Source organism: Rousettus aegyptiacus, unplaced genomic scaffold, assembly GCF_014176215.1.
Source record: "Rousettus aegyptiacus isolate mRouAeg1 unplaced genomic scaffold, mRouAeg1.p scaffold_m13_p_13, whole genome shotgun sequence".
NCBI classification, from domain to species: domain Eukaryota; kingdom Metazoa; phylum Chordata; class Mammalia; order Chiroptera; family Pteropodidae; genus Rousettus; species Rousettus aegyptiacus.
The window spans coordinates 76,114,267-76,370,866 of NW_023416288.1; the positions used below are offsets into that span (position 1 = coordinate 76,114,267).

At 37.0% G+C, this 256,600-nt stretch overlaps 1 protein-coding gene, 1 long non-coding RNA gene, 1 other non-coding gene and 1 gene segment (V, D, J or C); 1 reads left to right on the forward strand and 3 right to left on the reverse strand.

Moving 5' to 3' along the window:
- Nucleotides 1-1,674: 1,674 nt before the first annotated feature.
- On the reverse strand, nucleotides 1,675-4,465 carry LOC118610785. The segment is given in 3 exon segments: nucleotides 1,675-2,841; nucleotides 3,128-3,355; nucleotides 3,471-4,465. Coding segments are annotated over 3 exon segments (357 nt in total).
- Nucleotides 4,466-19,274: 14,809 nt separating this feature from the next.
- AMPH (amphiphysin) lies at nucleotides 19,275-204,704 on the reverse strand. Of its 4 annotated transcripts, none has more exons than XM_036231028.1 (22): nucleotides 204,556-204,704; nucleotides 128,445-128,525; nucleotides 106,617-106,671; nucleotides 99,016-99,110; nucleotides 95,968-96,063; nucleotides 87,877-87,984; nucleotides 86,282-86,367; nucleotides 77,775-77,850; nucleotides 76,976-77,058; nucleotides 74,636-74,774; nucleotides 73,391-73,519; nucleotides 59,438-59,554; nucleotides 56,007-56,030; nucleotides 53,986-54,009; nucleotides 53,191-53,712; nucleotides 51,148-51,180; nucleotides 48,670-48,726; nucleotides 44,578-44,688; nucleotides 28,454-28,663; nucleotides 26,421-26,663; nucleotides 24,486-24,587; nucleotides 19,275-19,873 (listed from the first exon to the last, which is right to left on the reverse strand). In XM_036231028.1, exons 1-22 carry the CDS (start codon nucleotides 204,622-204,624, stop codon nucleotides 19,766-19,768), a joined length of 2,568 nt encoding a protein of 855 aa, XP_036086921.1. In that variant the 5' UTR covers nucleotides 204,625-204,704; the 3' UTR covers nucleotides 19,275-19,765. The 4 variants fall into 4 exon arrangements, with proteins under 4 accessions (XP_036086921.1, XP_036086920.1, XP_036086922.1 ...); XM_036231027.1 differs by having other exon boundaries at nucleotides 44,578-44,703; nucleotides 204,556-204,703; XM_036231029.1 differs by lacking the exon at nucleotides 53,191-53,712 and having other exon boundaries at nucleotides 204,556-204,700.
- On the reverse strand, nucleotides 43,088-43,206 carry LOC118610962. Its single transcript, XR_004954149.1, has one exon. It is a non-coding gene; the product is annotated as a 5S ribosomal RNA (ribosomal RNA).
- A 25,529-nt stretch (nucleotides 204,705-230,233) lies between the features above and the next one.
- On the forward strand, nucleotides 230,234-237,485 carry LOC107501704. 2 transcript variants are annotated; one of them, XR_001594851.2, is made up of 3 exons: nucleotides 230,234-230,358; nucleotides 232,767-232,906; nucleotides 235,533-237,485. It is a non-coding gene; the product is annotated as an uncharacterized LOC107501704 (long non-coding RNA). The 2 variants fall into 2 exon arrangements; XR_001594850.2 differs by lacking the exon at nucleotides 230,234-230,358 and adding an exon at nucleotides 231,927-232,046.
- Nucleotides 237,486-256,600: the final 19,115 nt, after the last annotated feature.

A 256,600-nucleotide genomic window follows, 5' to 3' on the forward strand; every position in this document is an offset into this window, starting at 1 on the left:
TATGTTTAAAAAAATAATAAAGAAGAACTCTCTGGCAGGGCACAGTCAAAGAGTAGCCAGGGCAATTATCTCAGCACTCATGTGGAGTTTGGAGGGTTCTGATCATTCTGCCACTGCTACGAATAAAACCACTCTGATGGAAACAGACTCAACCAGACCGGGATGCATGGGTGGGTGAGAGCAGATTCAGACTCAGGCAGATGGATGTGTAAAGATCTAAGTCCTGAATTTTTGACCTTCTAATTGAACTTCTGGAACTCTGGCATGCTTTATCTGACCGGGAACAACACTCTTTTGGCCATCATAGAATCTGAGAGCTAATCTAATTTGACTTCTTGGTTTTAGTCATATGGAATAAATTGGATGTACACATGATGATGATTATTAGTGAAATGGACAAGCCTAGAAAACCAAAATGAGGAAAGCTATTGATATATTTTGATGAGAGGAATGTGGATTAAATTCTTTTTCTAGTATCTCCAATTTACATCTTTATAACACTATGTGAGGAATAAATGCTTTTCCTTAAAAAAATCATTTATCGTTTATTAGAATCAGTAACCCCATTTTAAAAACCAAGTCATATGGAGCATATTATACGTTCGCACTTCGCTAAGGACTCACAGAAGCTTAGAAACTTAAAGATAAAAGGGGAACCCTTTATTCCAGAAGCCTCATTGTTTCTCATTTTAAAGATGAGAAAACTGCTCCCAAAACGCAGGTGACTCATTGAATATTCAAGGACCACGAACAGCTGAGGCAGATTAGAACACCCGCTCCTTCCTTTCTAGCGTGTGCACCTTACATGAGTGAATATGTCAACTACATCCAGAGCACCCATTATATGTCAGGTAAAGGGCTAGGCCCTTTAACAAACATTAACTTCATTTTTATAACCCTTGAAAATAACAAAATTCTTTGAGGCACACACCAGTATTCTCAGTCAACAGATAATGGAAGTCAGGTTTCTTGGCCATCCCTCACATAGGACTCCTTTAAAAGATGAGAAAGCCCAAGATTTGGGGTACTTCCTATTTTAACACTTTGCCACATTTCTTTCAGATTTTTTACATTTTAAGAAAAAATGTGAAGATGTAGTTGTTCTCGAAGCTCCCAACCCTGTTCTTTCCTTTTTATCCCCATCATGTATAATAACAACAAAAAGTATGATTCCTAGTGTCAAATGATAAAGCTAAAATAATTTAGTAATGAATGAGAAGTCCTTTATTCAAAGGAAGACAATCCATGAACTGGGGGAGTACAGTGCCTCCCAAGCAGTAGAGTACGGTTCCTGAAAAATTTGGAGCAAGGGTGAGTTTTATAGAGTGTTAGAAGAGGCAGCATGTTGGCTAAGGTAGCATATCTGATCTTATCTAGAAAGATCAAGGAACAAGGAAGTGAATACAGAGTCCAGTGCTGACTTGACATTTGGGGCATGGCTGACTGAATAGCAGAGCACTTATAGGAACACAAAAGTTTGGTTTGCTGACTTGGCACCCTGGGCAGGAGTGGCTATTTCTTCGCCCTAGGAATTTATTTTGACAATAGGAATGGTTCTACACACACACACACACACACACACACACACACACACACACACACACACACTGTTTTAGGGGACATTATATAAATTTACTAAGAAACATCAAATAAAATCTAAATAAATAAGAAGGTGCACCATACATATGGAGGGAAAGATTTGAAATGGTAAAGTTATTAAGGGTGAAATACTTAAAGCTTTCTATTTGAGATTGAGATTAGGATAAGAAACTAGTTATCTTCACTTTTATTAAATCTTGTACTGGATGTCATAACTTATGCATTAAGGATGGAAAAATAAATAAAAGTCAGAAGAATTATAAAGAAAGAAACAAAACTGCATTTATTTATAGATTATATGATTGTATACCCAGAATTTAGAAAAGAATCAATGAACTAAATTAGAATTGATAAAGAGAATTGGGCAAGATTGCAGGGTATAGTACACACATACCCTCACAGAACTGATTGCATTTTTCTATACTAGTAACAACTGAGATTTTAAAACATTAAATTTAAAATTATTACAAATCTATTTCCCTTGATAGTCATGGCTGGTCCCCCAAACAACATGATGAGCCCCCGCCGTTTTCTCTGGGTAATGATTGGATAAGTGATTCAGTACAAGAGTACAACTGGCCTTCCCATCTTTTCAGTTTCTTCTTCATCTGGGTTAATTTTATGTCCTTAAACACAGCCTAATTTGGGAGCCACAACCTTTTCCAATATGACATTTCAATTTAAATATATACTATTAACTGATTGTTAATGCAAAGTGTCCTTTAATTTTAATTATTGAGAAAAAGTAATCTTATAAGGCTCAATCAAGTTTAAGACTTGGTTGTGTCAATGTTAAGGAGTAGAGATGGAAAGGAGTTTGGTTTTATTTGTTTAAGAGAACAGTTCTGGCTATGGGCTGAACTGCAAAAGACAGTATAGGTGTAGAATACAGTGACTGGCATATTTACCACAATCACTTTTTTTCCCTATATTTTTACTATATGAACAGCACCCTAGTTGGTTATGGTGAAGGAAATTGTCTGAAAGAGAAATCAAATAATGCTTGAGGTTTTTATGATGTCCAAAGTTTTCATTCTTTCATTCTTCTCATACTCCTGAGTAATGAATGAGCTCCATTCCCAGCCATTTTCTCTGGATAATGATTGGATAAGTGATTCAGTACAACAATATAACTAGCCTTCCCATTTTGTTCTCCTCAATGTCTGCCTAGCAGACCAACTCTAGGTGACCTTGTCTGTCCTAGGAAGCAGGTTAAGTGGACTCCATCAGCACCTAGGAGAGCTGAAAAAAGATATGTTATCTGCCAGATCACTTGCCTAAGGCCTGGAAATGGAAGTTTAGTCATTAGGACCAGGCTGGGCATTGAGCTCAGAATTTCTCTTTGTTCCGAGTACAGTGGAGTTGAGCAGGAAGTGGGGTGGGGGCTGGCCTACTCTTGACAAGAAAAATTTTCAGTATAGTCTAGGGAGGTCTGAATCACTGTGCTTCTCCCACGCAGCACAATAATACACACCAGAATCACTTTCTTCTAGATTTCGGAGTACAAATTTACAGCTCCTCCCCGTACCTTCATAAGCATGATACTTTCCTGAACTGATTCCTCCTTCTACAACAACCTTTGAACTGGAGAAATGGTAGTAGAGAAGGTGTTGTAGGGCCATCCCCTCTTGGTATCGGTACCAGTGGATGTAGTTGACGCTTTTTGGAAGACTATCACAAGTGAATACAGCAGTCAACCCAGTTGGCCTGGTTACTGACATCTTTCTCCCTTCCAAGTTGGAAGAGACCTGAGTGACTGCAATGGGAACAAGGACAAAAAAATAATGAGAAAGAGATAATAGTAATTCCTTAGTCTGGCCTCCTATTGCCAAAAGAAAAAAATCCCAGGAGCATCTATGTAATACACTTACCAGTAGCCAGAAAAGCTAGAAAGAGAACTGGAATCTGCAGCATGCTTTCTTCTCTTGGGCATTCGAAGAAAAGGGACCAGATGATAAGAGATTCAGAATACCCTCTCAAAACTCAAATCTTACAAAAAAAAAAAAAAAAAAAAGCAATCCATAGGACAAAAAGTAGTGCCTTAGAGCTGAGTTTTGGGACAGATGTTACAGGCCTGGAAGCAACTGAGGATCTCTTTTATGAGACAACCAACCTAATTACCCAGAGTGGTTGGATGCTGGGGGAGGCCAGGGGAGGAGCCATGCCTCTCTGTTTCAACCCATTTTTTAAATCCTGTCCAGTGGCAAGCAGAGAGCAGGCTCTCTCCAGAAGAAGAATAGCCAAGAGCCCAAAGAGCACGGAACTGCAAGCAGATGGAGTGCCAACATGGAGCACATGGAGGGGGAAGGAGAATCATGGACAAAGCTTGCCTGTTCCCTAGTGGAGTGAGCAGTCCTAAGTCAGGCTAACCTCCATGAAATTCAGTTTCCACATTAATGCTTCTGCCATGGTCTTGTCCATTGATGAAACATCTTTATTCTTGCCCTGAACAACCTCATTTTTACATCTGTAAGTAACCTTTGAGGCAACCAATGGAAAACCTGATAAGCACTGAAACTATTTTATTAAAAAAAAATTAGAATCAGTTATTCTGGTCTACATTTGACTCTCCTCAAAGGTAAATAGATGTACGTGTGTGTGTGTGTGTGTGTGTGTGTGTGTGTGTGTGCATGCACGCGCATACAGTGGATCAATGTGTTTGAGAATTTCTGTTCATTGCCAAGTAAAAATGATGCCTCATACAGGATTGCCAGATTTAGTTAAGGGAAAAAAGCTCAGGGTACTATGAAATTTTGGGGCCTTCCCAAACTAAATAATTATTTGTTGTTTATCTGAAATTCAGGGAAATGTAAATCAAAACCGCAATACGATATCACCTGCTGGAATGGAAATTATCAAAAAGACTAAAAATGTATACTTGAAACTAATTTAAATAAATAAAATTTTTTTTAAAAAAACTAAAAATGACAAATGTTGATGAGGATGTGGGGAAAAAGGAACCCTTTTGCTCTTTTGGCAGGAATGTAAATTTCCCCCATATAAAACAGTGTGGAAGTTTCTCAAAAACTTAAAAATAGAACTACTGTATGACCCAGCAATTCCACTTCTGGGTATATATCTGAAGAAAATGAAAACACTAACTTGAAAAGATATATGTACCCTCCCCCGCCCCCAGTTCATTGCAGCATTATTTACAAAAGCCAATATATGGAAGCAACCTAAATGCCCATTGATAGACAAATGGTCAACAAAGAACTGGTACATAAATACAATGGAATAGTACTCACCCATAAAAAAGAATAACATCTTGCTATTTGCGACAACGTGGATAGACCTTGAGGGCGTTATCTTAAGTGAAATAAGTCAGACAGAGAAAGACAAATACCATACGATCTCTCTTATACGCTTATATGTGGAATCTAAAAAACAATTTAAAAACCAAGTTCATAAATACAGAGAAAAGATTTGTGGGTAGGGAGGTGATGGGGAGTGGGAGAATCGTAGAACTGTTTTTTGTTTGTTTGTTTGTTTACATAGATTTAATTTTAAAAAATACATACATTCTAGAAATTTTTTAAAAAGATAGGCAAAATGAAAAAAGATAGAAAATAGACAAAAATAAAAGACATGAACTATTATTGCACACACAAAAAAGGAGCAATAAACATACTGAAAAGTATTTAAACACACTTTGACTAAACATTTCCACTATGAGACAAAAATAGAAATGTGCACCAGCATCACCAGTACACAAGGACAAGAGTGTTCATGGTAGCATTATGATAATTTCCCCCAGAGTGTAAAGATCCATCATTTAATACTTGAAAGAGAAAAATATATGATGTTTGCATGTAATACAAAACTGTATAACAATGTGAAATAGTAAACTACAACAATATAAGTAAGTCTTACAAACTGTTGGAAAAAAGTTAACAGAGTATACACAGAGTGATTCTGTTCATATAAAGAAAAAAAAATGAAATTCAAATTTACTTAGGCAGCCTGTATTTTATTTGGCAGCCTCACCCCAGGAAATGGACTAATATGTGCTATTTATTTGGATTTAGCAATGGATAGATGGGCGATCAAACAAGTACAGTAAAATCATGGTAGAATTTAAGTGGTGCATATACAGATTTTTTCCTACTATTTTTATAAATATATTTGGATATATGTTTAAATATTCATAATAGAATGTAGAAAAATGCTCCTCTGGGTCATTGTTTTGGCTTCTCTCAGGTGATTCATTTTCTGCTGTCATAACAGACAGCTGGGTAGTCAGGGAGAGAGGGGACTCCAGCTGATTTTCCTTTTGCCTTGGGAGCCACATTGCAGGGGACGTGATGCTCTGAAAGCAGGGAATTCGAGGTTGTTATGCAGGAAGCAAGCTCAAGTGCCTTGGAGTCTAGGAAAATCCTTGCTGGAACAGAGGTCTTGGGGTTTTAAATTAAGAAAGAAGAAAATTGCCATCACAATAGACTGGAAAGAAAATTTGTAAAACAAAAAAGTAATAAGAGAACCTACTCCACCAGAATATTAAAAGAACTGTAAAGCTACAGTAGTAAAAAGAATGCAATATTGGCACTAAAGTGTATTCTTAAAACAGAATGTACTCTAAGTGGGAAAGCACGGGGGGGGGGGGGAGAGGGGGGAAGAGGAAAAAAGGAGAGAGAAAGAGAAAAAGAAGAAAAATAAAGAAAAAAAATCTTAAATTGCATTTTATCCTCTGGGCCTAGTGTGGTTAGTGGTAATTATGTTTATATTTAATTTTTTATAAATTTATGTTGATACTGTTAGGAATCAAGATTTTACTATAAGTGACAAATGCAAATATAAATTTTTAAAAGTTTAGTAAAAATCCTATGATTTATGTTTTCAATTACTTTTTTCTAAAAATATGTTTTTTACCTATCAACTAAAAAAACTAGAAAGCTATAATAATCCAGAAAAAATGATCACTCCTAGCATCTCTATTGTGATATCAAATACTATTTTTCACTAAAAGTACTGGGGCTTAATTGAGAAATGGTTGAATCCAGGACTGGGCAAGAGATGTACAAGACGAACCTGTGACATTTGTCTTGCTTGAAAGCAAAGAAGCTATCAGAGAGAATGGAGATCATGTCAAAGGATACCTTGCAGTGGTTCTCACTGGCCATATAGAGGACAATTTGAGCACCAAAAGAATAATACCTAAACAAAATATTTAAAAACAATATAGAAAAACATAAGAGTTCATTGGTAATACTAAAAAAAGTGCAGGTTGCTAAAGTAGTATCTCATTATTCTAAAAACAGAAATAAGAAAAGAACCAAACATTCACCTTGCCATTTCCATACCACAGAGCTTAAGAAAGTCCTTCTTTATGGAATTATTATAACCAACAAATATAGGGGAAATCTTAAAATTAGAAAATGACCATAGTGTAACTTCTAATGATATACTGGATTTTTATAACTATCATTAACTGATTTGTAGCTCTATCACTTACATTAGCTCTTTGTCTCGCTCTACAGCTCTATTTCTCTATCTCCCCCATTGCTTTCTCCACCACTCTTTATATCCTTCTCTCTATACTACGTCCACAACTCTTTTCTCTATTTCCTATTACTATCCATCCCTCCATGTTTTTCTCTCTTTCTTTCCCTGTCCAACTCTGACTCCTTCTTCTCTATTTCTCTTTACCTCTCATCTTATTGCATCCTTATTTCTATTTCTGTCTTTCTATCTCTTATCTATCCCTCAATATTTTCTTCTATATTTCTTTCTCTTTGAATCTATCTGCCTATGTCTACTACCTTTATTTTTCTAATTCTCTATTTAAAGCTCTCATCTATTTTACAGTATATCTCCATCTCTCTCTTTATTTATAAAAATAAATAAACAAAAGCCATGAGGATTCTCTCCATGATCAAAGTCCTCTCTTTCCATTTATTCTCATAGTCATAATAATTCCTTTAAATTCTTTGTTATCCCAACATATTTGTCATTTCAAGATTGACATCCGTTAACTGGCTTTTCCATATCAAAGTGCTGAGATTTTCCTGGTTCTTCATATATTGTTATTTTGGATTGTATTCTGTACATTTTGTATATTATGTTATGAGGCTCCAGGCATTGTTTAAATATTAAAGAAAACGTGGAATTTGTTGCTGTTGTTATGTTGTGTTTTGTTCTGTTAGCAGGCAATCGACCCAGCAAAGGGTTGCAAGTTCCTATCTGCCTTTTGTGGGTAATTCTAGTTAGTGCAGTTTTCAAAGTCTTTGCAGTACTATTCAGAACTGTCCTGTGTGTGCAGCACCCAGGGGCCAGTCTAGCACCTGGGCAGTGGTCTGCATCTAGCTCAGTTAGCAACAGTTAGCAAAGTCTTTAGTGGCTGCTTAGGGTCATACATATGCATGTGCAACTAAGGGGTGAAACAAGTTGTTCAAACGCCGTCGTATAAATTTTTTTCTTAATTACTCTCTGCTTTGCAATCTCTATAACATTTCCCAATTCACATGGTCCTCCCTCCTGTTCTCTGGACAGATAAGTGGAGCTTTAATGTACTTGATCTGCTGTGTGTTTCCTGCAACTGTATCTGCTTTTGCAGTCAAGCAGAGAGAGGATAAAGAGAAAACAAAAGCCAGCAGGATTCTCTCCATGCTCAGAGTCCTCATATTCAGGGATTATAGTTGCATTTGACATGGAAAAAAATTCTGAAAAAATTTTTTAATTAAATTACAGTGGCAAGAGAATGAGAGAAAGACAGACTGCTAGTCCATCAATGGCTGCTGACCAATTAAAAGAAGATTTCTCACACCCCTGTGTTGCCTATTGGAATTAGATTAACTTCCAGGTGGTTATTTCTGAAGATTATTTTAGCTAGGCACACTTGAACTCCAGGAACCTCTGCTTGTTTGCATGCGGGTTATCGGGACTTCTGTCTCAGTTAACCTGCAGGAACTGACATTTCTTTATGAGGTACTCCACTGTCCAAGAATTGGCCTGCTTCACCTTCCCCTACCCTTTGTCTATAGCTCATGTAAATTCTTTCTGACTGCCTCGTTCTTCCCCCTTCCACATACTCGATGTATAAAAATGCTTGCAAAACTCTGCTGGGACAATGTACGTGTTGTTTTTTCTACCTAGCTGCGCTGCTGGTGGTTTAGTACCCATGCTTCAAGACTGGTCTTTTGGCTAGAATTTTTGGTTCAATAAAACCTTACTTACATAATGACTTTCAGCCATGTAATTAAAATTTTTTAGTTTAACATATTCAATAAGAGACATAGGGCCAAATGCTCACCGGAAAATTTTCAGAACTAGAACCCACTCCTTTCACTGTGAATTCATATATCCTCAGTCAAGAGGTACAGTTTTTTCCCCTACTTTTGAAAATAGGTGGAAGTCTGTAGTTTCAGTTCTGAGTCTACACCTCAAGAGGGCTAGCTCTTTTGGATTCCCACCACTATCCTGAGAACAAGTCCCAGCTAGTTGCCGGGGTCTGAAATACCACATGAAACAGAGCTGATTCATTTGAGCCCAGACTATCTTGACCAGCCAGCCCCTAGCCATCCCTCAGTCAACCAACATGTGTCCAAGCCCAAGCAAGATCAGCTGAGCCTGGCCTGGAATAGGCATAACAGCCAAACTGACCCATGGGCTTGTGAGAGTTATAAATGGTTGCTGTTTTAAGCCACTATGTTTTGGAGTGTGTTATACAGCATTACTGTGAAATAGTATAAATAGATAGGTAGGTAGATAGAAGGTAGATGGTAGATAGATCGATAGATAGATAGATAGATAGATAGATGATAGATAGATAATATATTAATAAAAAAGTTAGAAATACATGCATTGTAATATATTATATAAAATACAAAATATATACATATGCATATACATATGTAACAATATATAAATGTATAATATGTAATATGTAATATATAATATGTAATGTGCTTAATATATGGCACATGTAATGTATAATACATTATATATAATACAATAACATGTATATATGTATATCTAGTTGTCCTGGGGTCTGTGGGATATAGGCTTATTGCTCCGGTCAGCCCGCTATAATGAGAAACAGAGTCTAAGCTCATAAATGTAAATTACTTTGTTGGCTTTTCCTGATTGTACTTGTCACATATAAAGATATCAGAATTATTATGGTGATGATAGAAGAACTGTCGAAAACATTGCCGCCTTGGGGAGATGGTTATAGCATACAAACTATTGCTTATATTTATATTTTAGCTGTCTGTGAACTATTACCTAGCAATAATATGGGAAACAGTTTACTTATCATGAATTATCAGAATTTCCTATAATTACATGACCTTTAAGTAAGTGTCTGTCTCTCTATGTTGTTTTGTGACCACAGTGAAGCAGGTCAGTAATGATGGTAACAAGATTCATGAGGGCACAAACCTCTATATCAAGGGTACTTGGAGAAAGGCCTAGAATATGGTAGGCATTTAATATAGAATTGTGGGACAACTTATTACATGTGTGTTTTGGAAGATTCTTATAAGGATGTAAAACTGAATTATACAGTGTGTGTTCTTTTCACAGAAGATTCAAAAAAAGCTGTCAGTGAACAGAATTTTCATACAGTTAGTCTGGGTTGGGATATAGATGGGAACCAGTGACAATTATGCAAATCATTACTTGTCACACCGGACTAAAATGGGAGTTGACAGTGGAGAAAAGAGGAAGGCAGACTAGGTAGACAAAGGGGGCCCAGTTCATGTTCCCAAGCCTTGTGCCATTCTATTCCTCCAACTGATTCCTAGAAAGCAGCAGCTTCTCCTGCTAGTGCTCTGACAGGACTGGGCCAGGCACAATTTCCAGACATGTTGAATGTAGTCCAGAAATCTCAACCAAAGCCTTGCAGCTCATCTGCTTTTCCCGCAGGCTCTGCAGCTGCCAGGTGCATATGGTCTTTTGGGAACTGTCAGCTCAGACCCACTCCACGTGGCTGCCAGCTTTCCAGACTTCCTTTCCTCGTGAACAGTCTAGTCATGGGGCTCAGCCTGTTAGTCCAGCACTCCAGGCAGCCAACAATGTAATCTCATAAACAGTGCGCTGAGGGGAGATGGTCTTTCTTAAGGTGGAGCTGCCAGTGAAAGGGCACTTGGATAGTTTGATGTGAGACTTTGTAATTCTGTGAGGATATGTTGCTTTGGTAAAGATAGAATGACAAGCACTGCCAAGTCCAAGCACTGCCGCTTGGAGAATGTGCATCCTTGAGAAAATCACTGTAAATCGGAATTATAATAATGTTTACTCTGGATATATCATTGCTAGTGATTGTGCCAAGTTGTTTTTTTTTTTAAATAAATACTATCTAAGTCAGTCTTAAGTACCATAATTCTTATAACAATTTAATTATTCAATTAAAATAGTATATAATACTTCAAAGTAGTTATAATCAACCACAGTTGACAAATGAGATAACTGGAATCTTAAATTTCACCTGCTCAGGGTCACTTAAGAGGTAGGTAATGAAGCCTAGATTCAAACCCAGCTCTAAAAAATTCAAAAACCTATTCAATATATACACAGTTTCTTTTTAAACTATAAAATGTAAGGGACCATGAGGAAAATTTCAGAAAGACTATAGAAATTCAAGAATAACTTTCATGTGCCAGTAAGCAAAAAGCACAGGATATTCTTGGGGGAGCATTCACTTACTTAATAGTGGTGGACCTCAAAAAGTAACAGAAACTTCTTCACGTACTTTTGAGCTAATAGTTGATCACCTTCTAGAGAAGACTAATTTTTTTAAAGGTCATGACAGAAGTCATCAATCCATTAAATGACAAAAATATCCTTTATTGAGTGTCAAAGACTGTACATAGTTATCTCTTCCTTGCAAGTATAAACTAGGGATTACTTATCCCCATTTTTCAGGTGTAACAGAGGCTTAGGGAGGTTAAGTGACCTAATGAGGTAGCCTACCTAGTAAAGAGTACACCAAGAACTTGCACCAAGTCTGCCAGTCCCCAAAGCCTGTGCCCGAAATAACCCTTTGGTCTGTTTGTGATCCAGGGATTAATTTCTCTTTTCATTGGGCTCTTGTGTTTGAATGCAAAATGTTATGTTGTTATACTCTCTCTTCGTTTTCAATTCCATACTTCCTGCTTAAAAAGTATTTACTTAGTTACTTATGCTAACTTCTAGCACCCCCTCCTGGCCATTGAAGGTATGTTATACATGTCCTCTTTCTCTGTAATGGAGCCTCTTTGAGGTCTATTAACAACAAAGACTCAGCATAATAAATGAAAAGGCCCTCAAAAGCAAGGCAGGAAACCTGTTTTTCCAATTGTATTCTTAACGTATTTGGTAGTTGTAGGTAAGCGACTCCTCCTTACAAGGTCCCCACTTCCCTAGTCTCAAGTAATAAGATTGGGTAATATTTATGGTCTCTTCCAGTTCTAATAATTTGAGATTCTGAATTAAACTGGTACTTCAGATATTGAAATAAGTGTAGCAGAAAGAAAAAGGGAAGTTTATCATTTCTATTTTGATTCAACAATGATTTATGTTGCTTTCTTCCTCTTGATTTGATACTGCTCTAGGAATGTTCTATTTGGGTATGATCCTTGACAAAAACACATTCATTCCTAAGAGATTTGTGAGGGCATGTATAGCCCTTGGCTTTGTTACCTACCCTGAACACTACACAAGGGCCTTACTCCAGCAAACTTATTTCAGGCCAGTGTAAAGGCAATGCTCAAAATCCCACATAGGGGGTTGTGAACAGCTTCATTAAGAGAGTCCATGTACACACGCATGCGTGCACACACACGCATGTCCACACACAGGTACATGAACACAACTACAGTAGATCTCAAAGGCTGATTGTGTTGATTCTTACAGGTAATTGGTCCTGGTCCTGTCTATAAATTAAAGAGAAGGCCCTTAGTAAATCTAAATATACATACAACGTATAATTCTCTTGGGGATATTTGAAATTTGTCGGATGTCTGCACCGCCCCACTATGCTTCAACTTCATTTTTTTAGAATTTAAATTTTTTTTTGTTTTGTGGTTTTAAAAATCCTAATTATCAAAAACATGCTTAAAATGCCTGACTAAAGGATGGGGTAGTTTTTTATGGTTTAGAAAATCTCTTGGCTAAAAACTAAATTTTCACGTCTCCTTTCATTTTTATATCACTAAGCTCCCCGTTGTTTGTGTCAGTTCCTGAATCCAGGGCTCTTAAATATGGTAGTATCCTCATTTCAGGTTTGCTTCAATTGTCTTGGAGAAGAACACTGCCTTAAGGGTGAGGGCAACTCCAAGACCAGTGCACAATGGTCAGGGCCAGCTAGGTGTCAGCTGGCAGCCAGTGTGTCTGGCTTTTCCCTGAAGAAGGAAAATGTCTCATTGTCCACAAGCACTGAAGGAAATGAATAAATTCCCTTGTGTCACCTTGATCTTAATTGAGTAATTGAAATCACTCTCTAAGGGTTATGGGCTGTCATAAATTATATCTCAAAGTTTAAATTAGAACTTTCAACAGATTATCCTGAAATCAGTGCTCTGAGTCGCTCCATGGTATATATTTTTTTTATTTATTCTTGATTTTTTTTGGGGCTTATGGTTTTTAACCTGAGTTCTCATATTTCTGTCAGATCTCTCAGTGCATATCACACTGTCATCATGAATCTGTGCCAGTAATGTTATATAACTTTGTATACTTATTTTATTCTTTTCCCCCTTTATTTCCCATTTCAGTTCCTTCATGAATGCTCAATCTAATGTGTATGATGTATGTTCTTCGAGCCTAAGCATCTGTGGAAACTATAGGGTATTGTTTGTGATTAATGTATTTTTACATTTATACAAATGGCTTACCATCATATCTTTCCATGTCCATACATCTGTCTGTACACCTAATTCACTCCTCCTCTCTGCTGCTCATTACTCCACAGCTGTAGCCACTGTGTTGTGTTCATCCACTCCCCAATGACAGGCACTTTAACTGCTGCCCACATCTGGCTATCACCAACAATGTGTGACAGACACCTCGGAGGATCTCTTCATGCCCAGAGTATTTCTTGGGACTGTCATCCCAGGCTTGCTGGACACAGAGACTACACAGCCATATTTTCACTAAATCCTACACTGGACTGTGTTATTCAACATTTTAACTTTTAGCAACCAGATGGCTATCTAACAGTTTCTCATTGTTTTATTGGCACTGGTCTGATTATTGGAAGCTGAAGGTCTTTTTTTCTGGCTGGTATCCATTGAAGTGTCTCTGGAGACTTGCCTATTAATATCCTTTAGGTACTCAAACAGGAGGGTTAAAGCCTATGTGAGAGTCAGGTTACCCGGGCTCATGCCTGGCCCTGCCAATTACTGGCTGCGTGACCTCGGGTAACTTTCTTCATATCACTGCACCTTAGTTCCCTTATCAGCAAAAAGTAAAAATAGCAACTACCTCATAGGTTTCTGAAGATTAAATGAACTGATACATGCAGAATACTTAGGAGAGTGTCTGACAAATAATGAACAAGCAAAAAAAGTTACTTATTATATTTACTATTTACATTAGTAACTTACTAATATTATAAATATAAAAATTATAAACAATTAAATTATTAAATTTATATTAAGATTAATGATTATTATTATAGTTGAATGTGTTTATGTCTTCTAGACAGTCATCCTTTGCAAGTTTTGGCTGTTACAAATATCCTCAGCCAGTCTATCATCTAACTTTGTCTAAAGTAAAAACTTTTATAGTCAAACTTTTTTGAGTATGTACTTTGGAGTCTTGTTTAAGAAAAATTTCCCCTCTTTAATGTCACAAAAACATTCTGTAATTTCTTATATACTGAATTTCAGGTTTCAGTCCATGCTGATCCTGGGATTAGAATTTCTGGACTTCCCTGAACTAATTGATCACACGCCCTCTCGTTTATTTGCTCAGCGAACTTGTATATAAGGTCTCAGGACTGCATCCAGAATACGGAGAAGGTTTATGGAGAGCTTATTGGGTAGTCAGGGAAATGAAGGGCTAAATGTTATCAGTTTTACACTAAATGAATTAAGAGAGCAGAGGAATAGACTGATGGAGAAGGTTTTGTTGAGGTGAGACCTGAGCTTGAGGGAAGAAGGAGTTGCAGGGGCAAACAGAGGAGGGGAGGGCATTCTAGGAGAGGGAGGTTGTAACCTGGTAAGCAGAATGTAGAGGTGCAGTGCCAGAGCAGATTAAGACAGTGAGGAGACTTGTCTGAAGGAAGCAGAAGGAAACAGAAGACAAGTATTAGTAAAGACAAGGAGGATTTCGAAAGCCAAACAGAGGTATAGAGATTTGATATGACATACAGTAGATACTCATTATCGGTGTGTGTGTGTGAGACAGAGGGGTGCATGGGGCTGATGAAGAGAAGATGATGAGATTTTGACATCAGTGGATGTAAAATGGTTTGAGGAGTGCAGGCAAGCTGGGATGAAGGGAAGTAGGGAGATCAGGGAGGCAAGAAGAATCAAACGGTCTTCCTTGGCAGGGTGACATCCACTCCTAAGTCAGGTAGCTGGGATTAAAGTGCAGGGTCTCATGATATTGTGAAAGAAGAGACAAAAGCCGGTGTTTGTAGTCTGGAAAATGAAGCACAGAGCAGACTCCCAAATCTCAAGCCTAAGGTTCTGAAGATGGAGGATCCCTCTGTGGCATGCTGCGGTTAGGTGTTGAGAGAGGTTCCATGAGTGTAGTCTTAGTAAATGTAGTCCCAGTGCATAGTAACTGGTGCTTAGCAACAGCTTGGCAAATATTTAATGAATAAATCAGCATGTGGACTTGTTGCAATAATCATATATTCCAAAGGAATTATTTCTGGTCATCTAGTATACAAATTGAGGGATAGAGATTGATACTGTCCCGCTTCACACCCCACTCCAGCATCCACCGGAAGAAGCGAGAAAAATTAGTAAAGGTGACATTGAAAGAACAATCAGAGAGGTAGGAAAACAAGGAAAATTAATATCTTGGAATATTAGAATTTGGAGAAGTTTGGTGGCATCATCGAATGCCACGGAAAGCACTTAGTGGTCACTGGTTTTCTGAGAACATAGCACAAAGATGGAGTTTAATGGTATTTACTAACAGGGAGAGGGTTTAAGGGCATTAGCCACATTGGCAGTGTCCTATAAACAAGGAGCTCCTGCACTGTACAGGGTTTTCTTTGGCATTACAATACATGAGGAAGTGGTTATCTAGAGTTAACAGCAGACCCACCATGGTGGGAGTTGGGGAGGCTGAATAACCACACAGCTCTGACCCAGACTAAAGGAATAATACAGCCTGAGTGTTGGACCTGAGATCATAGGGGACTGGAATTAACTGGATTTTTGGAAACCAAAAAACATTTTAGATATCTTTTTTAAAAACTTCAAGGTACCTGGCCTTCCTCTCAATTTGCACAGATTTCAGAGTTGTTTTGATTAACTTTTAAACTAAAAACATCAACATGTGCTGCCATTAAGTAATTTTTAAAAAGGATGAATAATGAATCACAAGCTATCTGGATGGACTATTAAGCTTATGCCAGCATTATTTTTTTCAAGCATTTGTGAATAGTTTATCACACTCTTGCTGTGTACCTTGAGGGGTGCTGCCCGTGAACAGCCAGGGCTCACTCAGCCAGTGCTGCATGATGAAATAATTATGAAGTAGGTCTGAGACAGGCAGTAGTCAAGGATGACTAGAACCACTTGGCTCTCAATTCTCTAAATCTGCTAAGAGAATCTTGGTCATCATTTTCTCCATGCAGCTACCAAACGTCTGCTTCAACTGTTTCGAGTCCCAGGAAGAGTCTACATCATGCTGGGAAGGCAGGAGCTATACTACCACGTAGGGAAAACTGTATAATCGGCTCATCTCTAAGGGTTGGCACAGAATGTTTGTAAGATTTTTGTTGGGTTTCAAGTAAAAACCAGAAGGCAGCTTGGGCTCTTTTGAAAAGGAGTCTAGAAAAACAAATCAGTCCATTTCTAAGGCTTCGAGGTGTTTGGCCATGCGATTTGTGCAGCATAAAGCACTGAGCTTCAGTCATCTTTAAACTCATTGATTTATCATAACTTTGGAAGTTTCTCAAAGGCTTTTTCTTTAATGGGCCATTAGAATGGGTCAAGGGGTCATGCTGGAATTTTTCTAATAGCCTGATTATAGGCCTCTTCAAAGGGCTCCAAATTCTGAACGTGCACACTCTCCCTGGCCACCCAAGACAGGATGGCTGTGGTGTTCCAGTTCACTCGAAAGCTGTGCCAGCTTTGTCACAAAGAGCAGAACATGATGGAAGCAATGTGACCACATGGTGCATGGAACTCTTCCCAGGGCCCTATCTATGCTGAGATAGAGTTAAAAATTCAAACCACCAGAGGGCTTTGCTTTGCGATTTTATAACTCACTCAGGTTTAAATGCATGTCTACATGTGATATTGGTAGGAATGCCAGAAGGTTTATATTTAATAAAACCACAGGCTTTCTTTATCTGATTCTTTGGAGCTCCTTTAAACTATTTGAAGGTATGAGTGTCACTGGGTTTGTAAAGTATAAGAAGAGGCTCATAAAAGACTTCTTCGGTCAAGGCCCTTTGGAATAAAGCATAGCTATAAACTCAACAATGAATGACCAGGTGATGTCTTACCATGGTTTGGTGGCCTGAGAACTTGAATTAGACTAACTGACAAAGGAAGTGGAAGGAACTTCCAAACTAGTAACCACAGGAAGTCCTTGAAACTAATCACATGTCCCTTAGAAAATCCACTGAAATGGAAATGAATGTTTACTCCATATTTACAGACATTTCTGGAGAATACCACTATCTCATCTTTTACTCCCTCATCCCCTTAATTTTCACTGCTTTGGAAAATCCAGGATCTTGAAAATTCCTGAAACAAGTAATCTGACCACTTTTATTTGGTGTTAAATTTTTTTAAAGGTTATATACCAGGACAAAATAGCTAATTAAAAACATGTCATTTTGGAATAACTTGTTAAATTCATCTAGGAATGTTGTAGGTGTGGGCTAAACTTATCTAACAAGCTATGTCCTGGAAAACTGTACACGTTGAGAGCTGCTGTGGGGAGGAGTGTGAGACAAATTTCAGAGGAGCTGCTCCAGGAGACACGCCAATTATCTTTATAGAACATTAGGTGTATTTTATAGTAAGAACTACTTTGTCAGTCTTAGCTTTCAACCTCTCATACATATTTTCAATGTCAAGAATGGCTTTCTACTATAAATCTTACAATGCTGCACGTTATTTGCTGAATTATTAGTTATGCCACTGGGCAGTGCATGTTATTTTCTGGCACTAGACTAGCATTCATGATGATCCAACTTCCCTGACAATTAGCTCCTGGAAATACCTTGGGTCAATAATAGCTATTTCCTTATTAACGTTCAAATATCAAAAGCAGTAATCCACCAGAAGCTAAACCATGCATCAGAAATACATACCAAAATTTAAAAAATTAATAATGCGCATTCCACTGTGTGCACAGAATTATACTGGCAGAATAGAGTCTAAACCAAATGAAAGGTTTTTGTTTTAAGAATTCTCTTCCATAAACAATGATCCAGTGAACTGACTTTCCTATTTCATCTCATCTTTTTCTCTTTTTCTGTACCTACAAAAATAAACATGTCAGAAAGAAAGGTGACCAAAAAATGAGGCTGGTATGAGAAAAAATTGTTGATTATGAATGTTGTCAGATTTTCTATGATAGGCAGACTGGGAGCCATAGCCTCCCAGCTGTTCTTTGTGCTGTAGTGATTGCTGGGCAGTAGGGACTACTGAGTGACCAGTAATGATTGGAATGGAGGGGCTAGGGCAAGAGAGGGGACTGTGGAGCACAACCCAGAGGAACAAGCAGATTTCTGCACAAATAACAACTTCAACATCAACTGTTTCAAGTAGTGCATCCAACTGAGACAAGCTTTCCAAAACAAATGACTCATCAGAAGGAACTGGGGTGATGGCTGGAGCTGACCAAAGGTTTATTTGGAATGACACAGCACTGGAAACATCATTACAGATGATCTGTGGATACAGCATACATCACCTATCTTATTTTAGGACAATCCGTGAAGATGAGTTGCATAAATATAAGGAGGTGGAAATATAGAGGAACTGTTTTAAGTGTTCTTTTGGGATGAGTTTATATGCCCCGTCATTTAGTAAATCTCCAAAAGGCAGAAGTTAAGAAGTTAGCCTGCCTCCAGCCACAGCTGCCCAATATCTAGAGAAGCAGGCTACTTTCTCCAAAGGGGCAGCAGCTCTGACATGCTATTTGTCATCGCACCCTGAAAATGCACATTACAAACACAGATACTGTCAACTATTTTGGCAATGAGATGTCTGGTTTTGCTCTCAAGCAAAACTACAACTGTAATGCCAGACAGAGTAAGAGCAATGCATGTATCAATGACACTTGAGAGGCAAAGAGCTACAATGGAAAGGAAAGAAAGCAATTATGTATATGTCATTTTGTGCATACACATAGATCTAGGAGTGATGGAACTAGCTTGTGTAACTGTGTGTGTGTGTATGTATATGTGTGTGTATGTATGTGTATGTGTATATATATACATATATATGTATATATATGTGTGTGTATGTATGTATGTGTGTATATGTATGTGTGTATGTGTATATATATATATATATATATATATATATATATATATATATAAAGAAAGAGAGACATGTGTTGGAAAAGAACATTGAAAACTTTTGCAGCAGTTTAGTTTTAAACACAGTAAACTTGAAAGGGAAAGAGAGCGTGCACGTGCTCACACCTGTGCTGAGGAATAAGATAATCTTGTACTACTGGATAATTCATCATCTCTCCTGCAGGGTAGCCACTCAATACCACATACTTGGTGCAGAGAAATTAAGGTTCTGATCTGGAGAAAGCTACTTTAGAATTGACGGGTGGGAGTCAAGTACAAGAGTATCCACAGCTTGGACAAAGCACAAACAAACCTGTTCTCAATAACATGGGAGCCAGTAAGGATTTTTTCCTTTCGTTTTTTTTTTTCTTACACTTTTTTTGTACACATGCTCCATTGATATATCCTTCTAAGCACTGTCTGGCATCAGTCTGTAAGAGTGTAATAGCAAAGTGAACTCTTCAGGGTTTCATGAAGATTTAAAAACCCAGTAACCAGGCTCTTTCTACAATACTTTTGGCCCTAATCCAGGCGCCGGGTGAAGTTCTCTGGAAAGAGGCCTTTGTATGTGGCAAGGTCTCTGTACTGGAGCCAGTCTGATTCCTTCACTCCTACCAGCCAGCCTGCATCCTACAAGACAAAGACAAGGCTTTCAAGGTCTGCTGCTGGGATAAACTGCCAACAATATAATAATATGTTTAATTAAGTGGTGTGGTTCTGCATCAGGATGTTACATTACATACAAACTTCTGTGCTGAGATCAGTGGGAAGGCTAATTGAGGTTGATATTAATATTACAGATTTGTATAAAGTACAGGTAATTGATGCTAACCAGATTATGACAGGAATTCTTAAGAGAAAAGGATTAGAATTATAGTCAGTATGAAGAGAAGAACAGCATGTGAAAGCATGTCTTACATGGGAATGCTTCCTGTCCTATGGGTCATAGTGAAAAAAAGGCTTGAGGACCCTGGGTTACCATACAGTGCTAACAAGTCCATGGAAATTCTCATATTTCATCCTGAACCACTTGCTAATAAGAAAGAACTCTGTCCTTCAGTTCATACCATATAACCCTAATAAACCACTTATAAACCACTTATAAACTGTCAGGCTTATCAAACAATAACAGCTAGATATATATTTCTTGATATTACTGTTGTTTGTTGTTGCTATTATATCCAATTTTTCAACTTCATATAAAGTAGAAAGTGGTTTGTAGTCATAATATTCTTGTTGGAAATATTCACATATTCTTTATAAATTATTCCTCATAAACATCGATCTTGTAGAAGCATCATCATAGAAATGCAGACAGTTAGTCAAAGAAATGTTAAAGAATCCATCTGTGCGTGGTCATACAATATGGGAGATGATAAGTAAAATTGAGAAAGAGGCTGCCATCTGCCTTTGGCCTACGGAAGATAAGCTAAGTCTATGGAAAAAGCTGAGTTGAAGGAACAATAGGAAACATACAGATTGTATGAAGCAAAACTACTGGGAAATGACTATCTTTATTATGTTAACCAACACACGAAAGAGATACCACTTAAGATGAAGAATGGACAGATTTAATCTGAGCCAATTCCCAATATAGTTCAAGTACATCAGATAAAATGAGGTATCAAAAATTAAATGGAGAAGCTGAATACATTCCCTTTTGATATAATCTGAGTCTATAAATTGATGCTGCTGCATAGACAAGAAATATAAGGATTTAGACAGGCCAATTTTTGAACACCAAGAAAAGGATGACTCAAGAAAATAACTGATAATATCTTAGCTGATGAAGAAAAGTATCCTCTTTAAAATTATGATGTTATATATGTGAAGGACAAAGTTACACTTCGAGTAAAAGGGGATAACTAAATATTTGCTAAACCTGTAATAAGCACATACAGGATCAGGTTTTCCCTGCAAGTATCTATATTTTATATTTGACTTCATTTACAATGAGTAAAAAAAAAAATCTAATGACACCAAGTAGGGTCATGCATTTTAAAATTGTTTCAATAAAGAAAAAATGTAAATAACTGGCACATAATCAAGAAATATTCCAAAACATATATTCTGATATATAATTTAGATATTAGCCAATATCAATCTTTAACTGAGGCAAATATAGAAAGTTAAAAATTTAACTTCTTAAAATATGTGGTAGATTAAGTATTTCTAGTTTTTGTAAAATGTAAAAATAGCTTGTCTCAGACAAATGCATCTACACAGCACAACTCACTAGAATGACTGTATATTTATATATATCTAATATACATATGTATGGATATATACAACTATATATAAAAATAACTAATCATTACAAAATATGTTTTTATAGTGGGATTGTACATATATAACAACTATTTGAAGGCACTGAGAGTGACTAGAAGCAGGGAGAGTTTGGAGAATATTTAACTCTTGAAAGTAGTATACTGCTCTGAGTGAGGTCATTGTTCGTACAGCTTTCCTCCTGAGGATTCTTCCCCATCCGTGTGATATGGGGCATTCAGAGGATAGATTTGAGGGCTGCCAGAGAAGCTATATTTTTATGGGGAACATCTTGAAAAGGAGAGAGCTACAGAGAAGGTCCCCAAATATGCAGAGATGCTTCCCTGAAATCCTGAGCTGCCCCCAAGCTGTGACTGCATAAGGGGCACCCCAAAGAGCCTGAGGAAAGCAACAGCAGGAAGGCTGAAAAAGGGAGTAGAGATTCAGGAACTGCCAGTGGAGGGGAGACAGAGTTTAGAGTTCAAGTCCCACCAGGTTAGGGGACTTCATAAATCTTTCGGAATTTCTATTGAAAGCCCAGACAAGCTATGTCTTAAAGGTAGAGACAATGTGCCAGGACTATGAATTTATCTAAGAGTGAGGCAAAATTGAAATAGACCCACCCTAACAAAGTATAAAACAAATTTCTGTGAATTCAAGGTAATTATCCAGTAGTTTGAATACCAGCTAGAAGAAATAACCTTCAGAGATAGAAAACAAAATCTGACTCTATGATTACCCACTCTGTCCAGTATCAATTGAAAAAAAAATTTTAGGGATGAGAAAAAATAGAAAAATATGATTCAATGGTAAAAAGCTATCAATAGAAATGTGTCCTGAGATGGCCCAGCTTTGGGAATTAGCAGTAAGAAATTTAAAGCAGTTATAAATATGTTAATGTACTTTAATTAAAAGATGGTAATAATAAGAATAGATGGAAAATATCTGCAAAGAAGTGGAAACTATATAAAAGAACAACATAGAAATTACAGAACTGTGTAAATAATATCCTAACTGAAAAAGTCATAGGATAAGAGTAACAGAAAATTCAAAGTAGCAGAAGAGAGGGTCACTATATTTAAAGATAGATCAATAGAAATTATCTAACCTGAGTACCAGAGAGAAACATTTAACAAAAAAAGAACAGTCATAGACCATCAAGAAGTCCAAGTATATAATTGGAGATGGAAGAAAAAGGGGAAAGAGAGAAAATTTAATAAATAGCAGCCCCAAAGTCTTTAAAATTTAGTGAAAAATATCAGGATACAAGTCTAAGAAGCTCAATGACCCTTGAGTATAAAAATTATATATATAAAAAAAGACCTAAGTGCATTACAGTTGAAATGATGAAAGCCAAAAATACACAGTTCTTAAAATCAGTCAGGAAAAAATATATGATGTGTTTATATTAAAAATTAGGTGTCGTAGAAGAGTAGAGACTAGAAAACAACAGAACAATATTTTTATAGAGTTGAAAGAAAAATAGTCAACTCAGAATTCTTTCTCTAGAAAAAACATATTTAAAAATAAAAATGAATAAAATTTTCAGATGAACAAAAGCTAAGAGGAATTATCGCTGGCAGATCAGCACTACACGAATTGGTAAAGGCTTTTGCCTCTTAATTTCTTTAACAGGCAACTTATGGTTAATATGGTTAATGCAAAAATAAAAATAAAGTTTACATATTATGTTTTATACATTTAAAATATATCTTTCATATATTTTATAAATTTAGAATAGGGTTTTTGAGATAACCAGACACGTTTGCCAGATATTGGTAATTTTTGCTTTGTAATTTTTTTTCTTAAAGTATATTTCAAAGGTTTTAACAATTTTATTAATCTCCTCAAAGAACTATCAGTTGGCTTTATTAATTTTTTTCTACTGTGTGTATTTTTATTGCATCCATTTGTGGGTTCATTTTTATTATTTCCTTCCATCTATGTACTTTGTAAGTCATTTGATCTCTTTTTATCTTCTTAGGCTGAAAACTGAGAAATTAATGATCACTATGAAACACTTTTTAACTTACACTGTGTTTTCTTTGATCAATGAATTATTTAAAAGTGTATTTTTTAATTTTTTAAATATTTGGGGGCTTTTATAGATATTATTATTAATTTCTAATTTAATTTTATTGTGGTAGAGACCCTTTTGTTTGATCCAGCACCTGATCTATCTTGGTAAGAGAAAGAAGAAAACGTGGGACAGGTAAGCCTTAACCTTAAAAGTAGTGACTTTATTATTTGGGGGAAGGGCTCATAAATCTCTTTGAGAATGTTATATAAGTTATAGCTCTTCTCTCAAAAAAAACATGTTAATAGGCACATTTACATATTTTGCATACCATTTTAGGGGACGCGAATCTTATGAACAAGAGCAAAATGGAGTTCTCAGTTCCTTAACATAGACCACTGTGCTCGAGGTAATTTTTTCCCCCATAGATGATTTTTTTTCAAAGAATCTTTCAAAATTGAGATATAATTTAAATACTGTGCAATGCAAAGATTTAGTGCAGTGTTCAGTGAGTTTTGACACATGCATACACATGTGTTACTCATGCCCCTATCAAGATATAAAACATTTCCACCCCTAGATGTTCCCTCATGTTCTTTCCTTGTCAGTCTCCATACCTACAGAGGCAACTAATTTTGAAGGGGGGATTTTAGTGCACATGGGTAGTGTCTGCATTTCCTGAAGACTGGTGTTTAAGAGAAAACATACCTAGAGAGTAGATATATAATAAGAAATGGTCATCTATTTGTATAAAAAATAAACAATCTAATAGCATCCCGAAAGAGGTACCCTAAAAACCTGTAATTCTTGGTGTGCTGTGATTGTAATCCCTTAAACTCTTTTCAAAGCTGCCTTGTAGCATCTCAGAAAATGAAAATGTCTTCAGGAAGTCACTGTGTCCAACTGATCCTCAGGAAAAAGCAAATACAGCCTGCAGCACCTTCCAATCTCATTCTTTACCTGGTCGGCTTCTGAATCTGAGGGGATCACCAACACCACGTCACCCCTTTGTAAGGTAAGTTCATCAGAATTTGCTGCCTCAAAATCATGAAGTGCCTCCACCTGTGAAATATTGTAAAAGGACTGATAAGTTAGAAAGAAAAATATAGGTAAAATCGAAGTCTCCCAGTCAGATGATCCTCAGACAATCTTAAAAGCATCTTCGAGATGGATTAAAAAAAGATGAAGATATGTATCACACCCCAAAGGAGGAGAAGGCCTCTGAAGACAAAAGGAAATCTTATTCTGTTTACTTAAAACAAATGCTACAGAATGATTTTGAAGTCATTTGGTTATATACTTAGTAAAGCAATATCTTCTGCTAGAGCTGAAATGTTGTATGTTAATTAAATTTTAATTTGTTATATTTTTGTTAGAGATTTGCATTTTGTTATCACTTATGCTTTATTATTGTTTGTTTTCTAAACTTAACTAAGAATGCCTAGCAGAATGCTTCTCTAACCAAAACTTTTGTCAAATAATTAATGATTTTGAAAACCATCACTTGTGCATTACAATGGAATCACTAATTAAACCCTGTTTTTAATCTCTTTGTAAATAAACTTCCTTCTTTCCCTATCTTACCTTTTAATCATGCCGGTCTGTTTCTTTTTGAAAGATTTCTTTGAAATTTGATTATAAAATTCTTTAAAAAAATAGAAACAATAGTAAAATGAATCCGCATCACACAGTTTGAATAACTATCTACAGTCATACACAGGTTTATTTCTCTCATTTCTGTCTCCTCAACCTCAAGCATGAGATTAAACAATCAATCATCTTTTAAAATGCGTTTTTTTGCATGCAGAATCATAAATGTTGGTGCTGGAAATGATTATTTTAAACTGAAGCTGGGAGAGTGAGGTTTGGTGGTGTTCCTCAGTGTGCACTGCAGGCAGTGAGGAGAGCCAGCAATGGCCCAGCCAGCCTGGCCTTGAGTGGCACATGACATCCTCAATTTCTTGTACTCTAATTCCAACAAAACACAGTGGACACATGACCTCACTCACCACCTGATTTTTCTTCCACATAATTCACCCACCCCACCCCATCTGAAGGAGCAAAGTAGCAGTTGCTTCCTAGTAAGCAGAGAAGATGAAAAAGAGAATGACTATTACTATTCAATCCCATCTCCACATGCACAAAAAAATTAACACTTTTTAAAAGAACAAGTTCTGAATTTTGAAATGTAAAATCAAATTATGGAACTTAAAATTCCCAACCACATTCTATTACAGAGGATTAGCTGTCTTTAACACTTGATTTAAGCCTGTGTTTTTATTTACTGCTTGCTCGCCTGCTCGCTTTATTTATTTTCATTAGGACCCTTCGGTTTCTGAAGGCTCTGAGTAGCCACTTCATGGTCTCTCTGAGCAAAACATTCTGCCCATGAATTTAGGCCTCTTTTTAATTCCTTTTCTTACAAGTCCATTAACATATTTAGTCACTTTTAAAACATTTGTTAGCTCCTTGCTCTGTGTCATGCACCGTAACAAGGTGCCAGAGTTGAGTGGATGGTTTGAATTTCCTGCCTTCCAGAGGTGTATTATCTAGCCTGATGCAGATGAGGCTGGAGGCACCCACAGGGCTCTGTGGGGAGCTTGAGAGGGCACCCAGGTGGAAGCCGTTAACCCACTCTCTACCAAGGGGCATATTGTTTAATTATCTTTTGCTAAAATATGAAAAGACATCACTGTAGTTCTTCCTTGTCCAGTAGCACGGAAATCCTACCATGTTAATATGTGATGTTATGGAGGGGAAAGCAATACAGAGAAAGAAAATGTATTGCAAACAGCAAAATTAAAAATTGGAAAACCCAAGTTTTGATCAAAAGGCCTCAAAGCAAAGGAAGGACAAACAGCCACCAGATTTAGAAAATTAACAAAATCTTAAGACCTTGTAGAGAAATCCAGGAGGCACTTCCTGAAAGGCCTCGCCTGCAGACGAAGTGGAGGGCACTGGCTGGGAGTCCTCAGTGGCTTTCTGCTTGGTGGCCAGTTCTGGTGTCTCGCTGGTGGGGCCTGGAAGAGCTGTGTCTTCGGTCACCTTCTTGGACTCTGCACCTATGGTTATTTCGTGTTCTCCCTCCCCTTCATTGTTGGAGGCAGGCTCTATGACAACAGAAGGGATGACCTTCTCCTGGGGAAAGAAAAATGTGGTGGTGCTGTACATGTGTGGGAGACAAGATGCATCCTCCCTGTCGTATCCTCTTTGGCTCTCACGTTCCCCACCTCTCTCATTCATCTAAATACCTGCTGTTCCCCAAACCTAGCTCAGGCTTTCTAGCTCTTGGGCCTCCTGCCTTGCAGGGCCTTCGTCCTGATGTGGCCTCCTTTCTATCTCTCCTGAGACAAACACCCTTACTGGGATTAATTTCTAGATCTTTGAACATTCCTCCAGTTTGGTAAGAGTGAGGTTTCTATGTAAACTGGGAAGATGAATAGGAGACTGCAGGGAGGGACAGTGAGTCATGACAGGGTAGAGGGAGACAGAACTGAAAGGAAATGCTTTAGTAGTAGTCCAAGGGTGGTATCAGTTTTGCAGCGGTCCATTCTCGTCCCACTAAATGTTAACATACACTTGAAGCTGACATTTAACCTCCCGTGATTGCTTTTCCCCAGAGTCCCATGGGACTCCAAAACGATACAGAAACTATATTGTTGGTAATGATATGGAGGCCAGGTATTTGGAGATAATCTATGTGTCTTTTACTTGTTGATTATCATCAGAGCTATGCTACAGTCACAGTTTAATGGGTTAGAATTCCCACTCACCACTCCAAGTACTCTATTGATTGGGAATGCAGAAACGAAGGATCAATGCTTTCCTTTAATGTTTTAACAAAAATGAGCAAGGAAGGGAATTTCCCTTGCATAATGGAAGTCTGGAAATGTTTATGGACTCTAAAACAAGTTCTCTATTTCCTCAGATATCAGGGGACATAGCACTTCTATTCAAATAATACACTCTTTCAACAAGTTTAACAATATACACAGAAATACTCCTGGCATTGTGAAAAGAAAATGTCACAAAAAACAGAATATTTTTTCTCTAAATACCAATATAACCTGCTGTTTTTCTAGTGGGATGAGAGGAATGATTCGGGTTTAAACTTTGAGTAACTCTGGAGAGATCTGGGGAAATTTACTATGAATAAAAAAACTAGAAAAATGGAAAACATAACATTAAGCCCACTCTTCATTGTTACCTTCTGGAATACAGAGGAATGAAACACGGGATTAGAAGAGCTGTCCTTGCTTTTGCAACTAGGTTTGAGGCTCCCACAGTCATGGAATAGATAGATGTGTTATCTTTAAATGCTTCTCTGAAGATGTGAAGAGCTGGGGGAGAGTCCAGCTTTGTGTATGTGATTAATGACCCATTTTACTTTTGAAAGGAAAATGAGGATGGGCTTTTGGTGAAAGGAGCCTAATTTGGGGCGAATTTGGAGCACTTTAATAACAACCACAAAATAGTAAATCATAGTAATATGATTTAACTACTAATATTGGGTTTTTAGCATGTGCCTGCCACTGGGCTAAGCACTTGATGGCTATTTTCTCACTTTATCCCCACAACCTTATTATTCTATCATATTCTCTTTTCCTACCTCTATTCTCATCCTTTTTATCATGTGCTTATTCCTTTGCCTCATCACTTTATTGCATAGTTTCCTTTCTCTCCATCCGTGCTTAAGCCCAGTTTGCTGTAGCACTGAGGGCTTGTGTGGAACCCCACAATGCTGACATTGAAAGAATGTCAGAAGTGGCTGCAGCCACTCTTTCTGAGAATTTTTTTCTTTTGTAGATAAGGATACCACAAAATGTCTACAAACCTATTCTTCATTCAAAAGAGTTATCACAATTAACCAATAGAGCATTCCAATTGGTGCCATCTCCCTCAAAGCTCCATTTCACTAAGACACTTACCTGAATTGCTGCTGTTTCAGTTTCTTCTGGATGAGATGTGTTACTATCTATGACTTCTGTGGTTGCAGTATCAATCTTGGCCTCCCCCAAGCTTGCTCCTTCCCCAGTAGGAAGAGCTGCCTTCTCTGTCTCTGCTTCCTCTACTGGGGTTCCCTCAACTGCTGACACCAAGGTCCCAACAACCCCATCAGCATCAGTGCCAGGTATGATCTGTAAAACAGAAACCAAACAGTCTATATCTGTATCTCCATGAGCTTTAATAAGAGTCACACTCAGCCCTTTCACTTCTCTCCCCATTGCTAAGGCACATCAGATTGGAAGCCCAGACCCAGGATTCAGGTACGGCAGCAGTCTGTCATCTATCTGCTCATCAAAATTCTGACTGCTCTTCTTCCTGGGCAGCCAAGAATGCTACATTCCTTACCTTTCCTTGCAGTTAGGTGTAGCAAATGGAATTTGAATGGCAATGACATATGCCATTCCTGAGAGGTGGTTTTCAAGATGTGGGCGGTCCCCTCCACAAGCTATTTCTATTTTGTTGCCTGAAAGCAGATGATAACCAGGTCCTAGAAGACATCTACATCACAAAATGGAAGGGGCCTGGCCCCAATGTCTGGGTCATGGAGGCTACATAAGAAAAGCCTCCTCACCATGCAAAGTCAGAATTTAGAAAAACTGCATTTCTGTATAAACTTTAAAATCTTCATGGGGAAGGTCCCAGAAGCTAAGTCACATTCATGGAAAAAAAGGGAGGGAGGGGCATTTTATCAGGAGACTTCTTGGGAACAAAGAGGAAATAATTTTCATTATCAAATATACATTATATCAAAAATCAAATCAGATTTCAGATCCTATACTGGGAGTAATAAAATAGAAAAAACAAAGGAAAATTTTGTTTCTGAGGTTAGACACGGTCAAAAGAAGAACTTTAAGAGTATTTAAAACTTTAATAATGAAATAAACAAAGTACAATCAGAAGTTTTAGTTTTGAACAAATTAGTCATGGATTCCAAGTCTTTAACAAGACTTAGCATGAGCTTGGCAGGCCTGGCTTGAGAGATTAAGATCAGAAAGACTGAAGAAGGAAAGTATTGGATCGATCTTATATAATATACCTAGGACACATATTTCAAAAATTGAAATTGCTATCTGATGTGATTAGCATTAGGCATTCCTTTCTTTTATCAAATAAATTCTACTCAGTTTGTCCTATTAAGTCAGGAAAGTCGTAATGTTGCAGATATTAACTGCCAAACCCAGAACACTGAAAAGGGAGATGGAGAGTGCCTGCCTGCACACTGAGCATCAGAAACAGGAGATGGAGAATATGAACCACAGCTACGGCAAAGCATTTTTAAAAACCTTTCCTCTCAAATTTACAGGTAAGTAAATCTGACTAAGTAAAAATAACCTGCTGCAGAATACATTTTTCTACATCATAACATTTTACTTTGGGGATGAAAAATGGTAAAAGCCATACTATTTGTTATATGGCCAAGAATTACTCATATTCTTAGAAATTTACTTCTCTCCCTTATGAGAATCTCTTATGATGAGAATCTGGCTCTCCAAAGTGTGCAATGATTCAAAATGCAGTCACTAGCCATAAAGTAGTATTATTTCTTTTTCTACCCTGTCATTATAGTACGTGGGTTCAGGAAAGTAATCCCTTTACCTGAATACTTATTTGAAGTGAATCATAAATGTTGATAATTATTGAAGTGGGGTAACAGGTACATGGGGATTTATATTTTGGTGAATGACTGAACATTTCCATAATAAAAAGTATATTTAAAAATTTAACATAATTGCATCTCTTGTTTTAAATAAACATTGAGCTTTTCATGTATGTTATTGTTGTTGAGAGTAATAATAAGAATATAAATTAGGAGGGCTTCTTAATTCCAAGAACACTGAATGACTGTTTGTAGCTTTATTGTGGAGAAATTAATAAGCTTTCTCCAGGATCCTAAGGACCTAGCAGTTTCTTCCACATCAGAAACTATACGTGAAGATAATATACACACAATGTTGTTATAATTTTGAAAGCAAGCTGTGTTGTTATAACTCTAAGTTATTTATGATTTCCATCTGTCTTGAAAATAACATCTACGAAGTGAACTGGTTTCAACAGCTTCGAACCAGATAGGCTCTATATACATGCAGACAGTGTGAACAGTATACTGAAAATCACTACATGCACATATACACACATGCAGATTGCTACAGATCAAAAAGTAGTCACTATGTTATCTGACAGGCTATTCCTCTAGTGTGATTATACATAAATCCTTCCATACATATATGTTCCACGCATATACTACTAATAATTGGATTTTACTTTCAACTGAATTGATATAGCTCCAGGAGAGAATTTATTTCTGTGAAGCATTGATGGCATTCTCAAAGGTAATTTTTTAACTCTCTCCATACACACACAGAATTTTAATAATGAGCTCCTGATTTGTCTCCAGTGCGCTATATACCTATCAAGTTGATTGTATTTTACTGTCAGATTTTACTATCGCAAGATATACATGTTATCACCTTTCGTTTGATTGCCAAATGTTTTCAAGAGGCATCATTGGCTGAATCTGATTTAGACCTGATAGCATGGCTGCTGTGGTGCCAGCCACCAGCAGGTGGAGGCTAAGTGCTCCATGTGTCTGTGCTCTGACTTTCCCTAACTTCAAAGGAGCAAAGTGCAGGTCAGCAAATTACTTGATATCTCTCTCTCTCTCTCTCTCTCTCTCTCTCTCTCTCTCTCTCTCTCTCTCTCACACACACACACACACACACACACAGCATAGAGCACATGGAAAATTGTTGATGAGAATGATTGCAAATAAAAATCACCAAAATATTGAAAATAACAATGCTGATAGTCACGGTGTCCAGGAAACTGGTACACTGACTACAGAGAGGAAAAGGCAAACAATTTGAATGAACTACTTGGAAAATGGAAAAAGTTAACATTACTCCATCTTTCTTTGAGTCCATTAGCAGTAAAATTCTGTTTCTCTAGCCAAAATCAACACTGTTTTTATAGAGCTTGAGAACATTATAGAAATAGAAAAGGATTGTCCACTGCCTAGATTACCCCATATCTTTCTCCCTCTGGCATTGCTCTGAAAATTAGGGGTGCCCCAATACTACCTTCATGTCTGGAATCTGTTCCACTATTTTCTGCTCTTACCAAAGTATTTCCATGGTATATTTACTGACTGCAATAACAGAACAACACAATGGAAAACACGGATCCGTGTCTGCATGTAAAGGACTCCACAAAGGTACAATGCCCTCTGCCAGCACTTCTGTCTTACAGAAAGCCACCCTTTCATCCTTCGCCCTGAAGCTAGACAACCCAATTCCTGTTGGTATGCCCCCAGCACCTTTCAGGCTGATGCCCTAGTGCATCAGAGCAAGTAAGTCCATGCATGGGTTCCTTAAGAGAAATGTCTGTGACTCCAGTGGCCCTCCATCTCACTCGGCCACAATATCTGCTGGTTTTCACAGCTAGAAGTTGTAGAGACTTCTCTTCCCAGCACTGGGACTCTAAGCTGGAGAGCCCAGTGTATGGCTGGGACTCCTCGCTCCTCTAGGGAGACCTTTTCAGCCAAGACATTCCTCCTGATTCTTGACTGCCATATGTGGGTCTGGGACCTGCCTGTTTCGTGCCTCCACCCCTTCTACCAGTCTTGAGGTAGCCTCTGTGTGTATCCCCATTATAGGACTTCCGTTCAGCTAGAGTTCAGGTGGCTTCTAATGATGTCTATTCTGTAGTTTAGTTAAAATTTTGATGGGGTCATGAGAGGAGGTGAGCACAGATTTTATTGACTCCACCAACTTGACTAGAATCCAGGTTTCCATTCTTAAATGTTATAAACACTGTGGGAAAGATCTTGGTTTGTAACCATATTTACAACAATTTTTAAGTTATACATTTAAGTAAATTAAATGCTAAACACTGCTCCCTTTATTTATTTATGATGTTCTATACTTCAAGACATTGTGGGGGTTTTGTTCAACATTTTCTTATGAATAAGTCAACACAGAGGAAAATTAAAAAAAAAAAAAAAAAAAAAACATATAGTGCACATCCAAGTACTCACCACCAAAGATCTCCAATTGACATTTGGGCCATTTGTTTTATCATATCTTCTTATCTCTCCACATCGATTTTGATTCACCTTTCAGTCAATCACAATATATCTTTAAAATTTTCTTTTCAGGAATTCTACGGTAGTGCTATAGACCTTATATACTTGGTAATGTCTTTCTGCTGCTTTAATATCTGACTGACTACTGCCTTAGGGTAGAATTGCTACAATGTGCACTTTTTTTCCACTCAAAATATGTCTGTGTTCTAATAGCTCTGGCCTTTAGTATTGAGAAGCACAGATCTGAGGGCTTCTTGATTATTGTTCTTTTGTAGTGCATTTCCCCCAATAAAGATGCTTGCAGAAATTTTTTTTAAGTTTTGAATTAAAAAAATTTAAAAAATAAATTTAGATGCTAGTCTCTCATTACTTTTTATTTTTATTTTATTTTATTACATTTTACTTTTTATTGATGATTTCTTATGATCTCCATGCAGGAATTCCTCCCACTAGGAAAATTTCAGCTGTTTTTTTTTTCTTTTTTATTTTTATGTTATACTGATTACTACTGCTTCTACTCCGTTCTTTGCAGCCTCTTCCTTAGCAATAGCGATAAGACTTGTGTCTCCAGTCTTCAGCTCCCATATCTACCACCTTTGCTTGTGCTTTTCTTCTTTGTGTTGGGAGAACTACTCCAGTGAACCCTCATGTCACAAAATCAATTCTGTATGCTGCTGTCTCTGGTCTTTACCACTCTTATACAAATTATATAAATTTTAATTCTAGTATTACATTGTTCCCCTTAAATTCTTTTTTTTTTACATCATCATGCTCCCTTTTCATCTGCCTCATAAGTAACTTTTTTATCTCAATGTAGTTGTACTATCTCATCTTTCATTTCTTGTTTCACACAATCAAGGCTTGAATTTTGTTGACAACAAAAGGAAGACAATTTTCAAAATTTTCCCTTGTATTTTGTTTTTTGTTTTGTTTTGTTTTGTTGTTCTCTAAAGAAAATTTTAACTCTGTCTTATATAGTCCTTTCTTTCTGTTGTATTGCTCTACATATAGGCCCTATGCTTTTTTAAAAAGAATGCATTTGTTTAGTTATCTAAAATTTCATGGAATCTCTATAGGCCTGATGTTTCCAGTAGACACGGAAATATCTTCTTTGTTCCATTTTACTCTACATGTGGGGATTTTTAGATGTCCTTTTCAGAACAGGAGCTGGGGAGGGGGGCGGGTTGCCAAGTGTCTACACACAGCTATCTATCCTGAATCCCCCAAACGTATGTGTCAAAGGATGTATTTGTATGAGAGTAGCAGCAGGCCAAAGATGACCTGGATGCTTCAGAAAGATGTTCCCACACTCATGGGGGGCTAGATACCAGCTGTCTTCTAGCTAGGGTGAGGATGGGTAAAAATCTCTCATATTTTTTTAATACCAAGCTCAGTTATACTTTAAAGATCCTTTCATAGCTTGGTACAATTCTGTACAATTTTCCTGGACGAGTCTAATATTTCTAGAATATAGTACCATTGAAGCTTTGACTTTCTTTGCATATTTAAGACCAAAAAGCATTAAAATGTAAAAAATCTGGTAACAGTGAATCTGATATAATTTTTGTTATTTATTCTTTAATGCTTTCAGTTTTCTCATATAATCTTCAGTTAAGTGCTTCTAGGATACATTTCATTTTCATTAAAATGCTCCTGGAGTAAATAACACAAACATTGAGTAAAGAATGTAAGATACATAGATTTTTAATTTTAGTCAAATGCTGTTATTCTATGACTAAAGGACAAAAAGTCAGAGAGTATCCATCTTCCTGACATTTGCTCTAGGTAGAGGCGCTTGACTGAAGATCATTGAATTCTAGGCTTACCAATTCACCTCAAACATGAAGATAATAATTCTGATCCACTGACAGGCTTCTGCTTGACAGTTTCAATATATGCACATTCTGTAGCTTGTGAGTGAAACTAACATTGACCGTGAATCTACAATTTTCCAGGCACTATCCCAAATGTTTTACCTTTATGACACATTATTCACCCAACAACCTTATTAGGTATTATTCCCATTTTCTAGACAAGTCAGCTAATAATTAAAGTTGAAGTAACTCATGCAGTCAGTAAACCAGAATTGGAAGTCTGTCTAACTCTAAATTATGTGTTTTTTTCCCCACACCAACCTGTATCTAAGATGACAATGCACCTCTCATACCTGAGAGTTCCTCAGTGATCCTGAGACCTGGAGCACCTGCACAGACCCACTACTTCCTACTGACAACTCCCAACAAGGGCTCTTTGATGAAGAAGGCACATGTGTTCTTATAAACAGCTAGTGCATTCGCTTACACTCTTGGAATGCTACTCTTTAAAATAAGGTTTATAGATTATAAATAAAATCTTTCTTTATTCATATATGTAGTATCTGGGCACCTAAGCAATCATATCATAAAATCTTTCTTAATAATAGCAAATCATATAATAAAAAGTTATCAAGAAGAGATTGGTTAGATAAAATTTCAATACATTATTTTTGCTATTAGTCTTATAGATTCCATTGTTTAAAAAGGTATGTACAGGATAAGAAAGTGTAAAAAAAGATCACAAAATCTTCTCCTGGCTTTATCCATTGTACTAGAGTTACAACTGAGAACACTCAGAAATTTGGCACTTGGACATGCACAGCTATGTTTACAAGTTAGAGATTAATACGAAGGACCATAAGGCTCCTATAACCCAATGTTCGCATTTTACAAGTGCAGAAATACAATGGAGAGGCTCTGGAGTAGCTCTGGAGACAGAGCTGGAGATCTGAGTTTTAGTTCTGTCTCTTCCACTAATTAGCATCAGAGCTAGAGTGATCTTCTGACTCTCCCTGGAAAGTAACAAAGGGAGATACATATCACAGTGGTAATCCTGGCCTTTTCCTGCCCATCCATATTCTGGATCCTACTTGAGGTCCTGACTTGTCTGGGGATCCTAACATTTGTATAATATTACAAGATTTTCTTGAAGACCTGTTTCAAAGAAAAGTCCAAGAGGCAGTCAGGGTCAGTATGGCCTGAAGAGAAGATCCCTGTATAAAAACAGGCTGGTGGCTAATATTCCTCTTCACATAAACTATACTTAAAACACTGAAGGTCATGATTTTCCTTAAGCATTACTGTAGGGGTAAGCTCTCCCATGGAACACTGGGTCTCCCCTGGTGTTCCTTTTCAAGATATTATTAACTTAATTTGATACATCTATGCACTTCCTTTCCAAGAAATTTTCTGTTTTTTCCCCACTGACCTTTATCTCAATCATATTTTCAATCTACTGTCCTCGTATTGCCTGCAGTCCAGTCATAAACCCTTAGTAGCTAGGTCCCAGTGCAATTCGGCTGCTAGCAGCTGTGTTGCCATGACAACATCTCTCAGCATCAGCTCCATACTTTCTTTAAAAATTAAGATTTTCTGCAGAAATGCCAAAGTTAATGAATTTCTGGTTTATTTGGCTTTTTAAAGTCATGGCAGAATATCCAATAATGATACATTAAAGTTTTAATTAGAAATTTATTTGCAAAGTATATGGGAGAAGTGGACAGGAAAAGCAGATTTATTTTGAAGCAAAGGTAAATATTGTGTACTGCACATTCTCAGAGATGGGGGCATGAGCAAGTACTAGTTTCGAAAGAAGCCATAAAAGATAGCCTCAATGGGGGAATCACAAATAACTTTTAAAAGAGGTTGTTTAAGGAAAATGCCTTTACAGCTCAATAAAAATTTACCTTGCTTGGCTAAATTCTTATCTAAATGATATCTAAAGCATTTGCTGCCACTGTTCAAATTGCCTTCTTATGAATGGATTTAGACTTGTGTTGGCAGAAGGCAGAGGTGGAGCTGCCAGACACACCCAGAGACTAAACAATAAAGCAATGGTGATTTATAAATATCTTAAATGTCACTGTGTTCTGTTGGCAAAACTTCCAATCCTGACTCTGCTCGGAACCATATATACCTCCCTAGGTATAATGGGATCCAACCAGATGGTGGTATGCAGCCTGAATCTTGAAGAAGGGTAGGTAGCTGACAGTCACACTTGTAAGATCCAACTGCCAACCTTGGTTTTACAGCCTTTGAATAGTCCATGGAATTGGTAAGTAAAACTAAATCCATGATGATTTGTTACCCCAATTTCCCAGTAAATAGAAGATGGAAAAGAGGGTGCTCTCGTTACCACAAATGATTTGGTAATTCTTATTTTTTTAGTATAATAAACTATAGATTTTTGAGAGTAGAAAGAGAACATAGAGTTTTTCAGGCATAATCCTCTTAAAGGAGAAATAAGAAAACTGGCAGAGAAGGGAAAATGAAGGTAGGAAAATTCCCTATCAATGGACCCAGTATAAAAATCCCTTGAAGAGGGGAAGTCTTAGAAGGAACAAAGAATTCTGATAAGACATAGCTTCTTGAGGAACCAATAGGAAATCTGTGCTGATGGGGACCTAAATGAGATAGAGTCTATTACCATTTTGGACATGAGACAAAATTGAAAAATGTGGTTATCTTCCACATCTGTTGCCTTTTCCTTGGACTACAGATTTCTCTGCTCTCTGCTTATCTTGGGGAATGCCGTATTTCATGATGATAATAATAATAATGATATAATCAAACTATCATTTATTGAGGAACCTCCATGTGCCAGGTGCTGAACTACTGGTATGTATTATTTCTAAGCCTTCAAAGGAAACTTCGAAGGAAATTATTATTAACCCTATTTTACATGAGGCAATTGGGCTCAGATGTCACACAGCTACCATGCGGCATAATGAGAGAGCTGTCACTGCTTCTGATCACAATAAACAGCAGTTAAATATAAAAAGTAAATTATCTGAATGGAAACAAAGAGAAAGAAAATGGTTCATCTAAATATTTGTGTTTTAAGAGGTCTGGCTACAGTCTCTTTCAAGGCCCCTAGATTATAGTGTCAATCAATCAACAAAGTAAAGACTCAGAATTTGCTGGGCATGTATTATACACCCTGCTCTGTGCTGGGCACAATGGGACAAAAAAGAAACAATGCCATTTGCTTGGTCCAAGAGGCACTGAAAATGAAATTAGTTACTAATAGGAACACAATCAAATAAAAGTGTGTGCGTGTGTGTGTGCGTGCGTGTGTGTGTGTGTGTGTGTGTGTGTGTATGCTTTAGTGTGATCAATTTGAATTTGAAGATAATTCTATGATAATGAAGGGCAGACAAGAAATAGGAAATTAAGCTACTCTGGCTTCCTCTGATCTCCAGTGTCTTTCTCTGACATATTGGGAGCTTGCATCTAGAAACACAGTGTAAGCCTGGACTCTCATGTTTACTCTGCATAAGAAGAAAACTCAAATATTGTTTTCTGACTGACACAGAAGGGTGCCCTGACCACTGTAATATCTGCCTCCTCCGCCAGTAGTCTGTGAAAACTATGGTGGCAGGAGGCATATTTACTTAGTGCTGCTTCACCATATTCAGATCACAGGTCCAGAACACAGCCTGACATCTAGAGAGGACTCGAATGTATTTGTCAACTGAATGAAGAAGGAAACATGCATTCTATTCAAGCAGGTAGAAACATTCTTAGCAAGATGAACTCGGTATACAATAGTCTGGCATATATAATACATATATAATATATAATATTACATATATATGCCAATATGTATTACATATATTACATATTATATATGTATTATATATAATATTATATAATATATATAGATTGGACCATATATATAATATTTGTTGGTTTAAATTGGTCTTGACAAGTCCGATTTAAAAAACAATACACAGTAAAATCAAAAGTCATTCCCAAAATAATGGGTTGGTATTTCATCTTCCATAACTTTCAACAATTCTAAAAACATCTTTACTTCAGTTTTTTCCCCATTTATATATATTTTTGGAAACTATGCAAGTCTTAAATTTGAGTGCATCATTTATTTAAAAATAATAGGCAAAAAAGGCATTGGTCCAGTTCATATCATTTGAAGAAAATATTGAAGCTGACAAAAATTTAGAGAAAATTAGAAGGAAACTCTCTCCAAGACAATGAAACAAATGTAAAAATCATGTTTATCTGCTTGTTAACATAATTTTCTGATCTATATCTAAAACAAATATTGGTATTTTTTTCTAAAGAAAATTTTCATTATTTATATAACGTGGAAACATCTGGAGGAATACCAAGTGTTGATTTTTTAAATGCATCCTGCAGATATACTGGTAAAATTTGATTTTGTAGGAAAACTAAGAACAAAATTAACTATAAAGCAAAAAACAAAATGTAATTATAAGCTTCTATTGAAAGCCCCAGGTTTCTTTGTGAACCAATGCTAAAATTTCCTGTGTTTGAAATTACATCTGCTTCTTTAAAATAAAACAAAATTGCCACAAACTTCACCTCATATGAAATGTGTTCTGTTGAGACTCAAAGTAATAACTGTGTGGTGACATTTCAGCAGCAAAAGGATGACCTCAAAAGGTCATGTCAATCCAGTACTGACTGATGACAGCAATGACCAGCCTGTTAATTAATGCCTGGGACACAAGGTTGAATTTTTTTCTTTACAACTAAATGTCACATATCTAGCAACAGAAGACACTTTTTAAAAGAAAAAATATCCCTAATATCCCTTAGATTATCATGACCAGAAGAAAGAAAATAAATATCTACATTAGAAAATAAAAAATACATTCTATATATTATTTTCCTAATTAGAGGGGAGAGAACGTGAGGAAGTCTAAGTGTATCAATTTTAAAAACATGAAAGGTAGTCATTTTTAATGAGCACCAGGCAAGTTGGACAGGGAGTGGCTCACATAGTGAGCTCTGTATCTGGCATTCTTATATCACCTCTGGGTCTCAGCAGATGCCTGAATCCTTCACTAGACTCTTCAAATTGCTTTATATTTCACAAGGAATCTAAATTTTTTATTCTCTAAATTCCACTTAGGAGACAAGATTTTAAGAATGAAGAATTCTTCTAAATATCTCCTTACCCAACATAGGGAAGCTGGTTTTAGTGATGGTTGATGCTTGTACTATGAGTTTATTAAATATTTTTAATATCGATATTAGTTAAAAAGAGTATAAATCTTTTATAAATATTTATAATAGTAGGTACACTATAGAAGGTACTTGATAATTGGTAGCTATTAATATTGTTTATTGGAAATCCAATGAACTTGGATTCCAGAAAAACACAAACTTACTTATCTAAGTTTTTTAAAATAAGGAAAAGTATGAGAGGTATGTAGCCATGGCACTCTGAGAGGGGATCATGGAGAATCAACATTTGAGACTGTATTTAACACACTAGCTTGTCTATTTCACATATTGAATCTATTGTACAGCATCAAACACCCTTGCTCAAAACCATGGACATATGGCATTAAGTCTTACACTGAACAGTCTAGGGCATGGAGTCAATGTGGTTTAAAAGAACTGTTGAAGACGAAGTCTGGGCTGCTATTCAAAATAAAATTTTGACATAAGTGAAGCTCAAAAATAACATAGATGATAGAGTCTTTGCACATCCCCTCTCGCGACCAAATTAAAATTGTGAGGGAAACATGGAACCAACAGCAAGTAGCGTAGCCTAGGATCTAGTCACCCTACAACTAGGAAGAGAAATAAGAAATGGCCCTGCAGTGGTAGGAGGTAGGAGGGGGTAAAGACATGGGGCTGCCTAGTGCCAATGGCTGAGTGGGACAAAGGCTATGGCAGCTAAGCTGGAAGCTGCGAACATTCCTCTTCAAGGGGCCATATCCACGACAGAACTTTCGCAATGAAGGACCCACTCTGAGCGCCAGTGCTGGGTCAGCTGCATCGGGGGCACCAGGGACTTACAGGGTTACACTGAATTGTTGGAGCAAGGACTGGTGGCAAGGCTTTCTCCAGGGCCTAAGTGCTGGCGGTATCCATTGTTCCTCTGTTGAGCCCTCCCCATTCCCAGTGCACAGACTCAGCTACTGTCATAGCAGAGATGTCATCAAAGTGGATAACAGAGGTCACTCTGCTCAGAGGAATCCCTGAAACTCTGCCTTCTCCAAGTCACGGTCATACCCAAACCACATTCAATTGTATCCTTCATGAGCCTTTTGCTCCTTGCTGAGCAACTCCAAGACTCACTCTGGTGGCAGCTGAGCTTGGTTTCTGGCATGGCCTCTTGAGGAAACTATAAGCACAGCATCTGTGGATTGCTTGCTGAATCTTAACAGGTGGCCCCAGAAGGACATAGGCTTGGGCTAAACTTGGCCAGCAGCTGAACCCCTTTCAGGACTGTGCCACTGGACACCTACTACACAAAGTCATGCTAAAGACTGGGGACTTAGGAGTTTTGCTTAGTACATAGAAATAGACACAGAAAGGCAGCCAAAATGGGAAGACAAAGAAGCAGAAACCATATGAGAGAACAGGACAGAGATCCAGGAAAAATGGAGTTAAGCAATCTAACAGAGGCAGAGTTCAAAGACTGGTTAAAAAAAGTTCAATGAACTTAGGGAGTGAGAACTTTAAAAAAGAGATAAAAAACACATAACAATGGAAATGGAAATTATAAAAGGGAAGCAGTCAGAAATGAAGAACACATTGTGTGAGATGAAGAGTATGTGAGAGGGAATCAACAGAGTGGATGAAGAAAAGGATCAAACAACTGATATAGAGGATGGGGAAGCCAACGACGGTTAATCTCAACAGCAAGAAAAAAGAAGCCAAAACTGTAAGAATAATTTAAGGAGCCTATGGGACACAATAAAATGTAAAAACTTCTGTATCATTGGTGTACCTGAAGGAAAACAAAATGTTGAAGAGCCATTTGAAGAAATAATAATGGAAAACTTCTCTCACCTGGTGAAGGAAATAGACATGCAACCCCAGAAAGCTGAGAGTCCCAAAAAATATGAACCCAAAGAAGCCCATACCAAGACACATTATAATTAAAATGCCAAAGGTTAAATACAAAGAGAGAATCTTAACAGCAACAAAAGGAAAGCAGTTAGTTACCTACAAGGGAGCACTCATAAGACTGGCTGCTGATTTCTCAAAAGAAACTACGCAGGACAGAAGGGCTTGACACAAAATAGTCAATGTGATGAAAACCCAGGATCTACAACCGAAAATACTTTATCCAGCAAAGCTATCATTTAGAGTTTAAGAACAGATAAAGAGCTTCCCAGATAAAAATAAGCTAAAGGAATTTATCTACACCAAGCCAGTATTATAGGAAATGTTTTTCTTTAAGAAGGAAAAACATGTATCAAAAACAGGAATAAAGAATGGAAATAACTACATACATATCAACAAGTACTTCAAATGGAAAAGAATTAAGTGTTCCAACCAAAAGATAGGGAGTCTGAATGGATAAAAAAATAAGATCCCTACATATGCTGCCTATAAGAGATTCACTTCAGATTAAAAGACACACACAGACTAAAAGGAAGGGGATGGAAAAAAGATATCGCCTTGATAGACCTAGAGGGTATTGTGTTGAATGAAGAAAGTCAGATATAGAAAGTAAATACCACATTATTTCACATACATGTGGAATCTAAAGAATAAAATAAACAACAACAAAACCAGAAGCTCATAGGTACAGAGAATATTTTGATGGTTACTAGATGTTGGGGTGTTGGGGGGATAGTGAAAAAGGACAAAGGGAAAAGAAGTACAAATGGATAGTTACAAAATATACATGGAGATATAAAGTATAGCATAAGGAAAATAGTTAACAATACTATAATAAGTAAGTAAGGGAGAAGAGGGGTACTAGATTTAGTGAGGTGATCACTTTGTGAGTTATATAGATCTCTAAGCACTATGCTGTACAACTGAAACTAATATATTATTGTATGCCAACTATAATTGAAAAAAAAACTAATTGAAATGTATAATGTAGATATGAGCAACTAATTGTCAATTATATTTCCATAAAGCCAAAAAAAAATTTTTGACAAAACTTTTCCAAACTGGAGCAATTTATAAATCAATATCTAAATCACTATCTTTATTGACACCCTGGCATTATCCATGTCCTCTTAAAAACCAACTCTCCTCTTAAGTATAACGGTAGTTAAAAATTTGACTGTATCTTTCCCTTCTTTTGTTATTTAAATAATCTTAAAACTCAGCTAGATGGACAGACCTTAATCTGAACACAGATGAAATTGCCCCATCTGCACTGAGTTATCGAGATCACCAGTGAATCCAGGAGTGAGTTTAGAAGAAAACCCCTGACACTGGAGCATGGAATCCTCAGCACTCTCCATTCTGAAATCTGGGCAATCAGCAGCACTTCTAGGGAGGACTCAATCTAGTGGAACACATCTCTTGTTTTTCCTTTAGAACTTGGCCCAACTCTGTATCTTTAAATGGAAAATAAAGCTATTATTATTATTTTTTAATTCTTTTAGATGAGGCAACCCTTGGTTGACCTAACAGATTGCAAGGACTTTGTCGGCTTACAATCCCCCCATTTTTGTTTTTTTTACTTTTTAAGTCTACAGTACCTGGTCTTCCTAGGTGGTCTCCCATCTAAGTACTAACCAGGCCCGACCTTGTTTAGCTTCCAAGATCAGATGGGATCGGGCTTGTTCAGGGTGGCATGGCCGTAGACTAAAATCATTTTTCTTGAGTCATTCTTAATTTGTATTTTCCATCAATACCTTTCTCTATTATTCATTAATAAATTTGGATTTGAAAGATGACCTACTCTTTTCCCAGTAAAATGATCTAGAGCATCAACAGCAAAAAATATGTTTTATTTCTCTAGTTATCTTTTCTAGGCAGTGCAATTTTGGGGAATAAGAAGACTTGTTTTTTCTTTGTACAGAGTCTATGAAGACTGTAGGAAATGGCACCCTGACTGAAATTTTTGGGAGACATTTGAACTGCATTTCATAAATAAACTTTTCACTCTCCATGAATATTTTGAATTAAATTTTCCTTTGTATAACTCTTCACTTTCACGAGAGCGTTACACTATCCAATTCAACATGGTGAATATGGGGCTCATCTCAGTTTGCAATATAGTGTGGTATAGGGCTGCTAGGAGCATGGAAGGAGCAGGTTTCCAGGCAGACAGACAGGTCTCCAGCCTTGCAAAAATACATTCTCAATGTCCAAATTATTAAAAGAGCCAGCACCAGACTTGAGTTTGAGCAAATGGTTGTACACATAGGAACCATTATATATTTGTAAAATGGGATTTCAATCCTTCATCGAGCCTTAACCAAACTACAATACTGATATGATAAGAAATAAATATGTAGACACAACAACAAAGTTATTATCCTTCTGTTTATCACCTTCAGGTTCATCTCTAACTGAAAGCACATCTCCAGCAATCACATGTAGAACATCACATTAATAGTTTTGATTATCCGAGAATTCTACAACCTATCTACCATGAATAAGAGACTATCAGAAAGCATCAATGTACCCTTTGTAGATAAGCAATTCTGTAGCTAGCACGATAGTTTTCACTAGATCATAAGATCAGGTCTTTGGATATCTTCCTTACTGAACAAACTGTACACCTAAAAAGGAGGATTTTACTGTATGTGAATTATATCTCAATAAATCTGATTTTTTAAAATTAAATAGTCATGGGGATGTAGAGTACAGTACAGGAAATACATAGTCTATAATACTGTAATAACTATATATGGTGTTAGGTGAATACTAGACTTATCAGGGTGATCACTTAATAAGATATATAAATGTCTAATCACTATGTTGCACACCTGAAACTAATTATTGTCAACTGTAAAAATAAATTAAAAAAATAAAAATAAATCATTTTTATAAGAACACAGTTGAAGAGAGTGAAGTTTCACTGTCAAAGTAACACAGGTTGTTTGAACCTGGGGAGCCATGACAGGTATAGAAGTTATTTGGCCCAAGTGAAGCATGAATGACAAGGGAGAAATGAGTATAGCTTGTGGAAGGAATGGCAGGTGGGAGGTGGGATGGAGGTGGTGCTCACCACTGCCTCCTCTACTGGCTCCTCAGCCTGGGTGTCCAGTCCAGGGTCCAGCACAACAGCAGGTGTTTCAGTGGCAGGTGGCTCCTCTGTTTCCGGCTCAGTAGTTGGAGCCTGTTCAGATTCAGCCTTTGATTATTTGTTTTGAAGGTTAGAGAAAAAAGATTCAACATATGAATACATAGCATTACAGAACACCAGACTATTAAGATTTTGCTCATCATCCTACAGGCAAGCAGCTTTATTAAGATTGTCCTGGAAAAAAGTTTTATACATTTGGCATCATGGGCCTTTACAGAACTGGAAAGTCTAGAAATGGACTCTATAATCTTCTCTTTTACCATCCTCAAGGACTGTAATTTCCCTTGAAATCAGGCCAAGACTTACCATTTTGGCTATTCATATTCATTATCTGCAACTTTTTGACTATTTGCTTCCTTATGACATCTATAAGAGATGTTGAAATTCAGGTACTTTATGTTACTTAATGAGAAAGGGGACAGGATCCTAGAAGCTCCCACTATTGCCAGCTGGAAGGAGTGAGGGCATAGTTCTGAGAACTCCCAGCTCTTTTGATATATATTGCACCAAATAATTAAGGGGTCATTCCAAAATTCAGATCAAAACAGTTTTAAAATTAGCAATATTAAATAATAACACATCATTAAAAACATCGTTGCCAATGGGTATTACCACCGCTACTGAAAAATGTTCCCTCTTTTTCAATTTTGATTAATATAAATAAGCATATTTATTTCACTATTTCACTAAATGGGCAGCCTTTAGAGGGCAAGGTAAGATCCTTTTCTAACAGAATATTTACTTGAAAGAGTTTAAAAGTGTTTTCTTAGTGGAGTAAGAAATTGCTAATAAATACTTTGGAGAAATCAGTAACTTCTGTCAGACTCTCACCATAAGCAATTAAAAGCCACCTCTAGTTCTGTGTGTCCACCTAAGCTGATGTACATGACAAGTTCCATAAGGAAGTGATGGAGAAGTTATGCTGCAATTATAGAAAATGAATAATAAATAGTCTAGCATTGGCTAAATGTACAAAATATTTTTTGTACCTTAAACAAACCCCCCATTATGACACAAACAGCCTTCTCTTTAAAAGGCAGAATAAAATGGAAGGACATTTTGGTAGATGCATGTGCAGATATTTGATGTTTATATGGGATTGTATAACCTTTAAGAGATGCTCTGATACAATTTTAAAAAAGAATCAAATAAAATTCACTCTAATATACTCTCAGGAGTTCTTTGTGGGAATAGATTTCACTTTTATTGTCCAAAAGAATTATCTTCATAATGAAACAAGTTTTCATAGCAGCAAACAGATTCTATAAGCTCTCAGGGTAAGATCTTACCATTTTGGAAATCAAGATGATTTTCTATGACAGTATGGTATTAAATGACCTACACAAGAATGACCTACACCAGAAGGACAGATAGGGTAATCAAACAAAGCACCAAGAAATCCATATGCAGATGGCTGTCCCTCTCTGGGCTGAGTCTACGAGATGAAGAAAGTCTGAAGCCAGATGAAGAGCCAAGAGATTTCATAAGAAAAGTCAAATATATATATATATATATAATTGTACATTTTTTCCTAGAAAAGTAAAGATAACTTAAAATGAAAAAAAAATCTATTTGCATCAGAGGCTGTGTTTCTTCGAAGTCTGAAGAAATTTTGTGTTTTATATGAGGCAAGAATAAGTAGGGTGATTTCACAAATGAGGTGAATGCATTTACTTGTTGAAATCAGACAATGCAACAGAGACATAGTATGAAGAGGAGGTAGGATCAGTTATTTCACCATAAGTCACAACACAGCATGGCAACTTAACAACTTAAATTCCAAGGGGATTAAAATAACTCACTGAATGATGAGTAAGGATGAAACACAACAGCATGACTGTACATAAAATCAGCTACTTAAATTTGGAAATAGAAGTTGCCTTTCTAGTCACTCGAAGATAATGTAAAATTGTAATTATTTTGTCAAGATAGAAAGAAAAACAAGAGTAAATTGTGGATGAAATCCCATGGAAAGATCTAAAATAGTCCTGTTGGAATTGTATCCTGTTTTAATCACTTTTTTTGCTATAAGATGCCTCCCTTGACAGACATTGCAAATGGGTTGATACCTTACCATTCCCACTGAGAAGCACTGGTAATGATTTCCTATTGTTTGCTCGAGTAGTGATCATTATTGGTGGCAGCAGGATGCCACAACAATGAATTAACTCGGAAACTCAGAAATGGAATTTTCACTTTAGGACAAAACAAGTAATGTAAGCTTGGTCCACATTGTTCCAGTATCTTATGTGATAAGATGGAAGGAAGGTCAAACAGAGGAAGAGATGAATAAAGAGAGTGGGGCTAAGGGTCTAATCATATTCCAATATGGCATCTGCTGTATAGTCCTGCTTCTCCGATTTTGGTAGAGCTAATTTGATGAGAAGTGCAAAGGGCTGTGGAGGTAACTCTGAGCCCTGAGCAAGACTGGCAGATTCAAAGGGTTTATACCTGCAGTCTAGGAATGTGCTAAGGGGCTATAAGATGCAGTCTGGGAAGGTATGCCATTGACTACCAACTTCAACCTCTATCTCACTCAATACAGTAAATGACCAAATGTTGGGAAACTGTCCTGATCCTGGGAAGATCTTGTATAATCACTGTGATTTCCTAGTTCTCCATATGGAGAGCCAATGCCAAAGCTGATGCAATGCTAGGCATAATGAAGCTAAGTTCTTCAGTGTAAAGAAGGTGCAAGATGCCTGCTTCAGAGACTACATAAAAGAGAAAAGAAGGCTAGGCAATGTAAGCCCCTAGAATCAGCTGTGGGGTTAGTGATGTTTAAAGAAACTTAAAAACACTGGATTCTATGCCTGGACTTTTGCATCAGAGAAATAAGTTTGAATTTAATTATGACCCATTGTCTTTCCTTTATACCAGAATTTCTCCATTTTTCTTAACCCAGTCACAACTGACAATCATACTCCAGTATCATTACAATGTTTAATCCATCATCACCTAGGCTGAGACTCACCAGTGAATGTGAAACATGAGTCTCTCTGGCTCCATTATTAACATCAATATAATTTGTATTTGAAACATTTTAAATCTTTATTCAAAGACCGTAGACTCTACATTTCACTTGGTTACCCAAAAGGCAAAAGTATGACAATCTATGACAAGGTATTAGAGAAACACTTACTTGCCTGTGAAAAATATCAAATTAACCTTTAATACAAACTTCCCAGAACAGAATCTTTTGTTTAGAAGCGTAATCATCTAAAAAGAAAAATTCATTCTACTTAAACTCAATTCCAAGCTTACAATGTGAAAGCCAGGAACTGGGATAATTGTACACCATTCTCATGGGAAAACCAGTGAGCTATGAATAACACCTTGTATACTAATCCTCAAAGAGCCAAAATCCTCTGTAGTATATCACTGACAAGTTCACAAGCTCTCAAGTTCTCTTCATTCAACTTCACTGGTAAGCTCCTACTAGAAAGGTTTCCCATGAAAAGTGTAATGTCCATCTTGTAGAAATCTCTTCTACCATCAAGTGTAACTCTGCTTTCTCCTGACTCTCTAGTAAAGCTCATCTCTCATCTTGTGTCTCTTCAAAGTAGGAATCACATCTCTACTATGCATTATTTTTTTTCTATAACTCACAAAAAGAAGGAAAGAAATGAGAAATGAAGTAGCTTCAAGTTCAAGAAGAAGCAAGGATCTATTTTGAAGCATGAATTCTTGAGGCAATTTCATTTTCAGTTCTGTAGCTTAACTTATAGTCACATGAAAACATCTGTATCTTTGATGAATTTATTGTATTCTACCGAAGCCCATAATTAGGAGACTTTTGCTAGAATCACTGTGCCTTTATAAATGAGAAGCAACCACATTCAAAGACACACTCTAAGAATTTTTTTGGAGGTTTTCTTCCTGTTTTCTAGAATAGAGGGAGCTTCAGAAACCACTTTCTGAATATTCAAGCTCTAGATAACCTAGAATCATCGATCTTAGAACATTCAGCGGTAACTATCAACTTCTCAAAAACACAAATCAAAATCAACTTACCAAGTTACATATCATATTCTGGTCTGTCTGCATCGTGAATAATGAAGTGTCCTGGGGCTGAAAATTGGGGAGAAAATAGAAGATTTAAAAGTAGTAAGTTTCTAGTTAATTTGCTAAAAAAGCAACAACAAAGGTATTTAAATAGCTCCTAACAATTATGATGACAAAGGAAAGAAAATAGCAAAGAAAAATCATTAGAAGACTAACTCAGGAAGCCAACATATGAAAAAGAGAAGTGTGACAGGATAAGAGAACAAAGAAAACAAAAGAAACAACACTGATGAATAAAAAATATTCTCCCAAAGTTAAAAACATAAATTTTTAGATTAAAAGGGCCTAGGACAATATATGAAAATAAACTCAGATTGTAGTGCACCACCGTAAAATTTCAGAAACGCTGGAGAAAAAAAAAATTCTACAAACTTCCAGAGAGAAAGAGAGAAAAAAAGAGTGGAAGGGATGTATAAGAGGGAGGGAAGGAGAGGTGGGGAGAAGGAGGAGGAGAGAGAGAAAGAGAAAGAGACAGACAGACAGACAGACAGACAGAAGGAAGGAGAATGTTTTTCACAAAATATCAAGAATCAAAAGGACAGTTTCTCAGTAGCAACACTAGAAGGTAGAATTGAATGGAGCGATGGCTTCAAAATTCTAAGGGATACGATTTACAACTTCTAATATAATATCCGAATAAGCAGTCCATTATGTACATAGATAAAGGCATTTTCAGATGTATAACATGCACACTTTTCTCAGGAAGCTCTGGGAGGATGTGCTTTAATTTTTAATTTGTGAAATTAAAACTTAAATGAGGAAGATTTATGTTCAGAGAAGAGTGGATTGACATAAGAAAGAGGTGAAGGAAATCATCAGGCAGACTTAACAGGAGAACCTGTGGAATCAGCTGTGCCATAGACACAGAGTCCTCAGTTTAGACTGGAGCAGTCCAGAAGGCAAACAGTCAAGTTCTTCAAGAAGAGAAAACTGTTTGAATATTTGTTTTCCAACAAAATGAGAGGAGATTTATCTAACTACAGAGTATGGGGGAATCAGAGTAGAAAACTAAGCAAACCAACAAATAAAAAATACACTACAATTACTTCCTCAAAGGAAAACAGAAAGTTGGCATAAAGGGAAATATAAACTTCATGAATTGGGGACTAATAGCATTTATATCATTATTCCTACAGACTGGCAATGGCAGAACTATATCAGAGCAAGGGTGAAGTATAAAGGTAGGAGGTTGAAAGTGCTTTAAGTCCTCACTTTCCTGAGAGATGAGTCAATAGATAATGCTTTAGATATCAAAAAGTAGCATTATAAGAAAGTCATGCACACGTGGGTGGGTGAAACCAGAGAATCTGTTAAAGGAAGTGTAAATATTTACCTCTAAGAATCAGGAAATGGAGGGGGTATGTGATGGTCTAAAGTTTTTAAATAAAAAATACCTTATAAACTTTTGTACTTTTTAAATTTTGTGCATTTATAACTGAAAAAATACAAAATTTAAAAATGAGAAATAAAAAACAATTTTTATGACTCAAATTTTCAAAAGATTTTTATGTAGTTGTCTTCGAAGAGATAAACTGTCATCTTTCTTTGTGTTTGCATGTATCTGTATTTAGGTGTGGGTCTGTGTGTGAGTTTTATATTTTCATAGATAACTTGGGGGAAAGTAATCAAACTTTTCAATCAAGAAATTCTAAATGTTAAAATTTGAAAATGTTCATGTCTAATATTCTAAGACAAAGCATTCATCACAGATGAGCTTCTGTTTGAAATCTCCTTTTAAGAAATTTTCAGAACTTAGTCCATGAGCTTGATAGATATGTGATCTGCCTTTACATGGGTTACAACTGTCCACTTGTTGGGATGTATACAGTGAATGAGATAGTCCATCTTGTTGCTCCTCTTCCAGTGACTGACTTGCAAGGAAAATACTGCCTTTTGGCTAGAGCTAACCTGTGATTTCTGATTTTCCAATGGTTCCTTTTTGGAGGACCACTGAAGAGGGAAGTTTCTATATTGTATGACTCTTACATGAATCGTTAGAAAAATACTCTTGAAACATCTCATATTTTCTAAAGACCAATTTCATTAGTTCAAAACAATCCTGTCTCCTCTTTTCCAACAAGCTGAATCTAATGGATCTCTAAGATCAGAGCAACTTCTAGATTCAGGAGAGGAATCAGCAGAAGGAGGAAATCTGTGGTATAACTAATAACATTAACAACAGCTAACTACATCATGGAGGACTTAGTATGTGCTGTTGGGCATATCTCACTTAATATTCACAACATTCTACAATGTTGATACTATTACTGTTTTCATTACTGAATTTGTAAGTAGTGGGGTGAAGTTTTGTGCTGACATGCTTAATCATTATGTCATACCAGTTGCAAGAGGTTCTTATTTTAAAAATTTGCATCATTCTCAACAGATGAATTTTGATAGTAAATAGATAATAAATCTATTTCTTACCTGGGCGAATCCATTAAATGAACCACCTGAGGCCTAAATAGAAATGGAAATCAGAGTACATTATTTTTTTCAACTATTTTTGTAGGATCAGTGAATGTCTGTTATACAGGTTGAAAAGTAAAGACTACCACAAATTTTAAAATAATACAAAAGGGTGTAGTGCATGGTAGTGCTTAGGAAATGCAAAAGGCCATACTGTATTATAAAATAGGTTGACAAAAAAAAAAAAGAAAGATTATTTTTACAATTACTGCTGGTGTGTGGTTCAGTGCTAATCAAAACCCACCTTTTCAATAATTAGGAGATGATTCTGTAGAAATGCCATGAGGGGTTAAATAGAGTCTAGAAGAAGCATTTCCAGTATTTCTCTAAGACATCATTTTATTAGTTTTTTTGACGAACATCTATTATGAGATTCTACAATTTCAGTAGGTTCAGGTGGAAGCATTTAATGTGTTTTTATTGAGGAAATTACTTAGGAACAGTAAATTAGTCTGTTCTACATATTTTTGGTACTTGAACAGTAAAAATGAAAGTATAAAAAATAAAAACAGTAAATGGGTGATTAAATAAACTCTCATTAGTTCCAACATAATCATCCTTCTTTATGTGTCTTTGCTTTTTTGTGGGTTTTTTTTTTTTTTTTGGTCAACCTATTTGTGTTTGGTTTGCACAGATTTCAAGAGATAAGAGGTATATGAATGACAATCTATCAAGGAGATGAGGAAGACCTCAGAGAAGGTAGTGATGAAAAATGAAGTGGGTGGGAAACATCAGGAAAAACAGAACCTACAGAAGTCTTTGGCTAGTCTATACTACACACTGGGATAAGTACCTCTTTTTTATCAGCCTCTATTTCTTGGTACAACATTCCATATCTCTGGTTAGCAATTTCATCTTCAGATAAATTTGAGCTGTTGATGCCATTGTCTTGGGGACTAGCAGAACTCTCGGTGTTAGCATCCTAGGAGGTTCCCAAAACCAGTGGTCTAACTGTTTTTTGGCTTTGTTCCCAACAGCTACCAATGGCTTGTTCCTCCCATATATGTGCCAATAAATCCACCTCTAGCTTTTTTTTTGCTCTGAACTATATCTAAATGTTCCTAGCAATTATCTATGGCTCCCATATTTCTGATAGGCCAGTGGTTAATAGCATCAAGCCAATAGGCAAATCTACTTGCTTGGCCATTTGTTATACCAGAGAATTCCAATTTATACATATTATTCATTGCTAAATCCAAGCTTGGCTTCAAGATTTGACTTGGATCTATTCCCCAAGAATCTGTTTTTGCAATTCCTGGCAAGTTAATGGTATGACTACAGTTCCCACTCACCGTACTTTCAGACCCCTCTATTAATGAATCTTCTGCCTTACATAAACACAAATAGCTTCTGTTTCCATTAGTTTTCAGAGAATAATTAAGATCTGTCCTAGACTGAGCTGCTACTTCATGTTTTACCGATAAACAACAGCCTGATTTTCATCCTTGTCACCTCCAGGAGCATGTAACACAGTCTCACACTTAATCTTATCATCTGCACTGCCCTGTGCTGTATGATATATTATATCACAGTTAGGAGGGTCTATTAAAATTTTTTTATGTCTTTTCTATCCCATCCCTCAGGGGTGGTATCTTCAATATTAGACACAGAGTCAGTCTGGAAAGGCAGTTTTAAAATGTCTGTGTAATTTTCAGGTTTAGCTCTAAAGCTTTCTATTATTTCACAATCATTTATTACTACTTGAATCCCCTCATCTAGCCATTTGTCTCTGTCCCTAAATTCATCCACCATATCTATCCTTTCCATGTATTTTTCTACTATGTCAATTTTCTCTAAATACTTTTCATTGGTCTTTATACTTTCTTTACATCTAACTCTTAGATCTTTCTTCGTTTCCTCTTTATTGATTTTTAAGGTCTCCTGATCCTGCTTTCCTATTGTCTTAAGTTCTTCTACCCTGTGTCCTATACTTTCACACACATTCTCTTCTAATTCCTCTGTACCTTCTAGTATCTTGATATTAATAGCTCCAGTGTCTACCTTTTCACATGTCTCCACATCTGCCCACAAAGAATCTTCTATCTTCTGTTTCACCTCCTCTTCTTCTGACTTTTTAACAACTTCTTTGCTTTCTTCAACTAGGTCATCAGTTTCCATGGCTGGCTTCTCAGAGTCAGGTAAGTCATAAGGCTGATCCATCTCCACACAAGCCGCAATGGCAAATTCAGCCGCAAGCACAAGCTTTGGAGACAGTTGTTCATTTCCACACAGAGGGGCAGGACCCGGAACACATTCCCCCTGTTTGGCTACAGTGTGCCAGTCAGCAGAAGGAAGGATCCCAGTGGATAATCCTGTGTCTTGCTCTGCTTCAGAGAGACATGCAGAGTCTTCCTGAGACCCATCGTGGATAATTTCCTGGCTGACACTGTCTGTACTAGCATCTGGACCCCAAATAAATGCACCTAGATCAATTTGACATCTTTGAATTTCTTCGGCCAACCCACTGTCTGGAGTTTCCTCCATGATCAGGTTACATAGGGAAAGACTTTTTGAAGAGTCAGTCTTTAGAGTATGCATTACAGCAAAGGAAAAAACAAACAAACAAAAAACATAAGATGAAATAGATTTTGGTAAGAGTTGATGAGAAACACAAAGCTCTTGAGTCAGGTAGCACCAGTTTACAAAACTAGAGAGTATTTAAATTAAATGGCTTAAGGTTAAATCTGTGACAAGCAATGCCATGACAGAAAAAAAGAGTTCATTTTAGATAATATACTATGTATACAATGCATATTAAATACAAAAAAATCCAGAATTTTCTGGATATTTACCTACCGGTTGTACCAAATCAGTGCTTGTCTGTATGAGTAAAGAAGAAATAACAGAATCTTAAAGCAAGAAAAGAAAGTTCACTAGTACATTAAAATCCTATGCTGTCTGGAGTCGACATTCTGCTGAATTTTGTGGCTTTCACTGCTTTGAGATTAAATTTTACAACTTCTTTGTGATAGGAATGAGTTTTGTTCTAACACTATTTAAGACTACACAATTGAAATTTGAAGAAAACATTCATCATTTTCTAGTGTCTGTAAGAATGTTTTATGGCTATTACCTGACTTTTATTTTAGGAGATTCCGAAATGCAAAGTTTCAAATAAATAAGCAAGCCTGCTAACCCGAGAATAACATCAAGCACTAGCAGTCATAAAATTACACAGTATCATCTGGTCCAACAGAATATCAGAGTAAAATCTTCCCCAAACTCATCCTGTACTTGGTTCTGCCTTGGAGGTGGTTTTAGGATGGAGAAGGATCTGACACCAACCACTCTGACTGTCTGAAGGATTCTCCTCAGCCTCTCCTCGCAGTCTAGAAAATATGTCTGGACAAAAGGAAACAATACTGGCTAGCTGAGAGGATCAAGAAACGCAAGTACTTATGTTCGGGAAGCTGTTTTTATGTTTTGTTTTGTTTTATAATCCTGTTACTGTTACCATTCCTAGCAGGTTTGTCCTCTAAATTATTCAATGTTCCTTATAGGTGACACCTTCATTGTTACCATCTCCTTCCCTAAAGCCAGGGAAGGAAAAATGTGATATAGCTCTAACTAAAGATATGAAATATTGAAATAACAAAAAATTAGCATTGATCTCTTAATCTCCAAGAAAATTAAAACAAAGTGGAGGCTAGAATTCAAATGTCCTGGATGTCAATCCTTTTTGTGAATATTCAAAGTCAAACCAGCTCACTATACAGGATATTTTCAAACAACATTTTTTAGCTTTTCTCTTGAGAGTTTTCCATGGAGCTTTAGGAGTCCTAAGCAGTGTAATATAAATCTGCTGCTGTGATAGGGAAGGAGGCAGTAATCTTGTTTTAAGGGAAAAAAGTAGCAATGCCAGGTAGGACCACAGGCTCATAAATAGCTAGATCTACCAAAATTTCCTGCTGCTGTCTCACTAAAAAAGAAAACATGAAACTCAAGTTGACTTCTTAAGACCATGTAACCAAGGCTATTCAAAGACAGAGCATACAAAAGCCCTACCCAAAGGGAGATGAAGCTCTGAGTGGATGCAGCCAATCTCCTAATTTTACAGCATAGATGCTGTCAACACAAAGTGCTGTTTGTGTCTTTTTCCCAACTAGAAATTCTGGAAATACTCATCCTTGCACATCATATTAGCTAAATAAATATCATTAGTAGTAATATCTACCTTTTATTGATGCATACCAGGCATTGGGCTACATACTCTACAACTATTATCTCACTTAATCCTCAAAAAATCCTCTGCAGTAGGTGTCATTACCCTTATTTCCCAGATGAGAAAAACTGAGGCTTAAAGAGTTTTAGAAATCATTCAAAGTTGTATTGTTATAAGAAGTAGAGTCTGGACTCAAATCCAGGGCTGTCTGGATTTAAAGCTCGAATTCCTGTTAAGCTTTATTAAGAATAAAAATGAAAAAAAGAAGGTTCCCTGTACAGAGTAGCCCATGCCTTACATTCTCTCACCCATACTTTTCTTATATTCTATTGAAAAACAATAACAAATGTGCATGTCCTTCACTACAACATTTCCTCTAGCTACAAACAGTCACAGGAAGACTCATAAAGGGGCACAACACTAAATTCTTGCTCATCCAGGAGTATGGATCACTGACACTCTCTTCCTCACCATTGCTTCCAGGTGCTGGTAATACTCAGAACCACCAGGGAGATGGTGATTATTCTAGGGGACTACATTATTATTAAAAAATGTTTGGGTCTTCTTTCTATCACAGATTAAATAAAATATAACAAGGTTTCCAAATTTCTAGGGATCCAGATACATCAAAATACAGAGTTCTTAGTATTCTTACCGTCCATAGGTCCCAGGGCAAGGTCTGAAAGCAAACAGGCAAACAAAAATATGTTAGTATACAAATCCCAAGATTGTAAAATATAGCGAGATGATAAAAGTCTTAAAATAAAATCATAAACATTTTGAAATATTTAGTACAACACTGTTCAGTAGAACTTTCTTTGGTGATAAAAGTGTCCCATATCTGTGTTGTTCAATATGGTAGCCACAAGTCACATGTGGCCACTGAGAACTGGAAATGTGCTAGTGTAACAGAATCAAATTTTTCATTTTACATGATTTTATTTAATTTAAATAGCTAAATGTCATTAGTGGCTACCATATTGGATAGCACAGATCTAATCAATGTGTCTTTTGCTATAAAAGTGGAAAATTATAGCTGAAACATAATGGATGAGCTTACTTTAATACACATACACACACACACACACAAAGTAAACAAGATGTCCAGTCGTTTGCATTTATCAGTCTTTGAGGAAATATGGATCCTAATCATTGCTAATACTATTTTCTCTCCTCCCACACCAAATTGAAGAGGCTGCATTATGACGACTTTGATGGTAAGTGAACACCAGAAAAGTAGTTCTTCAATAAGTCGAATTAAGTAATACACAGCTCAATTAATTGGCAATCTTCTAAATTAGTAGGGTTCCCTCTACTGTTATTTTAATTATAAAACTTATTGATCTGCAGAATGAATCCACATGATTCAAAAATGACTTCCTCTGTCTGTGAGGAAAGTGGGGAAGACCTCTCTTTCTTATTTCCTCTGTGATTGAGAATTACTGCTAAGCCACACTCTTGTCTGCCCACGCCTTTGTGACTAGAACTGATCCACGTATATGAACTTGTTTTGAGTCACTAAATGTGAACAGAAAATTAGAGAGCCTGACATTCCCATCTTAAGAATATGACAGTTTCTAGATGGGACTACAGATGTCCCATTTGTACTCTGTACTTCAGAACATGAGCCCTGTGGTTGTGACTAAACCCACCTGCTTGTTCTGGGCCTGTTCCAAATGCACTATCCCACCCACCCTGCATTGTCGTGCAGCCTGGTTGGTCTCCGCATTAGCATTTAGTTGTAGAAAGACTAAGAAAGAAGAGTAGAACAGTTCCACTGAAAGCCACAGTTATTTGTACCTGGAAAATGCATCTATTATGCATTTTCTGGTTATCCAGATAGTTTATATTTTCTTGCTTCACAGACCCTTAAGAATCACATCTCCTAAAAGCTACCACACATTCCTGCATAATGCAGTCCCCAGTGGTATTTTCTCCAAAGGAAGGCAGCGATGTGAAATGCCATAATTATCAATCCTCATGATCGTGAAAGGATGTGTTAGCTCATATGCACACTGCAGAGATCACAAGGTGAGGTGTTCTGTTGGCAGCAAGAACAGTGGTTTAAAACATAGCATCAGGTGATGGGTACGGTAGATCACTGAGTGAAGGGGAAACGTCAGCAGAATCTAATGGCTCTATTCTTTTTGTTATCTCAGACTAAGACTTTTCTTAGCAAAAGAGGAGATATGTGATTAGAGATGTGATTAGACCTGGATGACAGGACAACTCTGCAGTGAGGTGACTCAATTGTGGCCACTGGGAAGCCAAAGCAGTGCATTACTTGCCAAGGAAGAACACACACAGGGCACACACAGCTTTCCCTAACTGCAGTAATGCTTTTCTTCAGAACTAAACTTTTGAAGATTTAACCAAAGTCATTAAAAAAAAATTCTGAGAGAGTCTCAGTCCTAAATCCACACAAATTTCCATGATTTATGGAGTAATTTAATCATGAATTGATATAAAAGAGGTTTCTCTCTTGATTCAAATTTGCAGATAGAAATGCTGCAGAATCTTACTCACTGATCATCACAGCATCCACTACCGAACTTTCCTTCTGCCACTAAAGTAATGAATGTTGGTGAGTAAGACAGAGGAAGTTCTATGACGTCTGCTGGCTGTCTACATGATAGCCCTGAGAAGGAAGTATTCTGAATGACATATACATTCATTTTCTGCTTTTATTGACAAGCAAGGAAGAACCCTCAAACTTGCTGACCATTACATTAGCACTTCCCAAAGTACGTTTTAGAGAATATTCTAATGAATGTTAAGAAAGTTTCATTAAAACTGATTTCGATGGTCAAACAAATGAGAAATTCTTAAGTTAAACAAATCTAAACAGGCTCTTCTTTTAATTGCAGGACTTTTTGGAGGCTTTAATATTCTAACACACATCACGAATCCTCTGAAAGGGAATTAATATAAATTTCTGAAATATTCATCTAAGAACTCCATTTTTGCAAAATATATTTAAGGCTAGTGTCTGATCTACTTGATTTCCTGCTGTATTGACTTTTCAGATTCCTATAATACAACAGGGAGGCCTAAAGAAAACCAATCATCTAGAACAAAGGATGGATTAAAGAAAAGCTTTATTTGTTGAGGTTCATATTGAGCTGTCTGTTCCCTAGTGGTTTACTGTAAGGTGTCGAGAAGGCTTAAAGACTAGAAAATTGAGCTGGGTCTTAATTCTTGTGTTTCACAATAAACCGTCATTAATTAATTTGAAGTATATACTAGCATCTTTGGATTTTCCTAAATTTAAATGTGAGGCCTCAACTACAACAAAAATACTTATATAAATAATTTCTGTTTACCTAAATTTTGAATTAACTTCTTTCTATGAACATAGACAACTCTAAAGTAACTATATTCCAGAGGAATCATCCACAGGTCCTTATAGCATCCACCACCAGTATCCTTCTGACAGAGAATGCTATCACAATAACTATTAAAATAAGAAAAATGTTGAGAGTGAAGAAGTGATGAGTCAGGATAGGTTTGGATAACCAAGGCCAACTTTGCATCAAGACATAATCAAAATCCAATGAGAAAGTTTCTGCAATGTAGAGGAGAACATCATCAAGTTCAACACTATCAAGACTGAAAAAGATTTCTCTTGGGGCATAATCTCAAGCTTATTTCAAACATGCTTTAATTTGCAAAGTATGAGGAAGGAAAGTAGAGAAAACTGTAAGATTAAACCCAAAACCAAAAGAAAGAAATTTATTTAGAGAAGCTGTAAAATGTATCATCCAAATGTAAGTACTTTTGAGTGCAAAAAAAAATGGGGGGCGGTACTAATAATTACTCTGCGATAGATGATTCCTGGGAAACTAGAATGTATAATTATTATAGCCCCATGGATAGAGAATATTAATGGGAGGAGGTTGGGGGGTGGTTTAGAATAATTGATATTGATAAAGTCTTCTTTATACCCTTCTCTCCCAGTAGGAAATATCTGTCAATCAAAAAGAAGTCATTTAAAAGGGAGAGGGGTAGCTGAAGTGCAAATGTTGCCTTACTGAGCTTATTAAAATTTATGATATAGCATCGCCAAACATAAAAACCACTTGATACCTGAGACATGGGTGAGTGGGTCACTCCAGCAGAACCTGCAGAGGCTGTTTCAGGCTTGAAAGGGTCAAAGTCCAGATCCAACAAAGTTTCCTCTTTCTTCACCTCAGAAACCTCATTCTGTTCAAGCAAAACAAAACAAAACAAACAAAACAAGGCAAACCATGTAAGAGCTTGAATTTGATAAGGCTTCATGAGATAATCCATGCAGAATCCTCTCATATCAATTGATATCCCAAACACATGCTTTGATAGTTTACCATTTGGGTGGCTCATCCATGTGCTTACAGAGTCACTAACTAAATGTAATAAGAGAGGAGATACCAATCTTGCCAAGCATAGCCTAAGACACCCAGGAATGTGGCCCATGTTTTAGTTCCTGTCCTCTGTCCAGCTCCAAGCACAGCCAACAATATCTGAGAGATGTATCCTAATGTCACCAAGATCTAAGAAATCTTCTTTGCTAGTTCATAAATCTTATATCAAGAATTACAGATGATCAGATGGATAAAATGGGCCAAGGCTTGGACTCATTACAGTAATTCACTGCTGAGATGTGAAGCTATATTTAAAAATAAATGGGTAATTGTCTACTGTGACCACATCCCACCTGCCTCATCTCTTCAGAGGCACCCTATACCTGGGTTTATTTATTATATAAGCCATTCTCCTTCCATAATATTGTTTGTCTTAACTGTGTGTATGAGGAATGGAGAGTGAAAAGAAGGTAGTAAAAAATAGAGAGAACCATGTCCCCCCAACACATTCACTACAAAATGAGCTCTCATTCCAATAATATTCTTGAAATAGAGAGAAGGTAAGTCAAATAAAACAAAAGTGCTGCTACCATAATAGCAAAAAATTTAAAATCTAAACATTAACATTTGTTCATTTATTATGGTATCGTGATATAGGAGAAACAATACAGGCTTGAAGTTGGCCTAACCCAGGCTCAAGTCACACAGTAAGGGGCAGAGCCAAAATAAAGTCCCCATAAAAGTCCCCATAAACTATACCACAGTGAAGAGAATTGGGTTAGTTTTCAAACAATTCAAGTTATATATGTGTGGTATTTGATATAAGCTTTAATTTCAACTATCTGTTGTCTAAAAAATTAAGATTACAATAATAAATAAAGTATTATATAAGAACACATGTTTAGAGAAATATTTTAAAGAACAGGAGTTATTTTAATATTGGTCATAAAAATAAAAAAAATTGTAGATTTTTTACTTTCAAGTATACAGTACTTGGTTAGACACTTACATGGTCTATAAAATGATCCCCCTAATTGCTCCAAATTTTTAAACCTATAAATGTATGGACAGCTTAGGAGTGTAACAGGTAATTTTTTTTTAGTATACCCCCACTGATTGCAGAAGGAAATCTGCTTATATATTATGATATTGGTCTTGAGTTATCTATTTTACAGCATGATTACTCCTCATATATTTAAATGTTTAAATTTCACAAGAATAATGCTCTTCTGAGATTTCTCTTTCTTTAATACACAATCACAAAGCTGTTAACTGATTCTCTTGGCCCCTATTCAAAATCTGGATGAGTTTTGTTTTTCACTAACTTTTATATTGGCACAAATCATATTTTTAATATTTCAAAAAGACATATTACAGTTGGAATGTGCTAGGCACTGTTCTAAGAACTGAATACATATGAACATTAATTCATGTTAATGTACTCTGTTGTGGTCTGATGATGACAACACTACTACTGCCTTTAAAGAATTGCTTTACTATATTTCCCCAAACTGTATTTTATCTGCCTTATCTAATCCTTCCAAAAAATGAGGGGCAGGTGGCATAATTTCCTCATTTGGGGATGAAGAAACTGAGCTAAATGAGGTTATCTACTGCCTTGGGTCCCTGAGCTGCAACGCGGTTGAGGCAGGGCTGCAGTGAGATATCTCTGACATCAACACTATTTTTGGCTAATGTCGAGACCTGGACCCACATCTCTAACAGGGATCCTGAGGATCTGAAGAGGAATTCTCAATGTTCTGCAAATCCTTCACAAAAATTTAGGCAGCACAAATAACGTCCATTATTCCCTTATAAATTTAATTAATCCCCTTAAGGAAGAACAAATGGAAACTTAAAGATCATGGATGAAAAGGAGGTATAATAGATTTGCTGAGACTTTTATTGAGATAAATTTGGGTGTGCACCCCAATTTTGCTACCTGCTAGGTGTGTCTCTGGGCAATTAATTCATCTTCATTGAGCCTTCATTTCTTCATGCATAAAATGAGAAAAGTACCTAGTAATTTTATCATAAGTAATAAAGACAATAAATGCACTGTACATAATATATATGAGATGTTCAAATGAAAATGGCAACTAATGGTAATACTATTAATAATTATGTACATTTGCATAGAATTGTCATCAAGTACCTATAATACCAGTTTTGCTGCCTTCAAAATGTGTAGCTGGCTTCTTCAGGGTCAATGTCTATTTGGTTTTGTTCCCTTAATCTTGAGAGTTATCCCTTAAGGCACTCACATCAAAGAGTGATTTGATAGAGTTACACAAAAAGCAAACAGGGCTGCCTGTTTATGTAGTATTCTTTTATAAAAGGGCAGAGAAGCACTCATAAATCGCATTGAAACACAGTGACATATAATTTCCCTTAACATTTTTTCTCATTTACAGTACATCACCATTAGAGTAGATCTGATATGATCTCGACATTCTTAAGCTTTTGGGGGGCTTTATCTTAAGTTATGTTTTATTATCAAAAGTCTGGAAGAGGTGACCTGAAATGTGCTCCTGAAAAGGAGACTAGATATGGAAACCACAGTGGGAGAAAATATCCAATGGAAAAATATCACCACTGGATTTCTTCTAGTATAGGTGAGCAACTGAGCATAATCCTTACACTTTGTCATGGCCTCATGATAGATGAAGTTTACTTCCTTATCCCTTCACTCGGGATTGACCATGTGTTATGCTTTGGCCAATGGATGCTTGTGAATGTAATGCAAGCAAAGTCTTGAAATTCACTTGCATCATTGACTTGCTTTTTTGATGTTCCTGCCATTCACCCTGAAAGTACAAGCTTCAAGTAGCCACTGGATGAGGAAGGGAGGTATGTGGAGCACACCTGGACTCATCATAACTGAATTTCTCAAAACTAGTTTTAAAGAGAAATTCTTAAAAGTGGCCAGAGGAAACACAATTTATGGAGATAGAGAGGAAGATGGCAGAGTAGGTAAAGGCAGGATTTACCTCCTACCAGGTCCACATTGAAATTACAGCCGAAATATAAAATAATCAACGTGGAGAATTACCTGAAGTCTAGCTAACCATAACATGTATGTCTGATAATATAAAGAAGGAGCCACATTGAAGCAGGTAGGAGGGGAAAAGTCACGAATTGGGCTGGGCCCACACAAGCAGGTGGTAGAGGAACACCAGAAGGGAGAACAAGGCTGCAGAAGATCCCCCTGAAGGACAGAGGGATCCTAGCTTCATTCGAGGGCTTCCCAGCCCAGAGAAGAGGAGTTTCAAAAAATTCTGACAGTGAAAACCAGAGGGGATTCTGGCCATCTGGGTGAGATGGAAAGAGATTGAAATCCTAGACGCCTCTTTGAAGGCCCCCCCCCCCCACAAGCTCTCTTGCCTGTGGATGCTCACCTGGAGCACTGGTAGTGGGTCAGAGGTTCCCACAAGATTCAGACAGAGAAAGACTGCGTTTCCTGGTGCCAGAATGAGGGCTGGACGGGCAACCACCATTGTGCCTTAGTCAGGCCCCCCCAGGAGCCATCTATAGACTTCGCCAGCTTGCCCATGCAGATCCCTCTCACAGGGCCAATATGGAAGCACTGGCCTGAGGAGATCAGCCTACCCCACTCAATCTGTAGATTGCCCCAGGGCTTTTGTTGTTGGATGGCTGCTACAACCTGCACTGATTCAGGGCCAAACATTTGCAGCAAGTGCCAGCACTGTGTGCACTCCTTTTGGAGATAGTTTCAGGCAGACTTCAGTATAAGACCTGAAACCATAAAACTTCTAGAAGAACACATAGGCAGTAATCTCTCTGATACTGCTACTAGTTATTTATTTTTGGACATATCTCTGTGGGCAAGGAAAACAAAAGAAAAAATAAACAAACAAGATTGCATCAAACTAAAAAGTTTTTGTACAGTAAAGGAAACCATCAACAAAACAAAAAGACAACCGACTGAATGGGAGAAGATATCGCTCACTATACATCTGATAGGGGGTTAATATCCCAAATATATAAAGAATGCATACAACTCAACAATAACAACAAAAAACAAACAATCCAATTAAAAAAGGAGCAGAAGACTTGAATAGATATTTCTCCAAAGAGGAAATACAGATGGCCAATAGACATATGAAAAGATGCTAAAGGTCACTAATCATCGGAGAAATGCAAATTAAAACCACAATGAGATATCAGTTCACACATTCAGAATGACTATCATCAATAAATCAAAGAACAAGTGTTAGGGAGGATGTAGAGAAAAGGAACTCTGTTGGTGGGAATGCAAATTGGTACAGACACTATGGAAAACAGTCCGGATGTTTCTCAAAAAATTAAAAATGGATATACCTTTTGACCCAGCAATTGAACTTCTGGGTATTTACCCAAAGAAAACAAAAACAATAATATGTAAACATCCATGCACCTCTATGTTCATGGCAGCACAATTTACAATAGCCAAGATATGGAAGTGACCTAAATGCCCATCAACAGATGATTGGCTAAAGAAGTTATTGTTCATATAACCAATGGAATATTACTCAGCCATTAAAAAAATGAAATCCTATCATTTGCAACAACATGGATGGATCTAGAGGTTTTATGCTTAGTGAAATAAGTCAGACAGAGAAAGATAAATACCATATGATTTCACTTATATGTGGAATCTAAGGAAAAAATTGTTAATGGGCAAACTAATCAAAACCAGACTCACAGATATAGAGGACAATCTGGAGATGGCCAGAGGAGAGGGAGCTTTGGGGACTGGGAGAAAGGAGTAAAGGGTTAAAGAAGTACAAATTAGTAATTGATAGATGGTAACGGGGATGGGGAACATGGCATAGGGAATGCAGATAGCATTAATATAATGGCTAGGTGAAGAGCCAGAGGAGAAAAAGAGCATTTAGGGGGAACATTTTATAAACTATACAGATGTCTAACCAATGTACTGTATCTTTGAGACTAATAATAAAATTAAAAAAGAAAAATTTGTCAGAGGAAAAAAGACATATCAGTTACAGAGAAGCAACATAGGAATAACAGGAAATTTATCACCAGAAATAATGCAAGCAAAAAGATAGTGGAGCAATATCTTTGAAGTACTGAGAAAAACTGTCAACCTAAAATTTTATGGCTCTTAAAAATATTTTTAAAAAACAAAATCGAAGTGAAGATTTTTTCATACATACAAAAGCAGAAATAATTCATTAGCATCAGATCCACACTACGACTTATGTAAAAGGACATCTTTTTTCAGGAAGAAGAAGTGGTAGCAGATGAAAATATGGATTTACACAAAGGAATGAAGAGTACCCAGAATGACAATAACATAGGTAAGTATACATGACTTTCCTTATCTCCTTAAAAGGTAATTGACTGCTTAAACAAAAATGAAAAAGTAATGTGAAGCTTATACCATAGGTAAAAATAAATAAAATCCATATATATATATATATATGGTATATATATATTATATATAATCCATATATATGTGGTATATATATGCGTGTGCATATACACACACGCGCGCACACACACACATATATATATACACACACACCACATTTTCTTTACTGCTTCATCCACTGACAGACATTTAGGTTGTTTCCATGTCTTGGTTATTATGAATAATGTTGCAGTGAACATGGGAGTGTATTGATCTCTTCAAGATATTGATTTTACTTCCTTTGGATATATACCAAGAAATGGGATTGCTTGATCATATGATATATTTTTAACTTTTGAGAAAACTCCATACTGTTTTACCAAATTACATTCCCACCAACAGTGTACGAGGGTTCCTTTTTCTCCATGTTCTCACCAAGACTTATCTTTTGTCTTTTCGACAATAGCTATTCTAACAGGTGATAGCTCATTATGGTTTTGATTTGTATTTTTTTGATGGTTACTGATGTTGAGCACCTTTTCATTTGCCTGTTGGCAATATTTGATGAAATGTCCACTCAGGTCCTTTGCCCATTTTTGATGAAATGCCCATTCAGGTCCTTTGCCCATTTTTTAATCCAGTTATTTTTAATGCAATTATTATGCTGTTAAGTTGTATGAGTTCTTTATATATTTTTGGATATTAACCCTTTATCAGATATATGGTTTGTAAATATTTCTCTCAATTCCCTAGAAAGATTAGTGTTTGTCTGGAGATGATGCTCTACTTGCAGATAAGGAGAAGGGATTACAAAAAAACACAAAGAAAATTTGGCAGATGATAGATATATTCATTATCTTGATTCTGGTATGGTTTCATGGGTGTACCCACATTTCAAAAATTATCAAAATATATACTTTAAATATGTACAGTTGATTGTATATCAATCATATCTCAATAAACTTTATTAACACCAGAAAATATACTAACAATAGAAAATTAGTTAAACCTGCTATGGTGCATCCTCATAATACAGTGCTCTGCTGCTATTTAAAATGATAAGACATATATTAAATTGACAGGAAAATATATTTATGATGTTTATAGTAAAAAAACCGTGTTACAAAACTGATATAGAATGATCAAATTTCCAAAAATATAGATTTCAGTTACTAGTAAAAAAGAAAAAAATTGTGGCATTCTACAAATTAAATTAGTAAGAGTGTTTTATTGCAGTGGGGGAGAAGCTGGGAAATTGATTATATCTTTTAATTTTTACTTTTTGTTTCTCTGTAATTTAGTATTTTTAAATATTAAACAAGCAGTATTTGGGGGTATTATTTGTATAAGCACATTAGGTAACAGAGATTTCAACTTTAGAAGTAAAACATATTGTCTCTAAACCATCCCCAGGGCTTCATGCAGACACACACACACACACACACACACATTCACACACACCCCTCACATGATTTCTTAATCATAATATGATATTACATTGAGCCAGAATACACTGAGGCCATAAATACTACTTTTTCCAAAGAAGCTTAAGACATAAAGGTTAAATAAAGTTTCTTAGAAAAAATGCCAGAGTTATTTTTCATGTAATTGAAATATCTTTTATTGCAGGATCACAAAATAATCTACAATTTCTAACAGTAAATAAAGTTTTAGCATTTCATCAGCAATTATGATGAAGCAGTAGTCTAAGAAAATTTAACTTTGTGATTAGAAGCTTCTGATAAGACCACTACAGATGGTACACTGCAGTCGATGTGAATAATGGTACATTATATTGACAGGGTTCAAGAGCTTTATATTTGCAATCTTAGAATGGGACATCTTTCAATCATTTAAAATGATATTGTCAAGTGTTTATTATATTATATACAAAGTTAAAAAATAGCACAATGAAAACCCATTTACCCATGCCCTACACTTGTTAATTGTTCTGTTGCCATATTCACTTTATGTGCCTACTTACATTTAAACAACTCTGTAATGCCCAAATGAGTTGACAATAAACTAAACATGTTAGGGAACTGTTTCCCTAGGTTGTTTGCTTATTACTGAAACAAGTTTTTAGATCGCAAAGTCATTCTTAGTGTAGCATGTAATGGGTTATGCTCATTGCCCTTACATACACTATGATGAGGAGTGGAAAAGTTGACAGTAATGAGAATAGAGACAGCAGGGAAAGTGGGTAGGGCCTATGCTTATAATGAGATTCTGCTATGACTAATGGATGGATAGATGGCCAAAATGGTTGAGTGAAGATCCTCTTACCACTACTTCCTAGTATTACCAATAATAACAGTGATGTGTAACAACCTAAAGAAGTCTAGACAACATGATAGAGAACATACATCCTGAATATTAAGGATAAAAATAGTTAAAGTAGATTTGTTTATTTACTGGAAGTCTAATATCTGCTATCCTTCAGGTGGTTAAAATGCTGGCACATATGGTCTACAGCATTCTGCTGTCCCTGTCTGCACTAAAAGAATCAGTGTGGCAGAAAGATGACTGATGTGCTCATCTCTGAAGTAGGGATAATGACTCCCAAATCACAAAAATGATGTAAAATTTAAGTTGAATGAGGTCTTGCATATAACATACTAAATTGTGTGAATAAGTAGCTGTTCCCATTCTGTTGTGTGGCTCACTCTTTTCTCACTATCACTCACACTCTCATGCTTCCCCATCTTCATTTCGTTTCCTTCTCATTCTTCTGCTTCCCCCTTCCCACCTTCTCCTGCTTGCCTCTCTGTGCCAGCTAACTACCCCTCCATAACCCATACCTCAAACCACATGAAAAAATATAAAAACTCAAAACAAGTCCACATCATGAGATGAATTATAAGATGCAAAAAGTCTAGGATCATTAGAATCTCTGGAGTCTGAGAACCTCAAAAAGGTGTGAGGCCACATAACAATAATTTAAAAATATTTTCAGAACTTTAGATGATAAACTGTACTTCATGGTTATCCTTGCTCCAGGAATGGAGGAATGCTGTGGGTAATGCACAAGGGCAATAAACTAAATTTTGGCTTGAAATGCACTACGTATTTTTTCTCCTTCTGATTTTCATCTTACTAGTTAATCCTTTCTGTCTTAAAACAATGTTAACATGTTTACTTTGAAAAAAATATCAACTTAAAGAAGAGCTGGCTGGTCCAGATATATGCCGCATTGAAAAGAAAAGCCACAGTGCTATTTAAAACCAGGTGACCATTACCCAGGAAATGAGTGGTGTGTGTGCAACTAATTGTAGGCTAGCCTCATTAAGATTGCACAGATACAAAGAGCCATTTCATGAACTTATTTTGCAAGCTTAAAATCTATTTCAGTTTGATTGGCTGGGAAAAACAGGGTGATTTCATGAATTTAAAATGCCATATGCAGCATTAGGCTGGGAAACAGAGATATGAGCAGCAAAGTTAATGGTGCTAACTTGATCCTGACAGTTACATGATTTAAAGTTGGTGTTGTCTTGCCTTCTAGCATAGCAAGCAATTTCAACAGGAGTGATGAGAAGGGCTTGGAGGAATAAGCTTGGATGCTCTAAAGATAATCCCGCTAGATTTGTAAATGAGAAAGCTATATCGAAGGCATAAAATATGAAACATCATTGTTGGGAAAAGATTTAGGTAAAATAGCTGGGTGTGTCTCTTATTAAAAAAGAAAATCCTAAAATGGGCAATCTTTTCTTCTCTGCTAGAAAAAATGGGCAAGCATGAACCCTGCCCTTAGCCCTGCACCTCAGGGTGGGGCCCATACATTTGAGCACCTTTCTTGAAGTTTTCTAAGTCTTCCTCTGGTATGGGGACCAGCTGTGGCCCCACCATATGCCCCAGGAACTCTGGGACTCATATCAACCCAGTCGTCCAGGAATGTGATAGCCAGGCTTACTTCTAAGAATGTGGTGGTGAGCAGATTGCTCCCACTGGCCAGCATGGCATTTCATTTATGAAATCCCATGACACTAGTGACCAGAATGTTGCTGATATGCTCATTTCAAGTGACTCAAATTGTTTTTATGGACAGAGGCCCCATACCAAAAATATCTGCTCAGGGCCACAGTACACAGGGAAAGTCCTGCTGGGAAGGGAGGGTGAACATCAGAATTAACGTTAAGTCATCATGTCAGAACAGAAAGCAGTTCAAACATTTTTTGGAGAAAAAAAGAAACAAACGATGTATAGATTTCTGTTTACATATGCATGATTGCTTTTTTGGTCTTGTTCTCCTGTTAAAATCTTATTTATATGCCATAAATTTGGTTTCCAGAGTCATAAAAACTTCCTTTTTAAAGTGTTTCACCAGAACACCTGTTTCCCAAGAGCAGGGTATTTTGGGGTAAAGGGGAGACTATTTGAGAAACTCTAATTATACAAACGACTTCTGTTGCAGAACTCAGAACCTTGAACATGCTGACATGAACCATGAAAAAGCAAAAGAAGATGCAGCCCCTCCTAGCCTCAAAAATCAAAAACTCCCTTTATACAGAATCTTATGGAACTAGATGAAAATGCAGGAACACACACAAGCGCGTGCACGCGCGCGCGCGTGCGCGGATACACACACACACACACACACACACACACACACACACACAAAGGACTTCTTTCCATTTAAGTTCTTGGGAGGGAAAAATAGGGAACAATGGATTTGTCCTTTGGCAGTCCTATTTTTGTAAATAGGACCCGAAAAGCAAGTTCAGTCCTTTGGTCTGGACACCTGGCATTTCTCTATAACTAAGCAGGTAAGGGCATTTCCCAGAGAAGAGTCTATGATGTATGTAAAGTTTGGGAACATTAGAAGGCTCTGGAGGTCTGATAGATTTCTGTTTCCAATCCCAGGACACATTCTAGAGAGAATTATCTCTGTGATTAGCCTTGGTGTATGAGACACCCAAAGCCACCAGAGATGAGAAATATTTTAAACATTATATTTTGAGCTTCAAAGTAGGATTAATACAAATGTTTTTCTTCCCCATAAAGTGTATGATAAAAATAGCGAACCGAGGACATAAACTATCTCTTAAATGTAGAACGACTGATTAAACAGTTTTAAGATATTAAATAAATTCAAAGAGACCACTCTATATTATTATAATATGTGTATCTGGGAGAAAACCTTTTCAATACATCTCAGCTTTCTAGCTTTCAATACTCTGCTTCCTGGAAGCTGGTATCTCATTTTCTCTTGGAACTTCTATTTATTTACTTTATCATTTTTGTGCATGTCTAAATACATTATTATCCAGATGAGACAGTCCATTCACTTATAATATGTAACTTGACATATAATCTGATCAACACAGCTACTACCATAAGCACATATGTATGTGTGTATAAGTACAACAACCCTGAATATGGAACATTTTAAGTCACATTATTTTGAAGTGGAGCAATTATGAATGGTTAATCATAACACACACTTCACTCAGCTGGATATTTCTGTGGAAAAAAAAATCTGTTAATTCACTGTGGTACTTTGTTCATGGTAACAAATTTGTATCATGTGGAATCCTGATGGCCTATAACAGTGGTTCTCATGTGAGATCTCAAGACCAGCAGCATCAGTATCACCTGGGATCTTGTTAGAAAAGCAGATTCTTGGCCCCCAGCCCAGATCTGCTGAATTAGAAATTGCTGGGTGGAACCCAAAAGAAATGAAGCAACACAAAATGTATTACTGAGGAACATACAACTCAGTGAGTGGAGGGGGGTGGGGTGGATTAAGATGCTTCAGGAAAAGGCAGCCTCTGAAAATTTTTAAATAAAGCTAGATTGTATCACTTGATAAGCTAAAAAGTAGACTGAAATATAAATCCTGCTTCACTCCATCTCTTGACATCATGACATGACGCTAACAGTCATTGAGTCAATGGAAATGCTTCGAGTCATCCTCTGTGATCCAACATTTTTGGCACCAGGGACTTGTGCTCCTATGAGTATTATGCCTGATGACCTGAGATAGAGCTGAGGTGGTGATGCTAGCTCTGGGGAGTGGCCGCAAATACAGATGAAGCTTTGCTTGCTGGTCTGCTGCTCACCTTGTTCTGTGTGTTCCAGTTCCTAACAGGCCACGGACCTATATCGGTCTGGGGCCTGGGGGTTGGGGACTCTTGTGCTAGAGGCATGTTGCTTCTCAGATTTGGAAAAAATGATTTTAAAAAACCCTTTCTGCCTCTTCCCCAGATTAAAATAAAACTATATAAATGAAGCTGAACCCTTAAATGTACCTCCATAATGTCTCTGGTGGGTAGTTCTTACAAAATTGCTTTGTAGGCTGATGGATGTGACTGACATACAGCCAATAAGTTATAAAAGGTGCTTTTACCTCCCTCTTAACAGCCTTGGAGCTGTACATAAGGCTAGCCAAGTTGGGGCAGGAGGCTCTACCACCTAATTGTGTCCTTGCAGCAGCAGCAGCTAGAGAAGGCTCTGTTTTGAAAGGTACTTCCTCTCCCTTGTCCCCAACTCTCGATTTTTCCAATCATGCTCCCTCAGCAATACCAGCAAAGTTAATGCTCTTAGAAGTCCTTATGGGCCTCTTCTGGCATTTTCGATTTATAAAGTGTTTTGACTCTTTTTTTCCCCACCATGAAGGTTCCTTATCTATGAGCCAGAAAACTGCAAATGAAAACAGTTAAAAAAAAAAAAGAACACTCTTGAACCCCATCTTTACTTCACAAGTAGTCTACAGGTCATGTTTTCTCTACTTCAGTTGCCTCAACTGCTAACTGGAGACAGGTAAGCACACGTGGTTTCCAGATGACCACATGCTCTATTTGTGATAGAATTGGGAGGATGTTCTTGGAGGATCCCAGAGAAAGCAGCTTGAGAGTAAAGGTATTATCACCCTGAAATACTCTCAACTGAAAATTAATGTAGCAAAAAAGAGAATGAAGCTGAGCTATTAGTCAATACAAAGGGTAGCACAACCTGGAAATGAAAACTGCTCAAGTTTGGTGCCAGGGCAACAGTGAATCCCGTGTAAGATCGTTTGGTTCAAGACAGCTATTCCTGGCAGTGTCTGTGTATCCACAGGCATAATGTGCCCATGCACTGATAAACATGCAATTCTCCCTCCTCAAAGAAGCTGCTAATCACATTTCAAGCCCTAGTTAGCTTACCAAATTCAGCATCTCATACAAACAACAGAAGGAAAATGATTAGCTAAAAGCATGGTGTCTATTAATAAATGGACTCGAAAAGAATGACAAATTATGATTTGCCACTGCATTGCTTCTGAGTTTTCATTTTCTGAGCCCCCTGATATCAGTACATTACTTCTGTTATTATCAATAGAATGGGATTGTAATTGGGATAGTGTATCGATGTGCTATGTGCTCAGTAATTACAGTACTATGTTCATTCCACTTGGAAAATGTGAATATTATTTCTGACCATGGGAACACTGGGACAAAATGATATTGGCATGGCTTCTTTGGGGACTTACACTCTTAAAACAAAGAGTGGCTTTGATGGCATTAGAGCAGCTCTGAAAGTCAAGACTATTCTTGATACAAGTGGAGTACCAAGTTGTTCACAGGGACATGTCCACTAAGGGTAACTGTCGGTGGAGCACCTGCACCAAGAAGTCTCTGAAAGCAGGGGGAATGATGATGTTTCCACTTGACAAATCATGTAAATGGATACATTTACTCCTGCTGAAGGGCAAAAGACTTAAAAATATTCGCCTCCTTTAATTTAATTTTCCTATTCTTTACTAGGATGCAATATGAAAGAAATAATAGAAGATGCAGACATAAATTCATATACATTGATGTTCACCAAAATGCTGGTGATATAATGGAAAAATTGGAGGCCACCTGTAGTCACAATTAGGGGTTGCTACGAACATCTAATAGAATGCTCTGGTTTAACAGAGTTTTTTTGAAAAGATAATACTATGACACAAAAACATGCTCAATGAGATTAATTAGAAAAGTCAGGAATATATAATAAAATCTAAATTTTGTGGTGAAAAATCAATATATACTTGGGGGGGGGGGAAGACTGAAAGAAAATAAATCAAAGTATGATTTAAGTGAGTATTAAAATGCTTCATTTTATACTTTTCGGTATTTTCCCAATTTTCTACAATAAGTATATGCTATTCTTAATAATAAAAAATAATATCAGTATTTGGAAATATATACATATACATCTCCCATACCAAGAAAACCCAAATGATAACTAAAATTATATTGTTGATTTTAACATCTGAGACTTTCTTTAGAGCTGAACCCTGAGAGTCCCTCTGCCATGGTACTTCATGGATATGCTCCCTCTGTACTAGGAACTCACCTGGGAAGGTGTCGTCACATTGATTTCTGGAACAAAGTTGTCTTCAAAGAAATTGATGATGTTCTCCTGCTGCAGGTCCTTTGTTGGGGTGACTTTAGGCAGAGGTGGGACAGGAGGCCCTTTCCTTGTCTACAAAGCATTAAACACACAAAAAAACAGTAGTTAACTCAGCCAAAAGATGATGTGTGAGACATGCAGAAATGTCATGTGAACAAAGCTGAGATGACAGACTGATCACTGACCGAAATTCATATATGCATATAGAAATAAGCCTACATGATTCAAGCAAAGAATGCCATCTGCTTGGGTGGCTCTCTGAGCATTGACAAGCACTGGTCCAATGAGAAAAACTCAGGCTCAGGGGTTCCCTTCGTCTTAACACAAGGGCTACACATGGGGCCGCAAGGCCAGGTGCCTATACCTCTAAGATAAACTGAGACAATACCTTCTCTGAAGCAAACTGAAAGTTATTTCTCACTTCATCATAAATTAGAATTTTAAAATTAAAATCAAGCAAGCTTTTCACTGGAATCAACTAGATCATATATAAGTATCATACATTTCATTTTCCTCTTCAGTATTTTCTAAAGTAAAAACTTTATAGAGATCTGTCTGTTACATATGTCTTCCTGTGACCTCCCTTAGTTTCAACCACACACATGAAAGCTCAAACTGAACTGGAGTTCCAAATTTTCTTATAGAAATTTCATTTTCATCCAAAGCAGGGGAGATAAGGGTGGCAATTTTTCTCTATATTTATCTTTCTCTGGCCCTTACTGTTTCTTTCAATCATTTGTTTCCTATACTTTTATTGAGCATATATTCATATGCAATATATGGTGGGTGATACAAAAAAATGTGAAATGTCATATACATAACAGCTTTTCTTGGCCGTACTTGCCTAAAGAGCTACAGGAAGGAGGTTTCATGGAGAAGATAGGGCTAAATGGAGCCTTGAAGGAAAGGATTCTGAGAGCAAGAGATGGGAGAAAAGGACAGCATACAAGACTAAGGAAGCTAAAATTGTGAAACAAAGTCTCTACACACTCAAGCCTAGGATGTGTGAGAAAATAAAAAAATCCAAATAAGAAAAATGATTCAATTTCTTAATGACAATCATAATGCCTAAAGTCTCACGCCTCAAAGTCTCCAACAAGAAACTCTTCTCAATGCCTCAGCATATGTGGGGCTTTCCCAGATGAGGTCATCTCACTGGTCACTCCAATACATTTGATATCTTCCTACCTGTGAAGGTGACCGAGGTCGTGCTGGTGCTGGAGACCCAGGCACCAGTGTATGATTGGGACTAGCTGTTGGACTCGGGATGGGGGAAGGCTCCTCGGGTGGCGATGGTGTCTTCATGATGCGGAGAGGACCCGAATCACTAGATGAACACATAAGATTTAAGCAAAGGACCTTCTAAGGAGTAGTACTTATTTATCAGAGGCCCTTATCCTAGAGACATCCTGACATAACAGGTACTGTTTGTTATCTATTCCCCCTTACAGGTTAATTCTGCATAGTATTAACAGTGATGTAGTAACTAGTTCCATTTCTTGACCACTACGTGTGCCAGACCCTGCTTATATATTATCCCTAATCATCACAATATGATTGCAGAGGGGTTAAAAATCTCTAAAGTGACTTGGCAATTTAGTAAATCTAAATTTAAGCTATAGTAATACAACCTCCTGTTATTTCCACTGTGCCAAACAGGCTCTGCAAGGATCTTCCAAACATAAACTGAATTAAAATAATTTCACTTTTGATTTACAAGAGAATCATGTTGTCATAAACTATAGAAAAATCTACTCTGAAAATTATAAATTTTATTGTATAAGGCATCCGTAGGATAGTGTTAATTAAGATTTTTTAGGAGTGCTTTCTGATAAGATGTGGAAATTAATTCATTAACTGTTTCTTTTTCTATACCTTATGGAACAATGACTCAATTCAGGCACCTTGAAATGTGCAAACAAATTATGTGATGGAAGAGTCAGAAATATTTACTGAGAATCTACCCCATCCCTGGCACCAGCGCAGTTGCCTGTGAACAGCCCAAATGCAATGATTAAGAAGGCTCTTGAGATATACCCTACTCGCTTAAAATTTTAGGTGTATAGATTGAGAAAACAGCATCAGCACCCCAAAATAAATGAGCATGTACAAAGCAGCATGGTCTACAAAGGAATGGGTCCTATAGAGAAAACACAACACACCACATGACTGGGGCTATGTGCCAACAATCATGGCCTCTGTCAGAAGCACAGCCTCAATCTATGCTTCATAGAGATAGATCCTACAGAGCTCACTCACCACCTCTACAAAGGAACATTGGGAAAAAAATGAAAGGAAGATTTGTTAAGTGACCAGTGGCCTCATTCTCTTCATTGTATCTGATTCAGCAACTTTGAAATTTTTAGATTCATTTGTCCCCTTCATCTCTCTATAAGGGAAGAACCCTTAATTTTTGATATATTTCATTTCTAAAACATCCAAACGTCATTTTGATATTACAATTCTTCCTTTGTTTCTAGTTGTATTGGAAATAGCAACTCTACTCCTTTCATATATTCTTTTAGGCAACATTCTTTCCCTGAGAAAGAGAAGATATACTTTGTGCTCAGTACAGCTAATCCAAAGAGCAAAGAATAACAATATTAGCTACCTCCAGTGCGATCTAAACACTGACATATGCAAATGGTGGTACATGTGTAAGCGTATGTGTGTTTGTATAAATATGTGTGTATAAGTATATACATTGATGTTAAAATTGCAAATATAGACTGTCACAACTACATACTACCATAAAGCTGTTCAGTTCAATAGCATTTTTTCCTATTGATTAAATAAATGAGCTCTTTAACTAGAGAAGTTATTTAACTTACTCAAGAAAGGCAAAGCATGTTAACTACAGAGTCATAAAACTGAAAACTCGGTTTTTTCAACTTCCAGGCTAAGGTTCATTTGCCTCCATTTCCTGAGTATATTATGCCTGAGAAGAATGGAATAAAAAGCGGTTTCAAAATCACAGAAGAAAGCTGGTGTGAAGCCAAACCATGGCAACACAGGCAATTCACCTATGGATCACTGGGCCTTTGGTGCATTTGACTGGCATATTCAAAATAAACTATGTGCAATAAAAGCAAAAAGTCTTACATACTTTGTCTTTCCTTTCCTAAAATGGATTCATTAAAGATGTCATCACCATCAGTAGTTATCAGGACTAACTGTTGTGAGTTTAGGGAATTAATTTCTTCTCCAAAGAAAGTAACAAATGCACTATAAGAAATTATATGTCAAAATTTATACCATTGCTCTCAGGTCCCATGGAAAACAGATAGGCAGATAGTCAATTCTATTGTGACAATGGCAAAAGCCATGGTGGGTAAACTTGGAGGCTAAAGGTAAATGTAAAAGCATAGAACTAAGGCTAGTGTCAGCCTCTACAAGGAGAGGCTCCTTTGTTTTAGATTTTTATAGTATGAGTAAAATAGTATAGGCTAGTACAGACTTCATAAATTGCAACAAGCATTTCATTAAAGGTAAATAGACATAAACTTGGCTCTGATGAACATGGCCTACCTGGGAGCTCCTTGAATGGTGAAGGCCTTGTCAGCATGCTGGTCACCCAGTTTCGTCATCACTTCATACAGTTTGTGGCAAAGCTAATGAGACAGAGGCCACTTGTCTATTAGCTGCAAGTCATTGTTGTGCCTAATCAGGTTATTGCCCCCCAAAAGGAACTGTTTATTGAAAAGCTAAGAATCTCATAATAGTATGGACAGCCTCAAAATAATTTAAATTCTGTATATGGTCCAATTTAAAATTCATGTCAAAATTGAAAGGCCACAAATACAAATAAACTGAAACAATATTAAAATATATTTATTAACCAGAGTACAGGGCAGAAAATAAAAAAAATTATTGTTCACATTGACTATACTAGAAATAGAGTCATACGACCACTCTGCTAAACTAAGAAAATATGAGTTGATCATATTAGTTGATTACCTGAAATATGAAGACCAATTTTTCCTCAGTCTAAGCACCACATGGAACTCTAACTTTAAAAACTGACTAGAGAAAAAAAACTGTGATATTGTGACAATGAAAAAAATAATTTCAGAAAAGAAATAAATGCAGCCAATGATTCATGAGAGCATTTTTGTATATGCACAAACTAAAATTTTTGCAAGACTTAAGGTACTATGTGGTCACAAAAAAAAATTATGGAAATATTACTGAGAGTAAAAATACACTATTAAATTAAAATATGCAAATGAGTGAATACTTTGCCTAAGGCTATGCCATTTCATTTGCCACCTGAATAAATGTTCATTTACTTTATATTCCATAAGTAAAAATAATCATCATTACTCACCACCGCAATTTCCTTATGAAATTTGGCCTCAAGGCTAGAGACATTTTTGAAAGTATTGACATAAAATCCAACTCGTCTATCATGTGGAGATACAAAGAAGAAAGATGTACAGTCAGCAAAACTGTATTATTAATGGTAATGAAATATATTAAAAGCAGGGTTTATTTATGAAATTTTGAGTAACACTGAGTTAAATAGGATAATTGACTCAAGACATGCCCAACCTTCCTAAGCAAAAATATGGATAAAAATAACATCTTTTGGCATAAAGCACAACCTCTCCTAAAATGTAGTTAACGTCCCAAGACAATGGTTCTCACGTTCGAGGATGCTTCAGAATCATCCGGAGGTTTGTTTCTGATTTGGTAGGTTTGAGATGAGGACTCAGAATTTGCATTTCTAACCAGCTCTATGTGATACCATTGCTGCTGGTTCAGAGATAACACTTTTGAAACCACTGCCTAAGAATTTATTTGTATTTTAGATATGTATCTCCTAATGGTTTTGAGATAATTTATTTTTAATTTTTATAAAATATAAATGGTCTGGTTTGATATCATGTATTTGGATTCTGAAGTTTGTGTAACAGAAGAAAATAAAAGACCTACAAATTAATTACAATTCTTCAGATAAAATAAGAGTGTGCCTTCATTGAGCAAATAAAATTTCAAACCGTCCATTTGCAAATATCTCAAACATGTTTGTAAAACAAGGTCATGGGGTGCGCGATGTTCTGTAACATGAGCAAAACCTCTTCATCTGTTTAACTCCCTCATAGTAAGCATACCAGTCAGCCCAGTGAATTCAGCCCAGTACCCTCAATGAGCTCCGTCTGCTCTAAACGAGGGCTCTTCGGGCTCTATATTAAATCAATCTTTCTGAATATGAGTAAATTATACTTTGATTTAATTTGTTTCTCCTTCAATGACATTCTCAAAAATAACCCCAGAGTCCTGATTGGGTAATTAGATTGCAAATCTCAATCAAGAGCAAATAAGGACTTAGATACCAGAAACATCAGATAGGCCTAATATATGGAATAAATACTAGTCAGGGAGTTTATGATAAGAACACTTATTACCGGGGAACAGGAATGTGCCTATATACAGTAGGCATGCCTCTTATTTAAACAATTAGATGAAAGAATAGAGAAAAGGGATTTTCTTGTGGTTTAGCTGTACCTGTTGTGTGTAGGATTTCAACAAGCAGGTTTGGACAAATGTTCCATCATTGTTAAAGTCAATAGAGAGAACAGCCATCTCAGCACTTTTATATATTCCCTCACTTAATTTTCATAATTAACCCCAAGGTAATGGTTCCCACTTTATATTCAGGAAAACTGAGGCACAGAGAGATTTTCTATCCAAGGTCATGCAATTAATAAGCAGAGAACCAGTATTTGGAACCAAAATGAGGAAAACACAATAGAAAAGCATGAAATGTTAGAAAAGAAATTTTCCTTAAGCATGCATAGTGTTATTTTTGTGTTTTCCCATGAACTAGGTGGTTTGTAATTATAACAAAATAAAAGCTAGAAGTCCAATTTTAGAGATTCAGAGGTGAAAGAATAGTTGAGTGATAAGTCCATCTCATCAATAAGATTTACTCTTTCTATAGCTTAACCTTGCCCTAAATTTCTACCATTTTCCATTCAACCTTTTTTAAACTTTCATGACTAGTTTATTTGTATTTCTTTCAATTTTTTTCAGCTTTATTGAGGTATATTTAACAAATAAAATCACTAAGAGATTTACAATGTACATCGTGGTGACTTGACATACATACACATTGTGAAAGAATTCCCCCATCTAATTAATGAACACATCCATCACCTCACATTTATCTTTTTATGTGGATGAGAACTTTCAAGTTCTATTTTCTCAGCAAATTTAAATTATATAATTCAGTGTTATCAAGTATAGTTATCCTCCTTTACATAACATCTTCGGGCCTTATTCATCTTATAGCTGAAAGTTGGTACCTTTTTGTCACCATTCCCCATTTCCCCCACTATAATCCCCTGGCATCACTCTTCTATTTTCTGTATCTATGAGTTTGCCTTTTTTTTTTTTTTTTGAGATTCTACATATATACCACACAGTATCACCTCACATATGTTAGAATGGCTATCATCAAAAAGATAAGAAATAAAAGTGTTGGTAAGAATGTAAGTTGGTGCAATCACTATAGAAAATAGTATGGAGGTTCCTCAAAAAATTAGAAATAGAACTACCACATGACCCCAGCAATTCAAGATCTCAAAGAGATATCTGCATTCCCATTTTCACAGTAGTATTATTCACAATAGCCAAGATATGGAAAGAACTCAGTGTTCATCAATGGGTGAATGTATAAAGGAGGTGAGATAGATACATAGACAGATAGATAGATAGAAAGAATATTATTGGGTGTATGTTTTATTCATCCATGAGAAGAAAAGGAAATCCTGCCATTTGCAATGAGATGGATGGAGCTTATTTCACTTATGCTAAGTGAAATAAGGCAGAGAAAGACAAATGTTTTACTTAATCTTAATATTTTGTATCTACAGTGATTATGTGTCCCTAATTTCACATATTCTGTCTTTTGATTTAGAATTATATACATATCTCTATCGGTGTTTATGTGAACATATGTATATGAATATACATATACATAAACATGTATTAATAAAGAAAATCCTGGCACAATCTATTTGGGAAATAGTAAATACTGGAGACAATCAGACCAGAAGCCTGGAAGATGAGAGCCCGGTGATGTAGACATTCCAGACCACGAAGCACAGTGCTTATTTGCAGGCAATGGTTATTTGCAGACCTTGGTCATGTTTGAAACAAGGGAAAGGAGAGGGTCTGGGCTGTGTTTGGGAAGCTAACAAAGGCAGCAGCTGGATGGATGAGAGACTGCAGATTCCCTGACAACCCTGTACAAAGGGACGCAACTCATAGTTTGCATAGTCTTCCTGGGCACTTTTAAGTGGCAACCCAGGATCTCTTTTCTAGAACCCCAATCAACCAGGCAGTAATTCCTCATAACTGTCTTCATTCAATTACTAAACAAAGGGCCTATCCAACTCTAGGTGCATGCCTAGTGATGGGCTAAGATGTCTCCAAAAACTAACAATCGCATAGTGGAGGCTGATTAATGAACACATGCTCCATTCATACTGGTTAAGAGAGAAAAGCAGATTTCAAGACAGAATGTAAATGTCAAAGTTATCACAAAAAGGCCATACATGTAAATATCTTAAATATCTTAAATGAGTAGATCTGATAGAAACAGCTAAAGGAGATGAGGGGATTAATGAGTCTTGTACCAGATGCAACAACTGTTTGAGAGGACAAATTTAGGCTGCCCTGAAAAACAGGTCAGATTTAAACAGAAGGGAGGTACAGATGGGTTGACACCTGGTCCATATGTCAGAAGGACCCTAGTTTTCTGGAAAGAAGAGTGGAATTAATACCACTTGTTTGCTTTTTAAAAAATTAATTCATTTTTATTGTGGAGAGATTCATATGTAACCCCCTGCTATCGCTCCCCCAGTACCTGACTCAATGAGTGCTTTTTAAATTATAGAGAGTCTAACGTTTTTCTTTCATCTGAGATAATGGCCCCTTTTTTTCTCCAGGCTATTGTCCCCTCAGGCTCAACATCTTGCTCTACCAAGCAAGCCCTGTGGTACAACCCTCAACATGCTCTGGCAAGCTCTGTCAGCATTCTCAATCCCTGACCTCACCCCTTACCTGTCCCATATACATCCAGTCCTAAATCATCCCACCCTTGCACTTCCATCTTCTCAAAATGACCATAGTTATTTTAAAAGGCTTCTATTGCCCTGTCATCCTCCTACTTCTCACACCCATAATACCCGAGATCCTCAAAATAAATGAAGATATCCACTATTTCTGCTTCCTCATCGTTCATCGAGTCTCCAAGGCTTGTAATCTGGCTTTCACCCTATCCCCCACCCTTCAACGACTGAAACTTCTCTGTAAACTCACCAAAGAAAATGCATCTTTAGCCTCATTTACTTGATCTATTGTAAGTGATACTCCTGGCACTTCTTCACTTTTAAAATTCTCTCAATTCTTGGCTTTTTGAGATATTGCTCTTCTAGGTCCTTTCCCTGTCTCCTTCTACATCTCTGATATTTCTTCTTAGGCTCCTCTGCAGGCACCTCTTCTTCACATTCCTTAAATGCTGGTGCTTCAGAAGGTTCTGTCTTTGGCTCTCATCTTGCCATGCGATATCTTACTACCTATACCTCATCAACTGTCATGGCATCAACCACCACCCATATATAATAATGACTCTCAAACCCCTTTTGACTCCAGACCTAGTTGGGTTATTAGACCTTTTGGACTTCCTAGTGATTCTTCAATTTCAACATATATAAGATAAAACTCAGTTATTTTCCCAAAATTTTCTTTTCCTCATATATTGTCTATCTCTCTGAGAGAACACTTTCCTTACTGCCCCATTTATACTAGTTATCCCATCTCAAGTCATTCTCTATTAAATTATCTTGTTTTATTTTCTGCATTAAACTTTTACAAAATATTTTATTCTTAATTTCTTTTCTTGGTAATTGCCTTTCCCTATACTTCAATGGAAGCTCAAAACAAAACAAAACGAAGCACAAAAACCTTTAGTACAAGATCTTGAGCACCTAAAAGAGTGGGTGGTCAATCAATATTTGCTGAACGAATTTTAAATGAATCTGACCACTGCCTCTCTCCTGCTTAATCACCACAACTCTCCTCCTGGACACTTTCACTCTGACTTCTAGCTACAACAAACTAAATAAAGTTCCACAAACCCACACATCTGCTCCATTTTCCATGCCTTTATTCATGCTTTACCTAGAAAATCCTTTTCACTAAATCGTGACATCAATCATTTTAAAAAATTTAGAACAAACTTCTCTTTGGAACACTTCCTTCTTTGGGATTACTTCTCCATCATCTCTTATAAATTGTAAGTTCCTTTGGAACAAACATACTCTAATATTTCCTCTTTTAAAATTGAACCTACATCTCCCTCTAGGTAGTACTTCATTTCTCTTCTCCCTTATGCACCCAAAAATCTGAAATGGTTTTCTACACAAGATAATAATTAGAGAACAGAGGAACAAAAAATACATGAAATACTAAAAACAATTAATAAAATGGTAGACATACTCCCTACTTTGTCAGTAATTAAATTAATGAACTAAGCACACTAATTAAAAGGCAGAGGTTGACATAACAGATAAAACACACACACACAATCCAGCTATATGCTATCTATAAGAGACACACTTTAGATTCAAAGACACAAAGAAGTGGAAAGTAAAAGAAGTTCACTCATGCAAAGAGTAACCAAAAGAGGGCTGAAGTGGCTATTGTGATATCAGACAAAAACAGGCAAAGTTTGTTATTAAAAGAAAAGGACATTTTATAAAGATCAAATGGTGAATTCATCAGAGGATACACCAATTATAAACATATACACTTAACAATATAGTCTCAAAAGACATGAAGTAAAAGCCAACAGAATTGAAGAAATATAGACAATTCACCATTAAAGTCAGTGACTTCAATACCTCATTTTTAATAATGAATAGAACGTCTAAGCAGAAAGTCAATAAGAAAATACTTGAATATCACTATACACCAATCAGACATAACATATATACAGCACACTTCCTTCAACATTTTGAATGGTTATGAATAGTTTCATGCAGGATTTCATGAATAAATCAGTAATAAATACTCATAACTATACGTCCATCATTATGCATTTCACCATGGGGGGCACAGAAGATACAATGTATTAACTTCAATTTAAAGGTAGAGTAATATGGCTGGGAGAAAAATATATGTATTTTCGAAATAACTTTATGAAATCAATTTTATTTATGAAAGACTGAATACAGGCCCTAAATACAGACAGCAAAATTTATATGAAAAACCACAGAAGTGTTTTTAAGTCAGTTTAGGATTTACAAATTTTAAGCCTTAGGCTAGCTTTAGGATTTATGAATTTTATAATCATGGGCAAGGTGTTTAAGTGATAATAACCCTTATCTCCCTCATCTGTAATATGGGGATATCTATAATTGCAATGAGAGATTACGCATGTAAAGTATACAAAATGATACCTTGAAAATAGAAAGTATTCAATAAATGATTTCTCTTTCATACAACACACGCATGCGCGCGCGCGCACACACACACACACACAATTTACACCATTATTGTGGTTGAGTAATCTGGGTTTAGTCAAGGAACACGCTGTATATAAAAAAGGCCTAAGCTTTGGTGTTGATCAAAGAGCAGGGTCTGATTAACACAAAGAGAATGAGACTTGAGTGCTGTAATAAGAAGTTAGACTGGATTAAAAAGCACTAAAGCATTTATATTGTATATGACCAGATATATACCTTTGGAAAGATGTCTCTCCAAAATTTGTCCCTTAAATATTCCCATTGTGTTTAAGTCCCTACAAAGTCTTTAAAATTCAAGATATTCTGACAATTATTATTATTTTTTTTGAATAGTAAGTACTATTTGGGGAGGACACATAAGCCAGAAACTACATTAATCAATGTTAGTTTTAGATAGGGCAAAAAAAAAAAATGTTACATATCCAATACATATAAGGCAAATAATATGTACCCGACTTTTGGCAATTTTACCAGGAGTGTTGTCTCATAATTAGGCATGTTAAACATTGTGGTACTCAAGCCTTTTAAAAGACCAGTTTAAAAAGCAATGGAGCGACTATGTTTGAGATCACAAAAATTCCTTCAAAAGAGAAATGAAAATAAACTGCCTTGCTTATATGCAAATGACAACTTATGTTTGAGATGGAATATCTAATGAGGGAGAAGACAAGCTCTGGCTTACCTGATGAATGTCTTTAATGAGTATAAAGACATGGATGCCAAAGATATATATAAAGGTTTGTACATAAGTATTTCTTAAAATATGAGTGCCAAAAAATATTTCTTTAAAAACACAATTTCATTTAATTTGTGATTTTAAATTGGTATAAATGACTAAATAAATTTAAATTATAGATATTTGTCTCATCTGTATCCCTAAAAATTTATATATTCAGGTTATTCAAAATCCTCTTTGAGGGAGAGGTGAGGTCTTCCTTGGGCACAGATGGTAAGTTCCTAAGCCAATGACAAGATGTTACAGTGGAGCTTCTAAATAAAGAGGTGTACAGGATGAGCTCAAAGACAGCAATGTGAGGGCAAGACTACCATTATAATCCACAGGTGGACAATGAGGGTTAGGGTGGTGGTAATGAGAATAGAGAGAGGAAGATCAACCCAGAAGACCAAACATAAAAAGAATGAATTATTTTCTTTGATGGTTCTTTGGTTTCCTACAGTTAATGATTCCAAAATTTTGATGCTGGGATCCCAGGAATGATAGTAACCAAAAAAGAGAAATGTAGATGTTGAAAGAATGAGTAAATTCAGGTGAACAGTGAGTTAATTTCACATATACTTTGGTTAAGACTAGACAGTGAATTGGACATGTCCTATGGGATAGTTTTATAATGAACTAACCAAAATATTCTCTTGATATTTCAGTAATTCAAAATGAAACTCTGAGCACTTACTGTTGACAAAAAAAATCAACAGCACTAATGCTGAACACAAAGTGGACAAATTCCAGTCTTGATCCTTAAAATGCTTATAATTTTGGATGGTAAGTAGAAGCTCAGAATTTCAATATAGGAAGGTTTTAGGGACAAAAATCTGGTTGTAAATTGGGTCAGAAGATTTGAATTAAATGTTGCATGGCAAGCACAATTCTGCTTATTTAGGGTGGTGGCATGGGAGGTGCTGATGGAAATTGAGAGACATAATGCTCCACTCCATCCCAGAACTTCTTGGTTCTACAATTGAGTAGGAAAACTGCATTTAACATCATGAGAAATGCAGAATATCTATAAATAAGAAGCACTTGATGCCATAAGAAATGAAAAGTACCTGTAAATAAGAATAATTAGTATCTAAAATAAGAATGAAGTTCAGGTGAATAGACAGGTCAGGGCTAAAAGCAGTGGCTTAGTATCAAAGCCAGAAGTCTAAATAACGTCTTGGAATAAAGGAAATTCTGTCAAGAACTAAAAGGGCATCTTTGTAAATTTCAAGGTCATGAGAAGTTCTCCTAATGCCTCTAATTGAGATTTGGGTCTCCACTTGATAACTATATCAAGGTCTAAAACTGTGTCATCCAATATAGTAGCTGTTAGCTACATAAGTTTATTTAAATTTACATGAATTAAAACAAAATATGTTAAATTTAAAATTCAGCTATATTCCACATGTTCAACAGCCAGCCACATATGGCAAATAGCTACCATATTGGAAAGCATAGATTATAGAACACTTCCACTGGACCGTGCTGAACCATTACTGGCAACAAAGACAAGATAAGGATTATTCACTGTTCCTGAACTTCTAAAAGGGACATGTACAACCTGTACATAAACATCTTTACCTTGACCATAATGATGGTAATTCTTCTTGTAAGTCAACATTAAACTCTTCAAACACTTTCTGTGCTTTCTGAAATTCCTCTTCTGCCTAAAAATGACACATAACATGTGTTTATACTAAAAAACATCACATAAACACTAGCCATTTCTATATATAACAAAACATTTAATATAAAATAAAAATAGCTTCTGGAATCCTGGAAACATTTTTGGAAGGTAAAAATTTAGTCTGTTTAATATCTGCATCATTTTTTCAATAAAAGTGAAATATTAAGTTTTATTAAAAGAAGAAAACCGAATTGATTATAATGATTGCTCTTACAGTCTTGGGCAGATTCAAACATTCTACAAAAATATGTTGACTAACTATATCACACTGCTCTGCTCTGGATACTGAATATGGATGCTTCCCCAAGAAATTCTCAGTCTACTGGGAAACCTAAATAATTAAATTGTAAGATAGTGCCTTTAATAGCATCTCCTGGGGGAGATGGTACAGAGAACAGGAAGGTTCCATAGAGAAGGTAATATTTAAACTGAATCTTGAAGAATTAGCAAATGTTTGCTAAAGAAGGGATAAGGCATTGCAATACATAAAGGTAGAGGTTCCTTGGGTTAGAATTTTAGTTTACTAACCTTGTCAACTTGTCAGATTGCTTTTTATCTCAGATACTTTATCCATAAAATGCCCATCTGACAGATTTTGTGAGTATTAAGGAAAGGTGATATAGATGAATGTTGAACATGGTGTCTCACATCTATGAGGTCTCGCATCATGAAGAACAGCTATTGTGGCTGCTCAAAAACTGATGTGTAGGTCATGGAGGCACCAGCTTAGTATGTGTGTATGGAAGAAGGAGAGGAGAGGAAAGAAGACGCTGAATGTTGATAAGGATGGATAGGTGAGTCATAATCAAAATGAGATGGTTGTATATGCTATGGTAAGGAATTTAAATTTTTTCTACAGGCAATGGGAGCCATTAAAAGACTTAAGCAGTGGAGAAACATATCTAGATATGTGATATAGAAAGGTCATTAAGGCAGCTATGTGTAGGCAAATAGGAGGAAGCAAGACTGGAAGCAAATGGAATGAATAGTCAGCAGATGTCATCAATAGGCATCGGTAAATGACTGACTTTTACTTATACAGTAAAAGCTATTGAAATGGGTTTTCTAAAGCAAAATGAATGTTGTGCAAGTCTAGCACATGTCTGTACTCTCAATCACAAGTTTTGTCTAAAATTTTCAAACTTGATTCACTATCTGAATCTGCATTTTAGTATCAAGCATGGACCACAACCATAGAAAGAAGTATAGAAACACTTATTACTTTCTTTGATCATAGATTGTTGTTGGGGGCCAAAGTTTATTCTGATAAAAATGTATGAGTCAGTGTCACCCATGTGAATGCTATAATAATATGAAAAACCCTATTTTTAATTAAAAATTATGGAAAGCAGTCCACAAGCAATACATTTCAGTTTAAATTCTATCCTGATTCCAATCTCCTTTGAAAAGGAAATATTTAATTTTTAAAAGCAAAGTTAATATAGGTCACAGAATATGGAGTGGTGTCAACAGTTGGATCAAACCCTACCTTAGATATTCGACTCTCATCCTTCCTCTTGGAGCTCTGTAAAGCTTCCAGATGGTGGCGAGCACTGTCATAGTCAACCAGCTTCCTACTGCGCTTTGCAATGCGGTTCTGCCAATAGCAAGCACATGCATTAAGAAAGAGTCATGGTCACAGATTTTCTTTGACTGCTAGAATGCTTCTCTTGTCCAGAATAGCTGAGGATCTTGACCAGATATTAAGGTGAACGTGAATTTCAGTGGACGAATGATCCTTGGAAATCAGACTACAGCCTTCGATCCTTTGTGTAAAAATTCTTAGATAAATAGCTTCCCTTCTGATAATAATTAGATCAGTCATGAGGAGTAGAAAGTAGAATTTGTAGTCAAAGACCAGAAACACTCCAGAACTGGCTGAGGAAAGCCGATAAACCTATACCCTCTATTAGGCTCAATTCTAAATCTTCGAATTTTCCGTTTTCAAGATAGAAGACTATATTAGGATAGGCTTTGTAATTCTAATAACACTCACACTAACCACAGTTCTATAATGTAGATTTATAAAGTAGTTCCATATTTATAAAGCAAATTCTTAGGAATAAAAATCCCCTTTTCTAGAAGTGATCCTCAATCCTTTTGTTCATTGGAACTGTCTGAGAAACTTAAAAATATATTTATTTCTAGAGACTACTGCTTTCAGTTAGGATATAGAGAGCTGAAAAGAATGTTACTCCCACACTAACAACAACAACAACAACAACAACAAAACCCTGAATAACCTATAAAAACATAATTCTTGATGGTATCAGAGATCTGAAGTCACAAGACAATAAAGTAATCTGAATTCTAAAAAGGGACGAGTTGTTTCAATGAGAGAAGAGACACACAAACCATTTCACTTTTGTCAGTGTACAGGTAAAAGTTGTGGCCCTCATATAAGTGAGTAAGAAGAAGTCAGCTAAGTTTTAACAAATTGTTAAAGGCTTAGTGTAGGCTAACATGTAGTTTGGAATAGCTGGGAGTTCTAGACACAAAACTGCATTCATGAGCAAGCTCTTTCCTTAGACCTCCATTGGATGCTATTAGAAAGCTTGAGGACAAGACATTCCCTTGCAGTGCCGGTGAGAATGAGGTGATCTGCCTGCTGGAATGGAGGTGGGCACAAAGCCCTGTCCGACTCCATGGACCTTTCCTCTTACCAAGCAAGAGCTTTAAGCTGCTTGAGGCACCAAATCCTCCTGCCAACAGAGAACAAGAAAAGATCCACTGCTTCTGGGGCAGGAGTAGAAGCAAAACTAGTCTGGCTCGCAGGAGGGAAAGGAGCCCCTTTGGCTGCTAGGATATATGAAGAGATAACTGCTACATAGAAGGGACAGATTGCTACTCACTGAGGGGTGACATAAATCCTTCCTGGGTCCAAGATATAATAAGCAGAGGTGAGTTCCCACTAGGGCAGAGGCGAAAAACTCCCGTTGAAGACCAACCCCAGATATGAGGTAAACCCTACCTAACACAAAGCCAGAAAAATATAACAGAAAACAGCTCTGCCCCTACTACAAGTCTAGCACTGAATAACAAGTGTTAGCTGCCTACCACTGGAGGATGGACAAGTTCATGGAGACAGACTCCTTCTGCAATACAGGCATACAAGGACAACTAAAATTTGTTGGGAGCAGAAACACTGAGAAAGGGCCCACCTTATGTGGGTCAAAGAAGCAAAAACCAGGTTTCAACCTAAGAAAACATTATAAATACTAGAATAGAAGCACAAGGCACTAGCAGCTCAATTCTAAAGGAATTTGAAAACTGTAGTGTACTGAAACTGACAACAGCAACAACAAAACCTAAATCTAGCTTAAGTTGCAGTTAGACTGAACTCCCGCGGCAGTGGTCTGATGAAAGATATGTTCATTTACAGATATAAAAATTACTTCAGTCTTCACTTTTCTATACATGATGTGAAGTAGTCAGTCAAAAATGATGAAATATGACCCATGAGAGATGAATAATGACCCACGAGAGAATATAAAGAAATCAAGAGAATCAGACTCAGACATGACCCAGATGTTAGAAGTATCAAATAGGAATTTTAAAATAACTATGACTAATATGTTAAAGTATCCAGTTGGAAATGGCAGACAATATATAAAAATAGATGGGGTTTTTCAGCAGAGATATGGAAACTTTTAATAGTCAACTGAAAATCAAATGGAAATTCTAGAAATAAAAATAAAATGTGATATGAGAGAGAAGAAAATTCTTTGATGGCTAAGGAAAGAAACAGAGCATTTTTTAGTAGATCAAAAGAAATGATTCCCATTAAAATATAGAGAAAAAAAGAGTTTGAAAAAAAACAAAATTAGATAATACAATATCAACTGGTCAAGATAGTGTAATTGGAGTCTCAAAAATACAAGAGCCAGAATATTTGAAGAGATAATGATTGAGAAATTTATACGATAATGAAGACATCAAAGTACAGATCCAAGAATCCCAAGAAGGATAAATACCAAACACATCTAAATACATTAAAGTCAAACTGCTTTATTTCTGAAAATCAGGAATAAAGAAAAATATAATGCACAAGAGTAAGAATTATGGAACACTAATCTTCCAAAAATATACAAGCCAGAATACAATCAAGAAGTATCTTTAAAGTACTGAAAAATAAAACATAAAAAGAAACCTACAAACTCAGAATTCTATCCCCAGTAAAAATACCTTCCAAGAGTGAAGGTGAAATAAAACTTTTTTTTTTCAGAAAACAAAAACTGAGCAAATTCATTGATAGCACAGGATTTTAATACTAAGTGGAACTATAAAAATAAATGAGTACCAAAAAGCATGAAGATCAAGATATACAAAGATTTTTTCTTACTTTTAATTGCTTGAAAACATAGTTGACAATCTAGAGCCAACAACTGAAACAATGTATTATGGGGTTTATAACATATGTAAAGGAAAAATGTGTGACAATAATAGCACAAGAAAGGGAGAGAAGAACTGGAAGTATACTGCTGTAAGGTTAAGACTGTCCATCAAGAGCTATAATATTTTTTGAAGTTAGACATGGTAAGTTAAAAATGTACATTATAAATTGTAGAACAACCACTAAAAATTCAAGTTAAATAAAAAAAAACCCCACCACTAATAAGAAAGTAGTATAAAATATACTGATTCCTGAGTCCATGACTAAAAAATTCTGATTTAACTAGTCTGAAGCAAGGCTCAGGCACCTGTCTTTTTTTTTTTTTAATTTGATATGGTAGGAAGAAGAAAATAATGGTAATATAAATGTATATGGCTTATAAAACATTACCATACCTCATGGATCCTTATTGCAACTTATAGTATTGGTATAGTATGATCATTTCCATTTTACGTGTAGGGAATTTGAAGTTGCGTGAAATTAACCTCTAATTTGTCCAGAATTGCTTAGAAAGTCTGTGGCAAATTATGAATTATGTATCAGCCTCCTGATCAGTGCTACCTGTAGAGTAAAGCAAGTGAGACACCCATGGCACAAATTTTAAGAAGGCTCTCACCCTCAGAATCATATAAATTCAGGATAGGCAACCAAGAGTAGATGCTTCCTAAAATATTTTGAATCCTAACCTCTTGACTTGCCTCACTCAGTCCTAGCCCTGCTCCTGACTCTGGGTTACAACTTCTTCTAACAACTTTTATATTTCTCTGACAATCTTTCAGTTACCACTTGTTACTCTATAATATTCTTCTACACCCCCTTCAGTACAGGTCAGACATGGGTTGAGGCAGTTACTCTCATTTAGCTGCTTCCAATTTCTTTCATTTTACACTATGTACCTACCACTTCCAAGTGGTGTTAGTAACAGAAAGTATGGTTGACACCACATTCATGTAAAGATAGATGATGAACCAGCCCAGGCAGGGTAGAGAGAAGCCCTTGAGTAAAGTATGGCAGAGACAGTATGCCTACGAGCTGACAAAACTAATTATTTTAGCAAATGTATAGCTGTTACTCCCAAAGGAACACTACCCCTCAAGCAGTGGCCTACATAACTATACACAAACTTTTATGAAGCTCTACTTTATGGACTTGTGGGGGTACAGATGGGAATGGCTCTCCTTTAAAATCTTCCAAGAAGAAAATCTTGATTCTTTGAAGATGGATTTGATTTTTGAAAAACAGCCAAAATTCAGTTACTTCCAAGTCTGTAAATAAGCTGGAAGTGTGCACTGGGTCATCTCATTTTTTGTTTAAAATCAAGAAGTAAATAATGTGATTCACTTTCTTTTGTGACTGACAAGTCAATTACAGAGTACAGCTTTCCATGTAGAAGCAACTATTTTGAAGGCCATCATTCATTTTGATGCAGGCATTTTTGCTTTAGGAAAACAAATCAATCTTATTTCCTTACCTACCTGATATCTGGGAAACTTGAAGAACTAAATCTCCTAAATAGAGTAAAGTTAATACACTTTAGCTTTTATATATATGCATAAAAAGATACAATTCTTATTTCACCATCTGAGTAAATTTAATTAAATAAACTTACTAGTTTAACGGTGAATAATTTAACCAAATTGTTTAATTAAAATTTCTTCAAATTTCCTATTGTGCACTGACCTTATGCAGTAAAGAAAATAATTTATTGTATTTTTAGAAATTTTTTATAATAGCCTCAATTTAGGATTCATTTCGGCACACTGCTGTAAATATATGCTTTGTTGTTCATGCATAGCCTCAAGATAGAATCTAAACTACATTTTACAATAACTGCTCACAGCTGTAAGCCTGAGTTAGTGACAAGCTGGCTCTTATTACAACATTGATTTCAGATGTCAGTGCTGTATAAGAACCAGTGTTGTATAAGAATCATAACACCCGGTGCCCCGCCAATCACAGTTGGAAAAGTCAAACATCACCAGCTCATGAATGGTACTCCATAGTGCTCACTGATGGGCTGCAGTAAATATTTGGAAACTTGCCTGAAGTTTTAACTACACATGGCTTGCTGATTTTAATGGGAGTGAAGGAAGTCAATTGTGTTCCATGCTTTGAAATTTCTTAATCATAATCCTCTTTTCCATCAATAACCCATTCATAATATAATCACTCAACTCTGAGTTTACGTAGTAATTGAGTCTATGCCCATTCTAAATTCTATCTACTGAATAGAGGCACACAGAATAGCTTAAGTGCATTTTCACATAAAAAAAAGTCTTTCAAATATTAGAAATAGCTATTCTCCCCTAATCTCCAATTCCAAATTGTTTCATTTCCAAGTTAAACTACTATTTCTTCAACTGTTCATCAAATGTAACAGTTTCACAATTCACTCATATGTGGGATATGAAACTGAAAGCAACAAACAAATATGACAGAGACTCATGGACACAGACAGTGAATTAGTAGTTACAAGAGGGAAGTGAGGAAGGGGAGGTACATAGGGGTAAAAGGGGTCAAATATTTGGTGACAGAAGGAAATCTAACTTTGGGTGGTGAACACAAAATGCTATATATAATACACACACACACACACACACATATGATATACTGTTTAATTGTTCATTTAAAACTTATTTGATTGTATTAATCAATATCACCTCAATAATTTTTAAATAAATAAATTGACACAGAACCCCCCTTCCCCAAAAAGAACAATTTTCTATCTTGGTTAAAATCATATATATATATGCTATGACATTCTAAATGTGACTTCGGAGAAAGAAAGAAATTGTTTCCACCTCTTTCTGTGATGTAGGTAAAACCATGACATATATTTCATTTACATTTAGGGCACCAAGCTAGATATTCCCAAATCTCTAGTATAAAGATGGTTCAGTAACTAGAAGATTATCTTTGTGTATGACCTAACCCATGGAACCCCAAAAAAGGACAGCTTAAGTAAAAGTTCTACTGAGTTCTTCATCTGTCTGTCATGGAACAAATGGAAAAACTAGCTGAAATGACCCACCATGGTTTTATTTTAATCCCTCTATGTTTCAATACAGGTACTTCTCTGCGTATTTGCATTCTGAAATTATATGCTTCTAGAGAGTATGGCCAACTTCCAAATAACAATTGCTATGCAATACCATAATAACTAAGGTCCTTCATATTTTTTTTGATGATACTAACTTTTTGTTTCTGAAACTCAACAACTTTTCAAAGTCTTGTTCTTTAGTCAATCACCGCCTTCATTGATTTAGCTAAGTTATGCTATGAATATATATTACATAAATAATTTAAACAAGTTGTAAGCTACTTTGAAATTTTCAAGTAGGAAAATTTTCCCTTATTCTCTTCTGATTCATTGGGAATTGATTTTTATGGAGATTAAATTGTCATTCAGTAAATGATATTCTAAAGTGTTATGATTCTGAGACTTTTTGCTCCACAAATGCTACAAACTCCAAAATAAAATTTGAATGTCTATCTAATAATTTGAAGATAACCCAAAACACATCTTCTATAGGCTAGTACATGCAGTGTTAAAGAATTTAAAAATTTTTTCAAGTTTTTAATTTCTCAGAAAATTTATAAAACTGACATACCTTTTAATTAGGATGTATTTATTTTATTTTATGGAATAACTCAATGAAGCCTTATGCTGCCTATTATGATAACATCATGGAGAATCTATCATTTGGATTTGTTCTGTGCCATTTTGTCAATAAAACTAACGTATCTAGTTTGGTCCACTTATGATCCTGTCTGGTGCCCCTGGTGTCCCAAAACACATTTTGGATGTTGGTCAACAGTGTTAGGCATTTTAGGTGCGCTTGAGGAAACTGAATTATTGATATGAGTGTTGTTTTGGCCAACAAGCTTCACTATGTTTCATGGCCAAGGCCAGTGCACATTATTACGCATATTTCTCTAGTGTTTGGCAATAGCCAGGTAAGAGTGGAACTTTACATAAGAAGTCACCTATAAGATGCTACAGATGCCCATAGATGCTGGTTAATGGCCTTCTCAACCTACATAAAGGACAGTACATGGCTATCTTCTCTGGCACTCCCCTTTGAGTAGGGAAAACAATGGGGGTAGTGGAACAGCTCTATTAATGCAACATTTGTTATATACAGCCCAGGTGGTTTAATAACCATCGTTACCTCTACAGTTAATACCAAATCTGTGATATTCAAATCTTCACATGTATATTTTCCTTTTGATGGATCCAAGCATCACACATAACAAATGTTTTAGAAAAGATTTGTTGAGATCCAGATGCAAACATAATTTGAAATGCTTATATCTTAATATAGCTGACATTTCAACAACATGGGTTTAAACTGTACAGGCCTACTTATGCGCAAATTTTTTTTCAATAAATATACAATTGGCTATTCATATCCTCTGGTTTCACATTTGCAGATTCAACCAACTATGGACAAAAAACAGTATTTTCAATCTGCTGCTGGGAATCTGCGGATGCAGAGGGTCGACTATATGAATTGCTCTGTGCCATTTTATATAAGGCACTTGAACATCCACAGGTTTTGATAAGCACAGGGGTCTTGGAACCAATCCCCCATGGGTATCAAGGAACAACTGTAGTTAAGTCTTTGGGAGTCAAAAGTTATACATGGATTTTCAACTGCATGGGTGTCAGCATGCCTAACCCCCACATTGTTCAAGGATTAATTGCACTTCGCTTTGAACCTGAAAATTTTAAGAAGAGAAAAAATATACAGGTGTGCTATGAACATAAGCAAATAAACAGTACACAAAGAAAGATCAGATTTTGCTCTCACAATGGTAATGAAGTCTCTCCTTTGCTTTTGATCATTGTTCATTCTAATGGAAATTCTTATCAAATGCTATATATAATAAAAATGTTTGAACATAAAGAAGATTGGAATTTTTTGGTATCTGATTTCAGATTTTACATCTATAGGATTAAAAAGACTTCTGTAGAAAAATAAAAGCTGAAACAGTTCACTAAAGGGGAAATTGTGATTTTCGTAACTACATTTCATTTAAAACTGAGAAGAACAGGATAATGATCCCATACTTAAATAAATAAAATTTACCAACTCTATTTGACTTCTGATTCCTCTTGCTCATGTTTCAATAAATATATGGGATCATTCAATCCCATATATTTATTGACACAGAGTAAAGTACCTTTATGTCAGGAAATTGGCCCAGATAAGTATCCAGTGTCAGTAAGGACCCGTCCACTAGTTTTTGATGGAAGTCTTCCCACAGAACATCACATTTCTGAAAGAAAAGGAGAAATAAAGAGATAACTGCTGAATTAATTTAATTGGATACATTTCATTGAACTTCTAAAAACTTTTGAAACTAAAAAATTAGATAAGTAATATTTCTCCAATAGTAGATGTTAAAAAGCCTTTTAAAATATCTTTTTAATATCTTTTTAAATAACACAAAATTTTTAGGCAACTTGGCTGCCAGTTTTAATTTACAATATAGGCTCTAAAGGCTCAGCTCATTAAAAAATATATTTCTGATTCTGCATTAATAGAGAATATAGAAGCTTCAAAAGGTCTCCAGATCCCTAGAGATGGCCTTTGGGGCTAAGAGACTGTAAAGAATCCCACATGGATTGCTTCAAATAAACAATAAACCATTGTTTCAGCTTCTACAGGGAGAGCAGAAAATTTACAGTCATATTGGGAAGGGCTCTGCCATTTATGGAGTATCAATTATGATAAACACATGATAAATACTATGTATTATTATTACTACTACTGTCTAGGCATTGGGTAAATACTTTACAAGTATAAGTATTCTTGGTCATTTAATTCTCACAATAGCTTTATGAGGAAAGTCTTATTGTTACCACTACACAAAAGAGAATACTGAAGCCTAGAGATGTGACATGACTTGGCAAAGGTCATGCAGTTGATAAATGTCACATTCCAGTTTCAACCCAGGTCTGTCTCCTTGAATTCAAAGCTCACGATCTATTACACAGGCTGCCCCACCAGAACAGGGCCACATCCCAGCTGTGTGACTAGAAAACTGAATCCCCCGGGATTTCAATTTCCCCAGGTAAGTGAGCTGACAATGTAAAATGCTTTACCAGGCACATAGCAGGTGTGAAAGAACATAATCTTCACATTTCGCCTGTTACATTTAGGGTCTCCTGACAGAGTCTGCTGCTTATTCCCCAGTATCTATCCTTTCTTTTTCTTAGTAATAGAATCTCCAGTTTTTGCCTTGGCTACCTAGTATATACAGACTATATTTCCCAGCCTCCATTGCAGTTAACTATAGCCATAAGACTAAGTTCTGGTCAATGGGATATACTTTCAGAAAAGTATCCCTAAAAGAGAAGTTTATTTTCCCTGAGTCCTCCTGACTAGAATGCAGAAATGAGAGCTGATGGCTATGCTTAGAAAACCATCTTGAACCTGAAGGAGGCAGCAAGGATGGTGAAAATGGCCCCCTGATGCTGTAGCTCCACCATGCTTCTGCTCCCCACCTCCAAAGTCTTTTATAGGAGAGATGTAAGGTTCTATCCTGTTGTATACCACTCGTGTGTGTGTGTGTGGGTGGGGGGGGTATTTCCTTTTTTTCTCTTTCACACTTTAAAAACGAATCCTAATTGTTACACATCTCAAATAAAAAATTTTACGCAAACAGAAAAATTTAAATCTTCTGTATAAAAAGGCTCCTCTTTTGATATGAGTAGACCCTCTGAACATGCAGTGTTCAGTTCCTTCACCATCAGAAGAACCCATACTTGGATCTGCAATTGAAGATTCCAAAAATCCTGGCAGCCACAAGGACCAAAGTAGGACAGCAGCTGTTTCCTTAGGAATAAATGTCAACAGTGGCACCTGCCACACAAAGAATATAGTACAGCACTCTAAAATGCCAGTAACAGAAGTATCTATTATTCTCTTTAAAAAATCTTCATTTCATGACAAATTTTCAATTATACATGATTAATCAAAAATTTACAAAATGAGTCAAGCATTTAACACAATGTTAGAACAGTGTTTTTGTTATTGAAGAAATGTGAGAAGATACAATTACTTAATAATTGCTTTGGAAAATGGTGTGTAGAGGCTTGTTTTGCAAAATTCATATCCTGAACATTTTCAAGAGGTAATAGAGCTAACAAGAGCTTTCTTCATAAATAAATCTGTTTTTTTCTCAGTCGTAACTAGATTATAAAGATCAAAGTGGGGATGTCAAAATTTTCATGGAGCAGCCTGGGTTTGTACTAACCCATCTTTCCACAGCCTACATAGATGGTAAGCTCATCACATCTCAAACCTTCCCCTGAGCTGTGGAGGCTGCATCTCCTAGGTCTTCTGTGCCTAAATAAGCAGGAATGAGCTCCCATGAAGTGGACTGTATTAAACAACTGCTCTTAGTTTAAGAAAAACTTGGACATGAGAAAAACCCTGACAGATGGCTTTCTACTATCAGTAATAATCACATGCACTGTGCACACTATGTCTGTGACATGAGTACAAAATCTTTAAATGTGTTACAATTATTATTTTCATTTTGCAGATAAGGAAACTAAAGCCCGAGAATGTTTAAGTACTCATCCAACATCACAGAGACGTGCTTGGTATCTGCCCTATTATACCTTTCTCAAAGGAGTGATACCCACTTGATCACTTCCATATGGCCCTCGGCTAGCAGTTGGATTTCAGGTGTTAGTAGATGTCTAGGGTCAAAGCCTTCCAGAAGTTAAACCCCTATTAGCAGGCTGACTGCATCTGTCCTCAGGCTCTGCAGACCAGCAAATGGACTAACTGACGTTTAAGTGAAATAGGTGCCCTTCCCAGCTCTTGTCCCAGCTTTCAAGAAGGGATGGGAGAAGCAAGGGTGCAGAGGTGAAGTCAGTAAACAAAATCATCATACCATGTACCCATTCTCCTGCTGAAATAGGCTGTTCAGACATGTAGTAAGGGACAAAAACATGCTATTCTTATTTTGAGGGAAAATAATCCTTAACCTGCAGCTTTCTACCCAAGTGGTCTTATAATAAGTTCACTAATAACTGAATTTGGGATGTTCCGAATAGCAGAATTGCATGGTGTCTTGTGGGTACATAGTGTCCTACCATGATGAAGGCCAAGAAGTGGTAAGAGGGGTCAGGGATAGGCTGAGTGCACAAAACTTGGTGGGAGCCTCAAAGAAGCCCCCACCAGGCCTCCTGTGTGCTGTCATCCTGGCTCTTACCTCGCCAACCATCTTTACTTCTTCCCGTCCATACCAGTCAGGCTCATAGACTTCATGCAGAGACTCGGTGAGCTTCATTGAGGCTTCTTGCATGCCTAGCATTGGAGAAAACAACTCCTATTAGATATAAATGGGTGAGAAGTCTCTTCCTCTTTCCTGTCCTTTTCCAAGTGAGAGAAAAATCTTGAGCATTCACTAGATATTTAAGGAAAAATTGTGATGGGCACAACTGATAATTGCATCTGTAATCACATCTCCACTTGAAGGTCTCTAAGACTTATCTGATTACATTGTGCATTTTCTATAGTTTACATGATAATGATAGATACTGGGTTTTAATAAAAACAAAAAGATATTCTATTCTGAAAACAACAATAAAATTGTGTCTTATTATTTGGGCTGTCACTTGCTAAATGGCATGTTGGACCATAAATGCATAGGACACCTAGAACACTTGTTCATTAAACAACAGAGTTCTAAAAATAAATTAATCCTAAATGACTTTAGAAGCAGACCAAAGCAAATCAACAGGATTTCAGTTTGAAGTGGCTTAAGTGGCCTAAAAATTTTCAAAGGAAAGAAGGTTTTTCTTTTTCTGATATTATCAGAAGCTACATAGACAATTTTAAATCAGAACTTTCAGAAAGCTTAGCATTCTTAAGTCTATGGGTTAGAATTTTCATTAGAATTACATTTGGCAGGTTGTAAAAAAATTGGTTATTAATAATAGGAAAGATATAAATTTTTTGAGTGCCACATGGTGATATAAAATATCACCAAGTCTTTCCCAGTCTCCCTGCCGCTCCTCCTTCAAAACATGGAGAGTAATGTGTGGATTACCATGGAGACAGCTCAGCCTGAGAAAAAAATAAGGTGAATTCTTTGGCTGGCGACTTGGAGAAGTGCCTCTCTGGCTGCAGACTCCCTAATGGCTGGAAGGTGAGACCTGGCCGATTTGGTTTCTTGGCCTTTGTCACTAGGGAATATGAAAAGGGGCTGGATAAAGGGAGAGGAGAGAAAATCCAAGTACCATCATTAGAAACAAGCAAACAAAAAAAAATTTCATAAACTTAGTGCCAGTGAGTCAAAGATGAAAAGTTTTTATTAAATGGAAAGCTGCAACACTCTAAATTCAACCACATGTTTGTTGACTTTCAGGAAGCTAATTCTGGGTTCGATTGTGAGAGGAAAGAACAAAATAAAGGAAGGTGTCTGAAATGATAGAAGTCTATTATAAAAGTCGACATGTAATTTGGTATTTCATACCACTTTTTTGCTCTCTAGGCACAGACCATCCCTACTTTCCTTCCCCTGATAAAAATGGAAATATACATTTGGTCTTTGCACATTAGAGATTTGAATGTGTTTCAGGGCCATGTGAAATGGAAACCCTGTACCCTTCTTCCCATGCAGTATAGCAGTGAGCATGCTAAAGGAGCCCCTTAAAACAGGGCGCATAGCCACACCAGCTGAAAGGTAGGCTAGAGAGGGAAAAAACAGTGATGACTCAAGTCATTGGGGTATCTGATGAAATAAGAACCAAGTAGGTGTAGAGAAGGCCTAAAAAGTAGTGCAAAAACCTGTATCTGTCCCCTGGCACTCTGAATCTAAGCAAATAAGGATGCTCTCTCTTGCGCATGTGGTCATTGCTGAGTGGTAGCAATATGATCTTGAGTGTCCAGATTCACCTCACCCTAAGTGCAAGCCAATCTATACTAATAATGTACTCCTCAAATTCATACCAAAAGTTGGTTGCTTGTTGACCCCATTCTGTAATTCAGATGCCAAAAGGCTTCTGAAGTTTTCTTTTAAAGCTCTGTTTTACATCTGATGTAAATTATGCACAACTATATAGATAGGTTAATGTCTTAAGAGGAAGAAAAAGAAACAATGGCATTACAGGACAAATAACCTTTGAAAATAAGTGCTGAAAATAAGTGAATGTAGGCTTAAAATAAAATTATATGCGTCCTTACTCATTGAGGTTAAAAGCACAATGTTGCAGTAATATATCTATTAACAACCAAAAATAACTAATAATTGTTACGTGGCTACGTAATGATGGCTAATTTGGAAAGAATCCATTTTGACATAATAATTGTTTCTAGAACACTCCATAGGTAGTACTCTGATGGGTACACAGGTAAACAAGAGCACAGGCCTTGCTCTTAAGGAGCATAAAGATTGGCAGAGATTTCAAGGATTTAGAATTTACTCTGCTGACAGGACATAAGAGGGGGGGAAAAAGCTAAAACTCAAGTTCCCTTCAATGCAATTAGCAACGTTAAAGCAGAATGGATGTTAAACGGCATTTAATAATATCTAATATCCAATATTTTCTTAAAAAATTAGTGATTTTCACAAAATTGCTATTTTACTACTGGATAGGAACCACTTCCCCCTCTTCAAAATTTTAAACCTTCTCCAAGGCATTTATTGTAACAACCTCTATTTGCATTTGCAATCAAATTTGTGAGCTTCTATTTTAATTCTCTAAAATTTGTTACATAGATTGCACTACTACAAGTCTTCTTTGCTTGGGCAGTATGAGGGTATGTGTTTTAGTTAAAAGTAACATCAGTTAAAATATATTATTATAATAACCAGCAGCAGTTATAGAGCATTACAATATCTAAAAATATTGCAAGTTTTTCCCATTGTTTAGGAGTTATTTAAGAAGGCAATAGCTGCCTCAGGTGAAAGGAAGTCTTTTGCCTAGAGTTTCAAAGAGGAGAACAAGTAGAGGAGCAGGAGTGAGGAAAAACAGGAGTGAGGCAGCTCAAGAACAGTCAACCCTACCTTTGGGGTCAGGCTGACATGTAATGAGTCACATACAATTAGTTACACCACTGGGGTCACATTCCTCTTAGAGAATGACCCTGTGTGTTCATTATTCCTGTGTCTGAATTCCACCGCCATGCACATGCACGTGATTCCTAATTCCAGGTTCTTACTTGACATTTCTGCATGGATGTCCTGCCAGTACCTCAAACTTCACATATTCAAAAAAAATTGGGACCTCTCCTGTCAAAACCTGCTCCTACTTCTTTTTCTAATCCTCATGAATATCACCCAGTTGCCTCATTCAGAAAACTGGAAATCATCCTATAAGCTTCCTCCTACTCTGACTTTGTCAGCAAGACAGGCCAATTCTGCCTGATTCTCAAAAGAAGTCCCTTCCTTCCATGGCCAGTACCATAGTCTTTGATTAGGCACCCATTATCTATTATTTAGATTAGATAAAATATCCACATAAATGGTTGAGCAAAGTACAGCAAACATTCAAATGTTAGTCATAATGAAAACTATTTTTGGAGACAGTGTAGTATAGCAATAAAGATTATTGTTTGCAATCAAGTGACCTTTGTTAAAATCTTGGTTCTATCATATAACACCTGTGAGATCTTAGGCTAATTACCTACCTATCATAAGTCTCATTTTTCCAAAGCGTACATTACTAAAAAATAATAGTACATGCCATAGGTTGTAGTGAGAATTATATGAAATAAAATAGTAAGTTTATGTAAAGTTTACATAAGTGCCTAGCACATAAGCACTCAATAAATGTTGGCTATTATTATTATTGAACTAGACTTTCATTTCCTCTAGCCTGAATTTCACACAACCACAACAATTACTTTTCTAAAGTGCTAATCTGATCATATGACTATTCCCTTGCCTATAATAATATAAAGACACTTTTCTCCATTGACAGAATAAATTTCCCACTGCCAATAAACTCCCAATATGATATGACACATAAGTACATCTCTACACAAATGCTGCCTACCTTTCTGTGTCTCATCCATCTCAGTGTCCTGCTTGCCCCTCACTGATATACTTGTTCCCTAAAAAACTCATGTTCTTTCCTGCTCCTTGGGCCTTTGTACATATTGCTGCTTCTTTTTTACCTGGAAAGTCCTTCCAACATCAACCTCTTTCTCTGGCATATCTTATGACCTGATGACTAGGTATGCTCCCTTCCTGGGTCCATTCAGGTGTAAGTTCCTAGGAAAGACAATTCCTGACCTAGTATCCTGTCCCTTAAGTAGAAAGGTGGTCTAGAGTGCGGACAGAGCTGACTCCATCTTGAACCCAATTGGCTAGGGTATCTTGAGTGAATGAGCCTAGACTTTTGATGCCTGGATGGATTCTGGAATGTGGAGAGATGTTTTGGGCTACTCATGGAGTTTTTGTTACTCTTTCCTCTGGAGCTTTCTATCCCTTAACTTAGCATGGTGCCTGCACCTGCTGGTATCTGGTCTTTTGGTCTCCTCCTGACTACTCACACACTCCTTTCCTAACACATAGGCCTGTCTCTAAGCCAGGATAAAAGAATGGCCTAGAGGGTGAAAGATGCAGAGATCTGATTGTCCTGCGGCCACCCAGAGCCCATTTTAATATGGGAGTTCACCATTAAACTCTAAATCTATAAGCTGGGCTTGTTTGCATCGTTCTTTAGTCTTTCAGCTCCTTCAGCATTTGGGGGCCGCTTTGCATACACAGCTTTCTCATGCAGCAGTACACAATGCACACTTCTGTTAAAATACATATTACTATGCATATTTGGCTGTTCTGTTTATCCAACTTTTTTCTCATCTCTACTCTGAGCTCCAGGACAGCAGGAATTGTGTCCTGTTCATCCCTGCATCTCAATCTCCTAGAACAGTGTCAGGCCATAAATGATGCTCAATGTGATGTTTGCTGCTAAGGTGAATGAGAGCACAAGATCTACCTTGCGAAGCCAAAGCATCAGCAAAAACAATACAGACCTAAAGAGGTGAATGCCACCCAGAGATTAGTGATGATGAGTAGAGCTCATTGAACTCAATTTCACGGAACCCCAGTGATAGAGATTTTGGAGCTTCTAAGAGCAAATGGAACCCTTTATAGATGAGGAAACTAAGGTAGCTGAGAAGATGGATGACTTTTCCACTGTTGTTCCTGGGACCAGACCCAGGGTCCCTCACTCTCCAGGGCCAGATCTCATTTCTCTATAATGCTGCCTGCAATATAGTACAACTAGCTGGCTAAGGTTATTTTTGTGAAAAACAGAAAAATTGGCCATGAAAGAACTTTGAAAATGCAAATTATGATCTATTTAACACATAATTTTGTCTTTAGCACTGACCAAAGTAATTTCAACATCAATCTCTTTTATGAAGTATCATTTGTTAATATCACTCAGATAGTAAATATGATTGGGGGAAAAGCTGATATTAGGTCTTTTTTCCTTCAAGTGTAGATGTGGTCTTTGGAAGTGGAATGAAGTATCTGTTCAAGTCCTCTGCCCATTTGTTAATTCTATTGCTCGCTTTTTTATTGTTGAGTTATATGAGTTCTTAACATCTTTTGGAAAGCAACAAATGAACATGACAAAAACAGATATGGATATGAACAACAATTTAGTGGTTACCAGAGGGAAGTGGGGGGTAAATAGATATGGGTAAAGGGGGTCAAATATATGATGGCAGAAAGATTTAACTTTGGGTGGTAAACATACAATGCAATATATATGAATGATGTATTACTGAATTATACACTGGAAACTTATGTGATTTTGTTAACTAATGTCACCCTAGTAAATTTTATTTAAAATAAAAACAGAAGTGGAATGAAAGCCTGCTTTGATGGTGCATCCAATGTCTCTGTAGAGCTAATGCTTTACTCAGAGGATTCACCTTAAGGATGAGAATTATGCCAGTTTTTTAAAACAGCATTCTCCATACTAAGGCGGTAAAATAGACCAAAATATATAGACTTGGGAAAGAGATCTAACATTCATTTAACAAATGTATCCATTTCTTAAAAAATCAGCTAAGATAGAAAAAAATCCTGTGCTTGAAATAATTTATGACTTCTTGTCTTAAATCTTATCAAATCTTAAATCGGTAATTAGAGAAATACCTAGAGTGCCTTCTATTATCTGACTGAACTATCATAAATAATAAATACTTAAGGTTAATTCTTTTAGCACAGTTAATTATGAATTCTATGAATTTTTGGAAATTAAATTCTCTGACTTCTTTGCAAATATAAAATAAGGCTAATATCATTTACCATATAGCTGTGTTGGGTGGTTATGAAGAATTGATATGTCTAAAATGCTTAGTATACAGCCTAACACATAGTAAGTACTCATCAGAAAGTACTAGTAGTAAGTAATCATTCTTTCATTGTATAAATGAACTCTTGTTTTGTGAAACCACTACCCTACCAATGGTCATCTAGTTCAAAGACAGTATAGAGAGTGGATAAAAGTAGGGCCTTAGGAGACACACAGATCACAGTATGTTTTCTAGTGTTTACTAGACACAGACTTTGAATAAGCTATTTAACCTCTGTGCCTTGCTTTTCTTATCTATAAAATTATCTACAATGTCTTACCTATAAAATTCATTATCTATAAAAGGTAATAAAACTACCTACCTCACAGAGTTGACATGAAGATTAAAATTACATGCCTTGCATATAACTTAATTATATTTTAGTTTAAAAATCAATTTCACTAAATTTATTATTATGACTAATTTTTATTAAGATTTTCATTATTTTATTATTTATCACTGTCTTTGTAATCAAATTTCAGGCATCGAAATTCTTAGAATTCCTAGAAATGGAACTGCTATGTCAAAAGGCATAATGAACAAACAACAATGCATTTAAAGACTTTCACCAAATTGTTCACCAAGAAAGGCCATCCTACCAGCAGTGTTTGAAAGGGTCTGTTCCCACAGCATTTTTTTTTTTTTTTTTGGTCTTTCAACATTTGGAAGAAAAACGACAGCGTCACCCTTTTGATTTTATTTAATATCCTTTAATCATTTATGAAGATAAGCATTTTCCACATTTCTTACCCATCTATAATTCTTCCTCAGCTAATTTTCTCTTCATATGTCTACCCATTCTTTCTTTCAATTAAGTGATCCTTGTTTAGTTGACTTAATGTTAATGAGCTCTTTATATCTTGTTTCATTTTCATTAAGCATGTTGTCAATATAATGTTTTTAAACATATGTATATACATTTTCCAAGGTCAAATGTCTCAACTTTTCCCTTTCATTTATGCTTTCAGTCTTTTGGGTTACTCCAGTAAAGACCTTGTCACCCAAGACAAAGGCTAAGTTTACTGTATTTTATATTAGTAATGTAGAACATATCTTTGTACACATTTTAAAATTTTTACTATATCTGGAATTGAGAAAGAAGGAGTAGAATGTGAGGTTGGGAATCTCACCTTTTTCTGAGTGTTTGGCCAGGTTACCGAAGACCCCTTGTCAGACAATCCATTCTCTCCCCACTAATCTCAAAATCTGCTTTGTGATCCATCACACCCATCTGTGTACTTGGATTTGTGCAGGGAGCTAGATTATGTACAACAGGCAGAGAGATGGAGTCCACTGCCCTACTATTCTCTCTTAACCTCTGCCCCTGGCCTCATTTCTTTGCTTCATACTCAGTGGGAATTTGGGAGCAAGTAGAATTTAAAACCTGTGCCTCAAAGCCAAATGGTTTTATAATTAACACTCAATCTTGTCACTCACGAATTCCAAGAACAACCTGTGCCTGGTAACATACAGTAAGCAACTCACACACATTACCTTTGATAGCTGCTAAATATCCTCGGAGTTCTCGCTGAAGTCTTGTACCCTCTGCCTAAAAACACACACAAAAGCAGAAATATTAAGCATCTTCTCTATATTTTACATACACATATGTACAAAGCAGTAAGTCTCAGAGTTATTATTGCCAGAGGCTCATTCTTAAAAGAACACAAATATGTGGATACAGACTAAGCAAGGTGCCCATCAGTCCAGATGTTTAGAGATTTTGTTCAGCTTAAAAGAAAAGGACAAGGCAAATACAACTTTGCTAAGAATGAAAGCTGTGGTCCACCATACAGCCTCCTATATATTCAAGAGTTGGAAAGTCTCTAAATTCCGATACATGGGTTATAATGGTAGGGAACTGATCACCATTGTCCAATATAGTAGCCACTAGCCACATGGCTCTTGAGTGCTTGCAACATTACTAGTCTGAATAGAGATGTACTGTAAGTATAAGTTACATGCCAGATTTCAGAGACTTAGTACAAAAGATTTCATTAACATGCTTTATATCAATCGCATGTTTAAAATGATTATATTTTTGTCTATATTGAAGTAAACAACTGTTATTGAAATTAATTTCACCTGTTTCTTTTTACTTTTTAAGTGGAGACACTAGTAAAATTTAAATTATGTACATGGTTTGTAATTATATTTCTATTGGGCATTACTGAAATAGAGAAATTGTTAAAATGTAAATTTGACATATGAATCCTAGCTTTGGTTTGAGTTAATTTTAGAAACTCTGAGATGCTGAGACTAGGATCAGATCGTAGCTGAATTTGGAGTTAACCCAGGAAATGGCAATAGGGGCATGCAGAAGTGAAGCAGGAACTGGAAGAGCCATCACAAGGTGCAATATCAAGTAAGTTTCCATGGTGAGCAACCAGTCTAACTCCCACCGGGGAACTCTGGAAGACAGCATCGAACACCCCGAGGGGCAAGGGAGCTGGGGCATTTATCTATTAACTCTTGTCAGCCACTGGTTGGGGGCTGCTCCTCAGGGACATTAATTCTCCCACTATGTCCACATAGGGGTAGAGAGATCTCTGGTAACCAGAAAAAAAAACCCTCAGGCAAAGAGCTGCCCTTGCTGGCAGTTGCAAATAAATCTAGTGGGCTCAGAAAAGGTAAGTGCTAGGGGCATATGGCTGGGCACCCACAGTGTGTGCTATGATACCACAACTGAAAATGTAAAAATATGTACACTTTAATTGCATAATCATTTAACAAAATTGCAGAGAACTAGCATGCTGAATGACTCCACCTTGATAATTAATAATATATGTTATCTATCACATATATTATTTTATATATAAAACATAACAAATGATGATTGACTTAAATATGACTATTATAGTTGCTATATTATTAAATGTATTATTAATCATTAAGTTAGAGTTATAATATAGATAATAATATATAATACATGTAATATAATAATATATAATACTATTAATAATATAACAACTATAATAGTCATATTTAAGTCACATTCATTTGTCAGTATTTACCATAAAGGAGGGGGAGGGGTTAAGGGGAAAAAAAAAAAAACCTACTTCCTTCAGTAAATTACAATATAATATGGAACTAAAATACCTAATTAGAAAAATTGCAAATATTACAGTTAGCTAACAGCCATTCAAAGTGTTTGGAGTACAAAGCAAACACAAAATACCCATCGCATTTAAAGACAGTGATTAATTCAAAGAAACTCTGAAAAGAAGTGTTCAAGACTATGCCGGACTCCAAAAGGAATTCTGTATGAGAATTTTTTCTGTATGGTATAGTGCAAGTATAGTGACATTATTTCTATGAAATCTATGTAAGGCTCGGGTGAGGTTTTCTTTATCTGCACTAATCTCAAGCTACTTTTGTCAGCGTTGTTAACCCAGGTATTATCAGATAAACGCTTAGGTTAATTCATTTCCAGGCACATAATGAATTTCAATCAGAATAGTTTTATTCAGAATGGCAAAACAGAAATCACCAAAATTCTAAATAATTGCCTCTCTTTCTCATGCCTCAATATGGTTTAAAATCAAAATTCTAGCTTTCCATTGTCTTGCTGAACTATTTAGAAATATAGTGTGAATGTAAACTACCATGAGCTAGATTAAAAAAAAAAGATAGATTTCTAAAACATCGAATGCAGTGGAAAACTATCTGTAAGGATAGAGACCGATGAGAAAATGTTGACAATAAACACTTGTAAAGGCAGAGGATAAAGAGGATCCAGGGATGAAACAGGCATAATCAGACCAAGGTCCTCAATACCACCATGAAAAGTAAGAATTTTGGGAAGAAGGAAATAGGTTTTCCCCTACTGAATATTTATTATGTGACAGGTACTGTGCTGGATCCTAAATACAAAAATAGCTGAAAAGCTATGGCTCTGGGATATTTTATTCTTGTTATAACTATACTGCATCTCCCTATTAGGTCTGTCTGTGGGGAGGACTATACTTCTTGCCCTATCGACATCAAGCTAGGCTGTGGGACTTGACTTGGCCAGTGAAATGTGAGTGGAAGTGATATGTGTTGCTCTAAGCAGAAGATGTAAGGGTCATCATATGGGTCTACCACGTCTTTTCCGTCTATGGGCCCTAGAATACTCCAGATAGCGGTTGTTTCTCCAGAATGGATCACAAAGTAAAGGGAACATGAGGTACATCTACCACATATGTTTTCATAAGTGAGAAATAACCATCTGTTGTTGAAAGACACTGAGATATTGCTACAACAGCACAACCTATCCAAATGGCCTAATGCAGTGGTGCACCATCAATAGTGGAAATGCTGTAAAATGGAGAGTGCTAAAATCTAACAGAAAAAAATGCCAATGGAATAGTGAGCAGGAGAGAACTAAAGACAATTTTACAAAAACATTTCAGAAATGAAATCAAATTGGAAAGGTTAAAGATAAAGTGGATGGTTTTGCAAATTGAAGTCTCGGTGCTGGTCAAGTAATGGAAAGAGGTAAAATGGCACTGAAAGAAGACAGCAAAGCCCAGAATCATTTGCTACAAGAGAAAATTTGGAGAGGATAACATCTGTAATCAGACGTGATTTACCTGACAGATCTAGACCTAGACCAATTTTGAGCCTGCAGCCCTAAAATGTGCAATTAGGATTTAAATAGGGTTGGAATTCCATAAGACAACATTTCTCAAAATGGGTAAGTGTAGGCCTTGAGGTTAGTTAATAGTTTGTTTAGGCCACATATAGCCACAAAATAAACCTAAAGCACTTTTCTAGAACATCAATTTATTGAGGTTGGAGGGGATTAAACAGAAGATAAGCAATTATTTTATAACCACTAAGCTAACTGTTATGATATGGAAAGAAAAACTGCATCGAGATGAAACAGAACTTCACAACTGTCTCTTGCTTTCAGATGTCTCCTTTAGGGCTCTGCTCTACCACTATTACTGGTCCTTCCCTGAAAAAGTATGAGAGGCATTGAGCTAAGGCGGGGCCCATTTCTCACCCAGAAGGATGCTTTTCTCTCAGAAAGTAATACAAAGTCAACTATGGTATGGTTATGAGTCACCACAATTGTCCAGAATATCTGGAATTAGACAAAGAGTAGTAGGGGACTCTTTTCTTTTCCTAAATATTTAAGGAATAAAGCAGTCAAAGTAAGCCCACAACCCAGTTGTTTTTTTCTTTCAGAACAAGAAAGGGAATAAAATAATTCAGGCTCCAATCCATACACTCCATTCATCTAGCCCAAGAGAAAAAATAAATATATTTTTAAATGAAATAAGAATCCCAGAACAGATTTTTAGATATTATAAGAGTGGAAGAAAGTTCAAATTTCACAATAATGCCTTAAATAGATAAGTTCAATTTAAGCATATAAACTGAGACAATTTAAATAACTTTATTTTCCAATTACTAAAATTCTTAATTTCTCCAATGAGTATTAAGGTTCATAAATCATTTGGTAATAACCATATTAAATTTAACTTAAATTCTGCCTGAATCAAAAAGAGTCAGAAAATTTCTTGAGAGAAAATTTCTCTCAGAATATGCCACAGAGTAGTTCTGCACAAAACCCATTAATATTAAAGTTTTCTTAACATAATTAGTCTGTGAATCACAAAGATGTTTTAAGTTTGAAATAAATTCTTATAGCACTGCTCCAATTTCACTAAATCTGAAGTTTATTCCAAATTCCTTGAAAATTAGCATTGCACTAATTAACCTTGAATTATGCATGTGTGTGTGCAGAAAAGAAACTTAAAATTTTACAACCTTGAGACTATATGCATCCATTTTCCCTTCAATTTTTTAATGTCATTCTCTTCAAGATAAGATGAAATCATTATTCTGACTCCTGGTGACACTCAGGGCTTAGAGCAATCTGAGAACAAGTGATTCTATCATAATTAAGTTATCTGATTCCAAACTCAGACTCCATTTTTGGACAAGATCCAAGAAGGATTTGCCACCTACAAAATTCTTTGCCCTGGCATATAGTATAACAACTCTGGTGTTAGTCAGCAGTTCTTTATTTTTTTCAACTAAATCATTTATCAGTGTTAAGAACTGCTGCTTTTCCAGCCCAGACAGTCTCCCAGGCCCAGCTTTCTTCCCACATAGCCTGAAAGAGTAGGCCTGCCTTCTCTTCCTCATTAAAACTACTCTCGTCCACCCCTTCCCTTGGGTATCAATCACACTCTTGCAAGGCTGGGGAGAAGAAAGCAGTTTCCCCAGTTTTGCACTTCCTGGCTGTCCTGAAAAACAAGCCAGGGTCATTTTGGGTTTCATCATGAAGATATCAAAAATTAACAGGTATACAATAATAAAAAAAAAGTACACATGACTTTAAAATGTTACAAAGGTTTAAGAATCACTGCCTCTGGTCATAAGAATCCCTTTATTCTCTTCCAGAGTGGTATCTTGAAGCTGTTGCTTTCTTCCCTATGAGGACTACTCATGATATCCTTCCCACAAGGATTAGAGTGAAGATTAAAATCTAACTGAATAGAGGAAGAATGCCGCAGGCACATAATCATGGAAGATTTCAGAAATCTTGTGTTACTCAATACAAACAAATCAAATTTCAAACATAATTAAATATTTCCAAATTGTTTTACTCCAGATTGGTCCTCAGAAGCACCAATTCCTTAATAATAATAATAAAAATTATGATGATGACGATGATGGTGATGATGATGATGATGATGGTGTGTGTGTGTGTGTGTGTGTGTGTGTGTGTGTGTGTGTGTGTGGTGCATATTTTGGTGCAGTGGGGGTGGGGGGAGAAGGGGATCAGTTCCAGACATGCTGGGTTCCTGGAGAACTCTCATTTGCGTCTCTCTTTCAGAACCTTGGACAGCTCCCAGACACGTCATTGGTTCTGAAACTTGACACTTTTTATCTTTGTAAAAATAAAATGCTACTGCATCAAAGTTTCCTACTGTACTCCGGTGAGACCTTAGAAGAGTAGAAGAGTTACAGACAGATGTCCTTCCTCCAAAGTGAGCCAATTTCCTGGTAAGAAGAGCTACCATAGACTGACACACAAGAAGAGTGTCTCAAAACCCTAGCACTACGGTAAACATTCTCTAGTATTGGGCTTAAAAACGGAGCTGTATTAAGGTGTAATGAATAATATTTGATTATTAATAAGCCAAGTTGTTTATTATTTAGGTACACTATATTCTGAAGCATTAAAATATATATTAATATTAGCAAATACTTTATGTTGAGGACATCAAGAGCCAATAAAGGAGGTACAGTTTTGTGAGTTCACTTTTAACTTAGTAGCTTCTGCTTAGAAGAAAGAAGTCATAGTTGAGGCATTAATTTGGTTGAATTATAGACACCATGCATAAAATGAATTAGTAATTTCTAAAAAACTGAACTCAGGGCAGCAACTACTGCAAATTCAGGGGCACCATGTTCACATACTACCATCTGCATGACACTCCTTCCTGGGCAAGGGCATATATTACTGCAGTCTTGCCTGTGGATTTTATTTGTAATGTTATGCAGTTCTGGCAAATCACCATAAAGCATTAAGTATTTAATACCCCCCCCCCAAAAAAATAAAGAAACAAACAAAACAGAAACAGACTCATAGATACAGAGAACAAACTGATAATTGCCAGATGGGAGGAGTTGCTGGGGGAGGGGGCTGGGTTAAAATGTTGACGAGATTAAGAAGTACGAATTGGTAATTACAAAATAGTCACGGGGATATAAAGCATGCCATAGGGAATATAGTCAATAATGTTGTAGTAACTATGTTTGATGCCAGGTGGGTACTAGATAATTAGGGGAATCACTTTGTAAATTACATAAATGCCTAACCACTATGCTGTACACCTGAAACTAATATAAAATAATATTGAACGTCAACTTTAACTGAAAAATTAAGATTAAAAAAGTATTTAATACCTCTTAAACAAGAAATGGGTTGTTGAATATGTAGAATTGACTTGTTAAAATATAGTAAATGTAGTAATGATTTACATTCACAGATAATTTTTGTTAAAAAGAAGAAAAAGATAGCAAAAAGAAAACAACATACATAATACAGAAAAATGTTTTCATTAAATTTCCTCTCTAACTCAAAAACTAACTGAGTTGATGTTTAGAAGGGAGCTCAGGTGGAAAGCAAACAATACTAACAGACATATAAAACCTGGATCTAAGGAGATATAATTTCACAAAGTTGTGATTTCAGACAGGTAAGTCTCGTTATCTCATCTGTGATCATGAGCCTACAGAAGTTCCCACTGTTACATTATTTTCTGCCTTTACTGGCACTTTTCTTTTGAAAAGTCTAAATAACATATCAAATTAAAGTTGGCTCAGTTTCTCAGAGTTCAGACAGGTTAACTCAATCCTGAAAGCAATGTTAATGTTGTTGTTGTTGTTATTATTATTATTATTATTATTATTATTATTATTAAAGCTTAGAAGAAAATTAGATACTCAAGGAGATAAATTTTAATGAGGCAATAATGAGCACCTTGATTAACAGGTGGCTAATAAGGCATAATATTGGAGTCCATTTACGATCAAAGTCAATGTTAGGATGTTGAACACTACAGGCACTCTTGCTTTACTAAGAAATAAAGCTCTCCTTATCACAGGTTCAAGTGCCGTTAAATTGGAAGACAAGAGATTTTCAAAGGTAAAAGCACCGAGGTCTCCAAAATTTTCATTTTTTTCCGTTGCTCTAAGCCTTTTGTAGTAACAGGAACTGTCATTAAGAAACTCACACTGATTTCATACAACAATTTTTTCTTTTAAAAATTTCTTTTTGTTAGCTATGAAGGCAAAAGATATAAAGAGGAAATCAAAGTGGATTTTGAAATCATATTCCTGGGCTGACTGGGGTAGGCAGTGGTGCACGGAAAAAATCAAAGAGATATCAAAGAGAACATTTGAGTTTCTACAGTTTCACTCAATATCCGATTATGCCTGTCATCAACTCCAAGAAATCCTATGCTGAAAACCAAATCAAATATACTTTCTAGTGTATGGCCATGCTACCCTGAACAAGCCCGATCTCAAAAGCTAAGTAGGGTTGGGCCTGGTTAGTACTTGGATGGGAGATCACCTAGAAAGACCAGGTGCTGTAGGCATAAAAAAAAAAAATTACATAAAATAAGGGATTGTAAACTAACAAGGTCCTTACAATCTGCGAGGTTAATCAAGGGTTGCCTCGCCTAAATACACACACACACACACACACACACACACACAAACACACACACACACACACACACACACACTTTCTACCTTTCAACAAAACACAATTAGAAAGCTAGTTAGTAATTATATGTGTAGTTTTTCCATATATTTCCCTTAAGGCAATTAAATTGAGTTTATACAGATCTCTATTCTGGTTCTTGGAAAATCTAATCTACCAGGTGTGAAAGGGGATGGAACTGCCTCATTAGAACCATTAAACTCACCACAGCATGAAGGCTGTATACAACTTGAAGATATGTATGTGCATTAGCGGTATTATATAAATAAATTTTTAACCTTTGCCTCAATACCTAGAGCACAGTACAGTGTGTGTGTGTGTGTGTGTGTGTGTGTGTGTGTGTGTGTGAGAGAGAGAGAGAGACAGAGAGAGGGCGTGTGTGTGTGTGTGTGTGTGTGTGAGAGAGAGAGAGAGAGAGACAGAGAGAGGGCGTGTGTGTGTGCACCAGTGGGGTAGGGTACTACTAATCCAGAAATTAAGGGAAACTCCATAGGTCAGGACTTCAACATATACCCCAACAATAACTCTCCCTGAGGCTTATTGTTCAGTGTCTCTTTCTATGGGTATGGATGCCAGTTCTAGCTACAGTGTTCTAACAAGGACAGGATGTAAAAGTGTTTTTCTAAAAACAGCTGCTATGTCAAGTTATGGAGATGCATTACCGAGAAAAAAGGGAGTGCCATGTCTCTAATTACCCCAGTCATAATATAACATCCAGAATGCTTCTGAAACTGACATTTATCATGTCTGTGTTAGTTTGCTGGGACTGCCATAACAAAATACCAGACATGCGGTAGCTGAAACAACAGAAATTTATTTCCTCACAGTTCTGGAGGCTTGGAGCCCAAGACCAAGGTGTTGGCAGGTTTGGTTTCTTCTGAGGCCTCTCTCTTTGGCCTGCAGATAGCCTCCTTCCCACTGTGTCCTCACATGACCTGTTTTATGTATGTGTTCATCCCTTGTATCTTTCTAACTTCTTATAAGCGTACTAGTCATATTGGATTAGAACTCACCTATATAACCCCGTTTGATCCTAATTACCCCTTCGATGGCCCTTTTTCCTTATATCCTGCCCTCTACTCCTTCTAATTGTGTAACCTTGGGCAAGTCACTTAACCTCTCTTGGCCTCTGGTTCCTCAGCTGTAAAATAAGGGAATAATACCATTCACTCTGAGGGCTTGCATGAAATCTGAGGGAGAGAGTCCATGTAAAGTCCATGTAAAGTACCCAATACCTAAATCCATTTCTGGCATGCGTAAGTTCATGTAAAGCAGGAACACAGCATGCATTCAGTAAATGTTGGATGCCACTATTATTACTCTACCCAATACTTTTTAAATGATAAACTGTGTGAAGAGTGGGTATTTCATAAATGCTTGACTTAACAAAGTCTGCAACATCATATTACAAAGAAATATGTTTATGAAAAATACACAAAAACTCCCCCCAAAACAAGCTACCTGGGAATTTAGAATGGTTCCTTGTTTTTAATTTATGTTTTTCAGAAGGTTTTTACATCTTTAAATGTTGCAGAAATAAATGATCCTAAAGTAAACAGAAGGAATTTATTCAGACATATAAGAACTGCCTAACAATACATATGAGAAACATCATGACTATGAGGAAACAAAAAAGCAATGAACCAATGGCCAAAAGGATAATCAAGATCATTCCCAAGTTAAAAGTTTTGTGGCATATGCTCAGTTTTCTCATACAGAAAGCAGAATTATAGTTACAATCACTATGAGAATCAAGTGAAACAGTGTACAAAACACTTTGCAAATGCCAAAGCCTACTTGTGGAAAAGTCTTAGCAAAAACACTTTATTGCTGCTTTTACCTAAGCCAGCCAGGTGTGGCTTGGGAATCTATAAATTTGTGAGCTCCTGAGAAAATTATTATAATTATCCAGATTAGGAACACATTCAAATAGATGTATGATTAAGGAAACCATTGAATTAACTATATTGGTGTAATCTCAGGCTTGCATCCAAGTTGTTACTATCATTTGACTCTTCGGAGACACTGTCAAATGTGTGGCCTGATTCAGAAGTGTAAATAAAGTAGGACCCAGGAATCAGTATTTTTAAAAGGCCTCCAACTGTTTCTAATGGTTATTTAGGCACATCTACTATAATTGTTCACTGTGTCTATCATTTAACTGACACTAGTCTGTTGACGGACACTCCAGTATGTAGCTCTAGTATGAGATAGCCAAAAAGACTCTTTAAAATGTCTGCCTCCAGGATGTGATTCCATAGTGTAGTGGTTAGCACGTCTGCTTTACAAGCAGAGGTCCTGGGTTTGCGCCCCAGTGGAGTCACAGTTCATGGTCTATGGCCATGCCACCCTGAACAGGCCCAATGTCTGATCTTAGAAACTAAGCAGGGTTGAGCCTGGTTAGTACCTAGGAAGACCAAGTGTTATAGGCATAAATAATAATAAATAATAATAAAAAAAGAAGTCTGCCTCCAGGTTCCAATCAATTACCATAAATATCCCTCATAACACATCTTCATCACTTAAGTTTCTACTTCAATGGAAAATCAGCCATGGGAACCTACAGAGTAACTTATGAGTGAGAGCATCACACACAATGGGAACCAACAATACTGATGCAAATCTGAGCATCAACTGCAACTCATCTATGTAGATGTTCACAACATTTCAGACAATCTTCCTAGGCTTGGAGGAGAGATATGTTTAATTCTCTACATCTCATTATCAGAACAGTACAGTCAATCTGGGCCCATTTAGAGAGGAGCACTTAAACTAGTTAATAAGCTCACTTCACAAGAAGTGGAAGATACATAGAATAGGTCTCAAAATGAATGGTGAGGGATGAGATGCTAAACCTTCCCCAGCTAATTAACATAGTAAAGTAAAACACAATTAAAGATAAGTAGCAGAATAGGCTGGATAAAAGGAAACCTTTAGAGAAATAACATAAAGAGCTTCCACTAGAAGTGATTTCTTAAATGGTTCCATAGGAAGTGGCACAAACAGTGATGCCTGGAACACTGGTAGTTTGGGTCGAATTTTAATTTAAAAAGCTAAAGCTTTTTATTTATATAAACCACAGCCAAAGAGATATCCTTGTAGATGGAATGAAAGAAATAAGGAAAGAAGACAAAAGATGGACAGGTTCTCCAATGAATGTTTTCGGTTTCTTTCCTCTATCTTGCACTATCAACAGCAACTCCCTAATAGAGGAGGTTTAATGGATGTGCCATAAATGAAATAAATGAAGAGACCATAAAAGATGCAGGGAAATTTGAAGAACAGGGGCCAGCACGTTCTTGTGACATCTACTGGTTTCTACTATCTGCCTCCTCCCACAGAAGTCAATTGATTTGGCAATCATGGTGGGTTATACTTATCAAAAAGAAACTCTAAATCAAGACTCTATATGTACAATACATATCTTTCCATAAGAATAATATAAAAAAAGAGACTGACAGTCTTAACTAGAGGCTTAGTGGACGAATTATAATCTCTTACTTTTTTTGCCATATAGTGAACATAACTAAATATAAATCAGTAAAGTAAAGAATTTCAAAGCCAATCATATAACCATTTCATGAACATCTAGTATACTATTCAATCAGCTCTACAGAGGAAGAGCCCTTGCAGTAACAACCAGTAGACACATATTGAGCCTGCGGAGTCTAGCTGGAAATAGGATTGTGGGAAGATGTAGAAATCATTTTTTTTCTAAAATTACCAATTGGGGTGAGAATACACACATGTGTTAATGTTAACCAGTGAAACCAAAATGCAACATAATGATAGAAGGACAGTAACATCATCTTAGAATTTTGTTTCTTTTTTCTACTACTTTTATTACTTAAAATAAAAAAGACTTTAGCACATTAGACCACAAGTTCAATAAGAACAGGAAATATGTCTGAGTTGTTTATTATTTTGTTTCCAATGCCTTGTGCTTAGTAGACACTAAATAGTTATATGTGAGTCAGTCAAGAAATGCTTTTGATAGACACTTATCCATAGGGAAGTTATACTTGGCTTTCAACCTGTTATCTTCAATGAAGTGTCTTGCTCACAGCTCAAGTCAATCCTCCCAGTTGTGAGCTAGATCCTATCTCCTCTTTGATTCCTCATATTTTCCTTCCTACTAAATGGGTCCTATTAGTAAACATATATTTTTGCCATATTAAGAAAATGTTTTCTTGACCCCACTTCCTCCTCCAGCTACAATCTTATTTATTCACTCCCTTTTGAAGCAAAACTTGAAACTTGCCTCCTAATACCCTTCATCTTGCTCTATTTATTCTCTATTTACTTGTTTTTTCCCCCATAGCTCTTATAATTTTCTAGTAGACAGTATAATTGGCTTATTTATTGTGTTTTGTTTACTGTCTGCTTCCTGTTTTGTAATATATAATCCACAATAGCAGTAACTTTTGTGTGTCTGGTTCAGTGAAGGTTACCCAATACCTAGATCCATTCCTGGCATGCAGAAGACATTCAATAAATATAAGGCAAATGGATGTCTAGTTTCATATTATTATTCTAAACAGGCATTCAAATGCTGTCATCTATCAACCTAAAAATGTCCTTGAAAGTTGACATTAAGAGAAAATATTTTAAATGTTGGAAAATATTTACACACTAAGATGGTTTCAAATATTACAAAATTCTTACAGAAAATTATAGCTAGCTAGAACTAGTAGTACTTTTAGGTAAACATTATTTCAAGAAATGCAGACATACACAAATTCTCCTATAGAATACTGTATGATTATTAAATTTAAATTTTAATGGAAATCTAGAATAAATTCAGAAAAGACTCACAATTCTCTCAGAAGCTTCTCAGAAGCAAGTAGCTGCTGCTGTTATCAATATATGGTAAAAATATCCTAGTAGAGAAGAGTGAGCTTGCCCCAAAACACAATACATTTTTTTTAAAATCTACAAATTGGAGAACATAGTTGGAAGTCAATGACTGAAAAGCATCGAAATTACTTATATACTAAGTTAGTAAAGCTCTTAAAAGATTGTAAATGCTACAAGTCACAGCAGATGGATATGAAGTAGCATGGAACCAGGGCAGCTTTATAATCCACAGAGGAACCAGACCCTTGCTCTAGTCTCTACAACACATGTTAGAATCAAGTTCAGGCTATGTCAGACATTCTCTAAGGGATATTTTGCTGCTAAAAGTTAAAATGAAAGAGAAAAATAAATGAAAATGAATAGAGGCTTTGATATTGAATGAGTCAGGAGACACGTAATATTCATGACAAAGAGTGAACACAGAGAATGTGTGTGACAAGGAGGAATACACTAAACAACTAGCAGGTGCTAGAGTGCATGGAAGATTTTTATTAAATGACTAAGACAAGATGTCTTCCTTTAAATATTTTATAATCTAATGAGGACAAAGATACACAATAACTTTCATATAAGAAAACTGAGACAAGCTATTTGATGAACATGAATAATGTACTACTAGAGTACAAAGAGAAAGAGAGATCCTAGCTGAGGGGGCTAGAAATACGATAAGTAGGAAATATCTTGTAAGTTGACATTAAGGAAAGATGGGAGGGACTTGAACAGAAGGAGATGCCAGTCAGGCAAGGACAGTGCAATCATAAGGAAGCATTTGCAGTGAGGGAAGTGGAAGGAGAGCTTAGAAGCAAGCAGTCCCTAAATGACACCATCGGACACAGATCACCAACTATTCACTCCACCAACTTCCTTTCTGCCTTTAATTATACCAGAGCACCTTAACTCTGAGCAGCCTTCTTAATGTGATATTTAAAGTAAAAAACCACTTGCTTGACAGGCTGTATCTGCTAAATACTATAAGGGGTAGTATGACCAAATCAGGGTATGGCTAAAGAAAGGTTTAGTGCTCTGAATGTGAGCCCAAAATAATTTGAAGCTACAAATAACCTGTGTCCTATAGACCCAGGGTCCCCAACCCCAGGCTGCAGCCCAATGCTGGTCCATTGCCTCTTAGGAACTGGTCCATACAGCAGGAGGTGAGAGACAGGCCAGCAAGTAGAGCTTCATTAATATTTGCAGCCACTCCACAGCACTAGCGTCACCATCTCAGCTCCACTTCAACTCATCGGGCATTAGATTCTCGTAGGAGCACAAGTCCCCAGTGCCAAAAAGGTTGGGGACCCCTGCTATAGAGCAGGGAATTGATTAAAGACAAAGACTAATGAAGAACTCTCTCCAAGTCATGAAAATACATATTCTTAAGAGCGTAATTTAAGGGAACTACCCCAGAATAAAGGTCAGAGATATTTTTGTGTGGAATAGACATATTTTTTAAGAATGGCAAAAGTTATTGGTTAGAGAGATTTTGGATAAATACAGACTGAGTATAATACACTTCTCTATGCATTCATGTCTTGCTTTATTGTACATTATTAAAGGAAAAGAAAAATTATCACCCACCCCATTTCTATGTTCCTTTCTTGATCTACAGACTACTCATTCTCTGTTGGAGAGGTTTCATACGAAGCGTTACTTTCAGTAGGAGCTTCTCTTTCACACGTTTTGCTGAAATGTCACTGGAACTCTGTCCTCATCTGTCATGTCCACTTAAGACCTTGGTAGGTCTTCATCCACCATTAAAACACTTCCCTTTCCCTCGTAAGCAGTAATATAAATGAAGCCACTTTAAAATGAAGCCAGAGTTGCAATGCTAGAGGAATTGCCTTGTATGACTTATGTCTCAAGCCTTTGGAATGTTAAAACAGGGCAAAATAATCTTTAGACTGGGCCTGAGAACCTTATGTCTTGCAAAAGAACTGTTTGCAAAGATAACAAGAAAGCAGTTATTATGACTATTGGACTGAAGACTACTGGACTGAAAATTAAAAACACTGTTTAGAGTGAATATCACTATTTTTCTGTTATCTGCACCAATAAAAATGCCTTCTTCTATTGATGCAATTATTCCCCTTCCTCATTTCATAAATATAGTGTCTTTATTGCCTAATGGGAACACCATTTGGGTTTCTGTCTGAAACAATGCTTCCAAAGTAGCTATCTTTATTGATCAATAAATGCTTGCTGCCTCTCACTTTGAAAGGCCTTTTTTTAGTAGGTTAACACTCACCATTTAACAGCCTTGTCCATTACATAAAGGACCCAAAGGTAAGACTGATTCAATTTAAAGTGTGTGTGTTCTGCTAAAAGATGTCTACCAATGAGCAATAAACTGAACATGAGGGCAATCAGACAGTCCCACACTTAATAACATAGTTAATAAATGTCATGGCACTGAATTTCAAATACTTTGACTACTGTGATCTTAAAGAGACCTATAATTTAAATATTCAAGCATAATTTTAAATATTTTAACATAATTTAAATATTTTATTTTTATACCTTCCCCTCACCCTGAACAAATGATTTCATTTTTCAAATATGTGACCTAGAATAATGTCTATTTTAGATAAACACATTAAAATAGACAACGAGAGGAATATGTTCTATAAATAATAAACCCATAATTTGTACCAGAGCTTCCCTGACACAACTAAGCCTTCATCCTACCACTGAGAATTCTACTATGATTCCCCTCAGTGGCCACAATAGAACAAGAGTAATCAGGGCCAATTCTACCATTCTGTGAAACTTACTACTACTACATCTCTCATGAATTCCTGATAAGGTGAGGGAGCCACATTTTAATTATTTAAATATAAATGTAAACAAACCATTTTTCATTAATTACATTTTTACTAATTAATTATAATTTGATTATATTTTAATTAATGAGCATCATCCTATTACAGTGTAAAAAGCAGATTGCCCAATAAATCAACAGACTATATAACTGCTAATTCTTTTAGTACATTAATAATGATTATCATTTAGTATACCCCATAGACATATATGTTTTAATAGACCCCTATTATAAAACTGCATTAGGTGCCAACATTCAATAATTGAGTTATTTCCACTGCTGCATTGCCAGAGTTATTGGAGATGGGAGGAAACTCTCAGAAAGCATGGTGCCAAAAGCCAGGGTAAAGAAAACTCTTAGCAGGCATATCACTAGGCAAGGAGGAACTCTCAGTTGGTGCGCTGAGTGGGTGGTGAGTATTGGCCAATGGGCCTGGAGGGGAAAAGTACAGGCCGATATGAATCGGCCCACAGCCAGAGAGCAGAACACACTCTTGGCTGGTGCAATATGGCCCACATGGTCAGAAGATAGGTTACATAAAGGGGACTGCACAAATAAATACATACATTGAAAATAATGGAAGCCAGAACTCTCACTCTCAAAGGAGGTATAAATTTGGGAAGAGGGAAGGTTCAAGTAAAGCAGGAGATAATCGTGGCTTCAGATAGATGAGAAATAAAAAAATATAGATGTCTATGTTTATAAATTTGTGTGTGAGTGTGTGTGTGTGAGTGTGTGTGTGTTTGAGTGTATTCTGTTCTGTTAAAAGGCCTAGAAGCATAATACCCTAGAAGCAAAGAGTGCACCTAGCACCCAGATCTTGGTTTCTAAATGCCATTATCCACTAACAGAAAACAGGACTCCTTGGAAAAAACACTGATTCCAAGACTGGTTAAGAAAAGCATAATGCGAATCTGAAAAATCCTGTACCAAAAAGTAAGAAAAGTTCTCAAAGAATGATAAGGATATGTGAAAAGAACACAGGATTCAACTCCTAAGAGTTTCCATTGGCCAATTTGGGGGCAATTGTACTTCAAAATTAATAATAATGTATTATAACTCATTAAATAAAATAGGGATCTATAAGTCCATACTGAGATAATTAATTAATCAGCAGAGAAGAGAGAGTTTTACTACAGTATAAGTGGTTAATTAATAAATGTAGAAAGAATTAGAAAAAAAATCACCATTTAGCAACCATCAGAGTAATAACTGATTTCAGACAAGAAGCTTCAATGAAAAAACTAGTAGGTGAAAGTCTGATGACAAACAGGATATTTACAGTCTCAAAGTACATCCTCACGAAATATTTACTAATTACTTAATTTAAAACTACAAAAACTTTATACTTGAGAAACTTGGAAGACAGCCTCCTATTAACGAAGTGATAAAAGCTGACATAGTAGTAACAGTGCAAATCAATGTCCTGTGTGTCCTGATGTCGAGGACTGGGAAGAACACAGTGTCACTTCTGTGGCAATCCTGCTGGGAATGAGCACATGAAGCTGACTGGCTAATTCAACTGCATTGAAAGATCTATTCATTTTCAAGGCTTTATATTTGCTGCACTTATCTGACCCCAGATAAGTACTTTTCATTTTTTTCTCAGAATCCTACATCTAGAGTTCGGGTACTTTCTATATGCTCCCTCCATTCAGCCCGAGTATCTAGGAAGAACCTATTAAACTTACTAAGGTGTAAGCAACACATATTTCATCTCTTCCAGGAGCATTTGTATTTTCACAGGGCATTGGTTTCCAAGATCAACAACCTTAGGAAGAAGGGACCTCTGTCACTGCATCCCAAATCATGCCTGGTAAAGATAAGATCCTCATAGCAGATTGAGATATGCAGATCACAGGTAAGTCAGAGCATGACCATATTTTGTCATGACAACACTAAAAATAGACACCAAACATATGATGAGAAGTTTCAAGAGCTAATCAGAGGAAGGGCTTGGGAAAAAAAAAACTGTATGAATAGAAACAAAGAACTGGTCCACCATGTGTTGTCCATAGACCGGCATAATTTATATCACCTAGAAACTTGTCAGAAATGCAAATTATCAGGTCTCACCCAAGACATATGGAATTGGAAACTCCAGGGACAGGGCCAGCAATCTATGCTGTACCCAGGCCTTCTGGGTGGTTCTAATGGAGCTGTCAGTTTGAAAAACACTGGTCTGGTGGGCACAAAACCCACCACCTGAGGTTCTGACTCAGAATCCAGAAGGTATAATGACCTGACAGGAGGCTCTGTTGGCTGACTGAGGTTCTCCATGCTCTGGGCTAGGATGTTGGCATTTAGAACTGGATCATTACCCAAAAGAGACCTCATGGGTTCACATGTAGTCAAGGCAACAGCTATTTCAGAGGAAGGTCACTACTAATATAATGAAAGGTGGATAAAGTAACATATTCATATTCACATCATGGTTATCTTTGGTTTAAAAAAAAGTCCTAAAGCATCTGCTAGGTCTATCGGTTCAAGCAAATTACAAAATTTTTCAGAATGTAAATGTGATTTGCTATAAATAAAAATTTTATCTACATGTTAACACAATGTGGGAGCATATTTTGTATTTATATATTTTTAAATGTCTATTCTGTAAGTTTTATTTTTAACTATTTATGTACTTATGTACTAAAAAAATGTTGTGAAACTGCATATAAAATTTCATACAATATTCAACATCTCTTCCATCTTAGAAATAAAAATCTGCTCTGGGAATGTGCTGAAAACGATGATTTCTGCCACCAGTTCCACTTTAAGTTTAACATATTTTTAAGCTTATGAGAAAATCCTGGATCCTGTGGAGATTAAAAGATGAAAGCAGCCAGATAGGATCCCTGGGGTGAGGAGTGATCAGAGAGAAGACATGACTCCAGCTTTCAGTCAGTGGATTATCCTAATAATTGGAATCACTGCCTCCAAATTCTCGCCACTGGAGAGGATTTCAAGGTCCCAATGTTTCTTTTCTTCTTCATTTGTATAACACCAAAGTTAGGCTGTGTCTTGGTGGCAGACATGGAGAAAAGCGGCAGAACTACACAGCTATGGTATCTAAAAGAGGGAATGAGAAGCTCTGCAGATGTGAGAATTGAGATTCCCTTTTCCTTTATTTGAAGCATTGTTCTCAGATTGTACCTTTCAGTAGTACCTTTCTGTACTCACTGAAAATGATCAAATAGTTGGTTTTTCGATGCCCAACCAGCCTTTCGATTACTAGTTACTTGTTTTAATTAGCACATTTGCTGTCATAGGCATGGCTTAGTGGGGACATTTATTAGCAGAAAGGAGGGAAGGAAGCCAAAGCTCTTCCTCCTACTGTGGGATCTTTTCTCTGATCATTAACAGATCCGTCAGTCAGCAACCAGGTGCACTAAAAGCAGCCAATATTCACACCAGCTAATTCTGCTACTTGTTAATAGCACTGGTAAGAGAGGAAAAATACAAAGAAAAAAAACCCTCTGGGGAGGAAATGTTGAAGTCAGACTTTGTTATTCCTTTGGATTTCTATAATCCTTGCTCTCCGTAGCACTAAATCATCACAGAAAATCCCAAATTCTTGGTAGAGGACTTCGCTGTTTCCTTCTTGTCCTAACAGAGCAGTTTATGAAAGCTAGACCACAAAAACTACAGCAATGGAGAGAGTATGTACAGAACCATTATCCATGTTCTTGGTCCAACATAAACCATCTTTTAGAAAAAAAGAGGTTTGAGATCAAAAAGAAAATTTGGGGTTGGAATAAAATATAAGCTTAGCCTCAAGCTAGAGTTCAAACAGACCCTCTGCCACCTTTGATTCCAACATGAACAAGTAGGAAATAAATCAATAATTATGACAACCCTTATGATTGCATTAAAAGGAATATAAAAGCAATATAAATTTTTTCTAGAACATTCTAGAATAAGCTACTTTTGATTACAATTGAGAGTGATCAGATGACTGTAATATAATGCACAAATTCAAATATGATTTATCTCATATTGTAAATATATCTTTGGGTATTATATTAATACTAAAATCATAGGCCTTGTAGAGGTCACTACATGTTGGTCAATCTTACTTCCTAGGTTAATGTTCTACGTAAAAACTTCATCTTTTTCAGTGGCCCATGCTGAATTGGTCACAAATACACACTGGGGATTAATGGGGCGCAATTTTCCCAATATAGAGTATTAATAAAGTCAGTTTGGCTCTTCTTCCCAAGCTTTAATATGTTTCTATAAAAAATTAGTAAACCTCTCTCCATACCTCCTCCCACCCCCTTCCTTTTATTCCTCTCTCTATCTAATATATAGACAGTTAAAGGACCATTCCTCCTCACTGCACTAAAATGACTATAAATTTACTTTTTTGACATAAACAAATAAAAAACATCAAAATGAGTATGTGCAATTCAAGATATTTTTGATGCAAAATTATTTTCAAAGGGAACCAAAGGGAGTCAGAAGAGTCCCTGAGGAACACTATTTCTACATTTCTAATCTATTTGTTTCACTCTTATAAAGTAAAATTGCTTGTGCAAATTTCCTAAAATTTTGATGTTTTACCCAGATCTTGAAATATGCTAATATTCTTGAGAGAACTAAGGTGTTGGTCTTCGAAAGTGATAACATACTATTTGAAATGTATAAATCATATATATTTTCATTTTATACAAATGAAATAGTTGATATTCCTACACAGGAATAGATGGAAGGGTAGCATTATAAAGTCACCCCATGCTGCAGCTCCTTGCGGCACAAATCATTTAACCAATGCAGTTGATGATTTAGTCAACTGTACTTTTCTCTAGTACCTTAGACAAAATAATAATAATAATAATAATCTTAACCTGGTTCCAACAAAGTCCAAAAAAGAGCAATAATAATTCACTGTAACTGCAAAATGCAAAGTGCTTCCTAGTCATTAATGCATTCCTGAACTTGATGCTTCTCAAGGTTAGCCTTCTGAAGTGCTGACAACATCATAATACCATAAAAGTAATGGAGGAAAAAATAAGAGCAAAGAACTAATTAGTTCTATAGGGACACACCAAGCCGGATAACTAAGTTTCAAAGGATAGCATATAAATTTTCAAGTTGGAAAAATGGTTAAATATGAGTCACTTCTATTCAAATCCAGTCTCTTATAGCAAACATTTGGGAACCCCCCGAAAATTAACAGAGTACTGCCTGACAAATTTTTTTTCTGTGGGAAGTTGCTGTAATCCAAGACAATGACCTATATGGGCATCAGCTTGTTGTATGGACATTATCCTGTTGCATGAGAGAGTGTGTAAGAACTCAATAAATGAGAACATCAGGAGACATGGAATATCTATTCTCCTGGAGGAGACTGGGAGACACCTTATTCTATGGACCTAGATCCAACATTTCTCTAGGAATTCCCTTTCTATCTTCATAAATCTGTTATTCGGTTATTTGGACATAATCTATTTTTATCTCTATTACTGTTTTCTTCTCCAACTCCCTTCTTTCTTCTCTCACATACTCACCCCTAAGGCCACAATTTCCTCTGTGGACACTGGTAGCTCCAACAATAGCAGGAAAGTAAATCCATGTCCTTACATTTTTCTCATGTCTAAACCCCATGTTCCAGAGCCTGCTGGCCCAACCTTCTTTCTGCCCCACCTCTAGAATGACCTCTAGATCTGAAGCTTCTAACCTCAGAGAGCCCACTTGTACTTCCCTCTCCCTGATACTCATGCATGCTCTCTAAAAAGTGATATGCTAGCCAATTATCCAAGCCTTAGAGATATAAACAAATAATTTAAAACATGTTTTTGTTTTAAATTTATGTGTCTATTAGACCACTTAAGGAACAAATATCACAAATCGTGTTTCTCAAATTTTTTTTTCATTATCACCTTCCCTAAGGAGCTGTTTTACATTTTTTTCCCTAACATCACCACCCCCATGAAATTTTAATACCATAGATAGAGTATATATCTGTTTACATGATAAAAAATACGATTTTTTTTCACCCACCAAGAACTAATTTTCAGCCTCATGGGGAAGATGTAATCCCTTCTGAGAATGCATGATCTTGAAGCAGGCAGCAATTGAAGTAATTTTGCCAAAAGTATCTAACTACTGCTAATACTTACTGGAATATAAATCACTAAAAACATCGCCTTTCCTGTAGCTCAGTAATCTATATTGAAAAGCTCCAGAGAAGCAACATCTTAATCTCCTGAGATTCTAAAACATAAATCTTCTCCTGCAGTGCCTACTGCCTTGTCCTTTTCCCTCCCTAAGAAAGTCTACAGAACTAGCAAACATTACCTTCAGGTTAACACCACATCCAATAAAGGTCTTTCTTCGATCTTAAAGCATTTTAGATGTGCTAAAACACACACGTAATCACCCCATTTCCCACTCCAGAAACTAAACAAGTGCAATTTACCTCTTGCCGTTTGAAGTTCTGGACGTATTCTTCAAACTGTTCATCTTTTGTTTCGTCGGCTTTCCCAAGCTTCTGAAGGACCTAGTTTGCAAATAAAACAAAATGGTTTGATTTAATGATTGTTTCAAATGATAGGAAGAGCAAAGCTGTTATTTTGCTCCTCTGGGGAGACTTCACTCTTAGCCTAGCTCGTTTTTCTGTTCTGGAAGCATCTTGGCTTTGGTGGCTTTGGAACTGAACACACGTGGGTTTTAATTACAGTTCCACCACTCACAGGCTGTGTGATCTTGAGCAAATGTCACGTTAGATTGCATTTATTATTTACATATCTGTTTCCTCCAGTAGGCTGCACATGACTTAAAGACAAAAGCTATGTCTTCTCTTTTCATCCAAAGCATCTGGAACAATTCTTGACACTTAATAGGTACTCAATTTTTTATTAAATGGCAAGCCAAAGTTATCTGACTAATGTATTAATCCACTTTTTAGGGATGGTATTAGAATTACTGGAATCAGGTACATGGTAAGTTCTCCCTCACCATCTTCTGACATCCTCATCAACTGAATAAACATCCAAAAGGGCACTGGGCTACAGAAGGTCCTATGCTAAACGCTGGTTATCCAGAAACACAAAGATGAATAAAACAAGGACCCAGCACTTAATTTTAAGAAATTTATAATCTAGCAGAGTAGACAAAGTAAGATTCACAGATAGCAAGTCAAAGACAATGTATAATAAGAAACATGAGGAGCTGAGTTCAGGGAATGCTCTGTGGAGGTTATTCCAACTGTGTTGGAACTTTCGGCAGACAGGAATGTGTCAGACTACATTCCAGCCAAAGAAGTAGCCTAAGCAAAGATCATTGGAAATCTCATCATGGATGTGGGACTAGGCAGTAGGTCTATTCTAGAGCACAGGACTGGTACCAGGGTAAGCTGTTCTCAGAGATACCACAGACAGTTACTTCAAGAGAGAGTAGAAGGATCCTGAGAGCCACAATTGGGTTCACTATTCAATATTCCTATATCTAATATCTAAAACACCAACTTATTCAGGAATATAAAAAACTCCATAAACATTACCTTCTCAGAATACACATACCCTATGGCACTACTAAATATGTTTTTATTAAACATAAACATTTGGTCATTAAAACATACACTCATACAAAGCACTTTCTATGGCTAGGTTTTATATCAGACTTCGATACTTTGTTTCCTAAAAGCAAAGATACAACCTTATACAAATTAACAAGTTTTGATGATGCCTTTCAATGCAAAGACAGAGTGAGAAAAGTTACCTAAAACCTGAGAAGAGACAAAAGAGATCCCTGCATGTCCGTGGTGCAGTGCTGGACTTACACTCCTGATTAACTTCCTATTGTCTGAACTATTTATTGTTCCATAGGGACAGGAGTTAATGTGAAGATTTTTGTCTGGAATAAATGCAAATAGTTTCTGTCCAATGGAGAGGTTAACCCCAGAGATTATAGTTAATGATCCTGTAGGACATTATCAATTTTGGGTCTAACTTACCAATCTTATTCTAAAATCCCTTTATTAAATAGTCCATAAATATTCGGCTCCCCAAATACACTTTGAATCAGTATTAACATCTCAGTGGATGTCTTACTATTTAATGAGTTGAATAAATCTATGATATATGTTGATTTAATGTTTATATGAAAACTTTATCTTTAACTTTTGAAGAATCACACTTTAACAACAGGATCAACCTGGAAGTGTTATACAAATGCAAAGTATTTTTACTATTATTTTTATTGCAATTATAAAAAAGATAGGGCAAAGAAAACTTACACAGGCTACTTGCAAGAGAAGTAAAATTCAGTGACATAGTGATTCTTGGCCTTATTACATGATCTCCCCCATCTACTCCCATATTTTCATTCTATGTTTAATAACTTTAAGAATTTTTTGATTGCATTTTATTTTTTTTTTTAAGTTAGTTCTCCCAAACGACCTCCTACCACAGAAACAAAGGGGTGGGGGGACTAAAGTATCAGGGAAAAGACACCTAATATTTACCACTGATTTTTTTCCTAATTCTTAAAATCTACTAATTCATAAATTTTTAATTTCTCTAGATCAGATAAAGTCATTTGAGAACCAGCAACACCTCATCTGATGGTAGCAGTTTACAAAGGCCAGAGTAGGCTATCGAATTCTAATGAGCAAGCAGCAACAGTCTAATGTTCAGTTCTACAACTTATATGTTAGTGAAAAGGAACTCTTGTCTCAGTGGGAGGAAAAAAAGAGACAAACATTTATTGAGGAACTAGTATATGCCAAAGCTGCAGAAAGCGATTTACACATTACCTCTTGGCATCTTGCAACACTCCTATCCGAAACTTATTTTGGATCACACAGCATGTGGATTACTGGAAACCATCAGGAAAATCCCCATTCTGAGGTCTGATACCTCTGCCACCACCCACATCCAATCTTTTCCTTCTCATGAGAAGCATATAGGATTTATACATCAAACTTTTATTCTCATAAAATCATTCAAATTTCCTACAAGCTACTATACTCTAAGAATAGCACATCTCCTAGGCTGCACATCTACAATAGTGGAGGGAATCTTTTGCAGACCCTTTGCTGAAAGTCTGTTATACAAATTTAAAATCATGATTCCTTGCTTTTCATGTTTCTAGCAACTGTACTATAGTATAACTAAAAAAATAGCAAAATAACAAAAGCTGATCCTGGGTGTAAAGAGAGATAAAAAAATTATCATTGAATAAACTTATAATAAGCCCACACTTTCTCTTCTAAGGAAAGTAATAAAAAATATAAGCTCCCTGAGTTATAACACACCCACATCTCAATATCAGTTGCCTAACTGCAACAGCCACAGAGAAGTGGGAAAGACATGAGACACAGGCAGGAAGTGATCTAGCCTTTGCTGAGAACCTTCTCTGTGCCATTCATATATTAAAGACTTTCTGTCTATTATTTCAGCTGATACTCACACTAGCTTGCTCATGCCCATTTCACAGATGAATGAACTGAGACTGAGAGGGGTCAGGCAATTTGCCCAAGATCATTCTCTTTACAAGTGACAGAACCCAGATTCAAACCCAGTTCTTCTAAACTAGTCCTCATGGTGCCTTCCTCACAAAGACAGGACCAAAGGACTGATCCATCCAAAAAATAGATGTTTATAATATCATCCTGAAATATAAATGCCAAACTTCTCTAGATATCAAAATTTTAACGTGGTCATAGGAAGTGTTATCCAAAACAGCTGCCAAATTATTTACCTTTATTTCCACATATCCAATTTGTCCATGAAAAAAACATGATGAGCTTTCTTATAATAATAAAATTTATGTTTCTTTTTGACCATGTAATTTTAATCTCTTGCCTGAGATTAAAGACCTACCTTGCTGAACTATCAGATTCTACCATTATCACCTTCCTTTTCATTTTCCCATACTCTCTTTTCTAACATGCCCCCTTTGGATATGTTACTTCCCTCCTGTAAGTCTTACTATGGCTTCTTGAATCAAACCCTAATTTCTTGAAAAGGATCACAAAGCCCAATGCTTTCTTGACCTTCTTCTGCAAGGGAGGCAGTAACAGAAAGAGCAGTGGTTGGATGAGTGATGAGACATTGAGGTCCTAGTACTTAGAAAGTCATTTAAAGATAGAAAGGCATATGGTGGTTAATAAACAAGATATATTTTTAAAATAAAATTGTACATAGATTCATGCACATTACCAATTACTCAGCATTACTCAATTTCATTTCATAAGCCAACATTACATATGAATAATACATATATTACATATAATACATACATATGTTACTCCTCATTACAAATTTATTATTTTAAAAAGCTGGAGGGATCCAGTAACGTAAATATTGAAAAGTAAAATAATCATTCATATTAACTAATTATCTCTTCACTTATAGAAGAGTATCTTTGAAAAGCAGCAGATAACGCTACAGTTCTGAAAGAATTGGGCATTGTAAGTAGGGAAGAATTGACAAGAAATATGAGATTATGTATATGTGTAAAAAGAAGGCTAAGAAATACTTTAAAGTTAACAATAGTTGTTCCGGATGGTAAGATTCAAGGTCATTATTATCTTTTCTTTAAAATTTTGTATAGTTTCTATAATTTCTCAATGGTTTTATGTTCCTAATCAGGAAAAATCATAAAGATAAATACACAGGAGTTTATTATACTGATATCTTGCATAAAAAAGATTTATGTATTAGGTTCTAGGACAAGTAAGTTTATTTGTTCATAACTGGTTGAAAGACTCTCCTCAAAAGATACTGATGTGTGAATTAATATCAACTAGAAGAAAGATTTCAGAAGCAGCTCTTGGGGACCTAATTCATGGCTGATGTGTAAAATGAGGGTATTAATGGTACCTACTTCACAGCACTGTGTGGAACTACCAAGGATACATATGGAAATGCTGAGCTATGATGCCTGGCATATACTTAATGTTCAATAAATATCTACTATTATTACAGATATTATTATTTAATCGTATTGAATAATTTCATCAATGACATAAACGTACATTAACAAAAAGCTAGGGAGGATATTGGCTATGTTATATTATTTGAACTAAGTTTCAGAAAAAGACTTTCTCCAGTAAGATGAAATTCAACAGGGATAAAATCTAGCTCAAAAATGTAATTACTCAAGTACCAGATTTATGTACCAACTTTTAAACAAAATGCAACAGGACGGATGCTAGGAATACATGGTTTCTGCCCTTAAGTAGAAATAAGGAATGACTTTAGTCAAAATGAGTCAATAAAGTGATGCTGTTTCCAAAGGACCTAATGTAATCTCAGGCTGCACTAATAAGCATGAGAGCAACCAGGAGAGCAGTCCTGAACACTTCTCTGCAGCGGACAGATTCGTAAACACACAGATACACGGACAACTTGGAGCAAGCTAAGGGAGGCCCAAAAAGGCAAGATAGTTGATACCATTAGGTAGGAAGAATATTTGATACAATTGGTATATTATCAGAGAGAAGAGGCAACCACAGAGTAAAGAGTACAGCTTGTCTTCAAATATCTGAAGGACCAGCATCAGCAGATAAAAGCTATATAAAGAAAAATTTTGCGTAAAATATTTATCATTGTTTTCTGGAATTTAATTTGTTTTAGGAGTTATTTGAGCTTAAGCAATAGAAGTGCTAGAGAAGAGATTTATTCATTAAACAGGTGAATGGAATGAGTTATATTTCAAATATCTTCTAATTCTTGAATCCATAATAAATTTACCACGTTAGATATTTTCCCTCTAGAAAAAATGCAAATCACAATGAGTAGTAAGAAAACAAGGATGTCTGTTCAATTCTGTCTCTAACTTAAATATTGACATACTGAAGACTGCATGCCGAGTACTCTGCTAGGAGATGTGGAAAAGCAAGCTGCAGTCTATGGATTGTGATCATGTCACAGTTTTGATGCAAGAGATGGAAAATGTGGAACTAGGAAGATTATGGAAAGAGTTAGTTTGTAAGACTAAAGGCTCTAATTTCCTTGCATAGACCATGGGGAGTTAATGAAGTATTCCCCTGGAGACAGCTACAGGATTAGATTTTTCCTCCTTGGTGACAAGTCTAAGGACAGATTAGAAAAGAGCAAGGCTGAAGAGTAAGACCAGAGGCTATTTGAATAGTCTAGGCAATAAATGACAGAGCCTGAGCTAAGGAACAGGTAAAACTAGTCGCTAAGAAGTAAATATACAGTACTTAATGGTTTAGGAGATGAATAGGGTGAAGAACAGAAAGAGACTGGATGATCTGAGATTTCTGCTATGGAGGCTGAGGAGATGATCTGCAGAGAATCTAGGTTGTGGTGAAGGGAGAGGAAAATGATTTAGATGTGAGACTGGAAAAGGTGAAACCCAGAACCACACCACAGGACTTTTGGATGGAACTAAAGGCCCAGATGAGGGAGAAACCGTGGATGTGCACTTGCCCACATTCTAACAGTTTTGTGATTTTTCTCCAGCAGTTTCCACATGGGTGATGAGATTGATATGCTACACAGAAAATATCTTCAGGCTCCAAAGATGTTGGAACCTAGAATGAGATGACAAAAATCTATCTTTTACCTTGTTTTATGTCACAATATTTCACAAGTTTATAATTTAGGTAACCTCTCATTCACTTCTCCACTGGCTATGTAGAAAATACCAATTAAGCCTGAACGGTTTGGCAGCATTGATAGCATAGGAGTATCACTATATATTCATACATCTAATATTCAGATTTTGACATGACACATCGATCACCTACAGGCAAAAGGAAGAAAATACTGTGCCTCAGGTATTTTGGTTCAGGACCTAGCAGGTCTTCTCCTTCAATGACAATTTCATCTGCACTGACACTCTACTATTTTAAAACAGTAAGATTTGGGTTGTTACTTTTGTTGCTATTTTTCAAATTCAAAAGAATGTTCTAAGTTAAATAAGCTTTTTCAAACTGCTTTTCCTTTCAATGAGATTCTGAAATATTTCTCTAGGGCTGGCTGTGTGCTCATCTCAGCCCTGAGTTCGGAAGTTCTAAACTTATCTTAAAAGACATCATGACACGGGCAAATTAAAAAGTTAAACAGGAAAGAAAAGCAGGAATGCAGTAATTTGAAAATGTCATCTAAAATCCTCTTTCACTGTCTCCTAAAATAGTTCCTCAGCTTGGGTTGCATGGGATGCTCCAATGATGCGAATCTCACATCCTTTTCTAGAGTAATTGCTCATATACAGTGGGCCCAAGTAAGGGTGCTAAATATTTAGAACTCTTTGATTTGGGCAGTTTCCTCATTCTGCAAAGCCAAAATTCTGATCAAGTTTCAAATTGTCATAGTCCAGTGTAAATTAAATGCTGACTATTATAATAGTAAGAGAATAATTGTCCTCTCTAAGTATTTTATTTTATTTTTTATGGCAATATCATTGCAATAGGTCTCTTTTGAATATATATGTGTGTGTGTGTGTGTGTGTGTGTATATATTTCTAAAGCAAATATATATATATGTGTGCACACACGCACACACACACAAACACACACACACACATATATATTTGCTTTAGAATGAACACTCATATTTTAACTATCTCCAGTTATAGCACAGTGTCTGGCATGTTGTAGGTGATCAGTAAAGGTTTGTTAGCTGGATGGATGAATGAATGAATGAATGAATGGTCTAGTTTTCATAAACTTCAAAGGTTACCATAGGGTTATATCACAACATAACTTTCTTGGCCTCCAGCACAGGCTTTTTCTCTACCAGACTTGCCCTCTTCACATTTGTGATGGGTCTTCTTTGCTTTGGAGTTAGAAATCCTATCTGTTTCCGACATTGGCTGCTGAAGCGCCTGAACTATTTTTTGCTGTCTCCCATGACTTCCATCATATCTACTCATACCCTGCCTTGTACCAGCAAAGAACATAAAGTGGTTCCCAAAATCGCATGGATTACAACAACAACAAAAAAGATGACCAAATGACAGGGTAAAAACAGGAATTAGGATGCTTTCAACATCTGTCTTGTTCAGACACTAAAGCATGTACACATCCTTGAGCACCATGTGTTGGCCACATATATGCAATTAAAGAGAAAATTGGAGGTGTGTAGGGGCCTGGGGATAGGGGAATTGTTCAAGGACTGCTTGAGTCTTTGTTTTTAGTGTTTTTCTGCTAAGAATGTGGGTTTGCATGAGATGGTGATTCCTGAGTTATCATTTGATGCTTTACAAAAAAAGGGACAATGAAAGCAAGGTGGTTCACAAAACTATATTCCTTATATTAGTAAATAGATTTGGTCATAAAAAAGGGATACCAGTATGCAAACTATACTTTGGGGGCAATTTATTTATATTGATAAATAATATTCACAGTTCATATTGGTCAATTAAAATATTGATGTAACTCCTTCAATGATTTTGAGCAGAATGTGATGTGCAGATGGAGAGGTTGAGTCTTCTGCTTATGGCACATCCAGTCACCCTGTACTTTTCTTAATTGCTGCAGCAGACTGGACTGAGGGGCTAAATTCCCCAAGGGCTCAGGTAGCAGGGCCACTAGAGACCCCCAGTCCAGCTCCACTCATGCCAATCCACACTGAGCCACAACATTTTCTTCTGACATGCATGATTTTTTTTATTAGAGTTTATATTCAAAATATTAGTTTCACATATACAGAATAGTGGTTAGACATTTATATAATTTACAGAGTGATCCCCTGATTGGTCTAGTACCCTCCTAGCACTATATAGAGTTATTACAGTATTAGTGACCTCTCTTAATATTCTAAAATAAGGAATGGAATACTATGTTGGCAACTTTCAAAAAAGTAGCTAGCATTTTAAGTCAAAGAAAATTTCACAATCTTCCCTTCCACACGAAAATGACTTCTGTTAATCAGGGGTAAAGATCAAAGCAAGCTCAACCTATGGTGAGGTGTGACCCCAAATGAAAAAACTAATCCCATGACCAGAAGTGGGAAACTGATAAGAGGAAAGTATACAGACAATAAAGTAATTCAAGATGAAGAATATGGGGTTTCAGAGACTTGTGTTTAGGTGTAGCTGGATACTGGGACAAGAGTATTGGTTAAAAGAACTCAGCAGGATTGGCACTGGGATGCCTTAGAGAGATTCAAGCATGAGATGAAGGTTCAAACTAGATAAACTTCTACTCTGGGTGATTCATGCTACCTTAAGCCAGAATCTAAAAGTCAAGAAGAGAATCACATTATTTAATTAATCTTCTCTGAACAAGGAGGCACCTTTCTCATCACATTTTGTCTTTATTTAAAAAAAAAAAAAAGCACATAAAATTCTTTATACATTATTCATTGAATCCAGGTATCAACTACATGAGATGACCATGGCATCTCTGGGCAGGACATGGAGAGTTGGTCTTCCACCCTGCCAAGGCCCAGATAATTCATCAATTCATCTGTCCATATACCCATCTATCTATCTGCAAATAAGAGGACATTTATCAAGTGCTCCCTGACACTGTATAAAGTTCCATAACCTAGGACTGGAGGGAGGCCATCAAGTGACTGCAAATGCAGTGGCTACTTGTCTTGAAGAGCCCTATAGATATACACTGCACAGTTTTGCAAACTTCAGGACACTAATCCTTTGACCTCCTCTGGGTAAGTTTCAAGACTTAAAGAAGTGATTTTAATGTGACCTAATTTGAGAGAAATGAGATAAAACATCCTTTGGTGTGGTTCATGTGCCCATCAAGTTCCTACACTTTGACTTCCATCTGGCCCTCTGTGGGATTTATTTCTGTGCCTTAATGCCATCTACTCCTGCTCTGGCAGATTTCAAGAGTACATTAGCCATCACATCATCAAAGGCTCTCAGAGGCTGGAATGAGCCTTCCTGCTAATTCTGGGAAATGTTTTAGGAAAGGTAAGCAAGAATAGATGAGAGGGAATGTTCACTGCCTTCTGTCCTGATTGACCGACCTGAGGACTTTAAAAGTTTGAGGATAACATATAGTGAAGAGAAAATGTAAGTCTCAGACATGAGCAGGTTTATTCTAAGTGAGACAGAGGCAACTGGGTATTAGAAATCAATGGAGGAAAGAAAGTCCAGGAGCCTGGAAAGGAAATAGTGTGAGAACAGCCCCCCTAAAGCAGCACTGGCCAAAGCGGCTTTTGATAATGCATCTACCTGCTGAGGTACCGGAATTCTGCTGTCTTCTATCCTTTCCAGTCTTTAAAGTTGAGAATATCTTAGTCTTCTGACTTACAAAAAAAAAAATCATGTGGAAAAGACAGCTTCAGGAATATTGATCTGGCAAACATGAACGGATCGTGAGGCCTGGCATCCAATGCCTTCCTCTTCTGCAGGCTTTCAGGTGCCTGCTCTCTCCCTCCAGGTTGGGTCGCCTTGTCTCAGAACTACTTTTCTATGAAACACGATACCACCAGCATCCAAACCAGAATACAACATTTACACCAAAATTCAGTGATGTGAAAGTCTGATAAAGTCATCCCTTGAGGCTCTGAGAGGAACTGGATTTTGCTTCTCCTGAGCTTTCTTTAAGGATAGAGTGCTGTCTTATGCCAATATTGCACAGGCTAATTTAATGCTCATGCTCCTTAGCTAGGGGAAGGAAGATATTTTTCCATTTACCACCGGCCACGTGTTTGAGAGAAAATATGTCTGCCAAGCTGTAGAGGAGCTGCTGCAAAGGTGTGTGGCCATGCAGTCAGGGAGGGCCCTACACAAAGAATTCAGGCGTAGCTTTGTGCCTGATTCCTTTATACAGACTCCTCAGGCAATCTCCGTGGCCTCAGTTACCCACCGCATGGTGAAGATGAATCCACAATTTGAAAATACTGACCTGCAGTACAACTATGAAGTTAGAGGCTGGCTTAGGTAGAACAGAGTCCACACAATCCGACCTAGGATTTCAGTTGGGAATGTAAATTGTCTATGGTAAAAGGGAACTGTTAGTGCTAATAGGTATGAAACAGGTGAAAAGGGAAATATAGAAAAGGAAAAGAAAAAAAGATGTTCTAGCTTTTCTTCCTCCTATAAAAATGTCCTACCTTGATACCTCCATAATTCCCTAATTTATTAGCTATCATTCATGAAAATTTAAAATAGATCAAACACAGTTCTAAATGCATTATATCTAAAAATGAATTTAATCCTCCCAACAATTTTACAAGTTAGGTTATGATTATCCTCATTTTACCAATGTAGACACTGAAAACTGGAGAGGTCAAGTAATTGACTGCCATCACACAGCTGGTGTGTTACTGGGGTGAGAGTCAAAGCTGTTTGATTCCAGAGTCAACTTCTAAACACTAGGCTATAATTCTCTAAAGATAGCAACAGGAAAAGAAATATAGCCTGGTAGCCAATCTCCTACCTGGATAACTAAGTCATTTCCTTCCATATTACCCTCTCACTAACTGTACCACATTGGCAGGAATGCTGCTATTATAACTGTTTGATTCGTACTTTTGTTAAACGAAAGCCTTCTGATGCCATATCCATCTACAATAGTTTATTATACTCATTCAAATACCCTGGTAATGGATGCAGGTTATATAAAATATGTTCTCCCCATGTTACCCTCCCTTGGAAAGAAACCTTCCAATTGGCTTCTGACTAGCACAAGACCTAGGAGGACATCACCATCTTATGAGATCATTATAGATCAGGCCACAAAGAGTGACTCACAGGAGCAGCAGTGGTGCTGGATGGGGAGCAGAGAAACAACCTCACTTCATTCCATAGATGTCAAGGCAAGATCATTTCATTAGGACAAGCAATAAACTCCCAGGGAACATAATGCAGAGTTGGATTCACCACAGCTCTCCCCATCTGGCTGCCCCTGAGGGTCCAAGTCCAGGTCCAATCTCATTAAACTTGTTTTGACTCAACAGCACTAAAGGTCCTGCTCTTGCCACCACTCACCTTCATGAGGTCCTTAAGCCCATAATCTTTTCATCCCAAAATACATTTTCAACCAAGGGAGCCAACTTCCCTCTCACGCTGGTCACAGTTTACATGCCCAAGAGTATTTGCTAATTAGAAATCACAGGAAAGGTTTTTGGAAGTTTGGTTCTAACTCTGTCAACAATCTTTCTCCTATATTTCAATAGGTGGATTGAGATGGGCAAATTCAGGCATAGCTAAAAAAACAAGTAAGGCAGTGTGTTTCCGGTCTGGACTAAAATCTTTAGTAATAGACAGGATTGAGTACTGTTTCTTTGTAGGAATTTGGGCTTACCTGCTTTGTACCTTATATGAATCAGGAGCAAAATCAGAATACAAGTGCCTGCCCTTTCCTACTTTGCAAGGATGTTTTAAGTTTACATAAGGCTGGGATTTAGTTTTCAGGTGCCCTTCTGATTTACCATGTTCTTTCTGAAGGAGCATTTCCCAAAGTATGTTCTGTGGGAAATAATATCAGAAATCTATACATGCATACATACATATATATATACATGCATACATACATATATATACATGCATACATACATATATATACATGCATACATACACATATATATGTATGTATGTATGCATGTATAGATTTCTGATACATATATATGTGTATATATACATATATACATATATACATGCATATGTATGTATGCATGTATAGATTTCTGATACATATATATGTGTATATATACATATATATATATATCCCTCATTAGATTATTAAAGATACTTTTAAAAGATAAAAATAGGAAAATTGCAGTATCCATAAAAATATAAAATGAGCATGTGTCAAAGATTATTTTTTAATTTATTTAACTAATAAGAAAACTAGTAAACTATTAAAACCAGTTCCAAGAATTCAAAGAACCCACATATATATAGGGAATAAAGAAAGCTGAAATGACAATAGTCAGTTGCAACCTCCTGACATAATTCACAAGCTTTTTATTATTTTCCCTATAACTGTGAACATATTAAAGGTTCCAAGAAGTCCTGCAATAAAGAAACTTGTGTAACATTATTTAACCGTGATTTTCCCACACATTTTTGCTCACATGACATCCACTTATATCTTATAAGGTTACTATTCAATGGAACACAATTTGAGTTTCTTCTCCCTACACATCTCATGGACTTTTCTGACCTTCTCTACAAAAACAGGAATCCTAAATCCCCAGGTCATTCGTAAGGAGATTCTCCTTGTTTATAGCAGACTTCTCTAAAGAAAATAAACAAATTTAAGAGACAGAGGAATTCAGATTGTGGGAGGAATTAATTCTTGATTGATTAGCTCAGGTATATGCTCCATTGAGCTTGTAAATTTTCTGATTTTGGAGTAGTTTAAAAAAATAGCAGATAAAATAAAATGGTGAATGTTTTCTGTGGGTAGGAACAAAGTGACATAAAGCAACATATCAAAGTGACAAAGAGGGCGTGGATTTGAACAGTGCAGGTTCTCTCTCCAGTGCTGTCCTTCAGAATCTGCCCTTGGCAAGGCTCTACATCTTCCTATGATAGTTTTCTCATTTGTTAAATTAAGGATAATACTACTACCTAACTCATAGCATAGATGTGAAAATTAAATGATAAAATACATGTAAAACTTCTATTTCAATGCCCAGCAATACATGCCCAAGAATGTTAGCTCTTAGAATTATTGTTGTGTTAACACGCAATACTAAACAATCTTTAACTATTTGAAGGGGCTTGTGGTTGATTCCTGAGGCACATATCTACCTTGAGATTCTATGATTCTACAACTGTTCTCCAGAGGTATTTTTCTCTTTCTTTGATGAAGATACAACTACAGGAACAATCATAGCAACACAGCATCTCTGATTGAGATCTGCATATTGAATGACACAAAGACAGGCTGCGGGGTCTCTCTTGAGGAAAACAAAAGTAATCATGGCCTCTCCCTAGGCAAGGGGCTCTCTATCTGAGGTGCATGGAGAGATTCCAAAGTGTCCATGAATGACCTGAGATTATACACCCAATATGATATGGATGTGCCTTCTATTAGGAGGGGCTCATAGCTTCCATCAGATGAAGAACCACTGCTCTGAATTCTGAGACACAGCATGGGCACAACAGAAATAAAATCTTCACACAATACTTGCATAAATGAAAGTTGCTTCTCTAACAGTCTTTCACTAGCTGTTCGTACCATCTGCAGACACTTCTGTGGTACATACTCTGTATTTATCCCTCCAGATCCACACTTCACCCTTCTCCTCTTGCTCGGCATGACAGGAAGTGAACCTCTAGGGGCTGCATCCTGTCCTGGCACTCTGGCTTCTGTCTGGAGTCAACTAATGGGAAGTGCCAGCAAGACATGGAAGGAATGGGAGAAGGGAGAGGTTGGGACACTGGTTCCCCTTGCTCCTTCCCTGCCAGCCACCATCATAGCAGCCTCGGCCCTCTCCCATTCAGGTGGTCCCTTGAACAATCACATCTCCTCCCCCTTCTTTCTGTAGGCCTGGAGATAAAGGCACTGAGCAGTCTCCACTGCTGGCAGCTTAAGGTCCTCTCCCAAATCCCTGTGAGTTCCCATAACACTCCCCACAGGGCATCCTGGAATGGAACTGGGGTCTAAAATGCCTAGCTCAAAATCTCCACTTGTTATCTCTCAACAGTGACAAATAATGAATGAAAACAATCCCATACTTCTAGCAAAGTGCCAGAATTGTGTCATCCTGTAGGGATGCTCTAAAAACAAACCAGTACAATTCATCCTACCAGAGGCAATGTGCACAGTAAGCAAGTCTAAGTATACCAATTCCACAACAATGGGGTTTTGCCAACGAGGACACTTTTCAGGAATGTAAGCCCTGCAGTTGGAAAAGGATAATTATCACTAAAAAGTGTTTAGTCAGATGTTTTCAGCATTCAATTGAAGAAGGTATCTCAAAGGGCAGAAGCTGTTTTCCTTTTAAAAGGTTCAGGACATCCTTTCATCAATGTTGTTAAGATGATGACTTTCTTCCATTGAGAATTCAAGGTTTTCAGAAACAAAATTTGAGCAGGCAATTTTAAGGAAACTGACAAGCTAATTGTAAAATTTAAATGTAAATATAAGACACAAAATAGCCAAAACAACTTTGAAAAAGGGAGAATAAAAAAAGGTTGCTACATCCTACCCCAAAGCACTTTAAAGACATTAAGTCAAACTTTTAGCATAGAAAACTCAAAATGGGAATGGAATTACTTTCCCCTCTCATTAAAATGTTAGTCTCACGTAAAATCTTCAACCTTAGCACCTACTAAATCCTGAGCACAGTGAAATAAAAGAACCTCTACAAAAACTAGCTTCCTATAAGTCTTATTCCATGTCCTCGGGGAAATCAAATCCCACTGGGGGCCCTGGTTTAAGATAGAAGTCAACATAGAAAAAAGCTAAGACTGTGCTTTTGGAAAAATAATCGGCCATGTTCCTAGGATAAAACCTCTGCATTCTCATAATTACTTTAGATTCCCTGGTACACTGCTTCTGTACCATATTATATGCAATCCTATAGAAGTACTTCTTTGTCCTCTGTTTAAAAAAATCTAGATAGGAGTTTGCTTTGTAAAATGCTAGTTATTTTCCTTCTGCTCCTATATACTTATTAAAGCAATAATTTATAATATCTAATATTATACTACTATAGTCTGATATTATCTAATATTATACTACTATAGTCTGATCAACATAATGTTTAGGTTAACTGAAAGAATATATCCTTTCAAAGTTCATTATTGCACAGCTTCAAGAATTAGCCATCTTGATAAATTTATTAAGCAATAAGTAAAACTAATTATTTGATGAAGTTTTTTTTATCCTGTTTATGTTATCTTCTCTAAGTCCTTGCCACTCAAAGTGGATCCTTAAACCAGCAGCATCAGCCCGACCTGACAGCTTTCTAGAAATGCAGAATTTCATGCCTATCTCAGACCCATTGAATTGGACTCCATGGTTTAACATCCTCAAGCGATTCAACAGCACGTGTAAGTTTGGGAAGCCTCATCTAAAAATTACAAAGCCAGTGCAAAATCCTACAGGTCGGTAAAAGAAGCAAAGTCATTATTCTGAAATGTTGTAGATACAAAAAAAATTCAAGATTATCAGATTGAAACTGCAAATTCTGATTAGTGTTTCTCTCATTCTCTGAAAGCAGATAACTAAAAACTACCAAATGGTTAAATGTTCTGGATGGTCGGCTGGCTTCTTTGCAATTTAATTTGCATTTTAATGAAGTCATCACAATTACATTTTTATAAAAAGATGATTCTGCAAATCACTCCACAGAAAGTAGAATTATTCTGATTAGTCACATTTTTGTCCACGATATGTTCTTCCACTTTGCCCACCTGGCTGGGCCTGGCTTCCTCACACCAAGAAGATGCACAGACTCATGTTCCAGGCTTATAATCAAGCCTAACCAAGTCTTTTTCCCTTTGAAGAAGAAGAGGGAACATGGATTTGTGTCAGTGATGATTTCTGGTGATCTCCAGTGTTCAATAAAAAACTGAGTAAATCTGAGACTTGGTCACCACCCAGGGAATGCAGGGCCTATGGTCTGCCCCATATAGAAGTCTCAGAAGAATTCAGTCATGTTCTTAGAAGCCTAAATAAATAAGCATTGCTGTGAGAGCATAATCTCATTCATTCTTCTCATTCATTCTTCCTGGAGTATAGTTTGGTATCATCTATCAAAATACTTAAAAATGTCCATACTCATTGACTTAGCAATTCTATATCTATGACTACGCTAAGGAATTAGATATATTTCCAAAGATATCTCTACAAGAATGTTCACTATAACTTTACTTACCATAGAAAAATGGTAGAGACAAACTGTCCAAAAATAAGAAATTATTAACTATATATATTACTGGCAATTCTATTTCCCACATTTTGGTGGGCTAGAAATTTAGAACAATATCCCAACCTCAAATTTCCAGAAAAAAAAAATAAACATTGTTTTCAATGTATTGCTAAACTAGCAAGAAGTAAGGAATTCCAAGAGGACAAGGAGAACGATTTGAGAGACTTTAGCCCTGAGGGCATCTTCCACTCTCCTGATAGCTACCCTGGTTGGAATAGCCAGAGATAAAGCTTAAACATGACTAGCCCGGGATGGGAGAGTCTGTCAGGAGATCCATACCTTTCTCTCCTCATTCCTGCATAAGGCTGAGACCCCAAAGGCTACATTTGCAAAGACATAATGAATTAGAACTATACCTGTCCCCAGAAGGAGAACATTTAAAAAGTTATCTGTTTAACCTTACAACTGGGCGTAGTGGAAAGAAACCCATTCCTTTAAGTTCGGCCTCACTATATTTGAAGCCCACACCCCACTCACTATCTGTGGGGTCAATGGACAAAACTTCAAGCTGAGAATTTAATTCAAAGCAATTCTGAATTGATGGACCCATGGTTCCCATCATTAATGGTGTGCCCAGGTGCCTGGCTTTGGCCAACAAAAATTCCCTCTGGAGGAATTAACTTCATTCTCCTCAGAGAATTCCTACAGGTTAAGTTCTAAGGACTCTTATGAGAAAAAAACATTAGTGATGCTAGTACCAATTCCAATGTTTGTGGGTGCGGGGTGTTTTCTCCACACCACCAAACAAATCTCCAACACCAGATGCTTGTTCTACAATTCAACTCAATTCTGATATTTATCTATCTGGAGATGGTGTCAGATCCCATGGGTTAAATGCTCAGTCCTACAAAACTGTCCCCCTACCCACTTACTTCAGATGCCAATCACAAGTCCAGGTTGTCATCTGTGCTGCTGACCAAAGAGCTATAGAATGGAGGTTCCAACAATCCTATCCTTGGGTTCAATTAATTTGTTAGGGGGATCACAGAACGAACTTAGAGAAACATTCTATTTACTGTATTACTGGTTCATTATAAAAGGATATAACTCAGAAACAGCAAAATGAAAGAGATGCATAGGGCAAGGTATCCAGGAAGTAACACTGAGCTTCCAAGCCCTCTCCAGGCATGCCACTCTCCCAGCACCGCTATGAGTTCACTAACCCAGAAGCTCTCCAAACCCTGTCCTTTCAAGTTTTTATGGAGGCTTCATTGCACAAACACGATTGATTAAATAATTGACCACTGGTGACTGATTCAACCTCCTGCTCCATTCCCTTCACTAGGGTGTCAGGGGAGTAGGACTGAAAACTCCAATCCTCTAATTACCTGGTTGGTTCTCTTGGCAACCAGCCCCCATTCTTAGTTGTGGTGTAAAAGTAACCTCATTAACATAAGAAAAGACACCTTTGTTGCTCTGATTACTTTAGAAATTCTATGGGTTTGGGAAACTGTGTCAAGAACTGGGATGAACATCAAATATATATTTCTTATTAGAATTCACAATGTCATATATACTTAATAATAAATAAATATGTTAAATACATGTCCAGAATCTTCAAAAAAAGAATATTCACAGTATTTTAATGTGTAAAAACACTATAGGACAATAAGAAAATTATGGTCCAATATGTATCTTATTGGACCATTTTATTTATATATAAAATATATATATGATGTTTATGTAGCAAATATGTTACCCGTGGTTAAAAGTTAGCAGAGCTGGAGTTACGAGTTTTTTCACTTTTATGTTCAAAATTTGTACTATTTTCCACACTTTCTACAGTATACATATACCTTGGAAATTAGAAAAAAATATTACAGAGCAAAACAACCTGGAAAAGAACATCCTAACCTGTAATAAAACATTTTACCTTATTCCTGCTATCTTTTGGTTTCCCTGTAGTAAATAGGTTTTACTTTTACTGCTATTAGATACCTGCAGTATGTCAGACCCTGCTAGGCAAAAGAAAAACAAATATGTATGAGACTCAATCCTGGCCTTCAAGGCCTCATAGCTTACAGAGGATTTAGAAACATAACAAAGCATAATCTTGGTTGTGCATGACAAGCTCATACACCAGGGACTGGGGAAAACCTGGGAAAACACCTCCCTCCGCCTGAGCCAGCAGTCTAGGAAGGCTTTTTGGAGGGAGTGAGACCAGGTCTTCATCTTAAAGGCTGAATGGGAGCTACTCTCAAAGGCAGAAGGGAAGGGAAAAGGTGCTTGGGCAAAGGAAAATGCATGTCATTCTCACCTTCTTCTACCTCTTCCTCTCCATTTCCCCTCCTCTTTTTCTCTTCATAGAAATTATCACTATCTAACATTATATTTATGCAGTGTGTCCTTGTTTACCTGCTTCCCTCATTCCACTACAAATTCATGAAGGAAAGGGCTCTTTCTTGTGTACCGCTGTATCCTCGGCATCTAGAACAGGGTCTAGCACATATAAGTGATCCAACATTTGTTGAATAAGCAAATGAAAGACACTGAGGAAAGAAACAAAAACATGAGTACAGTATACTATTCTTTGGTTCACTGTTGTCAGAGTGTGGGGCAGACCATGACACAGATGAGACTAGAAGGAGATGTGTGTCAGCTGATGGAGGGTCCAAGCACCATTATCCTAAGAACAATGGAGACCCTTTGAGGAGGTGTGGAACAATGATATGGTCTAGGGCAGCAGTGTAAAGGACAGATTGAGAGATAGAAAATGAGAGAATCATGAGACAATGAGAAGGCTATGGTATTAGGCAAGCAGGGAATAAAAAGGAGGACTAAAGTGAGATGTAGTTATGATCATATCTCTTCAGTCACTCCACAATTACTGCATCTCCATATTACTGCATGTAGTAGGTACAGCTACAGTAGCTATTGTTGTAGCTTTAAGTACAGTAGATTCTATTTTATTCTAGGCACTGTTCTAATCTCTGGGGATGTAGCCATGAACAAGACAGACATAGGCCCTTCCTTCATGGAATTTATATTCTATTGCAAGAGACAGTAAAAAATAATAAAAATAATTTCAGAAAGTAGTTAGTTATATGAAGAAAAATAAAAAAAAAGGAGAAGAGAGACATGAAATATTTAAGAGGTAAAAACTGCACGACAAGGTGACCACTAGGCTGCCTAAGCACTTTCAGAATGCTCATCATTGACTTACTGCTGAAGCAAATAATGTATCTCTTGATACCTTTCTAAACATAGATCCTAAAGAAAATCCATCCAAATGAGAACATGTGACAAATGGCTCAGAGAAAAGGATTCCACAGTACACAGTTCAAGGGCAGTAGCAGACAGGTGTGTGCAGTGGTGGTTTGGGGCTGTCATATGATACCACCCAAACATGATAAAGGCAGGTCGGGTACCCCTGTACCAATACCATTGACTAGGACACAAAAGAAAGACTTAAGCATTTGATAATTCAGTCCTGCAATTAGAAGCCTAGTTTTAAATTTGCATCTTGGCTTACTCTGAGAATTGAAACTTTTCTGGACTAAAAAGTAGTCTCCATTGCCAACCTTTCCTCAGATTACATTTGAGGAACCATTTTAAACACTTTGATTAATATTATTTTTAGTCCTCAAAGTGGTGGAAAGAAAGGAACACAACATAAAGGATGGAGAAGGCTGTTTGGTAAACATCTAGATGAGAAGACATAAAGTGTTTTCTCCTAAAGGAATGTTTATAGGTTAAGAGAGGTGAAACATGTTATATAACAATTTTCACATCTCAAAGAAAGTTGCATTTAAAAGGTGATAGTGAGTGACAGGTATTAGTCCTGTGACAATCCACAGCAACTCTGGGCTCCAATGACCTAGGAGTTCAACATGGGAGGAAAAGATGAAAGAAAATAACAAATTGTTTTGTAGGAGGCATCCATGTGACAGCTTATTTTGCAGCTTATTTTGCATTTTTCTGTTTGTCCTTCCTCTTAATTTATTCTGGCAGTGATACACCAACCAGGAAACATGAGATGTAAGAAATGTATATAGCTTCTGAATCCAAGACCATTTTTGTTTCATAAAAAACTGAAGTCACAGAGGACATGCCCTTTGCATGTTCACATTGTCAAAATGTATAATTCATGTATTTTCCAGCCTCCTCAGATTCCTAGAGGACACAATTTATGCAGGTTGCCAGCTGCTCACATTTTGTAATATTGCCCATGGGCAGACTCAGCGGTCATTCCACTGAAATCACGATCAGGTACCCAGCTGTAGTTCCTCAGCTCACCTGATTATGACAACAGCAAATGACAGAGCAGTCAAAGGTCTGCTGAGTTTACAGCTCACCCCTGCAATGTAGATATAGGTGAAAGGCAAAGAGGTGCAGATCTAATGTTTATTCTGGATGACAAGAGACTGGCTTCTACAGAATGTCCTAGAAGACAGACCTGTGGTTTCAGCTGCACTGAGTTTTCAGATGGAACAAGGAGCAAGGGATCCCAACACCATACTCAGTTGGCCTTTACCGACAACAGGCTCAGATGCCCAGCTGGACCCCTGAGCCATATTAAATAGGAACTTTTGGGAGTCCCATCTTGTCTGACAAGTGGGGATGTCTAATTATAAATGCTTATGCTGTGCCAAGAACTGTGCTACCTGCTTTATTTCATTTAACCCTCATGAATACCCTATAAGAGAGGTACCATTATGATTGTTATTTTATAGATGAGAAAACTGAGGATTACAGTTATTGAATAAATGGCCCAATATCACACACCTTGAAAGTGACAGAGCCAGTTCTAGAATCCCAGGTCTGTGCTCCTAATAACCTATTTGTCACATCACTGAACTTACAGATTATCTCAAGTTCCTTGTGCAGCTAATATCCATGACATTTTGCATAGGGACTGTTGGGCTCTCTCAACAAGACCTTGCTTATGTTATTGTAAGTCCACTTGAAGTACAAAAGTAATATAATAAAGTGTATATCCACAGACAGTTCGTCTGTTTCATATGGAATTCTGCTCATTGAAATACTGTGACAAAAATGCCCTCAAAAATCCTTCCTGTCCTGTGTGCATGCAACTCTGGAATGTTCCCTTGCAGCTCTTCCCATCAAGAGGTAGAAACTATTTCTCCATCTCTTGAATTTAAATTTAGCCATGTGATTTGTTTTGGCCAAAGAGAATTTCATAAACTTTAGGTAAATTGAGGTGTGTAAAGTCCCTACCCAATGGTGTGCCTTTTTTTGCTTGGAAACCCTGGACCCATGTCTCTGTGGACGAACACAGGCTAAGTTGTTGGATAATGAAGGAAACACAGTCAAGTCATTTCCACCGCTCGAGCCAAAAACAGATCAACCACCGGACAAGTGAGTGCTCTCTAATCTGGTAAAGGAAATAGACATATAACTCCAGGAAGCTCAGAGAGTCCCAAAAAAGATGAACCCAAAGAGGCCCACACCAAGATACAGCATCATTAAAATGCCAAAAATTACACACAAAGAGAGAATCTTAAAAGTAGCAAGAGATGAGCAGTTAGTTACCTATATAAGGGAGCACCCATAAGACTGGCAGCTGATTTCTCAAAAGAAACTTTGCGGGACAGAAGGGCTTGGCACAAAATATTCAAAGTGATGAAAATCCTCAATCTACAATTAAGATTACTTTAGCCAGAAAATCTATTATTTAGAGTCAAAGGCAAGATAAAGGGCTTCCCAGATAACCTCCCCACACCAAGGGGAAAAAAAAGAAGTTCATCACCACCAAGTTAGTATTACAGGAAATATTAGAGGGACTTCTTTAAGAAAAAGAAAAAACATGTATCAAAAAACAGGAATAAAGAATGCTAACAACTACATTCCTATCAACAAGAACCTCAAATGGAAAAGAATTAAATGCTCTAACCAAAAGACAGGGTGAATGGATAAGAAAACAAGACCCCTACATATGCTGCCTATGAAAGACTCACTTCAGATTAAAAGACACACACAGAGACTAAAAGGAAGGGGGTGGAAAAAGATATTGCCTTGATGGACCGTATTGCACTGAATGAAGTAAGCCAGATAGAGAAAGATATATACCACATGATTTCATGTATATGTGGAACCTAAAGAACAAAATCAACAACAACAACAATGAAAACGAACTAATAGATACAGAGAATATTTTGAGGGCTACTAGACGGAAGGGAGTTGGGGGAACAGTGAAAAAGGGAAAAGGGATTAAGAAGTACAAATGGATAGTTACAAAATAGTCATGGAGATATAAGGAAAATAGTCAATAATGTTCTAATAAATATGTAAGGGGGAAGAGAGTTACCTGATTTAGTGGGTTGATCACCGTGTGAGTTATATAGATCTCTAATTACTATGCTGTACAACTGAAACTAATATATTATTATATATGCTAACTATAATTGAAAAAAACTCATTGAATTGTGCACTGTAAATATGAGCAATTAATTATTTATTCTATTTCAATGAGGCTGTAAAAAAAGTAAATTTTTAAAATCACTGTACACCTAAACAATGTCCAGTGCTAGCTAACATTTTAATATTTGTGGCTTAAGTTTACATGTGTATCTATATCTATTTGTACTATAAATATTATATTGCTGTGTTTATCCATTTGTACCCAAAGAAAATAAATGCCAGCTCACATTATATGAAAAACAGCTGCCTGAAAGAAGTACTTGCCATTGGTGCAAACTAGATTTGAAATGAAACGGGAGGAAAACAGCCAGGTAACATAAGGAATAATAATGGCTGAGATTGGGCTTCTTCCATTTTCTAGAAAGTTGGTACAGCTTATGTATAGAAATATGAAATAGTGCTTTTTAAAAAAGAAATTTGCAAGGAGGTCAGAATTCAGAAAGGCTTGGGATAAAAAGTGCATCTGGTTCAGGAGTCTGGCAGGTGTGGCAGTCCTAACAGGGCAATCAGTGTAAGGGGATGGTTATGAGTGCCACCTGCAGTGGGACACCACAGCACCAAAAATGACTGAAAGGTTTTATGTGTGTGTCATTCGAGATATGCTGTAGGCGGCCTTTCTTTTTATAAATACAGAAATGGAAGCAATTTCCATAAAACAGAAAACCAAAATGTTCCAGTTATGTTACATTTGTAAAGTCATAAATTTCTTAGAAATACATTACTGAAATGAATGAATTACACTTTTCAATCTAAATGGTAATTCTCCATGACAGTACAAATTTTACATAACACTGTGCACAGTGCAAATTAATGTTCAAGTAGATTCTAACATCAAAGACTTTCTGGAGATTGCCCTAAGGAGTCATGGAATTTAGAGGTCCTGGACCCTGAGCAAGGCTCAATCTCAACCCAAAGCAGCCCTTGGTGAAGAAAGCATACTCAAAGAAATAACTCAAAGAAGACTTTTACAATAAGTAATATATTTCACATTAGCAATGGAGACTAGCAGGTGAGATCAGTCTTCTTATCTGCTTTACTTTGCTGGTTAGTGAGATGATATATAATCATCCGGAACACACCAGATCACTTGAGATCTGATGTCTGTATGAGTCAGAAAAAGCGAAACCATTTCACATATTTACGACATAAGGCATGGAGGAACTGAGAAGCCAAAGGTGCACAGTGAGGTATTCTAAAGACTACCAACTGTGAGGAGCTGTTCCCATGCTTGACCTGCAGAGACATGGGGAGGAGGTGATGTCATTAATAAGCCAAGAGCCCAAGGTAACCTGGTAAAAGTTGGCACCATAGTAGGCCAGTCCATGGGAAACTGGACTGCTAAAGTAGCCACCTCACATGAAGTGGAAAAGAGAGAAGAAATACCCTGGTTTCTCCTTCTACTCATCCTCCAGCCTCCAAACAGTGCTGCCCATTGGCCTGTCCTGGCTGGAAGCCAATTGATAGTCTAGGAAATGTAGTCTGCAGGGTCCGGCCACCTCCAACACAGAGTGCAAAGGGAAGCATCTGCCTCAGGGTAAGGTATCTGAGGGCAATCAGGCCCAGGACCCACGTGGTACCCGAAATGCATCAGAGTCTCATCATCCTAAACTTCTAGAAGTCATATTCCTATAATCTGTTCTGGTGTGGAGCCACCAGCCAAGAGAGCAAAATGTACCATCATCATTAGAAGTAGCAGTGCCGTTGACAAAATGGTGTCAAGATTCTTATTCATTACATTACCAGTAAGTGCCTTCTTTTGAAGACTCTGAGGAGAAATTTTTCTGCTAGTCTCAGTATCAAACCTATTTCTACATTCCTTATATAATTAGGTAGACTTGGGCTATGGTCACTAGATGATGAAGCTGCTCCAGCTTCCTACATTGCCCTGTTGATCGCAGCTACACCGTGGCTCAACCTTAGCCCTCTCTATACCGTTTCTACTTTTTCTTCTTTTATCCTATTTTTAATGTTTGCTATTTTGTAGTTTTTATGTTACTGTAAGATGACAAATAATTTCTAGAACAAGCAGGAAAGGAATACATACATGTATACACAAAACATACACTCATATAAGTGTACATGCATAATGGGAACACAGTAGCAAAGGCACTCCTATAACTTCTCCTACCCACTGTTGTAGCTTTTATTCACCTTCCCTAAATAACTCTTACAAGGAACCTTCTAAATTGACAAACATTTTGCTAATAGCAGTCATAATATAATAAAACATAAATCCATGGCTTGAGCTTTGGTATCATGCCAAATTGGGTTTGAAGTGTCTACTATCTCTTCATTTGTCAGACATGTTGCAACTACTTATTCTGTTTTTATTTACTTTTTAATATGATACATATTTTTGCTGTTTATTAACCTGTTTATTATGTAGTTAAATTTATCAGTCTTTATGTTTTCCTAAAATATTAATTTATATGTCCTCCTGGTTGTTTTATGGTTTATGTAAAAAATATTTAATGCTTTAAATCATAATAATAATAATAGCAGTAATTGTATGGAACCTGCTTTGTGCTAGATATTGTTCTAAACTATAGTTCTAAGTAGTAACTAATATAGTGACACATTTCATTCTCACAACTACCCTAAAATAGTTATTATTGTCATCTCCATTTTACAGATGAGAAAATGGAGGCACACAGAGCTAAAATAACTTGATCAAAGTCACACAGCTAGTAAGTGGCAGAACCAGGATTTGAACCTGTGCAGGCCAGCTCTAGACTCTCAGTGTCCAAATACAAGCCATGCAGAGTCTGGGATGGATTTTGATGTAAAGCATAAGGCAAAGATCTAAAGTTATCCTTTTCTTTCCTGAGTAGTCAGCTAACAATCCTAGCAACATTAATGAATCACCCTTATTTCCTACAGTTGGTGACGCCAACTTTATCACATATATTATCATTTTCCTTGACATCACAAATGTGTGAGACGACAGAGATGAGCAACTCTGTAAGTGTTATTCCCATCACACTTACAGAGTCTTTAAGGAAAACAACTGAGAAAGTGATTTATCAGATTCTCACAGCTGAAGACTTCTGCTCCCACAGTGCATCTGGCCAGGGAATGCATAGGCCTCTGGTGAGGTCCTGCTCAGTTAGCAGGGTCCTTAAAACACAAGCAAACACTCGTAACAACACTGAAAATTAGAATTCCAGCCAACTATTGCTCTCTTGTTAGGACTTCCTATAATTAAAAGATTTAGGAAGCTGAAATGAGATTCATAATCAGCAGCTGATGTTCATACAGCCTTGCCACTTAGAGGAATAGCTCACCTGGAAAATGTGACAAGAAAAAAGCCACTTATTACAAAAATAAATGTTTACGGGATAAACAAAAGAATGGTAGTGGTTACTAATGTTACCTTTACAAGGAAGGGCTACCGGTAAGTTTTTAATTCTATTTTTTCTAGGTGTTCCAAAATTCTATAATTGGCATTCATCACTATTACCTAAATAAAAAATATTATTAAACTATTTCACAATTACTGAATAGTATAAGTCTGGATCTCAGGTTTCCTGCAGCATCTTTCATCTGTAAATAAATGTGCTTTCAGCCTACTCTATGTAGACCCTCCATCAGGCACTGGAGAGGGAGAACAAAAAGTATTTAGTCTTATCTGTAATAATTTGATTTTAGCCTGGGAAATATAGTTATGAATATTTGTGTAATTAATTGTTAATTATTTAAGTGTTTATAAATGTACAAAATGAAGAGTGAACATTCTATATCATAGTCAGGATTCTAAGGGAAGTTATCGAAGGGAAGCTTGATGATCTTTCTATCTTGCCTGCCCCATACTTCTCCAGCCTCTGCCACCCACCTTCCCTCTGGGCCTATGAGACATTCACCTGGGATCAGAGCCCAACAGAGATGGTGGCTGCCTGCCTATCCTCTCCAAACCTGATAGGAACACAGTAGCAAAGGCACCCCTGTAACTTCTCCTACACACTGTCGTAGCTTTTATTCACCTTTCCTAAATAACCCTTACAAGGAACCTTCTAAATTGACAAACATTTTACGAGCTTCTGGGCTAGATTGCCACTGGAATGTCTCAACACTGTGAGATATGACACTGTGCAAGATCACAGTTCTAAAGGACACAACTGATAACAGAATACCTTCACAACAAGCCTATGAAGTGGCCATTAAATGCTGGAGAATTCACACCTTCCAAAGGAGCTTATACCACTTTGGGAAATTTAACTAAAGGGAGGAAAGGAAGATGATACAAAATAAAACACCTTCCTCATATGAACTATATATAACTCATGCTTGATTCTCCTAGTTCAGCTCATCTGAGCAGAACTAATCCTTGCTTCACATGACAGCCTTTCAAATGTTTTAGTTAAAACCCTCAGATGTTAAATTATAGCAATTTTCTATATAATGTGTTACTAATCTTTATTCATTATTTTGTTTTGTTTTCATATTTATCTACCTGAGAATACCTAGAATGAACCATCTGGGGTCTTCCAGGAAATTGTCTGGAGTGAGAATTAGATGTCTAGTAAATTCTGATCTTGTCCTATTTACCAACTCAGAGTATTTTAGACAAAAGGCAAAAAAAAAAAAAAAAAAAAAAAGAGAGACATGGAAGGTCACTCATTGGTCTTTTCTACTTATGTTTCTAAAGAAAAGATTAAAGATTAGGGCAGACAACCCCCCCCCCCACACACACACACATGCTCATGCCTGAGTGATATCTACTCTTTCCTGTGTCTAAAACAAAGAAAGCATGGCAAAGCACTGCATATGATTATGAACAGGCACTTAGAGACAGAATTCCAACTGCCATGTAATTTGTGTGACCTGAGGCAAGTTACTTAACCTTTCTTATTTCCATTTTATAGCTTCCCCACCTATAAAATGGAAATGATAAAATCTACCTGACAGGGTTGCTTTGAGAAACCAAATGAAATAATTCATATAAGACTCACAATATGTTCTCAACAACTAATAGTTATCACTATTATTTCTTAAAGATTTGCATGGGGTTCTGGCCTTCCATCTTACTATCTTCTAGTCTGGGAGTCCCCAACCCCTAGGCCACGCACCAGCACCAGTCTGTGTCCTGTTAGGAACCTAGCCATACAGCAGGTGAGTGGTGGGTGAGCAAGCAAAGCTTCATCTGTATTTGTGACTGCACCCCAGTGCTAGCTTCACTGCCTCAGCTCTTTCTCAGATCATCAGACATTAGATTCTCATAGGAGCACTGGTTCCTGGTGCCAAAAAGTTTGGAGTCCACTGTTCTAGTCTATATACAAATCAGCTTTACTAGAGTGTGAGGAACTTGGAAATAAGATTTTTATATAGCAGGAATAGGCAGAAGACATACTACTGCTCCCAACAGAAAACTTCATTTTAGCTAAAAAAAAAAAAAAAAAAAAAAAAAAAAAAAAAAAAAAAAAAAAAATACTATTAAACAATTGACATCCCAAAACCCATTTAACAAAAAAATTCAGAAGCAGCAAGAGGAACAAGACACACTGTGGCTAACTGAATGCATCCTCATGGTACACCAGGTTTCAAACTGCATGAGATAACCACCTCACTCCTGTGGCATCCCTCTTCCTCTCTGGACTATAGTCCTGGTCCTATCACTGCCTGTTACATGTTTGTATACAAGTCTTCCCTTTTCCATAGTGCCAGATGCTAAGAACTGGAATCCACTGGAAATAATGTTCCTCCACTATAAACTAATACATTGATGATCTGGTTTATATTCTTCATTCCCTCGTAAGCTTGATTAGCACAAGTCAACAGCAAAGAATTTAGAGATACTAACCAAGTTTCCTGAAGGCAGGAACATCATTTTTTGGTTTTCTCATGAAAACCAGCACTTAGCACAGTGCTTTGTATGCTACAGAATGCAATGAACTGTTGTTGAACAAATGAGAGAAAGAGACACAAAAACATGTACCTAGTAATAAATGACAAAGATTGGGCTGAGATAACTTGCTGACACTGCCAAATGGAACCAGGGAAACCCTGCAATCATATGGGTGATGCCTCTGAAATAATCTTCAACTCTTTCCAGGAGAAAATCAAACCTACCACTGCAAAGTCAGAAAAACACCAAGAACAACCCAGTGTGTTCTCCTCACTCATACCTGCTGAGCTGGCAGTCAATAAGTAAGCAAGAGGAGGGTGTGGTCTCTCCATCCTCCCCCAAGACAAAGAATCTGTGCCAAAACAAGCCCTCCCTGCAGAACAAAGTATGAGCAGTAAGGGTTGCCAGATATAACAACTAAAAACACATGCAATATTTGTGACATAGTAACACTAAAAAAATTTCACAAAGATCTTTAGTTTATAAAAGTTCTATCTTGTCAACATTTACCATATTAGAAATTTGATTGAAAATCATTTAAAGTATTTATGATGTCACTTAAAATAATAACCCTGTTATATGTCAATATAAATACAAATTTATGAGATTTTTATGGCTCTTTTTAAACATTTTTGCAAATTTCTTTACTGTCTAGCCTAATAGAAAATAGTTGGATTTCCACATCTACTTCTGTATTCAATCTGTTGAGGTAATAGCCTCTGGAAAATCCTATGTACACTCGTAAAAGAATGAGAGTGATAAAAGCAAATAATATCTAAGCATTATTATGAAAATAATGTTGGCCTCACAAAGCCCCTGAAAGGGTCTTGGGCTCTATCAGAGTCCCTGGACCACACTTTTGAGAATTACAATTCCAAGCGAACAAGTACAATTAGAAAGACTACAAAACACTAAGACAAGAATAGGTTGGTGTCCACCACTTGCTTCTAGTGGGTTTACAGTGTGCAGTGATCCATGAGTAACTGAGTGTCACAGCAGGAGAAATAGAAATTCCTCTTCTTGGCCCCAATCCAGTGCTGTCTCTAGTGGTCACCCTCCCCTGGAACACTGGCTTTGCTTTCCCCTCCAGCACCATTCTTCAGAGAAGAGTGTTCTTAAGCCTCAAAGTAGGTATGAGTAACAACTGTACCTCCAATATGTTATTTCATAATATAATATACATCAAGTGTAGGATGTCTTCTCCCAAGTGATGGCTACTTTTGTTGAGGTGTATCATTTTGACTTATGTTCAGTGATCAGTTGGTATATACTGAGATCTTAAGAGATAAGTTAATATTGTCTAAGATTGAAGAAATTCCTCATCCTAAACTCTTCTTACAAAAGAAGCAATAATTGTGCTATGAGTACAATAAAATTTATATCAATGATTTACTCCAAGAATAATTACTTAGAGGATGAAGGGTTAATAAAAATTAATAACAGAAAGATATTTTTATATTCATAGCCAAATCTGAAGTAATGTTAGTAATCCCTACAGCTGAATTTAACTTTGAGCTCCTTTTCATCAAACCTTTTAATAATGCACAGGGAAAGAGAAGCACAAAGGACCATGAGAATGCACAAAATATAATTTCAAACTCTGACTTACAAATAAACATTTATGTAAAAAGCTAGCCTAATGTGAATCTCCAAATGACTTATGTTCATACACTGTTCCAGATTCTCATCACAACATTGCTCTAATTCTATGTATGCAAAATACCTTCCTACACTTTTTTCCCATTTTAGAAGAAATATTTAATAACAAGAACTTTCCATTTAATTTCCTAGTATTGGAGGCCAGAAGAAAGATGAAAAAAATATATATAAATAGTACAGGAGCATTACTATACCAATGAATACCTTCTGTGAGATGTTACAAGATCAAAAGGTTCTGTATTCCACTAAGTGTGTGAAACAATGTATCCTGAAACTCCTTCTTAGAGATATAGCATGCACTACAGCAAAATAAAGGTCCTAGGAAAAGTAAAACTTTGATTATTTACCAAATTATTTTAGCTCGACCCATCCCTCTCTTTGCATAACATCTATTGACAATACCAGCTCCTATAGCTGTCTGGACTATATACTCTCTAATGTGAAACCTGGGGTCACAAAATCTCAGGAGTGCTAGGCATGATGCCCCTATGTACAGAGCAGTCCTGTAGCTAGGCTTTCCCTAAGCCAGTAGTAACCTTAGGAGCCTGACATGGTCACCTTCCTTATCCACACTATCATTTGAGTAGAGAAGTTTCAAGATAGATGGAAAGGATGATGATGATGGTGGTGGTGGTGGTGATGTGATAAGGCTGAGAGACCTGGAATAGCCGTACATATTCTCAAAGCAGAATCCCACACTGAAGTTCCTCCACTAAAAATCAATTTATAACCATAGCACCTACAAGGTTATATAAATGAGTCTATATTTTAAACTCACCACAAAATTTGGGCCTTCCTGTGATCAAAGTTGCATCTTACTCTAAAAGATATTCTTTAAATTACACATTATTTTAAGTACTCTGTGAAAATTTGGAGTTTAAATTGGCTAATCTTATTATATTTCCTTGATGTTTTCAATAAGTTTTTTCTCAACCTGAGGGGATGAAATAGTTTACTTCCCATTCATTCATTCACTTTTTAAATATTTCCTGAATATCTAGGATATGTTAGGGACACTCTAGGCACTGAACAACAATAGAAGAAACAGACAAAATAAACTGCTGCCTTAATAGATTTTTCAGTTGTGGTTGAAAAGAAGACCATTTTTTTAATAAGAAGAAGTTAAATATATAGTATATAAAATGGTTAAAAGTGCCATGGAGAAAAAAAATAAAGCTGGGAGGGAATGCCTCACTAGAGAAGGGGATATTTGAATAATGGCCTTACGTTGTTTTTCTGTTTTATTGAGGTATAATTGAACACAAAGCACATATTTAATGTGTGCAATTTGATGAGTTTGGACATATGCAAACAAACTTGATATCATCACCATGGTTTCAAGGTAGTAGACATTTTCCAATGCCTCCTGAAGTTCCCTGGTATCCCCCCTTTTGATAACAGAGTAAATTCTGCAGATATATGGGGAAGGACACTCTAGGGGGATGATGCTTTAAGAGCAAAACCCCAGAGGTAGCACAAGGATGTCAGAGTAGGTAGAAGGGTGTGAGCCAGGGGAAGACTCAAAAGAGATAACGGAGCTCGGGGACAGGTCATATGGGGCTTTGGGCATTCCTTTTAAGGACATTGGCTTTCTTTCAGAATAAGAATGAAGTTACTGAAGTGTTTGGAATGCAGGAAAAACTTGATCTTATTCACCTTTTAACAAAAACAATCTGATTGCTGTGTGAGGTTACAGTGGAGCAAGGGAGGGACGAGGGGACAGTTCAGAGGCTCTTGGGAAAAATATTTTGGTGGTAATAGCAGTTCAGGTAGTAAAAAGTAGCAGAATTCCAGATCAATTTAAGAGTTTTAACCAGATAAGACTGGCTGATGGACTGAATAAGGAGTGTGAAAGAGAGGAGTTGAGAACGACTCCAAGTTTCTGAACTAAGCAACCGGAAAGATGGCCATTTGTTGAGATAAGGAAGATTATGGGAAAAGAAGGCTTGCAGGAGAAGGAGTTCAGGAGCTCAGTGTTATACATATTAGATGCTATTAGACACCGAAGAAGAGATGTCAAAAGATAGCTAACATGCAGATCTGGAGTTCAGGCTGGAAACATATGCTTGAGAATATATATACATAAGTAATATTTAAAAACACACGTTTGGATGATATCTACAACAAGTGAATAATGTAAACAAAAAAGAAAAGAAGTTTCAAAACTGGGCCCTGGGGAACTCCCAACATTAATAGGTCAAGTTGTTGAGGGATCAGCAAAAGAGGAAGTGAGTCTAGTACCCTATATGCCAAATGAATAAAATATTTCAAGGATGAGTGAATGATAAACCATTTGTGTCAAAGGGTTCTGAAAGGAAGGTCCAGAGAGGTGAGGTGGTGGCTGAGAACCAACAACTGAATTTAACAACAGAGAAGTAATTGATGACCTTGACAAGAGCAACATTAAGTGGCATGGTCAGGTAGAAAACCTGACTGGAGTGGGTTTAAAAAAGAAGAAATTGAAAATACATAGATCAGAAATTATCAAAGTGTGGTCCAGGCATCCCTGGAGGATTCCCGAGACCTTGCAATGGGTCCACAGAGTCAAAAATATTTTCATCCTTCTCCTTTTAAGAGGGTATAGTGGAGTTTTACAGAGATTCCATAATGTGTGACATCTTTGTGCTGATAGCTAATAAAATGTGTGCCTCTGTATTCCTATGATTTAAAATGTTTATTTTCTAATATGGGAAATATCAGTGAATATAATTTAAATAAACTGCAACTCTTTGGGATCATCAACTGTTTTTAAGAGTGTAAAATGGTCCTGAGATCAAAAACTTTGGGAACCACTGATTAGATAGACAGACAGACAGATATACACATACTAAAAGTGTGAATGAATGTCATGCTCCTCCATATAGTTTCCACACTGCATCTTCTCCCAATTCCACTGTCTGAGGTTCAAAGTCACTTAATGCATTTCTTAAACTACTAATCGACCATCAGCTTGAGGACACAGTGACCCCACAAGTTGGAATATAGCAAAACTTTAGCCCAAAGGAGGGTATGTAGAGGATATACAGGGCTGTAGTCAAAAGCAGACTCAGTGCAATCAATGACTACCTGAAAGGCTCTATCTTGACACAATCTTATTTATTCAGGACTTTATTTTAAAATGCATATGACCATCACACACTCAAGCACAATTTGACCCACAAATTCAAATTCTCTTTATCTTCATTATAATTTTATCTAAGAGGAAATTTAGTTTATGATGGTTCTCCATACATAATAGTAGACAATGCATTGGCAATGTTGTGGTTTATTACTAATTAGAATAGGAAATTCTTTCTATAAAATGTCAAAGTTAAAAGAATCACCACCATCTTGTTTATATATTCTCAGGGATTATACTCATTAGAGCGCCCTTTCACCTAAACCATCCATGAGCCCAAGACTACATTTCTGTATCTCAGAACAATAAAAAGAACATAGATTTTGGGGCTCCACAGACTTGGGCTCTGCCACTTCCAAGCGGAGTGACTTTGGCAAGTTATTTAACTTTTTGAAGTTTAATCTCCCAATCTATAAAACAGGGATTTTAAAGGTTTCGAAAGTCAAATAAAGCAAGGTCAAATAAAGAACCTTGCAAATGGTAGATATTAAATAAATGGTGAATGGATTTTTAAAAAGTATTTCAGCAATAGAGCATAAGCTATACACCTTTAAATAGTAAAATAATATCAGGACACACTCATAATAAGCAAAAAATACATTAAAAGATTTATGGAAAAATATATATGTAAATAGTCATAGTGAAGTTTCCTTCATTCACTCTGAGGATGACCCCTCTCTATTGCATAGACATATTCTATGAGGTACTCATTCAATATACATTTATTGAGTGCTGTGACATGACAGGCACTGTGTAGACAATGGGAATGCCGAAGATAGCACATCAGAGCTCCTGCCCTCTGGAAAACTTATGGTCTAATAAAGAAACATCCTCTACAAAACTGCAATACAGAGGCACAATGCTTTGAGGGCCATGCAGCAGGGCCATGGAGGCAGAGCGAACCAGAGCACTGAGTCATGGCACTTCTTGCTGCCTACCAAGTCCTATGGTCTCTGAGTAACAGTCCTTGAAAGTTGTCCCTAAAGAACTAGCCCCACCACCCATCACCACTGTCACATCCCTCTGGCTGACATAAATTCTGTTCTATAATGACAAAGTCATTGCAAGGTGGGACTGTCATTTTATTTTCAGGGTTTAGAATTTGATCCTCATCTACCTGAATCCATGACAAATGACCTGGTTCCAATTAGTTTATTTTTATAGGTGTATATCTTTTAAACATTTTTAAAGATCATTAGAAATCTATTTTTGACTTTGGGTGGTGAGCACACAATGCAGTCAGTATACATGAGACATATTATTGAACTGTACACTGGAAATCTATAATTTTATTAACCAACATCGCCCCAATAAATTTAATAAAAATTAATAAATTATAAATTAAAGCCTATTAGTTCTTATGTATAGCCATAGGTTGCTTAACAATAGGGGTCTGTTCTGAGAAATGCATTGTTAGGTGATTTCATCATTGTGCAAACAACAGAGAGTGTATAGCCTACTACACACCTACGCTATATTGTATAGTCTATGGTTCCTAGGTCACAAACCTGTACAGCATGTTACTGTAATGAACACTATAGGCAACTGTAACACAATGGTATCTGTGTATCTAAACATATCTGAACATAAAAAAGGTATAGTAAAAATACAATATAAAGATTAAAAATGGCACACCTGCATAGGACACTTACCATGAATGGAGCTTGCAGGTCTGAAAGATGCTCTAGGTGAGTCAGTGAGTGGTGAGTGAATGTACAGCGGCCGAAGGCATTACTGTACATTACTGTAGACTGTATAAACACTGTACGCTTAGGCTGCAACTAAATTTATAAATAAATATTTCCCTTCAATAACAAAGTTAACCTTAGCTTACTGTGAAATTTTTATTTTACTGTAAAAACTTTTCAACTTTTTTACCTTTTTGATTCTTTTGTGATTACTTAGCTTAAAACACAAAAATATTTTTATATTATTTTACAAGCTTTTTTCTCTTTTTAAAACTTTATATTTTTTACTTTTTAAATTTTGTTAAAAACTAAGACACAAACACACAACGTTAGCTTAGATACACAGGGTCAGGATCATCAATATCACTTCACATCTTGTCCCACTAGAAGGGAAGCTCTCCAGGGGCAAAAACATGCATGAAGCTGTCATTTGCTATGATATCAATGTCTTCTTCTGGGATACATCCTGAAGAACATGCCTGAGGTCCTTCTTCAGGAGGTGTCACTCTTTTCAGAAATATGTCTGGGCAGTTTGTTAAGTTTCCGTTTTTCATCATAGATCTCATGCACTATGAACATTTTCTGTACTAGTTAAAACCTTTCAATCTGGGGTCCATGTTTTCAAACTTTTTAAGAAGGTTGTGGAGATCCATAAAAGCTTGTGCTAAATCCTTCACTGTGAATTTTATTCGGGGTTCTTTTTCTTCTCCTGCACTTTTGTTTTCTCTTGTCTCTTCTTTAACTATGCATTCCTATTTCAGTTCCAACAACTCATTAGTCATTTCCCCAGGAGCTCTTCAATGTCAGCCTTACACATACCCATGTTAAAATTGTTTGTCATTTCAACCATAGCCTTGTTGATTTTGGTACCTTAGCACTACAATATTAAAATGGCTACGATATGACATCATAGACAATAGGAATTTTTCAGCTCTATTATAATCTTATGGAACCATCATCATATATTCAGTTTGCCACTAACCAAAATGTCATTATCCAAATGACTGTATTTGATGTGTTTCAATCCACTGTAGTCATTATCCTTTCGATACTCTTATGTGACAAACAACTGAGAACACTTTCAAGTTGATGTTTGTGTCCTCTGCAAGTGACCCCAGTTAGTCTTGGATAGCTTCCTTCCTTTAGGGGACCACAAGATACTCCTGACTCATCTTGTACATTTCTTGCCCACACAATAGCTATTTCTCCAAGGAGCTCTGGCAGCAGGAAATTTTAGTAGGAAATGGTTCCTTTAGTAGGAAATGGATGTTGCACTGATGTCATTGCTTCTAAGCATCTTTGTTAGGCAGGTGTTTCTCTTTAGATGTGGCCATACTCATGAGATGTCTGTGCAGGCAGGTTAGTCATTTACTGGCAGCTAGCACCATCCTTTGCAGACAATGTCATCCATGATGCCCCCTCTCCTGGCGGTGTTAGTGTGACAAAAATTAAAGTTCCCCTTAGGAATTATGCTGTTTCTCTCTGGTGAGCAAAACTTGGCTGTTAACCATGAATCTCATCATGTGGTAACAAAGGAAAAGGACCTCCTAGGGATTTAGAAGGCTGAGTTTGTGATGAGAGATCTAGGAAATCAACATTCATGGGCAGCAGGCTTCCTGGAAGCTTTTAAGCTTTTCCTTTGCACTCTCTTGGGCACACAGCCTGATTCCATTGCTGCCTCAGCAGAGATCTGAGCAGATGGAGCCACATTCTCAGGACTTCTACCTAAATAAAATGGTCATTGTGTAAATGGCCAGTGTAGAACGTCATATATGTAACTTGGCAAAATAGTGACTGGGTCTACATTTCCCTCACGTGCTTCAGGTTTTAGGCTAAAATTTCTTCTTAATTCCAAGAAAGAACTACAAAATAGCCATCTTTGAATTCTCCATGACAACCAAGAAAGATGGCAATTTCCAGCTTTGGAAATCAGCAAGCTACAGGTTCAAACACTAAGACTTGTAAGTCAATGATTCATAATCATGATAAAAAGTTTTTCACACATTTTCTGGGTACCAGTTAAGTGAAGAGCAGTGTCTTATTTTCTTTCACAACACAGCTGTGGGGTAGGTACCACTAATATTCCCAATTTATAGTGAGGAATCTGAGCCTTCGTGAGGCCAAATATCATAGCTATTACAAAGCAGTGCCAGGGCCTTAAATCCAGGTCTGTCTGACTTCAAGTTCCAAGCTTTAAAACACTACTCCTTGGGAAAGAAGAAAACAAACATCCTTTTTCCAGTTGGCATGACAGAGGGTAGGAGATGTAAGTTGACTACTAGTTTTCAGCTGAAGAAGAGAAGAGATGCGCAAACCCTGTTAACTTTGGCAGGGCATTAATGGGTCTCTTTCAAAATAAGAGATGCATCTTGATGGTGACAGCAAGCCCTGAGATCATCTGTGGTACCAGGTCCTACAGACACACACCTGACTTAAGAAAAATACGTTCTTTTTACATGTAAACATCCTTAAGGAAACAATGTAACAAACACGCTTTATAATAGATTTTGATGTTATTTTATGGACCGCGAACCTAGATTTAGCCTAAACTTTTAATATATGGATCTATTAAATAGTCTCACGGTCCACTGTGCCAGTGGAATTTTCCTATCTACTCTAACAGCCTATTTAAATGCAGTGAGGGCTATTTTTGAACATTCTTCATCATTTAAGCACCATATATAGTAGAATTTCTAAATCTCAGTAATGCTTTAGCACTACTTACTTCTCCTGATAGGAAAATTAAATATAAATGTATGTTTAACTATGGATTTTGGATACATAGAGGATTTCATTTACATAACCCTTAAACCAGGGAAGCAGATTGCAGCTTTCCTGAGAGATTTTTTTCTAAGTTTCATCTCTTTGCACTGAGATAATGGTCTCATATTTCTTTTGAAATTAGCTTTCATCTTTTTTACCCTTTTAAAACATCTTACAAATAATGACACAATACATTAAACAACACAAATTCCAGACATGGGAGTAAAACATGCCTATTACTTCCAAATATTTCAATAGAAAAGCAACCATCTCAGAATTTTTTAAATGTGAAATTTTTTTATTATAGAAATTCTCCAACATACACGTAAGTACAGATAACAATATAATGAACTCTCATATGCCCATTACCCAGCTTCTGCCATTTTTGTGTCACCTCTCCATCCCATTCGCACCAGAATTTTTAAAAGGCATTCTTTGAGCAAAATAAACTTTCTGTTAGAATGCCACTAGTGTCTGAAATTTGGTATTTAGTAACAGCATGATGTGAGTGACAGTGATTTCTTCAGACTTCTATCTTGTGGTAGTAATCATGAAATATCACAAATCAGGAGCATCTGCTCAGTTTTGAAACTACCCTAGATAGTAACTCACACTTGCAACAAATCAAGATATGAACGTGCTAATTGCTAGTGAGTCTGCTCTAGGCAACATGGACTGATTTTTTGCCTACCACACCCATGTGAGAATAAAAGATCCAAGATGAAAGGAGTGGTCTAATGCTGATGCAGTGTATGGGGTGAAAGCATGTGCCTCAAACCAGAAAAACAAACAGTCTACATTCTACCACACCAGAGTTGAGACCACAGGTCCAAATTTTACTTATCGTCATTACCCCCCACCATTACCATTCACTGCTGACCTACTTTACCCTGCATCCTCTGCTAAGCACTTTACAAATCTCTTTACTCGCCAATAAAATTGGCACTTTTATGAATTTGCAGGTGGAGAAATGGAGGCTTAGAGAGAGTATTTATTTGTTCAGTAGAATCTAAATTATAAACCAAGTCCTTTTGACTTCAAAGTCTGCATTCTTTTCCTTATAACACACTTGGGTCTCAAGTAATATTGACCCAAATATTAATCATATAAATGTACACGCGCACACACACATATATAAAATCTACACCTATTCTGAAACTCAGGTGTTTGTGAATGGAATGATGAGTACCTATGTGATATATTGGTAAAAGTCTGAGACTATGAGGGCCTTTAACAACTTTATAACTTTTTAATGACTCCTTAAGAGGGTAAATAATCAAGGAACTGAAGCCATGCCACACCCTTTACTGCACTTCAGACCACCTTAGATATCAAGAAACAGCTCTGGGTATCAATGTTTCCTAGAGTAAGTGGAACATAAGGTTAGGAAGTTATGACTGTTCACTGCCATCAAAAACAATGTTGGCATCACCCTGGAAGTGCTTCAGAGGAAGTGCTTCCAGGGGAAATTATCAGCTTAAACTTCCTGAGTGATCAGTAGTGAGTAAATCATATAATAAAAGAACCTCTAATATTTAAACAACATTTTGTACTGAAATCAACTGAAAGGTGTTTGGGGGAGACTCTGACAGTTAACTAAAGAAAGCTTTTAAAAGAGAAAGACCTCCGTTATAACCCAAGTTAGTCAATGGGGGTTGGGAAATGAAAAGTTCTCTGAGCTTAATTCTTTGAACAAAATATTTAATTAACATGTCTCAAACAATGAAAAAAACTTTAAGTGGTAGAGCATGATTACCCTACTTTGATATACTAAAACATCAGATAACATCTATATATCTCTATATAGATACAGATATCTCTCAGTATTTTCAGCCTATTCCAAAAGAAAATCTTCCTAATTACTGTGACTGCCCACTATTCTCATTCTCTAAGCCTTGAATGATTTTCACTCTAATACAGCCCCTAAAATAGTCTTAAATAAACAGCTAGGCTTCTCAGCTTCAAAACTCTGAACTTTAAAACAGCTTATTAGTTACCATTAGCTATCATTTTCTATAATATATTCCATCTTATCTCATATAGTCTTTTCCTTTCCACATTAGATCTGCGCCATTCTCTCAATCACTTACACATATGAAGTTCCTTATTATCTTGAATCTTTTCCATTGAATGTGGGTTCCCTAGATTAAAAAAAAAAAAAAAGTGCGAAATAAAAAAAAAAATTGGTGTAGATGATAAAGGCTCTGTTCATTCCTCCAGCAATCAAATCAAAGTTGTGACCAAAATAAGGAGCAGCAGCAAGGAAGAACTGCCTGAGACCTAGATGAACAAGTCATACAACTAGGGAGAAATCTAAGAAATCACCCTGCAATGGCAGAAGGTAGGGTGGGGCAAGGATGCAGGGCAGCCCAGTCCCAAGCTGCTGAGTGAGAGAGGCAGCAGCAGCAGCAGAAGCCTCTTAAGGGGGCCACATCCACGAGTGGATATATGCGGTGATAGACCTGCTCGCTCTGAGCCAGTGCCAATTTGGCTGCATGCAGAGGCCACCAGGAACTCACAGGGAGATATTGTCAGAGTGAGGGCCCAGGCGAGCCTCGCTCTGTACAGAAGTGCCGGCAGTATCCACTATTCCCTGCTGAGCCCTCCCCACTCCCAGTGCATGGACACAGCGCCGCCATAGCGGGGACATTATCAAACTGGATAACAGAGGTCGCTTGCCCAGAGGATTCCCTGAAAACTCACCTCTTCCAACTTGCAGCCCCACCCAAGCCACATTCAGGTATATCCTCAGTGAGTCAGGTGCTCCTTGCTAAACAGTGCCTGTATTCACATTGGAGGCAGCTGGCCTTGGTTTCTGGTGTGGCCTTTTGAGGTAACTATAAGCACATCATCTGTGGATTGCTTGCTGAATCTTAACAGGTAGCCCTGGAGGGACAGAGACTTGGGCTAAGTTTGGCCTGCGGCTGAACCCCACTCAGGACTGTATCTCTAGACACCTAATTTATAAATCCACATGAATAAGACCGGGAGACTTAGGACCTTTGCTTAGTACATAGAAACAGACACAGAAAGGCAGCCAAACTGGGAAGACAAAGAAGCAGAAACCATATGAGAGAACAGAACACAGATCCAGATATAATGGTGTCAAGTAATCTAACAGATGCAGAGTTCAAAACACTGGTTATAAAGATGCTCAGTGAATTTTTGCGATGTGTAGATAAATTCAGTGAGAACTTCAACAAAGAGATTTTAAAAAAACATAAAAATGGAAAAGGAAATTATAAAAGGGAACAAGTCTGAAATGAAGAACACATTAATGAAATAAACAAAAAAATAAAGCAAATAAAGGAAAGGATCAAATGCCCTACCTAGAGGATGGGAAAGCCAAAGACATGCAATCAGAATGGCAAGAAATAAGATATCAAGACTATAAAAATAATTTAAGAAGCATATGGGACACTATTAAGGGTCCAAATATCCATCTGATCAGTGTATGTGAAAAAAATCAAGATGTTGAACAGCTGTTCGAAGAAATAATGATGGAAAACTTCTCTAACATGGTAGAGGAAATGGACATAAAACCCCAGGAACCTCAGAGAATTCCAAAAAGCAGGGATCCAAAGAGGCCCACAAGACACATCATAATTAAAATACCAAAGGTTAAATACAAACAGAGAATATTAAAAGCAGCAAGAGAAAAACAGATAGTTACCTATAAGGGAACACCTCTAAGACTGGCAGCTGATTTCTCAAAAGAAGCTATGCAGGACAGAAGGGCTTGGCAAAAAATATTTGACAGGATGAAGACCCAGGATCTACATCCATGAATACTTTATCCAGCAAAGCTATCAGTTAACGTTCCCCAACTCCTTATCACCCTTCTCCTACCCTGCTGACCAGAAGTCCATAACCAAGCTGCAGGCAGCCTCACAGTTGTACTGAGTGTGCCCTTTTACCAACTCTGTTCTCTGTTCACTGCCCTAATGCTGGAGGTCCTTCCATTCGACTATCTCTGAGGTCTCTCAATGCACATATTTCCCTCCTTATGAACCACAGCACCTCCTTAACCACATTTGAATGGAAAGAGAAACGACCTTAGGGTCTAATGACACTGATTCAAATTCAGTCTCTCCCATTGCGGGATCCTACCTGCAGTAGGATCTTGAACCAGCTACTTAAGCTCTCTGTATTTCACTTCATTAATCAATGAAGAGGGAATATTAACCTCACAGCTGATTAAATAAGGGCATGTGCTTTGACCTACGCTGAAGACGGTGTCTGGCATATTCTAAGTCCCCAGTGACCATTAAGCTAGATCTTTTCCTGTACTTACACATCTTCTCTCACAGCTGCTTATGAACCTGCATTACCTCTCAGACTGAATTGCAAGTTATTGAAGTGCAGATACCATTTTAATACTTCTCTATATCTTACAGAACACTTGGAACACAGTAGGGACATAATAAATGTGTTGGCTAAGTGATATAAGTGAAAGGCTTTCTAGAGGAAAGAAATCATAAAGCATCTTAATAAAGGATAAACATTTAATTATTTTTGTATTTCCACTCTAATGAAACAGAATCTATTTTGTCAGTGTAGAAACATATCGACTAAATTGCTCTGACATTCTTTAAGAAAAAAAACTCTAGGAGCTCCCAGGGCACTCTAATGAATGTGTGTTCTAAAGGAGCAGCATTGCCAAATTAACCAAAGTTACATCCATAGCACCAGGGGATAACAAGTGGTGCTCCTGGGTGGTTCTTACATTTAATCAAGTAAAAATATTGAGGCAGGGGTCCTCAACCCTTAGGCTCCAGACAGGTTCTAGTAGGTGGCCTATTAGGCATGGAGGCCTCACAGCAGTAGGTGAGAGGCAGGCCAGTGAGCAGAGTTTACAGCCGCTCCCCAGCATCAGCATCACCACCTCAGCTCCTCCTCAGATCATCAGTCATTAGATTCTCATAGAAGCACCAGTCCCTGGTGACATAAAGGTTGGGGACTGCTTGTAAAGGACCTGTAATTTTCCTTTTTTTGTTTCCAGTTTTTCAGTTCTGTCACAGGAGCTAAAGGCCTCTATAAAAATAGTGTTAATTTGCTACATTATAGCTGTGCTTTGGAAAGAATGCCACATTAGATCCTACTTGGTTACATGTTCATTGACTTTTATTCCTTCATCAACAAACATTTATGGAACACCCACTAAGTGACAGGTACTGTCCCTGACACTGGGGATACAGCAGGGAATACACAGTCAAAAATTCCTGCCCAAAGCTTACATGCATCTAGGGAGAGAAAATAATAAGACAAATAAGTAAAATATGTAATATTTTAGATAATAGACAAGCTCAAGATGCAGTAAGGGACCCAGAGAGGAGACAGACAAAATAGAGGGGACTGGGGGTAAGGGGTAAGAACTGAGATCAAGGAGTAAGGGGGAACCAGATCATGAGGGCCTGTGGGGCGTGGTGAGAACACAGAGAGCCATTGGAGGGTTCTGACCAGAGGCCTGACACACTCTGACCTTAGCGTTCTGGTGGTAGTGTAGAGAACAGGCCGCAGGGGTCAAAGGCAGAAGCAGAAAGCCATGTTGGGAGACTAGGCCCAGAACCAGGTATGAGATGACAGCGGCCTAGATCAGTGAGAGTGGTAAGTAATCAAATTCCCAGTTCTGAAAGTAAAGCTAACATGATTTATTATTTATGGACTGGACGTGGGGCAAGAGAGAGGAGTCTAGGATGACAAGGTTTCTGCCAGCTCTTCCCCAAGTAAATGTACAATCCCAGTGAATTCCAAGCTCCTTCCAAGCACCTCTTTTAATGTCTTCAAAACACTTTCCCAAAATACACTATCTCCTCTTACCCCTGTAAACTAGTTCTTTATGGGACAGTAACTCACATCTACTGCTTATCTACCTCATATCAGCTATTGTGATAGGTCCTTTGTGTGCACATAATCCACAAAAAAAAAAAATGTGTGAGATAGTGACAATTAGCCCATTTTATGGTAGACACCTGAGGCTCTGGGTAATCAGCCCAAAGCTGGGCAGGGAGGAGGGGGGCATATCTGAAGGGCAGTCTGCTCTGCTTCAGTAGTGTGCTGCCAGGAGGGAACGCCAGGCCAGTATTGCCACATCTTCTTATTTCTCCAGAAAAATCCAAATTACAGATTATTATGTGGAATCTTCTGATATTTAAATGTCTAGTTTTTAAAAACCGACAATATATGAGCTAAACAAACACACCTGCATGCTGAATTTCACCTAAGAGTAGTTCACAGGAGCAAGACAAAAAAGTCAGTGTTAATTCTAAATTCTAGATTTTTTTTATTAGCAATATTTGTTCAAATGATCATCCTAGCTTGTGCAGACAACCAAATAATCTAAGAAAACATGAAACATGAGATGAATCACAAAAAAAAAAAAAAAAAAAGGAAGAATTTTAAGACCGACTTCTGGACCACTGCAGTGGTATGTGTTCCACACAAAATGTACAAAAGAAAAAGGATACAAACAGCCTTTCCCCTCCAAGACAGAAACTTGCCAAGTGAAACAGGGGTAGGAACTCTGAAGAGACAGAGGGGAGCAGCCCTCCAGCTATACCTTCAACATATTAAATCCGACCCTAGCTTTCTAAAAGAAGCTGACTGCTCCCCCAGAGCTCCATACCCATGTTTATTCCTTCCCTCTCCTCCATGTATCACCTCTGCTTCCTGCTTTCCCCTCAGCAGAAGGCAGAGTGGTGGGCACAGGCATTCGGTCTGTGCTGGTATACACAGTGGTAGGTGCTAGGGAAGACAAAGATCATGTTTAAAACAGGCTAAATAAAAAGAGTGTCTGGAGTCTGGGTTGAGGAACTTGACAGCCAGTAGGACAGGGCCTGACAAGGTTCTCTTGAGGACAGAAAGGATATTAGAATGACCAGTGAAGCCCAAATACAGAGCATAGGCTACAAAGAGGAACAAGAATCCTCCCAAAAGAATTTAGAGCAAATATAAGTCAAGGGATCCAGAAAAGCCCAAATTTAACTTGGACATGAATAAGGATGAAAGAGAAGCTACTAATGTGCTAGGAAGTAGGAAATACTTGCCTTGTGCAAAGGAAGGGATGAGAAATTTCTGCAGAGCAGGAGTCCCCAACCCCTGGGCCATGGATCAGTACTAGTCCATGCCTGTTAGGAACTGGGCCCCACAGCAGGAGGTGAGTGGTGGGCCAGTGAGCAGAGCTTCATCTGTATTTGCAGCCACTCCTCAGTGCTAGCATCACCGCCTCAGCTCCACCTCAGATTATCAGGCATTAGATTCTCATAGGAGCGCTGGTCTCTGGTGCTGTAAAGGTTGGAGATCACTGCGGTAGAGCTTCTCTACAGAAGGGTCGAGCTTGTTCACAAGCAACCGCCTTCTAGGGGCAGTCAGTGGAGGCCTTCTCCAGGCTCTTGTCTCCGTTCCAGTTCCAGGTTGGTACATATGGGACTGGCCCTTTAGACATAGGTGAATTGCCCAGGGAATTTTTAGACCTATCAGTAAAACAGGCTCCAGGCAAGAAGTGTGGATAACAGGAGGTTACTCACCAAACACTAAGAATATACATGAATGTCTGAACAGCTAGTCTTAACACCTACCCACCAAAACTTGAGAATACAATATCACATGCTGTAAGCTCTCTTGTAATTTTTAAATATTTTTATTTATCTCCTAATACTGTTTGTGGTAAATTTTCTTCTTTTTGTTTTTAAAAGGGTGAAATCTGTCAGTCTTTTCTGGTATGGTATATGCCTTGGTACCTGGCTCAGAAAGACTTCCCTCCCCTCAGTATCAATATATATTCACTTAAGTCTCTTAGAACACTTTATCTTTTCCATATTAATCCACGTTTGATCTGTGAACTTATTATTGTACATAGTATATAAAATAAATGCAATATTTTTTCCTAAAAATGATGAGTCATTGGCCTCAATAGATTGCCGAATGATTCTTACATAGCTTTGGCCTTATAGCTCAACTTCCTATATTTCTCACTGATTTGTCTATTTATGTTTATATTTCAATATCTGATAAAACAAGGTTCACTTACTTTCACTAAAATTTTGTCAGTAAGTTAAGTCATTATTTGTATTTGCAATGTTTTAATATCTGATAAAATGAGGTCTACTTCTTTTCACCAAAATTTTCCAACTTACAGAGTTAATGTTGTACATTTATCAGCCCTATATCTGTGGTTCCATCCCCTTTCTCTTTATTTTCTTGATGTGTATTCTAGATTTTGTTCTTGGTTGGTAGTCCCAGAGTTACATTTATGTTATTAGTCTTTTCAAAGAACTAAGTTTTACTTTAACATATCAATTTTATGGTATTATTTTGTTTTATTTCTTAATTTCTTTTAATCCTATTCCTTTTTACTTACGTCCTTAAATTATACTTTCCTAGCTTACTGAGTAGAAGTTCATTTTATTAAATTTCATCCTTTCTTGTTTAATACAGAAGTATATAAAACAAATTGATTTTTCTGAGTATAGTTTTATATATATATATATTACATGACTTTTAGTATGTAATGTGCTCACTACCATTAATTTCCACATAGTACCTTAAGCTACAAAGATCATCTCAGTACATTGCTAAAAGCAGAAATCACACAGGCCACCTATCTCCACAGGTGAAAGTATTAGAAAATAACTCAAAAGATAATCACAATGCAACCACTTGAAAAATTACAAAAAATTCTGTTAAGTAACAAGTCAAGTAGAGTATAGCAAAACTACATTTAATATAGTATTATTTGTGCAATAACTCTCGAATCACTGTAAAAGGACATATATACTTGACATAGAGTACACAATAAATGATCCATATAGGATTATATATGAACTTATATCCATATAAATGTTTATATATAAAATTATATGTACATATATATTATATTTAGTCTAAAATTTTGAAATATTTTAAATGGTTCTTTAAACTCTGTACATATTAATAATAACATAATAATGGATCTAACAAATTAACAAAGCTCTGATTTTCCAACACTATTTATTCTAATATTCACTATCATAAATTTCCCTACCAAAGCATTATTATATATAATGTCCTTGTAGCTTTTAACTTGCTTATATGGTAGTACCTTCTTAACCATTATCTTGCTTTCCATGGTTTCAGTTACCCTTTATCAATCATAGCCTGAAAATATTAAATGAAAATTTAAGAAATAAACGATTCATAAGTTTTAAATTACACACCATTCTAAGTAGCATAATGAAATCTCACCATCTCAACTATGCCCTGCCCCGGACATGAATCATCCTTTAGTCCAAGATCTCCATGCTGTAGATGTTCCCCAATCATTTTATCACTCATTTGCCATTTTTGAAGGTATCACAGTGCTTATGTTCAAGTAACCCTTATTTTACTTAATAAGTCTCATTCACCTCACTTACATGATGCGTTTTATCTTAATAAGTCTCATTCACCTTGCTTACGTGATGCATTTTATCTTCTCACATCATCACAAGAAAGGGGGGCATGGTACAATAAGGTATTTTGAGAGAAACCACATTCACATACATTTTATTAGTGTAATGCTTCTATTTGGTATGAGTTATTGTGGTTAATCTCTTACCGTGCCTATTTTATAAATTAAACTTTATCATAGGTATATGTGTATAGGAAAAAAGCATAATATATATAGGATTCGGTACCATCCAAGGTTTCAGGCATCCACTTGGTCTTAGAACATATCTCCCAGATACAGGACTACTGTAATATATTCCTGGAAGTGGAATTATTAAATTAAAGCTTGAAAACATTTTTAAGGACTGCATTTGCAACCAGCAATTTGGGAGAATGAGCTTTTGATTTGGCCTTCACCAAGGGGTAGTGAGTTGTTTTTATTTTATTTTATCTTCGAGAATCTAATAAAATAAGATAAAAACCTAATTTAAATGCATTTCTTTCATTACCATTAATCCAACCTTATCCATATCTTTCTAAATCATATATATTGCTTCTTTTAAGAACCATCTAAGTCAGTCATTGGTCCATCTCCCTGCTAGATTGTTTCAAATATTTTGCTTTAATTTTAAATAATTCACTTTAATTTTAAAGAAATCACTTTGACTTACAAGACCTTGTGACATATAGTTGACCCTTGAACAATTTAGGGGTTAGGGGGACTTATCTCTGATGCAATCAAAATTTTACATATAGCTACAGTCGGCCCTCAGCAAACTCAAGTTCCCAACCACAGAGTTGATCCTTGAACAACAAGGGTTTAAACTGAGAGGGTCAACTGAACTGCAAGAGTCAATCGAAAATTTCTCTGTATAAGTAAATCCTCACAGTTTAAACCTATGTTGTTCAAAGGTGAACTGTAGTAGAAAAATAATTCATATGTTAAAAATAATATTTTAGTTATCTGCTTTTTAATATTGCTTAATACATTTTAAACAAAATTATATTGTGATCAAAACTATATGATTATTTTGTTGCTTTTATGCTTAGAAAATTCATTCCCCTCACATATTCAGTTATATATTTATCTTTAATTTTTATACTTTGACCTGATTTCACTTTCGTGTTTAATCTATTTGAAAAATATTTTTGACATTATTGATGATTTCTCCACTTCACTGCTTTTTGGTGAATACTCATTTTATATATTTTTGAAATGTTTCCCTTTATCATAGTGATACTCCCATGAAGGATCTGCCTTTTTCTGGGTTTGTGTTCTAATCTAATCTGTGTATAGATTTTTGAACTAATGCCTCCATTGTTTTAATTATTTTACTCTAATAATATATTAAATATGAAGAGGATGAATCCTCTGATGGTATAAAAGAATCCAAAACATTTATATATGCTTTCATCTGATAATGTTATGCTAGGAATTTTTTCAAATTGAGATTAAGTTGGGAAGCTGCCAACTATAAAATATTACCCTTCTAAAAGAACAGAGTACATCTCTCTATGTATTCTCTATTCATAACTTAGCTTATAGCTATGACTCTCAGCATATACTTTTCTTTATATAATTCCCACACATTGCTTAGTAGAGTTGTCGAGAGTATTTTGCTGTTATGCCAGAAAGAATATTTTTTCTTACTGTGTCTTCTAAATATTGATGATATATAATAAAATAGCAATTTTATTTTCATTTAATATTTACTAAAGTACTAAATATATTACTAAGTGATTTAAATAGTTATATTTTAGCTAAATATTTAAATTTGTCTATGTATCTGTTAATCATGTCACATTCATGTTATAATATTACTTCCATTTCATGCCTCTTTGAATTAGACAGAAATATCAGATCAACATTAAATAACACTATTAAGGGATTCCTGATTTTAAATAGAATGTCTATGATGTTCACCATAAAATTAATAGCAACAGTTTTTGTCATAGAAAGAAAAAATGTTTTAATCAGGAATGGGTAGTGAATTTTATCATACACTTTTATATACCTATTGAAATTATTACCTATCGATTGGCTACATTTTTAAATTTAACCACAGGAAAATGCCAATCTTTGGACTTTTTTTTTACCTAGAAAACGTGGTAATTCTTATCATTCAATGTAACATCTTAAAAGATATACTAAATATTAAACCATTCCTTCACTTAAGACACAAATTCTACCTGATCAAAAGATAATTCCTTTAATGCTCTTCTAAATTGTTTGTCAACATCTGTATATTGGGCTTCAATATCTACACTTAACAATGAGTTTAGGCTAAACATTCTTTGTTCAATCTTGTTTTAAGGACATTCAAATAAAATATTAAGACACTTATCACTTCTAGTCAAGATGGCAGAGTAGGTAAATATTGTGCTCACCTCCTCCCATAACCACATCACGATTATATCTACATTATAGAATAACCACCCTTTAGAACCACCTGAAACCTAACTAAACAGGACTCCTATGTATAACAAAGGATATAAAGAAGTCACATGGAGACTGGTAAGAAGGGAGGAGATGCACAAGTGGCCACCCTGGACTTATATTGTAATAACTATGTATGGTATAGATGGGTACTAGACTTATCAGGGGGATCACTTCATATGTTATATAAAAGTCTAACCACTATGCTGAAACTAATCTAATATTTAATGTTAACTATAATTGAAAAATTAAAAAAAATTAAAAGATATTCGTAAAGGGATAGGTACCACCATAAACAAACATTCCCCATGCTGGCACTGATCCTAAGGTACAGCATGTTTTTCTGCTAAATAAGAAGGTATTCAAAAGGTCATTATAAATGATTGCTCATTATGTCGATGTTCATCTTTTCCTTGAAGCTCATTAGCAGTGAGATTCTAATCTCTCTCTAGACTCCCTGTTATCCACTGGCTCTCCTCTGTAGCTCTAAGGTAGCCTTTCCCACTGACAGCGTGGGGCGTACCTTATTGGCCATGCCCAGGCAAGACATGTCCTGCTGCGATGGAAATGGAAAGAGAATGTGTAGGCATCCAAATGCCAAGGCACAGTCCACAGCCATGACTGCTGGTCCCCGTCTCTGTCACTATCATAAGAACGTTCCCCACAACTCATCATGATACTTATCGGAAGCACTCATCCTTAAGAATCAAGTGTCTCATTGCACTCCTTTGTCTGGATCTGCTAAAATAATACCCAAAAGAAGCAGCCTCTCTTGGGAGACAAGGCAAGAACCTTTGTCTTAACTTCCCACTTAAATTCATTTTTCTCTTTGCTGGATCCAACTTAAATTCCATTTTGTTAAGGGTTCTTTCAATCCGTACAGTTATTCTTTCCATGATTTAGGGTACTCAAATTTATATCCGATAATCAAATTTATATTCTAATAATCAAATTTATAAGATATTTGAAAATCCAAGTGGTTTTTATTCATCTTTTTTATTTTTCCAAGCCCATGTTTTGAGCATAGTACTACTCATTAAATGTTTGCTGGATTAAAAACATTAACATAATCCCCTTTTTCGGAGGTCAGATAGCATAACAAAGAGACCAGGACCTCATGGTCACAGGGAACCACCTTGAAACCCTGGTTTCAATGTGTGACTTTGTGCAAGTGACTCTGAGTCTGTTTCCACTTTTGTAATATTGTCTAATCCTAGTTGCATCTTCACATTGCTGACAATTCTCAAGAAGAAAACAAAGTATAGTGCCTCACAAAAAGCAAGGATTCTCCTCATCTTCTCAATTCCCTATGTCATCTTAACATCATACAAAGAACCCCAGAAAGCAACAGAGGACCCTGTATATTGCTGAGATCCCAATAGTAAAACTATAATTACCTGCAAGTATCAATGCAAAACCACCAGAAATGTTCTATGTGGATCTAAAGGAAAGCTAAAATGAAGGCAGTAAACAAACACTCTCGTAGCCCACTGGTCATTTCACTCCTGCCCATACTCCTCATAACGGAAAATGTTAAAAACAGTCATCTAAGGGTGACCAGGACCACTGTACTGGCCAACAATGGACTGTGCAGCAGAGCTCATCGAGGAGGATGGGACACCAGGTTCCAAGGGCCATAGAGGCCCATACTCACCATCAGGTAACCTTTCAGACTCCTTCTCCATGTCATCTCGGTAGCCCAGTTTTCTAGGCATATCTCTGTATCGGTTTCCAGCTGCTGCTATAACAAATTACCACAAACTTATTGGCCTAAAACAACATAAATACATTATGGTTCTAGAAGTTGGAATTTAAAGTGGGTTTTGTTAATCTAACTTAAAGGTGTCAGGGGTTGCATTCCTTCCAGGGGCTCAACAAGAACATCTCTTCCACTGTCTTCTCCAGCTTCTAGAGGCTGTCAAATTCCTTGGCTCAAGGTCCTACATCATTCCAACTTCGGCTTCCTTTGTCATATCTCTTCTGACTCTCCAACCTCCCTCTTTCCTTTATAAGGGAGACTTGTGATTATGTTGGGCCTACCCAGATATTCCCCCACTTCAAGATCCTTCACTTAATCACATCTTCAAAGTCTCCTTTGCCAAGTAAGGTAAGATATTCACAGGTTCCAGAAATTAGGATGTGGATATCTTGAGGGTACATTATCCCGCTTACTACAATCTCTAAGGCCTTGATGTGATGCACTAAAATGACACATTGAAAACACTGCATCGCTTCTATGTTATTCCTCCCAAAACTCTTAGAGTGATTAGGAAATAGGCATGCCAAAACTGAGGAACATTCTACAAAGTAACTGACCTAGGATCTCCAAAACTGTCAATACCTTGATACAAAGAAAGGATGAGGAATGCCTGAGATCAAAAGAGACTAAAAATATGTGGTACTACAAAAGAATCAGGACTAAAGATCAGACAATAGTATTGTATCAATTTCCTGATTTTGAATACTGTGCTACTTTCCAATTTTTCTACAAATCTGAAATTATGTCAAAATAAAAAAATAAAATATGGCCAAAAAATAGCACATTAAAAATCACATTAAAAAACACAATTCTCATGTATCAGAGATTCTAAAGCAAAAGAGAACACTACTCGAACCAGACTGAAAATTATTTTCTCTTCTCTCACCCTCCTTTGGACTCCATGGGAGCCAGATTCTTTCTAGTGCCTAAACCATTGTGGTAATAAGCTAGGTATAAGTTACAGCTACGAATGTACAGATTTCCAATAGTGGCCTAAAATGAGTATGATAGTTGGTTTCTAAAGCCTCTTGATTGTGTACCTTGGAGTAATTATTTGAAAATCTCACAAAATATGGGAATGTGTAACTTGGGACAGGCAATGTCTTTTCAGTGGACAAAGGTTAAAGCATAAAGAACTCAGGTTATATGGCAGAAAGAATTAGCTCAGCAGAATTATATTCTGTGCCGATTAAGATGTTAAGTGAATTTCCAGAAAGCTTCAAAACTAGGTAAATAAGTACAATTGCACCTACCTGGAATGGGCTCATTTGGTCATTTATAAAGACCACAGTTGGTAGATGAAACTTCAAGTGCTGGTCCTCATTCATTTGTGCACTAAAACCTTTCTAAATAAAAAAGAAATTTTTGCTGTCCCCACAAAGACATACACAGAAAAAAAATTATAATAAACAAATCCAGAAAACTAAAAATAGTTACACATTGAGCAGGCGGCTAAACTTGAACTACCAAGGCCTAAGAGACAAGGATAGGGAACAAGTGAAAAGAACCACAAAAAGCACAGGGGTGCATATCAAAAACTCCTTGAGAAATAGGATCATAAGATCATACTGGGCACGCTCCTAGGTGGTGTGTAGCAAATGACCCATCCACTTGGCCCTCTTCCTAGATTGGAGAATGGGGATAATAAACCCTCCAGCCTCTCATACCCAAAGCTTCTGCTCCTTCTGCACATCCACCATGTCTGTGTTGGGAAGTGTACAGGGTGTGGGATCGAGAAAGAAAGGAAACACAGGTATAGGGATGAGCAAACTTTTCCCAAGACCTGCACAGAGCCTGCGATAGCATAGGATTTGGGTCCTATAGCCTGACTTGGAATCTTGCCTCAGCCATGTTTTGATCATGAGCTATGTTTACCTCACCTCCCAGAGGCTCAGTTTCTCAGTAACTGCCCCTACTGTTCCTGAAATCTGATTGAGATCATCATCCAAAGACCTAGTTCTTATAATTATGACCGATAATTCTGTAATAAAATCTCTATCCCACATGAACTACATTCACCCTTCATCCTTCCATTGGCCTTGTGAGGACTGACTGTGCCTAAAGCAATGAGAGACCATTTGAAGTTTTCCTCCTTTCTCTTCTCATTCTAAGAATAGTATTTTCTTTCATTTTTTTTCTAATGGTTTTCTCTATTTGAAGATACAAGGTAATTAGTCAAAATAGATTATCATTTTTATTTATTAATACTTCTTTGTTATTCATAGAAATGACAAAAGATTCACAGATGACTCATTTTAAGACTAGTGGAGATTAATAAAGGATATTTACCACATCAACACAAATTTCCTGTGACAGGAATAAAACAATTACTTTTCTTCTTTGAAGTCTGAGGGTTTGGGGGCTGCTGATCATGTTAGTAGGTAGAGCTGCAGAACTGAAAAGGCCAAAACAGAGGACAAAGTGGTATACAGCAGAAGGTAGAAAGCTACGAAGTAAAGAAAGAGTGAGAGAAGGGAGCAAGAGAGGAAAGGTGAAGAGACAACAGAGGAGCATGGATGGAAACTTGGGTGCGGAAGAATAGGGTAAGAGGAAGAGAACAGAGTTTTTCAGGGGCCACACCACCATCTTAAATGGGATGGTGAAAAACAGATAAGGTGAGAAGCATCTCCAGGACATTCTATTGTATATCATTCAATGTACTCCTCCTATCCTTTGGCACCTTTCTGAGAGACCCTAGCAAAGACTTCTAGTACTTTCTAATATTCCAATATTCCTTTTGGACTTATAGTGCTATTTTGAGTGCTTGCAACCTAAAGTCACTAGAAAAAGAACCCCATCATCATGGGCCTTTACTCTCCCTTACATGTACTATCTCATGTAATCTCACTCATAACTAGGTAGTGTAGAAAATGCTATTACTACAAGTTAAGAAACGGAAGCTCATAGAGATTACATAACACATGCAAGCTCACATAGTAAGTAAATGGTAGAGGCAAGATTCAAACCCAGGTCTGTCCAACTTCAACACTTATGCTTTGGGTTTCTGTTTTGTTGCTTTTTTAATTGTGATAAAATTCACATAACACAAAATTCACCATTTTAACCATTTTGAAATGAACAATTTGGTGGCATTTAGCACATTTACACTGCGTGCAAAATATCGCCATGATCTATGTTCCAGAACATTTTCAACATCCCAAAAGTAAATCTTGTACCCATTAAGCAATAAGACCCCATTCCTTCCTCCCCGCAACCCTTGAGAATCGCCAATCTGTTTTCTGTCTATATGGATTTGCCTATACTGGATATTTCATATAAATGGAATCATCCAATAAGTAGGCTTTTGTGTCTGGCTTCTTTCATTTAGCATAATTTTTTCTAAGCTCCTTCATGTTGTAGCATGTATCAGAACAACATTCCTTTTTAAGGAATGGCTATACCACATTTTATTTATTCGTTCTTCATTGGATGGACATATGAGTTGTTTCTACTTTTGGCTTTTATAAATAACGCTGCTATGAATATTCATGTACTAGTTCTTTTGTTTGAACACCTGTTTTCAATTTCTTTGGGAAACCCCATATTTTTAATCATTGCACTGCTCCAGCTCTTCGAAATGAGACTGATTCCCATGGCAACCACTATGCGTCCAGGTGTCCAAAGAGGCTCAGAAAGTATTTGTTGATGGGACAGTGACTTAATGATGACACTCAAAAAAATGTCCTGAATTCTCCCAAATGAAACTTTCTCAATTTCACTACTAATTTCTAAAGTTCCTAAATAATTATAGAAACTGCACCCAATACCAAAGAACAAAGCCAGCACTTAAAACCTCCTCATTTCTTAATTACTAACTCCCCTGTAAAAAATTTTCCAAAGCAAAACACCCAAAATGCTAAAATAGTTATATGTGCATTGGGCCGTACATTAATGAAGCACAGTGATTTTATGCTCTGTTTCAAGCTAGCATCAGAGAGGCTATAGTAGTCAAAAGCAGGAGTGTGAGAAGGCCCTTCCAGAGACATCAGGGTCTCCAGGGAAGCAAGAACAGCTAGAAGGAGGAAAGAAGGTAATAGAGAGAAACTACGAGGGTTTGTTTCTGTATGTGAATTATGGTCTAATGTCTGCTAAGCCACCTGTTTTTTGACTGCACAATAAAAGGAAAGTACAGAGGGTCTAGATGCTACATGGAAAAACATCAGAAACTTGCATCATTTACCTGAAAGTAGATTTTATTTTAATTGCATATACTACTAAAGGTACTAAAAATAGGATCTAAGACTTCTAATATCTAGGCTTTTAAGGAACTAATTCCTGGTGTTACAAACATTAAATATATTTTTAAAACTCCATTTATAAAGCATTATAAAAATTACTTAAAAGATGAAATTTTATTTTCTCCTTTGGTGAAAAGACTGATATAAATCAGTGATTTTTAATTTTTTTTTTTTTTTTTTTTTTGGCTATTCATAAAATCCCTGTGGTCAGAGCTTCCATGGGTGTTTACTTGCATAAGAAATGAGGTGTGATGCTGTGTAGGTCACTGAGCATCTGAGCATGAATCTGTGGGCTAGCCTTCCTAGATGCTTCCTCATGGTCACTGCCAGATGTTCTGATTATCTGCCACTTTATCACTCTGTACCTTGGTGTTCTCATCTGTAAAAACAAAGGTAAAGCTCTCTATCATCCAATACTGTTTAAAATTTAAGTTATAAATTTCCCCTATTGCTCCTTTCTTCTGCCTTTTCTTTACTGAGTAGCTCGCCAACTTACTTATATAACACTTTGAGCTCTGTTGAGGCTTTTTCAATTCTATAGCTATAACCATTATCCTGATCAGCAACCCCAAGAACCCCAGACTTAAAACGAAGGCTGATAGTTTTGTCTCTATCATGTATCTCTCCTATCCCCCAATACGTCGATGCCACTAACTGTCACTACCAACACCAACGATCAATACTGACAGTGAACTGGAGAAACAGGGCTGAGGAGCATATACAGAGATAAATCAGGGTGGAAGGCCTGGTCACTCAATGCTATCATCAGTAGATTAAAGTCTTCTTCTAGCCTGTCTCATATGCATGATAAAAATGCCTCAGCACCTAATAATTTCAATCCACATATCCAGCCTGCATCAGCAATCAAAATCATGCAAGGACCATTTTGATCTGTTCATTTTCCCTTGACAAACCTACATTAGGAATGTTCCTACAGAAGAACAGGTGATGAAGAAAATAAGTGTTTTCTGAGCAACACAATGGGCAGCTTCAATGAGCTTTTCTCTTTTCGTTACTGTATCAAGTCAATTTTAAATCCTCATGAAGCAAATCTTTGAGCAAAAGCAAAGCTTTGGTAAAAGAGTATAGGTTCTTGGCACCAATCCTATTCACTTGAAAGCTAAGATGATTGGTAAGAAGAGGCTAATCATCAAATTACAAGGCCGAGGGAGAGACAGAATGCTGAAATCAGCTCTCTGCTTTCAGTCTTGACTCTTAAATAGGAATTATTTTCAGTGCCAGTTAATAGTAAGCAGGAACACATGGGCAGCACACATAAAGACAAAGGCACAGTCATCTTTGCATGAACAAGGGCTCTCTTCTTCAATGGAGGTTTTATTAATGTTTCACTCAGTGCCAATGAAGCCCCTTGAAACCAACTTGAGGGACATCTGCTAGACATCCTCCTGATGCTTGATGAGACCCAGAAATCCTCCTTCCCAAATTCAGCAGCAGTGGCCACTGGAGCAGACCAGTTCTAAATGTTTTTTAAGAAATATCTGGCACAGTATGAGGCCATCCCTTGAATTCCATGAGCACAGTCAGTGAAGAATCTGGTTCAAGTAATGGTCCATCCTTACTACAGCCATAAAAACCACACTCTACAAGTGTACAGAACCAAAAATATGGAGCAAAAAAAAAGCTGAATCTAAAGCTCTGATCTGTATAATCTCAATTTTTAAAAGTTCTCTTTTTTAACAAAATTGGGATCATATGCTTTAGAGTATATGTGCCTTTATAGAGTGGTTATCCCTAGTTAACAAATTGTAGGTGCTTTTCAGAAATAAACATGTATTACATTCATGATTATAAAGTAACTATTTCTTAAAAAACAAACAGTTATAGATGAGACTGAAAATATTTATTGCATAACCATTTTCTAAAAACTTACTCTGTTCAAAAATCAGTGAAAGGGGGATAAATAGCATAACATAAAAGTGATCCAGTGGCTTAAAGAAAAGTCCATAAAAGGGTACATGCAAGTAAAATGCAAACTAATTTAGCTGAGATTTTATTTTAAGAAAAATGTAAAATGCTTAACTTACATGATTTTAAAAATAATACCTACCATGTAGGCTGAATTTACTCTATCTCGGGCTCTGTGCTAGACATTTTACTTTCATTATTTACTAACATTTTCAATAGTCCTTTAACTTAAATGTTTTATAGATTTTACAAATGAGGACACTGAAATTTACAAAGGCTAAATGACTTCTCCCTCGCCATACAACAAGAACTGCAGGAGCAACATTTTAAACATGGGTCCATCTATCTTTACCAACTTTATAAATTTTTTAAAAGGTACATTAAAGATTTAATAATATAGTAAATAAAAATATAATTTAATTTCATCTTATCACATATAGAAAAAAGTCAAGGAATATAATGGCAGAGCAGCAGAATAGGAGAACAGAAAGAAAAAAAAAAACAGAATTGAGGCAGGCAATACCCAGATGTTAGGTCAAATATCAGGTTCAATGATTTAGCAATCCCATTTCTGAGTACATATCTATCCAAAAGAATGGAAATCAGAATCTTGAAGAAATGTCCACACACTCTTGTTCATTATAGCACTATTCACAATAGTCAAGATATGGAAATAACCTAAATGTCCACCCATGGATGAATGAAGGAAATGTGGTATATATATACAATGGGATATTGGTCAGTCATAAAAAAAAAAAAAAAAAAAGGAAATAAGGAAATACTGCACTATGTGACAACATGGATGACTCTTGAAGACATTATGCTAACTGAAATAAGCCAGTCACAGAAGAACAAATACTTCATGACTTTATTCCTGTGAAGAATCTAAAATTGTGAAATTCATAGAATCAAAGAGTAGAATGGTGATTGCCAATTGGGGAATTGTTAATTAATGGCCATAGAGTTTCAGTTAAGCAAGCTGAATACTAAAAATCAGCAGTACAACACTGTACCTATAGTTAATAACACTGTATTATATATCTACAAATTTATGAAGAGGGTAGATTTCATATTGTGTTCTTACCATAATAAAAGAAAAATATTAAAAGAGGTAAACTTCTCTTATCTGGGCCCTAGGATCATATTGTTCTACAAAACTATGATTATCTGACTAACCCCTATGTACAGCTCTGATTTCTAAACTTCTAGCCTTTTCTGTGGAAGGCATGGCCACAATAGGAAATATTCTTTCAATTTCTGTACCCTACCTTGTGCAATAACTCCATAATTATTGTTTGCAGCAGTCCAGAAGAAATGAAACCGACAGTCTAATTTAAAGTTGGTTCTCTGCATGAACAAATATTAGGATTTTCAAAAGAGTCCATGGGTCCATTTTCCCATGGCTGTGGATAAGGGCCACACACTCCGACTGTGAGGTACCTGAGAGTAGGCATCCATGGTCTGGGGCAACTCTTTAACACTCTTGTTGTGTGACCAAAAAAAATTGTGTTATGTTCTAAGTGCTCTGTTTGAAAAAGGCACTTCCCCATTTGGCTCAAATAGATGTGTAGAGTACATACTTAGATCCTATTTTTACTTTCCATTCTAAAAGAAGATTAAAAATATACAAATATAGCATTAATTTCCACCTTGAAAAAGACACTAAAATCCAAAGAAAATACAAATATCTACCACTTATATGCTATGGAAATACCACATACTATGACAATATTTAAATTATTAGTGCAGATTCTAACTGTAGTCTGAAAAATCAGCATCATTATCTGTATTTTATCAAAGTAGAAACAAAGATTCAGAGAGACTTTCCTCAAGACTACACACTAGGAAGAGAATAGGTAGAGATTCAAACTCACATGTGATTAATTCCAAAATCTCTTTTCCACAATCCTGAACTGCTTCCAATTCCTAGCAAAATTTTTCTGTAAGTCCAGCAGCACAGATTACCTTTTACCAAAGACATTCTTTCTAAAGTACTATGGCTAGCTCCAAATAGTGCCCTAATAACATCATCAGAGCCTACCACGGGTAGAGGACACAATACCAGTGGAACATTTATTTGCATCACAATTCAAGTGAAAATACCACCCTTAGGTCAAACTTCAAGTTCATCCATTGATATACATGGTTGCTGAGGTGCCCGCCTTCCAACTAATTAGATTAGAATATGCTTCCCAGGAGGTCTTGACTAAAGAGCTCAATCTTTCCAAAAGACAGAATCTGGATAATTTCTAAGTTATCAAGCACCTGCTCACTATCCCCTGTTCTGTACTGAGAGTATTGCTGCAGTGTCTGAGTCTTTTTGCACCTTCCATAAAACATTCTATTTTCACAGTATGCATCCTCAGACATGGGTGCAAAACTCAATGAAAAATAATACTAAATGAATGTGTATTCATAAGTTGAACTATACGAAGTTGAGGACATCTGACAATTTTTGATTCACAAAAAAATGGCACTTTCAAATGGATCAAGTTAAACCTTAGGATAGAGGTTTATCTGCAGGAATAAAAGCAAAAAACAATAACAACAACAGTAACAACAACAACGAAAAACAACCCAGAAACTTCTGTAGAGATTGAATTTTCTTTTCCTGTCATACAACTGTCCTGGCGTAAGCCCAGGATGTTATGGCTGTTCTATAGTGTGAAGGACCCAGGCTCTTTACATCTCATTTTCCTACCACACTCAACACATGAAATGGCATGAGGTCCATCTCATGATCTAAGGTTTTGGTACCACTTCCCACCATTACATCCACATTTCGAACAGTGGGAATGGAGTAGGGACAGTGGAATGCAAACCTCTACCCTTAAAATCAGGACCTAGTTCTACCCATGCACCTACTGCTTATCTCCCTGGCCAGAGCTTCCTCACATGGCCACATATAGCTGCAAATGAGATTGGGAAATTCCACCTTTAGTTGGATAGCCAATGCCCAGCAAAATTTAGCGTTCTTTTACCAAAGGAAAAGGGAAGAACTGACATTAGGGACAACCTGCAATCTCTGCCACATACCGAGAGAAAGAACAGGAACTGTCTTACACTGCTACAGAATTTCTATGATGGATCATATAAAATTTACTGAAATGAAAGGCTCTGGAAAAATATTGGAAAGATGAAAATGGAGTTATTCAGGTGACCTTAAATTAAGAGGAAATCAGCATTCTTAGCATATGCAAGTTTCTAAGAAGCAATTATAGAACATTCGCAAGTTCACTGATGGCACTGGAAAACTCTCCCCTTGTGAGAAAGTTCCCTTTGTCAATCTGGTACAGCCCAAACATCCATGTTCTGCTCTCTCTTCTGTAATTTGTGAGATCACATTTAGTGGTACATCTTTCTCTTACTTTTCCTGGTGCTCAACTTTAGAGTGAGCTGTGAAGATTTTGTAGGATTTTCATCTTGTTAAGAAATGAAATAATTTCAGATACTTAAGAATTCTTTATGATTTTTTCAAACCCATTTTTGAGGCACTAAGACCCCAAGTTACCAATGCTTCCTTCCCAGATCCCAAATACTCTGAGTTTCATATTTATTAAAGGAGTTTAATCCACTGGGATAAAACTACTATATAACCAAAACCAGGTGATTGTCACATTAATTTGTACCACTTTAAGAAAAACCAGTATAGAAAAAATACCTTCTCCAAAAGTTAAGAAGAAGATAACTGAGAGGTCTCAAGGATATAAATATAACACATAAAGCAATGAATGACACATTTTCAGGTATCAGACCACATGATATATTTCTCCCACCCTCAGCCACTACATGAGACCTGACATTTTTTAATTCAACACTTCAGAAAAACATTACCAGAACTGATCAAAAGAACATTGCACTACAAAGTTTTTAGTGATATCAGAAAACTTTGGCTCTCTGGAACCAGATTTCCAACAGCAAATTCCAATGCCATTCTTAACTGGCTAAGTAATCTCAAATAAATTGCCTAATCTTTTTCTTTTTGCAATTCAGTCTCCTCATCCATGACCTAGAGATAATAAGAACACTTGTTTACAGATTTACTATGAGTTAATGTAAATCACTTGTAATAGTGCTTAACAAATAGTAAACACACACATCTTAATGCAAACTAGACTGGGCACAAAAACTAGGATGCCTTGAGTGCAAATTCCCTATAATTCTCCATTTCTCTCTTTAGTATGTTAAATGCTAAAGAGGGAAATAAAGTACAAAAGCCCCAGCTCATAGTGTGGCTTCCACAGTGGGATAAAAGAGCCCTTTTATCCATGACAGCCTGGCAAACTGTGTGGCAGGAAGATATAACAGAATGAAGAGGATAGCCTTCCTTTTCATGGAGAAGAGATAAAGAGGCAGAAGAAAAATGTCTTCTAATTTTTTCCTCTCCTCCCTTCAGAGTGAGGATAATGGCAGGGCAAAGGAGAGCTTTAGCCATCAACTCCCAGAGCATTCTAGAAAGATCACTTCTCAGGTTGCCCTCTCACGAAACTAGGGCACAGCTATATCCCTGTGGATGCACAATGCAGCCAGGTAAAAGTGACCCTGAAGTTGAGATTCCCCAAGCTACCTTTGATACTCATATGGTGAAAACATAGTTACTCGGAAGTTTGACCAAAAGACTCACCAGGTTAAAGGAGATGACTTGCTGATGTGGCAGTGGCCATGTGACTCTATAGCAAGGGCTGGGAATCAGAAGCCAATGCTAGCTCAGCCAGGAATGTACAGTGCAGTAGAAATCAAGGAGAGGCTGACCCAGGTGGAGCATACCATGACATTGGGCTTTGCTCAAGCCCAGGGATGCAGAATATAAATTATTGAACCATGTATACTTGCATCAAAAGCCATTCATGTGGGCCAGGGACACTGTTCCCAGAGAAAAGGAGGCAGAATACAGCACACTGAAGGACGATTGCTACCATGAGACTATTTGCACCGTAATCTTCCTCTCCCCCATACCTCACATATGTAGACACCAACTATACATTTCCTCTGCACCATGTAAGTTAAAAATGGTGACAACTCCTCCACCACATAATTTAAAAACAATATGTTGACAGGTTCTTGAGAGGATGTATGAAAGGTATAAAAATAAAATCATTCATTCATCAAACAATATGAGTCCTACAGGGATGTAGCAGTGAATAAATACAACTTAGTTCACAACAGCAAACTTAATTTAAGATACAGGCTTTCTAAACTATCATAATCATTGATGGGAGCATAAATTTGGTACACCACTTTAGAAATCTATTTGCCACTATCTCCTAAAGCTAAATAATGCCCACCCCCAATGAATTAGTAATTCCATTCCTAGATATTAACCCAAGACAAATTAGTGCTTTTGCCCACCAAAAGACATGTATAAGAATATGTATGGCAGCTTTGTTCATAATAACCAAATATCAGGAAAAAACAATGCCTATCAACTGGAGAATGGATAAATAAATAATGGGATATTATCCAGAGTAACATTTTTGGTGAATAAAAAGAATGAACGCATATACACAATGACTTAGATGAATTTCATCCACATTATGATGAGCGAAAGATTTGAAAGAGTACACCACTGTATTATGCCATTTATACAAAGATACAAAACAGATAAAACTAACTTACGGGTATAAGATCAGAACAGTAGCTGCCTTGGAGGAAGTAAGCAGAGGAGAAGAAGTATTCTCTTGGAAGAGAAATGAGGGAGCCTACTGGGTTCTGGAAATGCTTTATGACCATCTGAGTGGCAGTCATATACACATACATACATACATACATACATACATACATACACACATGCAGATGGTTTTTCTATCTCATCTGAGGAAGCAGAGTCTTTAGTAGTGAAAGGAGTTACTATGTTACCCCAAAAAGGATGTTCTTTACCTATACTCTACAGAGTCTCATCTAATGTATTCCAGGAATAAATGCAGACTTTTCCCTAGACATCTCTGATACAGATTCACTCATTTACCTGAGCCCCCTTTACATTTGGATCTCTAGTTGCCGTGAAATGGGCAATTGAAAAGATGAAGGCTACATTGACTTAAAGTTTAAATCAATTTAAGAAATTTTGTTATCCTTTAAATAACAAATCAAAATAATTCCTTTAAATGTGTGAAATGAAGAGCCTGGAGCTGTTGAGGGCATGGCCACACATTCATGTTGAAATAATCACAATAATTGAGCTAAATCCTGAGGGATCCAGTTAATCTGAGTCTTCAAAGGGCAAAGACCATGATCAAAACCAGAACAAACCACAATGGGTGCCTCATTGCCAGTAGTTCTGGTGTCCGTGAATGAATTCATTCTCCCAGCTCTTCAAAGAGTTTATAGAAATGTTTAAGCCAAAAGAGTTCCTTAATACTTTAGACTCAGTGTTTAAGTTTTTTACAGTTACAGATATTTTTGAGAATCTGATAAAAACTATGAGGACTCAGAGCAAAAAAAAAAAGCATAAAATGTTACATATATTTCAAGTTGTCTTAATATCTAATAGCTCCTAACCACAGGAGTCTGAAACCTTTTCTCAATAATTCAAACAGGATAACGGAGCACAGGTGTACATGTATTTACAATAAAGCTAAAGATTAGCCGGAGTTATATGTAATAAATGTGCTAACATTGGATATCTCCTACTATGATATTGCTGTCATCTTAGAAATGGGGGAATGAACTAATTATTGCTCAACAAATCGAGTCCATTTCATAGAAAATATATTTTTTGAAATATGCAGTAACTACATAGGTAAATGTAAAATACAGTATAAATGTATGTTTTCTTTACAAGTTAATTTAATCCTATCTGATTTAAAAGGCAAGTGCACAAAACAATAACTGCAAATCTTGCTGATAGACATACAGTATATAAAGATGTAATTTGTGTGACAATCACAGCACAAAGGAGGGGAGAGGAAATAGAACTCTGCAGAAATGAAGTTTGTTTACTACTGAAATTAGCATTAATCTGAACTAGATTGTTACAAATTAAGATGTTTACTGTAATCCCAGAGAAAACAATATAAAAATAATTCAGAAATATAGTAAAAGAAATAACAAGGGAATTAAAATGGCATACTATGAATTATCTATTTAATACAAAGAAGGTAATAATGAGGATTAGAGGAACAAAACTAGTAGACATAAATCATACTTTATTAGTAACTATGTTAAATTTAAACATTCAAATTATCAGGCAGAGATTGGCAGGATGGATTTTTTAAAAGATCAAACTATATGCTTTCTACAAGGTACACAATTTAGATTCAAAGACACAAATAGAATGGAATACACACTTACACATATACACACACACGCCATGCAGACAGTGAAAAAAAGAGAGCTGAAGTGACTATACTAATATCAGATAAAATAAACTTTAAGACAAGAATTGTTATTAGACATAAAGAAGGACATTTTAAAATGACAAAAAAATTCATAAAGAGGATATAACAAATACAAACATTTATACACATAATAAAGGGATGCAAAAATACAAGAAGCAAAAACAAACAGAATTAAAGAATAGACAATTCAACAGTAATAATTGAAGACTCAAATGCCTTACATTCAAAAAGGAAACAACTAAACAGAATGGATAAAACAACTAGATAGAAGATCAATAAGAAAACAGAAGACTTGAACAACACTATTAACTAAGTAGTCCTAACACTCATATATAGAACACTCCACTCAACAGTTACAGTTCTTCTCAAGTGTATGTGGAACATCCTCCAACATATACCACATGTCTGTTAGATTACAAAGCTTCAATTAATTAAAAGGAATTAAATCACATAAAGTATGTTATCCAACTATGATTGAATAAAACTAGAAATCGCAAACAAGAAAAATCAAAGAATATGTAGAAATAAAACAACACACTTCTAAACAACCAAAGGACAAAAGAAATTATAAAGAAAACTGGAATATACTTTGAGATAAATGAACACACAATACCAACACTTGTGGAATGCAGCTAAAGAATGCTTAATGACAAATTTGAAGCTGTAAGCACCTTTATTAAAAAAGATGTCAAATCAATAATCTAATCTTCCATGTAACACTAAATACAAATTAAAACCAAAGCAAACAGAAGGAAAAAATAAAGATAAGAGTGGAAATAAATGTAATAGAAAATAGAAAAAAAAAAAAGAGAAAATCAATAAAACTGAAAATCGCTTCTTTCAAGAGATTAACAAATTTGACAAGACTTTAAGTAGAGTTACCAGGAAAAAAAGACTGAAGACTAAAGAGAGAAGACTGAAATTATTAAAATCCAGAATGAATAGGAAATATCACCACTGACCTTACAGAAATACAGTCACATTACTATATAAAGAAATACTATGAACAGCTGTATGATAGCAAATTAGGTAAACAAACTAGATAAAACAGAAAATTCTTAGACGGAAAGTATCACAATTGACTAAAAAATATATAGAAAATCTGTAGAGATCTAAAACAAGCAAAGATTTTATTAACAGACAAAAATCTTCCCACAAATAAAAACCGAAACCTAGATTGTTTCACTGGTGAATTCTACCAGTATTAAAAGAATTAACACCAATCCCTCACAAATTCTTCCAAAATATAGACGAAGAGTGGCGACTTCCCAATTCATTCTTTGAAGCTGTTATTACTCAGATAAGAAAACCAGACAAAGGCATCACAAGAAAACTACAATGCAATATCCTTTAAGAATATAGACACATAAATCTTCAACAAAGTACTTTTTTAAAAAATTAAACTTAGAATCTAATGGTCTAGTTTCTAGAAAATGGAGCTGTTTCCATAGGAGACCAAAATCATCCTTTGATTTTTGTTCCATTCCTTACTAGTCACGTTAAGCAATTTCATTACTACATACGCCATAATAAAACAGATGAAATGAATGTAATTATAAATAAATCTCCCAAACTCATCCCATCTCCTTCTGCCACCTACCAAAAATGTGCAGCAGTTTTTCGAGGCAAGTCTTTCTACTTTGTGATTAATGAATTCACCAGCATTACTCTAAAATCATGTTTTTTTACAGAATCTGACTACACAAAACCCAACCCTCCATGCTATAAAAAATAAGGAAACCACTTGGTCCTCGATGAAACATCTCCAATTTGGCCTCCACTAAACTGGCTGATTTCTTTGAAATTTAAGTAGGCTATTTTAAGCATAGGTATTTTTAAAGCATTTCATAAGGGCACCACTTTCACCTTCCTCTCTTTATTTCACTGGAAATAAACTTATAGTCATTGGTGGGAGAAAGCCTTACTTTTAGGATTACAACCCTGAAGTGGACTTAGGAACTCATAACCACCACCAAGCTCAACAAAACCCTCTTCCCTAAAGCATTGTGCTCTACAGAGTGAATTAGGCCTTTGAATTACCAGAGGAATTTATTAAAAATGCGTATTCCCATTTCTTCCTTAAGGGATTTTGGTAAGTTTGTAAATAGGCCTGGGAATCTGCATTTTAACTCACCCCCTCCCCAGTTATTCCTAACTATATACTTTGAGAAAACACTGCCCCGGAGGTTCTTAATTTTAAGATTCATCTCTATGATTAACAGGAGCAAGCACAAGCCAATATAGGTCCCCAGGAGAGCCTTCATATGTCCCAGCTCACTGTTTCAGAATGCTAGTGGGCCTGGTCACAAGCATTTCCTAGAGAGCTGGGAAGAAAAGTCTGGACATCATTTTCCTAGAGATTCAGAAAAGAACCCACTAAACAGCAAGCAAAAAATTTATATTTTGCTATAGAAACATGTGGGTTTAACAGGCAGGATTTCTTGTACAGATGTCTCAGACACAGGGGAATTATAAGGTGTGTAAAAGGTATCGCACTTTCAAGACTGTACTACCACAACATGGGAGACCCTTCTAAGGACCACTTATGCTATTCATCTGCTAGTAACTATTACTAAGTAGAAGAGACTGTTGCTACAAGAGTCTCTGCCAAATTTAAGATTCTTTCGAAGATGCAAATCACTTTAAACAGATTATTCCTAAATTCAAGACCAATGCATGCAAAATAAACAAGTCCATGTCCACAACATAATTAAGTCAAGTCAGTGCTAACCTTAAGCATGTGTGTGTATGTGCTTTCTCTTCCCTCCCCTCTCTCTCTCATACCCACACACCCACAAATACACATGACCACATCCATATACACACACATCCACACATACACAAACACACATTCACATACACACATCATTGGATGGACTGAATGGCCTAAAAGAAAGTCATTTTACTGGAAAGAACGCCAGAGGTCCTTTAAGGTAGTGTTTTTCAAATTACAGGTTTGCAATCAATTTCATATGTCCACATGAGCATCTTCTTAAAAATGAAAAAGAGTGGAGTGGAATGGAATGGATAACTCTAGGTAGAGTGGTAAAAACTTCCCTAACTTGGGAATCCTGGCATCATAGAAAATCTCGTGGCAGGGGAAGCTGTGTGTGTATGTGTGCAAACATAAAAACAATAAAACCATTAATAAAGAGCTCATACATTTGGAGCTGTGGCATAGAGTGACCACAGCTGAGGACGACCCTGGAGATAGGCTTCCTACCCATGCCTTAACCATGAGAACTATCAGTGAGGGCACTGTTTGGTACTTACTAGTATTCACCCAGGAATAGAGTAACATGTGAATGCTGGACTCTCTTCTAAAACTCTTTTCCATAAGGTCACCATGAAAACCACTCACTCTTTTAGAGACGGGAAACTCCCCATATCACAAGAAGAGTAAGAGGTTCTCGTGATGCATTGGATGGGATGTCAAAGTAATTTAATTGAATATTCAAATAAATGAGACCTAATTTTGTACCCCAAATGGGTATTAAAGTGGGCCATATTGTTTATACATGTATTTCAGATTTTAAGTTGTATTGGTCCATTGAGAAGCTGACTTTTATAATATTACTTCTGAATCACATACATTATGCTATATTGTAAAGAACAGTAACTTTTACTAATGTTAAAATCTAAGTTCTTACAATTCTGATTCCCTATTGTACTCATTACTGGATGAAAAATGATGCATAGGTATATGTGTGTTTGAGTGTAAAAAGAAAATTTGAAGAAAGAAAACTTAGTTGTCAAGAATGTCCTCATAAGTGTGTTCTTTTGAATTTTGGCAGTTTCCAATATAGCCAGAGAAAATGATCTTAGTGGAAAAGAAGGTATAAGCTTGTACAATTTAGAAGCAGGCAACAAGGAAGTCTTCAGATGATCTTAAAAGGGGAATCCCTGGATATGCCTCAGAGACTGTCTCCAAACTGTCCGTCCTTGGCTGTAAATACAGTCATATAAGCTACTCTTGTACTGACAAGTACCAGGGCTGCATGGAAAAAATCTTCTGGACAGAACAGGGTCTTCCTCCTCCCATTTACACACACACACACACACACACACACACACACACACACATTTGTCCTCTTTGAGAACAAACCAAATGTAAGCATCAGCAAGGCAACAATCAAAAAAATTTTTAAAACACACACACAAATGTCATATAATTAGGTGTAATGAAGAAGACTACATTATTTTCTTGCCATATCACACAATCAATAGTGGGTTGAACCACATGACTCTACCAACATTTGAATGTTTGACTTACAAAAATGACAGTTTAGCACAGTTCAACCTAACATTGATGGAGTTCCTACCATGTTCAAATTCCATAAGGATATTATATTTAATGTATTACATTTACAAAATGACAATGAAAATAATGGTCCTACACAGTGAAACCCTTACAATTTCACAGAAGTTAAATAAAGAATAAGGTGGGAGGATGCTTTAAGACAATGTGTTTACAGGGATGGGATATAAACAAGCAAGAACAAAGAAAATCAAATCAATACATTTTAACTGAATACATGCAAGTCACAAGACATATCATCCTTGTTCTCAAGCACCTATAATTTAGTTTATAACATATAATGCATGAAAAAAAATTGCACCTAAGACTCTTTTATAATAATCACTTGGGGCAGATAAACTGGCACAAATAATATCAAACTGGGCATGTCCTTGGAATTTATATAGCTTAACTCCCTTATAAAACAAAAGCCAAAAAACTGATGCTTACAGTCCTTAGTATCATTAACATACAAAATATTTCCCTATTTACTGGAGTCATGTTAAAAAATATTAATGTTAAAAAATGTTTAAAGTGCTCCATTGATTTAAATACTGCATAGAGGTCAAGGAAGGTTAAGATTAAATAAATGCCACTGGATTTCATGAATAGAGAAGATGGACAAAAATAAATAAATCCCAGAGAGATTAAATATTTAAGTAAAAAGGCTCTGGATAAACTGACTCCACGAGTTTATTTTCATTTCCTCCCCAAATCCAACTAAAATGACAGTAAAGGAATAAAAAAGGTAAAAACAGGAGAGGCATTATTAGTGGATGAGAGAGCTCGATATACTTTATAGAAGCAAAAAAGGGGAGAGAAGAATGGAAACAACTCAGCAGGACAGAGAAACTACAAAAAAAAAAAAAAAGTGCCTGTACAGGTAGACCAATAAAGAAGTAGCCAATACTCACCACACAGTCACACGAACACTCAGGCTTAGGACCTGGTTCCACCAAGTACTCCAGAATGTGAGGATCGATCACAACACAGACAACAGGGTACTGCTTAAAAATCTGGGAATATAGAATTGATGAGCTTTCAAGTCCCTTCCTCTACTCCAACACTAGCAAGGAAAGACCTAGGACATAGCAAGCCTAGAAAAAAATCAGCCTAGATCATAACAAAAAGGGAGAGACTCCAAAAAGTGGTGGGTGCAGGGAGACAGGGAATTCTTCAGGTGGAAAAAACAGAATCATCACATTATCAGATACACTGAACCTTTGATAATAATATTGAGAGGCATTTGACAGATCTGATGAAGCAAATACAAACAATTCTAAAATGGTTCATATTAAAATTAGCAATGGGAAAAAAGGCAATTAATAACTCCAGGGAAATCAAAAAGTCATATATAAAATAATCTCAGATACCACTTCATAAAAATTTAACATTTCAGCTCATCAAAGAATATCATTAAGAAAGTAAAAAAGAAAGCCACTTTCTAAGAGAAAATGTTTGACAAAGAGCTCACATCTGGAATATATAAAGAACTTCTACAAATAAATAAGAAAATGACAAGCAACTCAAAAAGATTTTACTGGGCAAAAATTTTAATGGACACGTCACAAATTAAATATCAAAATTACTAGCAAGTACATGAAAAGATGCTCACCTAGGAAATGACAGTAAAGAATTTTAAAAGTATGAACATAAAAAAACGAAGAACAGGAGAGACATGGGGGGTGGTGATGGATATCTGGTATGATAGAAATGTTTGATAAGTTGACCTGGGTGGTAGCTATACAGATATCCATACACATAAAAATTCATCAAGCTGAATACTTATATTTTATTCAATAAAAATTATGCTTTAATTTTTAAAAACATAACCCTCAGCTATCAACAATTTTTGCTATAATGTATGAATGAAGGATGTGGAATTAGAGTGATGAATGTAAGAGAACTAAATCTTTACCTAATCTTTACCAAACTTGAAAGGATAGATCAAGGAGTAGTTATGTAAGCATATTTTTGAGAATATAATGGTTAGTAATAGCTGCCTCTGGGAAACAAGACTGGAGGCTGAGGGGAATTGTCATTTTTCATAAGCAGTCTTTTACTGATATTTGATTTGTAACTATGCATATATTAATTTAATGGAAAATTTTTAAAGAAATATTTAATTATTAAATATGCAATTATTTATTTAAACATGAGGTAGAGATTTTTTCAAGTATGCCTCAGTGACACCTCTTATTTTGCCAGTGCAGCATCCATTCTCCCTTCTGCATTCTAATTTTCCTCCCTCCTCCACCATCAATCCATAGGGTCCAGGAGGAATTTCTCCAACCCAGCTTCAATAGTAGCTTATGAGTCAAACTTAATCCAACCCATGGTCCTGGCCCTTGTCCAGAGAGAACTTTTTTCTTCCAGGGATAGGCACAAGAGGCAATGAGGGCTATACTGAGAAAAGTTCTCTGTATAGACATTCTATTACCTAGAATTGCTGACAGCTGTCTTGCCATCAAGAAAGAACTTGTCCAAGAATGGGGTTGACAGGGTGAACAGCAGAGAAGACACCTGAGCCCTGATATCTCTGGTGAAGCCCCTGGTTCCATACAGGTATGAAGTTTGTCTACCCCTATCCTTTTCATAAGTATAAAAGGCAGTATTATGTAAAGGAACCCAAGCATTAGACTTTCTTTGTTCAAACTCTGGCTTTACTTCTTACTATGTGACCTCGGGCATATTATTTAATCTCTTCCTTATCTATAAAATAGGATGGTAATAGTACTTACCTCATAGAATCGAATGAGTTGATATACATATAATACACGTGCATACCTATCCATATATTTTTACAGATACATATGTATAAAAACATGTATATAGCTTAATACATATATATTTTACATATTAAAATCTCATTTAAATTTATATGTGCAAAACCATATTTTTATTTTTAGCAATTAAATTCCATTTTTCCTTAAGTCAGTTTGAATTTAATTTTCTTAGACTTACAAGTTTTCTGTGTGTTGACTAATTCATCATATAAAAGAGAAAACATACAAAACCATTCAATAGATTTAAGCAAATATGCATAAAACATAAACATTCTCTATATCATGAAAAATCATCAAAAATATTAAGAAGTATATAGGAAAGGAAGAAAAAATGTTTGCAATCTAAAGGATTGATATGGTTTTTGTCCTTACAAATAACAACATGGAGATGCAACACAAAATGGGCAAAAATATAAACATGTAATTGGCAAATGAAAAAATAAAAATGAAAAAAATGTTACTTCTAAAATTCAAACTAACAAAATAAATAGAAATTAACTTTTTCCAATGATATGGCTAAAGATTGCTTTGAATTTTATTATATGATGTTGGTAAGTGTCTTATTGACTGCTGGTGAGAATGTAAATTAACTCAATTTTTCTGAAAGCCAATCTAACTACAATAAAAATAAGCATACCTTTGAAACAATAATTCTTCTCCTAGGAATTTACCTAAGGAGATACTTAAGGGTGTTTGTGAATATTTTCCCTGCAATTTTTCTCACTGATTTATATTTATAAACAGGAACATTAAAAGCTGTCCAAAATATAGAGGATTCAGTAATATCTATACATTCCAACTGTCCAGTCATTTAAAATGCTGATAGAAAATATACATGTATTGAAGAAAGAAAATATACATGTATTGAAGAATGTTCATGATTATTAAGTGAAATAAACAGATTACAAACTCATATATAGTATTCCCCTCTTATCTCTGAGGTTTACTTTCCAAGACCTCCAGTGGATGCCTGAAACTGCACAGTAGTGAACCATAAAGATATTACATTTATTTTCCTATGCATACATACCTATGATGAAGTTTAATTTATAAGTTAGGTACAGTAAGAGATTAACAACAATAACTCATTACAAAATAGAACAATTATAATAATATGCTATAATAAAAGGTAATTGAATGTGGTGTCTCTCAGAATATCTTATTGTGCTATACTTACCCTGTCTATGTGATGTGAGATGATGCAATGCCTAAGTGATGAGATGAAGTGAGGTGAATGGTGGTGTCCTGATGTGGTGTTAAGTTACTACGAACCTTCTGATGATAAAGGTTACTTGAAAACAAGCACTGCGAAACCATGACTTTTGAGAAGGCTACTAAGTGACTAACTGGTGGGGAAGCCTATAGAGCATGGAGGTGCTCAACAAAGGGATGATTCATATCAAGGGCAGATGGAGTGGGATGGTGCAATTTCATCACGATACCCAGAACGGAATGTAATATAAAACTTATGAATCGTGTATTTCTGGAATTTTCCATTTAATATTTTTAGACCACAGTTGACCATGGGTAACCGAAACCATGAAAAGCAAAACCAGGGACTACTGTAGTACAAGCCTGTATTTTAGTTGTATAAATATATACATATGGAAAAAGATCTACTATGACACAAATCAAATAATAGCGAAATCTCTGGGTGGTGAAATTATGAGTGACCTAATTTGTTGGGATTTTTTATATTATGTGTGTATTTCATTCTGTCTCTAATATACCTTTATGGACTTTCAATAAGAAAAAAATGTATTTTAAACTCATAAAAAGTCATGTCACCTCTCAGAGTAGTTTCAGTGGTGCATTTGGAGCCAAAATGCATACAAGTTGTTAAGCAGATCACAGGTCATAAGAAAGTCAAGGGAGTGGACTCTCTTTTGAGAAAATTTGGTTGTAAAAACAAAAAGCAAAGGGTCTCAAAAACATAAGTGGTGTACTGTTATTGTGAGAAGAGGAAGAAATCAAAGATGCAAAAAGAAGAAATCACTAGAAGAGATGTCTAATGAAGCCTGCAGTATACTCTGCTTTCCATTCTCCAGTGGCTTCCCTTGGATTTGGCTGGGCTGCCTTACCTGGATTCTCACGTGCCCTTTGCCCTTGTGCTGCAGGCTCAGACAGGACACAAAACCCACCCAGGAACATAACCCATACTGTCAGCCTATTCGTGTCTTAATCCCCTAAACTTGATGCAACAGGAATTTTTCATCAGCAACTTTCCCAATGGAAGAAAACAGGTCAGTTGAAGGCCTGCAAAAGGCTTTCTTAGACCCCCATTCCCACAGAAGAGTAACTATCAACCACAATTGCAATTATAATATACACCTGACCTTAATAATGAAAAAGTGAGTTTTCAACAATTCATAAGGGCTTGAATGTTCTGTAAGACAGATTACATTTTCTTTTCCTTTATTTTTGGCATATTAACAGCTGGTGACCTAGATTAAGAAATAATATGTGAAAAGGCAGGCTACATCACTAAATTCCTTCACAGATGGAAAGTGGATTTCATGAAAAGCTTCAGACTTTAGAGCAAAGATTCAAGTAATTGCTTGGGGGAGGGGGGGAGGAGGCATACCTACAAGTGCGTAAAATGAGGTATGAAAAAATTATGTCAAAACCTTGCTCAGATTTCAACAGATCCTGGCTACTTTCTGGACAAGTAACCAGGGACTGGAACAGGGCAGGAAGCCTTGCTAATTCAGCTGCTGAAGGAGCAGCAGGAGAGGATCACATTGGTTCAGGATGAGCTTGGGTAGATATTAAAAGAAATACAATCCTCTTAATGCATCCAGAGTGTGCATGTGGAGAGGGAGGGACCAGAGGCAGCCACCACACCTCTGGGCCTGTGGACAGGCAAAGGCCCCGTGCCCGCTTCTGCTGAGTTCTTCAGGTCAGCTGGAAGTGAGGGGCAGCCTGAGCCTAGGTTTGAAGAGGAAAATTCACTGTCACAGTGAACGTGACAAATCTGACTTCCAGTAAAATAGGAAAATGCTAAAATCTCAATAACCCAGGGATGGAAAATCTTGCCACGTGAAAGACAGAACACAGTTCCACTGATACAAATCATGAAGCTCATTAGCTGATGTTAATTTTCAAGTACAGTGCTCAATCAACCATATAATGTCCTTTGCTCAGACACAAATGAGCATCTCAGTGCCTGGAGATCTTGATGACCAACAGTCGCAAGGCAGCCAGGCCAGCTCCATGCCCGGTACAATGTCTCCAACTGTTTGGGGTTGTGCGGTATGGATCTGGGATCCATTCGTGCACATCTTTGGGTGAGAAAAATAAATAACATTGGCCAACTTACTGAGAGGCTTGTAAAACAACACGGAACCCGACCCATGCAATTTGAATTTTTTTTTTTTAATACAATAAAACACCCTCGGTGCACAAATGTGCAGAGAATTGTTGGGTTCTGGTCATATTTATTTTTGACCTTCCAGAGAAGGGCATTGGTGTCAAAAGGAACACACTTAGAGAGACCACAAAGGACAGGAAAAAGTGTGTATGTAGATCTGTTTTGAACTCCAGGATTCTCTCCAAGGCACTGAATTAAAGCTGCTGGTTTTTCGCGATCAGTCCAATGGATCAAAACAGATGTTGGGGGTATCTTCTGTGCTAAAATGTTCCTGTCTGCTGCTCTCCTGTAGCCAAGCAATGCCCCCAGAGGAAATACAGCTGCCGCAATCTCCCGCCCGGACCTGCAGGCGCGTCCCTACCAGCTGCCTGCGGGCCAGCGGAGAGCGGGCGCCGGAAGGGAGATGCGCTCAGCTCGGGGACAGCAGGCGACCCGCCGCACCTGCGACTGCTCGTGCCCGGCGCCAGCCCGAAAAGCAGACAGAGCTGCCAGCCGCGCTGGGGGTGCGGGAGCGGTAAGCCCCCCAGATTCCGCGCCTCCGGGGACCGGCCTGCGCGCCCCTGGCATCCCGCCTCCCGGCGCGCTCCCCTCCAGCCGCGCTGGTGCAGCCTTGCTGCAGTCGCCGCGGCTGAGGGTACGGCGTCCCCGAGACCCCGGCCTGGTCCCGCACCGCTGTCGTCCAGCCTCCTCCTCTCCCCTAACCGCCTAGTCCCCGCCACCTGCCCCGCCGCCAGCTTCTGACCTTTTCCTGCGCGCGGTTGAGTCGTTTCTGGACGTTCTTAGCGAAAATGCCCGTTTTGATGTCGGCCATGGCTGCGGGTCCGCGGAGGCTGCGAGAGGCAGAGCGCGCGCTGGGCTGACGGCGGCGAGGAGGAGGAGGACCTGGAGAGGAGGAGCGGGAGGAGCGGGAGAAGCGACGAGATGCAGCCGAGCGCTGGGAGTGGCGCAGCGGCGGGGAACGGGCTTAAAGCGGCAGAGCGGAGGCAGGACGCGCCGGGACTGGTGGCGACGTGGGGCGGGATGGAGAGAAAAAGAGAAGGAGCCAGGAGTCGAATGCCCAAAGAGTGCCCACAGTGATGGAGGAGGCGGAGAGAAGAAAGGGAGAGAACCCAGAAGCAGACCCAGAGCCCAGAGGCAGCTCAGGGCCTCTTTTAAGGTGGAGTTTGTGTAGGGGGAGGTTGAGAAGTGGTCTGGGGCGGGGGGCGGGAAGCAGGGGGTTTGGGGAGAGGAGAGAAGAGGGAAGGGAATGTCTGGGGGATGTGGAAGCCAACAGGATTGGAACTGCTCTGAAGTGGAGGTGGGTAGGTTGGTCTCCCGGAGTGCCAGCTGGACTACCCAGCCCGAGAGTGCACCCTTTGCCATCTGTATGTTCAAGAAGAATGACCGGCCTCGCCCTGCCCTAGGGAGCCTCACGGCCCAGGAGGGAAGCTGACTGGGAAACCAGATCAGTGCAGGGGGCAGAGATGCAATAGAGAGATGGTGGAGAAGAAAGGAGGGAAAGACCAATCCTGACACTCGTTTAAACTTTAAGGGGTGCCTGGGTGGGAAGGTTCCGTATGGAGAAGGGTCAGTTCCTTTGAGCCGGGTACTGTACTTTGTTGATCTCTGTAATTCCTACCCTGAGCAGAAACCCTGGCATAGGCGCTCACTCCCCAAGAAGTGTTACCTGGAAGAGAAAAGTTGGGTCCTTTAATTGCCTCACATCAGCACAGTGAAACCCAGGCCTCCTAACCTATTGCTTCTTGCAAACCTTCTGGCAACCTAAACAGGGATGCACCATCCTCAGCACGCTTAGCACAAATAAGAATAGGGATAAACTTGTCCTACACCTACCTAGAGCTCTTGAAGGCTCTAACAGGCAAACTATTCATATTCATTTCTCTCTGAGAGTGTAAGAAAAGCAAGGAAGGTGGCCCCCAAACAGCTTAGAGTGAATCGAGCACCTGGCAGTCCTTATAAGCATCTCACTGCATCTCTGGAGTAGACTGCTACATTGGTAGCTCCCTAAGACCTGCCCCTCAGTATTCACTTCTTGCATAGACCCCTTACCTTGATTCTAGAATGGCTTTGTGAATGGCTTTTACCAATAAGATATGGTGGACTTACACTGCCAGTTCCGGGCCTAAGCCTTGAGAAGGCAGGCAGCTTTTGCACTCTGAGGAGCCCTGTGCTTCCATGTAGAAGTTAGTTTCCCTGCTGCAAAAAGCCTCTTAGGGAGGCCACGTGGAAAGGGAGAGGGCCTGAGGTAACTTGGACAGGGAGCAAGGCCCAGACATCCTGCTTCCCAGCTAAGCCTAGCCTTCAGCCAGTCCACTGGCTGAGTACAGCTACAGAAATAATCATCATCAAGACTAGCAGAACTGCCCAGCTTAACCCCACTTAGAGCACAGAGTGGCGAGCAAAGGACATAATAGTTGTTTTAAGCCACTAAATTTTGTGTTGGTTTGTTACTGAAATACCCAGTCTATTCACTTGACTCTTGTTTCCTTAGGATGACTATTCATTCTAGTTTACCTGAGAATGAAGAGTTTTCCAGGACATGGGACTTTCAGTGCTAAAATCAGGAAAGTCCTGGGTAAACGTGGATGAGTTGATAACCTTACTTCCAACATCTTAAGTAACCAAGGAGATCATGTCAGAGGGAAGTCAAGGGAAACTAAATTCCTCTCTTGGTCAACTTTCAGTAGAAAAGAGCTCAGAAGCAAGGAATTTAAGTTAGCTCTCTAAAATAAGAGGCTTCAGAACCTTTGCGCTGCCTTGGGATCTTAGCCATGAGGATACAAGCCTCAGAATGCTGGAATACACCAGAATGTTCTGGAGCATAGCAGTGTACATTCACTGTTATCTATGAGCCCCATATGCTCCAGTGCTAGGCCTGGCTACAGCTCCCATTGCAGGCATGACTGCTTTCTCTCTAACAAACAAGGGACAGAGTTCTAAGCAGTGGGTTTACTTTCCCTCTGCTTCCTCAAGCCATCAGTTCCCACTGTACCAGCCTTTGTCTCTCCTTTTGGAACACAGCAAATATCTTTTAAAATAAAATTGCAAATGGTTAACCTTTCTTATCATTCAGTTACCCAAATCTAGTTCAGTGTTGTGGGTAGAAAAGGAAAGTTAGTTCTTGATAATTCTATTTGGAATACATGCTGAGCACATTAAAAAGTTATCATGTGCAAATTGTTATCAAATCATTTCACTCCAACTGAGAGGTAAGCCAGTATCCATTTTCAGGTTGCCACGTTGCTCATTTTAGCCACTCTACAATATTGATGAAGCACATTGGCCGGTATTTAATAGATGCTTTGCAAATATTTGTTGAAAAAAAAAATGCATGCATGCATGAGACTACCTCATGAACATCCATCCTTAGCTCTTTCTTTTCAGAAGTCTGCAGTAATGCTACTGGAAGTAGAGAGGAAGAGGGTTTCTGCTACAATGACTTTAAGACATTGTTCTGTCATACTGTGGAGTCTTTTTTCACACAAAATCTTATGCAGGATCCAAATACATTAATCAGATAGGCCCTCCCTGGTTGTGGAGAGTGTTCAATGCCCAAAGTCCCAGCCATCAAACAGCCCCTTTATTCTCTGCAGCTGTCTCTAAGGAATATCCTGAGAGCTACAGAACTCCCCACACACCCCGGGAGACAGTGGCACCTTCCAACTCCAAAGTTGTGGACAGATGCTTTAGTGTGCTTTTTCTTCATTCCAATACCACTGGGCCCTGCCCAGCAAAATGATTGCTTGTATCTCTTCTGCGGAGTTGCCATCCATTTTTCTCCTCAGTCAGTCAAGGAAAAATGCAGCCCATGCAGTTCCATCTAGATTTCATTATTAATGAAGTGTAACCCCAATTCTCCCCAATGTCAGAGACAAGCTTAAGTGTCAAATTATAAATTAATGTTTATTCAGGTAAGGTTCATGAAACGCATCACAATGCCAACCCCAGATCTTCATGTAAGCAAGGTAGAATTCCTGAGTTAATTAATTTTAACTTCCAAATCACCTTCCTTCCTTCTAAATTGTACTTCAAATTGGTTAAGTCAAAATATGAATTGTGACAAGTTTTGATAATTTTGAATAAGCCCAGAATTACTCCTGTATGATTATGACTCATTTTTCATGTCTTAATGGCACAAAAGTTAATTTTCACCTATCTTTAAATATTTTAAGTCTGATTTAAGCCCCCAAGGAAGGAGATTTATAGATCTACTTTTTAATGTATCTAACTCTAGAGTTACATATGTGCTGTATATTCTAATCAGCCACAACTTCTTTCTGTCATTGTACAGTAAGGCAATGAAGCAGTCTATAGGTTCTATAACTTAAAGTAGTCTATAGGTTCTATAACAAAATCAATTTTGCCATAGATTAATTGATATAATAAGAATTAAGTTCTTGTGGCATACTTCTGGTAACAAAAACAGCAGCAAACCTCTAAATAAAGACCCAAAACGGTTCTAATATCAAATATTGAAATAAATATGAATTATACATACATTTAAGAACAATTAATAAGAACAAGTAAGATAATGATTTTTCCAACCTACTTATTCCAGTTCTGGGTGCCCAGGGCCTCTCCCAGCAGCTCTGTGTACCTACCCTGGACAGGACATCTTTCATTGCAGGGCACACTCACACCCACACACATACTCACTTGGACTGGGACAATTTAGACACTCCAGTTCACCTCATGTGCATATCTGTGGGGTGTGGGAAGAAACAAGAGTCCCCAAAGAAAACCCGCAAAGGCATGGGAAGAATGTGCAAATTCCACATAGATGGTGGCCCTAGTCAGGAACTGATTTTTTCTCTCTTCAATGATATACCGAAGCAACATTGAACAAAACAACGTTATTCCAAGACTTGCTGTGTAGATACTTAAGAAGCCATTTCTTTTAAACATTTGGTTGAACCTAATTGGAATTTAAAGCCAAACAAAATTATGACGGGTCCTTATATTTGCCTCTTTGCTTAAAGACTCAGATGAAATTTTTCCTCTCACAAATTTTAAAATTTCAGTGAAATTTTTTGACTATCTTATACATTTCAAGTGAAAACATTCAAGTGTAAATTTGCAGTCAACTCTTCAAATTATGCCAACTATTTACATTTTAGTTCTACATATATGTTTACTAAATTTTGCCTCCATGACTAGGCTCTTCTTTTCTTATTTTAATCGAGTCTAAAAATAAAAACATCCTAACTACATTACAAATGTATCACTATGCATCACTAAGGTATCCTGAAATACTAAATAGGAGGCAAGAGTTTTGTTTCAAATAAACAGAGCCATTAGCCACTAAAGAAAACAATGGCATTGTATTAAATTAACTAATAACTAACAAATTTCAACACCATGTTCGATGCTTTTATGCAAATTAGATGCATGACAATTCCTATACCCCAAACACATTACTAGAGGTCAGGGAGCAAAACAAAATGAAAATTAACCACAGCTCTTTCTGAAGAAAGGAACAAGTTCCTGAAAATATTTTAAGCTATTTTCTATCCACAAATAAGCTATAAAAATTCCACATATAATGTGGGAATCAGCATTTTTGTGTGGGCTACCTACCAAGAGTACCCTTATAGTTACTTTATGGCTAGATGATTTTATTAGGAAGTTTTTCAGTTTGGACAAACCTCAACAGTGATCTACTTCAAAACCTCTTAACAAATTTTTAATTTTATCATATGTTGGCATAGACCTTTTTGGTTCAAGAAACTTATTTTTGGTTAATTTGTTCATATCTATATTTTATGAGTGTAACTCTCCAGATATGCCCATTTTTGACTGCATGGCTTCTCCCCTATCCTCACCCTGTCTTCTGCCACCACCAACACCGCCCCCCCCCCACACACACACATACAGACTCCACTCTCTAAAGCTCCTCCTTCCGCTGCAGCCACCAGCACAGTAGAAGGATTACCTTGGACCACAGTATTCCACCACTCAGAGCCTGCAATTCAGCCAAAGCCCCAGGCAAATGAGGCCAACTCAGGGTCATGGCATTATTTCACATGTAGAAAGCCTGGACTAAGCATTGTGTTCTCCCAAACGTCTGCCTATTCCACTATAATAGAGCCTCCTTCTCCTCCAGATGCCACACAACCTTTTACATACTATTATATCTAAAAGCCCTCACTCCCTTCACCTCTTTTCCCTAAAGACTCCTAGCAATGCTGCCACTTAGAGTCGTATCCAAGGAGTCAAGCCATTTGGATGATGATGGTGGGAATTGTTCCTATTAGTATTCCTTTCATTGTACTGCTATAGTTGAGCATTATTGAGCTTAAGTAAGCTAGTCTAGAACAGAATCTATCATGGATTGAATTGTGTTCTTGTAATATAGTGATTTAAATAAGAAATATTGGAGGAAAAAATTGGCGTAGATGATAGAGGCTCTGTTCATCCCTCTGGCGATCAAATCAAAGTTGTGAAAGAAACAAGAAGCAAGCAGCAAGGAAAATTTACCTGGGATCTAAATGAACAAGCCATACAACTGGGGAGAAATCCAAGAAATCACCCTGCAATGGCAGAAGGTAAGACGGGGCAAGAACATGGGGCTGCCCAATCTCCAGCGGCTGAGTGAGACAGAAGCTGCAACAATGTCAGCGGCAGATGCTTCTTAAAGGGGCCACATCCACGAGCAGATTTTTGTGGTGACAGACCTGCATGCTCTGAGCACCAGTGCTGATTTGGCTGCGTGCAGCGGGCACCAGAGACTTACAGGGAGATATTGTCAGAGTGAGGGCCCAGGTGAGCCTCGCTCTGTACTGAAGTGCCAGCAGTATCCACTATTCCCTGTTGAGCCCTCCCCACTCCCAGTGCGTGAACATAGCGCTGCCATAGCTGTGACGTCATCAAACTGGATAACAGAGGTCGCTTGCCCAGAGGATTCCCTGAAACCCCTCCTCCCCTAGCTCATGGCCCCACCCAAGCCACATTCAGGTATATCCTCAGTGAGTCAGGTGCTCCATGCTGAGCAGTGCCTAGACTCATACTGGAGGCAGCTGGCCTTGGTTTCTGGTGTGGCCTTTTGAGGCAACTATAAGCACAGTGTCTGTGGATTGCTTGCTGAATCTTAAAAGGTGGCCCTGGAGGGGTAGAGGCTTCAGCTAAATTTGGCCTACAGCTGAACCCCTCTCAGGACTGTGCCACTGGACACCTAATTCACAATCCACACTAATAAAACCAGGAGACTTAGAACCTTTGCTTAGTACATAGAAACAGACACAGAAAGGCAGCCAAAATGAGAAGACAAAAAAGCAGAAACAATATGAGATAACGGAACAGAGATCCAGATAGAATGGAGTCAAGTCATCTAACAGATGCAGAGTTCAAAACACTGGTTTAAAGTTGCTCAGTGAATTTTTGGGATGTGTAGATAAATTCAGTGAGAACTTCAACTAAGAGATTAAAAACATAAAAATGGAATGGAAATTCTAAAAGGGAGCCAGTCTGAAGTGAAGAAGACATTAACCGAGATGAGAAGTATATTAAATGAATAAACAAAGGAATAAACAAAGTGAATAAAGAAAAGGATCAAATGCCCTATCTAAAGGACGGGAGAGTCGAGGATATGTCATCAGAATGGCAAGAGTTAAGAAGCCAAGACTACAAAAATAATTTAAGGAGCATATGGGACACTATTAAGGGTCCAAATATCTGTCTGATAGGCGTAATTGAAGAAAATCAAGATGTTGAACAGCTGTTTGAAGAAATAATGATGGAAAACTTCCCTAACATGGTGAAGGAAATGGACATAAAACCCCAGGAACCTCAAAGAATTCCAAAAATCAGGGATCCAAAGAGGCCCGCACCAAGACACATCATAATTAAAATGCCAAAGGTTAAAAACAAACAAAGAATATTAAAAGCAGCAAGAGAAAAACAGATGGTTATCTATAAGGGAACACCCCTAAGACTAGTAGCTGATTTCTCGAAAAAAAAAAAACTGCAGGACAGAAGGGCTTGGCCAAAAATATTCGAAAAGATGAAGACCCAGGATCTACATCCATTAATACTTTATACAGCAATGCTATCATTTAGAGTCGAAGGACAGATAAAGAGCTTCCAAGACAAAAATAAGCTAAAGGAATTTATCACCACCAAGCCAGTATTACAAGAAATGTTGGAGGGGCTCCTTTAAGAAGAAAAACATGTATCAAAAACAGGAATAAAGAATGGTAACAAATGGTACATTCCTATCAATAAGTATCTCAAATGGAAAAGAATTAAGTGCTCCAACTGAAAGACAGGATAGATAAATGGAAAGGAAAACAAGACCCCTACATGTTGCCTATAAGAGACTCATTTCAGATTAAAGACACACACAGACCAAAAGGAAGGGAATGGAAAAAGATATTGCTTTGATGGACCTAGAAGGTATTTAAGTCAGTCAGACAGAGAAAGATAAACACTATATGATTTCACTTATATGTGGAATCTAAGGAATAAAAAGTACAAACTAATGAAAAACAGACACGGAGATATAGTGGACAATTTGGTGACAGAGAGAGGGGAAGGGAGTTTGGGGGTCTGGGAGAAGGGGTGAAGGGTTAAAGAAGTACAAATTAGTAGCTGATGGATGGGTCACGGGGATGGGGAGCACGGCATAGGAAATGCAGTTAGCATTAACACGTTGGAGGGTCAGGGGAGGGAGAGAGAGCAATTGGGGGGATCGTTTTATGAACTATATAGATGTCTAACCAATGTACTGTATACTTGAAACTAATTTTTTTAAAATTAATTTAAAAAAAGAAATATTATATTTGATCTTTGTCTTTGTTCCTGGCACAGAACTTCTAAAACCCTTGTATTTCCCAAGTGATTAGAACAATAAAGGCTTTTTTTTGCTATTTCTAAGAAAGCTCCTCTCAACCACACCTGAGTTTATGTTAACGAGGTAACTTTTGGAAGTTACCTCTCTACCTTAAGGATGAAGACTGGTTGCCAGGGGAACCAATCTTCTTATTAGAGGGTTAGAACTTTCAGCTCCCTATCTCTGGGGAAAGGGAAGAGGCTGGAGATAGAGTTCAATCAGTTATGGCCAATGATTTAATCAACCTTGCCTGTGTAACAACAACAACAAAAAAACATATAAACCCAAAAGGATAAAATTCAGAGAGCTTCCAGGTTGGTGAACATGTGGAGATGTGAGAAGAGTATCAGGCCTGGAGGAGGCATGGAAGCTCTGCGCCCCTACCTTCGTACATTGCCCTCTGCAGTTCTTCCATCTGGATGTTCCTGAGTTATAGCATTTTATAATACACTGGTGATCTAATAAGTAAAATGTTTCTCTGAGTTCTGTGAGCAGTTCTAACAGATTAACTGAATCCAGGAGGGGATCATAAGAACCTTTGATTTGCAGCCAGTTTGTCAGAAGTATAGGTGGCAACCTGGATTTGGGATCTGAAGTGTGTTTGGAGGTGAGGTGGACAGTTTTGTGGGACTGAGTCCTTAATCTGTGGAATCTGATGCTAACTCCAGATAGTATCAGGACTGAATTAAATTGTAGAACACTCAGCTTGTATTACAAAGTTGCTTGGTGTGGGGAAAGTCTCATGTTCCCACCCATTTGGTGACTAGAAATACTCAAAGTAGAGAAGAAACATACAGGAGGATTTTCTTTTCAATCCCCAGAAGAGATAATTCAAGTCCTATCCCCTGATACCTGTGAATATGACCTTATATGGAGATAGGATCTTTACAGATGTAATTAAGCTATAAATTAAGATGAGATCATCCTGGAGTAAGGTTAGCCCTTACTCTAGTATGACCAATATTTCTATTAAAAAAAAATTTAATTTAATTTAAAAAGAAGAGACTTGGAGACAGACACACATAGAAAGGAGATACCATGTGAAGACAGACACAGAGGAAAAACAGAAGACAGCAATATGATGACGGAAGCAGAGATTGAAGTGAGGCAGCTGCTTGCCTAAGAACACCAAGGATTGCCAGCACCCACAGAAGCTAGGAGAGTGAGCATGACCCTGCTAACACCTTGATTTCAGATTTCTAGCCTCCAGAACGGAGAGAATGTTTTTGTTGTTTTAAGCCACCCAGGTCATATTACTTTTTTACAGCGGACCTAGGAAACTAATACAGAATCCAACTTCCTTCAAAATAATGTGCATCTCAGAAAAATTTATACCTCAATTTAATAGCTGGCAGAATTCCAAAAAGAAGATTTTCATTAGTTGGAACAATCTGTGTTCATCTGTTGCTTTATTTTGAAACAATATATTTTTGTAAGTATGATTTGTCTTTATTTTTTTCTAATTTAGTGGGGGAAAAAAGTAGGTTTTGAGCTAACCTTTTGCAAGTTGGGTTCTCTGGAAGTGGAGGGCAAATTTGGGGTACAAGTTGATTAAAGATCAATGAACCTGTGAAAGGCGTGGAAAGAAAGCAGGGTTGGCAGAGCAAGAAGTCTGGCTGCCAGGCAGGCCTGACCAAGCCCTGGACAAGTCTGGTGGGGACTCTGTTGTAAGTACTGCCTGTAGATTGTCTCCACACAGCTGACAGGAGCTGAGCCATTGCAAACCTGCCCACCAGTCAGTCACAGGGGGCGGGTGTCCTATGAGGGGTATGAAATGGGACCTCTCTGTTGCTGAGCCCACCCTGCAGGCATGGGCAGGGGGCTGCCTTGAGCCTGCACTCTCTCAGAGGTGGGCGATAAGCACTTGAAAGGGAGTCTGAGCAGTAGGCAGTCTTCTATTCTGTGTGGTTCAAATGTAGAGCTCATAGCACATGAGAAGCACGTGTCCTTCCATCCTCTCCAAAATACCATCTTTTGATTCTTCACAATCCATGTTGCCATGCCTCCCACCTACACTGAGATGTTTCTGAAGGTATCTTAATACTAACTTGGTCGTTCTCTTCAAAGCCCAGACTTTTGCATTTAAATATGGTCCATTTGCCCCTAGCTAATGAAATTAATTATAGTCATCTGTGTTGTCAGGTTTCTTCACTGTATTACTACCATTTTTCCATTTGTACATAGATACTCTGAGACTATGCAAATAAATGCCCTGTTTCTCTCTCCCCCAATTTGGCGAGCATAATGATTCTTATCTAAATCTATTTTTACTGAGATGGTTTTTAAATGGTGGATTTCTAATTCCATCAGTGCAACTATATTTACTAATCCGTATTCTGCTGTATGGAATATCTTCATATATATTTAATTTGTTATCTATTATTAATACGGTCTCATGGATTACTGTTTTATTCACTCTATTATGGTTTTTATTTACCTTGATGCTCAGATTATCTCAGATTTGGTCAGTGAACACGCATTCATTTTTTTATGTCTTCCTCATTTTTTGAGAACTTTACCTTCTTATACAATGTTCCAGGTTCATCTTATATTTTACCTGCCCTAGCCTTTGAATAAACCATTTCTCTAAGAGCACCTGGTTCATTTTTTGTAGAGAATTGTATTTAAAAACCAAATTCTGGTCTTAGGCTTTGCTCATTGCAACTGAGTGACTGAGTGTCATTGAAATAAAAAATTTATACTGATACCTCTAGATTGAATTCAACCCAGGTTCTTGCTCACCTTCCCCACATTCCATGCTTATATCTTTCATCTTCCATATTGCTTTAGCTCTCAAAAACCTCAACATATTCACATAATTTTCTCAGTTCTGCAATACTCACAAAATAGTTGCATAATATTCAAACAACCCTATTGAGAAGAATTCAAGATTTGTTTAATATTTTTTTCTTTACACTGAAGTCAAAGTACTATGTCCAAAACTTATTTAAGATACTGGCATAAAGACAGATATATAAACCAATGAAATGAAAGAGAGCCTAGAAATAAACCCTAATATGATTTCCAACAAGAGTGCCAAAGCCTAATCAAAAACAGACTCACAAATATAGAGGACAATCTGCTGATGGCCAGAGGGGAGAGGGGTTGGAAGACTGGGAGAAAGGGGTGAAGGGTTAAAAAAGTACAAATTAGTAGTTGATAGATGGTCACGGGGATAAGGAGCATGGCATAGGGAATGCAGTTAGCATTAATGTAATGGCTAGGTGTAGAGCCAGAGTAGAGAAAAAGCAATCAGGAGAATCACTTTATAAACTATATAGATGTCTAACCAATGTACTGTATCCTTGAGACCGACAATAAAATAAATTAAAAAAAAAAAGAGTGCCAAGGCCATTCAATGCAGAAAAGACAGTCTTTTTTACAAATGGACCTGGAGAAACTGGATGTTGATATGCAAATAAATGAACTTGGACTCTTACTTTATACTATATGCAATAATTAAAATAAATCAAAACCTAAATGTAAGACCTAAAACTACACAACACTCTTATAAGAAAACATAGCTAGAAAGCTTCATGATATCAGATTTGGCAGTGGTTTCTTGGCTATCTCACCAAAAGCATGGACGAGAAAAGAAAATAAATAGATGCATCGAAATTAAATGTTTTTGTACATCAAAAAAAAATCAACAGAGTGAAAAGATAGACGATGGAATCAGAGAATATTTGTTTTCCATATATCTAACAAAGGATAAATATCCAAAATATATAAAGAGCTCCTACAACTCAATCATAAAAAAGTAACTCAATTAAAAGATGGACCAAGGATTTGAATAGACATTTTTCCAAATGAAGATATACAAATGGCCAATAAGCATGTGAAAAGATGCTCGAGATCACTCATCATCAGGGAAATGCAAATCAAGACCACAATGAGATATTGCATCATACCCATTAGGACAGCTATTATCAAAATAAAAAATAACAGGTGTTGGTGAGGAAGTAGAAAAATTGGAACCCTTGTTTACTGTTGCTGAGAATGGAAAATGGTACAGTCACCGTGGAAAGCAGTGTGGTGGTTTCTCAAAAAAATGTACAGGTCTCTAGAACTCACTCATCTTGCTTAACTGAAACTTTATACCTATTGATTAATAACTTCCTATTTCCCCACCTCCTCCACCCCTGGCAACCACCATTCCATGCTTTGATTCTATAAATTCGACTATTTTAGATACCTCATATAAGTAAAGCCACACAGTATTTGTCTTTCTGTGACTGGCTATTTCCCTGAGCATAACGTCTGCACAGTTCATCTATGTTGTGAACGTTGCAGAATTTCCTTAATTTTTTTAAAAAAACTGACTGATATTCCATTGTACGTATATACAACCTAGATGTTTTCTTTATCCATTCTCTGTGGATGGACATTTAGGTTGTTTCCAACATCTTGGCCATTGCGAATAGTGCTGCAGTGAACATGGAAGTGCTTATATCTCTTTGAGTGACTGATGTCAGTTCTTTGGATAAACACCCAGAAGTGAGATTCTTGGATAATATGGTAATTCTATTTTTTAATTTTCCAACGAACCTCCATACTATTTTCCATGGCGGTTGCACCATTTTACATTTTACCAACAGTGTACAAGGATTTCCTTTTCTCCACATCCTTGTCAACATGTGTTGGCTTTCTTTTTTAATAATGGCTTTCCAGAATTGTATGAGGTGATATTGTGGTTTTGATTTACATGTTCCTGATACTTAATGACATCAAACTTTTTTTAAATATACATATTGGCCATTTTTACATCTTCATTGGAGAAATGTCTATTCAAGTCCTTAGCCCATTTTAAAACAGGTTATTGGTTTTAGAACTATGCAGTTATAGGGGTCCTTTATATATTTTGAAGGTTAACCTCTTATCAGATGTATGATTTGCAATTTTTTTCTGATAATCCCTTATCAGATGTATGGTTTTCAAATATTTTCTCCCATTCCCTAAGTTGCATCTTTAACAAATGGTGCTGGAACAACTGTGCATCCACATACCACAGAATGAATCTAAACACAATCCTTTTACTCTTCACAAAAGTTAACTCAAAATGGATCACAGACTTAAATGTAAAATGCAAAACATAAAAGTCCTAAAAGATAACATAAGATAAAACTTAGATGATCTGGGATATGGTGATGCTATTTTAGACACCACATCAAAAACATGATCCATGAGAGAAATAATTGATTAAATGAACTTCATTAACATTAAAAATTTCTTCTCCATAAAAGACAATGTCAAGAGAATGAAAAGACAGCCATGGACTAGGAGAAAATATTTGCAGAAAACTCATCTGATAAAATGTTATCCAAAATGCACAGAGAAGTCTTAAAATTCAGTAGTAAGAAAAACAGCCTAATTGAAAAATAGGCCAAGGCCTTAACAGACCTTTCATCGAAGAAGATACATAGATTACAAATATACATATGAGAAGATCATATCAAATGTCATCAAGGAAATGCAAATTAAAACAACAAACCTCTACATGCCTATTAAGCATGGCCAAAATCCAGAACACTGCCAACACCAAATACTGATGCAGATGTGGAGCAACAGTAACTCACTCATTGTTGGTGGGAATGCAAAATGACAGAACCACTGTGGAAGACACTTTGGCGTTTACCTAGATCTCTGGGATCTTGTTTACTGAGCGACCACAGGACCCTTACAGATGCCTTAAATATCTGTCCTTCAACTTTTCCAACACTAATGCATTTTCTGAATAGATTTTTCTTTTCACTAACATATAGAACTTTGGTCTCTTATTGAGCCACTTCAATTTGGAATCTCTATGTCACTTGAGAAGTGAGTCAAACTAAATTGGGAATATTTTTATTTTTCCTTTGTACACTTTCTCTTTACAAAGAGGAGAATGGTCTTCTGTAGTAACACATTTTCTGAGAATAGCTGATCACCTAAATGGTCCTTGAATCCAAGCAAAACAGTAAGGATCCATGTGCAAATGGATCAAAAACATAAGGTCACAATCTCTCTATGCTCCCGGATTCCACCCCAACTCAATTTTTAGAAATAAAAAAAAATTCTGTCCCACAAAGGTCCATCAATCTTGTTTTATAGACCAACAAGGATTTGTTTTATAATTTCCATGTGTTCAGAAGAATCTTCAGAATGTTAAGACATAGGCAGATTTGCAAACAACTGTGGGTCGCCTAGCTCTAAGTTAACAACCATCCCATCAAAAGTCTATCTTAATTCTGGAACTATTGACAGGTTTCCTCCCACTAGGTATTATTTATTCATTTTTATGGAGTACAGTATGCTTTTTTCATGTTTAAATTCATTTTCTGTTTTAAAAAGTTAATAATCATGGCAAAACATTAAGAATTTTGAACAATTACTTAGCTTCTTTCTTTCTCAGTTTCCTAATCTCTAAAATTAGTAGAAAAAAAGCAGTACTTATTTCATAAAATTGTGTTGCTTATTAAAATTGTTAATATATATTAAACTCTTTGAACAGTGCCAGGATTGTGGTCAATGCGATAAAAATGTTATCTTCATCCTGTTTGTCACTGAATTTTACTCCCTACTCTTTCTTCTTAATGTAGAATACTTTGTCAGACTCCTAACCCTGGTTTCAATTCCCCTCTATTATCATTGCCAGGATGCCTCTTTTGTGATATTTCTGGGAACCTGTGGAATGGATAGAAAACAAATATCAGTCTGCTTGTAGAACCTTAGAAGATGTTAATGTTCCTAATGAGATTCTTGATATTTAGAAGAGTGAGTATTGTAAAATTTAAAACCTATCTCAAAAGAAGAGACTTTCACTCAAAATTTATATAGACTAAGCCCTTGTTTACATTATAATGACTTCTCAAATACCTGCCTGCCTCCATGTTACCAAAATACCCATATTCCATAATATAATTTTAGTGTTTAGCAAGAGGGGCTTTTAAGCAAGAGAGGAAGGCAAGGGGGACTTTTGTTCCTCTTCAATAACAGTTTTCTTAATACTCTACCAGTGGGCTCCTGGCATCTTATCCTACAGTGCCTACAGTGTTATAACAATTCCAGATGCTTCAGAGTGTCCAGTATGTGACCAAAATCCATAATTCTCTGGACATTAGCCAGCCAACAAAATAAAAGAAGCACAAAATAAAACAATCCAGACTTGAAAATAAAACAAGCAACCAAATTACTTAATTCTTACATAGAGAGTAAATTATATCATGCTACATGCTAATCATTAATTCGTTTATGATTATATACACATACTTTAACCAAATGTTATTGAATGCCTGCTCCATGAGTGTCAGTCTCTACACTGGGCACTAGTGACATACTGGAGCAATAACAATCCTCCTCTGTGGGGGAGGCAGTTGAGAATCCAGTGAAATCCCCATAGACTTACCAAATAATCATATTAATTAATAAATGCAAACATTAAATTTAGATAAGTGCTCTAAGGAAAAGGAATGTAATATAGAAAGCTGACCTAGGCTTATGGGAAATGGGAGATTTCTCTGAGGAAGAGAGTTAACTTGTAAAGAATGTCTGGAATTACTTAAGGAAAGAGAAAAAGGAAGACCACTCTATGCAGCTAGATTGAGATGTGCAAAGATCCTCTGGTGAGACAGAAGATGGCCAGTAAAAGTTGTATAAGGTATCTATTAGACAGGGATTATTGGCAGAAGACCATATTTATGGGGGAAGAGCCTGGGTTTAGTTTTGGATGTGAGGTGTTGGGGGTGCTTTTGCAACATTCCAAGGAAAGATATTAAATAGGTGATTGGATGTATGCACCTGGAACTCAAAGGTAAAGTCCGAGCCTAATATATGACTGGATAGAAAGTGATTAGAGATAGCAGTTACAAAACTAATGATATTGCATGGGGTTGCCTAGAAAGAAAAGGTTACTGAAAAAAAAGACCTAGACTTTGATAAGCTTTGACTCTAATGGCTGAATAAAGGATGAGTCCACAAGTAGGCAGGTAAGGAGGTAGAAGGGAAATCAGGCAGATGTGGTAGCATTGAAGGCAAGAGGAGGAAGAGTTGCAAGAAATCAGAAGTGATTAATAGCATTTAAAGACATACTGAATTATGCAATAATATAAGATCTGAACAATGTCCTCTGTATGAGGACAGGGTGGTCACTACTGACCTATCAGAGCTTGGTCAGAGGAGCATCTCATGGAAAGGCGAGTGTGGAACCAGGACAGCCAGCCTGGAATAGGTGGAGGAGAGACTGGAAATTAAAAAATGCAGACCTCTCTTTCAAGAAGTCTACATGTGTGTTGGGGAGAGTGATGGGATAAAAAATGGTGAGATTGAGAGAAGGTTTTGTTTTGTTCGGCCTTTTTAATTGTGAAAAATCCATACATACAAAAGAGCATAACATACATACATAGTTTGAAGAATAAAATAAATACCTTTGGACCTACAACCAACTTCAGGGAAAGAATATTACTAGAATTTTTGAAGTCCCTCCCCAATCACATCCTACTACAGGGAGTTTTTTTTTTGTTTTTTTTTTTTAAGAGAGAAGAGATTGAGCACATTTAAATGGTGTTAGGAAGGGTCTAGTTGAAAAGGACTTGTTGAATACACAGAAAGAAAAGTGATATTTGATAAAAGCATGATTGTGATAGCAGGAGCAAATAAGGTCCAAGGCACAAGAGAAAGTGTGTGCTGTATACAAGGATAGGGACAGTTGGGTACAAGTGTGAGTAGTTTATGTAAGTTTGGTATCAGGAAGTTGATATCTGATATTCTGAAATCAATGTCCTGTCTGATGGATTCACAATTCTCAGTAAAATAGGAAATGGTTTTATCTGCTGAAAACTAAAAGTGTCAAAGAAGGCTGGAGCATGACTTTAAATAGTCATTGTTGAAAGAAGGAGAGTGAGTTGATCAGAGAAATGTAATAGTATACTGGTCAGTGTGGAGGGCACATTTGAGACTGATGATCATATGTTTTAAATGAAATTAACTTGTTTTGTTGTTTGTCTCTTGCCAAGAGTATGTGGTCATTTGAATGTAGGTGGGAGACAACCCAGAATCTTTCATTCACTTCTATTCTGGATGAGTTGGGAAAGAAAAGTCAAACATGAGTACACAGCTCCTTCCCCCTTACCTCCTTTGCCATACCAGGAAGTGCACATTCTGATCTACTCCTCTGAATTCCCCATGAGGAAACCTGTACTTATTCAGCTGCGTAGATGCACCTAATTCTGGGGCCCACTATCAGCAAGCTTAATCTTGGCTACTCATCTAAATCATAATCTCTAATCAAGCTATTTTCTGTAATAAAGACAAGAAATTCATTGCCATCTGCCTTATTCCTCTCTTATTATAATTGGTGTAGAACTTCATTAGAGGAAAGGCGTAAAACTATTTATTTCCATCTTCAATCCAACACCATGACCTTGAGAGACAGTAGCTTAAGAAAAAAGGAAGAGAAGATCATTAGAGATGAAGCAGTGAAAGAACTGAGAAACCAGTACATTAGTTGGCTTGTCCCAACAAATGTTGAAGTCATACAGGATGCAGAATTTGGAATGTAGCTGAAGATTATCAACCAGGTTTCAAAATCTTCAGGAAATAGAGAGGACTGGGTATGAGCTAGACAGATGGCTAACAGGTCAAATGTGATAAATTCAGTGGTGTGAGCTTCCAAGGAGCTGAGAGTTTTGTTCTGTTTACTTTGTGAGATGGTGGTGTCTAATTTTTGGAAATGGTGATGAAAGCAAAGAGGAAACCAGCTCCATGACCCACAAATAAATCAAGAGCAAAGTTCATTGGAGTATTATTGGGATGATGGCATAGTGAAATGTTAATATTCAGGAGAGCTTACGTTTCAGCACTAAAAGATAAAGGCAGGGATTCCAGGCAGGGTTGATTTAGACTAAGCAGTTTCTTTGAGAAGTCATGAATTGGGCTCCCTCAGTCTAGAATGAGAAGATGAAAGAGCATTCCCAGCAATGCAAATCCCTGCTCATGTGGACTAGGGAGGCAACCAACCCTAAAGTTTAGTCTGCTTTCATTCAAAGTTGTTCCCAGAGGTTTTAAGCCCAATGTCTGTGACCTGGGGAGGTGGTCCCATAGCTGAGGGAGGTGAGTCCTGTGGCTGAAAACTCACTAAGCATGGCCCTCCAGCAGTGAACCCCTCTCCACTGCAGCCATTCTCACTTACGTACTCACAGATATCAGCTAGAAGGGAATACCTCCAAATGGCTCTATCTTTAAATAATTGAAAGATACCTAAAAAGACTATTATTTATCATAACAGTTACTTTTTGATGGATCTTAGATACAGCTATGCTGCCCAATAGGACAGGCTTTCTATCATAAGAGTTTCTACCCAAAGTTATAAAGGGAACTGAAGAAGGCAAGCCAATTGGAAGTTTAGCATCTTCTACCTTTTAAACAGGGAATGAGAATGGTGCCAGGTGTGTGACAAAGTAGATGTATAAAAAGAAATAAAATTATTTTCCTAGTAGATCTCATTTCCCTTTATGAGCTCCCAGTCTGTTTCAGCAGTACATAACTAGATATTGATCTTGTCTCTTCCAGCTATTCTAGTTACTCCTGTTTTAAAATTTCATCTCATTGAGGTAAATAGTCAACTGAAGTGACGTATTACTTTAATTATAGTCATGGCTCCTTCTTCCAAACTTTTTCCCATCCTAAAGTCTTCCTCTCACCTCTCACTGCTCCTACTTCTATTTCCACAGGCTTTGGTGTTCCCACCTCTGGGCAGCATCAGGGAGAAGTGTTTGTTTCCATGGGTAGCACTTGGTGGAGAATGTGAGGAAGTGATGCACACCTTCACTTTCGTCAGCTTTGCTTGGCCCCAGTGGACAACTGCAGCTGATGGCTGCTCTCAGTTCATTGTCCTGGATGTACTCAGTATTGGCTCTTTCTTGTGGCTCTTAGATGATCTTCAGGTACCTAGCTGGGCCGCCCTGCAGCTTCATCATTGGATGGTCCTATGGAGACATGACCACTTCCTTCTCACTCTGGTGCCTGGTGCACCTTACAGCTTTGAGGTTGCTGCTCCGACAGCATGGGCTGCCTACAGATTCCACCTCAGCAAACTACAGCAAGAAGCCAATGCCAATGCACTCTTGTCTTGAGTCAAATTCCCCAGAAAAAGGCTTTGAGATAAGGATTTGGGTGCAAGAATTGTATTAAGAAAATGCTCTCAGAAAAAATAAAGGGAATAGAGGGGTGTGTAGGCCGCAAGGTGAAGAAAAGAGAGAGAGAGAGAAGGGAGGGAGGGGGAGAGAAAGAGAAAAGAGCCTAGAGATCGAATAGAGCTTCTCATTAGATCTCTATCTCTCCTCCCTCCTCCCTCCCTACTTCCCCCTCCCTCCCTCCTCCCTCCATCCTCCCTCCCTCCAAGAAAGAAAGAAAGAAAGAAAGAAAGAAAGAAAGAAAGAAAGAAAGAAAGAACGAACTTCTGGCAGATTCTCAGGGAGAATGGCTGCAGCCTGATCCCTCAGAAGAATTCTGATGTGTAAATGAACCTGAGAGATTTCTGCACCTCAGCAAGGGAGCCAGGCAGTCAAAGGGGCCCTAACCCACACTCATCTGTCATTGGTTAAGGGCCATGTGGGCAGGGTCACCAACTCCCAGGCACCTGGGCTCCAGGCTCCTGAAGATAAAAGCTGCCCCAGGAGGCTGAGGAAATCTTCTGGAAGAATTGCAGATGCAAGCTCTGGAGGCAAAAGCAAATGGAAGGTGGGGAGAAGCGTGCATAGAAAAAAATCCCAGGGCTGGGCAGAGCACAGACAATGCTTGCTACATCTATATTTAGAATCATTTTCAAACTTCAAAGAAGAATTCTTTCCTTTGGGTTTTCTAAAGAAAGGCAACATGCAGTGTATCTTAACTCCAGCAAAGCTAAACAAACAGTTCTTCTGGTCCATATACCTGCCCCAAACCCTTTCATCTCACAACTGGCCAGTTCTCCATTGCCATTGCTGTGATCCTTGTAATGTCCTTGGTTTTGTATGTCTCTTTGTGTGCCTATGTACGTCTTTGTGCACACATATATACTGTCTGAAAGCATCAGTCATAGGAGAAAGGAAGCAGGCTCACCATTTTTGTTTTAAATTCTCAGTCATTCACATTTTACCATAAAGCAGGAGTGTTGCCTTCTTTAAAGCCCATCCAGCACTCTTCTTCATCCAGGTGTCAGCTTAGTTTAGTCCAGATTGCTGGGCCACGCCTCGGGCTGAGCCTTTGGGCTGCTGGACCTTTTCTTCTGCTGTTATGCATCCTATTATAGCTGTCACAGACTGCCATTGCCACATCCTTGCTTATTCTAGCTACATGCTGGCTCCCTCTAGTTATGTGCTTATTTCTTAGAAAACTGCTTGTAGACACACCAGTCTCACTGCTCATTCCTCTAATCAGTTGACGTATATTCAGTTATATGCAAGTTGAGATAAATGACCAGGCATAGGATTTCCCAAGTCTGTTCTATTAGTCATACTCACTCCTCTCTGATACCAGCATCATGTAACCAAATCTGTCACCATAAGATAGAGTCACAGAAGGACGATAGAAGTGTCCCAGTGCTAATAGATGTGGGAGGGACAGTATTATAGAGCATTAGGCAAGACATTTCCTAGGCCTCCCTGATCCTTATTGGGGATTTTGTTGTTCCAGGGAAAGTCATCATGGCAGAAACAGCAAATCAAGGCATCAAATTCTTAACTTCTAGTCTTGGAGTGATGTGTGTGCCTTCTATAGTAGTAGAAAATTGTCTTTCTGTTGCCTATTTTCTTACAATGTTAGGATAAACCTCTAGAGCCCACATTCGTATTGTTGTTTTCTACTCTCTCAATCAGACCCAGCTTAATTAAAAATCTAACCAGACTGTACAGTGGTCCTGCTTCCTCTCTAGCACATGCAGGGCTAACACTGCACACTGGACCAGTCCTTTCTATTGCTTTTTATTTTGCTTTTGGTGTAAGCATTTGTTTCCTTCACAAGATCATCCATAAGCTGCCTTTCAGGATCCTCCACAATAATATGAATGTACCAAGTTCTGAGTCTATGAAAACATCTATTTCTCAAACAAATCGTGCCCACCTCTACACCTCCATCTATCTAAATGGGGCATTTTGACCCAAGAAATATCCTCCCATCATCCCAACATCTAACCCTGACTGGCACTGCCTTGTGGTCCTGACTAGCTTGACTATACTGTGTTTTCATTCCATTCTTCCCTGAATTTCTGAGCAACCCTAATTCCGATTAGCAAACTGTCCAAGGCCACATAGATTTTATTTCTATGCTTTGAGTTTGTAATAATTATGCATTAGTCAGGATAGGTTAAGTTATGTTGCAGTAACAACCCCAGATCTTAGGGACATAATGATAAAGGTTGATTTTTCCTCACATGACCTGTCTATTATGATAGATTCTTATAATTTTGCTCCATGTCATCCTCATGCAGGGACAAGACTAGTGGAGCAGTCTCTACCAGAAATATTGCCAGTTGCTGTAGCAGAGAGAAAAGAGACATGGAGAATCACGTAGTGGCTCTTAAAGTTTCTACTTAGCAGTAACACATTATTTCTGTCCTTATTTACTGGTCAATGCAAGTCACTTGTCCACTCCCGAATTCAACTGTGTAAGAATGTATAATGCTCCTGCAGACTAAGAAAAGAAAGCTAAAATTTTTGGCCAACAATAGTATGATCTATCAGAATTCTCAAGATAACATAGGCCTTGGGTAATTTTCATCTATTTATTAGAAAATAAATTCCATCACCCTAAATGCAAAAAAAGGAAAAAAAAAGGATATAATTAGCAATCCAAAGTGAGGTTGTTACATGGGGAGGAGGAGGAGGTGAATCCAAGATACTGTAAAAGCTGTATGAATCCAAGAAGTCACACCATGATTCCTCTTGGCTCTATGTACACAATCTGGGCATACTGATTCAGAACCACCTGCTTATGTCTGCAGCTAATGAACCAAAGGCCTTGAACATCACACATGAGAGGCCTAAGGCATATGTGGAATGTAGATGCATTTTGCAGTTTGCCTGCTTTGTGTGCTGTCCTGGCTGAGGAACAGATTAAAGAGGAAAACAAGCTATGACAGCAAAACATTCTGCACCCAGCTGCCTAAAAGCCTGTCTGAAGCTCTGCCTATTCTGAAATCAGCCTTAAGAGAAATTAAAAGAATCTCATTTTTCAGTTATTTCATACCAGCCTCAGCCACTGCATCAACTTCCACAGCTGAACAATAAGACATGACTTCCTCTGGTGTACACTGGTCCTTGCTAGCTTTTGAAGATGTCCTCACTGGACTGGGCATCGGTTCACACCTCACTGCTCATTCTTCTTTCCTCCAGCATTCCACACTGAGGGACTGAGGATCAACAGCCAAGTGGGGAACATACCACATTTATAAACAGATAAACATATTATTTATCATCTAAACATCGAATACTTTTGAGACTGAAAATTTGTTAAGAATGAATCATATAATTTGAAATATTTATTGACCTTCAACTGGATGATGTTGATAGACTTTTTAAATTGTTCTATAAAAACTATTTTTAAAAATAAAATATTTTATATAAGATAAAAGTAACATGTTCCATTTATATTAAAGCAAATTTTATAAAAACTATATTGAATAAGCATTTGAAAAAATGCAAACAAGATAATTATTCTTTGTACATAGTCACTTACTTTAATCTGCTTCTCAGCCATATCTTTTCTTCTGTCACTGATACTATTCTGAAAAACTTACTTTTGAAAATGATTTGATTTTTTTTTCTAAAAATTGCCAGTAATCTTCAAATGGGCATTATGGTTAGTAAATCAAAAATTGTTCACATCTTCACTTGTCTTTTCTCTGCATACCATAATCTGTATTTCAATTGAAAAAAAAATACTATCTTTACAGGTATGTACCAAGTAAGAGCAGAACAAATTCTGCTAAATGAAGAATATATCAATTCTAATATTCTTTATATTGAAATATGTAAACAATTTAGCCCACACAATCTCACAGGTTTTATCTTTTGCTTCCAAATATTTTTCACTTTTAAATTGTGGTAAATTATACATATAATTTATTACCTTAACCATTTTTAAGTATAAAGTCAATGGCATTAAGTATATTCACACTGTGTGACCCTCACCACCACTCACTTGCAAAACTCATTTCATCTCACAAAACTGAAATTCTGTATCCATTGAACAATAGCTCCCCATTCTCCCCTCCCCTAAGCCTTTGGCAACCCTACTCTACTTTCTGGCTCTATAACTTTGACTATTCTAGGCACATCATACAAGAAGGATCATACAGTATATGTCCTTTTGTGAAAGGCTTTTTCACTTAGCATTTTTCCTACCTTTTTAAAGGCTGAATGATAGTGAACACTTGGATTGCTTCAACATTTTGATTATTGTGAATAGTACTGCTATAAACATAGGAGTACAAATATCTCTTGAATTCCTTACTTTAACTTATTTTGAGTATAGTCCCAGAAGTGGAATTACTGGATCAGATGGTAATTACATTTCAACTGCCACATTGTTTTCCATGGTGGCTGTACCATTTTATATTCTCACTAACATGGTACAAGGGTTCCAATTTCACCACTTCCTTACCAATACCTGTTATTTTCTGTTTTGGGTAGTAGCTGTCCTAATGAGTATAAAGTGGTTTCTCATTGTAATTTGAGTTTGAATTTCCCTAATGATTAGTTATGTTGAGTAGCTTTTCATGTATTTGCAGGCCATTTGTATATCTTCTTTAAAGAAATGTCTATTCAAGTCCTTTGCCTATATTTTAATTGGGTTGTTTGGTTTGTTGTTGTTGAGTTGGAAGAATGCTATATGTTCTGGATATTATCAAACGATGGTCATTGGCACCAATTCAACACCAGGAATCCCTGATTTGGAATGCAGCCAATAAGGACACTTTTTTCAATACAAACAGCTCAATCGTGACACAGCACAGTTGTGGAACAGCATAGCTGTGGAGTAGCTCAATAATGTTACAGCTCAGTTATGAAACAGTATGGCTGTGGAACAGCACAACTATGAGGCAGCCATTGGGAAAACAACCCTCTGGTCAGGCCCCTTTTTGGCTAAACAGGTCAGCTCAGCTCCACCCTGGTCCACTCCACCTGCTCTGTTATGCTCCTGTCTGGCCAGATGGTTCATGGTTCAGCTTCAACCTGGGAAACAGTCTTCAGTGGAAAGAGAAAGTGAGCTTTCCCAGCCAGAGGGGAGCTCACTTACATAAAGAGAAGTCCCTGTCCCTAGAACTTGACTGGTCCATCCCCATGCAGATGAGGACTGCAAATCCTCAGTTTGATTGGTCCAAAAAGCACTGTTGTGATTGGTCAGAATGAAGCCACTCTGATTGGTTGGTGAAGATGCCTATGAGGAAATAGCTGTGCAGCTTCAATTGGACAGAAAGGGTCTCAGTCCTATTGATTGAAATATGATCCCAGGAACTCCTTTATAAGGTTTGGCTCAGAGGGCAAGGAAATAGTGCAAGCAAGGAAATAGTGCAAGCAGGTAGTTCAATGCAGGCAGAAGGTAGTTTAGTGCAGGCTTCTCCCTCAAGCATTGTTTGCATGACAGATCCCTCTTTAGAAATGGCTGCTAAGCCCTGTTTTTAAATTTGAGCCCAGTTTGCCACCAAAAGCCCTTTTTGATAGGTATCTTTCTGAGGATCAACAATATTAACTTATTATCAGATATATGATTTGCAAATAGTTTCTACTATTACATGTGTTGCCTTTTTACTCTGTTCATTCTGTCCTTTGATGCATGAAAGTTTTTGATTTTGACATTGTTTAATTATCTATTTTTTCTTTTGTTACTTGTTAAAATTTTTACCAGAAAAACTCATTAAATAACTTATATCTATGATTCTTTTAAATATTAATCAAATTTAGATGCTGAAAAATTAGTAGATTCTACCTACATATTAAGATGTTTGAAAGTGTAAATATAGAACTTCAAAATTAAATCTTATACCTCCTTTACATTCTTTATTTGCTCAGTTTCTCTGTTGCTTTAATAGATATGCATGTCAATAGCTTCTTGTCTGCAACTGTTGCTTTCAAATTGCAATTTAAAAAAACTTCAAACGCTGAGATTTTGAGGGCTACATTTGTTTAATATTTTGAATAAAATGCAAATGAATTTTAGATTACTGAATTACACAAAAGTTTAATATCATTTACAAGACACTGAATCGGATTTGCAAAGTACTTCCTGAAAAGCCGAAATTCTCTAAGCTCCAGTAGATGATAGGCAGCAGAGAGACCACAACTTGTATCACCCTCCATCAGTGTCTTTAGTTTCCACTCTCTGCTTCTGCACGCACAAAAAATGCAGTTCATTTGGTCTGATATATATAAAAGTATTTGAAAAATTTGACAGGTATAGCTGCTATTTTAATTCAAGGGTGTTTGACTGCAATTATGAATTATAGACTGCATGGGTTTAATTTAGTAAAAATAATTTTTTAACCATGACTCTGTGCTGCATCAAAATTTGTGTTTATATTAATTAGTCTAGCAAAACAAACAAAAAAAAGCACAACAATTTTCTCTCTTTTCCAGTTGGATTTCCCACAGAAGCAGACTCTGAGTCTAGCATTGAATGAATGTAGTTTGTTTGGAGATGCAGGAAACCATCAGCAATGTGGCGATTTGCAACATGCTCAATGAAGTAACTTAAGTCAACAAAAAGGTACGTATCAGACTCTGACCAATAAGATCAACCACTTTCCTTTCAAGGAGATGGGTGAGTAGCTGGATGGAGATAGAAGCATGGAAAATAGAACAAAAGATTCTCAGGAGTCACCTCTCGCATCTTTGCTGAGCCAGGTTAGACTCTCCAGTCATTTCTACCTTTTCCCTCTTTTTCAGCACCCACATCCTTATCCCACACTCAGCCATTGAGTCCTGTCTCCTCTTTCTCCAAAATATACCTAAAATCTTCTCCATTTTCTTATCTCTTTCCAACTACTGTGGTTTAGGCTTTCCTCATTTGTTTTTGCTTCCACAATGACCACCAGAGTAATATTTCTACTGATGTCCTTTTTTTCTTGGAGTTTTAAGGAGCACAGTAAAATAGCATCTCTTTTCCTTGCCTAGTTCTAAGAGAGAGACGTAGGAGACATCAGTGAAAATACAAAACTATCAGCTCCAGTACTGATAGACTGTACTCTGGAGGATGAAGCTTAAGTGTGTGGTCATGTGGGCTTCTGGCTACTCTGTCCTGTCACTATGAAACTGTCTCCATGGGAGCAGAACCTATCATACTTCCTGTAAGTAGAGTGGCAGAGAGCTTAAGAGTAGGAGTAGGATGAGAGGAGAGAGAGAGAGAGAGAGAGAGAGAGAGAGAGAGAGAGAGAGAGAGAGAGAGAGAGAGAAGCAAAGAAGCAAATCCATTTTCATCTTTCAAATTCTCCATCCAAAATCTACCCTTAGCCTGTTACCAGTGAAAGGAAAGGAAAGGAGAGGAGAGGAGCAGAGAAAAGCCTAGTGCTGTCTAATGCAAGTTCCTCTTGAAAACATAAGACCTGGGGAAAAATGCCTCCTTAACAGCATTGTAATTATTTTTATATGACCATATCTTATTCAGCCTCTCTAGACTCTTCGAATCTCAGAGATGTTTTTGCTTATTTTTGTATTTCCTGTGCCTGGTACTAAGTTCAATAAATGTTTGTTAATTTGTTAAAAGAATTCCGAAGCGGTATTTAACATTTTAGATTTTAAAAGATAGTTATAGCTCACATTTCTAAGTCAAATAGCTTCTAGTAGTTTCTAATTCTCAGTATTCTCTCTAACATAATTACATGTTTTGTTGGCTGTATTTGGAAATTATCTAAAAGTGTTATCTGCTGTAGAATTTTTCTCCCCCAAATAGCTGAGTCTTCCATCTATTTTTAGTTCCTTTCTTAATTTAAATTCAAACAGGACCAAAAGCCAGCATCTATGTCCTGCTGCAGTGTACACAGCTTAAGAATGATTTCTAAATATTGGCTAGCTTCTTTAAGAAAAAAAGACCTTGTGAGGCACCACTTAATTAGAGTGATTGGAATCAGATGAGAAGCACATATGATCCTTATTTGCAGAATCCTTCACTTAGGAATGGGCAGGAGACAGCTGAAAGGCATCCTTCTAAATAGAGGCAGCTATCCCCAAGGCAGACCACAGCTGCATCTGCCTAGTCAAGATGTGGAATAGTCTGGACATTAGTAAAGGTGGGAAGAGGCTAAAACTGACCTCAGGCATTGGAGGGTGAAGTGGAAAGAGTAAAAGCATTGAAACCAAAGGCTCTTCTTGGATTGGAAATTGGAAAGTCACTTACATTTTCAGAACCACAGTTTCTTCATGAGAGGGGTTAATAATATCACTTCTTTGGAGTTGGCTGTGAGTACTGAGTGCGGCCAGATTTCGTAGCTGGGGCAAGCAGACGCCAGTCACTGTTATTTGTATGTTGTGTCATAGACATTACCCTGCTTCTCTGGCAGCTGTGTAGACACAGGAGTAGATGTATTTTGAGAAAATTTATTTTTCAAAAACTCCGTCTGAGGCACAGGCCTAGGTTCTATGGTTGATTTTTTTTTTTTTTTTTTTCATTCGTGAAAGTGTAAACACACATTCGGGAACTTTCACCACATTACCATTACTGTGCTATTTACCTTTTTTGCTTGAATACAAGCTGTGAGTTTCAATTCTCACCTGGTCTACTTGGCTAAGAGGATGATTTCTATGCCACTTAGGAATGGTTGACATTTAAATCTTAGCAGTAACTGTTGGAACACTTCCAGCTTAATTTTGGAAAATTGATTTAAATCCTTTTTTCTGAAAGGACTCATAAGAAACAATTAACAGTGGTTACTTTTGGGTGATAGGGACATGGCAAGAGAGGAGTTGTGGCAGGGAGCCTCTAAAGATGACCTCGTTTCCCGGTATTCACATCCTTGTATAATCTTTCCTCCTTCATGTAGGCTGCACTTACTAACTTCCCTCTAAGGAACAGAACTTAGCAGAAGCGATGGATGTCACTTCCAAGTTTAGGTTATAGAAAGGCTATGTTTTCCACTTTGGGTGTTTTATTTTGCCTCTCTTTTGTCTGTTCACCGGCAGAAAGCTGGTCGCTATGTTGTGAGCTGCTGTATACATGTGTTTATGCGGCAAGGAACTGAGGGGGTTCTGCATCCAACACCCTGTGAGGAACTGAGGTGCTCTGTCCTTCGGCTGTGAGAGACTGTCCTACCGACAGCCAGGTAGGTGAGTTTGGAAGGAGATCTTCATCTAGTAGAGCATGAGGAGACCGAAGTCCCTGTCAACACCTTGCCTGTGCTTCATGAGACCTTGAGCTAGGGACAACAGCTAAGTAGGGCTTAGATTTCTGACCCAAATAAACTGAGATAGTAAATACTTTGTTTCAAAAGCTGCTACATTTTGAGGTAATTTTGTATGCAGCAATAGATAATGGAAGAGAGAATGGACAATAGTGTAAGAAGTAGCTTTTGCCTTTTATTTTATGCCTTTGTTAGGCAAAATGATTCCTGGTACTTTAACACAACTTACTTCATCTTAGGAAGCAAGCTGAATGCCAGTTCCCCTTACCCACCACCCACCCCAGGAGGGGTGGGCCAGCATCATCTGAAAGGAATATTCTTGCTTAGATAAGTAGGCCCATTAAGTCGTTTACTGGTTTGAATTACACATTTCTTAATAAGCACCTGCCACATGGCCATAAGCTACCTACATTAGTTAGCCCATGGCTATAAGACACCTGTGTTAACATGTGTCACTTGGCTATAAATAACAAGCCCCAAGACCTTTCAGGTCTGGAGGTTTACTGTCTTGCTGCTGTCCAAGAAGCTGATTCTATCCGTAAATTCCCTTAATAATCTCTTGATTCGATTCTTTTATTGGTCTCTTGACTCCAGGGAAAATTCCTCCAACAGCCTTCTATACTGTATGAATTTTCCATCTGTAAATATGTATTATTTGTACTCTTTAAAATACTGTCAATAGATGTTATTTAGGCAGGTAGATTATGGCAATTCTACAGATTGGCTCACTCAACACAAAGTCCAACACCATCTATTGCTTTCCTGTACTATAGAAGCTGGAAATCTTAAAAAAACAAACAAACAAACAAACAAAAACAACAACAAAAGGCAAACCTACATTTTCCAAACTCTCTTGAAGAGGCTAGGGATCCATATGTGACCTAGCTTTCACCAGGCACACATAGTGTTGCTGTTCAGGGCCACCTGAACTCCAGTGCTGCCTCAGTAGCATGTAATTCTCGGTTCTTTTCATCTACGCAGAGATAATTCCAGCACAGTGAGATTTATGAGAGGCAAGATTTATTCAAGGCACATTTCGAGGTAGAAGTGGGTCACACCTAAACTCGCTATAGCCACCCAGAAACAAAAATATGCCCCGTGTGAGATACAGAAAAGAGGGCTGTAACCTTGTGGAAGGGGGATGTAGTGTGTAGATCCGGGATGGGTGGTTGCAAAGGCATTCTTAGGTGATTGGCACATGAGGTCATTTTGATCGATATTTGGCTATTATATAACTCCCAGCCTAGTGTATGTGTGCTTGCCCAGAATTTGGTCTGTTATAATTAGATTCATGAACTTCTAGGCATGGGCATGATATTATAATGATGGCATAATGAAGCTGAGGTTGTGGGCAGGTTAGGGTTGTACTTTCTGCGCAAGTGTCTTCTGTGGCTAGACTAAACCAGCTATAGATTATGGCCCTCCAGTCCTTTCTCTCTCAAGATGCAAGAATGAATTTTTAACTACCAAAGGGGTGTTCTTTGGGTCATCTTTGGGCTCTCTCTGGGTTGGGCCTTCACTCCTTTGTTTCCCTGTTGCTCACATCTGACTAACTACCTAACAAGAGTGCTCGTATAAAATTTAGAAGGAAATATGCTATTTGAGATGATGGGATCTTCTGACAAATCTGTGGATGGAGTTGCCTATTATTCTGCACTAACTGTGACAGAGGTTCTGTGATCTAGGTGTAACATAGACTCTAACTAACCCTTAGCATCAAAAGTACCAGTGATAGGGTTTGGTGACAATGGAGTTTCCATAAGAACAGATCTATGGAACAGTTGGGTATTATATTTTGGTTCCATTGTTCCTGGTAGGGGTACATCCAAGAGAAGGATTTAACTCACAAACACTTCTCTCTCCTCTCCTTCCAAAATTTTGGTAAATTATGTTTAACTTTTCTTTTGGTGTCTTCAAACCTTAACTAATATACATAGAACTTTACTTTTTTGGTTCAGTCAACTTTATCTTTACTTTTTAAAATCTCATAAAACTCTACTCTTGTATATAAAGGAAGTATGCAAAAATGATGGCATTTGTTATATCCAAGTGATAAGATGTTGGGCAATTTTTATTTTCTATTTCTCTATATTTTCCATTTTTTCTTAATTTGCTCTATTATGTATGAGTTATTTTTAAACTAGGAAATAAAACTTACTGGAAAATAAAAAAGCAAAACTTTCCTTATAATCCACCTAAATGAACAAAATTTTTAGCTAGTAGTTCAGAAAACGTTGTATATGTGGAAACTAAGTATTTTTCCTAACAACTGTTCACAGATTATAAAAAAAAAAAAAATCTAATAGACCATTTATTTTTGACCAGGTTGAATGACAAGTCAATACATATTTCCACTATTTAAGAATCTCTTGCAGGCAGTGAGGAAAAGGGAAACACAAGGATTTTTGAATGCCTTACTAAAAACCCTCAATTTGGACAACGGAGGTTAAATATCTGGGACTAAGTCCTCCATGTGATTCTGATGCATGCTAAAGTTTGAGAAGCAGTGCCTCAGAGTTTAATTTTTAATTTTTTTTTTTTTTTTTAGATAAACAAGTGTAAATCATGAATTCTACACCATGCTCCATGTTGTAGGAGACCCCTGCAGTCCTAGCAGGATGCCTGGTTCTTGGAGCAACAAGGTCATCAAAAGTGGATGTGGACTTGCACACAAGCTCACACTGCAGGGAGTGCTCACAGGCCTAACCCATTCTGAGACTTCTTGCTCTAGGCATGAGGATAAAAAAAGAGAGGAAATAGCTGATAACATGGTGGTGGCCTTGAGGCTGAATTTGGGAGTTGGCTGTAGTTTGTAATTACTAACCTGATAAGAACTAATAATAATAACAAAGCCAGCTTTGTGAGAGAGAGAATGAAAAGCCATGGAGACAGGCCTGGAGGATGCTAGCACTGCCATTCATTCCCTCTCCCTTACCCATGTTAGTTAATGCATTTCCAGACTCGGACTCTTCTTCCTAACCATCTCTGCAACACTCCATTGTCATTTATGTGAGTAAGTAACAGACAACCATTTCTTCTATGTATAAACTCAGTAAATATATTTCTCATGAGCATTTGGAACAGGGGGATTTGAATGAAGAAAATCAGCTTCACAGTTGCTATAAGAGCTAAGGTAATAAAAGACAATGAGACCCTTTAAGATTAGCAAACTGCAAGACACAACAACAAGTCTCTGGGATGGCAGGACAAAGGAGCCCAGGTGCCAGAGATACCTGAAGAAAGCTGACCTGTCCAGCAGGAATGCTAGAGACACATGGGGAGTTTATGCCTGAGATACTGTCTAGATGGACAAGGACAGGAATAAATACTCTGCTTCAACCTTCCTCCATCCTTCCAGTTTCTTGCCATACTCTCCCATTGGCCAAACCTCACTGAAAACCAGTTGACTGAAAAATCTGGGAAAACACTTTGCAGAGGAAAGCCCCTCTGTAGTTCAGAGTAAACAGGAGAAGGGTGAGGAAAGAATCTGAGGGCCAGCTGGCCCAGGACTAGCATAAATTCTTAATCCAATCTATTAAATGATAGAATAACTAACAAACAGGAAAGTGGTGTGGAAAAATTGTAGCAGGGCCATCATCTTCATGGATTTTAAGATCTGTGTAGTTGCATAGGAACCCATGCTAAAAAGACCCCCACATGGTTAAACACTCTGCTGTTGCCATCTTAAAATTCTTAATTTTTGAACAAAGCCCTATGTTTTCATTTGCACTGGGCTCTACAAATTATTTAACCAACCCTAAATAAAAGTAAATAAGTTATTTAAACATAGAATAATCATGTTCGTAATACAGAGTTGTAGGTGTTACACTTATATACAGAAAAGCCCCATGATGTTAATAATAATAACAATGATAGATAAAAATGCTAATATATCCCAACAAAAACTTGGAGCTGATATCAGAAGGAAGTATAAGTATGTGAATTCCCTTAAGGGAGAAGTAGATAGATTTGTTTTGCTTATGATGTTGAATGAAGTTGACTTGAAATATCCACATTTAAGTTAGTTACTTAAAGTTGAAATAAGCTCATTCTTAATAACTTTCAAATTTTCACAAGAAGAGTGAGATGAACTCAAAGGACATAGAGGCCATGTACCAAAGACAGGAAATAAGAAGGCACACTCAAACAAAAATGACAGTGAAACTGTAGTAATAACACATGTAAGCGGTATTTACTCATGTATTGAATCATAAAATGAAACTGATGAATTAATATCTATAATAGATGCAATTAAAACAGGAGACCTATAATTATTAATGTCTACAAAAGATACTTCTAAAACAAGAGCAATCAAAAATTTAAATAAAAAGATAGGCAAAGTATGTCAGCAAAATAAAACATGAGTCACAAGAGTACCATCAAGTTAAAATTAAGCCAAGAACATTAAACATGCCTAAAGGTATCACTTTATATGGATGACAGTTAAAGAAATTCATAAGGCATTCATAATTGCCATGAACCCATATTATCACAATACCATGCAAACAATTCTATTTAAAAAAAAATATTCATGAAAAAGTTTATAAAAATGTAATGTGCCAAAGCTGGACAATCCTTTAGGTTGCAAAGGGAATTCCATTCCAAGAGACCTAAAATATAGTAAGATTCCTAATTACACCTTACCTTCAAGATCTGCACCACTCATTACAGTAGCCACTAATAATCCAAGAGTACTTTGGAGAACTCGAAAATGTGGCTAGGCTAGAGTGAGACACTGAAAGTGTAAAAATAAATACCAGCTTTCTAAATCTTAACATACAAAAATTAAATCACCTATTACTATTTTTAACACTTATTATTATTAATTTTATTTGTTCCTTTTTTACCTTTCTAACGCATCTACCAGGAAATTAAAAATTACCTGTGTGGCTTGCATTATATTCCATTGGGCATTGCTCTTCTATGTAATCATCTTTATTAATACAGTTTTGATCGAATTCTCCTAGTTACTTTAATTTTGCTTTAATTTCATAATAAATGGCTGGTTGAACCTGATGATGTACTGCTTTGGGTACATCTGATGAATTCCATCTGTATTGTAACAGATTTAAGCTTATAAAACTACAATTCTCATCACTAGTGCTAACCCATTTGTTCTTCTGTGTTCTAATTATTTTTATAAAATAAAAGCAAAATACAATTAATATTCAGATAATTTCATAAGACAAAATAATAAAAATTACAGAAGTGGACTGTTGGCTGGCTGACAGTTATCACTAGCATGAAAAATTTCAGCATAGTAGAGTCGATGTAAAGGAATTAACCATCATTTAAAAATGTATGAAAGTTTAACTTTTATAAAAACCAAATGTAAAGTCAAGGATTATCTTTAAGAAAAAACTACTGAAAATATAATGTGATTTTTACATAATCATATACAAATATATGATTTATATATTATATAAAATATAATTTGATATAATCAGAGACTTCAATCTCTTTGTCATTGACAGATTATAAAGACAATTACATTATAGCTAAATAATATAATTAATAAATATGTATATTCTCTTATTTTGAAAATATCTCCTTTAAGAAAACTATCAATGTTATCTTCTGATGGGGTCCAAAGATTCAGCATTGTAGAGATGTCACATCTTCCTGAATCTATCAACAAAACTGAATGCAGTTGCAAACAAACAAACAAACAAACAAAAGACAAACTTATTTTTATAGTTCGATCAAATAATTTAAAAAGATCATATGAAAAATAGAAAAATAGATTACAGAATAACTGGGAGAAACCCTAAAAATAGAAAATAATAAAGCTGGTTTGCCCTTTGCACATGAAACTATAGTAATTGAAATAGTGCAACGAAAGGATTAAATAACAAATGAATTATGGGCATATGATGAGGATCATTTGTAATTGGTGAGGTTATTTAGTCAATAGCAAAGTACTTGGGAAAAATAATGCTTCTCACCTCCTTTAAGCAAACAAAAACCTAAAGTGAATCAAAGTTCGTATAATAAAAAATGAGATTTTAATATATTGACCTACGTTATGTTGCATTGCTTTTATGGTTTGTATTTTATAGCTTGTTTACATTTACATCTTTAATCCACTTAGGATCTAGTCTATTCCAGCGATATAACTATTTCTGTTATTATAGCTTTATAATTTTAATATCTGCTAGGAACAGCTCACTTTTATTACTTTCTTTTTAAAACATTTTCTGAATATTCTCAAAGGTTCATTCTGTTATATTAAATTAAGATTAATTTTTATTGTTTTACAAGTAATCTTTTGGAATTTTGACTGGAATTGTGCCTCCTATACAGATTAATGTGGGAAAAACTGATATCTTTATAATTTTGAGTCTTCCCCTCCAGAAATCAGAGATGTCTCTCCATTTATTCAATTATTCACATGTCTCCCTAAGTTTAGTTGTTTTCTTCCTAAGTATCTTTTACATGTCTTTTTTTTCATTTGCTTCTAAGTACCTTAAAATGTAGGTTATCATAGTCTTTCTCCCTTGAAACTTGGTTGCAGAAGTTTGAGTTAATCACACCCCTTAGTCCATTGATCTGCACAAAGCTTTTTGGTCGTTTTTATTTTCGGTTGATTTGTTTATTCATTCGTTATTAGTTGCTGTGTCATTGGGTGTGCATATGTTTAATTACACTAGGCAGTGCTTTCTGAAATGGCCGCCTCATTCTTGGTCTTCTTCATATTTCACTCTCAATGCGCACCTTTCTTTAGGAATCTTCAAATACCTCAATGGTAAATTGGCTGCAGAATGTGGAATTTCTTTCTCTGTAGTTTCCTTTTCTCTAAGATGTTGGTTCCTCACTTCCTATCTGCCTTGGTATCTCTGAGCTCCGGTTCAGGTCTCCTCGGCTCAGGGAGACTGTGTCAAACTCTGGTCTCCCATTATACTCTTTTGGGCCTCTATGCCCTGCACTGTAAACTAGCAAATGCTCTGCAGAGAAAAAGCTCTGGAGGAAGTCCAGCTCAGCTCTGTGAGTTTCTTTCTAAATCCCGATTACCTTGGTTGCCCTCTGACAACTTCAGAAAGTTTTGTTTTATTTTGATGAGGGTCTGGGAGTTGGGGGAGTTATTGTTTTCCAGCTTTTACTGTCAGGTAAGTCAGATGGCAGCCACTCTGCCATAGCCAAGCACAACTCCTCCAGTTAGCTTTTAATAGTTAAACTATATTGTATACTTTCATTTGGGGTCATAATTGCAATCACATGTTCATCGACTGACAAACTAAAGTTAAGGCAATTGTCCTAAAATGTGACACCCAGATTGAATGACCAGGCAGACATCTGTTTTAAGAATTTAGGATTTTGGAGACTATTTCTTAATTGAAAATTTAGCATTGTAGGGATAGGTCTCTACCTTCTCCCTGCCCACCCCCCCCACCCCCCAATTGTACTTTTTTTATGTACTAAAGCTCAGATAACTGACAGGGAGGGACCTCTGATCTTAAACTCAGGATAAAGAAAGGGACAAACACTCTTTTTTACATAATAACACACAGAAGAGATACCTGGGGGATGATTACAGCAGTGCGAAGACTTCATTATCTATTAATTAGGTAACGGCTCTCCATTCTTCGGTCAGAAAGGATCCCTCTTCATTCTGGCTGAACCAAAGGAGCTGAATTGCAGACAGTCTGCAGTGCTGTGCTCAGACCCCCGCACCCCGCACCCCGCACTTCCCCGGTGTGGGGTGCTAAGAAAAGGGTTAAAATGAGCTCCTATGGTCCTGGAGAAGAGAGATGCTGGAGAGGGTTTCCCTGCTGAGTGTGAGAGGTGGCCCTGTGTGACCCTGAAGGGGTTAGCATTAGCAAGTTTGCTGGAAATTTAACAATTACAAACTGTAGAACCTGGGGAGAAAATTGGAGTGGGAAGCATGTTCATGTCTCTACAGCACTGAGAACTCTTCATGGAATGGAATGGCCGACTGTATTCTAAGGAGAGGATTGCATCTGCTCTCCTGCCCCATGCCATGTGTACCCAACTGGCTTTAGTGACCATGGGGCTTTGGACAGGGCCATCCTGAGTTCTGAATCAAACTCTTTTATGGGTGCATCTGACTGACAGGCTATAGCTTTTTTCAAAGTCTCTCTGGGGTAGGCAGGCTTTCCCTTTCCACAGAGATTTGGAGTACTTGTGAATGACAGATTCCTTTACCGGTGGAGATCTCTGGGAGAGAAAGGAGCAAAGAGTGACTACTCCTTACCTTAAAAGAAAGAGGAAGGTAAAGAAAATCAATTTAAAAACATCCAGAAACACAGAAACACAGTATTTATTATTCATTCAAGGGTTATCCTGTGCCAAGCCCCTTAAACCCTTATCACCACCCTTGGGGGCAGATGTTACTATCCTCATTTGACAGAGGAACAAGCTGAGACATCTAGAGGTCAAGTTAACTGTCCCAGGTCCCATAGGTTGTAGAGAACCAGTATGACACACATGTCTCCCTCCTAAACTTGAGCTCCTCACTGCCACACCAGACTGTCTCTCCTTTGCAGTGTAGACCTCAGCAGCTGGAGAGTTTCACTTGCAATGCTTGTGCTTATAGTTATGACAAAGTTAAATGATGTTTAGTGTACTCTGACAGAAAAGGCAAGCAGATGTACCATAACAGAAAGATTTGCACTAAACATTTGTTTTTAAATTGCGCTTCCTAGGAAAACTATTTTCAAAATTCACATATGTAGATAACTTCATTTTTATGCCAAAGAAAGAATGCTCACAATTGTACAAATGCACATCAGTTGTTGAGTTTTATATAAATTATGCTGCAGACATGACTCTCACAAATATGGGGAAAAAACCATTACTACTGTCCATGGAAAGTAAAAAGACTTTTTAATCTTGTATGTATGTATGTATTTACCTCAAACACTGTCCCCGGTACAAAATTTTATTTTACATGGATTATATTTAAGTAACAACCACCATAGGAACCAGATGGCTGGTAACAAGCCCGGGATCTTCAGATGGGACATAAACTACATGAACTTTCTCACACTCTATGAGAAATTTACCCATTAGAAGCTAGATGTCCCATTGATCCAATTTTAGAACTTGCCCTCTGAGTGTTTATAAAGTGACAGAACCTGGGAGAAAGAGGGGCTGCAGGGATGGGAAGAGCCCCGACTCACAGGTATAGAGGGGCTCGGTCCAGCTGGCATCTGGTATTCACTAGCCATGTGGCTTGAGCAAGTCATATCACCTCTGGCCTCAATTTTCCTCATCTGTAAAATAAAAATTGACACAATACATGCCTTTATTGATGGACCATCAGGACTTTTCATATACTAATACATTTTTTGGATCTCCAAGAAGGGAAGAGAATTTGTAATTACCTAATTATCTCATGACAAAGGGCTTTGATTTTGAGATTGATGAGAAATTGATGTTCCATGGAATACTGTTGGGAAACATTGGGCTGGAGAGAGTTCTAAAGATTTAATTCTAATGTCCTAGGTTTGTTCTGAAGGTGATAGCATAATGTCTCTCTCCTTTTTGTGTTCAGAAACATCCGATATTATAACATGCTGTCATTTTAGGTAAGACGAGCAGAAAAGGAAGCAAAGGAAAGCTTTCATTCATTCAGCAAACATAGAATGTCCAGTAAGGGCCAGGTAATATGCCTCCTCTTGGCTTTGGATTATAGAGAAGTGAGACATGCACTGCTAGAGTCATCTTTTCCCATCTTTTATTTCCAAGAAGTCCTGAGTGCCCAGTTTCTGACACTATGAGTGCATTGCCTTATTTGAAGGATGTACACTGGTTTGAGTAGGAGAGAGTGGTATGGCAATAACTTAACACTGGTGCAATCAAGACAGAACAGCCAGAATCATTATATACAGGCCAGGGAAACATTCAGGGAAAACTGGAAAAATTTATTCTAAGATGTTAATAGGGGTTACTACTAAGTGTTGTGATAATGGACAACTATTGTGATTTTTTTTATATGTATACCTTTTGAATTAAGAAAAATATAACATATATTATATATATGCATTCGTATATATTAATTATGTCTAGGGTGCTGGTCTAAGTCACATTCATTTCAACCTAATGAAGTTTCCAGGGAAAGTGATGTTAGGAGACAGGCAAGTGATGTGACATTTCTTTTTCAAATAGTAAGAAAAGATCAGGGAGATGAAAGATTAGGTGCTCAAACCTGAAATCCTATCAGTATTTACCTATGGCAATTCCAAAGGGCAGGCTGCCGTGATGGAAATATCCTAGGGCTTTCTCCCCAACAGTGGTGTATCCCCTAAAGGGATATACATGCTTACAAATAGATATGTCAGAGTTTACAAGCTAGATGATTTATTTGCTTTTTTTTTTTTTTTTTTTTTTTTTTTTTTTTTTTTTTTTTTAGTTTTAGCTCTTTTTGTGCAATTTTACTTTGGTTGATAGCTGAAACCATATCAAGTGAGGGAGTCATCTCCCACATATCTACTCATGAGCCACAATGTTTCCTTTTCTGGTCTCTTTTTTTCACTTAGACAAATAAGGCATTTTTCTTTTTGAGTCAAAAATGTTCTTATTTTTTTGGACTGCATCCTCCAAATGGAAGGAGACACTTTTGTGCCTGGGGTCCTAGGGAATGAAACATGTTCTTCCTACTGACTTTCACCAATAGAACCATCTCTCTGTGACTCTCCATCACCCGGAGCTAGCACACCCAAGCACATCTACCCAGGTAATCCACATGGAGGTTGGTGGAGCCCTCAAACCTGTTTCTTGCAGTCATCGGACTCAGAGAAACCCAAACCTGCCTTGTTCTTCCTTCTCCTGAACCCTCCCCTACTTTCTTCCTTCCTGAATCTTCCTTTTGGATAGTCTTAATCCCTGATTCCATGACGAATACACTCCACTACATCCTAGAGTGAGCCTTTTTATGTTTCATGCTCCATCTACCCTGATCTATCCTCTCTGATCCACGTTCCCAGGAGTCTTCACCAATGTGGGAAGCTTGTCTTAGCCAGCCCTCCATGCCAGCAGGAGTTTTCCATAAGTTCTTTACTTCCCAGTGCTTCCTGCCTCATACCACTATTCCTCTGTCTGGGGCAAAACTTCGTGCTGTTCTGACCCTTCAGCCCATTCTTTTTGGTACCGTCTCTCATGGTGCAGTCACTGAAGCCCTGGCCCTGCCAACAGGCTTCCTCCTAACTCTTCCTGAATGTCCAGGGTAATGGACAAACAACATACATGCTCATCTTCAATAACCTTCCCTTAAGCTATCTACTGTCAAGGCCACACAATAAACCTTGAAGTTACTTGTAATTACTCATCTCAGAAAACTGTAATGCAAGCACCCATTCTCTGACCATGACCTCCTATCCCACCAGCCCAGCACTCCTTCTTTATCTTCTCTTTGGCTTCATCACAGTCTCCATATATTTGGTCTTTCCATTCATCAACTATGCTCTAGTCAAAACAACCTCCTTTTTAGGTTGACACCAATGGTTAACACTTCTGTGTTAATGGTCCATCTCTCTACTTCACTGTTTCGGCTCTCCACAGACTACAGAGAAAGTCACACAGTCTCACAAAGTAATGAATACACACTTGAGTTCTCTGACCTCAACGAGATCCTCTCACAGCCTTGTATAGAGCTCATCTTCCATTCTTTGGCAGCAGTTTGAAATCCTCACAACTTGAATAAGGCCCCTAGCTCTCTTTTCTCCTACTCTGTTTATAGCAAACAATATCCTCTTCTCTTTCCCACTGGGCAGAACTCACCTGTGGCATCTCACTTTATCGATTGATCTGTATCCCCCAACCTCACCACAGCCACTTCCTCTCCCTGTCTTCTGGACCATAATAATGCTTCCTTATGCCTCCATTGCATCTATTTGTCTCTCTCATGTGTCTCCAGCAGGTCCCTCTACTCAGCTCTTTACTGCAAGTATTAAAGATATTCTAGCCCTCCTTATTTGAAATGAACTCCCTTTCAAGTCCATGTCCTCAAGGCTCTGGTTATTATCTGTTTCTCTCTTTGTCCTAGTCTTTGTTTCCATCATGGTGAGTTTGGAGTGACTGTGGAGGTACAAAGTAGTTATATCTAGTAGGCATTTGGATATATGAGTCTGAGGTTTCAAAGAACTATCTGTGTTATAGGCATGAATTAAGGTCTGGAATTAAGGCATGGAATCTAGAGTAACTGGCAAACAAAAGATGATTGTGGAAGCTATAAGAGTGGAGGCAATTGTGCAGGGATGAAGTTTAGAGAGAGATAAGAAGTCCAAGGCAGAGGAACCCCTCAGATGCCAAAATTTCTTTGAAGCTTGGGAACCACTCATGCTGGAAGTAATCTTTTAAATCTTTAAAATTATAATAAGTAGCATATACTGAATAGTAACTATGTGCCAGTCATTGCTCTAAATGTTTCATAATCCTCATGACAACTCTAAGAGCCAGATATTATCAACATCCCCATTTTATAGATGTTATATTACTGTGGAAAAGCTTCAGGTAAACAAATGAGGGGACCCATGTCATGACATTCTAAAATATGATTGTTTACCCATGTCCTATATCATAATTTCCTTTTGACAGTGAGTAGAGAGATGATATGAGAGGTAAGGAGAGTTTTTATTTAATTTTTGCAATTAGAGTTTTGTGTATATATAGACAGTTAATGAGAAAAAGTGTTTTTTAATATAATTGCTTATAAGGATTTATTACCTAAAAACCCATCAATATGCCAACTACAAAGTTATGTGATTACTTTAAAAATTGCTTACAAATGTATCAGTAAACTTTGTGTGTGTGTGTGTTTTAAAACAGGTATGATGCTGGATAGCAGGAATGCAAAGATGAGTGAAAGATAGCCCCAGGTTTCTAGGGGCACACTGCTTTGTGAAGGATATCGCTACAGAAACACTTATAGCAATGAGCAAAAAGCAATGAAAGAAGTTGCTAGAAGACAGTCAGTACTGTGTTTGAGTTCCAGAGCCAGGTATACTGAGATTTCATTGCTTCATCCAAAATAAAGAGAATACTAAGAGTCTCATTAGGATGTTCCAGTGATTGATTACATGAGATGGTGTACAAAGACTTCCCAGACACTGCCGGCTACAGAACTGGCAGTCCCTGAGTGGTAGCTGCTGCTTTATAATGATAACAAAAATAATAATTAGTATCATGCACCAACCTTCTTAGAGAGATTAAAGTAACCTTCATGGAAGAGGTGATGTTTAGACAGAACTTAAAAGTGGGAGGAATTTCACCAAGTAAAGTAGAAAGCTAAGTTGTTCTATGCAGCAAGGACAGAATTTACAGAGGTGCAAAATGAGACAAAATATTCCATGTACAAGGAAAGTGCATGGAGCAGAGAGAGTTGCAGAGAGATGGTAGGATGGCCCCAAATCATGAAGAAATTGCTAAGGAATTTGGGTTTTTATTTTCCAAATCAGTGGACTCAAAGTAAGGTGTTTGACCTCTTGGAAGTTATCCCAAATGATTCCACTGGTTTTCTGGAAAATAAAATTAGATTTTCTGTCAGTATTTTAAACACTTTATCCATTTTGGTTTTTACATTTTGCATGTTTTGAGATGAACATACTGTAGTAGTCTTGTGTAGTAGTACATTTATGCAATTTGTAAATAAATAGACATAATTGGGTGGATTCTAAAAAAATTTTGTGCAGATAAAGATACATGAAGAAAAACGTGAGAGACCACTAAGAAGTTCTAAGCAGGAAAATGTGATGTGCACAATTTGGATTTCTGGTGCACCTTTCTGAAAATAAGAGAAACACAGATAGAATGTGGCAAAAATGAAGGCAAGGTTAGTTGGGAGAGGTTGCCAGACCCCAAATAGTGTTTACAAATTCCCAACAGAATAATCTTTGGGATAGTGAACAAGGTGAAATTCCAGGATATTTTCATGAAATGCCCAAATCATAAACTATTTGTATTAAAATTTTATTGATTTTTTAAATAATAGTGATTAATCATTACAATGAAATCATTTTTTGATGTAGTTATATTACTTAAAGTTTATATTTTCTGCTCAAACATATATAAAAATGAATAAATAATTTTTTATTGTTAACCAATATATTATGACAAGATATGTTTCAATAACATGTAAAAATTATACATCTGATAATAAACACTTTTTAAGATGTAAATATCAACACAAAATAAATTCCAGCTAAAAATCATTTAAAAAGCTTGAAATATCGTATTTAATATTTTAAAATTATCCATTCTTAAAATTAACTTTTTAAACACACAAAGCATCAATTGCCCTATTCCATAGCCTTGATCTTTGTTTCATGGCAAATATCCCAGATGAAGAAAATATTTCAATTCACACTGACTTTGCTCAAATTGCCAGGTGCAGCACAAAGTATCTTCAAGTTGGGCATTAAGTTAGTTGCTGCTTCACATGAGCCACTTTTTACCATTGATTGCCTTGATTTTTTTGGTCATAATTTATAATCTGTGTTGCTTTGCTAATTCAGATTTTCCATCAGTTTCTAATTTCCCAGTGGAGTATTCTACAACGTTCATATCTTCTCTTTGCATTTCTTCTAAGTATTTATGAAGAATAGTATCCTACAACAAAAATTCAGACGCTGGAAAATGGCGAACATGACTGGGCAGTATTCAAATAACATAACATTCAAATCATGTTAGAATCATGTGTAGAAATTGCCAGTTTAAGGATTTATTTTGCTTCTAAAATAAATCCTTAAACTGGCAATTTCTACACATGATTCTAACATGATTTGACTCTCACTCATGAAATTTATATGAAGTATACCATGTATATAAATTTATTGCTATTATTTTGTTTGTAAGAATGACTCATTGTTAGCAGCAGATGGGATTACAAACACTCACTTTTAACATGGCAATAGCTACAAGCAAGATCTTGGGGAGATGGGACAACTTCCCTCCTGCATACTCCTGTCCCAGTTTCTGAAAACACTGACCGTAACCTTCAATTCCCATGTTGGGTTTTCCTGCCCTTGACATCAGTGGATTCCTTTAAACAGTAACATCTCTGTGCTGACTATGAGGCTTTAATCATCACAGAATTGCACTACTTTTTCTATTTTCCTAATTACTTACTGATTTTTCTCAGAATTTGCAAAACCATAAATAAATTTTGCAATCAATACTGAGAAGGAAGTCCTGCATGGGAACACGAAATCCATGTAAATAGTCACAAAGAACTGAACCAGAGCAGCAGTAGTAGGGTGGAGAGGGAGGCTGGATTTGAGCAATCTCTTAGAGTTAGAGGTAAGAGCATTTAGTAGCTGCTAAGGAATGTGAAGGGTAAGAGAAACTGTTCTAGAATGCTAGAATAATAAGCTATTTCTAGGCAATGCTTAAGAGAAAGGTAATTAATTATTCTGGTTATTCATTTATGTATAACTAGTCATCCCAAAACTTAATTGCTCTCATTAGGGTAATGCAAATCAAAATCAAAATGAGGAACCACTTCACATCCATTAGAATGGCTATCATAAGAATAAACAAACAAAAAAAGAAAATAACAAGTATTGATGAGACTGTGGAGACATTGGAACACTTGTGCACTGTTGGTGGGAATATAAAATGGTGCAGCCACTGAGGAAAACAGTATGAAAATTTCTCAAAAAATTAAACATAGGATTACAATATAATCCAGGAATTCCTTTCTGAATATATACCTAAAAGAATTTACGGTAGTGATTTGAAAAGATATTTTGTACAACAGTGTTCATAGCAGCATTATTCATAATAACCAAAAAAATTGAAATAACCCAAATGTCCATTGGTAGATGAATGGATAAACAAAGTGTGGTATACACATACATATTGTCTTTAAAAGGAATGGAATCCTTACACAAGCTGCAACATGGCTTGACCTTGAAAACATTATGCCAAGTGAAATAAGCCAGTCACAAAAAGACAAATACTGTATGATTTCACTTATATGAGGTACCAGAATAGTCAAATTCTTAGAGACAGAAAGTAGAATGGTGTTTGCCAGTGTCTGCAGGGAGGGAGGAGTGGAGAGTTAAGTGTTAAATTGGCACAGGGTTTCAGTTGAGGAAGATGAAAAGTTCAGGAGAAGATGGTGAAGATGATTACACAACAATGTGAATGTACTTAATGCCACTGAACTGTACTCTTAAAAATGGTTAAAATGTCCTCTCAGCAGCAGTATTTGAGAGCATGAACATAACTTTCACTGATTAGTGAGGCTGGAACAGAAAATCGATTGGTTTGGAAAGGTCAGGGAATGTAAGTCATCTAGGCCTTTTGGAATCTAGAGATGTTATTTTTATTTTCCCACACTTGTACAGAAAAGAATGAGAGCAAACTACTGTTCTTGACCAGTTCATGACCCCACTGTGAGGTACAGTCAGAGTCTGCATCAGTCTTGAGTGAAGAACAGGAATTGAGAGCTGTGACTTCTGTTCTCCATGTAGTTTTCTCCCTGAGCCCAGGAAGGGAAGGTGTCCTGGTCTGGCTGTGCAAGCCAGGCAAGCTGACAAGGGGAGTGGACTGGATGGCCTCCCAGTTGCCTCCAGGGCTCAGCTTGTGCCCTGGAACAGTCTACTGCAAGGTGGAGAGGAGACTGGGCTCTAGACTCACCTCAATTTGAACCTCCGACTGCCAGTTCCCAGCTGGGTGGCCCAAGAAGCTTCACTCAACCATTCTGCCTCACTTACCTTTTCTTAAATAATGATATGGTTGTAAAGTCAAGTGACGAAATGCTTAACAGTGTCTATGACATAATCATTGTGTAAGAGGTATCATTATTACTACTAAAGAAACACTAGTGGCTCAAAACCACAGCAATCATTTTATCTCCCATAGTACTAGGGGCTGACTGAGCTCAGAGAGGCTGTTCTTATTTGCAGTTGCACTTACATGGTAGCTGGGGCTGGAGTCACCTCGAAGGCTTTCTTACTTACATGTGCAATGGTTGATGCTGCCTGTCACCTGGACCACCTACGCAGAGCTCTTTGAGTGTGTGGCTCGGGCTTTCTCAGAGCATGGTGAGTGGGTTCTGAGAAAACAACATGGAATTGTATGGCATTCTTGTGACCAAGTCTTGGTCACTTCTGCCATATTCTAGTGATTGAGGCACTCATACAGTAAGAAAAGTATGGGAGATAAACTGTGATGGCCATCTTAGTAATAATTACTAATAATTCTTTTCCCTTCCTCTCTTTTCTTTGCTTAAGTTCTCTTACCCATGTGCTTGAAGAAGGTAGACAATCAAGAGTTTTCCCACATCACAAAATTTTCCAAGTATGACACTGGGGATTATTCCTATTTCATACGTATTTCAGTGTGCCCGTGTTTTATTTAAATAGCCATCAGTGGTGGTGATATGTACATAAGAGTGAAATACAGCAAAAGGGAAAAGTAACTATAGTTGGAGCCCACAAAAGACCTTGGACATGTTCACATCGTTCCAATATGCTGAGACCAAAGAGCTCATGAATGTTTTCCTCAAAACTACTGCAAAATGCTTTCATCCAGCACTTATATCCATGATCAATATGCTGAAATTGACAGTTTCTCTTCCCCATTTATCTTTACAGATCTTCTCTAGGTTTCTTTCAGGAAAATATCACTGTTCATACAAAAAACTTGCCTGGCTGATAAAAATTTCCAGATTACTTCCTTAAAAGATTGCAGAAACACTTTATTTTAACCATTAATCTTAGCAATTTTCTCAACACTGGTCACAAGATGCACAGATTGATAAAACAAAATCACGCCTTTCAAAAGAAGGCAAGCCAATTTTTGCCGCCTTCTTTAAAAAAGTACATCACCCACAAGCCTGATGATATGGCAAATCCACAGCTTGAGTTGGCTCTGAGAAAATGCCTTAGAAAACTCATTCTAAAAGTGTATCTTGACCTTAATTAAGCAAGACCACAAAGTCACAGTGTTATCTAAACACATCAAAATAGTAGCTGATATGAATGTTTTCTTTGGTGCCATTAGGAACTATATTAAACAATGGCACTCAATACAGAGTTCTTCTCAGGTCAGAATGAATTTGGAATTGAATTGTATTGGAAGAACTAGCAAGACAGTTTCATTTCTTAGTCAAGTTGAACACTAAGAGACCAACTATAAATCAGAGGATGTAAAACTATAAGGAATATTTACTTTCAAGAAGAGAAAATTAACTGTAAAAACCACATCCTGTTGCTGCTGATCCTTTAAAATTTTAAATTATTTTCAGTCTCCCAAGTAGTACATAAATATATTCTTATAAAAATAATACAAAGTCAAAAATATCTCTTTCCCAGTTCTTTCCCCAATGCCTCTCCCCACTCTAGAGGTAATTTATTGCTGTTCTTTCTATGCATTTATCTGCTTATGTATATATCTGAAGGATGTGACTGCTTTTATTGCACATAAGTGGAACTACTTTGCAGCTACTATTTTGTGACGTGTTTATTTACACTTTACAATGTGTCTTAGAGATTGGTCCATTTTTGCACTTACGCTGTTCTCTAGAATTCCATAGCATGAACCATGGTCCATCTAGGCCTTTCTTGATTGGCATTAACGATGACCATAGTTGGTTAAGCTTTTTGTGCACAAGTGTGAGAATTTTTCTAGGATAGATATCTACACATTGAATTAATGTGATGAAGCTATGCATTTTTTTTTAATTTAAATGTTGTCAAATTACTTTCCAAATAACTATGACCAATTTACACCTCCAACCTACAGTATATAAATGTATCTGTTTCTTGTACTCTTGCCAACAGTCTTGGCATATTTCATTGCATTTCCCTAAGTATTAGTGAGGTTGACCTTTTTCTATCTGTCGTTCTGCCATCTGTCTTTGCATTTCAGTGAATTGCTTCTTTCTGTCTTTTGTCCATTTCTTACCTGGGTTGTTTGACTCTTTTCTTCTTTCTTCTTAAAATTGATCTTAGTTGAATATAGGTTCTAGATAGAGGAATTTCTAAAGTTCTAGAAGGTATGAATCATGGCTTAACCCTTTTTACATTCCTTGGACCTACCACTGTGTTGTTATTTTTGTGACATTTACAAAATTAAAACCCATTTTTGGCTAAGCCTCAGCTACTTGTGAGATTGCAAAGCCATATTAAAGAAAGAAAGAAAGAAAGAAAGAAAGAAAGAAAGAAAGAAAGAAAGAAAGAAAGAAAGAAAGAAAGAAAAAAAGAAAGAAAGAAAGAAAGATACCCTCACAAGGACCAGTGCTGTGCAGAAATATCTGATCAGGAAATGAAAAAGATTTGAACACATTTTAATGAGGAAATTGGCACACTCATTTTATTAGAAATTCAAAGAGGAGCAAGGGAGAAAACCCTAAAGAAAGCTGTGTTCAACGACAGACTTGCAGTTTGATTTGCTCCACCTGGAAGGTTCCTGGATAAATGCACTGGAACTGACTGGAAGGGCTTTAATTCTCCGTTGTCAAGACAACTCAGTTCCAATGGACTGTGTCAGCAGAATTCTTCAACAAGCTTCAACTTTACTGCTGCTTACGAGGGTCTCTGATTGTTGTCTCTTAACTCAATAGACCAAGTTTTCACATGGCTGTCTGATAAAGAGATTAGTGGCATGACTCCATTCCTGAGGACAGGCCACACTCTCCCTGACTCCCCCAAAGCCCTTTTTCAGAAAAGCTGCCCTCTTCAAAAGTCTTCCCTGACCTTCCAAACCAACTGATTTTCTATTTCAACCTACTAATTGCTGAAGATTATGCTTATGCTCTCAAACACTGATGGTGAGTGTGCATATTGGTAGAGTCTTTCTGGAGGACAATTTGGTAATATGTTTCAAAAATCTTAAAAATGATCATATCGGTTGACCTGAGGATTTACTGTAAGGACATAATGCAACAAAGATATATAGATGTAGATATCCATAGATTATATTGCTATATAGATACCTGTACATCTAGATATCTATAGGGACTTTGAACTGTATCAGGAAGGAAATGATACCAAATGTTGATTATCTTGGATAATGAAATTGGGGTGATTTTTAAAAACAATTACATCTGCATTTTGACATTTGCCAAATTTTATTCAATGAAAATATAAACTTGCTTTTACAATTGGGAAAGAATTCTGTTAAAAACTATCAACAAATAAATTCCAAGTGGAAAAAAAAAAGAGAGGGAAGGGGACATCTATAAATTAAAAAAAGAGAGGGAAGGGGACATCTATAAAAAAAGAACTAGGAAGGGGGGGAAATGGTGTAGATGATAGAGGCTCTGTTCATCCCTCTGGCAACCTAATCAATGTTGTGATGGAATCAAGGAGCAGCATCAAAAAAAAATTGCCTGGGATGAACAAGCCATGCAACTAGGGAGAAATCCAAGAAATCACCCTGCAATGGCAGAAGGCAGGACAGGGTGAGGATGCGGGACTGCCTGGTCCCGAGCTGCTGAGTGAGACGAAGACTACAGTAGCAGCAGCGGCAGACACCTTTTGAAGGGGACGCATCTGTCAGCGGATTTTCATGGTGACAGACCTGCTTGTTCTGAGCACCAGTGCTGATTTGGCTGCACCCAACAGGCACCAGGGACTTACAGGAGACATTGCCAGAGTGAGGGCTAAGGTGAGACTGGCTGGGTACAGAAGTGCCAGTGGTATCCATTGTTCCCTGATGAGCCCTCCTCCCTACCAGTGCACCTGACACAGTGCTGCCATAGCCGTGACATCATCAAACCGGATAACACACGTCGCTCCACCCAGAGGATTCCCTGAAACTCCGCTTACCCCAGCTCCTGTCCCCAACCAAGCCACATCCAGGTATATCCTCAGTGAGTCAGGTGCTCCTTGCTGAGCAGCACCTATACTCACATTGGAGGCAGCTGGCCTCGGTTTCTGGTGTGGTCTTTTGAGACAACTATAAGCACAGCATTTATAGATTGCAAGTGAATCTTAACAGGTGGCCCCTGAGGGGCAGAGGCTTGGGCCTGCAGCTGAACCCCCTCAGGACTGTGCCACTGGACACCTACTTCACAAATCCATGCTAATAAGACCAGAAGACTTAGGACCTTTGCTTAGTACATAGAAACAGATATGGAAAGGCAGCCAAACTGGGAAGACAAAGAAGCAGAAGCCATATGAGAGAACAGAACGGATCCAGAGTCAAGTAATCTAACAGATGCAGAGTTCAAAACACTGGTTATAAAGATGCTCAATGAACTTTTGGGAAGTGTCGATAAATTCAGTGAGAACTTCAACAAAGAGATTAAAAACATAAAAATGGAAATGGAAATTTTAAAAGAGAACCAGTTCGAAATGAAGAACACATTATCTGAGATGAGAAGCATATTAAATGGAATAAACAAATGAATAAACAAAGTGAATAAAGAAAAGGATCAAATGCCTTATCTAGAAGATGAGAGAGCCAAAGACAATCAAAATGGCAAAAGATAAGAAACCAAGAGTATAAAAATAATTTAAGGAGCATATGGGACACTATTAAGGGTCCAAATACCCATCGAATTGGCATAACTGAAGAAAATCAAGATGTTGAACAGCTGTTTGAAGAAATAATGAGGGAAAACTTCCCTAACATAGTGAAAGAAATGGACATATAACCCTAGGAACCTCAAAGAATTCCAAAAATCAGGGGTCCAAAGAGACCCACACCAAGACACATCATAATTAAAATGCCAAAGGTTAAATAGAAAGAAAGAATATTAAAAGCAGCAAGAGTAAAACAGATAATTACCTGTAAGAGACCACCCATAAGACTGGCAGCTGATTTCTCAAAAGAAACTCTGCAGGACAGAAGGGCTTAGCATATGTATTTGATAGGATGAAGACCCAGGATCTATAACCAAGAATAATTTATCCAGCAAAACTATCATTTAGAGTTGAAGGACAGATAAAGAGCTTCCAAGACAAAAATAAATTAAAGAAATTTATCACCACCAAGCCAGTATTACAGGAAATGTTGGAGGGACTTCTTTAAGAAGAAAAAACATGTATCAAAAATAGAAATAAAGAATGGTAACAACTACATTCCTATCAATAAGTATCTCAAATGGAAAAGAATTAAGTGCTCCAACTAAAAGAATGGATGAATGGAAAGGAAAACAAGATCCCTACATGTTGCCTATTAGTCTCACTTCAGATTAAAAGACACACACAGACTAAAAGGAAGGGGGATGAAAAGATGCTTTGATGGACCTAGAAGGTATTTAAGTCAGAGAAAGATAAATCCTATGTGATTTCACTTATATGTGGAATCTAAGGAATAAAAGGAACAAACTAATCAGAAACAGACTCACAAATATAGTAGAAAATTTGGTGATGGACAGAGGGGAGGGGTGTTTGGGGGGCCGGAAGAATGGGGTGAAGGGTTAGAGAAGTACAAATTAGTAGCTAAAGAATGGTCATGAGGATGGGGAGCATGGCATGGGGATGCAATTAGTATTAATACATTGACTATATGAAGGGTCAGGGAGGGAGGGAACAATTGAGGGAATTGTTTTACAAACTATATAGATGTCTAACCAATGTACTACATACTTGAAACTAATTAAAATAAATAAATTTAGAAAAAAATGGGCTAGGAAACATCTCCAAGTAACTTATTTCACTCATTTAAACAAATTGTAAAAACCTTTTGAAAGATAATCAGGCTAATGACTGAGTGCATATATGATATTAAGAAATTATTAATTTTTTAGATATGAGATTGTAGTTTTGGTACAAAAGAGAGTTCTTATCATTCTGTGACATATACATAAATATTCATGAATGAAATAATATATAAGATTTACTTTAAAATTTTCTGGTGGCATAGGAAGAGGACGTGAAAGGTATAGAAACAAAATTTACTAAGTACTAATAATAATTGAAATTGGATGATGGGTCCTTAAGGATTCATTATAATCTCTCTATTTTTGTATGTTTGACAACTTCCATAATAAAACATTGTAAAAAGATAGTAGCAATAGATAACATACTTATGACCTCATGCAGCGTAGCAGGAACATGTAGGGGCAGTATTAGAGGGCTGCCTCTTGGAACTAACTCCCCCAAAGCCAACTTTATCTACTTCTCTACTTGTCTCTGGTTCCCAAACTGTCATACTCACTCCATCCTCTAGTGCCTCTTATATTGTGCACCACAAATTTGAAGCCATCTAATCTCCCAATTCTTACACTTCTTGTTTCTGTCATGGGCTTAAAAATGATTTCTGTCTTGGCCAAGAGCCCATTGGCCCAATTCTCTTAAAAATACTCCCCTTGCCAGGGCCCTTGGCACCTCCATCCTCATCTCCTACTAACCTCAGAGACAACTCTGACTAGGCACAGGCCATGCCTACAGGGTTCATTCCCTTAGCCCTGAATGAGTGAAATTAATGTCTTTTAACCAGAAATTCTATTAGTAGAGGGTTTGCACCACTTTCTCCATTTTCTTGCTGTGTTGGTGTTATGGTTAATATATGTTTGTGTTACCATTCAAAGAAGAATGAGAGTAGTCTTTTAAAGGTGAGCATTAGTTTTTGGAAGATAAATATTGCAGGTACACGTTGATCCATCATCCATCCTAAATGACCCTGAAGTTCTCATACTAACTTGAATTGGTAATGGAAGTAAGCAACATATGCCTTCCTTACATGCACTTATACACATTT

Bases quoted from the DNA above. Each gene is read 5' to 3' on its own strand.
- AMPH (XM_036231027.1), bottom strand. From the start codon at position 204,624: ATGGCCGACATCAAAACGGGCATTTTCGCTAAGAACGTCCAGAAACGA. The intron at 77,851-86,281 runs GTAAAGATGTTT...TCCACATGATAG, and splicing joins TTACCATCATTATGGTCAAG to ACGAGTTGGATTTTATGTCA. The intron at 26,664-28,453 runs GTAAGTGTCTTA...TTCTTTCCCCAG, and splicing joins CTGAAACAGCAGCAATTCAG to GAGAAGGTCATCCCTTCTGT.